This window comes from Mya arenaria, chromosome 8 (genome assembly GCF_026914265.1).
Source record: "Mya arenaria isolate MELC-2E11 chromosome 8, ASM2691426v1".
Taxonomy (NCBI): Eukaryota; Metazoa; Mollusca; class Bivalvia; order Myida; family Myidae; genus Mya; species Mya arenaria.
Window position 1 is genome coordinate 33,494,656 of NC_069129.1, and position 260,883 is coordinate 33,755,538.

General features: G+C 37.4%; 8 protein-coding genes across 18 annotated transcripts; 1 reads left to right on the plus strand and 7 right to left on the minus strand.

Annotated features, from left to right (window-relative positions):
• Nucleotides 1-16,676: 16,676 nt before the first annotated feature.
• On the minus strand, nt 16,677-38,906 carry LOC128242082 (uncharacterized). 3 transcript variants are annotated; one of them, XM_052959120.1, is made up of 7 exons: nt 38,607-38,906; nt 32,907-33,116; nt 31,781-32,006; nt 31,498-31,594; nt 29,856-30,117; nt 18,271-19,443; nt 16,677-17,112 (listed from the first exon to the last, which is right to left on the minus strand). In XM_052959120.1, exons 1-7 carry the CDS (start codon nt 38,697-38,699, stop codon nt 17,035-17,037), a joined length of 2,139 nt encoding a protein of 712 aa, XP_052815080.1. In that variant the 5' UTR covers nt 38,700-38,906; the 3' UTR covers nt 16,677-17,034. The 3 variants fall into 3 exon arrangements, with proteins under 3 accessions (XP_052815080.1, XP_052815079.1, XP_052815081.1); XM_052959119.1 differs by having other exon boundaries at nt 31,498-31,598; nt 31,785-32,006; nt 38,607-38,901; XM_052959121.1 differs by lacking the exon at nt 38,607-38,906 and adding an exon at nt 35,393-35,548 and having other exon boundaries at nt 31,498-31,598; nt 31,785-32,006.
• A 754-nt stretch (nt 38,907-39,660) lies between these two features.
• LOC128242956 (kinesin-like protein KIF28) lies at nt 39,661-107,814 on the minus strand. 9 transcript variants are annotated; one of them, XM_052960406.1, is made up of 27 exons: nt 107,652-107,814; nt 94,260-94,298; nt 93,840-93,916; nt 92,465-92,504; nt 82,169-82,293; nt 69,686-69,764; nt 69,040-69,293; nt 68,085-68,234; nt 67,664-67,761; nt 66,560-66,657; nt 66,007-66,157; nt 63,910-63,988; nt 63,003-63,109; nt 62,196-62,398; nt 61,035-61,180; nt 60,339-60,485; nt 57,210-57,366; nt 54,757-54,844; nt 52,704-52,847; nt 51,202-51,351; nt 50,653-50,922; nt 48,698-48,865; nt 47,945-48,073; nt 47,477-47,554; nt 44,170-44,229; nt 43,356-43,535; nt 39,661-40,892 (listed from the first exon to the last, which is right to left on the minus strand). In XM_052960406.1, exons 1-27 carry the CDS (start codon nt 107,663-107,665, stop codon nt 40,803-40,805), a joined length of 3,321 nt encoding a protein of 1,106 aa, XP_052816366.1. In that variant the 5' UTR covers nt 107,666-107,814; the 3' UTR covers nt 39,661-40,802. The 9 variants fall into 9 exon arrangements, with proteins under 9 accessions (XP_052816366.1, XP_052816369.1, XP_052816368.1 ...); XM_052960409.1 differs by lacking the exons at nt 47,477-47,554; nt 107,652-107,814 and adding an exon at nt 95,184-95,315; XM_052960408.1 differs by lacking the exons at nt 44,170-44,229; nt 107,652-107,814 and adding an exon at nt 95,184-95,315 and having other exon boundaries at nt 43,356-43,532.
• A 1,458-nt stretch (nt 107,815-109,272) lies between these two features.
• Nucleotides 109,273-124,508, minus strand: LOC128244150 (transforming growth factor-beta-induced protein ig-h3-like). Its single transcript, XM_052962165.1, has 6 exons — nt 124,367-124,508; nt 118,534-118,748; nt 115,162-115,348; nt 114,843-114,941; nt 114,149-114,265; nt 109,273-109,400 (listed from the first exon to the last, which is right to left on the minus strand). The coding sequence occupies exons 1-6, from the start codon at nt 124,506-124,508 to the stop codon at nt 109,273-109,275; spliced, it is 888 nt and encodes a 295-aa protein (XP_052818125.1).
• Nucleotides 124,509-139,736: 15,228 nt separating this feature from the next.
• Nucleotides 139,737-177,592, minus strand: LOC128242638 (carboxypeptidase B-like). The gene is made up of 13 exons (XM_052959875.1): nt 177,569-177,592; nt 172,405-172,504; nt 171,349-171,424; nt 170,559-170,695; nt 159,065-159,161; nt 158,599-158,712; nt 155,223-155,327; nt 153,104-153,205; nt 149,804-149,900; nt 149,015-149,211; nt 145,005-145,089; nt 141,968-142,055; nt 139,737-139,935 (listed from the first exon to the last, which is right to left on the minus strand). The coding sequence occupies exons 2-13, from the start codon at nt 172,482-172,484 to the stop codon at nt 139,827-139,829; spliced, it is 1,287 nt and encodes a 428-aa protein (XP_052815835.1). The 5' UTR covers nt 172,485-172,504; nt 177,569-177,592; the 3' UTR covers nt 139,737-139,826.
• Nucleotides 177,593-184,062: 6,470 nt separating this feature from the next.
• Nucleotides 184,063-200,984, minus strand: LOC128243917 (anti-sigma-I factor RsgI6-like). The gene is made up of 14 exons (XM_052961928.1): nt 200,740-200,984; nt 199,840-199,988; nt 198,894-198,983; nt 198,299-198,452; nt 197,608-197,650; nt 196,313-196,471; nt 195,164-195,219; nt 194,700-194,837; nt 192,475-192,646; nt 191,552-191,653; nt 187,973-188,021; nt 184,925-185,091; nt 184,506-184,722; nt 184,063-184,194 (listed from the first exon to the last, which is right to left on the minus strand). The coding sequence occupies exons 1-14, from the start codon at nt 200,934-200,936 to the stop codon at nt 184,157-184,159; spliced, it is 1,731 nt and encodes a 576-aa protein (XP_052817888.1). The 5' UTR covers nt 200,937-200,984; the 3' UTR covers nt 184,063-184,156.
• A 22,191-nt stretch (nt 200,985-223,175) lies between these two features.
• LOC128244151 (protein-glutamine gamma-glutamyltransferase K-like) lies at nt 223,176-227,398 on the minus strand. Its single transcript, XM_052962166.1, has 8 exons — nt 227,236-227,398; nt 226,732-226,894; nt 226,276-226,388; nt 225,854-225,939; nt 224,992-225,190; nt 224,564-224,724; nt 224,183-224,325; nt 223,176-224,049 (listed from the first exon to the last, which is right to left on the minus strand). Exons 1-8 carry the CDS (start codon nt 227,396-227,398, stop codon nt 223,911-223,913), a joined length of 1,167 nt encoding a protein of 388 aa, XP_052818126.1. The 3' UTR covers nt 223,176-223,910.
• Nucleotides 227,399-236,054: 8,656 nt separating this feature from the next.
• On the plus strand, nt 236,055-237,002 carry LOC128244152 (asparagine-rich protein-like). Its single transcript, XM_052962168.1, has one exon. The coding sequence runs from the start codon at nt 236,055-236,057 to the stop codon at nt 237,000-237,002; it is 948 nt and encodes a 315-aa protein (XP_052818128.1).
• A 5,824-nt stretch (nt 237,003-242,826) lies between these two features.
• LOC128242609 (protein unc-93 homolog A-like) lies at nt 242,827-260,276 on the minus strand. Its single transcript, XM_052959830.1, has 9 exons — nt 260,102-260,276; nt 254,935-255,169; nt 253,372-253,726; nt 250,809-250,960; nt 249,720-249,956; nt 249,078-249,213; nt 248,592-248,723; nt 244,656-244,739; nt 242,827-243,818 (listed from the first exon to the last, which is right to left on the minus strand). The coding sequence occupies exons 2-9, from the start codon at nt 255,148-255,150 to the stop codon at nt 243,673-243,675; spliced, it is 1,458 nt and encodes a 485-aa protein (XP_052815790.1). The 5' UTR covers nt 255,151-255,169; nt 260,102-260,276; the 3' UTR covers nt 242,827-243,672.
• Between the last annotated feature and the right edge of the window lie 607 nt (nt 260,277-260,883).

The window sequence follows — 260,883 nt, forward strand, 5'->3', positions numbered from 1 at the left end:
GACAGGTAGTACTTACACCGAAAGCTATGACTAACACCGACAGGTATGACTTACACCGACGTTTATTTAATTAACAATACCGTAAAAATCGTCTTAGAAGTGTGGTGTTGAGTACTTAAAATATATCTGATTTACTTTATATACAGCTTTTTTACTTCTCAGTATTGCCGTAGATGAACATTCCCCATACTTCATAATTACTATATATTGTGTTTCTGATATTGACTATCTTGTTACGATGTTCATCTGTATGAAGTTTACGTCGTATGTATTTTGTGAGACGAGATTGCGACATAGTACAAAACTGACCAGAGTTCAAAGACGATTTTATCATGACTCTAACATAGTTATTTTGCGTCAAATTTCAAAATGTTTTATAGGAATTATTATAATCGTCGGTTGTTTTTATACAAACAGAGATATGAGATGAAAAGTCACAAAATAGCTATTATCAGTCAAACAAATTCCATCGCAAATACATTAATTATGTTATTGACGGCATAATACAATGAAGGCCATATTAATGACATGTACAAAACAAGTGTATAATATTTAAAGAGAAATGATACCGAGCATTGTATTGATGACGTCAACGTCCGGTGATACCCCCATTAAGCACCAGTCAATTGTAACCACGGCCCCCAGGTCCAGGGAATAGCGGGGACTTTGACTTTCGGTCCAGCCAACCCCGGCTAAAATCCCCGTCCTGCGGGGACGAATAGTTGGTAAAATACCCACCCCGCAATCCAGGGACCCTAGGTTAGGCCCATTCCCCGCTATATTTAAAGCAAAGACAAAACCACCGCATTCACCCGGCACTCGGGGCCACCTGAAAGGTAAAAACACGACCCATTTCCCCGGCTATCCCCGGTTTACCCCCGGACGTGGGGGGGGGGGGGGGGGGTACAATTGACTGGTGCATTACTGAGATAAGATCAACATTCGGTAAGTTGAGAGACGTAAACTAGACACACTGACGACTACTAGTGTTTGCCCTACATTTTCAGCCAATCAGAGGCGCTAGATTTTTAAAATGTTTCGTTTCCTATTTGCGAAAAATCGTTATCTATTGCTGAATACGACTCTTCGTGATTAAGTCAATTGCTTTTATTGCGCATGCGCATATAGCCAAGCCTACTAATAGCATCATTATGCAAAGGCGTAATTTCAGTGTCAACGCTGATTTAAATGACGTCACAATGTCTATACTAAGGTATAAGGTCCTATTTTACTTTGGCTGTTGCCGAATGCAATAATTGTCTGAAATGCCTATGTAGACATATGTATTCACCTGATCTAATTTCAATAGCTTGGAAAACAGAACCCGTGCATGTGTCCCGCGACCGCTGAACAAGATGTAAATGTGAACACTGCATGTCCCCACAGAGACTTGAATGTATGATGCAGATCCCAACAGCTGCACCTGGCTTACTTTAAATAGTTGCCTGTGGCCTCAGCTGGCTAAATCAGTCTTGATCTTGAAAAATGTAAAAATACAACATTGTATGGGCTGCCGCTGCTTATCACGTCATGGGACACAATACAACTGTTAATCATGATTTGCGACGATATTTCAACATTCTATAAAATCTGACAATCCACTATGGTTATATAATTGATATCCACTATTGGTCAATTATATAACCCTAATGGATTTTTAGATTTTATAGACTGTTGAAATAGTGTCGACAAATCGCCCTGTACCTGCTTTATCATACGTCATGTACACTACTGACGTCAAATTTAATATTTGGTAGTTCACATCATTTTATAAATGACCCGATTTAGGACACAAATTCGCTGTCGCACTACTTGTTTGCCGAGTATACTTACGTCGTTTGCACGTACAATCGACAAGCCATTTCAGACCAAACTGTTAGTGTTACCTGAAGACAGCTTATCTGTGCAGCGTTTTCTGAGATGGGCTGGCCGATGAAACTGTCGAAGCATTGTTTTGTTTCTGCGGGAACTACCAAACACACCTGGTGCTGACAGAATACCACACCGGCAGTTATTAGCACGAGCAACGTTAAGATATTAGCACGATTTGACATTATTCCTTATTATTATTGTATTTATATTTATCCGATTTGTGGTCTATATTAAAAGACTACTATTCAATCTTCATTCCAGGTTTTTTACCTTCTGCAAGTTATAACATCGATGAACTTGCCCAGCTGATTTATGATATTTATGTTAATTTATTTAAATGTAGAGTGACTCTCCTTCCGGTTCGTGTTGCTTTTGAAAGGGTTTTAGTGACAGACAAGGTTACATTATTTTTACTAATTGCTTACGAAAGGTGCTGTGCATTCTAATTTATTCATATCCGAATGTTATGCATGAGACAGTATACGCCAAGCTTTTATAATTAATAATTGTTGCATGAATGAAAATTAGCTGTTTGTACTTAAAATCGTACGAAATGTCGACGGTCAGTTACTTATAGCAATGCAGAAATGGCATATGACAGTTATGCTGTATTTTTTATATACGATATTTTTTATAATAAACTTCACTATATACATTTTTGACAATGCCTGACGGCCACCTACAAAACCCGAAGCCACGGGTAAAACGTTACAAACAATGGCAGGTCACCTGGCATCATGCTATCTATCTAAAGAGAAACGATATTATATAGTGATTTCTTAATAGGCGATACATAAAGTATACAAAGATATACCTGGATCCAGTTTCACAAACATTCTCAAATATTTACTCAACTGAGAACGTTAAAATAAAAAGAAATGACTCATGAATTATTTCATATTCTGATTAATATTTGAATGAAAATTACTTTGTTTGCTCTCTTAATAAGGTCATTAAATATAGCTAAGTGCACATTTTTCATATTATGTTAAGTACATTTACAAGTACATATCTTGCTGTTTAACAATATTTATCTAAATTAAAAATATATATCAACATAATTTGGATGGGAATATGATTCTTACTGAGTTCTTACTATGAACCATGGCTGTCAAGTGGTAAAACGGATTGAGAAAGTTATTGAGGAATTAATGATGACATTTTGAGAAAATGGGGCAAGGTATTGACCTTATGTGTCATTAGAAATGCGTTAATGACATCATATGTCAAAAACGATATATTTCTTTAAGATTTCAGTGGTTTCACATCTCTCTGCGCTGTGAAGAGTGTCCGTCCGTCTGACGGCGGACCTTGGACTTGGCGGCCCCGATTTCTGGGTCGCTGCATATGAGACACCCTTCCAGGCGAGGGTTAATGCAATAGCATATTTTCCCGCGACATTGAGGCGCCGACACAGATGTTTCTCGCGTTGTCGCACCTGATTGGTGCAGGTTCTGGGCAACCGGGGCAGCAGTTCGGACATTCCGGTGAATCCTTGTACGAATACCAGTTGTCAGTCCACTGGGCCTTCAGGCCGTCCTTGTTAGTCCACCAGTGGAAGCCAAGCATCTTGACATCCGCGGCGTGATTACCGTCGGGAGAGACTTTTGGGTAGTCCTCAGCTGGGTCCACGCCACAAACAGATCGCTGACGCTAACGAAATTGTTCCCAGATGTAGTCTATGTAAGTAAGGTGCATGTAGAACACGGGCTCCAATCAGCTGCAGGATGCTGTATATCCTAAAACAGTAAAAAAGTTAAATAACAAAAATAGTTTGTACGTGTTTCTGCTCCGTTTTATTTTAGTTTGCATGGCAACGTATTGAAACACAGTTGTTTTGAATACTAGTATGTATGCATAAATTATGTGATTCATATTTAATTGAATATGTAACATTAATGGTACACATCAGAAGATATTGTCGTAAAGTCATTGATGTTTTTTTTTATTTTAAAATTTTAAGAATACTTTCATTACAAATGAACATTAGTTACAAACACTTTGAATGCCTGCCTTTTAATATTTCCATGAGAACACCTTTCCCTCTTTTTATTGTTATTTGCTTCAAGAAATGCTTAAAAACACGAACTATCTTATTTAAATTGATGGAGGACTCTTACTTTTATGCGACATTTCGATAAAATCTTATGAATATCCGATATCTTCAGAAGGCGGCTCATGCGGCCGTATTCTCTCTGCAGGTACCCCTGACGCGTTACCCAGTTGGCTGCCGGCCCCGTGTACACGTCCCCATGTCCGTTACCAAGGTACTCCGCCGTCCACAATAATGACGTCACCGGGTTGTTCATTGCGTCATCAAGCGTACTGGCCCAGTATGGAAGGAATACGTCAGGCTCGTGCTTGAGCATAGCTTCCTCAAATCTGCCAGAATAACACCGAAAAAAATAGTGACACTACCTTGGCTTTTAGTCGTTAGATATATTAAATGCAATCAACAATTTCAGTCGTACATTAGTTTGGAAATTGGTGGTCATTGTGTGTATAACAGATAGCCCTGGATCCGTCATTACATTGCACTTGACCATGCTATATTCTACAACTGTTCATCCATTTCGAAAGCATCATGATTGTTTACTTACAACATGAGAAACATCCGGTTCCACGGAAGGAATGAGGCACCGCCATGGTGCGTCTCAGCAGCTTTGGCATATAACCGGGCGGACGCCTCGATCTCGCCTTTCTGGAAATTAAGTTAGTGTGTACTATTTATGTTTAAGTATGATTGGCGATACAGTTGCCTTTCTTGCCAGGACTACCACATTGACTACCACATTGCATTTTGCAAAATGATGAGCATGCCAATACAAGGTACTTCTCGAGTACTCATTCATGATGACTTCAACGTTTGACTGACACTCTTGAAACAAAACAGTTTGAGGAGGAATACATGACATGCTTAAATCACATTTTCTTCAAAAGTTAAACCCATGTTGAAACCGCAGTAAATGACTCCTCTTAGGAACCGTTTTTAACAACTAGAAATGTTTTCATTTCATAACTGATGTATCCCCCTCACGGGAGCATGTTTAAAGATACACTATTACTCCCATATAAGATTGAACACATTTAATACAATTGTTTTAATATACCAAAAAGGATGAACAAATGTCGAAAACAATGATGCTTATGAAGGATACCGAGTTTAAATTTAAAAGAGATGGGCAGAAAACACGACATTGCTACCTTATGAGAACATAGTAGATCGCAGTAAATCTTTGAGCATTCACCAATCATTTAATATGTTTGCGTTTTCAGCTATAAAACACACATTTTTAATATTGTTTATAGTAATTAATATTTTCCATAAATTCATTATTCACTAAGTAGTTGAGGGTGTATCACTCAATATTCATGTTTGTTTCACATGTGTATGTATTGATTTTGAATAAGAGTGTCACTTTAAACAAATAGTATCTTGAAGTGAAAACATAATAACTAGAAATATGTCCATATACACAGGTTCCCAAACTTTCTTTTGTTACAAAAGCAAGGGCCATTATTCCGTCAATTGTCAATGAATGTGCATTAAAATTGCTAATAGTATAACAGAAGGATGGGGGCATAAAAAAGCAGTACCCAACTTTCCACCTCGAAGTATGCCTACATAGCTTAAGCATTCTCGTTCACCAGAGTTACGTACCTTTCACCTGAATGACGTACCACATTTTATCACAATCGAACCTCTGATGAATGAGAATGACCTTAAGCCGAATACAATAATTTGCTGGAAGTCCTCCCCGCCCGTCCCCTCTCTTTTCCGGCGCCCCTTAAATTTCATAGACTTAAATAAAAATGTTGAACCAGGGTCTATTCAGTAATGTCCGGAAACGGCGTTTATACATACCTACGGTGTCGATGTATAACATTCACATGTAAAAGGGAGAATTGTTGCGAACGTGTTCATGGTTTGTCTAGAAACACATGTATATATATATATGGTCCCTTATGCAATAAGAATGGGCGCAACATATTCAACGGTAAAACAGTGATCTAAGAAAAATAAAAAAATGTCACCCAGACACTTTATATTGGCCTAAATTATGATTTAAGTTAAGATATTATTCATATGTAAAAAAACCTTCCTTTTTTCTATTTTAGTAACATTGATATTGTCCTCGACTAAAGGTGCACAACTTCACAACCAGACTTGCATTATATGCATACTAACATCTTTGTGAGAGCTTATGACAATTTCACATGCTGGAGACCATTCCGGTAAGGTTTCATGATTCTGGTGCTATTGGTGCTATGTGCTGGAGACCATTCCGGTAAGGTTTCATGATTCTGGTGCTATTGGTGCTATGTGCTGGAGACCATTCCGGTAAGGTTTCATGATTCTGGTGCTATTGGTGCTATGTGCTGGAGACCATTCCGGTAAGGTTTCATGATTCTGGTGCTATTGGTGCTATGTGCTGGAGACCATTCCGGTAAGGTTTCATGATTCTGGTGCTATTGGTGCTATGTGCTGGAGACCATTCCGGTAAGGTTTCATGATTCTGGTGCTATTGGTGCTATGTGCTGGAGACCATTCCGGTAAGGTTTCATGATTCTGGTGCTGTTGGTGCTATGTGCTGGAGACCATTCCGGTAAGGTTTCATGATTCTGGTGCTATTGGTGCTATGTGCTGGAGACCATTCCGGTAAGGTTTCATGATTCTGGTGCTATTGGTGCTATGTGCTGGAGACCATTCCGGTAAGGTTTCATGATTCTGGTGCTATTGGTGCTATGTGCTGGAGACCATTCCGGTAAGGTTTCATGATTCTGGTGCTATTGGTGCTATGTGCTGGAGACCATTCCGGTAAGGTTTCATGATTCTGGTGCTATTGGTGCTATGTGCGACTCAAGACTCTATATACTACAATATTTTTACAAAGTGAAGGGTTAATGAGAGAAGAAACACACACAATCCCGCTGGTTAACATCCATGTAAAGTTTTGTGACTGTGGTTCAACAAACTTGATACACGCGACATAAGATAACAGGCAATTTTTTTTAACTTAGTCAAGGACAATAATTCAACACTTACTGTGTGTTGCCAGGTGCCCAAGTTTCCATGCTGCTGAACCATTCATATAATGTTTTATCACGACACAAGATCGCATGCATTATACGCTATTTTAACTTAAAGATAAGGGTCATACCTCTAAATGGGAACAACAAAACAATAAATCATCCCAGGGGCACAACTTAACATGATGTTTGTTTAGTCACTCTGGCTAATATACTGTCGGAGAACAGCTCGATACAAGAGTTTGCGACAAACAGACAGACGGGCAGACAGACATGCCAAAAGTAATATGTCTGCATTCGGTCGAAGTGTGTGTGTGTGTGTGTGGTGGGGGGGGGGGTCATTATGAACACCATTAAAATATACAAGTGACGATAATATATAGCAGTGGGAACGTATGTCCATATGGAGTATGTAGTGTTCTTACAATGTTCATGATTCTAAGTGCCCTGTGGAGAGCGTCCCTCTCTGATATCGTCATAGTACGGTACTCCCGGCGGACCCGGTAACCGGAAGGCGGGTACAGGTTCACCTCCACCAACCGCGGCATCTCCCGCCACTTTGAAGAAAAGAATAAAGTCGTAGATGGTTATTACCTACATATAAGTCGTTTTGCTTTTTTTCACAAACTCAAACAATTTTAAGGATTTTATATCAAAATCTATTAACGAGTAATGCAGTACATGGTCAAAATGATGTTCATTTTTGGCTTTAACTGGGCTTTAAGGCACCTCAGTTTTCATTAGTATCCGATAGCTTAAAGATGCACTCCTACTCCCAACTAAGATTTACCACAATTAAAACAATTGTTTCAATTTACCGAAAAGGATATATAAATGTCAAAACAGTGGTTCTTCTGAAGGATACTCTGTTAAATTTGAAAGAAAGGTGCAGAAAACACGGTATTTCTACCTTGTTAGGCGATAATAGATCACAGTAAATCTTTAAGCATTCACCAATCATTTATTATTTTTGCGTTTTCAGGTAAATACACGGTTACAATCTTGTTATCTGTATTTGATATTTTTCACAAAGGTATACTTTAGTAAGTAGTTAAAGGTTTACCGCTCAAAATTTATTTGTGTTCTATCTATTGATTTTAAATAAGAGTTTCACTTTAAGCAGTTCACGTCCCTGAATACACCACACTCTGAAATAAAATTGCCACCGAGTAAAATACATAGCATATAACCCTTGTTTCACATTACCCTTGAAGGCGAGGACAAGTTGGTCGCCCGGGCGGACAAGGCGGCATGTACAACCCCGTTAGCGCGCCATTTAGGCGAAATCTGGTCCCACTGTGTCCGGTTCTCACCCGTCAACTTTCGGAAGTATGACATGTCGCCACCCGTGAGCGGGTTGTCTGTATCATAGTCCCAGAACAGGTCCTGTTGAAGATATACATTCAACCATATATCTATCATTATTCCCGACAGTACATTTATGCAATCTTCCACTTGTTTCTGACAAGGGCATGCTATTTGACAAACACCTCTTGTTATATACATATGTATAAACACATCTATCATTGACCGATACTGCCACCTATGGTGTGTACAGCATCCGTAATATTCTGTTGAGAAAAACTCCAATGCCTTGAACACTGTTTGAAATTAAAAGAATATACAGTAATGTCTAATCACAATAGCATTAGAAATAATCATCTACAAAACTCAAGTGCAGCTCGTGCCCTAAACACTCTGGTACAGAGTCCGATACGCCATTTTTGAGATGATATTTACAACGATCGGAGATGCTAGTATTGAACCTATTTATTACCAAACATGTTTTTCTAAAAATATGAGCATTATAGTTTGAGAATATCAACAATATCGAATCGGAAATAAGAAATGCAATTTTTTGGATAAAACGTTTTCGTCAAACTTTCGGAATTGTATATTTAACACGTGCAGATGAAACCTACTATCCTGAAACCAGGTTGATTAAGACGTATATGGTAAAGCAGTTAATGCCGTGGTAAATTACTGTCATTCATTTTTGACATGTTGAGGTTTCAGATATCACATTACATTTCGACTTATCATGACTAACAGGAATTATATTCCATTTTATTTTGTGTCATATAACGACCCGTTACAGATCCTTAATATATAGTGTATGATCAAAGACGAGTGTGGATTAACATACCTGTAGACAGCTGACTTTAGCCGCCATGTCCGAGATTGGTGTCCTGCGAAATCTCTGGAAGCACCTGGTAGTGGTTTCCGGTACGACCATGCAAACCTTGTGTTGTTCCTGGGTCACAAAGCAGGAAACCAACAACATAGACAAATAGGCCCGGAGCCAATGCATTAAGGAGAAATACTGCGAGCGCTGGAAATCACTTAACAGAATGCAACCGATATTCTTTAGAGAGCGGTATTTCAGATACGCGACTAGTGCCTGCCGCCGCAAAATATACATTCAAATATTTATACACCACCAATTCCACCTGCGTATCAACGGAACTACTTTTGTGAATGTGGGGGTCAAGTGCATGCTTATTTTTAGTACTATTTCAAGTATTTTCATGTCAAAGCATCGCGTGCTATTAAAATAATAGTTGTATTTGTAATATGATGAGTTTAATTCAACTAAACGTAAATATCGCAGTTACATACGAAGTCATTTTACTTCCCATGCAAGAGGTAGCTACGCAATAGTTTTGCAGGAATAGATACATGTAGTTCCCGTGTGACGTCACACATGTATCCCGGCATTCAATGCTGTCCGCCATCTTGGTTGGCAAACAATAGCCAGACTCGGGAGAGTAAACATTGAAACATAGCGGCTGTGCGTTTACATAAAAAACTTTTATTAGTATTTTTTCCTACGAAATGTTTTCAGTAGCAACCTTTATTAGTTTCGTAGCACTTATTCTGTCGAAATTGGAAGAATTTCTTTGAGAAAATCATTCAGATTTAAAGCATCAATGTGATGTTGTTTTTTTTCTCTCATGGAAACCGTTTTAATCAATTGGTTGACACGCCGATGACAAAATAATAAATGGTTGTAATAACATTTATTTTATGTAACATTTCTTCGATTTGCAGTGAAACATAGCTCATTTTCTCATAATCATATTCATTTAAAAACTAAAATGTAGAAGAGAACATCAGACTGTAAAGTTTATTGTCAGATCAAAACCCATGTACATGACAAAATGAGCATGTGAACATACCAATATAATATGGCATATTAAAACAGGTATTGACATGTTGTAACATAGACAGTATGTAGTGTTAAGTTAACATAATCAGCAATAAAACTAAGCATTTATTCATTTTTAAATATCATGTTTTCTCGAACATATATTTAAAGTTAGTTTACATTTTGACGTTGGAGTTTTGGGAATTGTCATCAACACTATGATAAATAAGTTTTGCTAAATGTAGAATAAATTACCTGGATTTAATCTAAATTATTACTAGCTATCCGACGATTTTGAAAAAAAAATGTCACCAATTAATAAAAAAATGGCCACATGCTTGATTTTTGGCGGTCGACAAATGGCTCATAAAATCCTTTTATTTTTAGCAATACTACTCTACAGTTCAAAAGTGCAGAAAATGCACTCAATGCTTGGATTATAGTTTATTTTTGCAGTCAGAAAATATCTCATGTACCTATTGTTTCTTGTAAGTGCATACCCAAATAGAAACTTGTTCAAGTATTTTCCTTGTGATTCTTTACTTTCCAAATGGACATTTTTGATATTGTTTTAATTTTGTGGTATAAAAGACAAACCGTTATGCCGTGCACATTTAACTGCATTTTTATCCTCAAATATAGTGCAAGAAAATCTATTTATCCTTTAAAAGTGACTAGTTCATGGTTAGTAAAATGCACTTTTGAGGATTTATTTTCTATATTTTTCATTATGAAATAAATTGTGGCACTGATCATTAGGCCACTACTTTTATATAAATTGGTTTACAAAACCGGCGGGTCTTATTTTCCGAAAAGTACAAAAAAAAATAAAAAATGAATTTCACTTTTATTTTCAAAATTATTTTCCCGACCGTATTGGTTTTGGTGCGAAACGAAAGAAAAACGAACAGATAAGAGTACGAATGCAGTATATCTCGACTGGTTTGTTGTTCCGTAGCCGTATTCGCCAATTTATAATGATAGCATAAGAGCAAGTCAACTGTTTTGGCAGCGCCGTTGGCAATGGCGGAATTGACGATAGCAGTCATTCTTTGTATGAAATAATTAATTAAAATATGAAGGAGTTGTTAAAATAACAATAGCAATAAACATTGGCAAATTTAACAGCCGACACAAACAATAACTGTCACATGATTGTTGTTTTTTCCCGCTAATTTAGGTCATGAAAATATTGTTGTTTATAGATAAAAAATAAAAGTGTCAGCGGCTGCCATCGAATAAGTAGACAGAAATATCTGTAAATTATGTGTGAGAAAAACATTTTATAATATTTTATGGTTATATATCAAATAACAGTGCATAAAGTGTGAGTGGTGAAATCGAAAGTAAAATTTCTAAGTTGACACCGGTGACCTAGTTTCACAAGTTCGGTCGGTGGTGTTTATGGATTTTAAATCACATAATGGTTTTGAAATACTTGTCATTGGGTCAATGTAAAGCTTGTGTTTGTTCTAGATTACAAGTTTATTCATGTTTGGGTTAAAAAACAAACAAAGAGTTGAACACATGTGTCAATGACATTAACTCATGCCGGGAGTTGTGTGCAAAACATTTAGATAAAACAACACGGAAAACTATTTTGAATAAGTCCATTTCAATTTGTAATGAACTTGATATTTCACTATAAATGAGATTTGTTGTTGTCACCAAGGAATTCTCTTTAAAATGAAAAAAAATAAACAAGTATAGATGCCCTGTGAACGCATACATGTATATACACAAAATGGCGGAGTTGGGAGAAGATGAAAATATCTGATATATAATTATGGATTTCTCTGTCAGTTAGCTATCATTGGTACATAAAGTTAAGCCACATGCTAGATTTATTATTTTGCTATGTGAATTATATGTACTGATGTGGTAATTTGCTGCAAGATTTGAATTTGAAATGGATTTGGTGAACAGCCTATGTTAAGTATCCCGGTCCGAAAATATCCAGCCTTAGCATTGATCGGGTTACACACAACTAGGACCCCGCGTGGTAAAAGTTATTAAAACTCAAATCTAGGTCTAGTTTGGTTTTTAGTTTTTCAGGAATTGTTTTCACAATATTAAAGCTCAATAAAATGTTACTTCCTTATTTACAAAATTGGTAATTATTTCACTTTATTGACATTTTCCAATATTTAAATAACTGAAACAATATTTAAAAAATGTAATGTATTGTTTTAATACAGTGCAATTTTGTGTATTTTAATGCGTAAAATTCGCCTTTTCTTTTTTTTCTATTTAATATTGGTCAGTTTTTAAGTGTTCTGCATTCACTTTTGCTTAAGCATACCCATAAAGCTAAACAAATGTCTTGCTGAGTAATATTCAATGTATCTTTGATAAAAAGTGTAGTTTATACATGTAAACATGTTTTATAGGCAATTTCATTGGTGTTTTATATGCACAGTATGTAACTGTCTGTTTAATTAGAACTTTGAAACATTGAGTGTATTAAAACATTAATTAATACCAGTTTAAAAATTTAAAATTTCAAGTAAATGATATAAATGTTCAATGTTTTTATGTTGTTTTCTGATTTTCACCCTTTAAGAGTATGTTTTGGGATTTTTTTCCATTTTTTTTTTTCGACCACCCGGTGGACATTTTTTCCAAAATTTCTTGTAAACCAAAAAAAATAAAAAAAGGAGTGGCCTAATAGCAGTATTAAGACTAAGATACTGTCAGCTTGCGTTATTAAAACATGTCAATATATGCTCAAATATTGTCTTTGGAGTCAACGATTTTGAAAAAAAGTACTCAATATAGGTTAAATATCCGTCAGAATGTGTATGAGTCCTTGTTGGCGAATGGATGTGGTACCAGTTATTTTTAAATTTATTATTGACTGTAACGGCTTGGGTTTGCTCCCCTCTACAGTAAGTTTAAAAAAATAAAAATATTTTAAATAATTATGATCAGTGTTTTATATGCATTTCCTGGTAAAACAAATTTCTGGTGCCAAAACATAGTCCTTTTAAGTAAAATATTTTCTGAACCTAACATTAATCAATCTTCAAATTACCATTGCAACTGATAAGTCTGCTTGCTACAAATATGTACAATCTGTTGACAGAAGTGGTTCTGGAAGGCAGATTCTGCAATTGAAAGAGCATATTTAACGTTATATTTTCATTTTGTCACTTGAATCGTACGTATAGTTTGCAACATTTTTTTCGCATTTCAAAGACATTGCCATGAACAGACCGAAACAAAATGACGGCAAGTAAACGCTTACTTAAATTGTGATAAAAGACATCAAATAACATAAATGAAGCATTTCAATCATAACTATATATATATTAATGTATATTAAACTGATTGAATGAAACTGAGGAACCTTGAATTAAGAATTTTATACGCCATTGGATACTTGATTAAGTAGGGATGATATCATTGTGAGTAGTATACTCACGTTTATCCAATTTCAACTACTTTTAAGCGACTTCTTCAAATTAATAAAATCGATTCATCGCTTTTTATTTGAAAGAACTCCTACTAAGTGTTGCTTCAGTTATCTCTTACACAGTCTTTCAACGCGTTCAGCGCTTTGATTTTTAACGCGATAATAATTATTGAGTCAGGTTTCTGTCCAAAGATAAACTCTACTGTGGTAAAGTTCCAATGTTTTAAACGGAATCGTTTGAAAATATGTGTGATCCAATTTACTTGTTTTGCATAAGTTTTAATATTACACTTTTCTCATAAAGTCTTTAATTGTTTGTACGATTTACAAGCACGTTTCAGATTGTTTCGTTTAATTTTTGCGCTGCAACATCATATATGTATTTGAATCATAAAAAAGTATAACCCTTTTTATTCACTGAACAGCTGAAATGATATTTTTTGAGAAAATAAAGCACTGCTAATGCACCTACCTTTTAAATAATCACACGTCCAACTGGTTCGAGGATATCTCGGGGAGCCTTTATTTTAAAATATTACTTTGATACCTTATTATCTTATTTGCATATCAAGCTATTAGTAATTAACATTAAATTTAGATGAAGACTATAGGTATCACTTACTTTAAAGACTATAAAGCTGTCATATGTATAGTATATGACTTAGTACAAACTACTATTTACTGTTTATTGTAAGAATAAACAATGGATACAGAACGTATAAAGCATTGTTAAAGAGTGATTAATATACATCTGTTACTGACATCGAACGTACTGTATAAGGCCATTTAATAAGTTGTGCAACACACGCTTCTCTGTCGCTTCCTTTACAACGACGTAGCGGCCTATCTTCGCCCGTTTTAAGGGAAGTCATTGTGTAAATAACTAAACGAGGCCACATTTTAACCAACTTTTCATGAAACTTGTCATCCGAATCTTGCCTTTGTCTTCTAAATTTAGTTCAATTTCGAATATCAGTAGTTTGTTGAACAAAAAGGTCACAAGACCACAGACATCTGGCTCATTGTTTGTGTCTATAATGTTGATAAATATAATTGTGGGTACATATTATGAGATAAACAACACATCTGAAGATATCTAATGCCTTTGATATACAAGAACAATACAAAGCATTAGTTGTTTAGCTAATTATATGTACCCAAAATGATATCAATCAACATTTTAGACACAAACAATGAGCCAGATGCCTGTGCTGCAGACTACATTTTTTTGAAAAAATGTCCGACTTAGAATGTTTGTCTCTCTGTAATCTATGTCAAGTTTGATTATTGGTCATTCCTGATCGAAAAGTAGGTCATAAGGTAAATCGTTTCAATTTTTTTTTACACCTTAGAAGCCAAATCTAACCACATACGTCTGTTGTATGATACACAATCCGAGCTTGCCAGAGATGATCAAGTCGATACCGATAGGAGACGAAAGAACACATCAACTGACTGACGTGTGAATGGAATTGTCCTATTGGGAAAGAATGGGATTTCCTTTCAGTTGTTCGCGATCGGGACATGTGTGTCAATTTATTTGCCACATCCGGAAACAAAACACCCACACTCCGTACACCTTAGTAAAATTGCCCTTTGTATAAGGGTACTTAGACTACGGACAATATACAAACCATGGTTGTCACGGTGCTTGAAATATTGAATATTAAGGGTCAAACATATCTTTGTGTAATTTCAGAACAAACACTTTTTCCCAATAGGGAAGTAAACAACAGCAGGCAGTGAAAATGTAAAAGTAAAGTAACCCCACTTTCATAATAAATCCCACAAAAAGTTGAAATTTAATCATCACAGAATAATCAAAGTAAACCCATGATTTAAGAAATTGTCTACCACTGATGAGACTTTTTCAAACCTTTTTAACATTAAAAAAAACCTGTTCGAAAGACAAAAGATCAGAGAAGTTTGCCCTTATATGCAAACAGAAAATGTTTCAGTACATTCTACAAAAAAATCTTGACTTGAATTATCTCTCCAATTTTCTCAGAATCTTGTTTGTTCTAAAACGTCTATACATTGAATAAATAGAACATTTTTAAAAAATCTGCACAAATACATGCTAAAAATATCAAAGGGCAAAACGTAGGTTATTTTAAAGAATCGCCATGGAGATAAAACTATATTATAAAACAAAAAGTACTGATAATATAAAATACATATGCATGTAACAAATTAAAGTTGTTTTAAAGCTTTTTTTCACATTTTATGTTATGAAAATAAGCGAAGTGCAGTGTGAACATACCACGACGTCACATTTGGTTATAACATGAAGCAAGATTATCGCTGTAGCTTTGATATTTTCATATCATTATTTATAAAACATAGCGTAGCGAAGGCTAAGCGGGAAAATGTAGACTATACTCGGTTACTGAGCGATATGTTAAGCAATTTATATGTTTTATCCAAAATCGTGGGCAAATGCTGAGAATGTACAAAATATTGTTTGTTATAACGAAAGCAAATTACGTTTCTGGTCCAAAAAGTTGTTTACATATATATATATTCACCATATTTGCCTTCAAACAGAAGTCTCGGAATGTATATTCTATCCTGAAGGTATATTGATACATACAAAGAGGCATATACTATATAGAAATATTGAATGTTAGTATTTTGTTATGACGAAAAGCAAAAACTATTTGGTTATAACGAAAAGCAGTTTTTGGAGGCACAATTGCCAACCTCTCTCCTTCTTGCCATGCACCGAATTAAAACCTGTGACGTCACAAATCACGTGGTATGTCCACACTGGAAGCAGTACCTACGTGGATCTCTTGTAATTCATTTATCATCAAAATACAGGTATACCTTTTGAATGGTTGTTGAAAGCTGTTTAAGAAACAATGGTTTGTGCTATTTTGATAAGTTTACCCTCATCAAGAAAGTTATAAAGTTTGCAAAACATACTTAACGGATTTCGAATAGTTTATAACATTTACGCACATAGACGTATTTGCAATATTGCGGCAATTTGAATATAGGAATGCGGAAGATGTTTGAAGACAATTTTGAAAAAGTATTCTTATACCCCAGCACACAATTTGACTACCGGATTTTGAAGATATGATTGCCACAGGATTAGAGTTTTCTACTTGCAAGATGAAGTATGTATGTCCCTTCCCTGTCTCTTGCTTATTATGGGAGGAGGACTTTAATCTAAACTTACAAATTAAAATAAAAGATACGAGAATGAATGCAAATGTTTATTTTCGAAAATCACAATGAACGATATTTTATGCTACCACATATATGTAAGCACAACAAATGCAGGACAGCCCTATGTATATCTTGTAAGAACTTGACGTCACATCATGGTACAAACTCCACGCAGCGGTTACTTCTCAAACGTCACGTGTATCATGTGATATTCACCGAATCATAAACCTTGATTTTTAGTTTTATTTCCAGAGGTTAACGATCAAACAAACTTATTAAATAAAATATTATACAGGACTTATCTTTTTTTATAAATATTTTTTTTAAACCTATTTCAACCTAAATTGCATCTACATGTAGTTTCCTCCCTGTTCACTGCGTAGGAATTTGATCATGTTGGAGCATCAAATGTTCTTCCGCGGTTTCTTGGACTACTTTTTGTTGGGGACACTTGGGTTAAATCTACCACCTGAAGAGTACATTTGAAAACAATATAACAGTTAAACACAGAAAATGAATCAATTTCTTTTCACGGGCCACATTTCAATACCTTATATGCAGAATTCTATATCACAAAATGTACGTAGTGTGAATTTAATAATTAAATGAAAAAATAAACTTGACCGCAAAGCAATTATTGGTGAAAGTGGATGACAATTAATATATTTGACAGAAAAATACACAATATTGTGATGAAACTAAAATGCTTAAAACAAATGTGAACCACAAATATGAAATACAGTCAAACCCTGTTGGCACGAACTCTCTGGGACTAGCGAAAATACTTTGAGCCTCGGAAATTTCGGACCAAGCATGAATGCTTACGTTCAGTGTAAAAAAATCGGTCCTTAACATTCAGTTCGAGCCAACGATGAATTCGACCCTAGCGAATTTGAGCCAACGGGGTTCGACTGTAGATTTTCTAACAGTTAATCTGCATTCATATTTTTCATCATCGCCAGTACTTAATTTTGTTTTACTTTGTAAATACCTTGACTGAAAAAATCTCGTTTTCGAGAATATGCATGAGGTAGGGGAGATGACTCTTCTTCCAATTAATTCGCAAGTTACAGTTACAATTAAATATTCTTCAATAACCGTATTGTGTCAGTAACTTCCATAGCTTGGCTGCTGACAGAATGTATTGTACTGAAAAGGCGGATCCAACTTTAACATGGCTTTCGCCACACTATTTTTCAACTTGAAAATATCTGGTACCTTGCGGAACCGATGGAACTGCCCCGGTCAGTATTCATGATAACGAGATTTTTGTAGCCAAATCGCCCACGGTACACAATGGAGCATTACGTAGTAGTGAATCGGGGAATCCGACGATGACTTTTATCGATATATTATTATCATTTTGAATATGTAAAAAATGAAATTTGAGCCAGAAGAAAAACAACATTAACAAAATAAATCACTACAGAATGCCTATAGTGTATTCTAATTTAATATAATAGTTCATTAGATAGAACATTGAAAGAAGTGGGATTTAAGCGATAATGGGTTTTCATTTACCAACTGAACATTACTTAAGAATGAAAGTGTATTAACATTTATAATGATAGAAGTGTATAAGTTGTCTCGGAAGCAAAATTTAGCTACGTTTAACCTAATGCCGTACCGATTCAGAGAATGTACGTCTGTCAGATGCTCGGCGGTCAGATAAATCCCGTGGAGGGATGGAATCCCGACGGAATCCTGGTGGTTCCGGGGCGCCAACCCTCTCGAGTGGAGGCTCACGACGGCTAAAAGGCGCCATAGAATCTACCCTCGGGCCAGGTCTGTCCATACCAGGGTCAAACTGTCCAGGTCGCGAGTCACGCCCACCATCCGTCGGCGGCCGTCTATCACCACCAGGCGGAATCGAATCACGCCGACTTGATACAGTGTCGAATCTTGAGCCTCTGGAATCTAACCTAGAGTCCATGCGACGATCAAACCCTGTATAAGGTAATCTTCTTGTGTCCAGGCGTGGTCTTCTTGTATCTAATCTTGAATCTGCCCGATTTCGATCAAAACGACCTCTTCGGTCGATAGAAGTATCCGCTCTCATTCTGGGAGATCCAGCGTTCCTTGCATCAGGAAGTACAGTATCCGGTCGTCGGGGATCAAACCTGGGTGACCGTTGGTCGTTTTGACTGATCAAGTTTCGTGCAGATTCGCCTGTCTCATTGCGGACGGATTCAAATGCGTCAGCTATCGCGGTAAAAAGAGTCCGACCATCGCCTTGCGGACCCTGGAACTCGGCTCCGCGGTTTCTCGGCGGAAGTTGTACTTCTAGTGATTCAACTTCCCGCGGATCAAGTTTTGCTTGCGCAAAGATATCCTTTGTTCTAGTGTTTTCACTTCGAGGCCCGAAAGCGAAATTACGTCGCGAGCGGGCCATACACACGCGTCGACGTCTGTTGCAGTTAATCGGGGGCGGGAAGGAGCAGCCATCACAGCAGTTCGGGCAAGATGGCGTCGATTCGTAAGAATACCAATGGTCAATCCACTCATGCTGCAGCCCGTCACGATTTATTAGCCACTCGAAGCCGGTCATAGGGGACTGGGCTGCGTGGCTGTCGCCGAGAGGTATATCTGGGTAGTCATTGGACGGGTCCACGCGACATTGCCGGAGCTGGCGGCGCCGGAAGAGCTCCCATACATAGTCGACGAAGGCGTGGTACATGTAGAACACGGGGTCATATGCCGCGGTGGCCGGAAACGCCATGTCTCCCCCAATCCAGAGATGCGGTCCACCATGGAAGTACTCGAAGTCATAACGGCGACTGGCAAAAGGTTGGCTGATATTCTTAAAATAAGATGAGACCGGTTTTTAAAATAAAATCAAAATAGATGTCAACCGAATGTAACTTCCAAATAATTTTGAATAATTATTATGAAACGTGTAAAAATATTTTACTTGCAATCATTTTTGACTTCGTATCAAAGAGGCATGAACTGGTACAGTATTGGATGTGAGTGAAGTTAGCAGCACAGCAGCATAGCAGCAAGCTGCTAGCAGCAACAGCAGCTAGCTGCTGTGCTGCTGGCAGCTAGCTGCTGCGTTTTTACTATGAATATAATAATATATATTTACTATAATACAATAGTATATAATTGTTTTTTTTTTTATTTCAGCTGTTTATAGGAATACAAATAGGAGTAAGAAAAAAAAAGATTTTACTGATTTAGCTGATTTGGTAAAATTTTGATTACGGCAGGTTTTTTTTTTCATGAGCGGCCCACCAATGCAAACATTTTGTTGAGAAAGGCCATAAATAATAACAATGTTAATGAGGATATCAATGATTCGGCGTTACTTTTGGCTTTGTGAACTAGTGCATGTTAAGAAAGTATGCTCATATATTGACATTTATAGTTAACTAGTGTGTGCTTCAAAAGGCAATGCCTGTTTTGCATTTAAAATAGCCAAAACCAAACCAACTAGACATCTCTTATTTCTAATCAGGGATATGCATAGGTCTCCGAGTCACAACAATGATTCCATATTTCATTTTAATTTTAGCAGGGACCGACTACTCCCAAATTTGACATATACAGGAAAAGACCCTTTGTAATGGAAACACTTAGAGAATTAACTAGGATCTTTGTACTTCTTCTTCTATTAAATAATATTGGTATATTATATCAATAGCCGAACGTGACAATTAAACGTAAAAGGGGAATTAATAAAGAACCAACTTTTAACATCTTAATTTGACTTGAGTCATTTGAACGATAAAACTTTGTCTGCACTTCAACAGCGACTCGCAGTTATGTCAGCTAATACCACAAGCTGGTCAAATGCACGTGCCGCTAAGACAGTGTGGCTCGGGCTCGGTGAAGCTGCACTACTAAACCGGGGTGCGCGGTCGCATACGAGGAGAAATCTTGCACCGTGTGACTTTGTATCTGCAAATGTCCTTCTTGAAAAAAATCCTTTCTTGTTTTATTAAATAAGTACCCTACTGATTTAATTTATTCTTGTATGACCCTTTTATAATTTTTAAACTTGTTCATGAAAACATATTAACTATATAATTGATAGGCAAAAATCATTAAATGCTTGAGACACAGTAACATTTCTTATCATCACAGTACAAAGTAAAATAATACCAACCATATTTACGAATAGCAATTCAAAAAGTCACACTATACAGAACCGATGAATAAACGCAAACACACTTACATGCACGCACGCACGCGCGCGCACACGCACACACCCATAAGCATATACACGAAAATATTAATACAAAGTCATAACGAAATTTATCTTAATGGCCTTGTGCTGCTTAGCAGTTCTCCGATCTGGGAATCCAGCCGTGCAGTTATAAAGGTTTTATTATAGAATTGGACTTTTCATCTTTTGTTGTTGTTGCTTTCAAACGATAATAACAGTATTTATGCAATGCCTTTGAATAAGAACAAGAGTGATGTTATATATAATAGCCCACCAATATATTTTAACAAAGGATGCTTCACAATTTGGATATAACAATGGTGATCATGCATTTAAAATGGGTTTAAATATAAATGCTATATCACTGTTTAAAAGCTTATCAGTCATATTTATTTTGGTTTATTCAATTAATTCATTTATAGCTATGTATATTGTTTATATGTATTAGTAGGATAATCTACTCGAAAAGTGTCGACCTAAAAGGCCCTGAGCCAATTAACAAATACACAGGAAATGGCCCCTACTGTGACACCAGTGTAATATTGAGAAGATGCACGGCAGTGGATTAGCATGGCAAATATTCCTTAAACTAGGCAGAAGTCAATACAATGAACACTCAAGGTCAATATTATTGTATTTTTTTCGGAACTATACGGGACAATATTGTGCGGGTGTTCTTTAAATTGACTTTGACACAATTAACTGTTTACATTCACTCTGACGGAGTTATTAAAAATAAATATTTAAAATATCAAAATCAAGTTCCATTTCTAGAAATACATATTTGATATTAAAAAGGAATTACGAGATAATCGCCAAATTATAACCAATCAAGCTTAGTTACTTATGAAAATCCCTTAAACAATAAAGGTGTTAATCATAAGTATTTCCCTCTCATTGTCCTCTCGAATGTCTTAAACGATTGAGCAGAATAACGTAAATCTTTTTCGATAAAAATGGCCGAGATGCTCCGAATGTCTCTTGGCTATATTGGACTAACTTTAACGGATTGAAGATGTTACACTGCGGAAAATGGTTTAATATACGGGAATGTACTGAAACCCGTACATTCAATTTGTACGGTAAGTGTACGGGATGTTGAGTATACGGGTGTGTTCGGATTCGTATATTCATAAAACTCGCACATCTTGAGTATACGGGATTCGATGTACGGGCGTGTACTAACCCGTACATTCGTGTTGTAACAAAAAACAATGAATTCTGTAGCCAATTTAGGTCTTTGGGGGTTTAATTTGAAAGCACATATAATATGAAAGTCATTTATACCATTGACTTAAACATATCACTGTTTCGTAAAAAAACAGGATGATGTCAGTAAAAATTACCTTTGTAGAAAATTTAATGCTTTAATGGGATAGTACTTATACTATTTTGATGGATGAATCGGTACATCTCCGTATATTTTGAGTGTACGGGCATGAACGGTCTCCATACATGTTGAAAATACGGGAATTTATGCTATTCAGTACACTTTGAGAGTATGAGATTACACTCTTCCCATACACGATGAATATACGATGTTCGGAAATAAACCAGTTGGCTGTTACTGTGGTGTTACATTGGACAACATATATGAGTGAGTGAGTGAGTGAGTGAGTGAGTGAGTGAGTGAGTGAGTGAGTGAGTGAGTGAGTGAGTGAGTGAGTGAGTGAGTGAGTGAGTGAGTGAGTGAGTGAGTGAGTGAGTGAGTGAGTGAGTGAGCGAGTGAGTGTGAATTGATGTCTGCATAAATTGATGTATGCATGAATTGATGTATGCATGAATTGATGTATGCATGAATTAATGTATGCATGAATTAATGTATGAATGAACAAATAATATATTCAAACAATATTATATAAATTGTAACACCTGCTTTGATGAATGCTGATAAAATACAATCATATCTAAGATTAGAGACCGATTGCTAATTAAAAACAGATTATTGAAATCGAAATTAATTTCAAGTTTTCTAATTGGATGTTATTATTTTTAAGAAGCCAGATTTGTTTTTATCTGATATTTATCTTTATATTATATTTTTACCAACGCTCTATCGATTGAGCTCACTCAATACTGAAGGTGGTGATGGTGTTAGTAGTTTATACTCCGGGTCCCGGCGTGAGCACATTTAAGGGTCCCAGAGTGACAGTTCAACCACCGCACAACACTCCTGGGCAGAACCAGTACTAGGTGCCTTCACCTCTGCAAGGAACTGACAACTTCTGTACATGCCAGGGGCAGTTGTACAGTGCGAATTGTCGTCGAAAGGATTTCATAACAAATCACAACAGTAGTGACCTGGTCCGCCCGGGAATCGAACCCGGGTTGTCCGATTCAGAGTTTTACACTCTACCGATTGAGCTAACAGGGCGGACATACTCATTACTGAGTGGGTGTGTAAGCTTATTTATATTCGCACTCGAGCCTTGCCCGTTCGGCGAGTGCTCCATTAAGATTGTTAGTCATTTTAGGTTTTTGGAGCATTGTGCAAAGACAGAATGTAACCCTGAATGTTAGAGCTACACTGGTTCTTTAACGTGCACTAGTGTATAGCACTGTCACACGGAACCCCCATTTAACGTCCCTTCCGGAAGACGATTAGTTTTTGTCAGTGATGCGACGGGGGATCGAACCTGTGACCCCTGGATTGATAGTCAAGTGTGTTATCTCAAGACCACGGATCCGCCACACTCACTAGTGCAGATAGTCGGAGGTCGTTTGTTTATTTGAGTTTATCAAAGTCTGCCCGCGCCCATTGGCTGCATTATGGCTTGACCCCGCCGTGACGCCATCACGAGTTAAATTGTGTTTTAATGCCATAAGTGATATGAGATAGAATGACAGCAATTCGCAGTCAAATCCAGACTTTGGAAGACTTGAAGAAACAGAGTGAGATACAAGAGATCCAGGTGTGTTACCCTAGCTCTTTGCGAAGAGACCTATTGGTTCTTTAACGTGCTCGGTGTGAAGCACCCTTACACGGGATACAACTTTCCTGGGTTGAACCTGTACTGAGTACACCACTTTTCCAAGCACTACCCTTTAAATGCCAAGCGCCTTAACCATGGCGGATAACAAAAGGCAACTGATAAGCCACGCCTTATTTGGACGCTGATTGGTCAGTCTGGTATTGGCCGGCTAATTTGACTGACAGCACGCGTTATGTCAATTAGTGACATGATCATTTGCTTATAAAAACACATGGCCAGTGGGTCATAAAACTATACGAAATACAACTAAACACACACATTCTAAATTTTATTAATTAATTCGACAGACTGTGGAAATTTTAATGACCGAATTATAAATCAATTGAAGTAATGACATATAAATAAATCTATAAAAAGGCAGCTTCCTTATCTCACTAATTCTAGTATTTAAACTACCTAATTTAAACAATTGTGACAACTGTTTTGAAGAATGATGATAAAATCCTTTCCGAGATCATATCTAAAATAAGAGGCTACTGTTTTAAAAGAAAAGAGACTGATTATTTATTTAAATCAAGAACAAAAATATTAATTTCAAGTTTGCATGTTATTGAAAGTTCTGAATTAAAACTTATTGATCATCTCATAAACTGCATATTGAAACCGGCCGATATGGCCGAAATAGAATAGATAGAGCCCAACGTTATTGTACTATTTGTAACTCTAATGATTTAGAAGATGAATATCATTTAATCATAACATGTCCTGTAAATAATGACTTCAGAAAAAAATGATAAAAATATATTACATTAGAAACCCAGGTATGTATAAGTTTATCGAAACTATTGTTATCAAAAAACGTAAGCATACTAAGTAGCTTAAGTAAATTAATAAATCAAGCATTTATGTTAAGAAATTCCTTACTAAATAACAACGTTTAGATCTTTCAAGTATTATGTCATTTATAAATAGCCTCACTTAATACTTCATTAGTTAATATAATATATATCTCAGTTTGCATTTGAAACGAATCTTTTTTCCATTTATTGAAACTTTTTTTGTTCTTTAATTTAACTTACTTATACTATTGTCTTTTATTTGTATATAGGCCATGAATCGTTGTGACCATATTGAATATTTATATGTGTGTTTATATTTTTTTTATTTTTTGGCAAGAAACCGTTAAATAACATGTTTACGACAAAAACATGTCTGGTCGTCCGTCCATCCTTAAGACCGCCCGCCCGTCCGATTTCAGAAAGTTGTTTTTTTGGACACTTAAAAGTTGCAAATATAATTTCGAAATTTGGATTCAAGGCTCTGTCCCCTGCACCCTATAAATAACAAACTAAGCACAACATTTACTTTTTATTATTATTGAAAGCAACTGTTTGCTTTTTTCATATTTTAAATATTGAAGAGAAAGAATGACACATAAAAAAAACTCAATCAAATCTTACAAACCCTACCTACATATAGGCGCGACCCTACCGATTGGTTTAAAAAATATTAAAACAATTGTATTAATACTTGTGGTACATCTTCTTTGGGAATAAGAGTGCATCTTTTTTAATATGTAGTTTAAACATTTTTACGTTTTATACAGGAATTCTTAAACGCTATTCGCCAATGGAAAATAACGTTCTTATATCAATATTCTTAAATCAAGCCTTATAAAAAATGCCTGTTTTAACCCTAACCAAATCTTTGTTTTGCCTTATAGTTCTTAACACAAATAAATTATTATAACAGTACAACAATTTAAATAAAATATTAAATGAGTCGCTTTGCTTTATAAATCTTTAATTTTAAATTACAGTACCTGTTTCTCAAGTTATAAATGATTTTTTTCCACCCAGATATGTATTTCGGGAAATGTTATTATACACATGCTATTGACACAAGTTTATGTTTTATTTTACGATATTTCGTAAAAACAATTTTATGGCATTAATAAATGCCCTATTTTCATTCAAAGCTTGTGTTACGTTTTCCCTTCATCCATACGAGTTCGACCCGGCCTGTCACTTAGTACCTTGACGTTGAGCAATACATAAATGGTATGATGTCATTGCCAGTAAGTGTTACTGACCATCAAATTTTTGATCAAACAAACGCACTGAACGACCCCTGCTGAGAAAAGTTATAAATAGGTCAGAAATAAGTTGATTACATAAGAAACACCCGCTGCTGACAGTTTATAGTATATTAATTAAGCATCATCAAAGGAACTCCAGATAATGGGAGCAGAAATAAAAGCACAGCGGGTGGCTGCTAATAGCAACTAAAATGACTCAACAAAGGGCTACACTATAACCACAGATCAAGAGAGGAAATGTTTCACTTTTCATTAATCTTTACCTATATATATATATATATATATATTTAATAATTGAAATGAAAGAAGTCGATCATTTTCATGTACTAAATCGTTAAAAGGTTTTAGTATGTACGGAAATAAATATAGAGAAATAAATTACTTGACATGACACAGCCGTACACAGCCATTTATTATTTTGTACAAGTACATACTGAGCCAATAGTTCAGAACTTCAGAATCTTTACTGCTCTAGAAGTTTAATGGAAACACTTGTGATCTGCAGTATTTCTTAACAATCAAAGTCACTGTTATCTTAACATTCCAATGACAGGATGATGAGGATTTAAAACCAGTGTTTCAATGTCTAATATGTTGTTTAAATAATTCAGCGTATACTTTGTTGCAACCCTTTTAAAGGGACTGTCTCACAGATAATAAAATAGTGGAAAAAAATAAAATTGTCGAATAATGACATACACTTGGCATCGATGTGTACAATGCATTGAAACTTACTAATTGAAGTACCACATAGTTTACAACTTATTTAAGTTTAGCAGTTATATTGTATTTTACCATTAAAAAAAGATTACTGGGTATGTCTACCAGGTAGAATTCATTCCTTATGTGTGATTGGCTAGTTGGTGTTTTCACGTGATACTACCGAGATAGCTTTATAATTTAATTATGTATCCCATAGTCATGGTAGCTCAGTAAGGAAGACGCCGAATTTCAATTTTGGCGACGCGGGTTCGAACCCAGTCTCGGACACAATCTTTTTTTTACATTTTGGTACTTTTTTACAATTATGACATCAAAGCGTAACAAATTCTATTAGATTAATGTCCTGAGATTCGCTACAGAAAAAAACTTTTTGGTGCAAATCTGTGACACAGAATTTGCTTAATGAAACCCCCTCTGTCCCCCTCTACTTAAACACTGTTTACACTCCGTACCTCTTATACCATCCAAAATGTTACCTCTGTGTACCCTCCGTTGCTACGTATGTACGGTACTAGTCAATAGTTTGCCCGCCATTATAATGTTTGTCGTTAGATGCGAACTGGGGATTGCAAATTTCTTTATATAAAGCATTAAATGTAAATTTTTGGCAATATCTGTCTCTAAATATATAAAGCTATTGTTTTTGTTGAGCAGGTGTTATTCGCCTATTGTTTGTTTTATTTTCGGCAATTTTAATTCGAACCTGCACTAGACGGACCCACTTCAATTGCAAATCAGCGCCAAGGATTCAAACCTATTGTCTACTAGCCGGCGTTAATAAATCTCAATTGACATGCAGAATAGATCCCTGCATGGAATTCAGTTACATATACTTTTTAATGAGTTTTAAATAACCATGATTGTTTCGAATGAACCTGACAATGCCTAGATGAACATGAGCCAAAGGAGCGTTAAGCGAAGAATGTTCAACATTACACTTTTCGCTAAAGTTCCCTCAGTCGGATTTTCGAGCTCTATTTTCGGCTACTCAGGACAAAAGCTCCAGCGATCTAAATAGCTCATATTGTAGGGCTCGTGGCCTAGTTCATCCCCCCACTTTTCGTTATGGTCCCCTTAGTCGAAATTTCTGGTCAGTTCGTACCCAAAATGGCTTTTACAGCAGCAAATTTCGATTTTCGAGCTCTATTTTCGGCTACTCAGGACAAAAGCTCCAGCGATCTAAATAGCTCATATTGTAGGGCTCGTGGCCTAGTTCATCCCCCCACTTTTCGTTATGGTCCCCTTAGTCGAAATTTCTGGTCAGTTCGTACCCAAAATGGCTTTTACAGCAGCAAATTTCGATTTTCGGTCAAATGGGATTTTTAACATTGATCATACACATTAATAATGGTAATCCGTCAGACAATGCAAAACTGAGGCATTGTCGTTTTCATACGATGAATAAAGATTACCTTAAGTTGGAATGGTCCCGTTGCCCCTTCCTGTATTTTAAGATGAGAAATTGGTATTTCAGAAAAAAAATATTATTTTGGTGGTCTACTTATTTAATAAACCCTGTCGCAATCAAAATTTTACCAAATGACCTAAAACAGTAAAATCTCATTTTTTCTTACCCCTTTTTATATTCCTATAAACAGCTGGAAAGCATACAATGGTTTACTAAAGTAGTATATAGTAAACCTAAATCATTATATTTACAGTGAAAACATGTAGCAGCTAGCTGCCAGCAGCGTAGCAGCTAGCTGCCAGCATCATATCAACTTGCTGCTAGCAGCTTGCTGCTATGCAGCTGTGCTGCTAACTTCACGCACATCAGTATTGGCTGCTGTTCGGTCATGAACTTATACAGTATTGGCTGTTGTTCGGGCATGAACTGGTATAGTATTGGCTGTTGTTCGGGAGCATGAACTGGTACAGTATTGGCTGTTGTTCGGTCATTAACTAATACTGTATTGGCTGGTGTTCGGGCATGAACTGGTTCAGTATTTGGCTGTTGTTCGGGCATGAACTGGTACAGTATTTGGCTGGTGTTTGGGAGGGAGCATTAACTGGTTCAGTATTTGGCTGGTGTTTGGGAGCATTAGCTGGTACAGTATTTGGCTGTTGTTCGGGCATGAACTGGTACAATATTTGGCTGTTGTTCGGGCATGAACTGGTACAGTATTTGGCTGTTGTTCAGGAGCATTGACTGGTACAGTATTTGGCTGGTGTTCGGGAACATGATCTGGTTCAGTATTGGCTGTTGTTCGGTCATAAACTGGTACAGTATTTGGCTGGTGTTCGGGCATGAACTGGTACAGTATTTGGCTGGTGTTCGGGAGCATTAACTGGTACAGTATTTAAACTCATATCACATACTTGATTCTGAATCGAATCTGTTATTTATGGAAGTGTATGTATACACTGATAAAGTAACAATATATGCGACTCCAAAGTGATTAATCTAAATACTTGAGATTCGCAACCATAAGCATTACATTCTGCTCATTAAGAACACGGTCGAGTACTTTGGTGACACTGATAGATTGTTTTGTAATTTATTTCTTGATATATTTAACATAAACAAAGCGATGTATCGGTCGTGTCGCATACACCTTATTCATTGCGAAAACATTCATGATGAATTGATGTTTTAAAACCTCTGAATTAACGTGAAAATGAAGACTCTTTACAGTTGATTTCTATCAAATTGTTAAAAAAACATGTTTTATTTTCCTTTTTTGTCAAGTGATTTCACAAACTATCTTGTGTTAAAATGTGTTTTCGTTTGCTTATTATACAAATCAAGCGTCTAAGAATAATTCATTGATGTAAGGATAATGTCCGATTTAATTAACTTTGGATCAAAATTTGTTTCAGGGGCATTTAACTTATGATCATTGGTATTTTGGGTGAACAGGTACACAATACATATAAGAAGTTTGATTGAAATTAATACCACAACACTGACAGCCTTCTCACATACTTTAGCAAATCACTTGCACGTACATGTCGAGAGGCTGTAATGGTCATGCCTGAGGTGTAAATAAAGCCATTCCATGAAACCAATCAAGGTTGTGACCCTGTGATTGGAACATTTTTATTTGTACTCCGTCGTATTAAATAAAAGTATCCCATTAAATACATACACATATATTGTTGAACATACAAATTTAAATTAATTTATGGTTTAAAACAAAGAAATCGAATTAAAGCGGTAACAAGGTATTATTCATTTATATTATTATTATATATTTTATTTTATATGTATATATATATATATAAAGCTTTAATGGCCATCTATTTTAACGTAAAGCAACGAATCGAGAACATGGAGCTAAACCTACCCTGAGGTTGCACCTCCTGAGGAGGCTGCGGATCTGCCTCTTGGATATGAGGCGGCTGCGGCGTCCGTAGTTCCTTTCAAGATTGCCTTGATTGGTGACCCAGCCTGCCGCTGGTCCGTCTATTACCTCCCCCGTACCGGAGCCAAAATACTCCGGAGTCCAGAGGACGGAGTTGACCGGGTTGTCCATCTCGTCGTCAATAGTGCAGTCCCAGAAGGGCAGGGCGACGGATGGGTCTACCCGTCGTAACGCCTCCTCGAACCTTCACATGCAATCACACTAGGTAAATGTAAATTGGAACAAGCAAATTCGTTGAATTGATATCCCCGCCTGATTAGGCAAAGTTCATGGATTGGAAATGAAAAGTAGGTTGAATATTCCTATATTAAAATGTAATATGGCTGCAGAGAAATGGACCGTTATGAACGTTGGATATAAGTTTGAGTTTGTTTGGAATTATTTGAAATAAAAAATTTGTATATAGAGTAACATTTGTAATAGATTCTATGAATTTGAATGATTTCAAAGTGAAAGTTCAGATATGTCTGAAGTGATAACAGTAAATAGTGGAAAATGACATTTTAAGGTACCTGTTGATCATGTTCACTGTGTGTTATTTTCAAGCTCATAGGCGCTTCATGTTGCTGATTATTGATTATAACCTATCATAATCGATTATAATGGAAGTTGATGGAAGTAAATCATCATAAAATACATATATTTATTATCATGTGTTCAGTCATACATGTATGAACATAATCCGACCAATCACTACCATGAAATGATTTTGTAAGATTTGACCTAGTGACCTTTTTTATCACATGTGACCCAGTTTTAAAGTGTCAAAGATTACATCAAGGAAAACATTCTGATCACGTTTCATGAATATTAGACCATACATAATGCCTCAAATGTGTTCCAAAGATTTTTCTAAGATTTGAGCTAGTGACCTAGTTTTTGACCCCATGTGACCCGCTTTTACAAGCGGTCCATATTTCATAAAGGGGCACGTCCTGACCCAGTTTAAACAAAATCTGACCAATCATTACCATGAAATGGGGTCTGACAAGAATTTTCTAAGATTTGACCTAGTGCCCTAATTTTCAATCATATGTGAACCAGTTTAATATACGTTCAAGAGTTCATCAAGGAAAACATTTTGATTAAGTTTCATGAATATTTGATCATGCAAAATGCCTCTAGTTTTTTCCAAAGATTTTTCTAATAGTGAGAGTCTAATGGGTCTAAGAGAGACCTAGTTTTTGATCAACGGGAACATTCTGACCAAGTTTGAATATTTTCGGACGGACTGACGGAAGGATGGACGGACGGACGGACAACGCCAAAACAATACCCCTCTACCGAAACCTTCGGTTCGGCGGGGGATAATAACTAGAGTTGACTTAGTGGTATAGCTTTCTTGCAGTATCTTATCTACAGTTTTAGCCTTCCCAAAAGCATATCTATTCGACACTCAAAATAAAACAAAATGGACACCAACAAGTTTGCTACATTGGCAAAAGATCTTGAAAATGTATCACGAGTAAACCGTCAACTTGTAATAGTAAGTTTTACTTTTATACAAACAGGTGTAAAAAAGATATTGTGATGCCAAAACAAGAAAAGCGACATGCGCACTCACATGATGATGAAGACTCTGTGCCAGGGGAGGAACGAGGCGCCATTGTGGTGGGAACGTGCTGCACGTGCATGGAGGCGCGCGAATGCCGCGATCACACCTTCCTAAAGGTTGATCGTGCAATGTGAGTACTAACATTTCATTTTCTGTTATAAATGTGGCTTGATAATGTTGAAACTGTTATCAAGAATTATGTAGGAACGTAGCTTAACGTTTTAGTTTAGACTGTCAGTATTTTATTAAAGGCTTGCAAAGTGCAAACAAATGCATACCATTACAATATAACTTGCCTCATATAGCTTGTTGAGCGCAGCGTGAAATCTCTGTCGTTCCGTGACACTCAACAGTCTATACTCTTTCCGGGTGCGCCGTCCGCTAGGAGGCTGACCAATTAAGGAGCCCCCTGGACCGCCAGCAGCCATCGCGCTCGCTTGGTCGCCAAGCAATGCCCGGAAGTAGCTGATATCAGACTGCGTCAAATTGTTGTCTGGGGTAAAGTTCCATAGGAGTTTCTGTAATGTAAATCAAACTCACATTTAATGGGACGGCTGACAGTCACAGTGGTATGCCCCGTCACATATTCTCTTTTTTAAAACATTCGAATTCACTGCAGGGGTTGCATGTACACATAAGCATTCGTGATGACTACGGTACGCTTTGTGAGCTGCGTCACACATTACATGGTTGGCTATACAACAATTATGTCATGTACAACATCACGTGTACAAGGTCACGAAGAAAGCGTTTCGTGAAAACGTGTGTGTGTGTGCAACATGTATAACAAGTACGCGTGTGTTCCAGTGTGTGTATACCGCGTGATAAACTGCGTCATAAATGCTACGTTGGAAGGCAATAATTTGCTGCGAGTGAAGACGTTAAACAAAGATAACTTCACTATTTCTTCACCATTTTAAAAGAAACATAGCGCAGTCTATGCCGCTTACGGAGCCCTGCCTTCGGGCTTTTACCAGAGTTTGATTGAGAGTTTAGTTTCTTTAAACATTTCGACAAACCTTTTCATAATATGGCCGTCTGACGGAGCACTGTCACAACATAATTTTGGAAACAGGTTTCTCGAAGTGTTTGATGAAACTAATGACTTTATCAAATTACGGTAATAAAACAAATGAGGGGCTCTTTAAGCGGCATAGAATGCCATTTGTTTCATTTAAAATGGTGTTGTAAAAGAAAAGTTATCTTTGATTTAAGTCTTCATTTTAAGCAAAATTTTGCCTTCCGACGTAGCATTAATGACGTAATTTATCACGTGGTATACACACACTGTGTTCTGAAACATTGAAATTGTGCTCACCAATATTACCATTGGGAGACAGTCTCTTAATGGAATCTAAATACAACCAGTCTTGAAGGATGATTATTTGTATATAAGGCTAAACTAGTGTTGTCGTTACCTGTAGGCAATTGACCTGGGCGGCCTTGTCATTTATGGGTTTTCCTTGGAAATTTAAGTAGCAGTCCTCGACATCCTGCGGGACTATCAGACACACTTGGTTGTTGGCTGGGGGGTTCGACACTGGTATGGGAGGAGGGGGTGACGGGCTAGACTTTTGAGCTCGACATTGATATATCAGCGCGCAGAGAAGAAAGGTAACCCGTGTGACCTATTTACAAAAGATTCAAAACTTTTAAAAAATATCGTAAAGTCAATGGTCCATGTAGACAAATGAATATACAATATAGTGTTTTCAGGTGACTCAATGCATACACAATGCAATTTTAAATAATCAGCCCAAGACAACCTAACCTAAATTATTAATATCGAATAAGCATATATAGCAAATACGTATGCATGAGTTTTCAACTTCGGCGATCTACAGAAAATAGTGCAGGCGTACATCGGCAGTAAATTCTCGACTGTCATGGCCCACACGAAGATGCAAACACCACAAACATATTTTTGCAGTAATTTTTATAACTGCGCTAACTTATAATATTTATACTACCGTAGATATACATAAAACAATAATTGCTGTTGCTCTTTTTATACAATTTGTTTCCAAAAAATAACAATAGTCATAAGAGTAATTATGACTTCATAGGCAAGGGCGTAGCTAAGCCTAAAAAACTTGCAGGCCTGATGGTTCTTGGTGAGTTTGTTGATACACCCCTTCCACCCAGATTTCTTTCTAAAAGAAGCAAAATAGTGCAATTTGGGAGCATTCCTGGAGCAAAACGAAAGACACAATTACATCCATTTTATATGCACACTACACAAACTTAATTGTATATGCATTGATTACAATAAAATCAAGCAATACACCCTGCACGTAGTATAAATAAACACCAGACTTTCTTTGTTTAAAATAGCGCTATATACTACTATTTGAGTTATTCAATGTGTTTGAATAGACAAGGGCGTAGCTAGCCCTCTATTCATTTGGATTCATAATTGTGCTAAGGGGTCTGGGGCATGCCCCCTCGATTTTTTTAAAAACCATGGTACAATCTGGTGCATTCTGTGAGTTCTGAGGTGCTTTATTTATTACTGAAAGATGGACAGTTTTAGGATTATGTAGTCAAGTACGCATACTGCAACTTTGGCTGATTTTTTGTCAAATGTATGTGGATTCAGCCGCGTATAGGCAGCTACGCGCTTGGTAGCTATTAGTTTATATCGCGTTTTTGTCATTTTTCAAAAGAAAGTTGTACGCCCAAGCCTACAAGGCCTATTTGTAGCTACGCCACTGCATAAGGACTCCATCACCACGTTGTAAAGACATTGACTGCAGTATTTCCCTGGCCGGAATGCAAGTATATCGTTATTTCATAGTAGTTAAACTAAATTACTGAAAGCTAGCACCATATACACTTAACTTGGTTCAAAGTCGTCGACAATAAGACACATTCTGTAGTTGTAAAAGCTAACTTTGGAAGAGGTTTCCCAATCAGTTTATTTACTTAATACGGTTGCTAGAATATTGGTATATATTACATCACCAAAACCAACACAAGTGTGACGAAAACAGTTAAATACATTATTTGTAAATGTTTAATGTTGATTTAATACAATGTGATGTTAACATATCAGAGGGTCCCTTTAATATGAAGTCCATGACTGTACATTATAGCTTAATAGCTGTAATTTAACAGCATTTTAATCGCTTAACCTTGCGAAAATGTTGTCATCAATTATAGGTTGAACCTATAAAGCATTAATAGGATCGTGGTAGTGATGTATACTGATCGTGGTGGAACACGGGCGTTGATGGTTCATTCGGTTTTTGTTTCTTTTGTCAGTAAAACAAGTTAATCAAAATGTTTATTTTGAATACATGTCGACAACCACAAGCATTCAATTTATGACGATTGTTTTGTAATGCGTACAAAATATACAGTAAACATTATGCATACAATGTTATAAATAACATCAGACTTATTTTGAATAAGTATTATATACATCTGAAAGTTTATAAGGCAAACCAATGATAGAAGACATGATGAATAACTTGTTATGTTTGCATAACAGTATTGTTTTTGTTTATGTGAGTTTATCAAGGTCTGGCCTGTTGTTTTTTTTAAAGTCAAATACTGGACGTCTGGACGAGACGAAATTAAACTGAACAATGACAAGATCGGATTAACACATACGCGACTTTGAGTGACTGCGCATAAAAAGTACTTCCCTAAAATTGTAACATTTTAGGCTAAAATGTGGTACTTTGTTGTATTATTGTTGCAGGAATTACACGAGTGGCTAGTATAGGCTGGAAACATCTTTCCACGTTCATCTCCGACCCGTTAAACACATTGCTTATATTAAACTTTTCCAAATCGATATCACTTCAAAAATGCGTTCTATGAAAAGGTGTTTTTCTGAAAGATTGAACTACCAGTATTTTTCAGTGAAATATGATGTATATTGTTTTAAAGCACTCACCATCTTCTTGCGTTATTCCGTATAACTTTATAAAATTATCTCTTTAAAGTCTAAATAAAATTACGTTTCCCCTGTTGAATTTGGTTTGATTGATATTATTCGTAACACCACAAACCAGCGCATCAATAATACTCGTTTAAATTCTCTCTGTTTCTTTCGCTTGTTGGATTGTAATTATGCAATAATTGATCATTAGGTTACCTGGACAAAAAGTTAAACATTACGACCATTTACTATGACACTTAATCTTCTTCTTAATTCTTTCAACACCTTCCAGTATATAATCTTAATGAACGTACTATGTTTTTGGTAAAAAAATAGCATTAAAAAAACAGCAATTATCCTACATGCATTGAAACAACATTCTTTGAAGGCGCGCAATGTAGGTTGATGCATTGTTTTTATTGCATGACCATGTTTAACTCATTTCACTGTAATGATCAAAACAAAACTAGAAATGTGTCCATAGGACACGGATGCCCCCACTTCGATTTTTTGTCACAGAAAATAAGCCATAATGATTATTCAGGATAATCTGCACATATAGGATAAGTTGAGTTGAGTTGGGTTTTACGGTATCGCAAGACTGTATAGGTATATTTTTTAAGTATTGTTGGGAAATAAAGGGCCCTAACTCCTAAATGATTAAAGCGATTTCCATGGCTATCGAACTTGATCAAGATATTATGGTCACAATCATGTATGTAAAGTTTGGTGAGGATTGGACACATACTTTTCAAGAATTAGATTGGAAACATATATTTTTGAAGTATTTTTGGCAAAAAAGGGCCGTAACTCCTAAATGACTAAAGCGATTTCCATGACTATCGAACTTGATCAAGATATTATGGTCACAAACATGTGTTTAAAGTTTGGTGAGGATTGGACAAACAGTTTTCAAGAATTAGATCGGAAACGATCTTCGGGACGTATTTTTCAAGTCTTTTTTTGCAAATAAAGGGCCGTAACTCCTAAATAACAAAAGCGATTTCCATGGCTAAGGAACTTGATCAAGATATTATGGTCACAAACATGTGTTTAAAGTTTGGTGAGGATTGGACAAACGGTTTTCAAGAATTAGATCGGAAACAATCTTCGGGACGTACGTACGTACAGACAGACAGACGTACGTACGGACAAGGGCAACCCTATATGCCGCCACTTTGTGGGGGCATAACAAACATATAATTTATGAAAAGATAAAAAAATATTAGCTTTTATAAAAAAAATCAGATTAATAGCTACGTGGTCACAAATTCCCCATTTAAAAAAAACCCTCCCAAATAGCGATAATATTTTAACCTGTTCCCAAATCATATGCTTTTTGTATTGATCTTTAAAAGCAATTGAACAAAATAATGCATTAAACATTTTATTGCATCAACCTATATTGTGCTTCTTTAAATTTATGTAAAATAACATACACTATCAATCTTGTTTCCGTTTTGGGCTGGTTGAAAATTTGTACTTGTGACCAATTCCGACTTGGGCGAACAGTCCGTGAGAGAAAGAACACGTGACCCGGTAATTCTCGTGGTAGGAGACCATAGGACACAGGACGAATGCTGATGTTAGGCATCAAAGACGCGGCTGAAAGGGGACTGACCCAAATAGACGTCATTATCACCGTTTACGTTACCATAGTAAACATCAAGCATATATTGCGGACAAAATAAATCATTTCTAAACCTAACGGATGTTGGCAAATCATTATGCGATAAATATCGAGCCTCGTTTATACTTTCGACTATGGTAGAATACAAAGCATTTCCCTCATTCAGTATACAGTCTACATCGACAGCCGTTAATGAGGACATGTGGTTTTGTTCGTAACTAAAAAAATCCAATAATGCAACAAGAGCCATAGCGGTACATTGCATGCCATTGTATGGAGAAAACAAAGTTTGCCCTTGGTAAAAATGTCCTAAAACACCTCTTACCATAGTGAGTTTTCGCGTTTTCTTTCCCCGCAAAAAGATGGAGGAGGATGCTGAATCGTTGTGTCACGTGAAAAATATCGATACCCAATTGGCTCAATAAAGTCATGTGACAATATATATACAATTGTTAACATTCCGAATAAACACGGACATAGCCGGCATGCGTAAATTATTTAGCTTGGTACCTTGCATTATCACCGATAAAATTATTGGTGTCGGGTCAATTTGGCCGAGATATCATTTCGGCCTGATCCTTTTCGGCCTACTTTTATTCATTAATGTTTGTTTTAAATCGTGTGAATTACGCTTTGAACTTTCATTTTATATCAGTTAAATTTTAACTGTGTTAATTTCGTTATTGCGACTTATATTTGTTAGTAAAATCGTGTGAATTAAGCTTTGTACTTCCATTTTATATCACTTAAATTTAAAATAGTCAATTAATGTCGTTTTAAGGCACTTATATTTGTTATCAAATGCATAATTTAAACTATTATTTACAATATGCCCGTAAATTCTCACATGCTTATTTACTACCACAGCGTGTATATAAATCGTTTCCACAGAAAGTAAATTTCTAAAATAACGAACTCGTATGTCCGGCGACCAGTCAATACAAAAACACAGAGAATAACTTTTTTTTAATTTCCTGTTTTAAACATTAGGCTTATTCGTTTTATATGACGTTTTGGAAGTTTTACACGCATCAAAACAGTTATTGACGACACATTTTGATAACATTTCATAAAGTTGAATAAGAGTTGATATCATTAACAAATCTTTTTTACGCTCGTGGACAATATGAATAGAAACACAGTTAATTGTATCACACATATAAATGTATATCATCATATAACACACTGTATTATTGAACAGATTGCGAAAGTTTCATGACTTTTTTCCAAAACTTGTGGTTTTTACAACGGAATTTACCAAGATACAATGACACTTTCGGGGCTGGTACAAAGTCAATAAGCAATATGCAAAAAGTGAACATACGCAATTATTATAAGAAGCGTTAATTTGGTTTATACGCAAATCAAAAGAAATAATTTCAAAACATAAACACAAGTCGAATTTTAACCCTTTTTGGTGTATTTCCACTTTTTTGTTATAAATATAAAGTGCTCACTAAACGGCCCATCCCCTTATCCATTATTTTTGAGATATTATCTTGATCTGATGATCATGGTCATTTTGAGTTGACTCTCGTGAGGATAGTTGTTCTATTTCAAAATTATCTTCAGCTTTGATATGTCAGTTACAGTACTTACTAATAAAACATGCGCGAGATTCTTCGACATTAAAACTCCAGTGTATAACAATTTGTTGTTCCGTGATGTCAAACATGCGTCCCAAGTTCCCATTTCCTTTGCAAGAGTTAGTCAGTTTAGAAATCAAAGAAGCTTTGTTTTCAAAGCGTTTGCTTTGAAATGTTCAGATGAACTATTCATCATATGTTTTACTTGTTTTAAACAGAACTCAAATATATTAAACCTAAACACTCTTCATACGCTCCGTTATATGAAACTATCATACTTTTGTCGATTATGACGTTAACATTATAAATATTTCAATTGCCTACAAACTGTAAATGCGGCTTACATTTTCGCCCGTCTCGTCATACATGCATTTTAATTGAAACAGATTCTGTGTGTCCCCAAACCTCCGATGCGAATCTGTGTTACTGCAGGAGTTGTCGAACGCTCATTGCAATCACAAAACTAGGACGTATTTATAGTCGAGTATCATTTAAAAATTAGTTAGCCGAATTTAAAATCGATATTTTCCGGTTGACGATGGTTTCCAATAACCTAGGGTTTGGTTACATTCCTCATTTCAAGTATTGACCATATGCCATTTGTCTCTTGACGGATCATATCTACATTCAAGACGGACACCAACAATGGCTACATATAGATACGTCGATCGTCTTCCTAGCGGATATATGGAATAATCCTACCTTTTTAGCACGAAACGAAACCGAAGGGCTAAAAATAACGAAATTAGGCCATTTTAACTCTTGGAAACTTGCTACACGACAAATGTATTGTTCCACGCTGAATTAACTGTGCTAATACTGAATCAAACCTTATTTGAGAGAAAAGAGAAAATAGAACAGTAAAAGGAGTACCCTCAGCATTTTTGTACCCAATTTTTTTTTTTAAACACAGTTAGGAATACTAAGGTACACTGAAAGATCAAAAATGTCTGGTGTCTGAAAATCTAGGGTTATGTTGTATTGTACGAATACAAATATTCACATCAAAGATTAATATTAAAATGAAATCGATCACATACACACGTAGACGACAACACCATTTCTTATAAATCTAATACAAAACTTTATTTCTCAAAATGAATCACAGTTACAAGCAACCAATATATGTAAATGCAAACAAGAGAAGTTTCTGATATAACAAAATAAATTTGCTTTAAATAAAACACGAAAAATGCATGTACATATTGGACGGTAGTATAATTTATCACAGATAAACGACGCAGTTATAGAGTCTCATAATATACTGACCAATACAGAAAATAAATGCATTTATAATTAACTCATGGTCCAGCCACTTCACCTGATTCCTGCTATCATTCACATACCAATAATAATCCATTCGAATTTAGTCAAGAAAAACGTAAATATAACAGACAGCCAGCCAGACAGACAAACAAACACACAGTTTATTGACTTGCACATAATACATTGTTACATAACGCACCATACATGTATATGTGCACATTATAAAGGTCTTTGATATATGCAAAAATCACCAGCTATATGTGAAACTCAAGGTGAGAGCTTTGGAACAAAAGGTTAAATAATTCATTGGTATATTTCAAAAATATTCATAAACGCCCACACACCACATCATTCACAATATATGGTGATAAAACAGAACCAATTTTCTACCAATTGGACCAAAACTATTTCTAAGTGAGAATCAAATTTACTAAACAATAACTGAGCCACTTTTTATAATGTTTGGCGCTTTAAACCCAACAACATGACCATACTTTTTGTAAATAATGAGCCCGAAAATCTTTCATAAATATCAATAATGAAGGTTCAAGTACATAACTATTCCTATACCAATGGATGTTTAAAGTGTTTTTTTTTCATATTTAGTTGCTTAAAACAATTGAAGAAAAATATTCCCTGTTTATAATATGACTGAAGTGGCTCTTTAATATTTGTTTTCATGATGAGTGGTCAAGTCATTTAAGCGCTGGCCTCTTTAAAAAATGTGACTAGAAGCCCTTATTGCGAAGTTCTATAATATCAGGACCGAGGTAAATCTTATATATCATTATAACTCACGTGTTTCTGAATATCAAAATCAATAATGATTAAGGGAAATGCATAACTTATCTGTCTTTCAAAACAGTACATATAAATCACAGATATTATTTTTCCACAGTGCTTTACTAGGAAACAACAGTGGTAACCATGGTGATAGGTGAGATCACTGGAGCACACATGCCGAACTTCCATCCTTGCGTTGCCCCTCTGCTGATCGTACAACACGACCATTCTTGGACTGCACTTGACCTTGCTGGTAAACATAGATTAATTAAAACAATATTAATGAATATAGATAAAATGCACAAGCGTGTCATTTCCCACATAACCCTTTGTAATCAAATATACAGATGAAATCTGACAAAATTGTACTCTTCAATGCCTGCTGTAGGGCACAACGAAAATAATACAAATGTCAACTGAGGCCAAACTTTGACATAAGTATACTTTAGGTGTAAAATTCTTGAGTTACGTCACATTATGACTTAACAAATACATATATACGAACAATTTGGCACAAAACTAATAATGTAGTTCTATCTGAGTGTGTGCCTGTTCTTTTCAATCATTTTTTTATGAACGATTGGTTTTTACAGCTTTGTTTTTCCGGAAGGCCAAATTGGAAATAAGACATTTGTTTATAATGTAAAACTTTTGACCTGATGTGTGACCTTCTTTAAATGAAGTTATTATTATTATTATTATTATTATTATTTGCAGGAAGCAAAGCATTTAAAATAAACATCACTGACATAAACACAAGAAGACTGCTTTCTGATTTTGCATACAATACAGGAGAACTACAAATACCATATTAAACTGATATATATATACACAAACCTGCCCTTATACATACATGTACATACAATCAACTGACATCAGTTCATTTCACTATTTTTCTTGTCATATAAAAAAAAAAAATAGAAAAAAAATCAATCAAAACTTCTATGCATTTTTTGTTTCTAAAGCGAATATTATATTTTAAAGATGCTGTTAACCCGACCTTTTATCTAAGTTAACATGTTTATATGGGAAATGACACAGCAAGTAATTAACACAGCGTTTGTGATCAAAATAATATCTAATAATTTTGTAGAAATCATTTTTTGAAAACAAGTAGAAATACAGGAGAAGTATATGTAATACTTACATCCATGTAAACATATATATATCTATAATTTTATGCTTTTACATTTTAATGCAATACATAAATTAAACTTTATTGAACAATGACTGAATCATTCTTTATAATATAAAAATACATTTTATGGATACTATCAAAATATTATTTTCAACTTTTAATGTAAATGCATCTCCAAGGCAGAAACTGAAAAGGAAATACTGAAACAAGAATCATACCAGTGCATACTAAGAAGGCAACATGCATGGAAATAAAGACCTAACTTGCATCAAATAGGTTTACAGAGTTTATATATAAATACACATGGACATGGCATGTTCATAATGACATATAATTCCTTATAAACATCAGCCGACACTTAATACGATTACAACCCTCACAAATTGGCCAAACTGAATATTATGCAAATGAAATAAACATTAAGTTTCTAAAACAAACATGTACAACACAATGTCTAAATAATTAAATAAAATAGAGAATAGGTGGACAGAGAATAAGCATGTTGCCATTATATTAAAGCGATGTGCTCTGAGAAGCTGGAAACATAGAGGAATGTCTAGACACTCACATGTGGACGGATACCAATATCAGATTTACTGAGGAGCTTTGTTGTGGAGGAGTTTGACTGTGTCAACTTGGGGCTCAGACTTGAACCTTTCATGAATGGGGCGAGGTCCACTGATCCTAAGGAATCAGCGTCACCCTCCGTTTTCTGATTTTATCCACGGAAGCAATGTGTTAAAGATACAAATAAACATAAGCTTTTGATACCAAAAAACATAAGTACATAGTGTCGATCTGCTACATCTTTCTTCATTTAAGCTTATTTTCAAATACTTATTATTGTAATGATAGAGATCTGAAATCAAGATTTTAGCTTACATTTTCCTTTACACTGATGTTTTTTTTTTATAATTGTGATTGACTTTTGTTTCTGCTTCAAAGGTCCTTCTATTATAATGCATAACACAGACAATCTAAATACATTTAATATTGTTGAATTGTGTTCCCTCTACAATGTTTTACAGTAAAGGCAATTGATTTAGAATCTACACTAATAATTACACATTCAACCAGGCATTGCTGGTTGTCTTCACTTTAATGGTCTCTTGGATGGCACAGATGTATGGAAGTTATCTACTCGAGTTGCGCACAAAATACAATACTAAAGCTGGAAGCTTACCTTTAATGCTTACAAAATCTGAAAGACAGCATTTATCTATTCCATTTAGGTGTATGTACGTATAAACAGAGGTCGATGGTAACAAAATATAACAAGCAATATGAACACAAAAGTGCTAAGTCAAATCTAATTCAAGTTAAATGACACGTAAGAAGCATTGTGCAATTCCTTTGTATGCAGTCATTGAACAATATTGTGCTTTTCATGTTATTAATTTGTGTAAACAACAACAACAACAATCATGCAATAAGTGCTAAAAGACACTTGAAGGTGCTCGAATAAAACTGAATGCGAAACTCATTCAAGGAAATGCATTCAAAAACAAAAAACAAAAGCTAAAAACAAGCAACAACCAGGTGTGAGGGCGGATACCATATTCTGTGTTGGCTTACGTTTACAAAAGATTGGGAGCGGGCTAGTGGAAGGTCCTTATGGTGGTGGTGTTTGACCCGTTCATAGTGGACAACACCACCATTTCTCTCAGCCTCATTGTGAAGGTCATCCTCCTCCTCCCCGAACACAAACAGGCTTATAAGGTCGTCATCAGTCTGAGATTTCTTACTGTGTTTCTGCTGTAACAAGGCAGGACACGTGTAGAGTCAGTTTGGTTTGTTAAATTCAATGTAACACATTTCTTGTATGACACTATCTTTTTGCTATTGAACATTTGACGTCACATCTAGGTTTATTTGAAATCCCTCCGTAATTTCTTGGAAAGAGACAATGGTTGACTTGGTTTTGACCATGCATGTTTCAGTCCATTAGTTTTTGGAGTAAAACATAACGTTTTCAGGTGTTTGACATTTCCACTATATGATGCATGCTATGTGGCAACATGATATTTGGCATGACAAACACTGAATAAAGTTTTAGCCTCGTTCAGTGACTGTAACAACTATTCAAATGCTATGAAATTAATTTAAAACTAAAATACATTTAAGTAAAAACCCAGTTTGTCAAGCCAAAAAACATGCATATTTGATGGAATACATGTCTCCAACTTTTGAGTCTTATCTTTTTGTCGCCTTATTGATCGACATTAAATGGCTAGTTTATCAATCATGCGTAAGAAAAAATGTTTGGAGACATGCATGATTATTTATGGATACAATTTACTGTACATAATTATGTAAAATAACATAATATAGTGAAATGAAACATATGATTCAGTACACAGTACATGTTTATGCTAGTGGTTGTTCTTACACTTTCTTCTGCATTCGACTGGCGCCTTTTCTCTTGAAGATATTTTTCTGCTTTCATGATCTATATACAAATACATTTATTCGGAACATCAACACCAAACAGTAAACTGCTCTAAAGTAACTGGGTATATAACATATAATGGGTATAATAGGATAAGTTAAGGAGAATAAGCCTAGGGATATCAACAAAGAAGCCGAGAATTGTCTAGTAAGAATATCCTAAACTATACTGAGGGCCCCATTTCATGAAATATGTATTGGCACATCTAAAGATTACTGTCTGTCGAATAGGCAGTGAATGTCCTAGGTTAGGAATATATTAAAATCTGAAATAGGGAAGTGACCACATGCACCATCCATCTAGACACAAACTGGTATAAGACAACATTTTAAGGCAAAAGTAGTACATAAACTCATATAATGATAAAAGAAATCTGCAAGATAATTCAAGATGAAGACTTGTTAATATCTTCCATGAAAGGGGCCCTTAATTTTGATGAAATCTCTTCATTAGTCTGCCTAAACTAAAATTACCTAAATGCCAGGCGTTAATGCATCTCCTAGCTCTAGTGAAGCAAATCCAGGAAATACCTCATCTTGCAGCTTAATGTATCATAGAACTACTGACTATATCAATTATTACCTCTATTTATACATGAAGAACATAGCTAAAAATAGTTATTCCATAATAATGGAAACAAATGTTGAAAGATGGGTCCATAACAACAGTTAGATATAACTTTTTTCAACAGTTATTACATACCAACTTTCTTCCCTGTAATGAAATACCAGTTTGACTGTGTAAGTAGTTCTTTGTAATCTCTCAAAAGTGTGGTGGCAATATCACTGCCATAAGATTACCTGTTAACATTCGTGAATTGTTTTGTGTTAACCACTTAATTTTCGCGATAATTATCAAGCTTTCTAGTTAACCAGTTATTATGCTACTTATATGGAATTCGCAAACCATTACTAGCTAGTGTTGTAGCTAACTTTCAAGCTTTTTTTAGTCTTATGATATATATCTTACCAAAAAAGTATCACAAATATTAACTTGATAGCTAGATATTATCATGAAAAATAAGTGGTTAACACAAAACAATTCGCGAATGCAATCACATTATCTTACGGCAGTCACCATACAACACCAGTCACTGGGCGCATGTATAAAACAGGTATATTTTAGCTTTGGTACTTTGAGACCTCCAACATAGTAAACTTTATACCAGCATCATATAACATAGGCTTCCAAAACCCTTAAGTTAAATAACACTACACAGAAAAAGTTATTGATACACATTATAAAATAACAATTATTTTTAAAGCTGACCTTTAACAAGAACATTGCAGAGCCTTAAACCGGAAAAAGTCATTGGCCTTTAAGATTCGAAATATTGCTGTGTTAATACAAAGTCCATTCCCATAAAAAAGAGAAGTTATCATTTCTGCAGAAATTAAATTTCTGAAGTATACACTACATGACAGCAATGGTCAATGTTGACTTAAAACTACCATGATCTAAAGTTCAAGTTTAATTCTTACAGTGGGAGGATCCTGAACAACTGTCTGTAATTTTAAAACCTGAAAAATGCTTGTTGCTTTTAGTTCCTTTTAACACGTGGTTGGAAATAGCTTAAACGACGGTTGATTAATGTCAGCCATAACTGTGATGGCAGTTGATAAGATCTCAGACATGGCCGTAATGACTGTTGTGGCTGTAATGAGGGTTGTGGCTGTAATGACGGTTGTGGCTGTAATGATGGTTGTGGCTGTAATGACGGTTGTGGCTGTAATGATGGTTGTGGCTGTAATGACGGTTGTGGCTGTAATGACGGTTGTGGCTGTAATGACGGTTGTGGCTGTAATGAGGGTTGTGGCTGTAATGATGGTTGTGGCTGTAATGACGGTTGTGGCTGTAATGATGGTTGTGGCTGTAATGACGGTTGTGGCTGTAATGACAGTTGGTTAGATGTCAGGCATGGCTGTAATGACGGTTGTGGCTGTAATGATGGTTGTGGCTGTTATAATGAGGGTTGTTTGGATGTCAGGCATGGCTGTTAAGATGGTTGTGGCTGTAATGACGGTTGTGGCTGTAATGATGGTTGTGGCTGTTATAATGAGGGTTGTTTGGATGTCAGGCATGGCTGTTAAGATGGTTGTGGCTGTAATGACGGTTGTGGCTGTAATGATGGTTGTGGCTGTAATGACGGTTGTGGCTGTAATGACAGTTGGTTAGATGTCAGGCATGGCTGTAATGACGGTTGTGGCTGTAATGATGGTTGTGGCTGTTATAATGAGGGTTGTTTGGATGTCAGGCATGGCTGTTAAGATGGTTGTGGCTGTAATGAAGGTTGTGGCTGTAATGATGGTTGTGGCTGTTATAATGAGGGTTGTTTGGATGTCAGGCATGGCTGTTAAGATGGTTGTGGCTGTAATGACGGTTGTGGCTGTAATGATGGTTGTGGCTGTAATGACGGTTGTGGCTGTAATGACAGTTGGTTAGATGTCAGGCATGGCTGTAATGACGGTTGTGGCTGTAATGAAGGTTGAAGCTGTTATAATGAGGGTTGTTTAGATGTCAGGCATGGCTGTTAAGATGGTTGTGGCTGTAAAGAAGGTTGTGTAAGGCATGACTGTTATGATGTTGATTAAATGTCAGATATGGCTGTTATGATGTTGATAAAATGTCAGACATGGCTGTTATGATGTTGATTAAATGTCAGATATGGCTGTAATGAGGTTGAATAAATGTCAGACATGGCTGTTATGATGTTGATTAAATGTCGGATATGGCTGTAATGAGGTTGATTAAATGTCAGACATGGCTGTTATGATGTTGATTAAATGTCAGATATGGCTGTTATGGGGTTGTTATTAAAGCAAACCATAATTCAACATATAAAAAGATCACAGCAGAAAAGACCTTAGTGTGTTCACTCAGAGTTCTAATGGTGACATGGTAGAGAACATGTAGTCAGGGGCTCTTCAGTCTGAGTTTGAGATTCAAAATACCTTTAAGATGTGTTCCTCATTGTTGAACAGGTAATTTGTAACAATTTTTAGCATTATTGCTCTTGAAAAAGAAATTTTACAGCAAAACTAAAATATGCAGTGTTGCTTGTTGAGTGTCAAACTCAGACAGTTTGTGAACATGGGCCCTGAACTTACAGAGCACAAGTATTTGAGGCACTGCCCATTGTGAGGAGTTAGTTTTGCTTTGACTATCAACCCACGTGACTGACACACTGGTGAGTCTAACAAGTTGGGTTAGGTAGGCAAGTTGCCAATGCATCACTGAGGGTTCTTACATGTTCTTCTGGAATCATTGTTGTTTTACTCCGATCAAAATTCATGTTCTCATTAGATTTGCGTTGTAATTTAAGCATCTACAATTGAATTGTTTGAAGGTAAATGTTATGACATCAATGCTTATAAGTGATCAATACTTAGGTTGTCGGAACCTGCATATCAACTCAGTTTAAGTACATGAGAATAAACCAGAAATATATAAGAGTTATGAAAAGCATAATTAATAAAACTGGTTTAATACATTAATTGTGAAATCCTTCAATTTTACATAAACTGAATTGTTTTCAAAATAATGATGAAATTAAGCTAAAGGAAAACATACATTAAAAACAACAAAATTAAGTAAATATCATTTGTATTCATTTGACCTCGAATTTTCCAGATTTAAAATAAAATTCATGAGCATTACAAACCCTGTTATAGTTGAAAATGAAGAATAACAAGAACAAGAAGCTCTGATTGGTTACCTGATTGAGTAGGTGGACCCTGGTCTTAAGCCTGGTACCACTGCTGTGGGCTACAGCAGAAACTGCCCGGTAAAACGGCTCATACTGCTTCTCCCCCTCAGGCTTAGCGTCCCACTCCTTACAGATGTCCTGCAGAAATAAACCAGTCAAGTTGTATCAGAAGTGGTGTGAGTTGTTCTTTTAAATAATTTCTACTTTTTACTTTTCTTAAAGTCAAGGTCCACGTTCATAAATATCTCTGAATGACATCTATTCTCATTGGCCTATCATAAAAAGAAGACTTTGCCCTGTCTACATACTTGTAGCAAAAATGAACAAGAGCACCGCAATTGGATCATGCCAAAAATGATATGACTTTGTTAAGGCAAGGAATGAATTTATGTATTTTAAATCATTGTTTTTGTGAGGTTAAGTAAGGTTTATTAATGGCTTCCATGAACACGGTATACTCTACATATACAATTAAACAATTTTTTGAAGGCTTGAAAAGATAAAATTACAGAATTGGTGAAATTAAGTAATTATTTAATACAAAGGTCATCTACTTGATGTATAACTCAACAACTCTTTTATTCCAGTGATGGGACTTGCTTTAAAAGTGAATAGTTACCGTTGTGAACATAATAATGGTAACGGTTTCTGAGTTGTGGCCAACAGAACAGTTTTCACCCAATGAAATTAAGGCAATAACAATACCTCAAATTTAAAGAAAAAAAATACAAGCTGTAGTTAAAATTTCGAATAAATCTTCACCTGCATCCGCCTCTCCTTGGCAGCAAGCCGCTCATACTTCCTCTGTAGCAGTAGGACCTCTGTCTTCAGGTGCGACTGGTCCGATGCAGTCTCCAAGGCAAAGTGGGTGTTCCGCCTCGTAACAGCCGCACTTGTGGGAACACTCCCCTGATCCATCTGGCGTAACTCCTGGAGACGATATAAATTTTAGCTATTTGCACAAATCTTTTCAAATAATCATTTCCTGAGAAATCATTTATATTTGTGGGCTTGAAAATTCATGGTTTTCGAAAAAGTACAACTTTGTGGGTTCTTAAATATGTGGATTTTCATTTTCTTAAGAAAAAAAAAACGAAGCTGCAATCCTAAATTGTCTGCAAATTCACAATGGCCCGATATCCTATTATGTATCATCTATGTCATGCAATCGATGACACTACAATAGGACAAGATGTCAATAAGCGAGGATACGCATGTCATTTAATTTAAGAGTCATAAATAAAGCTGCACCCACTTCAAGGATATAAATAGTGAAGCCATTGAATGTGTTTTTGAAAACTGTGAAAACATAGTGAGGGTGTTTAATTAAATAATCGATTAAATATTTGATCAAGGTAACAAAATCAAGTGAGTGACGAGGTTAATAATCAGCATAAAATGTGCCACACAGGAGGTTGATAGTTAGCTTGTTTTAATTTTCTGGTAATGTCAAATGAAAAACTGAGTGCCAGTACTAATAACTGACTTGAATTTATTATCATTGAGGTTAAATAATATATAATATAAACAATATACTGCGACTATGTATAATTATGTGATTACATGATCATCATGTCTTATTATTATTATTGTCTACCCATTCACAAAGACATTGCGATTTCAGAATTGAAGGTCAAATTTTCGTTGGGATCTTGATTTCTATACAAGGCAAATTTACCCATGAAATCCCCAAACATTTATGTCCCACAAATATTAATGATTTTACAGTACTTTGCAGCCAATTCATCATTTTACATTTAATGTTTGTGGGCTGATTTAAGGTTATGACCAACACCCTACTAGTTTGACATCGTAGGTGATGTTATATCTTTTGACCAATTCTAAATGTTGTTATAGGAGTTGATCAGTTATAGTTTTCAGTGAAACACCTATGTGTCCTCTTGACAGCAATGATTTTTTTAATTGGATAATATAAAGGTGATAATTTACAGATACACAGACAACAGCTTCAAGGTCAATTAAAGTGGTAACTAATAAACTTATTACAACATGATGATTGTCATTTTTAAAACTTTCCAGCCTAATGCTTTAGTTATTAATAATTGCACTTCTTTCTTTAGATTCCTGTTTTGACAGATTACCATGACCGTTATCAACCTTATGCTTTGACCTTGACCTTTGATATCTAATTTAAAAACCATAGAAGTCCACAATAGGGATCTACAGGTAATGACCAACCTCTTTACCAAGTTTGTTGACCATAGGTCAAAGGTTCTCTCTATATCAATCTGATCCGATAAGACAAGGTTTTTTGTATTCAAGGTCAATGTGACCATGTTATTTGACAGGCTGACATCAAAATTAATAGTCGCCATCTGTAGGTCATGAACAACCTCCCTATCATGTTTGAGGGTTTTAGGCCATTGTGTTCTCTATTAATCTGACAAGGTTTGGTCTACTGACCAACCATCCAATGACTTACCAACAGACCACTCAAAACAATAACCCCTCGTGTTTTTCGAAGGGGGGCATACATTTTAAAATTGCCAACAAAATTGAATTGTTAAACCTTTCATCTCTTATTGAGAAAGAAGGTGTTTTTTTATATAATTAAAAAGCTAAAAAAACAACTCTGTTAAACAATCAAAATTATGTTATTTTTTTATATATATTTTCCCTGATTGTTTTTTATATGAAATGTCTACAGTTAGTCATCATTTACAATCTACAAGATAGTTTAATAAAGTATATCTCACCCTCGTTGTGAATTTGAGCAATTTTGGATCAGGCACCGTGTCTTCTTGAGTCCCATATACCATGAACGTGATACAACCTCCTTCAAAAAACTCCAAGTGCTCCTTTGTTATCTTGCTGAATGTGAACACCTTGTTATGTTTGAATTCTGGTTTCAAAGTGTTTTTAACCAATTTAGTTTCTGTAAATGAATCGTCTTTATAGACGCGGTATTTCACTTGTATTCCTTTTGAGAATCTCTGTTTGTATACTTCTCCATTCTTTACAGTAACCTACAAAATCAAGGCAAACATTTTAATCAGAATTGATGATGCAGTTATTTATGCAAGCTTTAATGAACATAGAAATCACTGTAACCATGTTGGGAGTACGTTTGGGATGCTTCTTAAAAATCTTGACTTGCTTTATCAAAGTAAATGTGAAAAATAAAATAGTATTGCTTACTTTAGCAAAAAATAATAATATCACAACCTTTAAGTAAGACTTGCTAAGACAAGATAACAATTCATTCAGTATTTACAAAATCTTTGCTTTTCTTCAATATTTCCAACCTTGAAGTGGTATGGTTTGCCCAGCAGCTCGTGCGGTTCATCAACGAAGGCGTCCTCCTCTAGCGCCTTGCCGTCCTTCTGGCACGGGGTCACGTGGATCACAATGTAACCCTCCTCCTGCCCTTTATAGTCTGTGAACATTATCTTGTCCTGGAAAATAACAGTTGTGTGCAAGCCATTTTTCCAAGATTCTTGGCAACTTGTTTGCTATAAATTTGGCAATCTTCAGTTACAGAGATGCTATAATCTTCACAATCTTCAGTAACAGAGATGCTATAATCTTCATAATCTTCAGTTACAGAGATGCTATAATCTTCGCAATCTTCAGTGACAGAGATGCTATAATCTAGGCAATCAATCTTCAATTACAGAGATGCTATAATCTTCATAATCTTCAGTAACAGAGATGCTATAATCTTCGCAATCTTCAATTACAGAGATGCTATTATCTTCGCAATCTTCAGTGACCTCTAGAGATGCTATAATCTTCATAATCTTCAGTTACAGAGATGCTATAATCTTCGCAATCTTCAGTTACAGAGATGCTATTATCTTCGCAATCTTCAGTAACAGAGATGCTATAATCTTCATAATCTTCAGTAACAGAGATGCTATTATCTTCGCAATCTTCAGTAACAGAGACGCTATAATCTTCATAATCTTCAGTAACAGAGATGCTATAATCTTCATAATCTTCAGTTACAGAGATGCTATTATCTTCGCAATCTTCAGTAACAGAGATGCTATTATCTTCATAATCTTCAGTAACAGAGATGCTATAATCTTCATAATCTTCAGTTACAGAGATGCTATAATCTTCGCAATGAATTACAATTGAGATGAATAATATGCTATTATCTTCACTATCTTCAGTTACAGAGATGCTATTATCTTCGCAATCGTCAGTAACAGAAATGCAATAATCTAGGCAATCAATCTTCAGTTACAGAGATCATATGCTGAAACTTTGCTTGAATTAAATGAACACACTTAAAAATCATCTACTCTCAAAGAATAGTAAAATTCAGGGTCAGTAAACAATGTTTATATGGAGAAATCGATTTTACAACCCTCATGTAAGATAAGTCATGTGCCACAACACTTCAATCAAATATACTTTATTAATTTAAAATTATGACGTTTTAAAAAAGCCTAATCAAATTATTTGAAAAAGAAATAGAATACCATATTAAAATATTTAAACTTTAAAATTATTGAAAATGTGATGTTTTTAGGATCTGATTTTAAATGAATGCACTTCATCGCATCAGTAAAAAATGACACGGTTTGGTGAAATGTGCAAAAATATTGTTTCATAAAATTTGATAAAACATGAAGTTAAATGGTACGCACAACATAGTATATTTCATGTGTGGATGGAAAATTCATACCCTCTGGCAAGCCTCAATACCATATCTTGCAAGAGCCCCGAGGTCTTATTTTTCCATCAGTACAGGAAACACATGAATGATATTTCTACTGTTCCATGATGATCCACTCACCTCAAAGTCGAGTGCATATGAGAGTGACTGCAGGAAGACATTGGCTGATCCAATGAGGGTGTCCTCAGTGGGCTCCCAGAATGGGTCCTGTTCCTTTGTCACCTTGGAAAGGTCATCACCATCAAGGAACCTCTGGTACATGTCCTGGCATGAGAAGGAGATAAGTATATGGATTCATATAATGATAATTAATAAAGTCATGAATTTCATTATTCTTTAAGGAAAAAGTCAGCAAGCATCCAAGTCATAATAAGTCATCATAAGTCATCGATTAGAAAGTCACTGGTTTGAGGCTCAATTTCATGACCTTTTTCATTTAATAACACTTTGCTGTCTTTCTTGATCACTTGCTAAAATGGTTAAAACTCAAGCAGCAAAGTGTATAAATCTTGGATAAGTTTGAAAATTTGAATGATCTGATTGGTTAATATCAGTTGTTGGATAAATATTGACCAATCATTAAATGTTTTGGCCAACTTACCAAACCAGAGGCTATAAGCCAGTTTTATACAATTGGCTGCAGTAAATTACCTGAATGGGGTAGTATCTGTTCATGAACTTTCCCCCTTTCCCACAACAAAGTATTGCCAATGAGGAGATGTAAATTACCTGAACAAGGTATTGTCTGTTCATGAACTTTCCCCTCTTCCACAACCATGTATTGCCATTTAGGATGTGTAAATTACCTAAAAGAGGTATCTCTGTTCATGAACTTTCCTCTCTCCAATAACCATTTATTGCCATTGAGGACATGTTAATTACCTGAATAAGGTATTGTCTGTTTATGAACTTCCCCACTTTCTCACAACCATGTGTAACCATTGAGGAGATGTAAATTACCTGAATGAGGTATCTTCTGTTCATGGACTTTCCCCTCTTCCACAACCATGTGTTACCATTGAGGGCATGTAAATTACCTGATTGAAGTATCATCTGTTGATAAACTTTCCCCTCTTCCACAACCATGTGTTGCCATTGAGGAGATGTAAATTACCTGAATGAGGTATTGTCTGTTCATGAACTTTTCACTCCTCCATAACCATTTATTGCCATTGAGATGTAAATTACCTGAATGAGGTTTTGTCTGTTCATGAACTGTCCCCTCCTCCATAACCATTTATTGCCATTGAGATGTAAATTACCTGAATGAGGTTTTGTCTGTTCATGAACTGTCCCCTCCTCCATAACCATTTATTGCCATTGAGATGTAAATTACCTGAATGAGGTTTTGTCTGTTCATGAACTGTCCCCTCCTCCATAACCATTTATTGCCATTGAGATGTAAATTACCTGAATGAGGTATTGTCTGTTCATGAACTGTCCCCTCTCCCACAACCATGTGTTGCCATGAGGAGATGTTAATTACCTGAATAAAGTATCGTCTGTTCATGAACTGTCCCCTCTCCCACAACCATGCATTGCAATAAGGAGATGTTAATTACCTGAATAAAGTATCGTCTGTTCATGAACTGTCCCCTCTCCCACAACCATGTGTTGCCATGAGGAGATGTTAATTACCTGAATGTGGTATTGTCTGTTCATGAACTTTCCCCTCTCCCACAACCATGTATTGGCATTCAGGAGATGTAATTTACCTGAATGAGGTTTTGTCTGTTCATGAACTTTCCCCCACTCCCACAACCATGCATTGCAATAAGGAGATGTTAATTACCTGAATAAAGTATCGTCTGTTCATGAACTGTCCCCTCTCCCACAACCATGTGTTGCCATGAGGAGATGTTAATTACCTGAATGTGGTATTGTCTGTTCATGAACTTTCCCCTCTCCCACAACCATGTATTGGCATTCAGGAGATGTAATTTACCTGAATGAGGTTTTGTCTGTTCATGAACTTTCCCCCACTCCCACAACCATGCATTGCAATAAGGAGATGTTAATTACCTGAATAAAGTATCATCTGTTCATGAACTTTTGCCTCTCCCACAACCATGTGTTGCCATTGAGATGTAAATTACCTGAATGAGGTATTGTCTGTTCATGAACTTTCCACTCTCCCACAACCATGTGTTGCCATTAAGGAGATGTATATTACCTGAATGAGGTATCGTCTGTTCATGAACTTTCCTCTTTCCCACAACCATGTGTTACCATTGAGGAGATTCTTCATTTTCACTGTCACTCTGAAAATTGCAAAGTTCACATTAATCCATTCATTACATTTCCATCCACAAGAGTCTGTTTACTTGCTGGTATCACATTACATTATCAAGAGTTAGTTCCAGTATTATACAATGATGAAAACAGACTTTGGTTATTTCATCACAATTTATTCTTAGTATTTAAGTACAAAATATAGTCAGGTCATTTTATTAACAATTTTTATATATGTTACAATTATAAACAGAATGATAGTTTGAGTGTAACAATGTATTGCTCGATTGAATGATGCACTATATATGTAAACAATAAAACCTCTAGCGAAAGCAGCTACATATCAAGGCTACTACCATTCACACTCTAATAAAGCACTTCTACAATCACAATTACAATTACAAGGAAATTCAAATAACGCCATGCATTGCCTGTCTAAAATGATGTACCAGGTTTTGGTTTTAAACAATGTTATTAGAATCTGTTTAAGGTGAATGTTGCATATAACATTGATCTCATATGGATGAATAAGAAACAAGCCAGCTAGCTCTAGAGACCTTTTTACAGCCAATACATAGTATCTCTGCTGCTTTATGAATACATGCTATTTAGCCTTCAGGACCATTTCCCATTCGGGTGGGATAACCAGTACACATACACAAATACAAGACAAAGCTCTGAGCATGGATCAAACCTGGGACCCTTTGAACAAGGGTCTGATAGCACAATCACTCGGCCATCACACCAATTACTCTGTCATCACCACCATAACTTCCAATAAACATTCATAAAGGATTATAATGCAATTGTGTTCCATGCTTCGTTGCTCCCTATTCATTTCTGTGAGGCGTTTTAGAATATGGAAAAGGAATGACAAGTATGTATATGGGCCAGGTGAAACAATGTGATGATGAGCTGCAGCTATAAACAGCAATACTGAATGGGTGACGCAATATAATGCTGACCATTTTTGAGGTAAAATAATGAAACATGTATGTCATATGGAAAACATGTATATATCAGTAGAGTTCTACTAATGCACCAGTCAATTGTAACCACGCCCCAACCCAAGTCCGGGGAATAGCGGGGACTTTGACTTTCAGTCCAGCATAGTCCGGGCAAAATCCAAGCAGGATGAACTGCTGGTGTAACCCCCGCCAAATGCCCCCGCACCCCAGGGACTCTAGGTAAGGCCCATTCTCCACTAAATTTGGCGCAAAGATAAAACCACCGCATTCAACCAGCACTGCGGGGCCACCGGGAAGGTAAAATTGTGGTTACAATTGACTGGTGCATAATAAAACAACTAAATAGAAAACATTTCCATTGAAAAGCATATAGATTTGTCATTTTCTCATCAGGGAACGAGGCTTTAAGCAAATATACAGGCTAGTAATCAAGGATTTCAAGCATGCATAATGATTTTAAGGAACATACTTAACAATTTTTTTTATTTTACAGCAGCAATTCTATTGACTAGAATAAAACTGTAATATTTCAAAAATTTATAAAATGTTTATGTCATCATGCGGAGTGTAATTTAAAAGTGTTTTATCATAGAAGTGTAACCCCATCTTAAAAGAATGTTCTCATAATAAATAGTGTTTTTTCATCTATACAGAGTGAAAGCCACATCCTACATGAACTATCAGTTGATGTTTGTGGTTGAAATAACTGAATGTGATATAATTGAACAAACCATTTACACATGCATACAAAGCAAGACAAAGTCAGGTTTAGATTTTTTATTTCCCCTGTTTTGAGCTGCTACTAATAGTTGCAGTTATTGCATGCAGAACACCTTCTATATAAAACAATACATAAATTCAGATTGGTTGAAGTGTTAAAACTGTAAATTTCTTTAAATGCACACCATTTGATACATCAAATAAAATCTAACACCTGACTATCCATTTTGTCTCGTCATCATTAAGATCTTACACATAAACCGTACCAGTACGAAAAATCTCAAATGTTTATCACTTACTGTAAGCTGCAATTAAAACATGTCATCAAAATCAATCATCAATATAAAACTGAATATTTAACAATAGCACCAGGTTATTTAGCTGTACAATACACGTAACGTGTACTTTAGCAGCAACAAAAGTAAACATTTTCACAACATTGAGAGCATGAACTTTATTTTATCTATATTTAAAATTTATTTGGTGTATTCAATTCCAAAACAATTCATTCTTATAGCAAAAAGTACATATCTATACATTGTTGTTTTTAATAGACATTAACAAACTTAAACAAGTTATGCTACAATGTGTGCTTTATGCATACCAACTCATGTCACATGTGCTAACTCTAGTATAGTTCATTGACAAACCAAACAAACCAACTACTTTGCACATCACTAAACCCTCTGGAATGTCAGTAACTTACGTTGTGTTATTAGCTGCACCGTACGTGTTTTCCTGTGCTGCGGCGGATATGAGGACAACGTCGAAGCTCTTCTGCTTGTTCAGCTCCTCTGATATGGCGTTCACCTCAGACACCATCGGCAATATCTCCAACACCTGCTCCTGGGCTATCAACTGATCTAAATTCATAGGGATCAGTTAGAACATATTGCTTAGTATGACATACTGCAATGATCAATTTAATTATAACGGTCGATGTGAGCAAAGTGAACGAGCCCTAGGAATTAGTCATTAAGATATTTCAATATAACACTATGTTCAAACTGACTTAGAATATAAAAAGGTTTCAATAGGCAGAGCCAAATATGATGTAACATTGACACCTATTTATCAAACACCTACATTTATAAGCATGGTTTTAAATGAAGGCTTATTTCATTGGCTTTGTAAATTATTTATGTTTAAAATATTGAAGGGGCAGTGGGGGTTAATAAATGTTAAGCCATGGTACCATATAGCTAACAGTATGTTTATGTTAGAACAAAACAATCAATACACCTAATTATACAGTGACTGTGAATCACAAGCTGAAAGCACAATCTTGAATGTTAATGATCACAAATTTACAGCTTTATAGTATGACACACGAGGTTTACAATCATCTTAGGGTGAACTTATACAGTTTACAATCAATCATCTTAGGGTGAACTTATACAGTTTACAATGGTAAGTTGTGAAGAAACAATACAAACTAGACAGTTGTTTTGGAAACAAATACAGATGTCTCCCCCATGCTTGTCCTATTCTGTTCTACAATATTTGATGTTGAGGGATATGGAGTGGATTGTGGGTGTTGTGTTGTGTCACTGCCCAAGGTGAACATTTTACTCAAGTTTCATGAAAATCCTTCCAGGGGTTTCGGAGATATGGAGCCAACATGTATTCTAAGGCTGAAATATTTGTGAACTTGACCTTAAGCTGGCATGCCTGAAATTGGTTTCTGCATATCATGAAAATGTGGATAACTTTTTCATGTTCGTGAAAACCCTTAAAGGGATTTAGGAGCCTTGACCTTGACCTGTCCAACCTGTTTTGTAGGTTCTGCATTTCCATGTGGTGAACATTTGACCTGAGTTTCATGAAAATGATTCAGAGGTTATGGAAATATGGAGAAACACGAAAGCTTTGGCTTAAACCTTTGACATTGAACTGTGACCTTGACATTGAGCTGGCAGGTCTGGAATGTCAGTTCTGCCTCTCTTCTCGAGGTAGTGAACATTTGACTTCATAAAAATCCTTTTAGGCGTTTAGGAGATAGTGAGTGCACACAAATTTGTAACAGAATACAGAGGTATGGACTGACATGTCTCCCCCTGCATAGAGTGGCGGAAGACATAAATACTAAAACACTGTGACCACACATATTACAATCATCTGACATTTTTAGAGAAAAAACTTTACTAACCAGTTGTCAAGGCTACTCGACAAAAGAAAAAGTATGTTTATCTATGTTGTCCAGCAATACAGACTACAACAAAAATATACCGTCTATTACTTTTGAACTGTTAGTAAAAAATTATATAGCCTTCAAGCTGTGACATTTATGACATGTTATTCTTATTAAGTAAGCCTACACAAGTACTTGGTCCTCAGCAATGTTTTTAAGTGAGAGCTTCCATTTCCAGTCGTATAAGGCATGATGGAGAGTGGTTGGTGGTAATACCAGGAATGACAAGTGGGCTTCCACCAATAATGTAATTCTAGCATTATATTATGTCAAAGAGAGTAGTTTGTCTATAGCCGTAAGAAGTTCTTTTACATGTAACTCATAAACTGTGACTGTATATATAGTTTAATACTTGAAAATTACAGAGCTCTAAATGTAAACTTATTAGGTAACTAGAACCCCGCGAGTCGGATGTGTCGCCTGACAAATTATTTACTGTTGACACTATAGCTGTTAGATTGGCATTTTATTCATTTATAGACAATGATGTTGCCAATTAACTTTTAAGTGTAGGTGGCATTTGAACTGAAGTATCTATCTATAAAGTTTCAAGTTGATAACTCTTATAGTTTTCGAGATATGCCCCGGACAAAATTTAAGCTTGAAAATTAACAAAGTGCAATAACTCTAAACATATAGATGCAAGAGTTACGGTTTTTGTAAACTGCACTTTTCCTCAATCAGATATACCTACGGAATAAGTTTCAGGTTGATACCTCCTATAGTTTACGAGATATGCCACGGACAAAACCTAAGCATGAAAATTAACAAAGGGCAATAACTCTAAAAATATGGCAGCAAGAGTAACGGTTCTTGTGCAATGCACTTGCCCTCAATGAGATCTATCTAGCTATGAAGTTTCAAGTTGATACCTCTTATATTCTTCAAGATATGCCCCGGACAAAACTTTAAGCATGAAAATTAACAAAGGGCAATAACTCTAAACATATAGATGCAAGAGTTACGGTTTTTGTGCACTGCACTTTCCCTCAATCTGATATACCTACGGAATAAGTTTCAGGTTGATACCTCCTATAGTTTACGAGATATGCCACGGACAAAACCTAAGCATGAAAATTAACAAAGGGCAATAACTCTAAAAATATGGCAGCAAGCATAACGGTTCTTGTGCACTGCACTTGCCCTCAATGAGATCTATCAAGCTATGAAGTTTCAAGTTGATACCTCTTATATTCTTCAAGATATGCCCCGGACAAAACTTTAAGCATGAAAATTAACAGAGGGCAATAACTTTAAAACTAAGAAAGCAAGAGTTACTGTTATTGTGCACTGCACTTGCCCTCCATGAGATCTATCTACATATGAAGTTTCAAGTTGATAACTCTAATATTCTACAAGATATGCCCCACACAAAACTTTAAGCATGAAAAATAACAAATGGCAATAACTCTTAAAATATGGAAGGAAGAGTAACAGTTCTTGTGCACTGCACTTGCCCTCAATTAGATCTATCTACATATGAAATTTCAAGTTGATACCACTAATAGTTTAGGAGATATACCCCCAGACAAGCGAAAATGGGACGCGGACGCCGCCGCAGCCGCCACCGCCGCGGACAAAAGTAACCCCTATATGTCGTCTTTTCAGGCGACACAAAAATGTGATAATGGTGTCTTTCTGTACCTTTAGACATGCCAGCACCAGTTGCTGTGGCAAATCCCTTGACCTGAGCAATCTCCTTCTGGGCAAACTCCCAGGTGATTTCATCTGGCAAGTCCTCACTCTTTTCAGGGTTCTTGGGGTTCAAAAACACATACAAGTGGTTTGATCCTGAAATAGTTTTCTAGAATTACTCATAGTTTTACCCGTTCATATTTGGCATACAAACATAATTTTTGCATTCACTGCATTAGCATGTAATACAGTTCGTGTAAAATGAAATGCCTAGCACAAATGTGGCTACAGATGCAGTGGGTGTGTACATGGAATGCAGGCCAGACATTCATATGCATGATCACTTGTGTTGTTACTTAATTACCTAGCGTTTTCATTTATGTATGGTATTTTTCAATTGCTGCAAATTAACAGTATCAACACGGTGCATTCATATAATTATGGTCAAAACAGCGTAAGAAATTGCATTTACATGTATCCTAGGATATTCAAGCTGTAAAGATTCTACAATGTAATCTTACATTTAAATTGACACCAGCCTTATGAAACAAACTGAAACACTGTAATTTTTACATACTAAATTAATTTCCTGCAATAAAATTAAATGACATTATCCAGTTTTCACCATTTAAAAAACTGGGGCTGAAACCAGAGAAGCCCTTGGTATAAACCAAAGGCAGACATTCCTACTCCAAAATGACTTACCAAACAGGAGTCTGTCCTTGTGTGTGAGCTTTTTCTTGCTGGTCAAGGGTACGCCATTGACTTTGGTTTTAGGTCCGCTCCCAGACATTGGTTCCAGCTCCACAACATTTTTCTTACATGTTAACACTGCATGGACCTTCTGTATACTGGAAAATACAAACAGCAGCATTAGATACTGACTTGAATAAATTTATAACATTAAGATTACTTTCACAGTTCATGAATTTAATTCTTTCATAGTAACTGCTTGTAACTTTTGCTTACATCCTGCTTGCATACTTCCTTAGTTTAACATATATGTACATGCTATACATCGGAGACTTTCCCAGGGGATTTCTTTCAGAAACCCAGGGGATATTGACATTATCGCATCATTAATCACTCTGGTATTTTTGTTTGTGTTTTACTATTAACAGCATTTTATTTAAACTAGCACTTGCATGCAACACATCTGGAGATAAGGATCTGTGTTTAGTACCCATCATGTGCTGAATATCAGTGTAATGTTTTTTTTCAAAATGCCCCTTCGCATGACAAAGTTACTGTCTGGACATGACCTCTTATTCTCTATGCACATAAATGCAAAATTCCATAATGATTAATGATTAACATATAAATACAACTTTGACCTTTGAGGTAGGGATGTTGGTCTTGCACATTTTAGGTCACCTTTTTGTTCTGAACACTAAGGTCTTGTGACAGATTTTTTTCAAAATCCTCCATTCATTAGAAAGTTATAGATAAGGCCAGTACCGTATTTAATATTTATCCTATCCTTAGACATTCCTTAGATAGTCCTATTGGTCAGCTAAATATACAGGCAAATCAAAGCACTCAGTTTCTAATCTTAAATCTAAGTTACTTATTGAATACAGCCTCTAGACATGACCACCTATACTGTATGTGTATTCCATTATGATTTCCCTCTAAGTGTGACCTTGACCTTTGGGGTAATGGCTTGGTTCTTTGGCGCAAGAGGACAAATCAAAATCGCACTGTACATTACACAGTCCAGACATGAAAAGAAACAGACTGACAGAGATTGTGATTTTAAAATGCCTACCTTTTGGGGCTTAAAAACTTATCTATGGAAAGTAAATAATAAATGGTACCAATATATGATTATTTCTGACAGGAATGTTTCAGGTAGCAGTCACAAACCTCAGACCATTGAGGCAAATATCAGGCATTGGTTGAGCATCCTTCCGACCAATGCTGGTTTCCCCATCCTTGATAAAGTGCACTATTACACCAGACAACATCGGGTCCTCGTTCAGATTGATCAGGTAAATCTCATTCTTCTTCCTTGTCGCATCACTCACGTCCTTGTCCAGAGAATGGGTCTCTTTCTGAGCTGCGGCTAGCTGTGAACAGAATGATTTATTTGCAAGGCTGAATGAAATATGACAAGTTTTGAACATGTGAACAGAATGATTTATTTGCAAGGCTGAATGAAATATGACAAGTTTTGAACATGTGAAGTAGATTAATCTTATACAGTATGGTAAAGGTCTTCATTTCAAACCCCTTTTTTGTTTTTTACACTATATCAGTCTAGTAAAAGTACTATGATGACCCCAACATTGTACCATCTGTTCTCAGTTCTGTTTGGTCTCTGACAACTCCAATATGGCCTGGTTTGCCATCAGCTGGGTCCAGGAATGAAACCTTACACATAAACAATACATGTATATCCACAAAGCATGTGAGATTGAAGCATGTGCCTTCTGGTCCCAGTTCTGTTTGGTCTCTGAATCCTCCAACATGGCTTGGTTTGCCATCAGCTGGGCCCAGGAATGAGACCTTACACATAAACAATATACCCACAAAGCATGTGAGATTGAAGCATGTATCTTCTGGGGTTAATTCTATGTGGTCTCTGACTCCTCCAACATGGCCTGGTTTGCCATCAGCTGGGCCCAGGTATCAACTCTCTAAACTAAACAAATATATACTCAAAGTGTGTACCTTCTGGTCCCAGTTCTGTGTGGTCTCTGACTCCTCCAACATGGCCTGGTTTGCCATCAGCTGGGCCCGGATCTCCTCCTCCATCTGTTTACGCATACGCTCCAGATCTACAATGTAAACATTAGTTTGAGTCCTTCATGCAAAAGATAAATTATGAATCAACCAAGGCGTTTAGTCATTCAATAGTAGCCTTGTGAATTCTTTGAAAAACTGGTCAAAGACTATATCAAAATCTTGAAAAACTATAAAAACATTTTACATTTATATTGCAAAAGAATCTAAACAGTGAAAGTGCAGAGCACTATGAAAATGTTGCACAGATGTAACAATATTTCCTCAAGTTAATAATTTTATTACCATACCCAGTGTGTGTATACCACGTGATAAATTGCGTCATAAATGCTATGTTGGAAGGCAATATTTTGCTTCAACTGAAGACTTTAAACAAATATAACTTCACTATTTCTTCACCATTTTAAATGAAACATAGCGCTTACGGAGCCCCGACTTCGGTCTTTTACCATAGATTGATTGAGGGTTTAGTTTCTTAAAACACTTCGACAAACCTTTTCACAATATGGCCGTCTGACGGAGAACTTCAAAACACTATTTTGGAAACAGGTTTGTCGAAGTGTTTGATGAAACTAATCATCATATCAAACTTCGGTAATACAAGGAAGGCGGGGCTATTTAAGCGGCATAGACTGCCTTTTTTTTTTAAAATGGTGTAGTACAGGAAAAGTTATCTTTGATTTAAGTCTTCATTTTAAGCAAAATTTGGCCTTCCGATATAGCATATATGACGTAATTTATCACGTGGTATACACACACTGATACCAGCCATCATATATTTACATTTGGTTTGTTAAATTTAAATTGTGTCACTTAAAAGAATCATGAGCCTTACCCTCAGATGACATGCCAGCCTCCTGCTTGATCACCATACCACCACTTTCCATTGCCCTCTTCAACTTCTCATTCTCCTCCTAAAAGCAACAGCATTAAACGTGGAAGGATACATTTCCTGTCTGTATCGAAACTGCATTATGTTACTCCAGTGTTTTTTTCTACCTTTTTTCTGAATAGGGCCAGGGTCCTCAGAATTGTGAAAATAGTGACAATTTACGATAGTATATTTCAAACGAGGAAAGAAATTTAAAGATAAGGCATCCGTTTTAACATAACTGTACTAGCTGACTTGATAGAAAATTGAGAAAAAAAACTTTTTATTTCTAATGGATTATGATTTTGGAGTGAAATATTCATGATTTTTTTTTTGGGGGGGGGGGGGGGGATCGTGAATGGGGCCGAAAAAAGAGAAACACTGTAATCATTAACCGGTCACAGCTTACAATATACATTTAATGGTCTTTAACATGTAAACAAATAAGACTTAAGTTATTGTCAAGAAAACTTTGCTCACCTTAGATTTTAATATGAGCATTAGTCATAAAACAATTGGCCCAAAAGGGCCTATGCTCTACTGGCATGGCTCTTGTGGTCATTTTCAATCCAGAGCATATACGTTTGAGTAATAGGCAACAAATATATTGTTCACTTTTTGTGTTTGGGTTAGCTGAAAACGCTGCACGATCAACATCTGAGGACAGGAAGTGTTGTAAGCAGATTAGTTGCATGAACTATTTTAATATGTGCCAAGTAAAGGTAATCTAAGGGTAAACAATTTTTGCTTTCAAAACTGTACTCATGGTCAAAATTTCATTTCGGTAGCTTTAAAAATAAAAAGTTGGTCAAAGGTCAATGTCAAGGACATCCGAGGACAACATTAATGCTTGTTTGCAAAACTGTTCACATGGTCAAAATTTCATTACTGTAGCTTTAAAAATTAAAAAGTAAGTCAAAAGGGGTGGGGCCAGTTTTTGCCCAAGGGGCATTATTTCAAATGTTTTCATATGCATCGAAAATATTTCTTAAATAAGTCTCTAGGAAAATTGTGACACCCAGGGCAATGACAGTTTTGACCCAAGGGGCATAATTTGAACAACCATGGTAGTGGACCACTAAATAAAGCCTTGTTCAAAATAGCAAGGATTTGCATAGTGGTATCAGACAAAAAGGTTTTTAACATTTCCCTATTTAAGGGGGGAGGGGGGGGGGGGGGGGGAGAGTCTGTCCCTTACAAAGAAAAGAGAACTCTTCCCAGGTCCTCCGCCAACATCGCCGAGGTCGTTTGTGTTCCCTTGCGGGACAATCTCCGTGGGGGGGGGGGGGGGGGGGGGCAGTAATTACCCCAGGGGCATAATTTTAACAAACCTTCACAAGCAATTGTGACTTTACATGTAAACTTGGCTAAAAATAGATTTCCCTCATGTAGACTTGGCTAAAAATAGACTTGGCTATAAATAGCATTTTTTTTTATACTTTCAAGACCCATAATCCAGGCATGCATTGGCAGATCTGACTATTCCTTGGTTTTCAAAAGGAACCGAACTCTAAAGGATATCTAAATACTGTACAAGTTTCATCGAGATACAATCAAAACTGAAGACTGTATCATGTTCACAAGCAATTGTTTACAGACAAACTGATTTTTTTATACCTTCAAGACCCATAATCTAGGCATGCATGGGCGCATCTGGCTGGTTTTCAAAAGGAACCGAGGTCTTATGGATATCTAAATACTGTAGAAGTTTCATCGAGATACAATCAAAACTGAAGACTGTATCGTGTTCACAAGCTAGTGTTTACACAATAGCATTTTTTTATACTTTCAAGGGCCATAATCTAGGCATGCATGGGCTTAGCTGGCTGGTTTTCGAAAGGAACCGAGTTATAATGGATATCTAGATACTGTACAAGTTTCATAGAGATACAATCAAGAATGAAGACTGTATCGTGTTCACAACCAGCCTCTGGCCAGTGAGTAGAGCTAAAAACATATAATATGACAAAGTTCATTTCCAGAACATAGGTAAGAAGTTGTGGCTTGATAATAAGTGCAACAAGCTTACTTCCCTTCATAAACAAAGGAATTGGAACCCACCTTAAGTTCTCGAATAAGTTTGTCTAGTGGACTCTCGTTTATGACGGCCTTATTCTGAATCTTCTTGGCCCTGTCTGCGTATCGCAGGGTACCAAGTGTTTCATCGTAGTTGATGTCAGCTGGGGACAGGGCTGCTATCATGATTGTCTTACTAAATGGGGAAAACATGAAGACAATATTGAAATTAATTCATTTCAAAGAGTGGTAAGAGTTTTATTACAGAATTGTATAAAAGTTTTGTGTATTTCAGGATTAATCTATAAATGCAATCACGGTTCTGAGTTCAGTTAAGGACATAAGTTCATTAGCAAGCATAAGCAAACTGTTTTGTTTTGTATCCCTGTTGCATCATAGCACATAAACAGCACAAGCAGGGACCCAAACCACAAACATCAGGCACAAACACCTTTACAGGTTCTAAATTTTTGTTTGTATTGCTTGTACAAACATATACATATCCTTTTATTCTTCAACCTTCAAAAAGGAATGGAAATTTTCCAAAAACTTACCCACTGACAGGTTGGCAAGATTCTATTGAACATTGAAGACTCACCTGTTGCCACCAAGGGCGTTCTGGAGGAGTTTTGTGAGCACAGAGTCCCTGTATGGCACCATCACCTTCTTCTTACCCATTGACAGGTCAGCAAGTGCCTGGAATCAGAATGTTCAGTGTATTCAACAAGAAGCTGCTCTATTCTGCATTTTGAGTCAGCATTAGGTGGGTTTTTATTAGGGATGCAAACAAAAATTCGATCAAATGTTTGGTATTCGAATGTTAAAATCGGTATTCGAATTTTCGCTTATTTTTCAAAAATTGATGAAATAAACAACAATTGGCACCTAATGCTAGAGGCACTAATGAGATGACAATGGAGTGCATGCGCGTCATATGTTAATTAGGGACCGATCATACGGTACTATAAACAGTCCCGGTCCTCATTGTTAACAAACTTAAGAACAGACTGCCATGCGATCTTGTTGATAAGATCCTATTTCTGAATAAGAACCAGGCCATCACATGTAATGATGATGATGATATTGATGAGTGATAACACTGAATGATATGTGCTGGTTATGTGCTTGTTATTTGCTAGATGTTTTTCATATTTCGATGTAACGTTTGTGTTTTTAAATGTAGCTGAATATCATAGCATTTTACAATGTATTTCCTGTATTGTTGTACAAATGATGAGTCGCAATCCACATACTTATCTTTTACTTTTAAATCTCAAACATCACCATCATTATATATTATAATATTTAGTAGTATTCGTATTTAGTAGTATTGGTAAACACCAATTGTGCAGTTCTAGTGTTCGATAACGTTGAAAATATTCAATAAGCTGCAATGATTTCTTATATTCCGATAACACTGGAAATATTCAACATATAATGATAAGGGACTCATGGTTTATAGCAAAAATTTACAGTTTACTATAACTTTTTAAAGACTAATTTTTGTTATTGAAAATTTGATCGAAAGAATAACAAAATATTCAATATGGATTTTGCCATTCATTTGCATCCCTAGTTTTTATCCAAAATCCATGTACAAAAATGAAATTAAAACTATTTTTTTTCTTCAAAATATGAACACTTCAACCTTTTTATTTTAATCTTCCTTCAATAATACAGTGAAATGAAGATGTGCACTTACAGAAATCACGTTTCCGAGAGCAGAGAGGGACTTGTTAATGTTGGCCCCTTCCTTCAGTCTGTCCCCTGTGGCCCCTGTACTGTCAGCACGCTCAGAACCTGCAAGCAAAAACATGCACAGCATTTTATGCTCAACAGTCATTTCCATATTATTGTTAGAAGTCAATCTTTTGCAACTCCAGGGCTTGCCACAAAAGTTACTGGTATGTTTCAGTTATTGCTAAATCAATCACAATACAGTAAATGTATGAATTCAGTTTGACCTAAACTAACACTTATCAACCCCCTACCTACCAGCCTATTAGAAGACATTGAATGAATTCCATCTTTATAAAAGATTTTCACACTATATTCATTTAAAACTCTTGTCCAATCATAAACTTACTGAAAGTCTCTAAACACCACCAGTATGAATCTCTTACCTGCCAAATCTACCAGGTTCATGGTGGAACTTTTCTTTGTCTCCCCGTTGTCAGTCTTGATGATCTGGTCAAAAATGATGGTGACCACTGTGTGGGCTCGACTGCTTGTTGCATTCATGTTTGTGGAAGCTACAGTTCTGGATTGTGTACCTGAAAATTAAGCTTGTACTGTTGTTTGCCTTTCCCTTAACATGCCACCAACTTCCACCAAATGCCACAGAACTGGTTGACATTTGGTGAACCATGTCTGGCACTTGGTCGAAGATTGATAATATCATCAAATGTCATGATATTTTCACCTCTGATTGGCTTTACAATTAGTGAACAAATTTGCCACAAAATACCAAATGGCATTTGATTGAAATGTTCCAATACTCCACCAACTGCCACATTGACATTTGCTGATTTTTTGCCTTCAGCTGCCATGTGGAATTTGATGGAAAATGTTCCAATACTCCACAAACTGCCACGTGATATTTATTGGAAAGTTGGTGATAAAACATTTCAATACTCCATCAACAGCCACACTGGTGAATAAAAATAAAAATTAGAACAAAGTCACATTTTCTGAAGTGTTTTATCCTTTTTCAGCTAATACTACATGTTCCAATACGCAATACTCCACCAACTGCACCCGATTGTCCAGGTCCTATTTGTGGCAAGTTTAGAGAAGGGCGATTTTATTGCATGTTAGAAGCAACTGAAGTTTTTAATGGACATTTAGCATGCTCTGTTAGCAATATTTCATAGAAGTTGCACCAGACTGAGATTTCAAACTTTTAGAAGCCCTGATCTGATTCTTTGATATCTGTGAATGTGACTCTGCAGACAAATCCCATCCCTAACTTTCTTATTAAAGCATGGGATTTGTAGGAAAAGGTTATGTTATTTTGGATCATCCCTCGTATTTTCAGATTTTTTATTATGACTGATTAGAAGAAGACAAACTCCATACCTTGTTCCATTCTCTTCTCAATTTCGGAATAGCTGCCCACAGGCACTTTCTTCAGACCCTCCACATAGAACATGCCCAGTTTTGGATTCTGTCGGACATTGAGGCCACCCTTTGGGTTGTCCTTGGAGAGAAGGTCGCGTACCTGCTCATTGTAGATTTCCAGCATAGAGAACATTACCTCGTACCGTTTGTTGGGATCATCGTTGGTTGCCATGGTTTTAAACAACTCATCACAGGTGGTGGGGACAATACCTCTGTTAAATACATGAAACAGTGCTTTGAAGGCATCTTTAATTGAAACCATAGAGGAAGCTCTTTAAAGCTTTACTTCTGGGCATAAACAAGAGCAAGCTTCAGTTTAAATCTAAGTTATCTAATCATTACTTTAGTTAACCAGAGAGATGAGGCTTGTGCACATTAAGTTACATACAAGTTTCATTTAAGTATCTTACATGGTTCCCAAGTAGGGCCAGTATGAAAGTTCTTTCATGAAGACAACAGTCACATTGTTAATGACGAAAACAGAGCATCATGACAATGAACGACTTTTTTCTCCAAAAGGAAACAAATTAAATAGCATTGCTTATACAAGGATTAGGTTACAAACAAGAGAGATCATTTTAAAGTTTAATGTGGTAAGTCTTACTTGTTTGCTCCATATCCAATCATGGAGTAGGATTTCCCCGATCCCGTTTGTCCGTAAGCAAATAGTGAACAGTTGTAACCTGAAATCGTAAGCAAATGAGTGAATTATAGCTTAAGAGTAAACAGTTGTTGCTTGAAATCGTAAAACCATGCTCAGTTGTGTAGCCTAAAATTGTTAGTTAACAGCAATTAGTGGCAGCCTGATATTGTGAGCAAACAGTGAACAGTTGTATCCTTAAACTGTATGCATCCCATGAACAGCTGAAGTCTGATATTGTAAGCAAACAGTGAACAATTATCCTGATATTATGCAAACAGTGATCAGTTGTAGCCTGTTATTGAATGCACACAATAAACAGTTGTAGCCTGGTATTGGTAGTAAAAAGAGAATAGTTGTAGCATGATATTGTAAGCATATAGGGAACAGTTGTAGCCTGATATTGTTAGCAAACAAGGAACAGTTGTAGCATGATATTGTAAGCAAACAGGGAACCGTTGTAGCCTGATATTGTAAGCAAACAGGGAACAGTTGAAGCCTGCTATTGTAAGCAAACAGGGAACAGTTAAAGCCTGCTATTGTAAGCAAACAGGGAACAGTTGTAGCCTGATATTGTAAGCAAACAGGGAACAGTTGTAGCCTGATATTGTAAGCAAACAGAGAACAGTTGTAGCCTGATATCGTTAGCAAACAAGGAACAGTTGAAGCCTGATATTGTAAGCAAACAGGACACAGTTGAAGCCTGCTATTGTAAGCAAACAGGGAACAGTTGTAGCCTGATATTGTAAGCAAACAGGGAACAGTTGTAGCCTGATATTGTAAGCAAACAGAGAACAGTTGTAGCATGATATTGTAAGCAAACAGGACACAGTTGAAGCCTGCTATTGTAAGCAAACAGGGAACAGTAGTAGCCTGATATTGTTAGCAAACAAGGAACAGTTGTAGCCTGATATTGTAAGCAAACAGGACACAGTTGAAGCCTGATATTGCAAGCAAACAGGACACAGTTGAAGTTTGATATTGTAAGCAAACAAGGAACAGTTGTAGCCTGATATTGTTAGCAAACAGAGAACAGCTGAAGTCTGATATTGTAAGCAAACAGGGAACAGTTGTAGCCTGATATTGTAAGCAAACAGAGAACAGTTGTAGCATGATATTGTAAGCAAACAGGACACAGTTGAAGCCTGCTATTGTAAGCAAACAGGGAACAGTTGAAGCCTGCTATTGTAAGCAAACAGGGAACAGTTGTAGCCTGATATTGTAAGCAAACAGGGAACAGTTGTAGCCTGAAATTGTTAGCAAACAAGGAACAGTTGTAGCCTTATATTGTAAGCAAACAGGACACAGTTGAAGCCTGATATTGTAAGCAAACAGGGAACAGTTGTAGCCTGATATTGTAAGCAAACAGGGAACAGTTGCAGCCTGATATTGTTAGCAAACAAGGAACAGTTTTAGCCTGATATTGTAAGCAAACAGGACACAGTTGAAGCCTGATATTGTAAGCAAACAGGGAACAGTTGAAGCCTGATATTGTTAGTAAACAAGGAACAGTTGTAGCATGATATTGTAAGCAAACAGGGAACAGTTGTAGCCTGATATTGTTAGTAAAGAAGGAACAGTTGAAGCCTGATATTGTAAGCAAACAGGGAACAGTTGTAGCCTGACATTGTTAGTAAACAAGGAACAGTTGTAGCATGATATTGTAAGCAAACAGGACACAGTTGAAGCCTGCTATTGTAAGCAAACAGGTAACAGTTGTAGCCTGATATTGTAAGCAAACAGGGAACAGTTATAGCCTAATATTGTAAGCAAACAGGGAGCAGTTGTAGCCTGATATTGTAAGCAAACAGGGAACAGTTGAAGCCTAATATTGTAAGCAAACAGGGAACAGTTGTAGCCTGATATTGTAAGCAAACAGGGAACAGTTGTAGCCTGATATTGTAAGCAAACAGGGAGCAGTTGTAGCCTGATATTGTAAGCAAACAGGGAACAGTTGAAGCCTGCTATTGTAAGCAAACAGGGAACAATTGTAGCCTGATATTGTAAGCAAACAGGACACAGTTGAAGTTTGATATTGTAAGCAAACAAGGAACAGTTGAAGCCTGATATTGTAAGCAAACAGGGAACAGTTGTAGCCTGATATTGTAAGCAAACAGGGAACAGTTGTAGCCCGATATTGTAAGCAAACAGGGAGCAGTTGTAGCCTGATATTGTAAGCAAAAAGGGAACAGTTGAAGCCTGCTATTGTAAGCAAACAGGGAACAATTGTAGCCTGATATTGTAAGCAAACAGGACACAGTTGAAGTTTGATATTGTAAGCAAACAAGGAACAGTTGTAGCCTGATATTGTAAGCAAACAGGACACAGTTGAAGTTTGATATTGTAAGCATACAAGGAACAGTTGTAGCCTGATATTGTTAGCTAACAGGGAACAGTTAGCCTAATATTTTAAACAAAAAGGGAACAGTTGAAGCCTGCTATTGTAAGCAAACAGGGAACAATTGTAGCCTGATATTGTAAGCAAACAGGACACAGTTGAAGTTTGATATTGTAAGCAAACAAGGAACAGTTGTAGCCTGATATTGTAAGCAAACAGGACACAGTTGAAGTTTGATATTGTAAGCAAACAAGGAACAGTTGTAGCCTGATATTGTTAGCTAACAGGGAACAGTTAGCCTGATATTTTAAACAAACAGGACACAGTTGAAGCCTCATATTGTAAGCATACAGGGAACAGTTGTAGCCTGATATTGCAAGCAAACAGGGAACAGCTACAGTCTGATATTGTTAACAAACAGGGAACAGTGTTGAAGCCTCATATTGTTAGCAAACAGAGAACAGTTTTAGCCTCATATTGTAAGCAAACAGGGAACAGTTTTAGCCTCATATTGTAAGCAAACAGAGAACAGCTGTAGCCTGATATTGGAAGCAAATAGTCCTGAAATTGGTAAGTACAGATGTGTTATCAACTTTGGCTGGAAACAATGTTCAACCTATGTGAATATCCTTTATAGTTTTTACATTTTAAGAATTCCCACATCTAAAAATTATCTTGATATGGATAATAATTGTTGCAATCAGTTCCTACTTTAACAGCTTACAAATCTAGTGAAACACCAAAGTAATGTAGATTTAAAGCTTCTGCAACACTGCCACTTATTCAAAAGAAGCCATTTATTGACAAACAATTCCTGTAGCTGGAACAAGGTGGCAGCAATTTTACTTTCACTCAATAGGTAAAATACAATGTCATATATTCATAGTTGATATAAATTATGATAAATACCATCAATCTTGGCTTGAATAGTGATATCATAATTATTTTTCGTGACCTGAAAAATATAATCTAAAACATAAAACAGTGCTTTAAAACCAGCCAAATGATTCAGTCTATATGACTGTACAAAGATCCGAAGCCCATTCAAAAAGGACAATAGTTGAACTTTTATGACCACTAGTTGATTGATTTTAAATCCCCAAACCTCGTACTAAGCTGTAAATAGCCTCTGAAATTGCTTCATTAATGACAGAAAAGAGAAGAAGCAAGTTGTTATTCACACACAAGCTTCCTTTAAGTTTATGACATCCCTAAAACCATTGACACTATTAAATGAGAAAAGAAACACTGCCTAGTTTAAAACTCATACCAAAATGACCTATATTCAAGCATGGTCGAGAATTCACCAATACCATTATTATCATAAAAGTTCACTTAGATTGGATGTTAAAAGCATCCACTATTTGTTTTAACAAGGTATTTCAAAGATTTGACCTTGAAATTTATTTTTTTAACCAACATCAACAATACTCAAACTTGTCAGAGATTACAGCCAGAGAGTTATTCTGACTTAATTTTAGAAGCATTGGTCAAAACTTGCGGTCACTATTGTATAAACCTAAATTTGTAGCAGATATGACAATATTCGAAAACATCCGAGATTTATCAAGAAAGAATACTGACTAATTTTAAAAGAAACTAATTGTGGACGAACAAAAGTTGATCACAAACGCACAATTTTGACCACTTAGCCTTAGTTTGGAAGTTGACAAAACAAATTGATGGGCTTGATCAATTTTTTTTTTGTTTCAAACCAACATGCCTTATAGGGCCATTTCACCAAGGATTGTTTTGGTCCCGAGACTACCAGATCTCTTTTTTAGTCGATTGGCCCTATTTTTGCAAAATAAGTCGGGAATCTGCGTGCACCAACCTATACCTTCGGGGTAAGATCTGGCGCGATCGCATTAGTCCCCCGAGGGTCGGGTACCTAAAAAGTGATCGGCTACTGTTTTTAAACAAGTTGAAAACCAGTAGCCGATCAAAAACAGTCGGCCCTTGGTCGTCTTGGTCGCACGAGGGTCCTCTTGTCTCGCCCGCCCTCTGGAGCCCTCTGGAACCTTCTGGGACTTTCGTTTAGCCCTGCCGCTCTCTTCCGAGGGTCGTGCGTAGTGTCGTCGGAGTGTAAGCACCCGACCATCACCAGAACATATAGAAATCCTTTTGAATGTCACAAATAATTAATTGTTACTTAATAGAACAGCAAGCATATATTTACTCAAAGTAATTATAAATAATAATATATGTACAAATTAATACCAATGCCAGAGAACTATAAAATCTTTATAATAAAAAAAATAAACTGCAAACTTTTCTCAGAACAGGTACTGAAACAAAACACAGGTGAAAAACCTTTAACAATTCACAACAACTTACTACTTTTTAGCATATCTTCTCTTGACTCTGTTCCTCCCCCTCAGCAATCTTTCTAGTCTTGTAACATTTTGCTGTGCTATAGCAGTACGAAGTTGTAAAGTTACAACAAGCCCCAGCACTGCATGTTGGTGCATGACCTTCACTGGCTTGTCAGAAAATGGTGAAAGGCTTCGATCTGGCTAGATTTATATAATCGGGCCACAAAAACACCGATCTCTCGCCGATCTGGGCAAATTTAGTCGGCCAAAGATCGTTTAAATCGTTTGAAGAAGGTTTGCTTTCGGGTTTCTGCGGCTACCTGCGTCAACGTAAGCCTATATTCGGCCACTCTCGCGCGAAGAACAGCATAGGAATGGCGGACATCGGCCGCAGAGCGGCCGAAAGCGTCCTCTCTCGAGCCGGGATCGCCCATTATCGGTCCCTCTTGGCCGAATAACGCGCGAACATCGCTCACTTGCGCACGAGATGTGGGTCTCTACCTGGTCTTTGTCTTGTCCCTGCGGGTACTTGCGCGTACTTTCGCATACTTGCGCCCCTGAAACGTGTCGATCGCTCAAGGAACGTCCGAGAATCGTCCCTCGCCGTGGTTCATTGGTCGGGATTAAATCGGCTTAAAAAATGGGGACGACTGGAGGCGATTCAGGACGACAATCTGGCCGATCAAAAAAATAAATCATCGGGGATAATCTGGTACAGATCGGGCCGTTTGGAAAAAAACAATCCTTGGTGAAATGGGGGCATTATTCACATTCACATTGACAGGCGGTATTCACATTACCAGGCCATATTTACATTTGCACTGACATGCTGTATTCACATTTAAACTGACAGGTGGTATTTACATTTACACTGACAGGCTGTATTCACATTAACACTGACAGGCTGTATTCACAATCACACTGACAGGCTGTATTCACAATCACACTGACAGACTGTATTCACGTTCACACTGAAAGGCTGTATTCACATTCACACTCTGACAGGCTGTATATTCACAATCACGAAGACAGGTCATATTTACATTCACACTGGCATGTATATATTTACCTTAAACGGGCAGTACTTTATATGATGAAATAGTGAAATTTTGGCAACACCGGTTCAAACCCGGTCTCCGACTTGATCTTTTTTACATTTTGGTAATTTTTTTTACAATTATGATATCAAAGAGTAAAGGCCCCGTCACACTGCAAGAACTTTGCTGGAGCGTTCCTGGAGCAGTGAAAAAAAATCATCACCGCTCGTTACTGTTCACCACAAGTTGGCCCCCGTTAAGGCAACGCCGTATACGCTCGGCCACCGCTTATGATCCTTCCTACCGCTCCGAACGTTTTGAGCTGCACAAAATATTGCGAGCGGTAATGAGCGGGCAATTTTCCGCTCTGGCAAAGTTCAACAATGAGTGTCAAAGTTTGGCACCGCTAGACGCAAGTTCGTGGACGCTTGGGTCCGCTAGGCCAACGCAGATATCTTGAACGTTGGACCACCGCTGCTTCGCCAGCTTTGCCCGGGCAGTGATTAAACGTTGCACAAACTTTGGTGGAGCGGTTGTAAGCGTTTTACGAGCGGACACGGGATTGCTGGAACGTTGTCGGGCGGTGAAGCAGCGATCCATTGCGGTGATGAACTTTGGTTTGGCGTTGGTATGGAGGTGTCGGAGCGGGACCAGAATAAACCAACGCTCGCTACCATTAAGCCAACGCTATAGCAACGCCGGCTTCAGCGGTGCACCGCTAAGGCAACGCCCTTGGTTTCGAATATTTTCCCATTTTGTGCGCGGTGACAAGCGTTGTCGAAATTCGGTCCCCTCTCCCTACCGTTCAAGGAACGCTCCAACAAAGTTCGGGCGGTGTGACCGGGCCTTAAAACATTTTATTGAATAATTTTCCTCAGTTTCGTTACAGAAAAAAACTTTCTTTGGTGCCAATCTGGTGTACAGTCCCTTGAACACTGACACTTTATATTTTAATCAATACACATGCTTTACGGTTTCATTGTTCAGATAAAATGAAGGAATGATTTGAAAAGCAATCACAAAATATATCTGAATGAAAAATAAAATAACTTTCCTAAATAGAATGGAATAATTTAACTGCTGTGGAGGGGGGTCAAATTTCAGTAACAATGAAAGTGAAGAGATAAAGTTTGGGATACATTCTGCAATGAAGTGCATTAATGAATCTGTTTAGGTACATAGCAGGACCACCAATCTAACGTCTGTGCATTTTTAATACTGATTTAAGGATAAAGTTTGAGGAAGATTTGTCAAAGATAAAGTTGAGGCATCAATAAGCACAACAATAAGCAAACGTTAAGCTTTCTGCCAAAATCCTGAATGTACCAAGTAATAGTTTATTTGGGATGCATAAGGGTGTCCAATGAAATGATGATTTGCAGTTTTGCCACTTCTGTCTAAAATCAGAAATGAGATTGTTTGTTATCATGACCATGATAACAAGCAGTCTCAAGTATGACTTTAAGACTTAAGTGGCAAAACTACAAATCATCATTTCATTGTAATCTTAAATATATCAAGTTGAGTTTTGATAACGAAATTTCCTGAATTTAATTACTGTTAAAAATTGTACCATTATTCATATTCATTTTTGTAAAACATTAATGTATGTATGAATATAAAAAAGCATGTATTTCATTAGACCTTGCGGTCACAGATAACCCGTTAAAGTGCAAGCACTTATTTCCACCGGGGTCCTTTGTTTTTGCTGAAGGGAAAGCACACTGAAGAGACAGTGGTGGGATACAAGAAGTCCGGGTGTGATACCCCAGCTCTTCAATTAGCGCCAAAAATCGGCCCATAAAATGAGAGCTTCGAATTTTGTAACCCTTCTCACGTTATAGTTACATGGGTTACAGGCAAATAAATAAAACATATTATATACAATGAAAACAAAGTCAAAGTTCAACCTCATTTTATGGGCCAATTTTGTGCCCGAACCCACGACCTCCCGCACCGTAGGCATAAATGGAATAAAGATGATGTTTGCGATTTCTTTAAAGTGCTTTTCTGAGTCTGAGTCTAGACTTGGACTTATTCCTAATTCTGGCCCCAGGATGATGACTGAGTTTGGTTTAGGAATTTAATTTGGGCTATATTATGCTCGAGTTTAGAGATTAAGTTTTGGTTAAATTCTAATAGTTTGAATGAAACTTACCATTCGTGTAGTTGATTAAATGAATTTTATGTTAAATAAACAACAGAAACTACATGTACAAGTTTATGCAATGAAACTTAAACTGTATATAGATTCATTTTATGTGAAAGAATTGATCAGGTAAATATCAAGAAATGAAAAGCCAGCTTCCTATTAGGAATAACATGAGCATTTATATTTGAAATCAATACAGTTTGTACAAGGAAAAACTGTCATGTAATAGCTTTAAGAAAAACTGTAAAAAAGAATGTCTGAACAAACACATGCAGCAAGAAATCACAACCAAAATGGCTGCCTGTAATGGTTTGTTTTGCTGATCTATTAATTATTTGTTGAGTTCTGAGTAATTACAATCCTAAATAATTTTTATAAAACCGACTCACTGCCCTCTGAATATTTAATTATTATGTTTTTCACATGCATGTAGTCCATATAAACAGCTGCTTCAGAGTCTTTGACATTTTTTTGTTTTGGCAACCCTACGTTTAGGGGGACAAAATGAATTTGTCTGAACCGGCATTATCCTGGCTAACATGCATAATGAAAAAAGTCTTTGTTTATTTTTTAGAGATGACAATTCTGGATGTATAAATTCTCTGACTCAGCAGGGTTCCCGCTGGCGATCGCCATTGTCGCCATTTGCGACAAAATCGCAAAAGTGGCAACAACTTTTCAAATTTGGCGAATTTATGGCGACAACGATTTTTTTCTAAAATATTTTCTTAAAATGACGTAAGTGGTGACCATGCGGCCTGCATGATAATCGATTCTGTCACTGTCATAAATCAAGCGCATCTGCTGGTGCGACAACAAAAATTAATCCGATAATTAGGGCAAGCAGTCACGGCCCAGTCAACACCTCGCTAATTATTGCAGAATTTTATTGCTTTCACGGATAAACAATGACATCCTGTAACTGTTATGTCTCTTATTAGCAAACAATTTTAATATTTAGCTCAACAGCCTTGTTGTTGCGTAATTATCGTGTTAGTTTTAAACATGCAAATCATAGAATTTTATGTTGTCGGAAAGTCACGTGATATGCAAATTTCGTAATGACGTTTACGCGCTAAAAAAAGACTTGCTTTCGGTTTTGTCGCAATTTGTAATTGCTATAAATGCAGCATTCTAAGAGTTCAAAAAGTGTCAAAAAGATTAACAGAAATCAAATAAATAGGATTAAACCCCATTTGATAAGGCTTCTAATATGTTGGCTGGAGTAAAGAGTAGGTAGACAAATTTCTATTAGGAAAGTTATGGCCCTAGTTTGACAATGTATATTTCTTTGAGTTTCCATTTATTTTAAATTTATCTCATAATTTCGACAAATGTATTCTTTTATTGTATGCAGGCATTAGACTGAAATCAACATATTGATGTTTATGTCACATTTTTTGCAATATTTTTTTATTTATATACTAGTCCATATACAATGAATTTTGTCAACAGAATAACAACTTGCCATTAATATCTTGTGCTTCATGTACAACAAAATGTTATGATTTGCACGACAATGTGCTAATTAAATGCAATTTAAGGCTCTTAAAATGCTTAAACCCCATGAGCTTCAGAGGGCTTCGCCCCCTTGGCCCCCACAAGGGCGCTGCCCTGGACCCGTAAGGGGGCCTATCGCGGCCCCCTTAACCCCCCGCGAAAAAGTGGCGACAACTTTTTAGAACCCAGGGGGAACCCTGAGTCTGAGTGATGCATGCTCAACAGGTGAAGGCAGTTGATAATAATGATCTGCTTATATCAGTGGTTGTACAAGATATTTTAAAAATTTGGTGGAGCTGTGTCTTCCTATTGTTTTGCAAAACACAATGAGAGACACTTAATTCGGTTCAAGAACAGACATAAAATAAATGAAGTGTGATCAATGTGAATGAAGACTATCCTGGAATGCAAGGACTGAAGAAATACACACAATGGCTTGTTGTGAAACAACATTTTAAATGCTGAAAATGACAGATTTTTCATAGAATCACTTGCCTTTTAAACCCTTGCAGATTTTTTTTATGGACCTTCAGAGGATGTATGCATACCGAAGACATTGTATTGTTACTGAATAATATAACAGTTTATGTTATCATTAAATTGTAAAAAAGAGTTATTAATATTTGTGCCCATGATCTTTTTATTCCAATTAGCCTGTTTAATTCCTAAATGTTTTATGAAGACATAAATAAATCCAGGTAATGTTTGTGGGCAAGAACTAGCCGCGCGGTTTAAACTCAGTTGATTGGAACGCTTTGCTAGTGTACCGGCAGTCCTGGGTTCGAACCTCACACCAAGATCACTTTTTTTCACCTGTGTTACTTTAGTATTGTACAAAACATTCACCTAGGCCATAATTCAGAAACAGGCGTGATATTCAAATGAAACTTGGTACACATGTTGTAAGAAACACAATGAAAGTACTTCAAAATAATCCCAAACAAATAATCACCTGGAGTGACACTGTTTTGAACTGATATTTATGTCTGCAGTTCAAAGAGTGATGGTATAAATATCTTATCATGTACAAAATACTGGAATTCACTTAAAATGTGAATGGTCATTAGGTGTCCGGGAATATATGTACCCAAAAAAATTATTTCAGAAAATACATGTAATTATGTGGGTTTAAATTAATAGTACCGTAAATGACTGGGTATAAGATGCACTTTTTTCCCTCAGATTTCAATGTAAAAAAATGCCTGCGTCTTAAAACCAGTTAAAAGCTTTTAAACTTTTTTTTCTGAGGTCGATTTCAGGCTGAGCGTTTGTTTAGATTTATGTAGAAAGGGATGTTACTCGCGTCATATTGTTCAAGTTTATATGGGTAAAAACATCAGTTGAAGATCGGGATATGGTATATCGTAAGACGTTTATAAGTTTGAAAATATTGTGTATGATAAAAATTATTTTTAATATAACAATAATTAAACATGCATATAAAGAAGCAAAGCTGTGCACTGTCAAAATATTTTTTTGTCAGTTGTACGATAAGGTGTGAAAAACTCAAACTGCCTTTAAAGCAGTTTAACATACCAATACTACAAACTGTTGCAATAATGGTCTTGTTTTTTTCCGCACTTGGCCACATTCTTAATTCTTTTCTGTAGGTGTTGAAATTTTGAGAACAAATCTGTCACTGTAAACAAACATGGTGGCCAATTGCGGCAGATGATTTTGACATTTGTTCTATGTGTCCTATAACCCAAAACATAGATTAAAAGGTTTTTTCTCAGATTTTTTCACGGATTTTTTTGCCTGCGTCTTATAACCCCTATCGTCTTATACCAAGTCATTTACGGTATCCACATTTATAGGTGAATGAATACACTGGTACATGATGCATCTTTTAAAAAATATTTATGAAACATAATATTACTGGATATAATATATGAAGATTTAAACTGAATACTTTTTACGTGAAGAACCTTTTTTTTTTGACCACCCAGTGGACATTTCTACCAAAAAAAATTGCAAACCAAAAAAAAGAGTGGTCTTCAATGTGAAAAAAGGGTTGCTAAGGTTGGCAACAGCGACATGGACGATGACAATGATGGTCCCAACCTCAAAAAAAAAATCTGGAAAATTTGGCCTATATATAATATTATTGCACTGCTTCAAAGTCGATAAAAATCAAATGATTACCTATCTTTGATTGTATTGAATGATACTCATGCATTATGAATTACTTCTTCAGTTGTGTTGATAGTCTGGTTGTATCAGTGTTTGATGTTTATGTCACATTAAAACAACACTTATCTCAATAGAACAAGCCCTAATGCAGCAGCATTCAGGTAAATTTCAATACAATCCGCAATCAATTATTTATTGATAAAACCTGCTAGTTGTTTTGATCCATTGGTTTAATTGTCAAGCATGACGCCAGTCCATTTCTAAATATTATTAGTTAAGAGCATGGCATGTAATGATTGATTGAAAGTAATGAACTGATATATTAACTATTATTCAGGTTTTATATTAAGTTGTGAAATGTGTATTGTAAATCTGATTGAATAAAATACCCATCTAATGCCCCTTTGACACAGCCAAAATAATTTTTGATTAGATAATCCTTCAAGTTTATACACTGTATTAAACAGTACAGAAAATTGGCACACTCAAAAGGCACTCTTAGTGAAAAGATAGCAAACATCATTTTCACAAACTATTACAAATAGGAACTTATATAAGATTACTGAGTTTTGAATTTTAAATAACTTTAAATTATGTCAACTATTGTATAATTGAGAAGCAATGATTTAAAAAATGCTCACAGATCAAGGCTTGCTATTGTAATAATTGTAAACATCTTGGGTCGCCATTTTACACTCAATGTTTTAAAGGAATACCTTTTATGAGGACCTAAGCAAATTTTGACATCTATTTATGTAACCAACAAAATAACAATATTTCCCTCAACGACATGTCAGCCCAATATTTTACAGCTTTTAAAATACAAAACAAGTTCTGAAATGAAGACACGACTAGATTTCTCTTTCTTCACAGGTCATTGAAAGCAATGTTGAAGATGAATGAAGACGAAATACAAAGTCCCATCGATAACGATATTAACATCTTGTGATATGAAAACTGAGCACAGCATACCTTCAAAGGCATTGTTGAGGACACCTTGTCCGAGGTTTTCAAATACCATCCTCTGACTGGCGTAGTTGCTTCCCGGCTTGGGGTCTGTGGTACCATCCCCTCGTGCATCAAAGCCATCATGGGACCTGAACAAGCAGGGTGACACATATAATAATCAAGGCTTCTTAATCACAAAAAATTGCTGGTCTGGCCAAATTTTGACCTTGTTGGACTGAATTCAGTAACAGAAAAGGGCTTAAAAATCTGTCCAAAATTTGTTCATTATGTTTCTTAAATTCAGTCCAAAATGGCTAAGTCAGTATAAAATGTAGAAATTGTAATACACAAACAGTGTTTGTCATTTACAAGTCACCAAATACCAGAGGACATCCTTGAGGGCGATATTCACTATAACTTTTGTGTTAATTGACCTTACTATTTTTATAACATCAAAGATATGTCAAATTCACTGTCTTTTTCTAATGTAAACAATTGTCCCTCTTTTTGCTATTATCGTTAAAGGATGTCATTGTAAATCCTTGAAAGCCATAAAATTCACGCTCCTTTAAATGCATAGACTGACCGTCGAGTTTAACGCTTACATCATTTTAAGAAAATATTGTGAAAAAATCATTGGCGCCCTTTGCGCAAGTATACCAACTTTTCGTGACCAAAACAATGAATTTATTATCTGACCACTTTTCGCCAGGTATCAGTCAGCTAAGAATTATGAAGTAATATTCCTTGTAAAAAAAACCCGCAGAAACTCGATAAGAATTTCATTTAAAATCAATTTTGTATAAATTACAATCTATTAATCTGATATGATGGCTCTCAAGCACGGCCAGCAAATTGTCACATCATGAAAAGTTTTTGATACACATTGCGAAAATGTGTGACACAATTCTTCGGACACTTCTAAAAGCTGACTTTGGAATTGGCCTTTTTTATGGAGGGGAGGGGGGGAACGGGGTGGTTGTGGTACATATTTTTTTATTCCAGTGACTCAGTTATGGCCAAAGTTGAAAAGTTTTCTCACTCTGAAGACGACAAAATCATGTGAAAGTTATTACAGTAACTTGACCTTTTTTTCTTCGATAAACAAAAGCAAGTTAACAATTATTGCCATTTGAGAGTCTAAGCTTTATAGATGCAATTAATTGACAAATATGGATTTAATGCTATCTCTTTGATGGAAGCCTTAGTTTTAAGTTTACATGAAGGTCATATAAGGCATTAAGTTATGACAAATGACAAATGTTAATTTCGATCACTACAACCAGTATAAGAATGGCAAGAGGTTGTCAACAGCCACTGAATGTTTGTCATACATTATTTATCACAAAAGTAAACAGGGAACTGACCATAAATACCACTTGTAAACAAAGCCACACATATCAAATATTCAGGTACATGTATTTCTGTTGATACCAAGGTTGGTCTGAATGTTTACTAGTCACATGCTATTGTTGACAAATACTGGTGATTAAAAAAACAAAGAGCATAAATATAAATGCATTATGGAAGCATTGCTGTTATTGTCTCGCTTCAGACAAAAACTAAAACATTGGCCGTTACAAGTACGGAATCCCTTTAAGACCACTGTGACATTGTCCCTCGCCCCTTCAAATTGCTCAAGAAAACCCCCCTGCAAGGTTTGTTGTGGGGATGTTAAAATCAAACCTCATATGTTTTGTTTTATTTGTTATGGAAAGAAACACCCCAGTGTTATAAAAAGATACTCTGTTATAAAAAGATACTCTGAAATTAAAGTGAAATCCTGTGTCTTTTGCATTCCTTTTTATGTGTGAACTCATATGATTTTCTGCATGAAATGATCGAAAGAAGAATTGCTAGGAATGTGAAACGTAACCTTACGTTTTTTTCTTGGGCAATTGCTGGATTCTGTCACTAAGTACAGGCATAATTTCTATATAAACAAACATAATTGAAAACTGAATTTCTGTTTCAGATAAAATTCCAATAAAAATAACCATCTATGTATATACATATTAATGAGATAAATTATTATCTGAAATACTTCAAAAGTAATATAACTCTTCAAAAATGTCTACTTAAGTCTTTGGAAAGATATTCATATGAATAAAACTAACAGTTTTTATCTGTATCTTTTTATTCGATCAAAGTGAATGAAACAATCATAAATCACACAGCGAGCTAAACATACCCATAACTAATGTCAAAGGATATTAACAAATATTGACACTGTTTTTCAAATCATTTTATGGACGGGTAGAGTGACATAATAAGTAATCAAAAATTCTTTTTAACAATTTAGTAAAATATTTCACCAAATACAAAATGTTTAACAGAGTCAAAACATAATAATCGTCATGATTTTGGAATTGAATTGTATTCACATATGATTATCTAATTCCTAATCCAATAACTAAACAAAATCAAATATGTCATTTCCATCTAACAAATAATAAGCAACAGCCAGCAGACAACAACTGTCAGCATTAACTGCAAAACAGCTAAACTGTTCATCTATAAATGATAAAGGGACATAGCTCATTGAATATTTGATCAAGAGTAAAGGGACTTGACAATTAATTGTTCAGTTTGTATTTTCTCATTGAATAACAATTTAGGACATTGAATTTGTTTATGATTAAGAAGAAACAGTTACCCTGGCTATTGGAATCCTAGTTGCCAGAATTAGTAAGAGATGTTGAAGAAACAGTTGCCCTGGCTATTGGAATCCTAGTTGCCAGAATTAGTAAGAGATGTTGAAGAAACAGTTACCCTGGCTATTGGAATCCTAGTTGCCAGAATTAGTAAGAGATGTTGAAGAAACAGTTGCCCTGGCTATTGGAATCCTAGTTGCCAGAATTAGTAAGAGATGTTGAAGAAACAGTTACCCTGGCTATTGGAATCCTAGTTGCCAGAATTAGTAAGAGATGTTGAAGAAACAGTTGCCCTGGCTATTGGAATCCTAGTTGCCAGAATTAGTAAGAGATGTTGAAGAAACAGTTGCCCTGGCTATTGGAATCCTAGTTGCCAGAATTAGTAAGACATGTTGAAGATACAGTTGCCCTGGCTAATGGAATCCTAGTTGCCAGAATTAGTAAGACATGTTGAAGATACAGTTGCCCTGGCTATTGGAATCCTAGTTGCCAGAATTAGTAAGACATGTTGAAGAAACAGTTACTCTGGCTAATGGAATCCTAGTTGCCAGAATTAGTAAGACATGTTGAAGATACAGTTGCCCTGGCTATTGGAATCCTAGTTGCCAGAATTAGTAAGAGATGTTGAAGATACAGTTACTCTGGCTAATGGAATCCTAGTTGCCAGAATTAGTAAGAGATGTTGAAGAAACAGTTGCCCTGGCTATTGGAATCCTAGTTGCCAGAATTAGTAAGAGATGTTGAAGATACAGTTACTCTGGCTAATGGAATCCTAGTTGCCAGAATTAGTAAGAGTTGTTGAAGATACAGTTACCCTGGCTATTGGAATCCTAGTTGCCAGAATTAGTAAGAGATGTTGAAGATACAGTTACCCTGGCTAATGGAATCCTAGTTGCTAGAATTAGTAAGACATGTTGAAGATACAGTTACCCTGGCTATTGGAATCCTAGTTGCCAGAATTAGTAAGACATGTTGAAGATACAGTTACCCTGGCTATTGGAATCCTAGTTGGCAGTATTAGTCAGGGATGTTGAAGAAACAGTTACCCTGGTTATTGGAATCCTAGTTGGCAGTATTAGTCAGAGATTTTGAAGAAACAGTTACCCTGGCTATTGGAATCCTAGTTGGCAGTATTAGTCAGGGATGTTGAAGATACAGTTACCCTGGTTATTGGAATCCTAGTTGGCAGTATTAGTCAGGGATGGTGAAGATACAGTTGCCCTGGTTATTGGAATCCTAGTTGGCAGTATTAGTCAGGGATGTTGAAGATACAGTTACCCTGGCTATTGGAATCCTAGTTGGCAGTATTAGTCAGGATGTTGAAGATACAGTTGCCCTGGTTATTGGAATCCTAGTTGGCAGTATTAGTCAGGGATTTTGAGGATACAGTTACCCTGGTTATTGGAATCCTAGTTGGCAGTATTAGTCAGGGATGGTGAAGATACAGTTACCCTGGCTATTGGATTTTTAGGGATTGTGATTTATTTGCATAATTGTAAACATTTGATTCAAAATAACAATCATAAGTTTTTTTTAAATGATTTCAACAAAATCAAATGCCCATGCCAGTTTATTTCAAACAAGGAAATTGAAATTTACCAATTTGCTTTTATTGACACCAACAGTCATTTTAATACAATTTCAAAATACCCGGAATTATCAACGACACAGTTGACAGTTTAGGTGCCAGTAAACAAAAAGACCAGTCAGCTATTAGAACGAAGAATTCCCTTGATTGATCAATATTTCATATCACCTGAAAATTTGTCACAGACCTGAATCAATAGTATTTCAATACTCCAACTACAATTGGATTTGTTGATCAGAAGAACTGCACCAAGCAGGCCTTTTTTGTTTAACTTCATAGAGTTCAATGGTTGTTTGTATTGCGCTTGGCTACCTGACAATGTTTTCATCATTTACAACACCATGTTCACAAAACTCCAATAGCACTGCCTTGTTGAATATAAAATTATCACCTGAACAGTTCCATGCATGATTTCTTGTAAAATCAGTTGCTTAGAGGCTGCAGTTGAAGGTAAGTAACTTGAAAAAATGATAGATACTTTTTTTATTATAGGTCTATCAATTTCCTTTTCCATTTCCAACAGTAAAAATACAGCAAGCTGTAACTGTATCACACCAATGTCGTTTAAACCATGCCTCTAGCTGCAAAGTAGCATGTATTGAGTGCTACCTTTTACAAACTGATATTACATTGTAGTTCCAGTCTTTTTTACAATACATGATTACTATTCAATAACAGAACTTTTCAGGAATAAACTACATTTCAAAAAGAAATCATGTGTTGAATAACTGATTTGTGTTCATATTCCAGAAAATGCACTAAATCATTAATGTGAATGAATTATAATGTCATTAATCTGGAATGGAAATTCTGAAAAAATTAAAATCTCAGTGAGGTTTTGTTGGTTTAAACTAAAAGGAGACATATAATAAAAGTAATATTATCATGGGACACCCTAATCTGATGACCTGTTTCATATCTCATCTGGTACATATAAACATGCATCCGTCTCAACCATTGGTCTCAATCGTTGGTCTCAACCCTTAGTCTCAACCCTTAGTCTCGACAGTTACCTATATATCTCTACAAATGTTTAACAGGAGCTGTCACAGAGACAGCGCGCTCGACTTTTCCGCCGCTTTTCAATGTAAGGATTGAAACGTTTTGGCGAAACATGCATGGATCACTGTTAGATTAGATTTCAATGCAATACATGGTGTGCTGAGATATTAACATAAATGTGGTTCCATGCAAAATTTTAACGAGAATTTCTAAGTCTAATAATAAAGGGCCATTATTTGCAAAATACAGTTATCTAACTTGGTTATTCAATTAAGTTGGGTGGTTGAATACCATTGTATAAAGTCTCAATGCAATACATCAAATAGTTGCTGAGACATTATCCTATGTGTGCTAACATGCAAGACCTTAACCAGAATTTCTAAGTCGCATAATAAAGGGCCAAAAATTAAATATTATAAAAGATAGAGTTATCTTACTTGATTAAATAAGAAGGCTAAATAGATGGGAGCGTGTGTGTAAAGTTTCAATGCAATACATGATGTATTCGCTGAGGTATTGACTTAAAAGTGGTTACATGCAAAACCTTAACCAGAATTTTTATGTCGAATAAAAAGGGACCATTATTATGATTTAATGCAAACTGGAGTTATCTTACTTGGTTATTTAAGTAGATTGGATGGTTGAGTCAGAGTACCATTGTATAAAGTCTCAATGCAATCCATCTAGTAATTGCTGAGATATTAACCTATGTGTGCTTACATGCAAAACCTTAACCAGAATGTCTAATTCAAATAATAAAGGCCCATAATTTGCATTTTATTCAAAAAAGTGTTATCATGGAATACGTATCTAATGTTTCAATGCAATACATGATATATTTGCTGAGATATTGACTTAAATGTGGTTACACGCAAAACCTTAACCAGAATTTCTAAGTTGAATAATAAAGGGCAATTATTTTGCATTAAATGCAAACTAGAGTTATCTAACTTGGTTAATTAAGTAGGTTGGATGGTTGACTACCATTGTATAAAGTCTCAATACAATACCTCAAGTAGTTGCTGAGATATTAACCTACGTGTGCTTACACGCAAAACCTTAACCAGAATTTCTAAGTTGAATAATAAAGGCCTATTATTTGCATTACATTCAAATAATTGTTATCTAACTTCATTAATTTAGTATGTAAGATAGTTGGGAATACATATCCAAAGTTTCAATGCAATAACTGATGTATTTACTGAGATAATGACGTAAAGGTGCTTAAACCAAGGTGTGACGCCAACGCCGACGCCAGGGTGAGTAGTACAGCTCTCCTTAATCTTCCAATAGTCGAGCTAAAAAACTAAAAAAGTAATAAAAAACTAGAGATTGCTTTTTTGAAAAAGCGCTTGTCTCCCCTATTGTGTGGTCGTAGCTGAGAAAAAATAAATGATGGACATGAAATGAAGGCCTATTATTTGCATTACATTCAAATAATTGTTATCTAACTTCATTAATTTAGTATGTAAGATAGTTGGGAATACATATCCAAAGTTTCAATGCAATAACTGATGTATTTACTGAGATAATGACGTAAAGGTGCTTAAACCAAGGTGTGACGCCAACGCCGACGCCAGGGTGAGTAGTACAGCTCTCCTTAATCTTCCAATAGTCGAGCTAAAAAACTAAAAAAGTAATAAAAAACTAGAGATTGCTTTTTTGAAAAAGCGCTTGTCTCCCCTATTGTGTGGTCGTAGCTGAGAAAAAATAAATGATGGACATGAAATTTGTAACTTTGGACTGGAGACAAACCAACAGTGAAGTTTGGTTTATTCGATTATATTAAATAGTGAAGAGAAGAAAGTGTTGTTGATTAATCATGGAAAATGTAAACGAAGTTTGCATTGTATGAAGTTCCTGGGCGCAAGCGTTATTCAATTATTGATCGGAAACCATTTTTCAGCTCACAGTCATCGTGACCATGACCTTTTACCTACTGTTCACAACATCAATAGGGATCATCTACATAACCAACTTGCATACCAAGTATTAAGTTCTTGGGTGCAAGTGTTCTTTAGTTACTGAGCGGTAACCATTTCTTCAACTCAAGGTCATGGCAACCTTGACCTTTGACCTACTGATCTCAAAATCAATAGGGGTCATCTACTAGTCATGACCGACTAGCGTACCAAGAATGAAGTTCCTGGGTACAAGCGTTCTTAAGTTATTGAGCAGAAACCATTTTTAAGCTTAAGGTCACCGCCAACGTATCATTTTTTACCTGAAGGTAACCTTGACCTTTGACCTTTTGATCTGAAAATCAATAGGGGTCATCTTCTAGTCATGAACAACTAGCTTACCAAGTATGAAGTTCCTGAAACCAAAGGATCTTTAGTTATTGAGCGGAAACTTTTTCTTCACTTCAAGGTCATGGCAACCTTGACCTTTGACCTAGTGATCTCAAAATCAATATGGGTCATCTTCTAGTCATGACCAACTAGCATACCATTATGAAATTCCTGGTTGCAAGCGTTCTCTAGTTATTGAGCGGAAACAGTTTCTTCACCTCAAGGTCACGGTGACCTTGACCATTGACCTACTGATCTCAAAATCAATAGGAGTCATCTACTAGTCATGAACAACTATGAAGTTCCTGGGTACAAGCTTTCTTTAGTTATTGAGCAGAAACCATTTTTAAGCTTAAGGTCACTGCCAACATAACATTTTTTACCTGAAGGTAACCTTGACCTTTGACCTTTTGATCTCAAAATCAATAGGAGTCATCTAATAGTCATGAACAACTAGCATACCAAGTATGAAGTTCCTGGACCCAAAGGATCTTTAGTTATTGAGTGGAAACCGTTTCTTCACCTCAAGGTCACGTTGACCCTGATCTTTGACCTAGTGACCCCAAATTCAATAGGGGTCATCTACTAGTCATGACCAAGTAGCATACCAAGTATGAAGTTCCTGGGTCTAAGAGTTCTATAGTTATTGGGCGGAAACGAAGTGTGACGTACTGACTGACTGACTGACAGACTGATGGACTGACTGACGGACAGGGCAAAAACAATATGTCTCCCCATGAATGGGGGAGACATAAAGATATTACACGCAAATGATTTTTACATGGAAGGTCACCACGACCTTGACTATTGACCTTGTTACCCCCAAAACAATTGGGATCATCTAGACATCATGACCAACCTCACTTCAAAGTTTGGTGAACCTAGATCAAAGCATTCTCCTGATATTGCACGGAAATATTTTTTTACATTAGAGGTCACAGCGACGTTGACCTTTGACCTTGTGACCCCCCAAAATATAGGAGTTTTCTAAACCTCATGATCAACCTCCCTACCAAGTTTGGTGAACCTAGGTCAAACCATTCTCAAGATATTGAGCGGAAATGTTTTTTACATTGGGGGTCGCCGCGACCTTGACCTTTGACCTAGTGACCCCAAAAACAATAGGGATCTTCTACACCTCATGACCAACCTCCCTACCAAGTTTGGTGAACCTAGGTCAAACCGTTCTCAAGCTTTTGAGCAGAAATGTTTTTTATATTGGGGGTCGCCGCGACCTTGACCTTTGACCTAGTGACCCCAAAAACAATAGGGATCCTCTACACCTCACGACCAACCTCCCTACCAAGTTTGGTGATCCTAGGTCATGCGGTTTTCCAGTTATCGATCGGAAACGAAGTGTGACGTACGGACGGACTGACGGACTACCGGACTGACGGACAGGGCAAAAACAATATGTCTCCCCCAGAGAGGGGGAGACATAATAATCTTGATACTTAAAAAAACAAGCGAATTCGTTAAATTGATATCCCCCGCCTGATTTGGGCTAAGTCAAGGAATGAAAATCAATTGTTGATGAAATATATATATATATGAGTTTGAGTTTGATTGCAACTGTTTGAAACAAAATAAATATTGTATATAATGTAACATTTAAGAATTGACCAAGAAACCTAGTTTATGACTCCATGTTACCCAGTTCCATACTAATCTAAGATTTCATCAAGGCAAACATTCTGATCAAGTTTCATGAAGATTGGTCCAGATATATGCAAAAAATATAGCCTTTAGAGTGTCCACACGTTTTTTTTAAGATTTGACTCAGTGACCTCATTTTTGACCCCACATGACCTACTAGTTTCAAACTATTTCAAGATTTCATCGAGGCATTCTGATTAAGTTTCATGGAAATTAGAGCAGATGTATTGCCTCTAGAGTGTTCCCAAGATTTCTGTAAGATATGACCTAGTGACCTACTTTTTGACCCATATGACTCACTTTTAAAACGCAGTCAAAATTAAACCTCTGACCATATTTGAACTTAATCAGCCCAATCACAACCATAAAATGGTTTCCGACAAGATTTTTGAAAGATTTGACCTAGTGACCTAATTTCTTATCACATGTGACCCAGTTTAAAACATGTCCAAGAGTTCATCAAGGAAAACATTCTGATCAAGTTTCATGAGTATAAGAGCATACATATTGCCTCTAATGAATTCCAAAGAATTTTCTAACATTTGACCTAGTGACCTAATTTTTGACCCCATATGCCCCACTTTTTTAAGAGGTCCATATATCTTCAAGGGGCACATCATGACCAATTTTGAAAATAACTTGACCAATCATTACCATGATATGGTTCTGGACAAGATTTTCTAAAATTTGACCTAGCGACATAATTTTATTTAAGACCAAGAATTCATCAAGGAAAACGTTCTGATAAAGTTTCATGAATATTTGACCATGTATAATGCCTCTAGTATGTTCCAAAGATTTGACCTAGTGACCTAGTTTTTGACCCCATGTGTGGTCGAGATATGATCAAGGGGAACATTCTGACCAAGTTTGAACATTTTCTGATCAATGCCTACCAAGATATGGTACTGGACGAACGGAAGGGAGGACGGACGGGATGGACAACGCCAAAACAATATCCCCCTCCCGAAATCTTCGATTCGGCGGGGGAAAACAACATTATGCGCTATTTTTCGCACGAGTATTACACATAATCTCTAAGAATTGATATTTTTAAACAAAAAAGAAGTTTTTTTCATTATCACTTAGTACAGGCATAAGTGTCTGGGACTTCATATCATTTACTTACCAGTAGGAATAGTCAAATGAAAACTTCTTAGGATCTTCATCTGAAAGAAAAACAAGTTTCACTTAAAAGAAATTTACATTTAGATGGTAAATACAAAAATCTGCTTTAGAACCAAATCATTATGGTAAACAGTGATTTGATCATTATCTTACTGTCTCAATTTCAAAATAAGACATTCTTAGAGCTAAAAATAGACTGGCTAAAACACAGACACACCAGTCAATATAGATTTAGAGGAAATTAGACCCATTTTTACACCAGCAGTAAATCCTTTGCATGCAATCAACTCAATTAATTCAAATGCATGTTAAGAGGTTTTTAATAGCTGCGTTTATATTATGCAACTTGATCCCCTTTCAAAAAATTTACCATTCTATTTGGTTTAAAGTATTCAAAACTTATAATACATTTAAAGAAAGGTTGGCCAAATGCTTTCACCAATGTTTAAACATAAAATATACATTGTTCTTTTGTTTCCATTGCATTGTAAAATGTTTAATATGCAATGATCAGATTTAAATATATAACCAACAAGGGATGATTGTGTCCTTATTCGCTGAAAAATACTCTTTCTCTACCAACCCATATATCATAAATACCTAAATAATAAATTGATTTTTGACCAAATTTATCTGAAAAGATTTGCAATAAAGTCAACTGATCAGCAATAAACATACTAGTAAGCTTACAATGGACTAATCTTTGAAATATAGTACAAACAACTATAATAAGACAAGGAAAAAAGAATAGAAGATTTAGTTCTAAAAACACAGACTGCATTCTGATTATTATATCAATACACAAACTATTTTGGACAACATAAACATGATACAATCATTGATTTCATTATCCTGATTACCGGTACATACACCTGACATTGGCTTTAATCTGTGTAATATTATTTTAAGATTAAAGTAAAATAAATGAGTTTGTACTTATATCTTCATAACTCAAGTTGTGTAAACTTGAAATCATTAGATTTATTGATAATATGGAAATATTATAAGCATATATGCTACTGGTGACTGTGTTCATAAGTGGTCACAGTCAACATCAATTTTTTTTATTCAGCTTTAGTTCTAAATTGCATAATATTTATGGAAAATTACCTGACAGAATATCTCTTCTCTATATTTAAAAGCTGATTTCAGTAAAAAGTGTTCATGCTCTCTTTTTTAATTTATTACTATGTTGTACTCATTCATATAATAAAGTCCTGGTTTGAAATAATAGTTTATCGTCATTATCATCCTCTTGAATAATTTCATTAAAAATATCATTGATGCAAACATATTTAAACAAAAAGAGGGTGCAGACCTTGACCCTGGTTAAGGGACTAAAGATTGTTAGATAAAACGAAGGTTTAAGCACATACTTGGAGTTTCCGGGTTGTAGATCATGGTCATCTTGCCATCCATCTTAATCACCAGTTTCGACTGACGATCAATTTCCCTGTAAGTGAGGAAAACATTAGTACTGCTTATTATATAATGTACCACATAACTAAACTTCTAATTTTCTCTTAATTGGATCAGATTTTTCGTACCCTGTGACAGTACATAGACCTTGAAACTTGAATGTATTTTTGTATTATCTTTTCAAAAGAACGAAACTTTTTCAGAAAGATCTCTGACTGTGATATCATTTAGACATTTTATCATAGGTAGCTACTGAATCTACTCTGAGACATAGTAATATGCAAAATTGCCCTAACCTCATAACTTTTTTAAATTTAAATATGATTTTGTATAACAAACATGTTGATAAAACGATTTTCAGAAGGGTTTAACTTTACCTCTGATTGAAAGGGCGGACCCTCACTGCCACTTTAACCCTGAAACAGTAAACACACATGTATACATGTTACTGGTATTTAAAATTCAGTATTGAACTGGAAACTATGCATTTTGTAACATTATTTTATCATATTCCCACTCAATAAATATAAAATACCATGGAAATGTAGAAATATTTTCACGTAAAATGTTTAATTTTCTTTGATGAGTTTTGATTATTTGGTGTCATTTTAATTACAAGACCTTAGTTACTGGGTCCCTAGACTTACCGAAATATGATTATTTACCGAAAGACGGATAAAATTACCGAAATACGCATGAAAGTTACCGAAAGACGCCTTCTAATGCATTTATTTTTAAATAATCTTGTATATATAATGATTCAGAGAAGACTCAGACTAGTCCAAATCCATTGCAGACACTGGAAATGCAGGCTATTATTTCTAATGCACCGTTAGTTACTTAGTTACATAATGGAAATGCATTACAATTGTATGTGTATGGAAAGAGACATTAGTTTTATATTCTCTCCATAAAAAAGCCAAACATAACTATGTTATCATCAGTGAGGCTTACAGAACTTGATTCAGAGACGTATGTCTGAGTAAATCAATTCATATTTAAAGAGTATGTTTTCAATTATTTTATTAGATTTTATATACTGTACTACAAAACAGTATTTTATAAATGTATTTAAAATACAGAAATACAAATAGTTAATATTTCTCTTGGATTGCAGTGTTAAGGGCTGAATAATGAATACACATGACCAGGTGAAGTGTAATACAATATAATGGCTTAGTTCTAAACCTAATTGATTTATCGGTGCTGTACGTATTGTGCTACTAAACACTTGGCCTATACAATTGCTACAATGCATATATAACATCTTGGTTACTTTAAACATGTTAAAAGGAACTTACGCTTCCCCAGACATTGCTGATATCAAACTTGTCTTAATATCCAAGAAACTAATAAAATATAACTATTAAAACATGTTTTCCCAATTAGTAATGTCCATTCGTGCCGACTAGCAGACAACTGACAGATTCTCGCGCGGTCTGTCACGCTCTGTCGAGCATGCGCATTGTTTATCTTTCCATGGGTATAGTCCGTTTCGAATAACATGGGAAATATTGCCCCATCTATAATCTTTGTCTTTATCACTCATGGAAGATAACCATATGTAATGATAATGATAATGATTATTATTACAATGATAATAATAATAATAATTAATTAATTAATTTCTATTATTATTATTATATATTATTATTATATATTATTATTATTATTATTAGTAGTAGTAGTAGTAGTAGTAGTAGTAGTAGTAGTAGTAGTAGTAGTAGTAGTAGTAGTAGTAGTAGTAGTAGTAGTATTATCAGAACGGTAGGTGAAAAACGAGTTCATTGGAAATAGAGTCTACCGGAAGCTAACACTAGCTAGTGTATATGGCCATAACCTCACACGTGCCATATCACGTCCGAGTCTAGCCAAAAAATAAAATAAATACAAAAAATAATGATTGTATCAAGTGGCGGGCCTAGCGGTAAGCACCAAAGGCCTATGCCCCTCCCCGCCCCCACCCAGTTGGCCGACAATGGACCCTAAAACACATAAACACTGTGAATTGATATTGAACCTCAAAACTACAAAAAAAGAAAGAAATTTTTAACATCTTTTGGTTTTGGTCCTCAAAACGGATTTTGCACTGTGGAAAACCCTTAAAGATTTTTCTGTAATCAAAACACCAAGAATGCTGAATGCGACAAGGCCTCGATGATGCTGACATTGCGGAGTATACTTCGTTTAATGTCATTAAAACCTCAAAATCCTTGATCCTAACGGCAAATTCCGAATTTCAATTATAACCATTGCCTAAATAAGAAACATAGAGACGCAAAAAACTAACCAACAGAGTAGTAGTTCGTGTTTTGAAATAAAACATGTGTTATTCATTCTCGTTCACCAGAGTGATGACGTTATGCGTTAGGTTTATCATTATCAAGCCTCTGATTAATGAGAATGGTGTAATTGTGCTCTTATGAATACTGCAATTAAAAGTTACGGCAGACCACAAGGGATTTTCGCATCTCTGATAAAAAGGAGTTTCTAAAACTCAATGGGGAATATGTTACGAGTAATTGAGGACGGTCCGCGCCTTCTTACCGCATTATGGCTTTACCCGACCGGAAATGTGCAGTTTAAATGGGGAATTTAGAAGGAAGCCGAATCATTATTAAATGGGGGGGGGGGGGGGGGGGGTCACATAACCGTCAAACATACGCAGTGTCAATTAAGTGTTAAAAGTATGTGTTTTAGGGTTTATTTGACGGCCAACCAGGCTCGAGCTCTTGTGCCCATCGCTAGGTCAGTCATTGGATACAATTATTTCCGTTTTGTATTTTTTATTTTTTGGATAGTATTGGACATGTGTTTGTACGTGTTTATGTGGTGTTTATAAGCGTGTATGTGGTGCTTGTATGTGTGTTTATGTTGTGTTTGTACGTGTGTTTATGTTGTGTTTGTACGTGTGTGTGTGTGTGTGTGTGTGTGTGTGTGTAGTGTTTGTACGCATGTGTATGTGGTGTTTGTAATTATGTATGTGGGGTTTGTACGTGTGTGTATGTGGTGTTTGTACGTGTGTATGTGGTGTTTGAACGTGTGTATGTTGTGTTTGTACGTGTGTATGTGGTGTTTGTACGTGTGTGTATGTGGTGTTTGTACGTGTGTGTATGTGGTGTTTGTACGTGTGTATGTGGTGTTTGTACGTGTGTGTATGTGATGTTTGTACGTGTGTGTATGTGGTGTTTGTACGCGTGTGTATGTGGTGTTTGTAATTATATATGTGGTGTATGTGGTGTGTGTGTATAAGGTGTTTGTACGTGTGTGTATGTGGTGATTGTTCGTGTGTATGTGGTGTTTGTACGTGTGTATGTGGTGTGTGTACGAGTGTGTATGTGGTGTTTGTACGCGTGTGCGTATGTGGTGTTTGTACGTGTGTATGTGGTGTGTGCACGTGTGTGTATGTGGTGTTTGTACATGTGTGTGTGGTGTGTGTACGTGTGTGTATGTGGTGTTTGTACGTGTGTGTATGTGGTGTTTGTACGTGTGCGTATGTGGTGCTTGTACATGTGTGTATGTGGTGTCTGTACGTATGTGTATGTGGTGTTTGTACGAGTGTGTGTATGAGGTGTTTGTACATGTGTGTATGTGGTGTTTGTCCATGTGTGTATGTGGTGTCTGTACATGTGTGTATGTGGTGTTTGTACGTATGTATATGTGGTGTTTGTACGCGTGTGTGTATGTGGTGTTTGTACATGTGCGTATGTGGTGTTTGTCCATGTTTGTATGTGGTGCTTGTACATGTGTGTATGTGGTGTTTGTGCATGTGTGTATGTGGTGTTTGTACATGTGTGTATGTGGTGTTTGTACGCGTGTGTGTATGTGGTGTTTGTACATATGTGTATGTGGTGTTTGTCCATGTGTGTATGTGGTGCTTGTACATGTGTGTATGTGGTGTCTGTACGTATGTGTATGTGGTGTTTGTACGATTGTGTGTATGTGGTGTTTGTACGAGTGTGTATGTGGTGTCGGTACATGTGTGTATGTGGTGTTTGTACGCGTGTGTGTATGTGGTGTTTGTACGAGTGTATGTATGTGGTGTTTGTACGAGTGTGTGTATGTGGTGTTTGTACGAGTGTGTGTATGTGGTGTTTGTACGCGTGTGTGTATGTGGTGTTTGTACGAGTGTGTATGTGGTGTTTGTACGCATGTGTGTATGTGATGTTTGTACGAGTGTGTATGTGGTGTTTGTACGCGTGTGTGTATGTGGTGTTTGTACGCGTGTGTGTTTGTCATTTTGGCCCAGCTTTAATTGCCTTTAAACGGGGTTATTTTTTTAATATCCGACACCTGGTCTTGTCCCGGAGTTTTCATTGTTTATAAGTATGTACTTTTTAATTCATATTCGTCTTAGTCTTTGATTTTATAAAAAAAATCATATCACGAAGTGGTTATAAATGTTTTTATTAAAAAATGGGACACTTTCACACATTTCATGCTGGTGACAATGTTTTTAAATGTTTTAAATCGAGTTATTTCAGTTATTATAATGCAAAAATACCAAGCAGAAACTGACAGATACCTATCTAAGAAATGATCAGATCCGAGCCATTAATCACATTCAGCAGCGTTTCTTACGCTTAAGTGGACAATGGAGTATCTGTGGTCATATTTTCAAACAATCTAAATAATAACACAGATGTAACTCTTCTTTGAATTCTTATTTACGTCAGACCCTTGTAACACGCATCTCACTTACATTACACACACAATTGAAATGTTCTGTGTCTGATCCTCTAGAACGGTAGAGAGAATCTTCAACCACAGTGATTTGGTGGGAATGAGCTCCCGCTTTGGTGTCATTTGACCTGTACAAAATTTAGTGACATTTAACCTAAAATATTTTTTTTTTCTTCAGATTCATCAAAGGGGTCACTCCTACCAACTATCTAGCATAAAATAACTATGAATTACTGCAAAATGAAACCAAAGCAGCTCATTCCCACCAAATCACTGTGTCTTCAACGAGATTTTACTCTTTGCTATAATTGTATATGCATTTGTTACCAACTCATGTTTGTACAATCGAACCCCGTTGGCTCGAACTCGCTTGGCTCGAATTCCTCGTTGGCTCGAACTAGATGTAAAGGACCGATTTCTTTATTCTGAAGGTTAACAGTCCCGCTTGGCTCGAATTTTCTGAGGCTCGAGGTATTTTTGCCGGTCCCTGGGAGTTCGAGCCAACGAGGTTCGACTGTTTATGAATTAGACGCATATCCCACCGAAAATGCGATTATTTTAATATGAATACAAGTCTTATGTTTGATGCACGGCATCAAAGACACGGCAAGTTCGGTTGTTGTATAATCATGTTGGCAGATTCAGATCCTTCTAAACAAACACGTGTCCACCACAGTTTGTATTCCATCAACCGACAATCATCCGTCTGCCATAAGTTGGACATTTCCGTATGAACGGAATCTGAAAGGTATTTCTTTCAGTGTGATACTGTAATAAATTAATAAGCATCATATTCTATTTTTTGTATTAAATCGCCTTGCAGTGAATGTAGAAGTAAAACAAAAATGGACTTTTGGCAACTCAATATTTTAGGGACAGTTAATTACCAGCCTATAATGTAAATTATTGCTTCGCCTTTTAGCGTTTTTCGTAACACTGCAATACATTCCTACTATTTTGATGCTTGTACCGGACGAAAATTGCCGCGTCTTTGTTCTCCAGAAAGAACGACATAGACATGGACTGCAAACACTCACAAAATGATCGAGCATTATGCACCTTATTAATACCTGCATGGTCATTTCATAATTCCAGCAACCGTCCGCTGAAGTACTTTCAGTACTTTGATATCAAGTAAAACTTGTTCGCTGCCTCTAAATATATTTAGCCATCACTATCCCCCCCGGGACCATGTTTACGCGTACCGTACACTTGTTCGTGTTAAGAATACAACCTACAATGTACATGTTTAACCAATGAAATTGTAGATACGTACTCATTAAAGCTGCACACTCACAGACTGAACGTTTTGAAAAAAAAAATTAATTCGTTTTTTTTTTTTTTTTTTTTTTTTTGGAACGAGCCATTTTTTGCGAAAATGCATGGTAACCAGTGGTATAAGACTGCTGACAAAAATCATGTATCACTGGTTTTCAAATATTTACAAAAATAGCTTCTTCCAAGTCGAAAAAATAAAAAGTGATCAAAAGGGTCAATCTCTGAGAGTGCAGCTCTAAGAACTAGGCCTAATCATTAAGAATTTCAACTTTCGCGGGTGTTTAAAGATCCGCATACTTAAGAAGGGATCGTTCACTACGCTCACTCCGCCGATTCTTAATCATTTATATGTTACTTCATGTTACCTTACTATTACATATACATTTTAAAGGAACTCATTCACAGATTTTATGTCTGTAGCGATTTTCATTAAACTTAATTTAGCTTTAGGTATTTAATGTACTTTCATTATCGAGCACCAACAAACAACCACCCGGTACTCCTTCGGGTGAACAGAATCCTTATATCCAAGCCTAAAATCGTTCAAATTGCAATAGCGTTATTAAGGTTTTTGGCAAATAGAGCAGTACGGTCTTTTGCGTTGCACAAATAAGTATACGGTACGGGTTTAAATAATAGCATTAGTGTCCATACATGACGCGGGTTGTGATCCGCATTTCCCTTGAATTGTACATTTGAGCAAATTATTTGTGGAATTAATAAAATGCATTTAATAGGTCTGGTATAAATGTATAACCCACATCTAAATCATGTGGATGCACTACTGAAACAGACTATAACCAATACTCCGTTACCATTGTAAACAAAACAACGGTGGCAGTCAATGATAAAGGTCGTCTTGACTTTAGTTGTTCATATTGAATTGAAGACCATCGACGGTGATTCAAATATTATAACATGCAGCAGATGCAATATTCAATTTACGTTAAACACCCAAAGGAACTTCTTTTTAAAGAGCGGATGAACAAACAGGATCATACAGAACTGACTTAAAGAATAGAATATAATATTTCTCCTTAGCGTCCCTCTTGATAATTATGTATTAATAATTTCTGAGATGGGGTCACCACTAATACGTCGCTTTAGAATTTTGCGCGCGTGTGTTGGGGGGGGGGTGAAGGGGGGGGGGTGGAGGGGGATGGAGGGGGTTATATCAAATGTCATTTCAAATGTATAGTCGAGAACCCTGCATCGCGGTGGTGTACAGAAACTGTTTTTGCATATTTGGGCAGCCGCTAATCATTCCATTGAAAACCTCGAGCAACGTTTGGTGATTTTTTTAAGAAGTGCCTTTATGGTATATATAAATTCCGTAGCTTTGAGATTTTGTTTTAAGAATTAAACACTTTTTGTTTTATTATAAAGGAACTGTGAAACTGCATCGTCAAAATTTATTGCAAATAAATGATATTTTAACCATCATTTAAGATGGCTTCGAAATGAAAGAATAATTCATTTTTTTTATGAACTTATCCATTTGCTTTGATGGTTTGTCAAAGATTATCAGTAATCAAGTATTTGATACCGGCAAAACGTCGTCGACCGTTGATGTTCAGTCCGCGGCAACGATTAATCGACTTCCGCCCATTATCGGCTCGCCAATACTATTTACGCAATCGTAACAACTCGGCCATCTCCGGCAAGCTTCGAGATAGACCTCGTAAATAGTAGTAAGGATATACGAAAGTGCGATGCGGCTGCCGGCGATTAACACCGTTTTCAATCCGCGTAAAGAAGGCCCATTGTAACAACAAGGAAATGGATTGTGCTAAATAAAATGTGCTTGTTTAAGAGAAAATATTTATTGTAACCTCAAAGAATGTTCGTTTTATGAATATTTAGATGTTTCCTTATAGTTGAAGCACTCTGTTTCCTCTAGAAAAATCGTGGTCACCCAGAAAATGTACTCGACAGGCATTGAAATTATCATACGGTTCATGGCATGCATGAATCATTACATCGGATTAAATGAACGCATGGACTAAATGTCAACATTTTCTCAACAGTTATAGGAATACCCTATGAAATGTAAGTTTTAAGTCATACTTTGCCGTGTTTTTTCTTACACCATGCCTTGCCATTAAAACAACATTACTATTCTGTAAAATCATTGATTGCATTGTCCAGAGTTTTGAGGGTTGTGGTAGGATGGTTGTGAGCTTGGCACCCAGTCAGCTTTACCAGCTGAAATCTATGCATGCCTTTACTTCAGCATTATTGGGTTTGGGCTGCAGATTTTTTTGTGTAAACAGTTCTGTGGGGTTGGGGTGGGGCGTTGACTATCCACGCAGTAAGCTCAATTGTTAGAGTACCAGTACAACGTTCATGTGGATATGCACCAGACAATTGTAACCACGGCCCCCCCCCAGGTCTTGGGAATAGTGGGGACTTTGACTTTCAGTACAGCCAACCCCGGCTAAAATCCCCACCCTGCGCGGACGATCCAATGGCAAAATCCCTGCCAAATGCCCCCCACACCCCAGGGACTCTAGGTAAGGTCCATTCCCCTCTATACTTTAAGTGAAGATAAAACCACCGCATTCACCCAGCACTGCAGGGCCATCTAATAGGTAAAAACACGGCCCATTTCCCCGGGTTAACCCCAGTATTCCCCCGGACCTGGGGTGGGGGGGGGGGGGGGTTACAATTGACTGGTGCACTAAGTTGACAGAACTTGTCTTAAAATTGTATTTGTTCAAGGCAGATCATGCTTCACTTTACCTCCTAGGCTGTGGATAAAACCCACTCATTAGAAGTTCCCTTACACATTATATTTGTCTTAATCTATAATTATTAGTCTCAGTATCTTTGAGTAAATTGTCATTTTTTATTAAAAACAACAACACCAAAATAGTAACTGATAAGATACTCAACTGATTTATTTTTTTGTTAATAAAAGCCTTAAACAAATATTTAGCCATGTTACTAAGATTTCAGCAATGTATACCAGACTTTTTTTCAATAATACTTAATCTATTTTGAATAATTTAAGCCTTTAGATCACTTCACCAAATGACTCTTTTATGTCCAACTCCATAAAATGCATACAAGAATAATTACAGTTTGGATCAACATGTCTCTTAATTTTATTTTTAATATTAGTAAAGTAATAACAGAGCCATCTGTATGCAATCCAATGTAAAATTAATGATAAATTAGGTTTTGCTCCCATTTTTACTTTCATTTCTGTGCCAAGCCCTTTTAAGTGCATCGAGTCTTTTGGGAGACTTCACAATATTTCTGGCATTTAATCCCCATATATGGCTTTAAGTTGCCATACAAATTTAAGTCTTCATTACAAAAAATACTGTATGTCTCCACTTTAACCATAAACACACAATGAGAGGACTATTTAAAGCATTACCATGTGTCAGAATTATAGATCTTTCTTTGCATTTTATTTGTCTAAATATATTACCGGTCTCTTGAGCAATATCCTTGTGCCTCTTTGAGTACTTGGCTTGACAGTTTGGGTTTTAATACATTGTTTTGAATGTTTTATTTGTACACAACAATGATGATGATGTTGATGACACTATGCTATGCCAAAACCTCAACACATTTTCTTCAAACAAAAAAGGACAGTCATTCAGAATAACTTTTATTACATCATTTGAGAAAATAAACACATACAATCAACGAAATAAACATGCATCTGTAAAATCACAAGTCATGTTATGTGTTCGTTAAATTTAACTTAATAAAGAAAATAAATATTGGTTGCAGTAAGCAATTCGCATCACTTCTAATAAACATTCCAACAGGCTGAAAAATAAATCAACACAAATGGAAAAACTGTTTGCAAGTCAGCTAGTATCTTATTTTATGCCTTATCAGATTGCTATGCAAGCTGGAAGCTTACAAAATCACTCTTAAGTATGTTGCCTAAGTAGAAACAAGTATGGGCATCCTTTTCCTGAGGTCAAGAGAAAGTATCTTGGAGGTCTTGAACTCACAACCTTGAATTTGAGACTTATCCTCTAGACCACTTTCACCTTTTCACATTTTAAAGAGCCCAGTTTACAATATATGGCATTTGCAAGGATGTGCCCTATTAACGGATTTTCTGAAGTCTTAAAAATTGAACTGAACAAAATAGTTCTCCTTCATTTGGTCTGCTGATGTCATCTGTTTCTGTTTTTGTAGTTATCTTCCCTCCATAATATAGGAAAACCACTTTAAGCGTAGATAAATCCTTTACCATATTACCCTTTTAAAATATATGTTCGGATTTATTTAATAATCACGGACCAACAGATGACTTTTATCTTCAACTTCACATCAGTATGTAAGTCATCAAATATTTGAGATGACAAGATGTTCCACTGAATGCTTTGTTTCCATCTTGCACTCATTTTTCCAAGGTAGGCGTTGCAGTTGTGTTAGATGATTTCCATGCATTGCAGGTCAATCCTCATACAATGGCATTTTTGATTACATTCGGATTCCAGTGCCTGAAATAGAAAACAGAAAATACAACAATAATAGGAATTATATCTTCAGATCAATTATTTTAAAAGCCTGTACAACAACAGAAAAGTATTCACAAAACATTAACTGCAACACCAATTTAAAGCTGCATCCTCACAGTTTTACTGTTCTAACACCTTTTTTATTTTTGTCTTTAAACGAGCCAATTGGCAATTATTGTGCAAATGTAGATATTAGACTGCTGACATAATATCAGATCACAGTCTTTCACAAGTTTGAAAATTTGGTAAAAATTCCTCCAACTAGTCATATAAGGTCACACATAATATAACAGATTTCAATTGTTTGGAAAATATTTTTTTGCTATTGCTTTAAGCCATATAATTAATTATATGTGTAAATTTAATTTAATTACTCCTTTGGGCTTTTGAAGAATGACCAAGAAGAACTGTCAATCTGTGAGAGAGCAGCTTTTAGCTCTGGACTACTGGTAAATGTTTAAATTCATCTACAATGTTGATATTTTAATACTGTCAATCCTTGTTGGTTAATTGTACAAACATGCAGGTACTTTTGGGCTTAAACCAATAGGATACTTGACTGTTAAATTATTGTCCGAATTTCGAAATCGCACAACCATTACCTCATCTGCCTTTTTTCATTAGAACAAGCTGGGAATCAAGAGTCAGCTGCACCCCTGGTACCATACTCTTCTCTGAAAATGACAATAAGATTAAAATTTAAATGACTGCATTTCATTGGCACAGTAAAAATGTCAGCATTTTTCAATGTTTCTGCATCACCACCACTGGTGGATATCATAGAATTTAGTCTTGAAAGAAATGTGTGCTTGTTCATGCGTTCAAACTCATTTTGTTAAACCAATAAAATGAAGATCTAATTTATTTAGAGAACTATATTAGTGAACAGGGCCGAGGCATTCAATTGTGCCATTACATTAAGTTGTTCGATACCAACACTCACGGACATATAAACCATACATCCTTGGTTAAAAGAATGTAAATTTTAATTATAAAAAAATAAAGTTAATGATATGAAATGTATGAGATAAATACACTGAGAAAGAAAGTCTAACCTATTATCGATCTAAGTAAAGTCAGATTCAAACTTATTTGTTATTAAAAAAAATCAAATAAAATATTTGTTTTCTTAATTTTTGCCACTGATCACTGGAGCTTCAAAATTGTTATTTACTATATTAGTAATATAGTAAATAACAATTTTGAAGCTCCAGTGATCAGTGGCAAAAATTAAGAAAACAAATATTCTATTTGATTTTAGAATCTGTCAAATGAAAAAAAACTTTACCCCACCCACTTAGAATTAATGACATTTCCAATTAGTTTCTCATTAGGGCTCTTTTAAAACTATTTTTATATTTTATTAAAATACAATAAGTATAAAAATAACACTTACACACAAATAAGTGGTAAGAGTTCGCTCCTCATTCTGTCTTTGGACTAACATATCTCTTGATTGTTTGAACATCTTCTTGGTCGGCCATGATGGACTATTTTCTTACGACCCGTATTATATCCGAGGCCATATATCTTGATACTAGCCGAGGAGTTCCGATTGACTATTTACGCAAAAAGATACAAGCTACAAGCCAATATTGTGCCAAAGATGGCATTTATTCACTAGCTTATTATTATTGAAATGACAACTCCCCCGTAAATGGCTGTACTAAGACTTTATTTTATTTGACATAATGACATTTTCACAGATTTTAATAGGAAATGAAATCGCGCGAATTATCTAAAGAGTACTTCCGGCCCTTTTGGCAATGTTGCCATTGTTAATTAAGCATTGCTCTCACTGTCCCAGTTTTGCCTCTATTGGTCTCGATTTACAAAATCTTGATGAAGTTCTTAGTTCAAATTTAAAACCAAGAATAATATCTTTAAAAAGATAAACGGCGATCAATTTGTAAACAATGTCATAACAGTGTGTAAGAAAGTAGTATGAACTTAACATATGTGCATTTTATTACTTAAAATTTTAAGTACAGTATCACAAGTGTTTTTCTGTGGTGTAGTTTTTACACAGGTTTCTCATTCAATAACATTAATGGCAGAATTATACATTTTGCTAACCATGTGCGTAATTACTTTGAGAAAGGTACGTGCCAAGTTTTATTTCAATACATATTATGGTATCTTTTATGGTAAAGGCAAAGTGTTTGCACAACTTGGTAGTCTCTAGAGTGTCAGAAATGATATTTTAGTTCATACTAAGTGAACAGTCAAAACTGAAGATAAACAACTATCACCGAAAAAGCACAAGTGAGCTCGTTGTCGTCGGCTCAACGCAAAGGTTACAGTATGACCTTTATCTGTAATGGACCCCATATTACGTTGTCGCGACGGATAGTGTTACGACTGATAACGCTACGTATGACTGAATCAACGTTAGTATGTGCTGCTGCTACCAGAATGGTAAAATGTATCACAGTATACTGAAGGCGAATCGAATCATGCCAAATTAACATAACGTCTGTACGCAATGTTACTACAATGTCGTTGTAAATAGCGTGTATTGTTGGACTGGTCAAGGTAATCGTCATAGTAGGTTATTCCGTAGAAAATGCGTTGAGCAGCTTGTGAAAAATTGCCAACTGCGTAGCAACATGTGAATAGTTCATTTTTAAAACAATGTTCCCATATAAGGGACTATCCAAAAGGCTACCGAACTTTGCAAAAACATTAAATTCTTCATGCCGTTTACGTTCTTGGTTAAACCAACATACTCGGACCATTGTTCTTTCGAGCTGGTGAAAGCAAACTAAAAGCTCTTGAAAAAAACTTTTGGCAGTTTGGGTATTTGTTTTAAGTTATGATATAAGGAAAAAATGTATTGTACAATTATGATATTGACTATTGACTAATTTGACAATATACTGTATTGCGTACCCTTGTGATATTCGTCATAGGGAAAACTTGCCAATATATTGTAATGTGTGTCCTTATGATATTAGTTTTTGGGAAATTTAGCAATAGATTGTATTGTACCAGTACGATATTAGTCAATCTGTAAGAAGGTCGTTTCTTCATTCGTTCTTTTGTCGACTGGATGACGATTTTTGTTTCCAGCTTTGGTCTGTCGGGCCGTAAATCAATCAAATCATTGATGGGTCGGTTGATTTCTTGTTGGTCGGTTCACGTAGTAGGATAGGTGATCGGTTGGTCAATTTACCAGTCGGTCGGTCGGTCAGACGGACGGACGGACAGATAGTGTCTCAGCTCAAACGAATAAAAAATACTATACGATTAAAATATGTTTGAAGATATTTATGTTTTTTTCTCTTTGCAAAAAGGAATTAAAGTTTTACTTACGCTTCAAGAGGCATGTTTATGATCCGCAAAAATCCTTAGTTTTTGAACGGCGTTATTGTACAAGGAGGCAAATATTGCAATATATTATTGTGTTTTCACAAAGATTATTAAAGTAATAAAGCGTCAAACATCAGAATATCATAGCCCATCTGTATAAGTTTGAATTCAATAGTTAAACCTTCTCTTCAAAATGGATCTTATTCTTTGTTGAAAAATACGATAATGATAATGACAGGGTCTCTGTCGAAGGTAAATTGTTGTAACTTGATAACCGAGGTTATAAGCTCCTAAAATAGTATCTTTATTGTATACTTTCGCTGCTATTTTATGGCTTAATAAATACAACATTTGCATAAAATGCCACTTCAGTGATACGCCTAAACATAAATTTTAATTAAGCGTAGATTACCCAAACGTTTCTGTCCGATAAACCACCATGCGTGAAATGGTCAGCTTGTTTTGACATATTCCTACATAACTGCATGCGTTATATGGTCAACTTGTTTTGCCATAGTCAAACATAACTGCATGCGTGAAATGGTCAACTTGTTTTGACATATTCCTACATAACTGCATGCGTTAAATGGTCAACTTGTTTTGACATACTCCTACATAACTGCATGCGTGAAATGGTCAACTTGTTTTGACATACTCATACATAACTGCATGCGTTTAATGGTCAACTTGTTTTGACATAAGCATACATAACTGTGTGCTTTAAATGGTCACCATGTATTAAATGGAAACCCCGTTTTGACATACGCCTACATAATATCATGTGTGAAACAAACCATATGTTGACACACGCCTTCATAATACCTAGTGTTAAAAGGCAGCAATGTTTTGACATACACTTACCTAACACCACGTGTTAAAGGGTAACCCTGTTATGAAAAACGGTCACATAACACAATGTGTTGAAAAAACCCTGTTTTGACATACGCCTACATAACACCATTTGTTAAAATGTTACCCAGTTTTGACATAACCCTACCGTGTGTTAAAACAGCGTTGTTTTGTGCCTACATAACACCACGTGTTAAAAGGTCAGCATGTTTTGACATACGACATCATAACACCAAGAATAAACCAAGTGTTAAAATTTCACCATGTGTTGACATACGCCTACAAAACACCATGTGTGAAACGTCACCATGTTTTGACATACGCCTACAAAACACCACGTGTTAAAAGGTCAGCATGTTTTGACATACGACATCATAACACCATGTGTTAAGAGGCCACCCATTTTGACAACTTTCTGTAGCTGCGACCTTTTGTTTATGTACTTTAAAATGTCTTTAAAAAAAAAGAAAAGTTACGAAAGTTCAAAATTTGTCGTTTTATTGCAAAACAGAACAGAATCAACAAATGAAAAAATAACATATGTTTAAAATCAATAACACATACAGTAGATATATTCAAAACATCATTGCTTATATAAATGCTTAATGTATTGACACTATTAAATCATAACTATTTGCGATTAAAAATGCGATATAAACCATGCAAAAATATATTAATATTGAAATGTACTCATAAGGCTAATAGTTTTACTTCTGTATGTGGTTGGTTTACTTGATTACTCTTATGTATTTTCATTAGATCAGTAAGAGAAGAGTTATCTGCCAACGAGTTCCAAGCGGTGCCGGGAGGGAATAAGCACGTGATCAATCAGATGGATGACGCCATTGGTCGTCCCGATGTCGGCCTGAACTACCCGACCGTCAGTGTTCACTCGGACTCCTCCTGCAAATAGTGAACACCATACATTGTTATAAAAACAGATAAGAAGTCGGCTATTAATAAATAATTCCGTTAATACTTAACAAAACAGAACAGAACAGAACATTTATTTAGACACAAGCATATACAGCCTATGATCTTTTCCCGGTAATACTGAACCGCTGCAAATTTTGTGTATACTCAACATTGTATTTTTGGCTATTTGGTACCACATTCTCGGAGTGAAAAACACCTAAAACTGTTGTGTGTTTTTTCACAAATTGCATAATCAATGGTTTTCAGAATGATTCATTTTTTATAAGTTTTCAGTGCAATTTGGAGGGAACAGGCACCAATTTGGATTACACTATAGGGCACGATAAGACTAAATTGCTGTTGAAATACATATTTTTCAGCTAAAAGTAAAATTTTAAAGCACAAAATGCGAAATGAAAAAGAAGAAGAAATGATCCCTTAATGTCAAATGTCTGTCTTGCAATATTAAGAAATTACATTTGTATTTGATCGTTTAGAAGTATTTTAGATTTTTCATTATTTTCGTTAAAGATTGAGGCTAAAATGTCGATGGGATAAGCCCCATCAAATAGAACTTCAAGGAAAAAGTCCCTTTATTTAACATTACGGCTATTGGTAAGATGAAACTAAAATCTTGTTTGACACGTGTCTTTGGATACTTAATACACCGTTTTTCCTTTAACAAACCACCAACAATACAATGTTTTTCCTTTAAAAAAAACCCACAGTAGAATCCTTTTCCTCTAACCAACCACCAACAGTACATTTTTTTCTCCTTTAATGAACCACCAACAATACAGTCTTTTCCCTTTAACAAACCACCAGCGAGACAGTATTTTTCCTCTAACTAACCAACAACAGTACAGTGTTTTTCCTTTAACTAACCACCAACAATACAATGTTTTTCTCTTAACTTACCACCAACAATACAGTACCTTTCCCTTAACTAACCACCAACAATACGTCTCCGTGGCCTAGTGGTTAAGCTCCGCCTACGGAGCGGGAGGTCGTGGGTTCGATCCCTGGCCGCGTCATACCAAAAGACGTTAAAAATTGGTACAAGTAGCTCCCTTGCCTGGCGCTCGGCATTTAAAGGGTAGTGCTTGGAAAAGTGGTGTACTCAGTACTGGTTTAATTCAGGAAAGTTGTACCCCGTGTATCGGTGCTTTACACCGAGCACGTAAAAGAAACAAGGGGTCTCTTCGAAAAAGAGCTAGGGTATCGCACCCGGACTTCCTTGTATCCCACCACTGTCTCTTCAGCGTGCTGTCCCTTCAGCAAAAACAAAGGACCCCGTTGGAAATAAGTGCTTGCACTTTCACGGGTTATCCTTGACCGCAAGGTCTAAAGAAATACATACATACATAATACAATATTTTTTCCTTTAACAAACCACCAACAGTACAGTGTTTTTCCTTTAACAACGACCAACAGTAAAGTATTTTTCCTTTAACTCACCACCAACAATACAATGTTTTTCCTTTAACAAAACACCAATAGTACAGTGTTTCTCCTTTAACTAACGACCAACAGTACAGTATTTTTCCTTTAACTAACCACCAACAATACAATGTTTTTCCTTTTACAAACCACCAACAGTACAGTGTTTTTCCTTTAACTAACGACCAACAGTACAGTATTTTTTCTTAAACTAACCACCAACAATACAATGTTTTTCCTTTAACAAACCACCAACAGTACAGTGTTTCTCCTTTCACTAACCACCAGCAATACAGGATTTTCCCTTTAACTAACCACCAGCAAGACAGTCCTTTTCCTCTAGGTAACCACCAACAGTACATTATTTTTCCTTTAACTAACCACCAACAATACAGTATTTTTCCTTTAACTAACCACCAGCAAGACAGTCCTTTTCCTCTAGGTAACCACCAACAGTACAGTGTTTTGCCTTTAACTAACCACCAGCAGTACATTATTTTTCCTTTAACTAACCACCAACAATACAGTATTTTTCCTTTAACTAACCACCAGCAAGACAGTCCTTTTCCTCTAACTAACCACCAACAGTACAGTGTTATTCCTTTAACTAACCACCAACAGTACAGTGTCTTTCCTTTAACTAACCACCAACAATACAGTATTTTTCCTTTAACTAACCACCAACAATACAGTGTTTTTCCTTAAACTAACCACCAAAAATACTGATTTTCATCTAACTAACCACCAGCAATACAGTACCTTTCCTCTTACAAACCACCAACAATACAGTACCTTTCCTCTACCAAACCACCAACAATACAGTACCTTTCCTCTAACAAACCACCAACAATACAGTCCCTTTCCTCTAACTAACCACCAACAGTACAGTGTTTTTCCTTTAACTAACCACCAACAATACAGTGTTTTTCCTTTAACTTACCACCAACAATACAATATTTTTCCTTTCACTAACCACCAACAGTACAGTGTTTTTCCTTTAACTAACCACCAATAATACAGCATTTTTCCTTTAACTAACCACCAACGGTACAGTATTTTTCCTTTAATTAACCACCAACAATACAGTATTTTTCCTTAAATGCACCACCAGCAAGACAGTCCTTTTTCCTTTAACTAACCACCAACAGTACAGTGTTTTCCTTTAAGTAACCACCAACAGTACAGTGTCTTTCCTTAAACTAACCACCCAAAATAGAGATTTTCATCTAACTAACCACCAACAATACAGTACCTTTCCTCTAACAAACCACCAACAATACAGTCCTTTTCCTCTAACTAACCACCAACAGTACAGTGTTTTTCCTTTAACTAACCACCAACAATACAGTGTTTTTCCTTTAACTTACCACCAACAATACAATACTTTTTCCTTTAACTAACCACCAACAGTACAGTGTTTTTCCTTTAACTAACCACCAACAATACAGTATTTTTTCCTTTAACTAACCACCAACGGTACAGTATTTTTCCTTTAATTAAACACCAACAATACAGTATTTTTTCCTTAAATTAACCACCAGCAAGACAGTCCTTTTTCCTCTAACTAACCACCAACAGTAAAGTGTTTTCCTTTAACTAACCACCAACAGTACAGTGTCTTTCCTTTAACTAACCACCAACAATACAGTACCTTTCCTTAAACTAACCACCTACAATACAGTATTTTTCCTCTTACAAACCACCAACAATACAGTACCTTTCCTCTAACTAACCACCAACAGTACAGTGTTTTTCCTTTAACTAACCACCAACAATACAATGTTTTTCCTTTAACTAACCACCAACAATACAATGTTTTTCCTTTAACTAACCCCCAACAGTACAGTATTTTTCCTTTAACTAACCACAAAAAGAACAGTATTTTTCATTTAATTAACCACCAGCAAGACAGTCCTTTTCCCCTAACTAACCACCAACAGTACAGTGTTTTTCTTATACTAACCACCAACAGTATAGTATTTTTCCTCTAACTAACCACCAACAATACAATGTTTTTCCTCTAACAAACAACCAACAATACAGTGTTTTTCCTTAAAATAACCACCAACAATACAGTATTTTTCTCTACCAAACCACCAACAATACAGTACCTTTCCTCTACCTAACCCCCAACAGTACAGTGTTTTTCCTTTAACTAACCACCAACAATACAGTGTTTTTCCTTTAACTAACCACCAACAATACAATATTTTTCTTTAACTAACCACCAACAGTACTGTGTTTTTCCTTTAACTAACCGCCAACAATACAGTATTTTTCCTTTCACTAACCACCAACAATACAGTATTTTTCCTTTAACTAACCTCCAACAATACAGTATTTTTCCATGACCTAACCACCAATAATACAGTATTTTTTTCTAACAAACCACCACCAATACAGTGTTTTTCCTTTAACTAACCACCAACAATACAATATTTTTCCTCTAACTAACCACCAACAGTACATTCTTTTTACTTAAACTTACCACCAACAATACAGTGTTTTTCCTTTAACTAACCACCAACAATACAGTCCTTTTCCTCTAACTAACCACCAACAATACAGTATTTTTCTTCTTACAAACCACCAACAATACAGTGTTTTCCTTTAACTAACCACCAACAATACAATATTTTTCTTCTTACAAACCACCAACAATACAGTGTTTTTTTCTTTAACTAACAACCAACAGTACAGTGTTTACCTTTCCCCTAACTAACCACCAACAGTACAGTGTTTTTCCTTTAACTAACCACCAACAATACAATGTTTTTTTCTTTAACTAACAACCAACAGTACAGTGTTTTTCCTTTAACTAACCACCAACAATACAATGTTTTTTTCTTAAACTAACAACCAACAGTACAGTGTTTTTTCTTTAACTAACCACCAACAGTACAGTGTTTTTCCTTTAACTAACCACCAACAATACAATGTTTTTTTCTTTAACTAACAACCAACAGTACAGTGTTTACCTTTCCTCTAACTAACCACCAACAGTACAGTGTTTTTCCTTTAACTAACCACCAACAATACAGTATTTTTCCTTTAAACAATACAATGTTTTTCCTTTAACTAACCACCAACAATACAATGTTTTTCCTTTAACTAACCACCAACAATACAGTGTTTTTCCTTTAACTGTATACAATTGGTTAATTCTTTGGTTTGGTCAAATTTAACCAGTATTGATTGGAAAATATATACAATCTATTTTAACTTTTTGAATAAGTAGCCTAAATTTATCGACATTTTTAACAGCTCTTATTAGTTCAGATGCCTGAACTACTGACCTCCCTCCACGTGCAGTTGGATGGTGTCACGGTTGGCGTCAATGGTTCTTATGGACTCTCGATCGTATAGTCCGGCCGCATACTCAGTGTGGGCGACCACGTGGTACTGCAGGATGTCTATAATGGTGGAGTTACTATATATTATTATATATGTCATTATTATATATGTCATTCGATACAGTGGTTATTGTCATATCATTAACTAAATCTAGTTAGCTGTTAGTGTTTGTTGTCTTTAGTCTGTATTTCAAGGTGCAAACATTATTGATTTTCATTACGTTTCACCTTGTTTCAGATGTTGAAACTAATTATATAAGTGGTAACACGAATCTAATTACGTTAACCAATTAGTATGTTACTTATCAAGTGGAATTCGCAAACCATAACTAGTTAACCTGTTATTGTTGTACAGATAAAAGGGTACTAGGTGGCAGTTCTGGGCACTTTCAAGCCTGTTTTTAGTCCTATGATATTTATTTTACCTAAAAGGTAACGCGAATATTAACTAGATAGCTAGATTATTATCGTGAAAATTAAGTCGTTGACAAGAAACAATTCGCGAACGTTAACAGGTTATCTTACGGCAGTAATATGCCACCATATAAGTCTTTCCAAAAACATGTGTTTTTTAATAAGCATAATAATGGTTAACGACATGAAAAAAGAAAGATATAATGTTGGAATGTTCACCTACCAACGAGGAGATCGTGGTTTGAAGTGATCTTTTTCACCTGATCATTTGAAAGGCGGGCAAATGCCTCGTTCGTGGGAGCAAACACGGTCAGTCCATCCGCTGTATGACGAAGAAATTATACTTTTAGTTTTTAACGACTTTGAATCGAAATGACATGCGCAATATTTGAGCAATAAATCATAGTAAAAGAGTGAAACAGGTTTAAAAATAGTACTCAAGAATTTGTATTAAAAGTACAGTGTTAATTACAACAATAGTCCGACTTGTGCAGGATGGAACAATTTTAGATTCGAAAAGAGTTGAATGTAACGAGGCGTACCTTGAAGAGCCTGAGCGATGCCAGCAATTTGGACAAGTGAGAGAAGCGTGCTGACGTTGCTGGTCTTGGAAACAACGTCGACAATGTCCCCTGTCGGCGGCATCATCACGTTAAAGACCTCGTGTATCACGCCGTTGGACGCCACCTTGTCGAATGCGACTATCTGGCAGCCCTGGATCGTCACGGCCTGAAGGGGAAAGCATGACGCATCAACACCAAGTACCGGTTTATAAAATGAAAGGTCCTTGTACTGTGGTAACACTGGTTACATAAAGCTATAACAATGATATGTTTAAACAAGAGTGCTGCGGAGTAAACGCCGACTCAAGTCGGTTGTGTTTTTTCCCTGTTAAAAAGGGACAAAATCCGATGGTTGTTCGACTTTGCTATTTATGTGCGTGCCCCAGACGACATTTGTACCAAGTTTCATTTGAAAATATTTGAAGGCCTAGGAAAAAGGTTTGCACTTTGACGACGACAAAGACACCTAAGCCATGACAACCTTGACTTCATTCGTCGAAGAACAGACTAGTTAAAACACTGAACAAAGTAATAGTGTAGATCACTGTGCGAGTGGTCAAACCATGATTTTGTATTATATAATAACAGTTTCATTGCAACTATGTGATGCATAACAATTCTACCATGCAGGTATTTTTAGACAAGTTAAAGGATATATCTTTTTAATCAGACTGCCGCCAGAAATGATAAATATTTTAAATCCGAAGAGCGTCAAAAAGTGGAAATATAGTAAATCTGAAGGCAGCCAGAAAGGGGAAATATAGTAAATCTGACGGCATTCAGAAAGAGGATTATAGTAAATTTGACGGCATTAAAAAAGTAATATAGTAAATCTGACGGGCATTCAGAAAGAGGATAATAGTAAATTTGACGGCATTAAAAAAGTAATATAGTAAATTTGACGGTATTCAGAAGGGGGAAATATAGTAAATCTGACGGCATACAGAAGTGGAAAATATAGTAAATCTGACGGCTTACAGAAAGGAGAAATATAGTAAATCTGACGGCATTCAGAAAAGGGAAATATAGTAAATCTGACGGGCATTCAGAAAGAGGGTTATAATAAATCTGACGGCATTCAAAAATGGGAACTATAGTAAATCTGACGGCATTCAAAAAGGAGAAATATAGTAAATCTGACGGCATTCAAAAGGGGGAAATATAGTAAATCTGACGGCATTCAAAAAGGAGAAATATAGTAAATCTGACGGCATTCAGAAATTGGAACTATAGTAAATCTGACGGCATTCAAAAGGGGGAAATTCTGACGGCATTCAGAAGGGGGAAATATAGTAAATCTGACGGCATTCAGAAAGAGGGTTATAGTACATCTGGCGGCATTCAAAAAGGGGAAATATAGTAAATTTGACGGCATTCAGAAATGGGAACTATAGTAAATCTGACGGAATTCAAAAGGGGGAAATATAGTAAATATGACGGCATTCAGAAGGGGGAAATATAGTAAATCTGACGGCATTCAGAAGGGGGAAATATAGTAAATCTGACGGCATTCAAAAGGGGGAAATATAGTAAATCTGACGGCATTCAAAAAGGAGAAATATAGTAAATCTGACGGCATTCAGAAATTGGAACTATAGTAAATCTGACGGCATTCAAAAGGGGGAAATTCTGACGGCATTCAGAAGGGGGAAATATAGTAAATCTGACGGCATTCAGAAAGAGGGTTATAGTACATCTGGCGGCATTCAAAAAGGGGAAATATAGTAAATTTGACGGCATTCAGAAATGGGAACTATAGTAAATCTGACGGAATTCAAAAGGGGGAAATATAGTAAATATGACGGCATTCAGAAGGGGGAAATATAGTAAATCTGACGGCATTCAGAAGGGGGAAATATAGTAAATCTGACGGCATACAGAAGTGGAAAATATAGTGAATCTGACGGCATTCAGAAGGGGGAAATATAGTAAATCTGACGGCATTCAAAAGTGGGAAATATAGTAAATCTGACGGCATTCAGAAGGGGAAAATATAGTAAATCTGACGGCATTCAGAAGGGGGAAATATAGTAAATCTGACGGCATTCAAAAGGGGGAAATATAGTAAATCTGACGGCATTCAGAAGTGGGAAATATAGTAAATCTGACGGCATTCAAAAGTGGGAAATATAGTAAATCTGACGGCATTCAAAAGGGGGAAATATAGTAAATCTGACGGCATTCAGAAGTGGGAAATATAGTAAATCTGACGGCATTCAAAAGGGGGAAATATAGTAAATCTGACGGCATTCAAAAGGGGGAAATATAGTAAATCTGACGGCATTCAGAAGTGGGAAATATAGTAAATCTGACGGCATTCAAAAGGGGGAAATAAAATAAATCTGACGACATTCAAAAGGGGGAAATATAGTAAATCTGACGGCATTCAGAAAAGGGAAATATAGTAAATCTGACGGGCATTCAGAAAGAGGGTTATAGTAAATCTGACGGCATTCAAAAATGGGAACTATAGTAAATCTGACGGCATTCAAAAAGGAGAAATATAGTAAATCTGACGGCATTCAAAAGGGGGAAATATAGTAAATCTGACGGCATTCAAAAAGGAGAAATATAGTAAATCTGACGGCATTCAGAAATTGGAACTATAGTAAATCTGACGGCATTCAAAAGGGGGAAATATAGTAAATCTGACGGCATTCAGAAGGGGGAAATATAGTAAATTTGACGGCATTCAGAAGGGGGAAATATAGTAAATCTGACGGCATTCAGAAAGAGGGTTATAGTACATCTGGCGGCATTCAAAAAGGGGAAATATAGTAAATCTGACGGCATTCAGAAATGGGAACTATAGTTAATCTGACGGAATTCAAAAGGGGGAAATATAGTAAATCTGACGGCATTCAGAAGGGGGAAATATAGTAAATCTGACGGCATACAGAAGTGGAAAATATAGTATATCTGACGGCATTCAAAAGGGGGAAATATAGTAAATCTGACGGCATTCAGAAGGGGAAAATATAGTAAATCTGACGGCATTCAAAAGGGGGAAATATAGTAAATCTGACGGCATTCAAAAGTGGGAAATATAGTAAATCTGACGGCATTCAGAAGGGGGAAATATAGTAAATCTGACGGCATACAGAAGTGGAAAATATAGTGAATCTGACGGCATTCAAAAGGGGGAAATATAGTAAATCTGACGGCATTCAGAAGTAGAACTCTCCACTTGTATCATAAAGTATATACATGTCATATGTGGTGACCTGAGAGAATGAAATGCACCATGTAATTGTTTTTGACATACAATGATGTTAAAAGAAACGTGTAGCTTGAAAGCATGCATATAAGTATCTATATATGAAACTTAGACGGATACTTAAAGATACTTACGTTATTATGATCATAGACGTTAAACCTGGCTTTCTGTCCATTCAGAGTTGTAACCTGCAGCTCATTCTTCGCAGCGGACGACATTATTGAGGAAGCAACCACGTGATAGGTTAGAACTTTCGTTAACTCGGTGATGTTACCTCCGAGTGCCGCGAGTGTTGCGGATGGAACTTTGTTAAATGCATCGTTGCTTGGGGCGAATATGGTAAAGGTACCTGACAATAAAACGTCAGCAAACAATTCATAATTGGGAAGTGTTAATATAAAGACGAACATACAATGATACACAATAAATACTTACTTAGTACATACACTGTATATTGATATACACGAAAGACAAACACAGTGATATACACTAAACACAAACATACAGTGATACACACTAAGGACATACTTAGTACATACACTGTATATTGATATACACGGAAGACAAACATACAGTGATATACACTAAACACAAACATACAGTGATACACACTAAGGACATACTTAGTACATACACTGTATATTGATATACACGGAAGACAAACATACAGTGATATACACTAAACACAAACATACAGTGATACACACTAAGGACATACTTAGTACATACACTGTATATTGATATACACGAAAGACAAACACAGTGATATACACTAAACACAAACATACAGTGATACACACTAAGGATATACTTAGTACATACACTGTATATTGATATACACGAAAGACAAACATACAGTGATATACACTAAACACAAACATACAGTGATACACACTAAGGACATACTTAGTACATACACTGTATATTGATATACACTAAACACAAACATACAGTGATATACACTAAACACAAACATACAGCGATATACACTAAACACAAACATACAGTGATACACACTAAGGACATACTGAGTACATACAATGATATACACGAAAGACCGACATACAATGATATACACTTAAGACAAACATACAGTGATATACACTAAACACAAACATACAATGACATACACTTAACACAAACATACAGTGATATACACTAAACACAAACATTCAATGATATACACGAAATACAAACATACAGTGATATACACTAAAGTCAAATATACAGTGATATACACTAAAGACAAACATACAATGACATACACGAAATACAAACATACTGTGATATACACTAAAGACAAACATACAATGACATACACGAAATACAAACATACTGTGATATACACTAAAGACAAACATACAATGATATACACGAAATACAAACATACAGTGATATACACTAAAGACAAACATATAATGACATACACTAAAGACAAACATACAATGATATACACTAAAGACACACATACAATGGCATACACTAAAGACAAACATACAATGATATACACTAAAGACACACATACAATGGCATACACTAAAGACAAACACACAATTACATACACTAAAGACACATATACAATGGCATACACTTAAGACAAACATACACTAAAGACACACATACATTGGCATACACTAAAGACAAACATACAATGATATACACTAAAGACACACATACAATGGCATACACTAAAGACACACATACAATGGCATACACTAAAGACAAACACACAATGACATACACTAAAGACACACATACAATGGCATACACTTAAGACAAACATACACTAAAGGCACACATACATTGGCATACACTAAAGACAAACATACAATGATATACACTAAAGACACACATACAATGGCATACACTAAAGACACACATACAATGGCATACACTAAAGACAAACATACAATGGCATACACTAAAGACACACATACAATGACATACACTAAAGACATACATACAATGGCATACACTAAAGACATACATACAATGACAAACACTAAAGACACACATACAATGACATCCACTAAAGACATACATACAATGGCATACACTAAAGACATACATGTACATACAATGACATACAATAAAGAGATACAAACAATGACATACACTATAGACATACATGTACATACAATGACATACAATAAAGAGATACATACAATGACATACACTAAAGACACACATACAATGACATACACTTAAGACAAACATACAATGGCAAACACTTAAGACACACATACAATGACATACACTAAAGACATACATACAGTGATATACACTAAACACAAACATTCAGTGATACACACTAAGGACATACTGAGTACATACAATGATATACACGAAAGACCGACATACAATGATATACACTTAAGACAAACATACAATGACATACACTTAACACAAACATACAGTGATATACACTAAACACAAACATACAATGATATACACGAAATACAAACATACAGTGATATACACTTAAGACAAACATACAATGACATACACGAAATACAAACATACTGTGATATACACTAAAGACAAACATACAATAATATACACGAAATACAAACATACAGTGATATACACTAAAGACAAACATACAATGATATACACGAAATACAAACATACAGTGATATACACTAAAGACAAACATATAATGACATACACTAAAGACAAACATACAATGATATACACTCAAGACACACATACAATGGCATACAATAAAGACAAACATACAATGACATACACTAAAGACACACATACAATGGCATACACTAAAGACAAACACACAATGACATACACTAAAGACACACATACAATGGCATACACTTAAGACAAACATACACTAAAGACACACATACATTGGCATACACTAAAGACAAACATACAATGATATACACTAAAGACACACATACAATGGCATACACTAAAGACACACATACAATGGCATACACTAAAGACATACATACAATGGCATACACTAAAGACACACATACAATGACATACACTAAAGACATACATACAATGGCATACACTAAAGACATACATACAATGACATACACTAAAGACACACATACAATGACATACACTAAAGACATACATACAATGGCATACACTAAAGACATACATGTTCATACAATGACATACAATAAAGAGATACATACAATGACATACACTATAGACATACATGTACATACAATGACATACAATAAAGAGATACATACAATGACATACACTAAAGACACACATACAATGACATACACTTAAGACAAACATACAATGGCATACACTAAAGAGACACATACAATGACATACACTAAAGACAAACATACAATGACATACACTAAAGACTCCCATACAATGGCACACACTAAAGACACATATACAATGACATACACTAAAGACACACATACAATGAAATACACTAAAGACAAACATACAATGGCATATACTAAAGACAAACATACAATGGCATACACTAAAGACACATATACAATGACATACACTAAAGACAAACATACAATGGCATACACTAAAGACACACATACAATGGCATACACTAAAGACACATATACAATGACATACACTAAAGACACACATACAATGACATACACTAAAGACAAACATACAATGACATACACTAAAGACTCCCATACAATGGCACACACTAAAGACACATATACAATGACATACACTAAAGACACACATACAATGAAATACACTAAAGACAAACATACAATGGCATATACTAAAGACAAACATACAATGGCATACACTAAAGACACATATACAATGACATACACTAAAGACAAACATACAATGGCATACACTAAAGACACACATACAATGGCATACACTAAAGACACATATACAATGACATACACTAAAGACACACATACAATGAAATACACTAAAGACAAACATACAATGGCATATACTAAAGACAAACATACAATGGCATACACTAAAGACACACATACAATGACATACACTAAAGACAAACATACAATGGCATACACTAAAGACACACATACAATGACATACACTAAAGACATATATACAATGGCATACACTTAAGACATACATACTATGACATACACTAAAGACACACATACAATGACATACACTAAATACAAACATACAATGACATACACTAAAGACATACATACAATGGCATACACTAAAGACATACATACAATGGCATTCACTAAAGACACACATGTACATACAATGACATACAATAAAGAGATACATACAATGACATACACTAAAGACATACATGCAATGACATACACTAAATGCATACATGTACATTCAATGATATACAATAAAGAGATACATACAATGACATACACTTAAGACATACATACAAAGACATACACTAAATACAATCATGTACATACAATGATACACAATAAAGAGATACATATAATGATATACACTAAAGACACACATACAATGACATACACTAAAGACATACATACAATGACATACACTTAAGACATACATACAATGACATACACTAAATACATACATGTACATACAATGACATACAATAAAGAGATACATACAATGACATACACTTAAGACATACATACAATGGCATACACTAAAGACACACATACAATGGCATACACTAAAGACACACATACAATGGCATACACTAAAGACATACATACAATGGCATACACTAAAGACATACATACAATGGCATACACTAAAGACACATATACAATGGCATACACTTAAGACTCACATACAATGGCATACACTGAAGACATACATACAATGGCATACACTAAAGACACACATACAATGGCATACACTAAAGACATACATACAATGACATACACTAAATGCATACATGTACATACAATGATATACAATAAAGAGATACATCCAACGATATACATGTACAATAAAGACATGCATTCAGTGATACACACTAAAGACATACATGCATTGATATACACTGAATAATAAAATACAATGACATACACTAAAGGCATACATGACAAAGCGACTAATTACATACACATTGAACGGAGAGTAAAGGTTTTTGAGACTAATTGCTTCGTAATATATTACATTGTTGAGGTATCCCTTTAATACGTATATATTCGTGACAATTAAGCTACATGTACATATTAGTACGGCGTCCGATGTCTGCCACTGTGAAAATGGTCCATGTGGCGGAGCGAAAATGCGAAAAAAATGCGCCGAGTCGGGGTGAAGATACGATATAATTACACAGCGCATTTTCGCCCCGCCACTTGGTGCACATTAGCGTTTTGGCATGACACGTGCATCGATTTGATATCGGTTAACACATTCCAAAAATACTGACATTTAGTTAAATAATTGTATGGACACCTTTTTCTCGTTCAAATGCATTTGCACATGTTCTGAAAAGTTTGCAAATATTTGATGTTGATTAATCAATAAGATGTATACATATATGTTCTGTTCTTTTTAAAAAGGTTCGCACGGGTTCGAAAAGGTAACGGTATAAATTGTATTGCGAAAACAAAAGAAGCACTTCGATTTTCGCTGCGAAAATGCGACCTTTCTGAAATGCGCTCAGTAGAGAGGCAAGTTTGCAATAATTGGCGGGCGAAAAGGGCACCTGGCGCATTTTTTGCCCAGTCACTTGGCGCATTTTTTGCCCAGCCACTAGGCGCATTATTTGCCCAGGCACTTGGCGCAATTTTGGCCAGCCACTTGACGCAATTTTGGCCAGCCACTTGACGCAATTTTGGCCAGCCACTTGGCGCAATTTTGGCCAGCCACTTGACGCAATTTTGGCCAGCCACTTGACGCAATTTTGGCCAGCCACTTGACGCATTTTTTGACCCTACACATGGCGCTTTTTCGCATTATTACCTTTTCGACCTTTTACTGAGAAAAAGCGAAAAGCGTTAAAAATGGCAGACATGAGCAATGCTATAATAGAGAGCCACTCACCCTGATTTAATGCGTCGACAAGTCCTGCCTGTTGAACAAAACCAACCAGCATAGAAAACCTCGGGTCTCCTGCAAGTATTTCGACCGTTGTTGCTGCAAAACACTGGCCCAGCAAGGCAAATGCAAGAATGAAACTCCTCATGTTGTGTACTGGTTAAGGCCAGATGATTACTTTGACCAAGATAAGTGTTTTGTGCACAGTCCAAGGGAATGGTCAGCTTTATATATACTCGGTGGTCTTATATACGCTTCACCAATATGTACAGAACACGTGAGTAGTTGCGTTAGCTCTTCAAATGGAATTCACGTTTTGCTTTAGGTGATGGCTTTGTCCTGAATGTGGTCAAGCCGTTGTATAACCAAAGGTCAAGATAACAATTACTATCTCCTACACGACTGAAGAATTAAATACTTTCAACGAACAGGTAACTATATGAGAACTATAAGAATGGTAGTTTTGTCACATAGCCTAGTTTCTTTTTTTTTGTGTGGTTAGCATCACGGTAAAATACGGGGAACGTGCGGTTTATGTTTGCTCGGTCAGCTACACGGTAGAGTGTGAGGGCCGTATGGTATATCCGAGCAAAGCTACACGGTAGAATGTGAGGGCCGTATGGTATACTTTTGCTCGGTCAGCTACACGGTAGAATGTGAGGGCCGTATGGTATACCTTTGCTCGGTCAGATACACGGTAGAATGTGAGGGCCGTATGGTATACCTTTGCTCGGTCAGCTACACGGTAGAATGTGAGGGCCGTATGGTATACATTTGCTCGGTCAGCTACACGGTAGAATGTGAGGGCCGTATGGTATACATTTGCTCGGTCAGCTACACGGTAGAATGTGAGGGCCGTATGGTATACCTTTGCTCGGTCAGCTACACGGTAGAATGTGAGGGCCGTATGGTATACATTTGCTCGGTCAGCTACACGGTAGAATGTGAGGGCCGTATGGTATACCTTTGCTCGGTCAGCTACACGGTAGACTGTGAGGGCCGTATGGTATACCTTTGCTCGGTCAGCTACACGGTAGAATGTGAGGTCCGTATGGTATATCTTTGCTCGGTCAGCTACACGGTAGAATTCTGGGAACGTATCGTACCTTTGCGCGGTCAGTATTACTGTAGAAACGAAGAAAGTATTGTATATCTATGCGCGGTCAGCATCACGGTTTACTTTATCAGCATCGTGGTAGAATACGGGGAACGTATCTTATATATTTAGTTATTTACTATATAAGCATCTTGGAAGAATACGGGTGAGGTATAGTATATCTATGCGCGGCCAGCATCGTGGTAGAATACGGATGAGGTATAGTATATCTATGCGCGGTCATCATCGTGGTAGAATACGGGTGAGGTATAGTATATCTATGCGCGGCCAGCATCGTGGTAGATTACGGGTGAGGTATAGTATATCTATGCGCGGTCATGATCGTGGTAGAATACGGGTGACGTGTAGGATATCTATGCGCGGCCAGCATCGTGGTAGAATACGGGTGAGGTATAGTATATCTATGCGCGGTCATGATCGTGGTAGAATACGGGTGACGTATAGCATATTTATGCGTGGCCAGCATCGTGATAGAATACGGGTGAGGTATAGTATATCTATGCGCGGTCATGATCGTGGTAGAATACGGGTGACGTATAGTATATTTATGCGCGGCCAGCATCGTGGTAGAATACGGGTGAGGTATAGTATATCTACGCGGCATCATCATCGTGGTAGAATACGGGTGAGGTATAGTATACCTATGCGCGGTCATCATCGTGATAGAATACGGGTGAGGTATAGTATATCTACGCGCCATCGTCATCGTCGCAGAATACGGATGAGGTATAGTATACCTATGCGCGGTCAGCATCGTGGTAGAATACGGGTGAGGTATAGTATATCTTTACGCGGTCATCATCCTGGTAGAATACGGGTGAGGTATAGTGTATCTATGCGCGGTCAGTATCGTGGTAGAATACGGGTGAGGTATAGTATATCTATTCGCGGTCATTATCGTGTTAGAATACGGGTGAGGTATAGTATATCTATTCGCAGTCATCATCCTGGTAGAATACGGGTGACGTGTAGGATATCTATGCGCGGTCAGCATCGTGGTAGAATACGGTAGAGGTATAGTATATCTATACGCGGTCATCATCGTGATAGAATACGGGTGAGGTATAGTTTATCTATGCGCGGTCATCATCGTGTTAGAATACGGGTGACGTGTAGGATATCTATGCGCGGTCAGCATCGTGGTATAATACGGTAGAGGTATAATATATCTATGCGCGGTCATCATCGTGATAGAATACGGGTGAGGTATAGTATATCTATGCGCGGTCATGATTGTGGTAGAATACGGGAGACGTATAGCATATCTATGCGCGGCCAGCATCGTGGTAGAATACGGGTGACGTGTAGTATATCTATGCGCGGGCAGTATCGTGGTAGAATACGGGTGACGCATTGTATATGTTGCGCGGCCACTTCCACGGATAAAGCATTAAGGAGTTTTTTAGTTAAATCTATTCTACACTTCAAACTTGACGATAGCTCTCGGGGCCCAAAAACAATCACAGGAAAGGTCTCTTTAAACTTTTCCTATATACCAAGTTTGGCCACAATATGTAGACCTTTACTTAAGTTATTCCATACCAACCCTTTTTCTATTAATAGTAACCTTGACCTTGATCGTAGGGGCTTCAAACGCATTCCCATAAACGGTCTCCATAAACTCTTCGTATATACCAAGTTTGGTCTCTTAATGTCAAACCTAGCTAAAATTATTTGATACATAACTTTGATGCTGTCCTCCCACCAGCCCGCCCGAACAATGACACAAGTCATTCAAATAACTTACTCTCTCTTTATGAAAATGGGGTTAAGAATATAAAAATGTGCCTTTCAAAAGAAATTAAAATAAAATTTAAAAAAAAAATCAATAAATAAAAAAAAATCAAGAGCCATAATTTGTATTTAGGGTTAAAATGGAGTTATGTTTCTTGTTGTAAGATGGTCGTCAATAATTTTGCATTTTATCAAGTGCATTGAATGAAAGGTATAGAAGTTTTTTTTATAAAAATCCCAACTTGCCCTTAACTTTAACTTGCCCTAAAACTTTAACCTAAATCAGGGGCCATCACTTGTATCAAGGATAATATGGAGTTATTTAACCTCATTGGGTGATGGTCCTGAACAATGATGTGAAGTATTAAGTCAATTGAATGAAGAGTATAGAAGTAATTAATAAATATCCCAACCTGCCCTAAAACTTTAACCTCAGTTCCATAGTCAATCAGGGGCCATAATTTATGTAAAGGATAATATAGAGTTATCCGACCTCATCATGTGATGGCCCTGAACAACTGTGTGAAGTATTAAGACAATTGAATGAATGATATTAGACTTTTAAGTGAAAATCCCAACTTGCCCTAAAACTTTAACCGGACGCCGACGCCGACGCCTAAGTTTGGGCGAGTAGTATAGCCCTCGTTATTCTTCGAATAGTCGAGCAAAAAATGTAAGTCCAACATTTGAAGAAACATCCACATTATTTGAATTCTTTTACTTTTGTCTCAGTGGTTAATGCCTTGTTACTTGACAGTAATGTTGATGTGATATATGTTTTTGAGTACAATGAACAACTCACCAACATTAAAAAACCTTGTTATACCATATTAGTGCAACGTTTAAAAAAACACAACATCATTTAATCAGTTTTAATTATAACCCAGGGTGATACACTTTGTAACCCTTCCTTTAACATTGATGTTTTATGTATGCCATGTGTTGATACCTTGTTTAACATTAGTTAAACGGAAGTTAAATAAAGGTTTCAAGACCTATTCTTACCTCATCCAGTACTGATATGAGCCATCGCCTCATTGGTGGGTTGTAATCAATAGCCAACTCCACTGCAAGGGGCATCTCTTCGGGTGGATTGTTGGACATCTCAGGTACATCGGACGCTGAAACATTTGAACAGAAGCAGCACCAAATCTTCTCATATAAAGTCTTGGTATAATTAAATAAAGAAATAATAATAATAATAATAATAATAATAATAATAATAATAATAATAATAATAATAACAAATATTAAACTAATGAATAAAAGTAAAATGTTTTCTTAAGCCTTTCCATGTGATGAATATATCATTAATAACACTCAATCTAAAAAGCCCCAAGAGTCCATTGCAAGGGTCATCTCTTCTGGTGGATGGTTGGACCCTTCAGGTACAGTGGACGATGAAACATTTGAACAGAAGCAGCACCAAATCTTCCCATATAAAGTCTTTGTATAATTGAATCAAGTACAATAATAATAATAATAATAATAATAATAATAATAATAATAATAATAATAATATAAATAATATAAACAAATATTAAACTAATGAATAAAGTTTTAAAAAAATCAGGTTTTCTTAAGCCTTTCCATGTGATGAATATATCATTAATAACACTCAATCTAAAAAGCCCCAAGACGCATCCAAGATACTATACTATATTTATTGAAATACACGAAAACTACATAAACATTTTCTACTACACGGGTTCGGTTAATGCGATCTTGGGAACAATGCTGGTGCCTTTTAACATGTTCACTGTAAGATTTCAAAAACACCAGAAAATGCCTATTCATTTATGTGTATTTGTTTAAAAAAGAAAAATTGACTTATTGATTGAAACAGATTTTCGGACTTTCAATAAATTCTAAAAAAGCGAGCAAAACATAACTTTAATGATGGTGTTGTCCACAGCAGCAGAGGAAGGGAACTCCAGTGCTAGTAAAGCCGCATCCCGCCATTACCTGAGTAAATTAGATTAATTAACTTTGAATGGGCAAAACTTGAAAAGTATTAACGAATCGATTCATCAGCCTTTTTTGCAATGTGAATATCTTGGATGCCAAAGTCAGCAATAATCTTTTCTTCATCTTCTTCTTCTCATCCCCTCTTTATCCTCATCACCACTATCATCATCGTCTTCATCTGTCATAATTTTCATCTGTCATAATTTTCATCTGTCATAATCGTCATCATCTGTCATAATCTTCATCTGTCATAATCATCCTCTTCCTCATCATTATCATCATCATCATTAGCAGCAGCAGCGGCAGCAGCAACACCACCAGCAGCAGAAGCAGCAACATCATAATTTTTATCATCAGAAATAGCAGCATCAGTTGCAGCAACAGGAGCAAAAGCATTCTTTTTCTTTCTCATCTCCATCCTTATCCTCACCCACCTCCTCATCATCATTATCCGAATGCAATACCATAATCACCATCCATTACATATTTAACCCTTGAACTCTAACTAACTGTACGCATTTTACTAATCACTATTATCATTATCTTTTTTATCAATATATATATATATGAATAAGATCTCAAGACCTATTCTTACCACATCCTGTCCCCCTATGAGCCACCGCCTCATTGATGGGTTGTCATCAGTAGCCAACTCCACTGCAAGGGGCATCTCTTCTGGTGGATGGTTGGACCCTTCAGGTACAGTGGACGCTGAAACATTTGAACAGAAGCAGCACCAAATCGATCCATATTAAGTCTTTGTATAATTAAATCAAGTGAAATAATAATAATAATAATAATAATAATAATAATAATAATAATAATAATTATATAAAATAATAATACAAACAAATATTAAACTAATGAATAAAGTTAAAAAAAAATCAGGTTTTCTTAAGCCTTTCCATGTGATGAATATCATTAATAACATACAATCTAAAAAGCCCAAAGACCCATTCAATATACAATACTATATTTTTTGAAATACACGAAAACTAAATAAACATTTTCTACTACACGGGTTCGGTTAAAGAGATCTTGGGAACAATGCTGGTGCCTTTTAACATGTTCACTGTAAGATTTCAAAAACCAACAGAAAATGCATATTCATTTATGTGTATTTGTTTAAAAATGAAAATTTGACTTATTGATTGAAACAGATTTTCGGACTTTCAACAAATTCTAATAAAAAGCGAGCAAAACATAACTTTATTGATGGTGTTGTCCACAGCAGCAGAGGAAGCGAACTCCACTGCTAGTAAAGCCGCATCCCGCCAACCTGAGTAAATTAGATTAATTAACTTTGAATGGGCAAAACCTGAAAAGTATTAACGAATCGATTCATCAGCCTTTTTTGCAATGTGAATATCCTGAATGCTAAAGTGGGCAATAATCTCTTCTTCTTCTTCTTCTTCTTTTGCCATATTATTACCTGTCACCATCACCTTCTTCTTCTTCTTTCTTCTTCTTCTTCGCCTCATTGGTGTGTTGTCATCAGTACCCAACTCCACTGCAAGCGGCCTCTCTTCGGGTGGATTGCTGGGCCCTTCCTGTACAGCAGACGCTGAAACATTTTAACAGAAGCAGCAAACAGTGAATTATTTGAATCTAGAAAAAAATATTAAATCTAGAATGCTTAGACCAAGTTGAGATTGATATCTTATATCAACACAGTGCATAGACTCTATACACTATATGGATATGCTCGATACACCGTGACAGTACATACACTGGTGTTATATTCTATACCAGTATATACTGTGCACGGTATATATTCTATTCATTCTCAGAGGTGTTGAAGCAGTGCTTCAACACCCCTGTTCTCTATACAATGTATACAGCCAGAGATTTTGAAGATTTACTTCAACTCCTCTGTTATAGTCTATATACATTGTGGAAGCGTGCACTATACTCTATTCATTGTCAAGAGGTGTTGAAGCAGTGCTTCAACACCCCTGTTCTCTATACAATGTATACAGCCAGAGATTATGAAGATTTACTTCAACTCCTCTGTTATAGTCTATATACATTGTGGTAGCGTGCGCTATACTCTATTCATTCTCAGAGGTGTTGAAGCAGTGCTTCAACACCTCTGTTCTCTATGCAATGTATATTTTGAAACTTTACTTCAACTCCTCTGTTATAGTCTATATACATTGTGGTAGCGTGGACTATTCTCTATCTGTAGATATGAACCCCTGTTATAGTCTATATACATGGTGGTGACGTGCACTATTCTCTATTTGAATAGAGAGGTGTTGAAGCAGAGTTTCAACACCTCATCACCTCTATTTATTCTTTGTCCAGTGAAAATGAAAAATGGGAGAAAAATGCTTAGATTTTTTTTTTGTTGGTTTTGTGTTATATCAGACACCACATTTAATATACTATAAGTATAATACAATCACATTGTACAAAATATAATTTTTGGGCAAAATGTTTTAAAAGTTAAATGAAAATGAGAATTTCTGGACTTAGCATCAACTCTGCCAAATTTTGCAATAAAATTACCAAAATAACTTTTTAAAACAGATATTATATAACATTATAAGATACTTGAAATATACAAACTATGTATTTTGTAAAATATGATTTTTAGGTAAATTTGTTAGAAAAAAAAATGAAAATTTCTGCATTTTGCCAATTACTTTGTCAAATTTTGCAATAAAATTACCAGAATTACTGTTTTTAAATATATTTTATATTACAGTATAATAGACCTTAAGTAAAGAAACTACATACTTATGTGAAATGTGCTTTTGGGGCACAATGTTTGAGAAATGAAATGAAATTTTTTGAAATTTGGTCATGCACCTAGGCATCAATGAATTTTAAGTTTTTATATTGCAGATATTTACCAGCCGCGCAAAATCCACAATTGCAAACAACATGCAAAAGCACTTTGAAACCAATATAATGAGACAGGCGCTTTGGTTTGCCAAGCCTTGCCTTGCAAACATCTACATAAGCCTAAAAATGTCTGTCTGAGATACCAGGCGTGAAGCTGCATATAACACTAGTATGCGGATGAATCCACATGATTCTGATAAAAACATTAAAAAAATCAGTCAAAGTTGCAGTATGCGTACTTGACTACATGATCCTTTAAATGTCATTTTTATTTTCCAGTACAAAATAAAGCACCTCAGAACGCCCAGAATGCACCATGTTTTTCAAAATATTCTGAGGGGGCATGCCCCGAGACCCACCTAGCAATTATGAATCCACATATAAAGGGCTAGCTAAGCCCCTTACTTCTGTATGCAAAACAAGACTACATGCTCATCTTTTCTTTATCTATTCTGCCTGTTAATTTGCTTGTAAGCTTATGTTAGTCAACAATATAATAACATTAGCTGGGCCAAAATACAAAAGTCTCTTCTTATGTTGAGAAAAATTCGAAAAATTTCGTTACTGTTTAATTTCCGTGAATGTTTATTATTCTTTTGCAAAGAGGTATGCAATTATGATTGCCGGGTTTATATGAAAATACGATATCAGGAATGGTCTGAAACAGCCCTAAAACACACAAAAGCCTTAAATTAAACAAACATATTATATATTAAAGAGAATTGGAGTACTGTCTATAAAACATACACCTTAAAACACAATCTATGAACAGTTTTTGCCAATGTCTCTTATAAAAAAAGCTACAACAAAAATATCGCTGGAAGTGATGGTACTTCCCATATGCCCGTTTTCTTTGAAAAAGCAGAACTTGTAATTCAATGTGCTAGTAGAAGGTAAATTGTTGTTGCATTATTATACACAGTTGGAAATACCATTTTTAATAATTGTTTTCATTGTTAATGCTGCACTCTCACAGATATATGAATTTTTATTATTTTTAACTTGGAATGAAAAACTTTTGTGCACATGTCTGATAACAGTTATATGAGACTGCATACAAAATCACAGTTTTTCCTATTACCATTTAAAACTCTATGTTTAATGGTTAGTAATGCTTGAGAAGAAATGAAAATTTTGGCAGTTTTTCAGACAATTGAATTCTGTTTCATTGAGAGTTATCTTATATGACTGGATTGAAGGCATTCATGCAAAAGTCAGACTATTTTAATTATTTTTTTCAAAGCAAATGTGAAAACTCTTAATCAGTGACAGTGCAGCTTTAACATCCTTTTAGATTTAATCACTATCTTAATTTCATTGTAAATTGCTATTTGTTATGTTTAAAAAGGCACAATTACTTCCCAAGTAAGTTTTTACCACAGTAAATTCAATTGTTTTAATAAGCCAAAAAGATGAATAAATGTCGAAATCAATGGTTTTTATGAAGTATACCGAGTATAATTTGAAAGAAAGGTGCATAAAACACGGTATTTCTATACCTTCTGATAATAATCCAGATGGAACACGAGGCAATGAAAACTGTGAAACTACACTTAGAAATCACAAACAAACTACAAAATGATACAGAGGTAAATGTAAATAAGTTTGATTTATCAAGTATAGCTTTCGAAAAGGTACATCGAATTGGAGGCCCGATCTTTCCTAAACGCCCGATACTGGCAACGTTTCAAAGTTTTAACGATAAAGAACCATAGAGAGCTTATATGAAAACATGCAATCAGTATGTAAATGAACATTTTCAATATGATGTTGATCAGAAGAGGAGGAAACTCTTTCCCGTGATGCGAATACTTAAACGAAAAGGTTACAAAAGTTATATTGTGGCAGACCGCCTTAATGCTAATGGTCAATTGTATGATGTTAATAAAAACAATTTGCATCTGTACGAAGATCCCCCACAACAAAGCGACGTATTTGCCAGACCTGCCGCACCATAATATGACCACGGGCGATCTCGACAAAGAACCTCTTACGATAGATCTACGGGTCCTTTTAACTTTGAAACTCCGAACAGATACGGGCCTCTTCGTGAAAGTAGTCATAGTTAACAAAACAAACATAAAGCATCTCCCCTTGGGGAGACCGGATTTAAATGCGTCTGTGACAATTCGAACGATGTAACTACCGTGGCCTCCGCCGAACCTCAATCTAGAATTATGAATACCAGCGAACGCACAAGGAGATTAACAGTTACATCCATAAGGACAAGCCGGGAGAATACCCAGTTAGTGATCTCGGTCTGAGACATGTTTTCATAAGCTTAAATTTCTTTCATTAAATGTATGCGGATTGAAATCAAAACTTATAACCGCAGAATTAATAGAATGTATTAGTGATTTTGACAAAATTGGTTTATTTATTTGATTATTCAAATTCGCTAACGGCAATCCAATCAAAATACAGCGTATGAATACATTACGTCAGTGAACCCCCAGATGCGGCTTGAAAATGCAGATATCGCGATTATGGCTATGAACTAGGCCACAAGTGCCCTAATCCAAAAACCCTCTTTCCCCCTGTAATTAACCAATGTTTACTCTCCTGTACCTCTAATACCATCCCAAATGTTACCCCTGTGTACCCTCCGTTAATACGGATGTTCGATAGCAGTCAATAATTTGGTCATCATTCGATTGTTCATCGTAAGATGCGAATCGGGGATCTCAAATTTCTATCTATAAGGCATTGAAGGTAAATTTCGGCAATATCAGTCTCCAAAAATTATAAAGCTATTGTTTTTGTTGAACAGGTAATATGTTCCGACTGTTTATTATTTAGGGCCAATTTTAATTCGAAACTGTGCTAGACACACCCTCAATTTAAAATCTGAAGCTAGGCTTTAAACCTGATGCATGCAAGCCGGTGTTAATCAATCTCCAACGCAGTGTTCTCCATTAACAAGCAGAATAGATGACTGCATATGCCTTGAATGCAGTTATATACACTTTCTCAGTGCGTTTTCTTCCCTCTCGTTTTGGTAGTTTTGACCAAACTTTTCAAAACGTTCGTTTAAATACAGTAAAATATATTATTTACAAATAATTTACATTTCATTTACCAAAATAACAGGGGTTTTTTTCTACGGCTACGGAATTAGCAAGTTGCATAAAGGAATGTTCATGTGCTCGTTCATTGGCCCAGACCAGAGTTTTCCCAGATCAATGGCCTATGTGAGGTTAAAGTGATTCCAAATGCCTATCACTCTGGCATAGTGGCAATTACCCATGGTAATTGATCAAGCCTCGAACATCAGCCATCACAGCGTATTGAGGCGTAAGGCAATGTTCACGTGCTAAATGTGCTTAAACCAGACTTTTCCGAATACAATGGCCTATGTGAGGTTGAAGTGATTCCAAATGCCGACCACTCTAGCATAGTGACGATAGCCATGATAATTTTAAGCGAACGTGTCAATGCCAAGGACATGAGCCATGAGGGCGTATTAAGCGAGTCATGCTCAACATTACACTTTTCGTTATTGTCCCCTTAGTCGAATTTTCATGTTTTATTTTCGACTACTCAGGAAAAAACTCAAGAGATCTCTATAGTTCATATTATAGGCATTGTACCTAGTTTATCCCTACACTTTTCGTTATGGTCCCCGTAGTCGAATTATCGGGTCAGTCCGTCCCCAAAATGGCTTTTGCATCAGCAAAGTTCGATTTTCGAGATTTTCGGCTACTCAGCATAACAGCTCCAGCGCTATAAATAGATCATACAGTAAGCCTCGTGACCTAGTTCATCCCTACACTTATCGTTATGTCCACTTAGTCGAAATTTTGGGTGTCAGTTCGTCCCTATCCCGCATAGCCTGCATAAAATCCTATGGTATTCACATGTGCCATCACCTAGGGCCAGGTCTCGGCTACACAGTGACATAGGTCCCTATGGTCCCCTTGCTCGTTTCTGCGAGAACGAGTCATACATGTTTCCTCGAGATTAATTCTCTTATTGTATTGATTTTGATGGTGATACGGTGCTATCACCGCATCACCGCGGTGATATGGTGATATGGTGATACGGTGCTAACTTCACGCACATGAGACGCATTGTACATCTAAATGAACATTTATGAAATTGAAAGATCAAAAAGGTTAAAGGTGAATAAACTCGTGCGGCATTAACGATATTCGTTATGTCGGTACGATTATCGCATTGATGCAAATTGCATATTAAACAGTACCGAAACGATATCGTTTTGATTTATTTGTATTCAACTCCTGTTTTTGAATGGCATTAACACCCGCTTAATGAAAACATTGTAATGACGGCCCAACTTTATGAGTGTTCTTGCTGGAGAAAATAATAACCAAAGTTCAGGAAGTACTGCTGGAAGGTGATTTGGAACAATTTTCATATTGTTCGAAATGTTTATTAATGACTGTTAAATAACATGGACGACATTGAAATATGAAAAAAATGATATAATATCAATGCCGTCCATGTTTTTTTAAGTCTCTCTCTCTCTCTCTCTCTCTCTCTCTCTCTCTCTCTCTCTCGCGCGCGCGCGCGCACGCGCGCATTATTACCAAGAGATATTATGAACGTTTCGTACTATGAAACATTATTACCCTAAGATTATTGACGTTTCGTACCATGAAACATTATAACCAAGAGATATTATGAACGCTTCGTACTATGAAACATTATTACCCAGATATATTATTGACGTTTCGTACTATAAAACATTATTACCCAGATACATTATGGACGTTTCCTACCATGAAACATTATTACCCAGAGATATTATGGACGTTTCCTACCATGAAACATTATTACCCAGAGATATTATGGACGTTTCCTACCATGAAACATTATTACCCAGAGATATTATGGACGTTTCCTACCATGAAACATTATTACCCAGAGATATTATGGACGTTTCGTACCATGAAACATTATAACTCAGAGATATTATAGACGTTTCGTGCCATAAAACATTATTACCCTGAGATATTATGGACGTTTCGTGCCATAAAACATTATTACCCTGATATATTATGAACGTTTCGTACCATGAAACATTATTACCCTGAGATATTATGGACGTTTCGTACCATAAAACATTATTACCCTGAGATATTATGAACGTTTCGTACCATGAAACATTATTACCCTGAGATATTATGAACGTTTCGTGCCATAAAACATTATTACCCTGAGATATTATGGACGTTTCGTACCATAAAACATTATTACCCTGAGATATTATGAACGTTTCGTACCATGAAACATTATTACCCTGAGATATTATGGACGTTTCGTGCCATAAAACATTATTACCCTGAGATATTATGGACGTTTCGTGCCATAAAACATTATTACCCTGGGATATTATGAACGTTTCGTACCATGAAACATTATTACCCAGAGATATTATTGACGTTTCGTACCATGAGACATTATAACCCAGAGATATTATGGACGTTTCTTACCATGAAATACTATTACCCAGATATATTATTAACGTTTCGTACTATGAAACATTAAACATTATTACTCAGAGATATATTGGACGTTTCGACCATGAAACATTATTACCCAGAGATATTATGGACGTTTGGTGCCATGAAACATTATTACCCATAAATATTATGGACGTTTCATACCATAAAACATTATTACATAGAGATATTATGGACGTTTCGTACTATGAACCATTAAGCATTATTACTCAGAGATATTATGGACGTTTTGTACCATGAAACATTGTTTTATCAGATATACTATACAATGAGACATTATAACCCAGAGATATTATGGACGTTTCGTACCATGAAACATTATTACTCAGATATAATGGACTTTTCGTACAATGAAACATTATTACCCAGAGATATTATGGACTTTTCTTACCGTGAAATATTATTACGCAGAGATATTATGCACGTTTCGTACCATGCAACATCATTACTCAGAGATATTATGGACTTTTCGTACCATGAAACATTATAACTCAGAGATATTATAGACGTTTCGTACCATGAAACATTTATACCCAGATATATTATAGACGATTCGTACCATGAAACATTATTACCCAGAGATATTATAGACGTTTCGTACCATGAAACATTATTACCCAGAGATATTATGGAAGTTTCGTACCATGAAACATTATTACCCAGAGATATTATGGACGTTTCTTACGTTGAGACATTATTACCCAGATATATTATGAACGTTTCATACCTTGAAATATTATTACGCAGAGATATTATGCACGTTTCGTACCTTGAAACATTATTACTCAGATATATTATGGACGTTTCGTACCTTGAAACATTGTTACCCAGATATATTATGGACGTTTCGTACCTTGAAATATTATTACGCAGAGATATTATGCACGTTTCGTACCATGCAACATCATTACTCAGAGATATTATGGACTTTTCGTACCATGAAACATCATAACTCAGAGATATCATAGACGTTTCGTACCATGACACATTAATAACCAGATATATTATAGACGATTCGTACCATGGAACATTATTACCCAGAGATATTATAGACGTTTCGTACCATGAAACATTATTACCCAGAGATATTATGGAAGTTTCGTACCATGAAACATTATTACCCAGAGATATTATGGACGTTTCTTACGTTGAGACATTATTACCCAGATATATTATGAACGTTTCATACCTTGAAATATTATTACGCAGATATATTATGGACGTTTCGTACCTTGAAACATTATTACTCAGATATATTATGGACGTTTCGTACCTTGAAACATTATTACCCAGATATATTATGGACGTTTCGTACCTTGAAATATTATTACGCAGAGATATTATGCACGTTTCGTACCATGCAACATCATTACTCAGAGATATTATGGACTTTTCGTACCATGAAACATCATAACTCAGAGATATCATAGACGTTTCGTACCATGACACATTAATAACCAGATATATTATAGACGATTCGTACCATGGAACATTATTACCCAGAGATATTATAGACGTTTCGTACCATGAAACATTATTACCCAGAGATATTATGGAAGTTTCGTACCATGAAGCATTATTACTCAGAGATATTAATTATGGACGTTTCGTACCATGAAACATTATTACCCAGAGATATTATGGAAGTTTCGTACCATGAAGCATTATTACTCAGAGATATTAATTATGGACGTTTCGTACCATGAAACATTATTACTCATCAGCTCTAAATAGTATTGCCATACCATAGACGACATATTACAATATGCCTGTCTAGGCAACATCTTGCCAACAGTCCTAAGCAGGACCTACAGTACTTTGCTAACGTTTGCAATTATTTACAAATGTGTCAAAACATATGTTTCGTTGACCGCCCCAAAACGGTAGACACAATATATTATTATCCATTTTTGTTTTGTCTGTTCTGTTATGAGATTGTTTATTTTGGCCTGTCGCAATCAACTACTAGAAATATTGGTTTGGTTTTGTCTTGAATTGTTCAAAAGAGTGTGGTTTTGTGTTTTTTGTTTTCACAACGAAACTATATTGTTTTTTAGTTAAGATATTTTGTGAACCTTGATATTTTTTCACGATTTTATGTTCTCATTAATGTATTCAGATATGTGGAATTCTACCAAGCACTGTCTGGAACTCTCTCTCTCTCTCTCTCTCTCTCTCTCTCTCTCTCTCTCTCTCTCTCTCCGAATGCATTAAACATCTCTTGTTTTTTTTCATTTATTGCAATTCATTTTAAAATTCAATTAATGGCCGTGTTGTTTCTTTTCGTTCTTTGTGGATTCATGAAGTGCCACTAGCCAACCACATCGTTCAAGTGTAAGTGGTTTGCAAACGCAATGAGTCCTATAAGCAATTCATTGCCGACATCTACGATCTCGGTGGCTGGTAATAGGAACCCGTACCTGGAACAAAAAAGGAAATAGTGACCAGCAGTCAGCTGTATAAAACCGGTTAATCATTTTGTTTGATTAAAGTTAGTTGAAATTTTTATTGATTGCTCAGTATTAATCCTAAAATGGTGGTTGACCAATTAAATTGCTTGCATGTGCAAAGTAACCAAAATTTAACCTGCGGAGCACTTTTTCAGTTGTATACACTGAATTGGCCCCAGGGATACAAAATATACAACATACTAACACAAAGCGCTTCAGCTGTTTGACTGATTTAAAAGGTGCGAAATTATACTATTATATTAAAAAGGTTTGACCATTCCTGACCGATACTGCAGATGATGATTGAGTTGTTATTTGATATAACTGTGAACCCGTCCAACCGAAAAGTCAGAAACACAGACTGGGAGTTCAATTTTAATATTAAATTAATTAAATTTAATATAAAATTACATTTAATCACCCATCATATTATATACGTTATGTATTTGCATTAGCAATAATAGTTCGTATTGGTGTCGGAAATACCTACAAAATAACGATATCCGTGGATGAGCATAGGTCTCTGAATTAATGAGTTCGAAAATACACATGGTAATGTTATAATTATGGCATACTGCTTTGATCTATATTCTTTTTGAATTCAAAGCTAATAAGGTTTGATTTGGTAGACTTATCCTATATTGATTAGTTTATATGTCCTGATAATTTTTAGGGACTACTGTATAAGAGTTTAAAGGTATACGTTCAGATTCAGATAAAATATGCTACATTAAATAACAACAAACTTCTACAGTGGTGATATTTCATTGTGGCACAAGGCAAAGAACTGCTACAGTGGTGAAACATCATTGTGACTCAAGGCAAAGTACTGCTAGAGTGGTGGTACTGCATTGTGGCACAAGGCAAAGTACTGCTAGAGTGGTGATACTGCATTGTGGATGAAGGCAAAGTACGGCTACAGCTGTGATACTTCATTGTGGCATAAGGCAAAGTTCTGCTACAGTGCTGATGCTGCATTGTTGCTGAAGGCAAAGTACTGCTACAGTGGTGATGCTGCATTATGGCAGAAGGCAAAGTACTGCTACAGTGGTGATACTTCATTGTGACTGAAGGCAAAGTACTGCTACAGCGGTGATACTGCATTGTGGCTGAAGGCAAAGTACTGCTCGTTGGTGATACTGCATTGTGGCTCAAGGCAAAGTACTGCTACAGCGGTGATACTGCATTGTAGCACAAGGCAAAGTACTGCTACAGCGGTGATAATTCACTGTGGCACAAGCAAAGAACTGCTACAGTAGTGATACTGCATTGTGGCTCAAGGTAAAGTACTGCTTCAGCGGTGATACTGCATTGTGGCTAAAGGTCCTACATTGGCAGGACGTCATTGGACTCAAGGCAAGGTACTGCTACATTGGCGGAACGTCATTGTGGCTCAAGGCAAAGTACTGCTACATTGGTGATACTTCAGTGTGGCTCAATGCAAAGTACTGCTACAGTGGTGATACTGCATTGTGACTCAAGGCAAAGTACTGTTACAGTGCTGATACTGTATTGTGGCTCAAGGCAAAGTACTGCGACAGTGGTGATACTGCATTGTGGTTCAAGGCAAAGTACTGCTACAGTGGTGATACTGCATTGTGGCTCAAGGCAAAGTACTGCTACATTGGTGACACTTCATTTTGGCTCAAGGCAAAGTACTGCTACATTGGTGACACTTCATTTTGGCTCAAGGCAAAGTACTGCTACAGTGGTGATACTTCAGTGTGGCTCAAGGCAAAGTACTGCTACAGTGGTGATACTGCATTGTGGCTCAAGGCAAAGTACTGCTACATTGGTGACACTTCATTTTGGCTCAAGGCAAAGTACTGCTACAGTAGTGATAATATATTGTAGCTCAAGGGAAAGTTCTGCTGTCAATTCCTGCCAAAGTGAATGCCAGTGAAATTGTTTTCTGACAGTAAAATGAAAGGCAATGTTGATGAATTAACGACATTTCGATGTAAAGCTCTAGGCGCTGTAGAAAGGTCTCTCAATTACTGACCTTCCAGCGTCCGGCAACTCTAAGGTGTACGAGTATTTGATATTGGCGTCACCCTTGGCAAAATCGTCCGAGCCACCAGCCGCAGCGTCTGCAATATCGAAAGGGTGCCTTGTTAAATACTAGTTCAAAATGTAGAATCTAAGATAAAGATATTTGTATTTGTTATCATTCTGGCTTATACCAATCATATGTCTTAAATGATGTGTGTCCGTTAAATATTACCTTTTTCTTACTAATAAAGTATAAACTAATGTGTGAAGTTAATGCGCTTTGTGTCTAACTTTGCCATGAATATGGGCCTAAGAGAGAAATAAAAACATGAAACAAAATCGTATCATGACAACAACACACAATACATACACCACATCACACTATAAACAATGTACCACACCACCCTATATAAAGTACAACACCACCACCTACAAAGTGTATTTGCAGCCGAGCCCACAGTATAGCGGGAACCTCTATATTTGTTGATGGCATGTGCTGCATATTGCCCAACGTTTTCCTGGCAGAAAGAACTTAATAATAAAATTCTTAATACAACTACAACAACAGCGCTTTAACGGAATGACGGTACTGACAGCAAAGTACTTGGTCAGCCGTCTGTACCACAATCTCACAAGTGTTTGTTTCTACTATTTTAAAACACTACGGGAGTAGTTTAATCATTGCCATGCGCAGTCGGATCTTCCTCTATAAATTTTGAAGGAATTATCTTTCATAATATTGTTTACGTTTAACTTTCGTCTGAACACCAACGCACCAAAGACCCATGTTGACATTTTAACTCAAATATTCCACTCTTGATATGAATAATGATAAAGGTGAACTCGTGAATTCATGAATTCGTGAATGTATTAACCTTAATCATATGAACCTGATTTGTGGAATTAAAACTTCGGAAAGACAACTAATGAAATCGTAAATTTGTGAAATTAAAATGTCTCCACTGTCGTTCTGAAAGATGAATTTCAGTTAGGCATATGTCGATGTTTACCTTTATTTTGTTCGGCCTAGAATTATGAAATTCATTGATCCTGTTGCAAAACACGACTTTTCAGCTCAACTCAATTTGTGTTTATATCAGAAACATGTTATGCCTTTTTCCTTAATTAAATACGTTATTCACAGCATTTAATAGCATATAAACCTAATAACCTGTTTGTTATTCCGACATCGTTATAGAAATATACATACCAATACTAAATACAAATTAAACGATAAGAAACAATGCTTGTTGTTATCACATTTCCTTGTAGCTTCACTTTCAAAATTATCATGTTAAGGTTTTATGAATGTTTATGTTTTATTTTATATACGGACAAGAGGAACGCAAATGTGTTTAAGTTTACTAAATAATTGTCATTAAATCTGATTCGTTCTAGGGGAAAAACGCTGTGTATGGGATTGGGGGTGAAATAGGCATAGGGAGCTAATGTGCAGAAGGGTAGAAGCCTTAACCATGAAGCGGTGAACACACTTGAAACGTGTTTAGATTCGTTTAGGCTAACTAAAATATTGTGACCACTGAATGTTTAAATACTGTGCAAACTGCGTGTATAAATGTTGTGTCCACGGAATGTATAAAATATGTGCCTACTGAGTGTAAAGTGTGCCCACTGAAGTCATGAATAGTGTATCCACTGAGTGTATAAATATTAGATAGTGTGCCCACCGAAGTCATGAATATTGTGCCTACTTAATGTAAAGTATTGTGCCCACTGAATGTATACATAGTGTAGTCACTGAATGTATAAATGTCGTGTCCACTGAATGTATAAATGCCGTGTCCACTGGATGTATAAATGTCGTGTCCACTGAATGTATAAATGTCGTGTTAACTTGATGTATAAATGTCGTGTCCACTGAATGAATAAATGCCGTGTCCACTGGATGTATAAATGTCGTGTCCACTGAATGAATAAATGCCGTGTCCACTGGATGTATAAATGTCGTGTCCACTGAATGTATAAATGCCGTGTTAACTTGATGTATAAATGTCGTGTTAACTTGATGTATAAATGCCGTGTCCACTGAATGTATAAATGCCGTGTCCACTGAATGTATAAATGCCGTGTCCACTGAATGTATAAATGCCGTGTCCACTGAATGTATAATTTTCGTTTGCACTGAATGTATAAATGCCGTGTCCACTGAATGTATAAATGCCGTGTCCACTGAATGTATAAATGCCGTGTCCACTGAATGTATAATTTTCGTGTCCACTGAATGTATAAATGCCGTGTCCACTGAATGTATAAATGCCGTGTCCACTGAATGTATAAATGCCGTGTCCACTGAATGTATAATTGTCGTGTCCACTGAATGTATAGATGCCGTGTCCACTGAATGTATAAATGCCGTGTCCACTGAATGTATAAATGCCGTGTCCACTGAATGTATAAATGCCGTGTCCACTGAATGTATAAATGCCGTGTCCACTGAATGTATAAATGCCGTGTCCACTGAATGTATAATTGTCGTGTCCACTGAATGTATAAATGCCGTGTCCACTGAATTTATAATTGTCGTGTCCACTGAATGTATAAATGCCGTGTCCACTGAATTTATAATTTTCGTGTCCACTGAATGTATAAATGCCGTGTCCACTGAATATATAAATGTCGTGTCCACTGAATGTACAAATGCCGTGTCCACTGAATGTATAAATGTTGTGTCCACTAAATGTATAAATGCCGTGTCCACCTGAATGTATAAATGTTGTGTTCACTGGATGTATAAATAGTGTGCCCACTGACTGTATAACTGGTATGTTCACTGAGTGTATAAACGGTGTGCCCACTTAATGAATATATTATGTGTCCATTGAGTGTAAAAACAGCTTGTCCACTGAATGTATAAATATTGTGTATAAATTTTGTGTCCACTGAATGTATAAATAATGTGCCGACTGTACTGTATATGCATTATGCTATATAAATCAATACATTAACTTCATTTTGTGCTTAAATGACCGTTACAAATAAAAAATCTAAACAAAGTCCAAATGCAAAAGGGTTAAAACATTATATACAGAGTGCATTTGTCGAAGATCCAACGATCCATTTTCTGCGAGTCTCCCTATTCATAGCATTCGTGCCAGCGTTTGCCGCTGTTTCCTGAAAAGTTTGCACCCGTGCTGGCTGATATCTTTCTATGACTTCATACACTTTCAGTCTTTATGTTTATTTTACCAAAAAAGTATCGCGAATATGAACTAGAGTAAGACAGCTCGATAAAAATCGCGGAAATTAATTGGTTAACACGAAAAAATTCGCGAATGCTTTCAGGTTATCTTGCGACAGTAATATGCCACCATACATTCTAGATTTACTATCAATTGCAAAATATTTCACTACTAGTTATTAAAGTGACACTCTTATTCGAAGTCAATACATACACATGTATAACAAACATAAACTTTGAGTGTTAAACCTTTAACTTATTACTAAATTATGCATTTATTGAACATACTAATTACTGATAACTATATTGTTACCGTGTATTTTATAGCTGAAAACGAAAACGTATTAAATGATTGGTGAGTGCATTTTCTGCACCTTTCTTTCAAATTAAACTCGATATCCTTCATAAGAACCATGGTTTTCGACATTTTTTTTTGGTAAATTAAAACAATTGTTTAAATAGTGGTTAATCTTATTTGGAAGTAGGAGTGCATCTTTAACAATCATTTATCTTTTGTTTACATTTCATGATTCTGCTGCTCGCTAAATATTACCTGTTTGCTCGTAGGCTGTTTGTATGTTATAGGCATAAGGCCTGAATGCATTAAATGGTGTTGATGTTGTTGCTGTTGTTGTCGAAATGATACGGGGTTAGTTTCTGATCCGGTATGGGATATACAGGGCAAAGGAAACCATGTCGGTTTCGCGCTCACCCTAGATACTAGTCCCGTAACTTAGGACCGGGCAGTCAGCGCCCAAAGGTTTATATGGACCGAAAAATTTCCTTATAATGCCATATAGCCCGTGTGTTATTTGACATACTTTAAACCAAACATTTTTATATTACCATTCGATATTTTTAATGCGCATTTGATGTGTTTTATTGAACAATAGGACTAGTTTTGATGCAAAGCATCAAAGGCGCCGCGAATATGTTGAAACATGACTCAGAGGAAGCAGCCGAAGTTCACAAGCATACCAAGTTTGAGGAACCAAGACACACGCATTCTTCCGTTATTGAACGAAATCAAATTTTCAGCTCTTAGTCACCAAGACTTGACCTATGATCAACTGAGGGACCTCTTCCAAGTTGGAGGTCTCTATGCCAAAGCGTGTTTTTTCAACTATTGATAGGAACCTGTGTATTTCCAGCTTACGATCACAAAGACCTTGACCTATGGCTCACTGACCTTAAAAACAAAAGGCTTCATCTGCTGGTCATGACCAACCTGCCTACAGTCAGTTTATAAAGTCCTTGAATTATAGCGTTTTCAGATAGTGATCGGAAACCGATGTTCAGCTTAAGGTCACCACCAACTTGTCTTTTAATCCACTTACCTCAAAACTACAATGGTTTCATATGCTGGTCATGACCAGTTATACTACTTAGTCTCTATGTCTTTGAGCTATATTGAATATTAACCGATTTTCAACTGAAGGTCACCATGACCTGGTCAGGATCTCTTGACCCACTGACTTCAAAATCAATAGTATTAATAGCATTGTCATGACCAACCTTCCTACAAAGTTTAAGGACACTGGGCCTAAGAACTTTTCAGATATTGATCGGAAACCGTTGGACGGACGGATGGACGGACAGCCGATTTGATAACTATTTGTCAATCTTTTGGGCATAAAAATTCCACGTGCTGTTATACTAACAATTACAATGACAGATCCCAGCGCTAAGTATAATGAGCGGAAAGATAACGGGTACCTGCTAGATAGTTAAAAAAAATGGCGATGCTTTGTTGAAAGATCGATCTGAATTTGAGTTTCATGGAACACTTAAGTGAATTTATGAAAAAGGTATTGGCTAAAAATAATTTATGTTCAACTTTTGTGGCTCCATTAAACAATGCAGTGTTAAATATTGTGGATTTACAGTTGAAAAATATATTTCACATTGGGATGAATCAGTCGACTTGTGACGTTTAGGGAACAAAATGAATATCCAAATGTTAAAGAAGTGCACTATACGCGCATTATTGTGGCTACGGCGCCACCTGAAAGGTAAAAACACGGCCCATTGCCCTCGCTGTCCCCGGTATACCCCCGGACCGGGGCGATGTGTGGGTGGGGCCAATGGTTACGATTGACTGTAGTCCAAATAATTGCACGTTGACAGATGTTTTACGACTTTTGATATGGCAAATCCCGTATAGCACATTTTTTTTATTTTAGACTACAATTGACTGGTGCATAATAATCCCGGATTATGCTGCAAATGAAAACAAAATTTAAGGTGATAAACTTAGGCTTACCAATGTTTTGGTCTATCCAGACAAGTGTTAATATTGCTATTTGTGAAAAGATATGTTTTCAACACTGTTGCTTTGTCAGAATTTGGTAAAAAATGAGCTTGATACATCAATTTGGACCAACCTCATGTTCCAGTTAAGTTGACCTGTCATCTTCAGCATCGTCGTAACGAGGTAAAATTTTGGTCACTTCTATTATGACTTGAATAAAATAGTACTACGTTGATCATTCCGATTTCCATCCAAAACGAGTCAATAACAACGCAATATAAAAGGTACCAGTCTCAGATACACATGCTTTATTGCATTGATTAATGATCCGTTAGAGCATGATACGATGAGCAATGACTTCAAGCATGCTCAAAACATATTTATTGTCAAAAATAAGATTTAATTTCCAAAATTCGAGCCACATTGTTTATACCGGAAGCCGCCATTTTGATTGAATTTATTGAAACCCATGCTAAATCGATGTATATACATGTACAGTATAAAAACACCACGCATCGGACACTTCCCGTTACATAATTGATTATTTTTCAGCCTTTTAAAAAAAAATATTACCTGAAAAAATCTGATTGGAAATCAAAATGTAGGTGCGGGCGCACAAAAAATTATATATTTATTTTACATTTAAAAAAAAAACAATGAGCGGTAAATCCGCGGAACGAAACATCAATTTGGTGTGGCCTTAAGAGTGCTTAAGGACACCCGTAAAGGTGTGGGCAGAATCTATACGAGAAATGTTCCCCCAAAACAGGGTTACGTTTGGAAAATTACGATATTACAACGACAGTTAGCCAACATTAGATGAGTTATCCTGGTTTCTCAAAATGGACACAGTACTGGTTTTTTTCCAAATGAGGAAGGACTCAAGAGTGATTCATATAAGCTCTCAGCTGTCTCGACATTCCATAAAAATAGAATTAGTTTTGGTATGATTTGGCATTTTTAATTGGCCAGAATTGTAAACATAAACATAAAACATATCCAAAAATGGTAAATTATTGCATTGATTTTGATTCTTTTTTATTTTAATGCTCTTATTTTAGCGTCAATGTTATTGTATTTTTATAGGAGCGTGCTATGAAGCGACGGACATATTTATAGTTATACGGATGGCGAGTATATGCCAAGTTGTGGGGTGAAAATGCGAAAAATAATGCGGCCGATTTTCACCCCCCCCCCCACACACACACATACATGACGCATTTTTTTGCATTAGCGCATTTTGACTCACGGCTAGGGGTCCCATCATTTTTATTTCACGAACTTTTCATGGTGCGTGCGAAGAAATAAATTTTAATTGAAAAAGATCGGCAAGATATCAATTTTGTTTGGCTTAGTTTAAAATTACCTATGAAGCGTCTTACAGAAAACTTCAAAAGCTTTCAAGATTACAACGAGCGTCTTTGTGTTATGTTTTCACCTTCGTTGTCATATTGTGCAGTCTTTACGACAGCTACCAGCATATACATCACGTTCACGTCGGGTTCCTAGTACCGGTGTCCATTTAGAGGGACCATGAGATAGTGTCCGTGCTGAAGTCAACGTCTACATGTTTCAGTAAACTAAGTATACGGTATTGTCGTACGTACCAACTCATATCGGTCGGTCGGATATTCGCTGGTATATCCCCACGGGAAGAGCCAGAATTGTCCGTACGAGTGGACGGTCAGGTAGGCAAAGAAGTCATTGGCCTTGAGGTAGGTGACCAGTGCTTGGGTCTCAGGCTCGGACGCTGCATTATTTCCGCTGTACGTGTCCGTGCATGGGTTGGTACTACCACCAATCGCTGAAATGGCCACGTGAGATGGTGAAAAAGTGGTATATTTGGTCTAGTATGTGTCACACAAGAAACAGTGGGAGGGGTACGTCTAGTATGTGTCACACAAGAAACAGTGGGAGGACTACGTCTTATCAAGTGAATGTCCACATAAGCTTGATATGGTGAAAAGTTGCGTGTTGTCTTGTGAAAAGCTATACAAGTCTATTACATGGCCAAACGAGATGGTGAGAACAGTACATTTCGGTGAAAAATGTATGTTTGGTACACACGGAATGGAGGGAAAAGCATGTTCGGTCAAGATTTTGGCGATAGCCACAGCGATGCGTTAGTTGAGAAAAGCTTGCCGTCTCGTGTCCATTGCTTTGTGTGATTAAATTGCAAGAGTGACCCAATTTATTACACTCCGTGTCGATTTACTTGTACACGTTACTTTTTAACCAAAACCTTTTATGGTTTCGAATCTCCATTTCGTTTATCATAGTATCAGACAGTTTAGTGATTTGAGTGATTTTTAAGTATTGTTTCATTTGGCATTCAGTAATTGTACGATGTCCCGCGAGCATTACTGCTCCTATAAAATCAGCAATAACCAGCTCACCGGGATTCCATTGGTGGGGAAAATTCCTGTTCAAGTCCACACCAGGGCACGAGGCAGACATGCGCGGGTTTCTGTTCTTTCGCCACATTCTAGTGTTCTAAAATAAAATAAAAAACTATTTGATTAAAACACTAGCTTAATGTTTCGTTTTATACAAACATTCGTACTAATGATAAATGAATCATTTTGTAAATGAAAGAGGCTTTCTCATTTCTAAAAGACAGCAAGTTGTGTCGGAATATGTTCCAAGAGTGGCTGCATGTAATGCAAATAGTTACTAGAAGTAAAACTATGGCCCAGAATAATTTCGGTATCAAATATACATACAAATCTTCTCTACCGACCTGATTTCGTAATTCAACAGAAACAAAACAAACAGAATGTGCATGTGCACCATGGGTTTATCAATACTATATTTTGTCGATACTGTACGTTAGTCAATGTTATCTCTTGACAATACATGGGGTATGTTACACGTGTGGCATATTCGTACGAAATCCTTACACGTGTGTGACAATTTTTTACGAAAATGGCACGATTAGGTGTTGTGACATATTCACGGTACCTCTTTTTTTCACCGCCTGTTAGTACCACCGAAATTTTCATATTTCGTTTAACGCTCGTTTGTTAATTTTACCTGCCAGCAGCCATATGTTTGAAAGAATATCAGTTCGGAAGTGTATCATTAATTAGAAAGGTAGACCTCTATCTGATTTAGAGTTTCACATTCTCAAAACAAAGTTGCCCCTCAATTTTTAAAATACAAATAGGTGTATCTCTATATTTAGAGGCGCGTCTATATCTTTTAGGTGTATATTGAACATGTTTTGATTTGGTGCACCCCCTCCCCCTGGATCCGCTAGTGGACAGGGTTAGAGGTGTATATTGAACATGTTTTGATTTGGTGCACCCCCTCCCCCTGGATCCGCTAGTGGACAGGGTTAGAGGTGTATATTGAACATGTTTTGATTTGGTGCACCCCCTCCCCCTGGATCCGCTAGTGGACAGGGTTAGAGGTGTATATTGAACATGTTTTGATTTGGTGCACCCCCTCCCCCTGGATCCGCTAGAGGACAGGGTTAGAGGTGAACTTCACTTTAAAAATGCTCTCTAACAATATCATGTAATAGATGAAATGCATGTTTTGTAAATCAATTAACAAGAGTAATTATTAGGTACACCTTTGTGGTCCCTTTTGAAAAGCGAGTAATTCCTGATCCAGTAAGTGTGCGCTATTTATTAAGAAAGCTGGGCAGAAACAGTGGTATTATCCAAGATTTCAAGCGGACTATCAAAGAACCAAATTGGGCAAACGCCTGGTTAACCGGTAATATTTTTTTTAAATGACGTCACAATGACGTGGGAAAAGATCGAGGGGTGAAAGCGAAAAGGTTCTATCTGCTTCTTTATTTAATGTCACTTAGAACCTTTTCGCATTCACCCCTCGAGATGAACCACTTGAAATCACTTTTAAACGTAAAATTGAAACACCTTTGGCAACAATACATTAAAAATATAATAAATTAACACTTTCTAAAATGTTGATTAATATTTTACGCTGACACAATACAAACAACAACAATATCAATAGTTTTCATGTATATTGTTATGTTATAAATTGCGATCCGAATATATCCGCATATGTTGCTTTCATCGATTGATAAACGCAATTGCCGAAAGGCAGTTGATTTAAGGAATGGAAGTTGAGGTGTAAATATTATTTGTTAAAGGCAGTTATAATATATTAACAAAACAGAAATAGTAAGATATGAAGAGTGTTCGGTATTTACGCTGTATATCGCTATATACTGCAACCTCTTTAAAGAACATACTGGAGTATGTACATAACATGGCAACTGAATAAGTGAATAAAGGGTCTCTATATTTCGTGGGATCTTGAATTCGTGGATGTCTTGGCAATTCTCCACGTTAATTACTGTGAACTCTTGACAATGATACACGTCATTCAATACAATATCTTGACAAAACTACACGTGGAATACGACTTTCTCTTGGCAAATCTACACGTTAATTACTGTGATCTCTTGACGCGTGGAATAATACTAAACGTTTATTCATGTCGTCGCTTGACAATAATACGTTAATCAACACTTTTTCCTGACAAAAGTACACGATAGTCATTATTATCCCTTGACAATTCAGAAGTTGACTTTAACATACGTTAGTAAATATATTGACAACACAATACTCTAATCAATACTATTTCTTGACAATACTGAACTAGACAATAATACACGTTAATCAATACAATATTTTGATAGTACCGGAGGTTAATCAATATTATATTTTGATAATACCGGATGTTAATCAATATTATATTTCGATAGTACCGGAGGTTAATCAATATTATATTTCGATAGTACCGGAGGTTAATCAATATTATATTTCGAAAGTACCGGAGGTTAATCAATATTATATTTCGATAGTACCGGAGGTTAATCAATACTATATTTTGATAGTACCGGAGGTTAATCAATACTTAATTTTGATAGTACCGGAAGTTAATCAATATTATATTCTGATAGTACCGGAGGTTAATCAATACTTAATTTTGATAGTACCGGAGGTTAATCAATACTATACTTTGATAGTACCGGAGGTTAACCAATACTATCACTTGACAATATCTAAGGTATTATTACTATCTCTTAATGACCGTAAATTCAATACTTTTTAACCAAAATAACACCTTTCTAAAAGAAATAGTTTTTCATATCTAATGGTAATAGTTCAATGATTTCATTATATATTATTTTGGTGGACTCTTGAAGACTCCAATCAAATTAGACCGCTTCATATTAGATTTCAGGACTTGAAACGTGTTAAACTCGAACCATTTATAAATGGATAGTTCCGCAATCAACCAACAGTTGGTTCATTACACATCATACCTTGGTGTTTTTACGATCATTCTGTGTTTTTTATCGCATAGTGTTTATTTTCTTCAGCATCCGTAGGTTCCACCGTGTTATGCCTATTAGCGAGGTTACTCGGCCATTGTTTACAAAGGTAGCAGTGTCTTTTCATTTACTGATCCAAAATTTGTTCAGTCAAAACTCACTTTGTTGAAGTTGTTCGGACCTCCTTTGAGATAACGAACCTTCGATATAGCAAAAATACAAAATATGTCTAACTGAATCCCACGATGCAATCGACATTACCGTAGCATCCAGAAAAGCAAGTTTCGACTGTATATACGCATTTTACACAAGTAGAATGGCAATATCAGGACTTACCATGTGAGAGTATCCTGGCAAGCAGAATGCTGACAGGACTTACCGTGTGAGAGAATTCGTAGCCATCTGGGTTGAGTACAGGTATCAGGTAGATCTCATATCTGGCAAGCAGTACGATGATGTCGGCAGGGGCGGTGTATACAAGCTAAAATCAGCAAACAGTGCTGATTAAACAAACACCTTAAAATCAACACATTAAACACAGTTCCTACGAAACCGTTTTTTTTATTTGAAATTTAAAAAAATGCGAAAGAAACAAAGTTGTAGCGTGTTGTTAAGCACTCTTCAGTGTTTTTTTCGTACAATTTAGAACGAGGAACATTCAATTTGTTCACAATTATCGTGTAAGGGACTTTGATCAAACCGTTTTTCTTAATGTTGTTTCACACTAAGGCTTTCGGTGTTTTATTGTTCGATTAATGGAATAGAATTGGTTAAAATGTGTTAAACCAAATCTTGCTGCATGTGGCAAAACCATTCTGGAGTTTAATGTTGGTTTTAAAGGGACTCGCTCATGATATTGGACCAAAATATTTATCCAAAAAATAATTTTCCCGGAAATGTATCTGAAAACACCTATTCTTATTTAACTCTTTTAAACCAAAATGGCAGAAAAATATATATAGTCTAAAACTTTGTTCTGTTTCATCCTCATCTTTGTTAATATCATCACTCAAGGTGGTCATTCTCCTCATGTGTTGAAATAATGAATGCACACAGAAGTCAAAATAGCTTCTCTTTTTAACAGTTTCATTTTATTGGCAACATCGGCAAATACAGTTAAAACATTCAGTTTCTAAATTCAGTTAAAATACATTATTTAAACAGACACAGGGGCATTAAGATGCTCCCAGTCTAACAAACACTGCCTGGAACCCGTTGACAGTTGGGTGCTTGATTAAATTTGATGGTAGACGGTCCAAAAAAACAAAGAAACTTGCATTTACAAAAAAATGAGCGTTTCTTTCAAATTGTTACCTGAAAGTGTGTTTTGAAAGGTATGTTCCAATTGATTATTTTTAAATTATAACATTTTTATTGAAAAACAAAACACAGTCATTTTTCAAATGTAGTCATATGATACTTTAAATTGATCTAAATAAGCTTTTAGATTAGATATATTAATTTCTAAATATATATTTACGATAATTTCGGTAACGAGATCTTAAATTATATATATCCTCCTAATTCATTTAAAGTTGTGATCATAAAAGTGAAATTTAGAATAAATGTTTATATAGTTTCATAGTTTCATTGTTTATTTTTAAATACAGAAGGCCATAGGCCAATGAGCATACAAGACCTATGCATATATATATATATACCATGACGATTGATAGATCAGCGGTCAAATACCATTTAATAGATACAAAATTTTACAATAAATAATAATAATCAGTGAGGAAACAGTGGTTGCTTTATAGATATAAACCTATAAGTTATGTTAAAAATAAACAAACTTTTTTTTTTTATTCAAAAGCTTTATGTACATACGTCGATAGTTTTCTAAATGTAGCTTTACTATCACTGGCAATAAGTTCAACATATTTCAGTACATTTGGTCTTTCCAATAATATTTACTGATGTATTGTTTTCTTAAAACATTATATAATGTAGATTCTTACAAGAAATGAAACTCAACTTCGAGAATATTACAAAATGACAATTTCTTTCATTAACGGTATAGATTCAAGTTTATACCATCTACCGGCCTCGATTTCTAGTCTATGGAAGGAAAGTCTTAACGGTCGTAAGAGCTCTCCAAAGTTTTACAATATTTACTTCACACGCATAAGATTGTAACTTAAAATCTGCAAAAAAACATATTTGATTTTGCTCTGGATGTGTTAATTATATGTTTGATATAATCACAATGCAAAATTTTAAACAAGTACTTTATAACACTTACAACTCTTTTAGTAACTTATGGTGTTTTTCCCAGTTCTCCATAACCAAGCAAGTACTGTGCTTGGGTTCTCACACCTAGACTCCCTTTACAAAATTTAAATCAACTATTTCTATCTTTACACTATCATTTCACCCCCTGACTACACAGCCATGATTTAACAAAGGTATATAAGTTAAACGAATAACAACTAAAAGTGGTTAATTGAAATACCAGGAAATTTAAACTTCTATTGGTCTTAGTGTTGCTGTATTACCTTATCGATGAGGTAGTTAATAGCTGCGGGAGAAATCCACTCTCGAGCATGGATGGCACCATCAATGAAGATCTTTTTGCGAACGCCAGGGACGGTCGAGAAGATCTAATCCAAATACGGAAGTAAAATATATGTGTTGTTTTAATTAGATTTATTGCAAATATTGGTTCAGTCATATGATGCTGTATCGTTAGTATTTCCATTGCAGTATGCTATTTTTATGAAACGCATCAGAAAAATGTACAACATGGCAGTTAAGTATTATGAACTGCAAATTACAACACAATTGAGTTCAACAATAAGCATGTCGACCCAAGCATCATTTAGTTTTCAAAAACAAAATGGGCCGGAAAACTAATTATCTTTTTTGTTTCCTAATACTAGTATTTCAGGCTTAAAACTATACAAAAAGACATTACATTCCTGGAAACCAAGGAAGGCTACCGTGTTAAACCTAAATACCACATTAGGAAACACGGATATATTCTTGAGCTACCCGCTGACCATGATCAGGACATTATCAAACACATTGACTCTAATGAGACCCTTTCCAGTAAGACGAATTTAAAATTATATAAAAACATAACTCATATACGGCACGTCGCCCATATTTAGAAACACCAACATCTACAACGGTATACGTCATAGGTACATGACCGATATTGGGAAATACCACAACCACCACGGTAGACCACAGAAGCACATGACCTATATTGGGAAACACCACTCACACAACGGTAGACCACAGAGGCATGTCCCCAATATTAAGAAACACCACTCACCCAACGGTAGACCACAGATGCACTTGCCTATATTGGGAAACACCACTCACCCAACGGTAGACCACAGAGGTACTTGACCTATATTGGGAAACACCACTCACACAACGGTAGACCACAGAGGCACATGCCCAATATTGAGAAACACCACACACCAAATGGTAGACCACAGAGGTATATCACCCATATTGGGAAACACCATTCACCAAACGGTAGACTACAGAGGTATATAACCCATATTGGGAAACACCACTCACACAACGATAGACCACAGAGGTACATGACCTATATTGGGAAACACCACACACCAAACGGTAAACCACAGAGGTACATGACCCATATTGGGAAACACCACACACCAAACGGTAGACCACAGAGGTACATGACCCATATTGGGAAACACCACTCACACAACGGTAGACCACAGAGGTACATGACCAATATTGAGATACATCACTCCCACAACGGTAGACCACAGAGGTACATGACCTATATTGAGAAACACAACTCACCCAAATGTAGACCACAGAGGTGCATGACCTATTTTGGGAAACACCACTACCACAAAGGTAGAGAACAGAGGCACTTAACCCATATTAATAAACAAAACCCCACTACAGTAGACAACAGAGGCGATTAGCCACTACGGTAGACAACAGAGGCGATTATCCACAACAGTAGACAACAGAGGCGATTAGCAAATATTGAGAAACGCAATCCCCTCAACGGTAGACCACGGAAGCACTAGACCCATATTGAGAAACACAAACCCTACAACGGTAGACCACAGAGGCACTTAACCCATATTGAGAAGCACCACCTCCACCACTATAGACCACAGAGGCACATGGTACATATTGGGAAACGACACCTCCACAATGATAGACCAGAGAGGCACTTGACCCATATTCGGAAAGCATCACCCACAACGGGAAACACCGCTTACACGACAGTAGACCACGGAAGAACACGACCAGTAATGGGAAACATCGCTCACACGACGGAAGACGACAAAATCACGTGACCAATGTTGGGAAACACAACTCACACAACCGTAGACCACAGCATCACAAGGCTCATAATGGGAAATACCGCTCATACGACGGTAGACAGCAGAAACACATGACCAATAATCGGAAACACCGCTCTCACAACGTTACCGCAGAGAAGCACATGGGAACATGATCATAATTGGGCAACAACCTCACACGGCGATAGACCACAGAGGCACATAGACAATATTGCGTAACACCGCTCACACAACGGTAGAGCACAGAGGCACTTGACTTATAGTAGAAAACACCACTCACATGGCAGGAGACCACGGAGGCACTTAACCCATATTGGGAAACACCACACACACGGCATGAGCCCCCGGAGGCACTTGACCCATATTGGGAAACAACCTCACACGACGGTAGAGCACAGAGGCACATGACCCATATTGGGAAACACCACTCACACGGCGGTAGACCACAGAGGCACATGAACCATACTGGGAAACACCACTCACACGACGGTAGACCACAGAGGCACTTGGCGCATATTGGGAAACACCACTCACACGATGGTAGGCCACGGAGGCTATTGACCAATATTGGGAAACACCACTCATAAAACGGTACACCACAGAGGCACATGACCAACATTGAGAAACACCATTCACACAACGGTAGACCACAAAGGCACATGACCCATATCGAGAAACACCACACACCAAACGGTAGAACACAGAGGTACATGACCCATATTGAGAAACACCACACACCCAACGGTAGACCACAGAGGTGTATGACCCATATTAAGAAACACCACTCACACAACGGTTAGACCACAGGGGCACGTCACCCATATTAAGAAACACCAATCACCCAACGGTAGACCACAGAGGCACATGACCCATATCGGGAAACACCACTCACCATACGGTAGACCACAGGGGTATATGACCCATATTGGGAAACACCACTCACACAACAGTAGACCACAACGGCACATGACCCAAATTGGGAAACACCACTCACACGGCGGTAGACCACGGTGTCACTTAACCCATATTAAGACCCCCCCCCCACAACGGTAGATGACAAAAGCTCATGACCCCTCATACCACTCACACAATGGTAAAACACAGATGCAAAAGGCCATATTGAGAAACACTACTACCAAAACAGTGAACCAGTAAGGCAGTTTTTGCATACCGGGTGACCGCTCTTACACAAACGTAGACCAATGAGGCAAATAACCTAATTAAACCTTATACGGTTTTCATATATTATCTGTATATTAACATGACCAATTAACAATATTGGTATAAAAACAGATCATAATCACATATAACACTGAAATCACACAAGTAAAGGAACAGCATATACGCATATTGCCACGCATTTTCAATATCAGAAAAACACATATATATATATATATTGCACTGAGGCTCATTTAACAATTTGGAACACCATCACTTACACGTATACCGGTATGTGAACACCATCACTTACACGTATACCAGTATTGGAACACCATCACTTACACGTATACCAGTATTGGAACACCATCACTTACACGTATACCAGTATTGGAACACCATCACTTACACGTATACCAGTAAGATTACGGTTCTCATAGCTCTGGCCAATTGTAAACAGCTCGGCAGAAACGTCCGCTGATTTCTTTGCGTCGTTTTGCACAAATTCCAGGAACTTCATTATCTGTTTGAAAGAATGGAAAAATCAGTTTTAGTGGTTAACATGATATTTTGTCAAATGAGAAAAAAATGTATTTGTTAAGTTATCTGATACGTTTATATAAAGTTCCAGTAAGTTGGTAGTATACACACTATAATGTAGACACTATCTCCCATCAAACATTTATTTTTGTAAATTACACTCTGTAAGCATAAATAATTCTTTGAAAAGGTGGTTTATCCATGATGTTAAACAGCATTTTTCGAAAGACTTGTTTAACAACCTTTTTTAAGAATGATAAAACAGCTTTATAATGTTTGATTTAATTGAAAGAATGCTGAAACATCATGAAGAAATAACTATCCGAGGGGCATACATATTCATAACCATGATACGCGGTATGGTCGTATCCACTATCGCCGGAGAATATGGCCCGCCTGTGGTCCATGGAATGGGCACTTCCTTGAAGCAACCTGAAATAGTTCCCTGCCACATACATGTACAGTTCGTGAACAAAGTTCAACACTTATCATTACGTGTCTTCTTTTATGATGAAATATAAACGTTGTACAAATGTGGAACTCTTTCAACTTCCGATAGAACATATAACAACTCGTTCGATCTGCGCCATCAGGCTTTTCTAGTTTTTAAACTTACAATAACTTAATGTACTTAAAATAAATAGAACCGTAACCTAACATCTGAAAGCTGCACTTTCACAGATTGAACGTTTTGACAACTTTTTTTTATTTTTTGTCTTAGAAAGAGCCATTTTTTGCAAAAATATATGAAAACCAGTTATATAAGACTACTGAGAAAAAAATAGATCGCAGATTTTTATATTTAAGTTCAAAAATCAATGTTTTATGCAATTGTCTTCAACCGTTAGTAACGTTTTAAGCCATAAAACATTAATTTTCGAACGGATATATGAAAATCTGCGAGCTGATCTTTTGTCAGCAATCTTTTATAATTGGTTTGCAGATATTAACGCAAACAATTGTTTTTTTAAGACAAAAAAATATAAAAAAAGCTGTAAAAAACGGTATATCTGTGAAAGTGAATCTTTAAGATGTTATGATCGTTACCATTCCAAACCCAAATCCTAAATTTCAAACACTTATCATCCTTTCCAAACCCTAATCCTCGATTCCAAACCATGATCCACCGTTCATAACCATCATCCACCATTCCATACCCTCATCCATCATTCCAAAACCTCATCCACCATTTTAACCCATCATCCACCATTCCAAACCCTGACCCATCATTTCAAACCCTCATCCACCATTCCAAACCCTCATCCACCATTCCAAACCCTCATCTACCATTCCAAACCCGCATCCACCATTTCAAACCCTTATCTACAATTCCAAACTCTGACCCACCAACTAAGCCCTCGTCTACCACTCAAAACACTCATCTACCATTCCAAACACTCATCCACCTACTCATCCACTTTTCCAAACACTCATCCAGTATTCTAAACACTAATCCAGCATTCCAAACGCTCATCTTCCATTCCAAACACTCATCTACCATTCCAAAAACTCATCCGCCATTCCAAACACTCTACCATTCTCAACCCTTATCCACCATTCTCAACCCTCATCCACCATTCTCAACCATATTTCACCATTCCAAACACTCATCAACCATTCCAAACACTCATCTACCATTCCAAGCCCTTGTCTACCATTCAAAACACTCATCTACCATTCCAAACCCTCATCCACCTTTCTCAATCCTCATCTACCATTCCAAACCCTCATCCACCATTCTCAACCCTCATCTACCATTCCAAACCCTCATCCACCATTTCAAACACTCATCCACCATTCCAAACCCTCATCCACCATTCTCAACCCTCATCTACTATTCCAAACCCTCATCCACCATTCTCAACCCTCATCTACCATTCCAAACCCTCATCCACCATTCCAATCCCTCATCCACCATTCCAAACCCTCATCCACCATTCTCAACCCTCATCCACTATTCTCAACCATATTTCACCATTCCAAACACACATCAACCATTCCAAACACTCATCTACCATTCCAAACCCTCATCCACCATTCTCAACCATATTTCACCATTCCAAACACTCATCAACCATTCTCAACCCTAATCTACCATTCAAAACCCTCATTCACCATTCTCATACAATCATCCACCATTTCAAACTCTCATCAACCATTCCAAATACTCATCTACCATTCCAAGCCCTTGCCCACTATTCCAAACAATCATCTACCATTCCAAACTCTCATCCACCATTATCAACCCTCATGCACCTTTCCAAACCATCATCAACCACTCCAAACACCCATCTGCCTTTCCAACCCCTCATCCACCATTCTAAACCCGGACCAATCATTCCAAATCCTCGTCCACATTTTTAAATCCGCATCTACTATTCCAAACACTCATCCACCATTTCAAACACTCTTTCGCCATTTCGGTCCAACATCCACCAAAACTAGCATCCCTCATTCCAAACAAAAATCCACCATCTAAAACCAACATTCATCATTGCAAACCATCATCTACCATTTAAATATCAGTCTCCTTCTAAACCTTCAACTAACTCTCTACATTTGAATTCACCATATCAAACCCTTATCTTCCATTTCAAAAGCTCGTAAGGAAGGTTATCGGAAACACTTATTCTTAATAAACACAGTTGCTCTTCATAAGGAAGACTAGCGAAAGCACTAACACTTCATAATGAAGACTTGCGTAAACACCCACTCTTCAATTGGAAGACAAGCGGAAACACTTATTCTTAATAAGGCAGACTAGCGGAAACACTTACTTTTCATTAAGAAGATTAGCAGAAACACTATTTCTAAATTAGGAAGACTAGCGGAAACACCTACTCTCCAAATGGGAGACAAGCGGAAAAACTTACTCCTCATTAGGAAGACTAGCGGAAACACTTACTTTTCATTAGGAAAGCAAGCGGAAACACTTACTTTTCATTATGAAGACTAGCGGAAACACTTACTTTTCATTAGGAAGACTAGCGGAAACACTTAGTTTTCATAAGGAAGACTAGCGGAAACACATACTTTTCATAAGGAAGACTAGCGGAAACACTTACTTTTCATTAGGAAGACTAGCGGAAACACTTACTTTTCATTAGGAAGGCTAGCGTAAACAATTAATCTTCATTAGGAAGACTAGCTAAAACATTTACTCTTCATTCAGAATAGTAGCGAAAACACTAACTGTACATTAGGAAGAATAGCGGAAACACTTACTTTTCATTTAGAAGACAAGCGAAAACACTAACTTTTATTATGAAGACTGATGGAAAAAATACTCTTTATTAAGAAGACAAACGAAAATACTCACTCTTAATTAGGAAGACAAACGAAAACACTCACTCTTAATTGGGAAGTCTAGCAGAAACACTAACTCTTTATTAGGAACAGTAGCGAAAACACTAACTTACATAAAGAAGACTAGCGACAACACTTACTCCTCATTAAGAAGACTAGCGAAAACACTTATTCTACATTAGAAACACTAGAGGAAACAGTAACTTTTCATTCAGAAGACTACTGAAAACACAAACATTTTTATGAAGACTGGTGGAAAAAAGGTACTCTTCAGTAAGAAGACAAGCGAAAACACTCACTCTTAATTAGGAAGACTAGTGAAAACACTAACTCTTAATTAGGAAGACTAGTGAATACACCACTCTTAATAGATAAGACAAGCGAACATACTCACCCTTAATAAAGAAGACTAGCGAAAACACTCACTTTTAATTGGAAAGCCTAGCGGAAACATTCACTCTTAATTAGGGTGACTAGCGTAAACACTAACTTTACATTAGGATGACTAGCGGAAACACTAACTTTATATTAGGAAAACTAGCTTCAACACTAACTCTACATAAGGAAGACTAGCGAAAACACTGACTTTAATTCAGGAAGACTAACAGAAACACAAACTTTACATCAGGAAGACTAGCGAAACACCAACTCTTCATTGGGAAGACTAGCGGAAACACTAACTCTTAATTAGGAAGACTAGCGGGAACACTAACTTTACATTAGGACAACTAGCGGAAACACTAATTTTACAAAAGGAAGACAAGCGAAATAACTAACTTTACATTTGATAGACTAGCAGAAACACCAACTCTTAATTAGGACGACTAGCGGAAACACTAACTTCACATTAGAAATACTAGCGGAAACACTAACTCTTCATTGGGAAGACTAGCAGAAACACTAACTCTACATTGGGAAGACTAGCGGAAAAACTTACTCTTCATTAAGATGACTAGCGGAAACACTTACCCTACATTAGGAATACTAACAAAAACACTTACTCTTCATAAGGAAGACTAGCGGAAACACTAACTCTACATTAGGACGACTATCGGAAACCCTAATTCTTCATTAGGATGACTAGCGGAAACACTTACTTTTCATTAGGAAGACGAGCGGAAACACTTACTCTTCATTGGGAATACTAGCGGAAACCCTAACTCTTCATTAGGATATCTAACAGAAATACTTACTCTTAATAAGGAAGACTAACGGTAACACTAACTTTACATTAGGACAACAAGCGGAAACCCTACCTTTACATTAGGAAGACTAACGGAAATTCTAACTATACATCAGGAAGACTTGCGAAAACACCAACTCTTCATTGGGAAGACTAGCGGAAACACTAACTGAACATTAAGAAAACTAGCGGGAACACTAACTTTCCATTAGGACAATTAGCGGAATGACTAACTTTACATTTGATAGACTAGCAGAAACACCAACTCTTAATTAGGACGACTAGCGGAAAAACTAACTTCATATTAGGAATACTAGCGGAAACACTAACTCTTCATTGGGATGACTAGCGGAAACACTTACTTTTCATTAGGAAGACTAGCGGAAACACTTACTTTTCATTAGGAAGACTAGCGGAAACACTTACTTTTCATTAGGAGACTAGCGGAAACACTTACTTTTCATTAGGAAGACTAGCGGAAACACTAACTCTTCATTAGGATGACTAGCGGAAACACTTACTTTTCATTAGGAAGACTAGCGGAAACACTTACTCTTCATTAGGAAGACTAGCGGAAACACTAACTCTTCATCAGGATGCCTAGCAGAAACTCTTACTCTTAATAAGGAAGACTAACGGTAACACTAACTCTTCATATGGAGAGCTGGCATGAAACAAAACTCTTCATTAGGAAGACTAGGGAAAACACTAACTCTTCATTAGGAAGACTAGCGGAAACACTTACTCTTCATTAGGAAGACTAGAGGAAACACTAACTCTTCACTAACAAGCGGAAACAGTAACCCTTCATATGGCTAGCGGAAACACATACTCTTCATATGGAAAGCTGACATGAATCACTTACTCTCTTAAATGAAGACTCGCGGAAACACATACTCCACATATGGAAAGCTGACATGAATCACTTACTCTCTTAAATGAAGTCTAGCGGAAACATATACTCTTCATATGGAAAGCTGACATGAATCACTTACTCTCTTAAATGAAGACTCGCTGAAACACATACTCTTCATATGGAAAGCTGACATGAATCACTTACTCTCTTAAATGAAGACTAGCGGAAACATATACTCTTCATATGGAAAGCTGACATGAATCACTTACTCTCTTAAATGAAGACTAGCGGAAACATATACTCTTCATATGGAAAGCTGACATGAATCACTTACTCTCTTAAATGATGACGCGCGGAAACACATACTCCACATATGGAAAGCTGACATGAATCACTTACTCTCTTAAATGAAGTCTAGCGGAAACATATACTCTTCATATGGAAAGCTGACATGAATCACTTACTCTCTTAAATGAAGACTCGCTGAAACACATACTCTTCATATGGACAGCTGACATGAATCACTTACTCTCTTAAATGAAGACTAGCAAAAACATATACTCTTCATATGGAAAGCTGACATGAATCACTTACTCTCTTAAATGAAGACTCGCTGAAACACATACTCTTCATATGGAAAGCTTGACTGAAACACTTAATCTTTACAATGAATGCTAACATGAAACTATTAAAACGCTATATAAGGAAGGCTAGCATGAAACACTCACTCTCTTTATTGAAGGCTAGCGATTTACTTACTTTAAAGAAGGCTAGGAAACACTTACTCTCTATATGGACGGCTGGTGGAAACACGTTCTCTATAAGGTTGGCTTGCTGAAACACTTACTCTCTATACGGAAGGCTGGTGGAAACACGTTCTTTCTATAAGATAGGCTTGCTGAAACACTTACTCTCTATACGGAAGGCTAGTGGGAACACGTTCTTTCTATAAGGAAGGCTTGCTGAAACACTTACTCTCTATACGGAAGGCTAGTGGAAACACGTTCTTTCTATCAGATAGGCTTGCTGACACTTACTCTCTATACGGAAGGCTAGTGGAAACACGTTCTTTCTATAAGGAAGGCTTGCTGAAACACTTACTCTCTATACGGAAGGCTAGTGGAAACACGTTCTTTTTATCAGATAGGCTTGCTGAAACACTTACTCTCTATACGGAAGGCTAGTGGAAACACGTTCTTTCCATCAGATAGGCTTGCTGACACTTACTCTCTATACGGAAGGCTAGTGGAAACACGTTCTTTCTATCAGATAGGCTTGCTGACACTTACTCTCTATACGGAAGGCTAGTGGAAACACGTTCTTTCTATCAGATAGGCTTGCTGACACTTACTCTCTATACGGAAGGCTAGTGGAAACATGTTCTTTCTATCAGATAGACTTGCTGACACTTACTCTCTATACGGAAGGCTAGTGGAAACACGTTCTTTCTATCAGATAGGCTTGCTGACACTTACTCTCTATACGGAAGGCTAGTGGAAACACGTTCTTTCTATCAGATAGGCTTGCTGAAACACTTACTCTCTATACGGAAGGCTGGTGGAAACACGTTCTTTCTATCAGATAGGCTTGCTGACACTTACTCCCTATACGGAAGGCTAGTGGAAACACGTTCTTTCTATCAGATAGGCTTGCTGACACTTACTCTCTATACGGAAGGCTGGTGGAAACACGTTCTTTCTATAAGGAAGGCTTGCTGAAACACTTACTCTCTATACGGAAGGCTGGTGGAAACACGTTCTTTCTATAAGGAAGGCTTGCTGACACTTACTCTCTATACGGAAGGCTAGTGGAAACACGTTCTTTCTATAAGGAAGGATTGCTGAAACACTTACTCTCTATACGGAAGGCTGGTGGAAACACGTTCTTTTTATCAGGAAGGCTTGCTGACACTTACTCTCTATACGGAAGGCTAGTGGAAACACGTTCTTTCTATAAGGAAGGCTTGCTGACACTTACTCTCTATACGGAAGGCTGGTGGAAACACGTTCTTTCTATAAGGAAGGCTTGCTGACACTTACTCTCTATACGGAAGGCTGGTGGAAACACATTCTTTCTATCAGATAGGCTTGCTGAAACACTTACACTCTATACGGAAGGCTAGTGGAAACACGTTCTTTCTATAAGGAAGGCTTGCTGACACTTACTCTCTATACGGAAGGCTAGTGGAAACACGTTCTTTCTATAAGGAAGGCTTGCTGAAACACTTACTCTCTATACGGAAGAGTAGTGGAAACACGTTCTTTCTATAAGGAAGGATTGCTGAAACACTTACTCTCTATACGGAAGGCTAGTGGAAACACGTTCTTTCTATAAGGAAGGATTGCTGAAACACTTACTCTCTATACGGAAGGCTAGTGGAAACACGTTCTTTCTATAAGGAAGGCTTGCTGACACTTACTCTCTATACGGAAGGCTAGTGGAAACACGTTCTTTCTATAAGGAAGGCTTGCTGAAACACTTACTCTCTATACGGAAGGCTATTGGAAACACGTTCTTTCTATAAGGAAGGCTTGCTGAAACACTTACTCTCTATACGGAAGGCTAGTGGAAACACGTTCTTTCTATAAGGAAGCCTTGCTGAAACACTTACTCTCTATACGGAAGGCTAGTGGAAACACGTTCTTTCTATAAGGAAGGATTGCTGAAACACTTACTCTCTATACGGAAGGCTAGTGGAAACACGTTCTTTCTATAAGGAAGGCTTGCTGAAACACTTACTCTCTATACGGAAGGCTAGTGGAAACACGTTCTTTCTATAAGGAAGGCTTGCTGAAACACTTACTCTCTATACGGAAAGCTAGTGGAAACACGTTCTTTCTATAAGATAGGCTTGCTGAAACACTTACTCTCTATATGGAAGGCTAGTGGAAACACGTTCTTTCTATAAGGAAGGCTTGCTGAAACACTTACTCTCTATACGGAAAGCTAGTGGAAACACGTTCTTTCTATAAGATAGGCTTGCTGAAACACTTACTCTCTATATGGAAGGCTAGTGGAAACACGTTCTCTATAAGGAAGGTTTGCTGAAACACTTACTCTCTATACGGAAGGCTGGTGGAAACACGTTCTTTCTATAAGGAAGGCTTGCTGACACTTACTCTCTATATGGACGGCTGGTGGAAACACGTTCTTTCTATAAGGAACGCTTGCTGAAACACTTACTCTCTATACGGAAGGCTGGTGGAAACACGTTCTTTCTATAAGATAGGCTTGCTGAAACACTTACTCTCTATACGGAAGGCTAGTGGAAACACGTTCTTTCTATAAGGAAGGCTTGCTGAAACACTTACTCTCTATACGGAAGGCTAGTGGAAACACGTTCTTTCTATAAGGAAGGCTTGCTGACACTTACTCTCTATACGGAAGGCTAGTGGAAACACGTTCTTTCTATAAGGAAGGCTTGCTGAAACACTTACTCTCTATACGGAAGGCTAGTGGAAACACGTTCTTTCTATAAGGAAGGCTTGCTGAAACACTTACTCTCTATACGGAAGGCTAGTGGAAACACGTTCTTTCTATAAGGAAGGCTTGCTGACACTTACTCTCTATACGGAAGGCTAGTGGAAACACGTTCTTTCTATAAGGGAGGATTGCTGAAACACTTACTCTCTATACGGAAGGCTAGTGGAAACACGTTCTTTCTATAAGGAAGGCTTGCTGAAACACTTACTCTCTATACGGAAGGCTAGTGGAAACACGTTCTTTCTATAAGGAAGGCTTGCTGAAACACTTACTCTCTATACGGAAAGCTAGTGGAAACACGTTCTTTCTATAAGATAGGCTTGCTGAAACACTTACTCTCTATATGGAAGGCTAGTGGAAACACGTTCTTTCTATAAGGAAGGCTTGCTGAAACACTTACTCTCTATACGGAAAGCTAGTGGAAACACGTTCTTTCTATAAGGAAGGCTTGCTGACACTTACTCTCTATATGGACGGCTGGTGGAAACACGTTCTTTCTATAAGGAACGCTTGCTGAAACACTTACTCTCTATACGGAAGGCTGGTGGAAACACGTTCTTTCTATAAGATAGGCTTGCTGAAACACTTACTCTCTATACGGAAGGCTAGTGGAAACACGTTCTTTCTATAAGGAAGGCTTGCTGAAACACTTACTCTCTATACGGAAGGCTAGTGGAAACACGTTCTTTCTATAAGGAAGGCTTGCTGACACTTACTCTCTATACGGAAGGCTAGTGGAAACACGTTCTTTCTATAAGGAAGGATTGCTGAAACACTTACTCTCTATACGGAAGGCTAGTGGAAACACGTTCTTTCTATAAGGAAGGCTTGCTGAAACACTTACTCTCTATACGGAAGGCTAGTGGAAACACGTTCTTTCTATAAGGAAGGCTTGCTGAAACACTTACTCTCTATACGGAAAGCTAGTGGAAACACGTTCTTTCTATAAGATAGGCTTGCTGAAACACTTACTCTCTATATGGAAGGCTAGTGGAAACACGTTCTTTCTATAAGGAAGGCTTGCTGAAACACTTACTCTCTATACGGAAAGCTAGTGGAAACACGTTCTTTCTATAAGATAGGCTTGCTGAAACACTTACTCTCTATACGGAAAGCTAGTGGAAACACGTTCTTTCTATAAGATAGGCTTGCTGAAACACTTACTCTTTATATGGAAGGCTAGTGGAAACACGTTCTCTATAAGGAAGGTTTGCTGAAACACTTACTCTCTATACGGAAGGCTGGTGGAAACACGTTCTTTCTATAAGGAAGGCTTGCTGACACTTACTCTCTATATGGACGGCTGGTGGAAACACGTTCTTTCTATAAGGAACGCTTGCTGAAACACTTACTCTCTATACGGAAGGCTGGTGGAAACACGTTCTTTCTATAAGATAGGCTTGCTGAAACACTTACTCTCTATACGGAAGGCTAGTGGAAACACGTTCTTTCTATAAGGAAGGCTTGCTGAAACACTTACTCTCTATACGGAAGGCTGGTGGAAACACGTTCTTTCTATAAGGAAGGCTTGCTGACACTTACTCTCTATATGGACGGCTGGTGGAAACACGTTCTCTATAAGGTTGGCTTGCTGAAACACTTACTCTCTATACGGAAGGCTAATGGAAACACGTTCTTTCTATAAGGAAGGCTTGCTGACACTTACTCTCTATACGGAAGGCTAGTGGAAACACGTTCTTTCTATAAGGAAGGATTGCTGAAACACTTACTCTCTATACGGAAGGCTGGTGGAAACACGTTCTTTCTTTAAGGAAGGCTTGCTGAAACACTTACTCTCTATACGGAAAGCTGGTGGAAACACGTTCTTTCTTTAAGAAAGGCTTGCTGAAACACTTACTCTCTATACGGAAGGCTAGTGGAAACACGTTCTTTCTATAAGGAAGGCCTGCTGAAACACTTACTCTCTATACGGAAGGCTAGTGGAAACACGTTCTTTCTATAAGGAAGGCTTGCTGAAACACTTACTCTCTATACGGAAAGCTAGTGGAAACACGTTCTTTCTATAAGGAAGGCTTGCTGAAACACTTACTCTCTATACGGAAGGCTAGTGGAAACACGTTCTTTCTATAAGGAAGGCTTGCTGAAACACTTACTCTCTATACGGAAAGCTAGTGGAAACACGTTCTTTCTATAAGATAGGCTTGCTGAAACACTTACTCTCTATACGGAAGGCTAGTGGAAACACGTTCTTTCTATAAGGAAGGCTTGCTGAAACACTTACTCTCTATACGGAAAGCTAGTGGAAACACGTTCTTTCTATAAGATAGGCTTGCTGAAACACTTACTCTCTATACGGAAAGCTAGTGGAAACACGTTCTTTCTATAAGGAAGGCTTGCTGAAACACTTACTCTCTATACGGAAGGCTAGTGGAAACACGTTCTTTCTATAAGGAAGGCTTGCTGAAACACTTACTCTCGATACTGAAGGCTAGTGGAAACACGTTCTTTCTATAAGGAAGGCTTGCTGAAACACTTACTCTCTATACGGAAGGCTAGTGGAAACACGTTCTTTCTATAAGGAAGGCTTGCTGAAACACTTACTCTCTATACGGAAAGCTAGTGGAAACACGTTCTTTCTATAAGATAGGCTTGCTGAAACACTTACTCTCTATACGGAAGGCTAGTGGAAACACGTTCTTTCTATAAGGAAGGCTTGCTGAAACACTTACTCTCTATACGGAAAGCTAGTGGAAACACGTTCTTTCTATAAGATAGGCTTGCTGAAACACTTACTCTCTATACGGAAGGCTAGTGGAAACACTTTCTCTCTATAAGGTTGGCTTGCTGAAACACTTACTCTCTCTAGGATAGGCTAGATATATATACTTAATCTGCATCAGGATGACTTGCTCTCTATAAGGAAGGCAAGCTAAAACAGAAACTCTCTATAAGGAAGACTAGTGTATACACTTCCTCTCCAAAAGAAAAGCTAGTAGGAAACACCTACCTCTCTATAATAAAGTCTAGCGCGAACACTTACTCTTCAACATCCTCGATCAAGGTTGATACTTGTACATTCATGTCCCTCAGATTGCCTAGGAAAGCGTCAAGGTGTTGCGGGGGTACGCGCACGTGCATAGTGTCATTCACGTGCTTGGCGCTTTTCCAGATATCCAGCTGAAGGCAGAAGCAGTGAACCGAAAGGCGGTTTATACAACATTTCCTAATAAAGTTTTTGTAAACATGAAGTTATATGACTTCTCCGCATGATTTAGGCCCCACATTCATCTCGTGTCTAATTGTTAAATGGACATATCGTAGTTATATCAGAATAACAATAATATTATTAAATGTTGTATGTTTAAAATGTATATGATACAGGTTGATAACAAAGGTGATTCCACAGGGAAAGTTCGTTCTAAAATTATTTCGTGTGTTTAATGACATAAATGAAAAAAATATATGTGTAGTGTGGAAAACGTTTCGCTTTAAGAAAACGTTTGAAAACATGATAACATTTCTTCTGATAAACGGCAACAAATACCTTTATTTTAGAATATGTAACCTTTTTAATATATGTATATATATATATATATATAAAGGTCTGTCACAAGTGCTTTTCGATATAGTATGAAGTTTCGTCAGTGAAATGATAAATGTGAAAATATCGAATTATTTCTTTCACTGCGAACAATGAAGTGAATATATCAACGTTAAGAACTACTCTTAAACCAGCTGTAGTTACTTCCCATTGAACAAATCTAAACACATCACTTTTAAATCAGAAAATCTTGCGTTAAATCAGTGAACATGCCTTAATATATACTTACATCGAATTTTAACTCCATTTCTTGCAGCTTTCTGAAGTTCGCCTTGGTATCGTGTAGAATCTCCAGGACTTTGTGTCTAAAACAGTCAAACAGAATAAAAGATAATGTCACTGGCGAATTCGGCGCGGGGGGAGGGGCACCCGGAAACCCCCAATAAATCCCCCTTGTTTTTTTCATTTCATTTTTAGGAGAAATAATGCAATAAAATTACCCCAAAATCTTTCGGACTACAAATTGTTAAATTTACTTGAACCAAACGAATTTCAGTTCGGAGGGAGGCCCCTGAATTTGATGTATACATGCAAACCCTTTAATGAACTCGGTTTAACTTCATAATAATACTATTCTGTCTAACACATATTTAAAATAATATCACAATATAACCTTTTTTTTCATAACAATAGTTATTCTCAGTTAGATTGAAATTGTTCATCCGCAAGACTCTCCCTTGGCAAGTTTAGATGGCTGTCACCAAGCCGGACAAGAGGGTTCTCTCCGAGTTCTCCCACACGTAGCACACCACATTCTCGCGCAACATTGTGCAAACGAGAGTGACTTAGTTAAAGATAAAATAATTGTATACACAATCGTCGAAGAATAATAAAGTTAAAGCAAAACACGCATAGTGATTACTAGGGTGATCGTTGTTTTTCAAGTTGTTCGTCTGTGTTGACATGTTAAAACAACAATGCATATTTCACCTTTAACTTCAGAAATAAGTAATCTTATATATTTTGTCAGAGTTAGACTGTATAAAGTAAAATCAACGAAAGCAAAAAAAGGATATTACATTAGTTCATCTAACTGACTTGGAATACAATCTCATTGGCTGGAAAATTATCAACACGCACTATGACATAGTGGCATTCCCTGCGTCAGATTGACAATTTATCAGCCAATAAATCGGATGAGTAGCGGTAGGCGGACCTTTCAACACCCGCGAAAGTTGATTTTTTAATGATTAAGACTAGTTCTTAATGATTTCCCATCTGCCATTTAATTTGCCGAAATTATTGGTTTTAAATACTAAAAATAAAATGAATAAAGAATACATACCCGTCATATTTGACCTTGGTGTGGCTAGGAAATGCCAGTGCTAAAGGCAGCAGGGTGACACAGATCGCCGGAAACAGCATGCTCTAGATTGTTGTAGTTCCTGAAATACGACACAACGTTCTAGTCAATCGCGATCACATGACGCTTACTTTGTTGGGTTGTGTCCACCGCCATGAACATGGAACCCACATACTATGTAACAGGTAGAACAGATGACGTAAATTCGTATTTATTAAGGCGAAGCCAGTTTAGCAAGCGAGCCCACTTTAGGCATTACTATTTTACAGAATATTTTCTTACTGACGCAGAATCAAACGTGATTCTAGCATACGGGAACCAAATTATGACGACATATTTGTAAAGATGTATCTCTGTTATTATGATAATTTGATTTCATCGGGTTAATAAAATGTACGTTATTATCAAATGGATATTATAATTAATTGCCTCAAACAGGCAAATGAGAGAGGCGTATTTTGCACTCTTTTTGGTTATTGGTAAACGTGACTGAGACCTTTCATATAATGGGCCATGACTTCATACTGGATGACCAACTTACTTGAGTTTTAACGATGAACAACAAGTTTGTTATCGTTCTTGAACGAATTTATTCGTAATGTCGACGTATTCGCCTTGGTATAAGTTAGTTTAAATTGTTATATGGTCTATAACCTTACTACGTGAAATCACAAAACATAAATAGATGAGTTGTTGTATTTGGATTAATATATATAGATAACTGGAAACACGAATCTTACCTACCAGTTATTATTGTACTTACTAAGTTGCATTCGCAATTCAAAACTAGATAAGTAGTTAGATCAACTGCTAGAAGCAAGAAATGCATTCATAGATGAGTGGTAACTCGAATCTTATCCAGTTAACCAGTTAGTATGTTACTTATTAAGTGGAATTCGCAAACCATAACTAGTAGAACTGAGTTGTAGAGCTAAAAAAAGGTAACAGGGGGCAATTCTGGGCACTTGCAAACATGGTTTTAGTCTTATGATATTTGTCTTACCAAAAAAGGTTTCGCAAATATTAACTTGATCCCTAGATACTTATCCCGAAAACTAAGTGGTTAACACGAAATAATTCACGAACGTTATCTTGCGGCAGTAATATGCCAGCATAAGACACAAATGAAAATGCAGTTAACAAATGTGTTTCACAGACAGTAAATTCAGGGTTGTTCAATAATACAGTGATGAATTTAAATAGAATTTGAAATTCAGAATTTAATGCAAACGCCGGCTATGTTAAGTTTGGTAACTAAGATATTCAGAAAGTTAAAAGACATTTGGTATGTCCGTTTAGAAGAAACTTTTTTTTATATTTCCTTTTCAAAATAAAGGTTGGATTTACAAGCTAACTTCACTGTGCAAATCGTTTATTAAGTGTATTTGTAAAAGCATTGGTTTATTCTAATAATGGTTTTGATTGGTTAAAAAGCTATATATGTCAAACGGAATATTGCTCAGTCAAATGTGATTACATTTGAGCAAGAAGATATGGAACACCCTTAACCAACAGTTCATTAACACTAATATAATGTCTTGAATAAAATTATTACAAATCATTTAGTACTGCAGGGTTCCTAAACAAGTCCAAATACCGTAAATAACGTACTGTTTCTGAAAAAAGGATTAAACTCAGTGAAAATAATCTGTCCCAATGAATACCAAACTTAACGTCACAAATAAAACTAACTTCGATGTTTAATTAATATCCATGATAACACTGCTAAGTTATTGAAACAAAACCAATCCTCAGATAGCAACGAAATTGTCCGCAATGATGTGTCAGTTAAACTTGCAGCAGGACCAGGTGCTAGTTAATTCCTGGATGTCTTTTACCGCCCAATCCGGGAAGGTTTTAAGGCATATTCTGGATGTGACTGTAGCACTGGGAGTATCAGGTTCGGGTATTAACCAGGGAAGCCGTCACTGATCTTAACAATGTTACTTCGCGATGGCAACTATTTCCGTCACTCCAAAACGTAACATTTTATGAGAAGCATTATTAATAAATTAGATTTGTACTTCCTTTATTGTAATCTATGTCTTACTAAAATATTATGTAACTTTTAACTGTTTTAGAACAGGTTTGTGGAGACTGTATAATAAATGCAAAATACGGTTAGAATATTAACATTGGCTATATATTGGCTATATATTGGCTATATATTGGCTAATATTATCTATTTCCTGTTCCTTTAAAAATATTTTTAAAATTAGCGCACAAAAGTTGCAAAGATTAGGATGAAATGGTAAATTGTTGCCGCTTAAGGAGTATGCTATAAAAACAAATAGAATGGTTTGATATTTGTACAAAAAATAGAAAGACCACCGAAAAAAAAGAACGTTCTCGGTACTTTTCGTTAAAAAATCAACAAAGTGTTGATATTTAGATCATGCAGACCGATAAAGTACTCTCTACATCATGCAGACCGATAAAGTACTCTCTACATCATGCAGACCGATAAAGTACTCTCTAGATCATGCAGACCGATAAAGTACTCTCTAGATCATGCAGACCGATAAAGTACTCTCTACATCATGCAGACCGATAAAGTACTCTCTACATCATGCAGACCGATAAAGTACTCTCTACATCATGCAGACCGATAAAGTACTCTCTACATCATGCAGACCGATAAAGTACTCTCTACATCATGCAGACCGATAAAGTACTCTCTACATCATGCAGACCGATAAAGTACTCTCTACGAAAATAAATGTTTGTATTCACCGTCAAATCTGCTCTATGTTATATGGAGCTACAGTAATCGGGTAAATCCTCGATGGCCATTGGCCCACAATTTTAAGCTCCAATATAGGTAAATAGTGAAACTCTTATTCAAAATCAATACATATACATGCATAACAAACATACATATCGAGTAATAGACCTTTAACTACTTACTACATGATGCATTTATGCAAACTATTAACTACTGATTACAAGATTGTAACCGAGTATTTAATAGCTAAACACGCAGAAATATTAAATGACTGGCGAATGCTAAAATATTTACAGTGATCATCTTACGTCTCATGAGGTGTAAATATTGTGTTTTCCGCATCTTTCTTTCAAGTTCAACACGATATCCTTTATAAGAACCATTGTTTTCGATATTTATTCATCCTATTCGGTAAAATAAAACAAATGAATGAATTGTGTTATAACTTATTTGGGTGTAAGAGTGCATCTTTAAATTGCTCTCACGAATACCATATGATCATTTTTGATTCCTAAATGAGTATAGAAAACTCTTGCTCTTTAAGCCTTGACAATGTTTTTGTTGTGATTTTTACATTTTGGGTCCCTTTTAGGTTGTTGCTGGTCACCAAAAGTTACAATAAAATAATAAAAAAAAACTTTCTATTTTTTTTATTCCATTAATATAATCTGTTCCCTTATTAGTGATATGCTTAAAGATTGACTGACTTTCCAACTGTTTTGATTTTATGAAAACGTGCTCTACTTTCTCTTCCAATACAGATAAGATCAATACAGGTCAAACCACAGGTGGCAGTGTCGACAACAAATCGAGATTTTGATAATATTTATGTAATAGTTTGATGACATGAAGTAACATTTTAATGATAAAGAATGGGCGGAGTGAACGTAGCGAACGAGCCCTTCTTAATCCTTAAAATATTACTTTAGGTTATCTAACTGTCTACGAATACTACCTTTTATTGTTTGACACATTGTCAACGCAAAATCAGACGCAGGGAGTGTGTATCAGGGAGTGGCAGTAGGCAAACACCCGCAAAAGTTGAAATTATTCATGAATAAGCATAGTACATAATGATTGCCTATCTGCAATTTCATTGGCTGAAAATGTAGGTTGCATTCTAAATTCATGAAATTCGCCATTAATTGTTGATGCGGTCAACGGCCAAAATATGATATAAACTTTAATCGGTGTCTGCCGCATGACCTCCGATTGCCAAGCAATGCGTCAGTAAGTGACGTAGGCTCATCGCAGTCTGGTCTCCATGATAAGACTTGTCCTGACCGCATTACGAGCACATCGTTGTTACATGCAATCGTGACCTAACTACATGTTTAGCCATATACAGTGTGTATGTCAGCATAACGCCAAATAAACGTGGATGGCATTTATCACTGTTACTGTTACTGACAGTATGACCTGTGGGATGGGACCACGTTTTCGCCTATACCAATTTATTTTCTATCCTAAAAATCGCTTGTTAAACCATTCCATCATGACTGTTTTTCTTACAAATGTCAGTTTGTGTTCAAAATGTAGCTTTAAAATAAATAAAGTTTAAAACTAATATTTTTCTTTTAAAATAAGCAATTAATCAGCAATGCCAACTTCGTGTAATATTTCCTCCAGTAAAGGATTATCGAATTTTACCGCTCAACAAATTGACAGAACATGGATCTTCTTCTTTTTTTAAAAAAAATAAATAAATAAAATTAAGAAAAATGTCAATCAAGAAGTTTTCAGATATTTTTTTTTAAATAATTACAATTTTCTAAAGTAGTACTGACACTGTACAGTCATTTGAGTAGGTTTGGCATGTGAGTTCATTCTGTAAATAAGCATACGTAGTAAATTATTAAACCGAGTTTTAGATCAGGGTCCTTACTTTATACCTTTGAAATTTCATTCGAACATATTGTGCACTTCTCGAGTTGTTTAAGAAAACCTCCTTTTCCGGGGCGAGAAGGGGTCCATAACCAAAACATCACAGTTAAATTGATCGTAGGTCTACAACTTAAAATCGATATAAAATGGCAACTGATTTTAACAGAATTTGTCTTTCAGAGGATTCTAGTGCGAGTATTTGTAAGAATGTTTTCGTAAATCTATTTCATTTCTTATTCACTCAGTAAAAAAACATCAACAAAAAAACAACAACCTCGCTCATTACATGTTTAGCGATATAATTTTTACTATTGAGTTGAGTCGTTTGATAGCTTTTGTTTTCGCTAGTATTTGTTTTCCTTTTTTGTACAAACAGTGTATTATGTAAATTTAGAAACCGATATTAAATATTGAATGGTGATGATGATGTTTCGCTATGTTTCTATACATGTAATATTTATTTCATTGAAGCATTGCATTTTGCAATATATGATAAACTTAAAATTGGAAAAACACAACAACAAATATCTGTCTTACCTCAACAGCTGTTTCTAAAAATCTGACAATTAGAAGTAGTAAATTATAAGGACCCAGTCAAGACCTGCCTTATCTTGTCCCTCCTATAAGGCTTCGGATTTTTTTGATTGTTTTTATCTTAGTGACATTGCCGATCCTCCTGTAAGTACAACGCGGCTCTTTGCACATTATAGCTCACAAGCATTTGCATCGACAGATCTTATTGAATCTTAATCTTAAATAAAAATAAGTTGATCCTGACTGTGGACTCCATAACATGTTTTTAATATAACCATAAAAAAACATTATGCACGCCTGCTTTTACGAAGCACACCCATAGTTTATCCTTTAAGTACATCCAAACTATTATTTTATATAATAAAAATATATAACAGGTTGAAAACAAAACACTTTTTTTGCTGAATGCCCTATAGTATACACAAGCAACTAAGTGTTTTTTTCGTTTGTCGCCATCAAACACAATGTAATTTGCCTGGTATATATTAGTTCAAATATGTATTCTATCTGTATTTTCATTATAGCAACCCAGATTTCCTTAACGCTTAAACAAAACAATTATGAATTTCAAAATTACACTTCTTTTTCTATTTACGTTTAATTTTAAATATATACGACATCGGCACCATGACGCCTGGGATTTGTGTGATTGGAGTGATTTGTTTATATGTGTACCTATAATTTGTATGTCTTGATGTTTACAAAACAAAACAATACAATATGATTAAACAAAACCTATCAGTGATGCTTTAAAGGTTTATTGCATTTAAGTTTTGCTTATATTTTACTATTAATTCCTACCGTTTTCTCCTTGCCTGTTCTGTAAAATCCATAACAAAACTATTTCATTTTCATAAGGCGAGAAATCGTTTTTAATTAATAAAATAAACTTTTAAAAATCATTATCACAAATTATTTTCGTTAAACAAATTCGATGTTTCTTTAAAAAAAATATGATGTTATGGACGCAAGAAGGTCTTAGATCTAAATAACTTTGCCGGCTGCCGATTTTATGAATGCAAATATAACCATTTATTGATACCAATTATATCATTATCATCTTATTTTCGAACGTTTCCATAGAATAACACTTGTAATAAAATCAATTTATAGACAATACTGGACATAGTTCTAGAAATGCCATTTCTACTTAATCTATTGTCATGCTAATTTGTTTTTATCTCCTATTCAACAGATAACACTGATGTTCAGGTAGCTATTAATGCTCTGTTGGGCAATAAAATGAAGCAAGCGAAAATTGGCGATAGTAAGAGAGTGTTTATCAACGTTTGGTACAGGCTTGGCTCGCTTCCCCACGCACGCGAACCTCCATGGTGCTCATGTGTCAGACACTGACAACTTAGATAGCAGGTGCGATCTTCAAAATAGAAAACCTGTAGGCTGTTTTATTGACGGTGGTTTAAAGCTAACGTTTAGAAACAAGGCGTAGGATTCTCCTTTTGGCGGTTATCTCCACCAAGATATAATCTCTCGGTTTTAACTCATTTCATGTATATAGATTTTTTATAACACTTAAATAATGGTGGCATTATTTTTTATTCAATCTTAGTGCTTGTATTTTCCCTTCATCCATACAATTTTTACTAGGAGTGTTGTTTGCTCTCGTTCGATAGTATGTGAGCGAAACAAAATGTTAATTTCTCTAAGTCAAAAAATAGTCTGGCATAATGATCCTAATTGACCTTATTATGTCTGGTAAAATGGTTAAAGTCAACATACTTAGTCCGATGAAGTGTTACAATCCAACTTATTAAGTCTGGTAAAAATATTTAAATGAACTTATTTATAGTCTGGCGAAGTGAGCGTCTTTTGTCTGGTGACATGGTCTAAAGCGAGCGTCCTTAGTCTGGTGACATGGTCTAAAGCGAGCGTCCTTAGTCTGGTGACATGGTCTAAAGTGAGCGTCTTTTGTCTGGTGACATGGTCTTAAGTGAGCGTCCTTAGTCTGGTGACATGATCTAAAGTGAGCGTCCTTTGTCTCGTGATCTGATCTAAAGTGAGCGTCCTTTGTCTGGTAACATGGTATAAAGTGAGCGTCCTTTGTCTCGTGATTTGATCTAAAGTGAGCGTCCTTTGTCTGGTAACATGATCTAAAGTAAGCGTCCTTTGTCTCGTGATATGATCTAAAGTGAGCGTCCTTTGCCTGGTGACATGGTCTAAAATGAGCGTCCTTAGTCTGGTGACATAGTCTAAAATGAGCGTCCTTAGTCTGGTGACATGGTCTTAAGTGAGCGTCCTTAGTCTCGTGACCTGTTCTAAAGTGAGCGTCCTTAGTCTGGTGACATGGTCTTAAGTGAGCGTCCTTAGTCTGGTGACATGATCTAAAGTGAGCGTCCTTAGTCTGGTGACATGGTCTAAAATGAGCGTCCTTAGTCTTGTGACATGATCGAAGTGAGCGTCCTTAGTCTCGTGACATGATCTAAAGTAAGCGTCCATAGTCTGGTGACATTGTATTAAATGTGAGCGTCCTTAGTCTGGTGAAATGGTCTATAATGAGCGTCCTTAGTCTGGTGACATGGTCTAAAGTGAGCGTCCTTAGTCTGGTGACATGGTCTAAAGTGAGCGTCCTTAGTCTGGTGACATGGTCTAAAGTGAGCGTCCTTAGTCTGATGACATGGTCTAAAATGAGCGTCCTTAGTCTGGTGACATAGTCTAAAATGAGCGTCCTTAGTCTGGTGACATGGTCTAAATAGAGCGTCCTTAGTCTGGTGACATAGTCTAAAATGAGCGTCCTTAGTCTGGTGACATGATCTAAAGTGAGCGTCCTTAGTCTGGTGACATGGTCTAAAATGAGCGTCCTTAGTCTGGTGACATGATCTAAAGTGAACGTCCTTAGTCTGGTGACATGGTCTAAAGTGAGCGTCCTTAGTCTGGTGACATGGTCTAAAATGAGCGTCCTCAGTCTGGTGACATGATCTGAAATGAGCGTCCTTAGTCTGGTGACATGGTCTAAAATGAGCGTCCTTAGTCTGGTGACATGATGTAAAGTGAGCGTCCTTAGTCTGGTGACATGATCTAAAGTGAGCGTCCTTAGTCTGGTGACATGGTCTAAAATGAGCGTCCTTAGTCTGGTGACATGATCTTAAGTGAGCGTCCTTAGTCTCGTTATATGATCGAAGTGAGCTTCCAAGTCTGGTGACATGATCTAAAGTAAGCGTCCTTAGTCTGGTGACATGATCTTAAGTGAGCTTCCTTAGTCTGGTGACATAGTCTAAAGTGAGCATTCTTAGTCTGGTCATATGATCTAAAGTGAGCGTCCTTAGTCTGGTGACATGGTCTAAAATGAGCGTCCTTAGTCTGGTGACATGATCTTAAGTGAGCGTCCTGAGTCTGGTGACATAGTCAAAAATGAGCGTCCTTAGTCTGGTGACATGGTGTAAAGTGTGAGCGTCCTTATTCTGGTGACATGATCTAAATTGAGCGTCCTGAGTCTGGTGAAATGGTCTAAAGTGAGCGTCCTTAATCTGGTGAAATGGTTCAAAGTGAGCGTCCTTAGTCTGGTGACATGGTCTAAAGTGAGCGTCCTTAGTCTGGTGACATGGTCTAAAGTGAGCGTCCTTAGTCTGGTGACATGATCTAAAGTGAGCGTCCTTTGTCTGGTAACATGATCTAAAGTAAGCTTCCTGAGTTTGGTGACATGGTCTAAAGTGAGCGTCCTTAGTCTGGTGTCATGGTCTAAAATGAGCGTCCTTAGTCTGGTGACATGATCTAAAGTGAGCGTCCTGAGTCTGGTGACATGGTCTAAAGTGAGCGTCCTTAGTCTGGTGTCATGGTCTAAAGTGAGCGTCCTTAGTCTGGTGACATGGTCTAAAGTGAGCGTCCTTAGTTTGGTGACATGGTCTAAAGTGAGCGTCCTTAGTCTTTGCCATGGTCTAAAGTGAGCGTCCTTAGTCTGGTGACATGATCTAAAGTGAGCGTCCTTAGTCTGGTAACATGATCTAAAGTGAGCGTCCTGAGTCTGGTGACATGATCTAAAGTGAGCGTCCTTAGTCTGGTGTCATGGTCTAAAGTGAGCGTCCTTAGTCTGGTCACATGGTCTAAAGTGATCGTCCTTTATCTGGTGTCATGGTCTAAAATGAGCGTCCTTAGTCTGGTGACATGGTCTAAAGTGAACGTCCTTAGTCTGGTGTCATGGTCTAAAGTGAGCATCCTTAGGCTAATGTGATGGTCTAAAGTGAGCGTCCTTAGTCTGGTGACATGATCTAAATTGAGCGTCCTTAGTCTGGTGTCATGGTCTAAAGTGAGCGTCCTTAGTCTGGTGACATGGTCTAAAGTGAGCGTCCTTAGTCTGGTGACATGGTCTAAAATGAGCGTCCTTAGTCTGGTGACATGATCTTAAATGAGCGTCCTTAGTCTGGTGACATGATCTGAAGTGAGCGTCCTTAGTCTGGTGTCATGGTCTAAAGTGAGCGTCCTTAGTCTGGTGACATGGTCTAAAATGAGCGTCCTTAGTCTGGTGACATGATCTACATTGAGCGTCCTTAGTCTGGTGTCATGGTCTAAAGTGAGCGTCCTTAGTCTGGTGACATGGTCTAAAGTGAGCGTCCTTAGTCTGGTGACATGGTCTAAAATGAGCGTCCTTAGTCTGGTGACATGGTCTAAAGTGAGCGTCCTGAGTCTGGTGACATGGTCTAAAATGAGCGTCCTTAGTCTGGTAACATGGTCTTAAGTAAGCGTCCTTAGTCTGGTGTCATGGTCTAAAGTGAGCGTCCTTAGTCTGGTGTCATGGTCTAAAGTGAGCGTCCTTAATCTGGTGACATGATCTAATGTGAGCGTCCTTAGTCTGGTGACATGATCTAAAGTGAGCATCCTTAGTCTGGTGTCATGGTCTAAAGTGAGAGTCCTGAGTCTGGTGACATGATCTAAAGTGAGCGTCCTGAGTCTGGTGACATGGTCTAAAGTGAGCGTCCTTAGTCTGTTGACACGGTCTAAAGTGAGCGTCCTTTGTCTGGTGACATGGTCTTAAGTGAGCGTCCTTAGTCTGGCGACATGGTCTAAAGTGAGCGTCCTTAGTCTGGTGTCATGGTCTTAAGTGAGAGTCCTTAGTCTGGTGACCTGATCTAAAGTGAGCGTCCTGAGACTGGTGACATGGTCTAAAATGAGCGTCCTTAGTCTGGTGACATGATCTAAAGTGAGCGTCCTTAGTCTCGTGACCAGGTCTGAAGTGAGCGTCCTTAGTCTGGTGCCATAGCCTAAAGTGAGCGTTCTTAGTCAAGTGATATGGTCTTAAGTGAGCGTCCTTAGTCTATTGACATGGTCTAAAGTGAGCGTCCTTTGTCTGGTAAAATGGTATAAAGTGAGCATTCTTAATCTGGTGAAATGGTCGAAATTGGCAGGTACTATACATATATAGATATTCAAATAGAGATTAACACATTCCTTCTCAGTGTTCTTACGTATATGTTAAGCAAACAATACAACTCTGTCATTTAAGCTGCACTCTCATAGATTTACCGTTTTTTTTCAAACTTTTTTATTTTTTGTCTTGGAATAAGCAAACTTTTGCGTAAATGTCTTCAAACCAGTGATAAAAGACTGCTGACAAAAGATCAGATCGCATATTTTCATATTTCCATTCCAAATTTAGTGTGTATGGCTTAAACAGTTACTAACGGTTTAAGAAAAATGCATAAAACATCAATTTTTGAGAGGAAATATGAAGATCTGAGATCTGATCTTTTATTTTCAGTGTTTTATCACTGGTTTTCAGATATTAACGCAAAAAACTGCTTGTTCCAAGACAAAAAAAAGTTCTCAAAATATTCAATCTGTGAGAGTGCAGCTTTAGTATTATTGAGTAAGAAAATTGTGTAAAACTTTTTCGACCTGATATTTAAATAAAACAATATGCACATGTTTGATTAAACTTATTTATTTTACAACGATTGTGAAACAAGTTATTACATCATTATATTAATGACTTGTTGGCACGATGTTACGCGAGAGTGTGATCTTGTGTTTTGGGGGAAACCGGAGTACTCGGGGAAAACCCATTTGTCATACCTTGATTACAAATTGGTCGCTGTGTATTCTTTTTAAAGATATTTCTTGTCTTAAGCAAAAACTGTTTTGCTTCAGTTGCAGTACATACAGAAGCCCGCTCGTATTTACACACTTATGTACGGGGAATACGGTGAGCCCACTGATGGGTAGGCAAAGCATCACAGTGCCAACAAGAGCACATGGCCAGGAGGAAGACAACACTCTGTGACACAGTCTTTACAAGCAGTATTCACTACATCCAACAACAGCATAGTAACATCAGAGAGTAGAATACATTCTCAGAAGCACCAAATAGTATCCAAAGTTTAAATATAAAGGTTTACGTCAATCGGAACACCTCGGTCATCTCTGACATACGTCAAGCCTCCGATGTATGTATTATTAATAATAATAATAATAATAATAATAATAATAATAATAATAATAATAACAATAATAATAATAATAATAATAATAATAATAATAACAAGTAGCATTTTTTATGTTCATTTTGTATTCATTTCTGAAGAACTGGTATTATTGAGAATAAAAACAAGGAAAACACACTGTCAGTCGATAAGTTCAATTTCAACCAATAATTACATGGGAAATGTCCGGTGTCCCTCCTGAAAATAAAACTGGAATGACATTAAACGAAACACATTAAAATAACAGATTGAGCAAATGTATTTAGTTCCAGTATTACAAGATAACGGCCGAGATAGCAAGATAAGCCCCGCCCCCTTAGATAGTGTTACTACGCACCCCAAGCTATTGTATACAGTCATCGCTGCTTTGTTTGTGGGAAGCCATGGCGGACGGAAAGTGGTGAATAAATTGCTGCTTTCTCATTTATCAATAATGATTTATTTGATTGACAGGTCGGATCGATGTATTTAATCGAACTTTGACATCTCAGAATTGGGTATGGCTTTACCGTTCACACCGTTGAGGTGTATTTGAAGAGTTTTGCCAGCTTCTGCGAGAGTGAAAGTCTCAGTCTGGAGAACATGGCCGTTATGTTTGACCTTCAGCTCATACTCGCCCTTGAACCCTCGCACGTGGAACGGGGTGCTTCCATGGATAGTGCTGGTCACGTGGGTACGCCATGTTGTGTGGAATAGTTCCTCGTACGCTCGACCCGCAGCATTTGGCTACTTGTTCAAGGTTAATGATTGCAAAAGTTTAATCATTGTTCATAGGTTTTCGTATATAGTAAATGTTTGTTCATAGCTGAGGTTGTTGAATAAATTAAAGTTTCGCAAATAATGTAGATTTCGAAATATGTTTATCTGAATATTTTACGGTCTGGATTACGTTTATAAATTAAGTTCAGTGCAACCGCGTTTGACTTACCGTTACATTGGAGCCCGTGTACAATACGGCGTCTTTCTCCCAGATCTGGCCATCCCAAAAGCCCCAGAATATCACGCCTTCCACAGACGGGTGGCTGAACATCATAGTCAATGTGTCCACTAGCCGGGTGGCTCGATGTGCGTCGTCTTGCTCATTAATACCCAGTTCTGAGATGCGTAGACAAATATCAAGATATAACAAACATCTACATATGACAAACATCTACATATTACAATCAACAACATATCATAAACATCAACAAACTTCTACGCATTAAACACACCTACACATTGGACACATCTACTAACATCTACATAATACACATACATTAACATATTACACACATAAACAAACATCTACATAATACACATACATCAACACATTACACACATCAACACACATCTACAAATTACACACATCAATATACATCAACATAGTACAAACATCGACAAACATCTACACATTATATACATCAACAAACATCTACATATAACACACATCAACACACATCTACACTTAACACATATCAACATACATCAACACATTACACACATCAACACACATCTACACATTACAAACATCAATATACATCAACATAGTACAATCATCAACAAACATCTACACATTATATACATCAACAAACATCTACATATAACACACATCAACACGCATCTACACATAACACACATCAACATGCATCAACACATTACACATATCAACACACATCTACACATTACACACAGCAATATACATCAACAAAGTACAAACATCAACAAACATCTACATATAGCACACATCAACAAACATTTACATTTTACACATACGACAAACATTAACATATTATACACATCAACAAACATCTGCATATGACACACATCAACAAACATCTACACATTACACACATCAACATACATCAACATAGTACAGACATCAACAAGCATCTACATATTACACACATCAACACACTTTTACACATTACACACATCAGCATACATCAACATAGTACAGACATCAACAAGCATCTACATATTACACACATCAACACACATCTACACCACACACATCAATATACATCAACAAAGGACAAACATCTACATATTACACATTAACAAACATTTACATTTTACACACATCGACAAACATTTACATATTACACACAACAACAAACATCTGCATATGACACACATCAACAAACATCTACACATTACACACATCAACATACATCAACATAGTACAGACATCAACAAGCATTTAATATTACACACATCAACACATACCTTCACGTTGCACACATCAAAATACATCTACATTTTACAAACATCAACAAACAGCTGCGCACTACACACATCAACAAACATTAACCTATTACAAACATCAACACACATCTTCACATTATACACATCAACATACATCTACATATTACACACATTAACAAACATCTACATATAACACACATCTACATACATTTACATATAACAAACATCAACGTACATCCGAACATTACACACCTCAACAAACATAAACATGGTACAAATATCAACAAACATCAACACATTGCACACATCAAAATACTTCTGCACAGCACACACACGCACGCACGCACGCACGCACACACACACATCAACATACATCTTCATATTACATACATCAACAAACATCAACACATTACACACATCATCATACATCAACATCTTACACACATCAACAAACATCTACACATTGCACACATCAACAAATATCTACACATTGCACACATCTACAAACATCTACATCTTACACACATCAACAAACATCTATACATTGCACACATCTACAAACATCTACTCATTACACACATCTACAAACATCTACACATTACACACATCTACAAACATCACATCTTACACACATCAACACACATCTACACATTGCACACATCTACAAACATCTACATATTACACAAATCAACACATATCTACACATTACACACATAAACATACATCTACAAACTTCAGCATTTTACAAACAAGAAACTATTTACCTTAAAACGTGTTTTTGTAAAACTATTATAATAATTCTACTATTTTGTCAACATTTCCTTAACTATGTTCGACCTATGCATTGTGGATTTATAGATGTCCGCATACTGTAATTGCATATTATATCTATAATTATCTTTTAACACAGTTTGTTTAAATGAAATATCTTCAAGCTTATTAAACTATTCCATTAATATTTCAATTAATTTAGACTGATGGTAATTGAAGGTAAAATGAAATAAACCATAATTCCCAAAATCAAAGTTAAAACCATTACGACTAATAACTATACACTTAAGATAAAAAAAAGTAATATATAATGTTATAATTATAGTAAAAAGTTATTTTATAAGTAGAATTCGGAGATTTTAAATAATTTAAAACTTTGAATTCCACACAGAGAAATATATCGTTTAAAATATTCATAATAGAAAATGTCCCAGGACCTTCCTGTCACGTTACGAGAACATGGCGGTAACCTTTTAATAACAGTCTGTGGTAAGTAGCTGGTAACATGTAGAAGTACAGGTGGTCTTTGAATGTTGTCCCGCACGTTTCCGTGTTCGTCTGCATGGTGGCTGGTTGATCTTATTACAATAACACGCTATCATACTAAATGTTTCTAAGCTGGTTCCTGTATGTTCTATTGAGTTATGCACCTATCGATGGTTTGCTCGATGGAGTGGACATATAGATACAGTGATTCCTAATAGGCGGTTTGAGACCACTACCCGGGACATACACTCGGCCGGTTTTAATTCAAAGGATTTTCTTTTATAATGCCTGGATCTTCGACCTCCAGGGATTCGGAAAAATATTCCTGTTCCAGGGATGGGTCTTAGACAACATCTTTTGCAGTTCCTGGGTGTGTCCCATCTCCCCCTCCCCCCACAAGTGGGGTAAACATTGATAGATGCATTTCTGGACTACTCCTGTATTCAATTTTCTAATTTGAATAGTTTGAAGTTCACAAATGTTTCAACTTATTTGTTGTATTTATTAGTATTCTTATAAAGCATAATTTGCAAACCTGTAATCATGACTGGTAACTTTGCCTTGCCAAGCAGATCAAGTCGTGTCTGAAAAAACCCATAAATTTATAAGCTGTGTGAAGTTAGCTAAACATACGACATTGGACATTGGACATTCAAGATCGAATGTTGTGCTGGCTCGACATTGGACATTCAAAATTGAAAGTCGTGCTGGCACGACATTGGACATTGGACATTCAAAAATGAAGGTCGAGCCAGCACGACATTGGACATTGGACATTGGGATTTCAAAAATGAATGTCGTGCTGGCACGACATTGGACATTGGACATTCAAAAGTGAAAGTCGTGCTAGCACGACATTGGACATTGGACATTCAAAAATGAATGTTGTGCTGGCACGACATTTGACATTGGACATTCAAAATCGAATGTCGTGCTAACACGACATTGGACATTCAAAATCGAATGTCATGCCAGCACGACATTGGACATTCAAAAGTGAAAGTCGTGCTAGCACGACATTGGACATTCAAAAATGAATGTCGCGCCAGCACGACATTGTACACTGGACATTGGGATTTCAAAAATGAATGTCGTGCTAGCACGACATTGGACATTGGACATTCAAAATCGTATGTTGTGCTGGCACGACATTGGACATTGGACATTCAAAAGTGAAAGTCGTGCCAGCACGAGATTGCACATTGGACATTCAAAATCGAATGTTGTGCTGGCACGACATTGGACATTGGACATTCAAAAATGAATGTCGTGCTAGCACGACATTGGACAATGGACATAAGGATTTCAAAAATGAATGTCGTGCTAGCACGACATTGGACATTGGACATTCAAAATCGAATGTTGTGCTGGCACGACACTGGACATTGGACATTCAAAACTAAAAGTCGTGCTGGCACGACATTGGACATTGGACATTCAAAAATGAATGTCGTGCCAGCACGACATTAGACATCGGACATTGGGATTTCAAAAATGATTCAAATCGAATGTTGTGCTGGCACGGCATTGGACATTTAAAATCGAATGTTGTGCTGGAACGACTTTGGACATTGGACATTCAAAATTGAAAGTCGTGCTGGACATTCGACAGTCATAAATGAAGGTCGTGCCAGCACGACATTGGACTTTCAAAAATGAAAGTCGTGTTGCACATTCAAATTAATGTATGACATGTTTTATGAATGAATGTTTTCTACCGACTTTAAATTAATTCGGATGGCATGCAATTTTCGGAATTAATTTTTTTGAGATATTGTCTTAAAATTATTTAAAAGCAATGACCCATTATAAATTTATAACCACCAAGAGAGCATTGTCATTACGATTCCATAGCAATATTTGAAACTTAAGCATGATTCAGATATAAATGATGTCACATATGCAGAGAAAGATTCAAATGAATATACTTATGAATGGTCGGCGATTATATGTAGACAAACAGTGATAATGCTTTCGAAATGGCATACTTTTAATAAGCTTAAGTGTTTCCGAACCACTGCTACACATCCAGTACCATTTATAAACGAAGTGAAGATAATTATATTCACAGTATATGATGACATATGGAAAATATACACATGCATTGATGATTCCAAAAAATATAAATGTAATCGTTCCTACATCTACTTTATCTGGTTTTACGTATTATAACACGAAATATTGTCAATGAGCCGATAAAGTAACCTATTACTGCCTGTCGACTTATTTTTTATCGACTCAATTAGTCACAACATTCGATTTTGAATGGCCAATGTCGTGCCAGCACAACATTCACTTTTGAATGTTCAATGTCCAATGTCGTGCCAGCACAACATTCGATTTTGAATGTCCAATGTCCAATGTCGTGCTGGCACGACATTCATTTTTGAATGCCCAATGTCCAATGTCGTGCTAGCACGACTTTCACTTTTGAATGTCAAATGTCATGCCAGCACAACATTCGATTTTGAATGTCCAATGTCCAATGTCGTGCCAGCACAACATTCACTTTTGAATGTCCAATGTCCTATGTCGTGCCAGCACAACATTCGATTTTGAATGTCCAATGTCGTGCTAGCACGACATTCATTTTTGAAATTCCAATGTCCAATGTCGTGCTGGCACGACATTCATTTTTGAATGCCCAATGTCCAATGTCGTGCTAGCACGACTTTCACTTTTGAATGTCCAATGTCAAATGTCATGCCAGCACAACATTCGATTTTGAATGTCCAATGTCTAATGTCGTGCCAGCAAAAAATTCGATTTTGAATGGCCAATGTCCAATGTCGTGCCAGCACAACATTCACTTTTGAATGTCCAATGTCCTATATCGTGCCAGCACAACATTCGATTTTGAATGTTGAATGTCCAATGTCGTGCTAGCACGACATTCATTTTTGAAATTCCAATGTCCAATGTCGTGCTGGCACGACATTCATTTTTGAATGTCCAATGTCCATTGTCGTGCTAGCACGACTTTCACTTTTGAATGTCCAATGTCCAATGTCGTGCCAGCACAACATTCGATTTTGAATGTCCAATGCCCAATGTCGTGCTAGCACGACTTTCACTTTTGAATATCCAATGTCCAATGTCGTGCCAGCACAACATTCGATTTTGAATGTCCAATGTCGTGCTAGCACGACATTCATTTTTGAAATCCCAATGTCCAATGTCCAATGTCGTGCTGGCACGACATTCATTTTTGAATGTCCAATGTTCAATGTCGTGCTAGCACGACTTTCACGTTTGCATGTCCAATGTCTAATGTCGTGCCAGCAAAAAATTCGATTTTGAATGTCCAATGTCCAATGTCGTGGCAGCACAACATTCGATTTTAAATGTCCAATTTCCAATGTCGTGCTAGCACGACATTCATTTTTGAAATTCCGATGGCCAATGTCCAATGTCGTGCTGGCACGACATTCATTTTTGAAAGTCCAATGTCCAATGTCGTGCTAACACGACTTTCACTTTTGAAATCCCAATGTCCAATGTCGTGCTGGCACGACATTCGATTTTGAATGTCCAATGTCCAATGTCGTGCTAGCACGACATTCATTTTTGAAATCCCAATGTCCAATTTCCAATGTCGTGCTGGCACGACATTTATTTTTGAATGTCCAATGTCGTGCTAGCACGACTTTTACTTTTGAATGTCCAATGTCGTGCTATCACGACATTCGATTTTGAATGTCCAATGTCGTACTAGCACAACATTTGATTTTGAATGTCCAATGTTCAATGTCGTGCCAGCACAACATTCGATGTTGAATGTCCAATGTCCAATGTCGTGCTAGCACGACATTCGATCTTGAATGTCCAATGTCAAATGTCGTATGTTTAGCTAACTTCACACAGCTAAATTTATATATGTATAATATTGGAAAATCAGTCTTTCAAAGACAGGCAAATACCTTTAACATAGTATTGGCAACAGAATGAAACTAAGAATATAGTTTGCCTACCTATATAATATGAGTGACCGGGCCAGAATAATATTATTATAATGTTATAGTCTTTATCATACAAAACTGTATTTTATCTTTAGAAACATTTTTTTCTATCGTCCATCCTTATTTTAATATTACTTTAATAAGTATTTTATCACCTTGATAACGTGGACATCTACGCCGTGTAAGTGACTTTGGGCTCCTATGCCGCCAATAGGTACTCCGGCAGCTTTGTACTTCAGTGCCAGGTCCGCCAACTCCTGTGGTATAGTCGGCATAGTAGATGCTCGTACATTTCAATAAACCATTCGGAATACCTCGGCTATTTTCCATCGAAAATAACCTCGGATGTATATGGACGGTTTACAATATCAAAATATTTTACATTTTACTAGTACTTATGTACCGACATACATCCGAGACAATTTCGAAGGAAAATGACAGAAGTGTTCCGATTGTGCAATAAACTAAAATGTAGCTTGCTGTATTATTATTATTTGACTCATTTGAAAGTAGTAGGTTAAAGTAAATATATTAAAGACAGTTTTCAACTCAAAAATAAAAAAAAGCTGAACAAAATGGTTTAACTCTCTGAGACATGAATGTATTCATGGCTGAAAAAATTAGTCCCAATGAGAAAGCGAGTAATATGACCGTTTACAAAGGAAACAAAGGAAATCACTTTTCCCATTTTACGTACTGATGTATCAAAATTAGAACAAAACAGAACAGAACATATACATGTATTTTATTAAGGCTTGTACAAAGTACATCATCTTCTTAGCCACAAATACATCATCTTCTTATCCACAAATGAATTATAAATAAACAAACACATGGTATGACATAGGTTATACATTATATGAAATAGAATCGTAAATACATTCCAAAAAATACATATATTCAAATCAGGTGAGGATGAACAAAACTATTATAATTATAAATCAATATTTAAAGTTGATCTTTTAATACTCAGAGCTAGTTTGACAACAGCTTGTTAGCATGTGACGTAAATGAACATTTTTACTATACTTAAATTGGTAATTATTTTCATTTTTTGAAGCTGTAAATGCTTACTTACAACCGTGGATTCGGCATAGCTCAAGACACCGTAATCATTGAGGAACAATCTCGGGTGTCCGTCGATGGCATGGATCTGTCGGAACATGCTGTGGGTGATGTCGGGGTCCCCTGTCTGAAGCTCGTACACATGTCCGTGGAGAAGTTCGTTATTCACGTCCCATTGCTCACACCTGTCCGAGCGATATCACGAGACAACGATGCATAACTTAAATAATGTAACACGCGTTCACACAGACCCAGTGTTTTACTGTTGCTTAACTGCATCAATGTTAATAAAACGAAACTGCACAAACATACACAGAAACGACAACTTAACTCTGCGATGTTATTGCTATCATAAATTGCATTTCATAAAATTATAATGCATTTTGAAAATAAAAATCCTTCAATAGCTCAATGTATATCATTAACTGACATCATGCGATAAGAACGAAGTTATGAAAGTTTGTAAATATATCAAAGAAGCATATGTTATACTTACTGTAACTCAATTATTAATAATACAACTTAGTATAGTATCTATGATATTAAAGTTCTATTCTGTTCTGTTTTGTTCATCAAAGATATGAACACAGTAGTTTCTATGTAGACTGTTCATTGGCAACACTGGTAAGTGTAACACTACCAGTTAGTTAAGGTAACCGCATATCCAGATATGTGCTGATAAGTAGTAGTTAAATATCTATTTAAAACAATTATTATTGAAATAAGATTCTTGCGGTTATTTCGTGCTTTGGAGAAATAGAGACACACAAAAGGTAAAACACCGTTTCACTCCAGAACATGTTTGGAGCAAAATCATCTTATCAAACATAAACTTATACACGTGAGATATCTTATATACATGCTAGATATTCTATTTACATATGAGATATCCTAAAAACATGTTAGATATCCTACATACCTGTGAAATATTCTAAGTACATGTGAGATATTCTATATTCATGTTAGATATCCTCCATACATAATTATGAAATATTCTTATTACATGTGAGATATCCTCTATATATGTGAGATATCATTTATACATGTGACATATACATGTGAGATATCCTATATACATGTTAGATATTCTATTTGCATATGAGATATCCTAAATACATGTGAGATATTCTATATAGATGTGAGATATCCTATTTACATATGAGATATTATTTTTACATAAGAGATATCCTAAATACATGTGAGAGATTCTATTTACATGTGAGAGATTCTATTTACATGTGAGATATCCTAAATTCATGTTAGATATCCTTTATACATGCGAGATATTATATTTACATATGAGATATCCTTTATATCCTAAATACATGTGAGATATCCTTCATACATGTGAGATATCTTACATACATGTGAAATATTCTAAATACATGTGAGATATCCTACAAACATGTGAGATATAATACATACTTGTAAAATATCCTACATTCATATGAAATATCTTACATTCATGACAGATATCCTACATACATGCGAGATGTCCTATATACATGCGATATATTCTATTTACATGTGAGAAATCATAAATAAATGTGAGATACCCTTCATACATGTGAGATATTCTAAATACATGTGAGATATCCTACATACATGTGAGATATTCTAAATACATGTCAGATATCATACATACGTATATTCTATTTACATATGAGATATTCTATATACACGTGAGATATCCTGTATAAATGTGAGATATCCAGTATACATGTGCGATATCCGTTATAAATGATAGATATCCATGTGAGATATCCTATTTACATGTGAGGTGAGATATCCTATAAACATATGTTACATTCTATATACATGCGAGATATCCTTTATACATGTGAGATATCCATGCGATATATCTGAAATAAGTGTGAGATATCCTCAATACATGAACATAAAAGGTTTGAGTGAAAACAGTCAATATTAATTGCTTTCTTCTACATTTTCCAGCTGAACATTCTAGAGGGGTCTTGCTTATGGCCCAAACTGGTAAGGAACAGCTGGTGCCTCGTTCTTTTTCATCATTATCACTCGATTATGACTCATTCAATGAACTATTGTCAATGAATATTGTATTCTGTATTAGACACCTTTGCGAGAAACTTCTTTTAAACGTCAGGTATACAGTCGGTAATTTTCGTAAGTGAAGCGACAAGTCGCTACAACTAGTCTCTCTGGTGTCTTGTTTGTTTACTTCATATGCCCAATAAATGGGATCTTTAAAGTTAAACTCACTTTCCTTTTGTATGCGAGATGACACCCTGGATACGTTCGGTGATGGCGGTTCTGAGGCTGTCCCCGTGCAGCTGTTTAACCCAGTCCTGAGTAAACTCCTCCTTATCCCAGAACGCGCAGTGACACCGTACCTTGATTCTGCACAAAGCAATAACACGAATATGTCACGGGACACTATGCTTCATTTTGGAATTCCTTTTATTATGAACATTTCGACATATCGTATTAGTTATTTCAAATCTTGTTTTTGGTACACAGTGATAAGAATGGATAAGCGTGCTGTAGGCATTTTTTCATTCATAATATTTTGGTTGTTGCAAATCGCAGTAAAATGGTTAAATAAAGTGTTTATTGTTGAACTTCTTCCTGAAAACACTTTAACTTAAAAATGAAAGATCAAATTCGCAAAGTAAGTATTAATTAAGCTATGCTTAAACAATCTTAAAATAACACGAAAATAATACCCATGTGAACGAAGCGCGTCAATTGCATGTAGGGGACGGTCATAGTCGATTTGACCCTGAAAAGTTTGAAGGCAAAACATATTTAGATCATAAATATACTCAGTGTTCAAAAAAATATGTTGATGACGTCATGCACTAATTACAGGTCCTTGCGTACTTTCAGCAGCAGGAGTCGATCTCGGGACCTCTGGGGTGTTAGACGAGGGAGATACCCAGGGAAAGGAATCACGTGACTTGAAAGGGGTTTTCACATAGGTCAACACGGGTCACAACCGATGTAAACAACAAGTAAGTGACGTTAATTTCTATATCACTTTTTTGACAGAAATGATATGAAAATATGTCTTAAGCTATAAAAAACTATATTATTTTCTGCTCCAACGCGTGAGAACTATTTTAGATTTGTTTTATTTTAATGATGCAATCCTTGGACAAAATTTCAGCATTGCATCGTTCTACAAAAATCCGTCATGTTAATGTCTAGGGTTTACGGGAAGGGAGTTACACCAATGCGACGATATGAAACATGTGTCTTGTATCAAAAGATAAATACAATTCATGGTTATTTCGGAATGTGTCAACAAATCAAAGGTTTACAGGATGTTTTGCAGGTTTAAAGCACACAATATCTATAGGCTGATGCAAACATATTCTGTTTTTGTTTTTTAAATTTAAATGCTTTTTTAATTTAATAGCTACGTGGCCACACATTCCTCAGTTAAGAAAGCGCCAACTTACCGCTATTGTTGTTTTGCATGAACTTTTATTGTGCGCCTTAAAGAGGAACACATATAAAAACAAACTTATATTTTTGTAGAAGATAAATAAGAAGGGCCCAAAAGGTTAAAATGCAAATAGATGTTTTGGTCCTATTTTTATAACATACTTAATACTATGATATTTAAGTGTTGTTTTTTTTCTAACTATATGTTAAGGCCAATCTCGTATTTGCCATTTACCAAGATCAGTGCATGCGCCACTAGGAGTTTCATTTTTAAAAGTTACACAATATTGTTTGGCATTTTCACGACAGTTTCATTGGATAAAGTGACCAATAAACAGTTTACCTTTTGAAGAAATAATTTAGGTAATAGTAATTAATGAAACTTGTCATATCGCTTAGCCTTCTTATAAAGGAACTGAGCATACTCTAGTCGACTCCATCTGTCGCCACTTCTCGGCATTTTCGAGCACGGCCCATTCAAAGTTATTGTAGAAGGCATTCTGATAAGCATGCTGGCTGCTGTCCACTATTTTTGTTGCTGAGACGGCGGAACCAAACTTAAACTCCATCTTCTTCTGTGTAAGCTGAATAAAGTACATAAGTTAAATACGTGTGCATACTTCAGTAAAACTGCGATAACTCGACGAGACCGTGCCTGACCTTAAACCTCGAGTTATCCGATGTTTTGGACTACCCATTTTGTTCTTTATGAAATGCCTTATTTTCAAGGTTGAAGACAAAACACGTGTTTTAGTGTTATACCATATTTATATTCGATGTCATTTTCTTTACTTTCATTTCAGTATTAAAGCTGCACTCTCACAGATTTACCGTTTTTACAACTTTTATATTTCGTGTCTTGGAAAGAGCAATTTTTTGCGTAAATATCTGCAAACCAATGAAAAAAGATTGCAGACAAAAGATCAGATCGCAGATTTTCATATTTCCGTTCAAAAAATAATGTTTTATGGCTAAAGACGTTACTAACTGTTTAAGAGCAATGCATAAAACATCAATTTTAGAACTTAAATATAAAAATCTGTGATCTAATTTTTTATCAGCTGTCTTATATAACTGGTTTCCATGCATTTTCGCAAAACTTGGCTCGTTCCAAGACAAAAATTAAAAAAATTGTCAAAACGTTCAATCTGTGAGGGTGCAGCTTTGATTAAAGAGCAAGTTACATGAGTTACGTACATTAAAATAGTTCGTATTTTTACATAATTGTTATAATATAATACTGGGCTGGTATTCAATCTATGTCTTAAATGGGTTTAAGATCGACTTAGCTATTCGGATTACTTGTAATTAATAACTGACCGATAGAGTGAATGATGTATGACCATAAGATTTACCTAAGTTGGCTTTTGAATACCACCCCTGGCTTTAATTTCTCAAAACTTATCAAGTCCCTTATAACAGGATTAAGCTAATGTCACTATTATAATTTTCCCTATAATTTGTGTAATATTTTCTATTATTAGAAGTTTTAGACTTTAAATAGAAATTATGTTTATGATACTCATAATGAACAGGTTTTTTTTAATGAATACAAATTTAAGTATAAATAGTGGCTAAGTGAAAGAAGCTACTTAAGCCTGTTTAGCTCAAAACGTTTCGGGAAATTGGGCCACATTTTCCTTTTTACACTTTTTTCAAAACAAACTGTTCTGTTCTTTAATTTGTATCAAAAGGTGGGGGGTGTTAAGTGCCGTCATACCTCAATTTGGACAGACGCTGCATTCACGTTGTTCCCTGTGAGTCTGAAGAAGCAAAACCATCAGCCAGCTTTAGTATGTTTAGAGCTAGAACATTGCCAGCTTTGGTATGTTTGGAGCTAGAACATTGCCAGCTTTAGTATGTTTGGAGCTAGAACATTGCCAGCTTTGGTATGTTTGGAGCTAGAACATTGCCAGCTTTGGTATGTTTGGAGCTAGAACATTGCCAGCTTTGGTATGTTTGGAGCTAGAACATTGCCAGCTTTGGTATGTTTGGAGCTAGAACATTGCCAGCTTCGGTATGTTTGGAGCTAGAACATTGCCAGCTTCGGTATGTTTGGAGCTAGAACATTGCCAGCTTCAGTATGTTTGGAGCTAGAACATTGCCAGCTTCGGTATGTTTGGAGCTAGAACATTGCCAGCTTCGGTATGTTTGGAGCTAGAACATTTCCAGCTTTAGTATGTTTGGAGCTAGAACATTGCCGTCATCTTATCGGTGAAACGACCCTATCTCTGCCTTTATCCTGACAGGCAATTGGCCTTCCACGAGGGAAATAATAATGATAGTATTTTATCTGAAAAAACGTTGGCGGACAAAATATTTTAATTCAATAATATTAAACTAACTTTAATGTCCTGTGCCAATGTGTATACAGACTGAACACATTATTCCATATTGCTTCTTTAATATACCTGACGGTGAGGTCAGCCTTCCTGTACGTGTCTATCCTGGCGTTGGCATCGCTCCTCCAGTTTGAAAGGACAGGGTTCAGATGGACCTCGGCCTCGTCCACCAAATAGTCGGCCGGTGCCGCAGTTTGTACATACATATGACAGCCGTGGTAACCTGCACGGTAACATTAAAAAATGTTACGATAAATAACATATATTTTATAAACGATACAATTCGATACATTGTGGTAACTGATTAGTGTCATCACGTGTATCACATGCTGTTGGCGCAACTCCAACGTGCAAACTCGGCAGTGCAAGAAACATAGGATTCCGATATGACAACTACTTAAGTCGTTCTAGCGTGTTGGCGGAACACCAACACGCAAATAGGCGAGAATGGGATGGCCGAAATCAGTCATCACAGTAGGTGGGAAAATGAACTTCTGTAAAAAAAGTCTGTGTAAACAATGTGTACCATTGCAATGTGCATTGCAAAATAAATACACCTATATCCCGACACATTGTGTTAAGTAGACGCAATATATTTTAAGGAAAGTTAACAAAGCTCGTCTGATTTTTAAATATGACGTAAACGCCTAAAATAATGGATTACCGCTTGGAATCTTGTCAGCCCCGCCGACTTGATACCACTTCCCCTTCTCCATGTAGTGTATCTCCCCGAACTTCATATACTTTTGGGCTCCTGTAAGAGGTTCAGACAGACATTTTGGATATATGTGCACACTTTACATGTGTTCACAATTTGCATTTGTTCACAAATAAGTTTACTTCAAGCTTTACATTTGTTCATAAGGAGTAAACACTTTACATGTGTTCATAAGGAGTACACACTTTACATGTGTTCATAAGGAGTACACACTTTACATGTGTTCATAAGGAGTACACACTTTACATGTGTTCACAATTTGCATGCGTTCACAAAATACGTGAGTTCACACTTTACAGGATAACACACTTTACATGTGTTCACACTTTACATACTTAACATGTGTTCACATTTTACATGTGCTCACACTTTACATACTTTACATGTGTTCACACTTTACATGAGTTCACACTGAATATGTGTTTATACTTTACATGTGTTGCTGCTCTTGGAAGACAGAAGTGAATACTTCCAACAATATTAGAGTCGATGGGTTCATTTAAAGAAATGTTTCTCTGTCTGTGCGGAACTTTGAGTCACACTAGTGTAAAGTGCGAGACCAACAAGGCTAACAGATCCCTTCAGAGAAAAGCATGCTCGATCCCGAAGGGGTCCGCTGGTCTTTATATACAGTAAATTCTCAATCCACACGGAGCCCGGGCTTTGCTAATTTGTATATTACCAACTAAGTAAACATACGTACTATGAACGTACTTCCGTCTATAACGGAATGTTATACTATGAACGCACATCCGCCACCTACAGCGGACCGTTACTCTAGTTTGGATGGAAATATCGTAATTTAATTTAAAACGTAAAGTAAATTAATAGAAAATAATCATATCTAGTCTTAATGACTATTTCGAGGTAAAATACATTGCTTTATCTTCACCAGAACTGTCTATGCAGTTAAGCATCATGATCATTTCTTGGTATTGGGCGTTGTTGGTTGAGGTCAACAGTTTGATGTAGGCAGTTATGGTGTAGATGGACGTTGCGTGCAGATTCAAGTTTTGGGCGAGTCCATTCCAGTTCTGGTGCCTGTAAAAATGTATATATAGCCTTTAAGGTGATAACGCTTCTTGCCCACTGTTCCAAAATGCTGATGGAATGAAACACATGATAACAACTGATCTTATATTTTAACCTGTAATGTAATGTCCGGTGACGTCACAGTCATCATAAGTATACAACAGTGTATTTATATGCATTATTGCAACAGTTATAGACTAGTCAAATAGAATATGAATATATGAACTAAGCGGTGTGGATACGATGCCATATGTCCAGACACACTTGAAAACGGGACGTGCTATGAAATAATCAGCAATTTCCAATCATCGATAAACTGATCCGATTGTCATATACTGTGTTAAAACCATCGATAAACTGATCCGATTGTCCAATACTGTGTTAAAACCATCGATAAACTGATCCGATTGTCCAATACTGTGTTAAAACCATCGATAAACTGATCCGATTGTCCAATACTGTGTTAAAACCATCGATAAACTGATCCGATTGTCCAATACTATGTTAAAACGAACGTCGTGATTAACGATATTGTTGTTTACGTTTAAACTTCGAATAGATTATCATAGTTGCTTACATTTTAATTAAACAAGTACAGTTGAAACAGCTGTCTCAAAGCCTGTTGCAATTATTGCAGATCACAAATGCATCCATTGCACTTTCAGAGCAATACAGATTTTAAAGTTAACAACGATGTTTGCTATAGCAAAATTTAAAACAATTGTCCCACTATTGTATTTGTTGTGATATGAAGTGTTACCTATTTGAAATCTTCACGCTGTGCGAGCCGTGGTAGGCGTCATTGCTGGGAGCCATTGTGCAAGACTGGCAGTACCAGTTGCCTGCATAATTCGTATTCTCAAAGTCTCCATTTTGCAGCAAGTTTGTCTGTGCATCAATACGCGAAACATATCCGTAAACACATAGTATGAATACAACCACATTGCATCCGGCCATTTTGAAGTTGGCCCTATCATAAACTGGCCAGTACCGCTATGGTGCAAGATTCGTCTGTCTTATCTTACTAAAATAGACTCTCATTCGGACTAGAGTATCAGTGTACTTTATATGCAAAATACGGTTATTAACCACAGCTATATACAAACTGAATTTCGTTATTAGATATAACACTACATGTTCTTACTATCACATAGTATGTTTGACTATGTTCGCCAGTGTATTAGCTGTTGGTTATTCAGGAAACCCCTCCAGCGTAGATGTGGTTTCATTTGTGTTTTACTATGTTCGCCAGTGTATTAACTGTTGGTAATTCAGGAAACCCCTCCAGCGTAGATGTGGTTTCATTTGTGTTTTACTATGTTCGCCAGTGTATTAACTGTTGGTAATTCAGGAAACCCCTCCAGCGTAGATGTGGTTTCATTTGTGTTTTACTATGTTCGCCAGTGTATTAACTGTTGGTAATTCAGGAAACCCCTCCAGCGTAGATGTGGTTTCATTTGTGTTTTTATGATATTTAAAACCCCTTGACAACTTATGAAAAGTTTGATTTTAAAGAAAATTAGGAATGTGTGAACAGAATTCAATGAAAAAGAATACATTTTATTTTTAAATATATTTATTTTGCAACAAAATGTTAAGAATTTTTAGCATAATTAAAAAAATGAAACCTCAAATTACCATGTGCCATGAATAAATGTGTGAGGTTTTTTTTACTTATAACGCGTTTATTTAACCCTTCCCATGGTTCGGTACTTGTTCGTATGTTAAGCAACTGAGTTTCTACGAACGCCCATTCTTCTAAAGACCTGAATATATGATATCGACTATTCAGCACTAACTTGTTAAACAGGACTAATTTTCCAGTGTGGGAATTGTAAACCCCGTACTAGTTGAATACAAATGAATCTCGAGACGAACGTTCACGGCGAACGTATGACGTCCTTTAACCAATGTTATAGGTATACAACTATTTTTTTTTTGCCTTTTTCACAATAATTTACAATATGAAAACACAGCATTTGATAGGCCTATAGCCGATTAATGTTAGTCGTACATATACTGCACACAATACCTATAAAACTTCAATAAAATACTTAAATTGACGTTTGTCCACATAAGGCCCTATGCTGAATTTGTCCAAAGGTTCAGTCTTTGAAATATCCCATGTTGCTTATCAGTAGTTGGCAGGAACTACGACGGTATAAAAAGCAAACCTTTTGCTTTTTTATTATTCAATACATCAGAAAAGCCTGCTTATTTACCTAGTTAGGATTTTAAAAATATATATTTACACTTGACATCGCCTTTTAAATATTTTTTTTTAAATTGTCTCAGTCGATTTCAAGTATGACATTGTTTTATTTTGTTTTGCAATTGTGAACAATTTTTAAAATATTGATTGTTATGCTACCTCTGTGCCCCAATATGCTTTTAAGAGATACACATTCATGTCTGTGCAAAAAACTACAACCTGTTTCGTTTGTGACTCAAGAATGTCAACACATCGGTTCAACTATCTTTTATTCCTCCTGCAATTATCATTGGCTGCAAGGGAACCATAAAAACCTCAATCCCAAACATGGTAAATCATGTTTTTAATATCATATATTGTAAAGTGACACTTTCCGGATCCATGGAAGTCGAGATAGATCGAAGAACAAACTTTCCTTATCAGTGAGCTGAGGATTAAAGAACAAATCTTCATCTTGATCTCTAACGAACTCCCCAGCTTCTCCTAACTGGGTTGATGAGTAAGAATAAACTTTCAGGATCAACAACGACCTTTCGGACTGTTCCTAACTGATATGGGGGTTAAACAACATCTTGTCCGTATCACTGGCGACCTAACTAGCCGCTCCTTACTGAGTTGAGGATTAAACAACAAGTTGTCAGTATCACTGGCGACCTAACTAGCCGCTCCTTACTGAGTTGACGATTAAACAACAAGCTGTCAGTATCACTGGCGACCTAACTAGCCGCTCCTTACTGAGTTGAGGATTAAACAACAAGTTGTCAGTATCACTGGCGACCTACCTAGCCGCTCCTTACTGAGTTGAGGATTAAACAACAAGTTGTCAGTATCACTGGCGACCTAACTAGCCGCTCCTTACTGAGTTGACGATTAAACAACAAGCTGTCAGTATCACTGGCGACCTAACTAGCCGCTCCTTACTGAGTTGAGGATTAAACAACAAGTTGTCAGTATCACTGGCGACCTAACTAGCCGCTCCTTACTGAGTTGACGATTAAACAACAAGCTGTCCGTATCACTGGCGACCTAACTAGCCGCTCCTTACTGAGTTGAGGATTAAACAACAAGTTGTCAGTATCACTGGCGACCTAACTAGCCGCTCCTTACTGAGTTGACGATTAAACAACAACTTGTCCGTATCACTGGCGACCTAACTAGCCGCTCCTTACTGAGTTGACGATTAAACAACAAGCTGTCAGTATCACTGGCGACCTAACTAGCCGCTCCTTACTGAGTTGACGATTAAACAACAACTTGTCCGTATCACTGGCGACCTAACTAGCCGCTCCTTACTGAGTTGAGGATTAAACAACAACTTGTCCGTATCACTGGCGACCTAACTAGCCGCTCCTTACTGAGTTGACGATTAAACAACATCTTGTCCGTATCACTGGCGACCTAACTAGCCGCTCCTTACTGAGTTGACGATTAAACAACAAGCTGTCAGTATCACTGGCGACCTAACTAGCCGCTCCTTACTGAGTTGACGATTAAACAACAAGCTGTCCGTATCACTGGCGACCTAACTAGCCGCTCCTTACTGAGTTGAGGATTAAACAACAAGCTGTCAGTATCACTGGCGACCTAACTAGCCGCTCCTTACTGAGTTGAGGATTAAACAACAAGTTGTCAGTATCACTGGCGACCTAACTAGCCGCTCCTTACTGAGTTGACGATTAAACAACAACTTGTCCGTATCACTGGCGACCTAACTAGCCGCTCCTTACTGAGTTGACGATTAAACAACAAGCTGTCAGTATCACTGGCGACCTAACTAGCCGCTCCTTACTGATTTGACGATTAAACAACAAGCTGTCAGTATCACTGGCGACCTTACTAGCCGCTCCTTACTGAGTTGAGGATTAAACAACAACTTGTCCATATCACTGGAGACCTAACTAGCCGCTCCTTACTGAGTTGAGGATTAAACAACAAGTTGTCAGTATCACTGGCGACCTAACTAGCCGCTCCTTACTGAGTTGAGGATTAAACAACATCTTGTCCGTATCACTGGCGACCTAACTAGCCGCTCCTTACTGAGTTGAGGATTAAACAACAACTTGTCCGTATCACTGGCGACCTAACTAGCCGCTCCTTACTGAGTTGACGATTAAACAACAACTTGTCCGTATCACTGGCGACCTAACTAGCCGCTCCTTACTGAGTTGACGATTAAACAACAAGCTGTCAGTATCACTGGCGACCTAACTAGCCGCTCCTTACTGAGTTGAGGATTAAACAACAACTTGTCAGTATCACTGGCGACCTAACTAGCCGCTCCTTACTGAGTTGAGGATTAAACAACAAGTTGTCCGTATCACTGGCGACCTAACTAGCCGCTCCTTACTGAGTTGACGATTAAACAACAAGCTGTCAGTATCACTGGCGACCTAACTAGCCGCTCCTTACTGAGTTGAGGATTAAACAACAAGTTGTCAGTATCACTGGCGACCTAACTAGCCGCTCCTTACTGAGTTGACGATTAAACAACAAGCTGTCAGTATCACTGGCGACCTAACTAGCCGCTCCTTACTGAGTTGACGATTAAACAACAAGCTGTCAGTATCACTGGCGACCTAACTAGCCGCTCCTTACTGAGTTAAGGATTAAACAACATGCTGTCCGTATCACTGGCGACCTAACTAGCCGCTCCTTACTGAGTTGACGATTAAACAACAACTTGTCAGTATCACTGGCGACCTAACTAGCCGCTCCTTACTGAGTTGAGGATTAAACAACAAGCTGTCAGTATCACTGGCGACCTAACTAGCCGCTCCTTACTGAGTTGAGGATTAAACAACAAGCTGTCAGTATCACTGGCGACCTAACTAGCCGCTCCTTACTGAGTTGAGGATTAAACAACAAGCTGTCCGTATCACTGGCGACCTAACTAGCCGCTCCTTACTGATTTGACGATTAAACAACAAGCTGTCAGTATCACTGGCGACCTAACTAGCCGCTCCATACTGAGTTGACGATTAAACAACAAGCTGTCCGTATCACTGGCGACCTAACTAGCCGCTCCTTACTGAGTTGACGATTAAACAACAAGCTGTCAGTATCACTGGCGACCTAACTAGCCGCTCCTTACTGAGTTGAGGATTAAACAACAAGCTGTCAGTATCACTGGCGACCTAACTAGCCGCTCCTTACTGAGTTGAGGATTAAACAACAACTTGTCCGTATCACTGGCGACCTAACTAGCCGCTCCTTACTGAGTTGACGATTAAACAACAACTTGTCCGTATCACTGGCGACCTAACTAGCCGCTCCTTACTGAGTTGAGGATTAAACAACAAGCTGTCAGTATCACTGGCGACCTAACTAGCCGCTCCTTACTGAGTTGAGGATTAAACAACAAGCTGTCCGTATCATTGGCGACCTAACTAGCCGCTCCTTACTGAGTTGACGATTAAACAACAACTTGTCCGTATCACTGCCGACCTAACTAGCCGCTCCTTACTGTTTTGACGATTAAACAACAAGCTGTCAGTATCACTGGCGACCTAACTAGCCGCTCCTTACTGAGTTGAGGATTAAACAACAAGCTGTCAGTATCACTGGCGACCTAACTAGCCGCTCCTTACTGAGTTGAGGATAAAACAACAAGCTGTCAGTATCACTGGCGACCTAACTAGCCGCTCCTTACTGATTTGACGATTAAACAACAACTTGTCCGTATCACTGGCGACCTAACTAGCCGCTCCTTACTGAGTTGACGATTAAACAACAACTTGTCCGTATCACTGGCGACCTAACTAGCCGCTCCTTACTGATTTGACGATTAAACAACAAGCTGTCAGTATCACTGGCGACCTGACTAGCCGCTCCTTACTGAGTTGAGGATTAAACAACAAGCTGTCCGTATCACTGGCGACCTAACTAGCCGCTCCTTACTGAGTTGAGGATTAAACAACAAGCTGTCAGTATCACTGGCGACCTAACTAGCCGCTCCTTACTGAGTTGACGATTAAACAACAAGCTGTCAGTATCACTGGTGACCTAACTAGCCGCTCCTTACTGAGTTGAGGATTAAACAACAAGCTGTCCGTATCACTGGCGACCTAACTAGCCGCTCCTTACTGAGTTGAGGATTAAACAACAAGCTGTCAGTATCACTGGCGACCTAACTAGCCGCTCCTTACTGAGTTGAGGATTAAACAACAAGCTGTCAGTATCACTGGCGACCTAACTAGCCGCTCCTTACTGAGTTGACGATTAAACAACAAGTTGTCAGTATCACTGGCGACCTAACTAGCCGCTCCTTACTGAGTTGACGATTAAACAACAAGTTGTCAGTATCACTGGCGACCTAACTAGCCGCTCCTTACTGAGTTGACGATTAAACAACAAGTTGTCAGTATCACTGGCGACCTAACTAGCCGCTCCTTACTGAGTTGAGGATTAAACAACAACTTGTCCGTATCACTGGCGACCTAACTAGCCGCTCCTTACTGAGTTGAGGATTAAACAACAAGCTGTCCATATCACTGGCGACCTAACTAGCCGCTCCTTACTGAGTTGACGATTAAACAACAAGCTGTCAGTATCACTGGCGACCTAACTAGCCGCTCCTTACTGAGTTGACGATTAAACAACAAGTTGTCAGTATCACTGGCGACCTAACTAGCCGCTCCTTACTGAGTTGACGATTAAACAACAAGTTGTCAGTATCACTGGCGACCTAACTAGCCGCTCCTTACTGAGTTGACGATTAAACAACAAGTTGTCAGTATCACTGGCGACCTAACTAGCCGCTCCTTACTGAGTTGACGATTAAACAACAAGCTGTCCGTATCACTGGCGACCTAACTAGCCGCTCCTTACTGAGTTGAGGATTAAACAACAAGCTGTCCGTATCACTGGCGACCTAACTAGCCGCTCCTTACTGAGTTGAGGATTAAACAACAAGTTGTCAGTATCACTGGCGACCTAACTAGCCGCTCCTTACTGATTTGACGATTAAACAACAAGCTGTCAGTATCACTGGCGACCTAACTAGCCGCTCTTTACTGATTTGACGATTAAACAACAAGCTGTCAGTATCACTGGCGACCTAACTAGCCGCTCCTTACTGATTTGACGATTAAACAACAAGCAGTTGTCAGTATCACTGGCGACCTTACTAGCCGCTCCTTACTGAGTTGACGATTAAACAACAAGTTGTCCGTATCACTGGCGACCTAACTAGCCGCTCCTTACTGAGTTGACGATTAAACAACAAGCTGTCAGTATCACTGGCGACCTAACTAGCCGCTCCTTACTGAGTTGAGGATTAAACAACATCTTGTCCGTATCACTGGCGACCTTACTAGCCGCTCCTTACTGAGTTGAGGATTAAACAACAAGCTGTCAGTATCACTGGCGACCTAACTAGCCGCTCCTTACTGAGTTGAGGATTAAACAACAAGTTGTCCGTATCACTGGCGACCTTACTAGCCGCTCCTTACTGAGTTGACGATTAAACAACAAGTTGTCAGTATCACTGGCGACCTAACTAGCCGCTCCTTACTGAGTTGACGATTAAACAACAAGTTGTCAGTATCACTGGCGACCTAACTAGCCGCTCCTTACTGAGTTGAGGATTAAACAACAACTTGTCCGTATCACTGGCGACCTAACTAGCCGCTCCTTACTGAGTTGAGGATTAAACAACAACTTGTCCGTATCACTGGCGACCTAACTAGCCGCTCCATACTGAGTTGAGAATTAAACAACAAGTTGTCAGTATCACTGGCGACCTAACTAGCCGCTCCTTACTGAGTTGAGGATTAAACAACAAGCTGTCAGTATCACTGGCGACCTAACTAGCCGCTCCTTACTGAGTTGAGGGTTAAACAACATCTTGTCCGTATCACTGGCGACCTAACTAGCCGCTCCTTACTGAGTTGACGATTTAAACAACAAGTTGTCAGTATCACTGGCGACCTAACTAGCCGCTCCATACTGAGTTGAGGATTAAACAACAAGTTGTCAGTATCACTGGCGACCTAACTAGCCGCTCCTTACTGAGTTGAGGATAAAACAACAAGCTGTCCGTATCACTGGCGACCTAACTAGCCGCTCCTTACTGAGTTGAGGATTAAACAACAAGTTGTCAGTATCACTGGCGACCTAACTAGCCGCTCCTTACTGAGTTGAGGATTAAACAACAAGCTGTCAGTATCACTGGCGACCTAACTAGCCGCTCCTTACTGAGTTGAGGATTAAACAACAAGTTGTCCGTATCACTGGCGACCTTACTAGCCGCTCCTTACTGAGTTGACGATTAAACAACAAGTTGTCAGTATCACTGGCGACCTTACTAGCCGCTCCTTACTGAGTTGAGGATTAAACAACATCTTGTCCGTATCACTGGCGACCTAACTAGCCGCTCCTTACTGAGTTGAGGATTAAACAACATCTTGTCCGTATCACTGGCGACCTAACTAGCCGCTCCTTACTGAGTTGAGGATTAAACAACATCTTGTCCGTATCACTGGCGACCTAACTAGCCGCTCCTTACTGAGTTGAGGATAAAACAACAAGTTGTCCGTATCACTGGCGACCTAACTAGCCGCTCCTTAGTGAGTTGAGGATTAAACAACAAGTTGTCCGTATCACTGGCGACCTAACTAGCCGCTCCTTACTGAGTTGAGGATTAAACAACATCTTGTCCGTATCACTGGCGACCTAACTAGCCGCTCCTTACTGAGTTGACGATTAAACAACAACTTGTCCGTATCACTGGCGACCTAACTAGCCGCTTCTTACTGAGTTGACGATTAAACAACAACTTGTCCGTATCACTGGCGACCTAACTAGCCGCTCCTTACTGAGTTGAGGATTAAACAACAAGCTGTCCGTATCACTGGCGACCTAACTAGCCGCTCCTTAGTGAGTTGAGGATAAAACAACAAGCTGTCCGTATCACTGGAGACCTAACTAGCCGCTCCTTACTGAGTTGAGGATAAAACAACAAGTTGTCCGTATCACTGGCGACCTAACTAGCCGCTCCTTACTGAGTTGAGGATTAAACAACAACTTGTCCGTATCACTGGCGACCTAACTAGCCGCTCCTTACTGAGTTGAGGATTAAACAACAACTTGTCCGTATCACTGGCGACCTAACTAGCCGCTCCATACTGAGTTGAGAATTAAACAACAAGTTGTCAGTATCACTGGCGACCTAACTAGCCGCTCCTTACTGAGTTGAGGATTAAACAACAAGCTGTCAGTATCACTGGCGACCTAACTAGCCGCTCCTTACTGAGTTGAGGGTTAAACAACATCTTGTCCGTATCACTGGCGACCTAACTAGCCGCTCCTTACTGAGTTGACGATTAAACAACAAGTTGTCAGTATCACTGGCGACCTAACTAGCCGCTCCATACTGAGTTGAGGATTAAACAACAAGTTGTCAGTATCACTGGCGACCTAACTAGCCGCTCCTTACTGAGTTGAGGATAAAACAACAAGCTGTCCGTATCACTGGCGACCTAACTAGCCGCTCCTTACTGAGTTGAGGATTAAACAACAAGTTGTCAGTATCACTGGCGACCTAACTAGCCGCTCCTTACTGAGTTGAGGATTAAACAACAAGCTGTCAGTATCACTGGCGACCTAACTAGCCGCTCCTTACTGAGTTGAGGATTAAACAACAAGTTGTCCGTATCACTGGCGACCTTACTAGCCGCTCCTTACTGAGTTGACGATTAAACAACAAGTTGTCCGTATCACTGGCGACCTAACTAGCCGCTCCTTACTGAGTTGAGGATTAAACAACATCTTGTCCGTATCACTGGCGACCTAACTAGCCGCTCCTTACTGAGTTGAGGATTAAACAACATCTTGTCCGTATCACTGGCGACCTAACTAGCCGCTCCTTACTGAGTTGAGGATAAAACAACAAGTTGTCCGTATCACTGGCGACCTAACTAGCCGCTCCTTAGTGAGTTGAGGATTAAACAACAAGTTGTCCGTATCACTGGCGACCTAACTAGCCGCTCCTTACTGAGTTGAGGATTAAACAACATCTTGTCCGTATCACTGGCGACCTAACTAGCCGCTCCTTACTGAGTTGACGATTAAACAACAACTTGTCCGTATCACTGGCGACCTAACTAGCCGCTTCTTACTGAGTTGACGATTAAACAACAACTTGTCCGTATCACTGGCGACCTAACTAGCCGCTCCTTACTGAGTTGAGGATTAAACAACAAGTTGTCCGTATCACTGGCGACCTAACTAGCCGCTCCTTAGTGAGTTGAGGATAAAACAACAAGCTGTCCGTATCACTGGAGACCTAACTAGCCGCTCCTTACTGAGTTGAGGATAAAACAACAAGTTGTCCGTATCACTGGCGACCTAACTAGCCGCTCCTTACTGAGTTGAGGATTAAACAACAAGTTGTCCGTATCACTGGCGACCTAACTAGCCGCTCCTTACTGAGTTGAGGATTAAACAACAAGTTGTCCGTATCACTGGCGACCTAACTAGCCGCTCCTTACTGAGTTGAGGATAAAACAACAAGTTGTCCGTATCACTGGCGACCTAACTAGCCGCTCCTTAGTGAGTTGAGGATTAAACAACAAGCTGTCCGTATCACTGGCGACCTAACTAGCCGCTCCTTACTGAGTTGAGGATTAAACAACAAGCTGTCCGTATCACTGGCGACCTAACTAGCCGCTCCTTAGTGAGTTGAGGATTAAACAACAAGTTGTCCGTATCACTGGCGACCTAACTAGCCGCTCCTTACTGAGTTGAGGATTAAACAACAAGCTGTCCGTATCACTGGCGACCTAACTAGCCGCTCCTTACTGAGTTGACGATTAAACAACATCTTGTCCGTATCACTGGCGACCTAACTAGCCGCTCCTTACTGAGTTGAGGATTAAACAACAACTTGTCCGTATCACTGGCGACCTAACTAGCCGCTCCTTACTGAGTTGAGGATTAAACAACAACTTGTCCGTATCACTGGCGACCTAACTAGCCGCTCCTTACTGAGTTGAGGATAAAACAACAAGCTGTCCGTATCACTGGCGACCTAACTAGCCGCTCCTTACTGAGTTGACGATTAAACAACAACTTGTCCGTATCACTGGCGACCTAACTAGCCGCTCCTTACTGAGTTGAGGATGAAACAACAAGTTGTCAGTATCACTGGCGACCTAACTAGCCGCTCCTTACTGAGTTGAGGATAAAACAACAAGCTGTCCGTATCACTGGCGACCTAACTAGCCGCTCCTTACTGAGTTGAGGATAAAACAACAAGCTGTCCGTATCACTGGCGACCTAACTAGCCGCTCCTTACTGAGTTGAGGATTAAACAACAAGTTGTCCGTATCACTGGCGACCTAACTAGCCGCTCCTTACTGAGTTGAGGATAAAACAACAAGCTGTCCGTATCACTGGCGACCTAACTAGCCGCTCCTTACTGAGTTGAGGATTAAACAACAAGCTGTCAGTATCACTGGCGACCTAACTAGTCGCTCCTTAGTGAGTTGAGGATTAAACAACAAGTTGTCCGTATCACTGGCGACCTAACTAGCCGCTCCTTACTGAGTTGAGGATTAAACAACACGTTGTCCGTATCACTGGCGACCTAACTAGCCGCTCCTTACTGAGTTGAGGATTAAACAACAACTTGTCCGTATCACTGGCGACCTAACTAGCCGCTCCTTACTGAGTTGAGGATTAAACAACAACTTGTCCGTATCACTGGCGACCTAACTAGCCGCTCCTTACTGAGTTAAGGATTAAACAACAAGTTGTCCGTATCACTGGCGACCTAACTAGCCGCTCCTTACTGAGTTAAGGATTAAACAACAAGTTGTCCGTATCACTGGCGACCTAACTAGCCGCTCCTTACTGAGTTAAGGATTAAACAACAAGCTGTCCGTATCACTGGCGACCTAACTAGCCGCTCCTTACTGAGTTGAGGATTAAACAACAACTTGTCCGTATCACTGGCGACCTAACTAGCCGCTCCTTACTGAGTTGACGATTAAACAACAACTTGTCCGTATCACTGGCGACCTAACTAGCCGCTCCATACTGAGTTGAGGATTAAACAACAACTTGTCCGTATCACTGGCGACCTAACTAGCCGCTCCTTACTGAGTTGAGGATTAAACAACAAGCTGTCCGTATCACTGGCGACCTAATTAGCCGCTCCTTACTGAGTTGAGGATTAAACAACAAGCTGTCCGTATCACTGGCGACCTAATTAGCCGCTCCTTACTGAGTTGAGGATTAAACAACAACTTGTCCGTATCACTGGCGACCTAACTAGCCGCTCCTTACTGAGTTGAGGATTAAACAACAACTTGTCCGTATCACTGGCGACCTAACTAGCCGCTCCATACTGAGTTGAGGATTAAACAACAACTTGTCCGTATCACTGGCGACCTAACTAGCCGCTCCTTACTGAGTTGAGGATTAAACAACAAGTTGTCCGTATCACTGGTGACCTAACTAGCCGCTCCTTACTGAGTTGAGGATAAAACAACAAGCTGTCCGTATCACTGGCGACCTAACTAGCCGCTCCTTACTGAGTTGAGGATTAAACAACAAGCTGTCAGTATCACTGGCGACCTAACTAGCCGCTCCTTACTGAGTTGACGATTAAACAACAAGTTGTCAGTATCACTGGCGACATAACTAGCCGCTCCTTACTGAGTTGACGATTAAACAACAAGTTGTCCGTATCACTGGCGACCTAACTAGCCGCTCCTTACTGAGTTGAGGATTAAACAACAAGCTGTCCGTATCACTGGCGACCTAACTAGCCGCTCCTTACTGAGTTGAGGATTAAACAACAAGCTGTCAGTATCACTGGCGACCTAACTAGCCGCTCCTTACTGAGTTGAGGATTAAACAACAAGCTGTCAGTATCACTGGCGACCTAACTAGCCGCTCCTTACTGAGTTGAGGATTAAACAACAAGCTGTCAGTATCACTGGCGACCTAACTAGCCGCTCCTTAGTGAGTTGACGATTAAACAACAAGCTGTCCGTATCACTGGCGACCTAACTAGCCGCTCCTTACTGAGTTGAGGATTAAACAACAAGCTGTCCGTATCACTGGCGACCTAACTAGCCGCTCCTTACTGAGTTGAGGATTAAACAACAACTTGTCCGTATCACTGGCGACCTAACTAGCCGCTCCTTACTGTGTTGAGGATTAAACAACAAGCTGTCCGTATCACTGGCGACCTAACTAGCCGCTCCTTACTGATTTGACGATTAAACAACAAGCTGTCCGTATCACTGGCGACCTAACTAGCCGCTCCTTACTGAGTTGAGGATTAAACAACAAGCTGTCCGTATCACTGGCGACCTAACTAGCCGCTCCTTACTGAGTTGAGGATTAAACAACAAGCTGTCCGTATCACTGGCGACCTAACTAGCCGCTCCATACTGAGTTAAGGATTAAACAACAAGCTGTCCGTATCACTGGCGACCTAACTAGCCGCTCCTTACTGAGTTGAGGATTAAACAACAACTTGTCCGTATCACTGGCGACCTAACTAGCCGCTCCATACTGAGTTGAGGATAAAACAACAAGCTGTCCATATCACTGGCGACCTAACTAGCCGCTCCTTACTGAGTTGAGGATTAAACAACAAGCTGTCCGTATCACTGGCGACCTAACTAGCCGCTCCTTACTGAGTTGAGGATTAAACAACAAGCTGTCCGTATCACTGGCGACCTAACTAGCCGCTCCATACTGAGTTGACGATTAAACAACAACTTGTCCGTATCACTGGCGACCTAACTAGCCGCTCCTTACTGAGTTGAGGATTAAACAACAAGTTGTCCGTATCACTGGTGACCTAACTAGCCGCTCCTTACTGAGTTGAGTATTAAACAACAAGTTGTCCGCATCACTGGCGACCTAACTAGCCGCTCCATACTGAGTTGAGGATTAAACAACAAGCTGTCCGTATCACTGGCGACCTAACTAGCCGCTCCATACTGAGTTGACGATTAAACAACAAGCTGTCCGTATCACTGGCGACCTAACTAGCCGCTCCTTACTGAGTTGACGATTAAACAACAACTTGTCCGTATCACTGCCGACCTAACTAGCCGCTCCTTACTGTTTTGACGATTAAACAACAAGCTGTCAGTATCACTGGCGACCTAACTAGCCGCTCCTTACTGAGTTGAGGATTAAACAACAAGCTGTCAGTATCACTGGCGACCTAACTAGCCGCTCCTTACTGAGTTGAGGATAAAACAACAAGCTGTCAGTATCACTGGCGACCTAACTAGCCGCTCCTTACTGATTTGACGATTAAACAACAACTTGTCCGTATCACTGGCGACCTAACTAGCCGCTCCTTACTGAGTTGACGATTAAACAACAACTTGTCCGTATCACTGGCGACCTAACTAGCCGCTCCTTACTGATTTGACGATTAAACAACAAGCTGTCAGTATCACTGGCGACCTGACTAGCCGCTCCTTACTGAGTTGAGGATTAAACAACAAGCTGTCCGTATCACTGGCGACCTAACTAGCCGCTCCTTACTGAGTTGAGGATTAAACAACAAGCTGTCAGTATCACTGGCGACCTAACTAGCCGCTCCTTACTGAGTTGACGATTAAACAACAAGCTGTCAGTATCACTGGTGACCTAACTAGCCGCTCCTTACTGAGTTGAGGATTAAACAACAAGCTGTCCGTATCACTGGCGACCTAACTAGCCGCTCCTTACTGAGTTGAGGATTAAACAACAAGCTGTCAGTATCACTGGCGACCTAACTAGCCGCTCCTTACTGAGTTGAGGATTAAACAACAAGCTGTCAGTATCACTGGCGACCTAACTAGCCGCTCCTTACTGAGTTGACGATTAAACAACAAGTTGTCAGTATCACTGGCGACCTAACTAGCCGCTCCTTACTGAGTTGACGATTAAACAACAAGTTGTCAGTATCACTGGCGACCTAACTAGCCGCTCCTTACTGAGTTGACGATTAAACAACAAGTTGTCAGTATCACTGGCGACCTAACTAGCCGCTCCTTACTGAGTTGACGATTAAACAACAAGCTGTCCGTATCACTGGCGACCTAACTAGCCGCTCCTTACTGAGTTGAGGATTAAACAACAAGCTGTCCATATCACTGGCGACCTAACTAGCCGCTCCTTACTGAGTTGACGATTAAACAACAAGCTGTCAGTATCACTGGCGACCTAACTAGCCGCTCCTTACTGAGTTGACGATTAAACAACAAGTTGTCAGTATCACTGGCGACCTAACTAGCCGCTCCTTACTGAGTTGACGATTAAACAACAAGTTGTCAGTATCACTGGCGACCTAACTAGCCGCTCCTTACTGAGTTGACGATTAAACAACAAGTTGTCAGTATCACTGGCGACCTAACTAGCCGCTCCTTACTGAGTTGACGATTAAACAACAAGCTGTCCGTATCACTGGCGACCTAACTAGCCGCTCCTTACTGAGTTGAGGATTAAACAACAAGCTGTCCATATCACTGGCGACCTAACTAGCCGCTCCTTACTGAGTTGAGGATTAAACAACAAGTTGTCAGTATCACTGGCGACCTAACTAGCCGCTCCTTACTGATTTGACGATTAAACAACAAGCTGTCAGTATCACTGGCGACCTAACTAGCCGCTCTTTACTGATTTGACGATTAAACAACAAGCTGTCAGTATCACTGGCGACCTAACTAGCCGCTCCTTACTGAGTTGAGGATTAAACAACAAGCTGTCCATATCACTGGCGACCTAACTAGCCGCTCCTTACTGAGTTGAGGATTAAACAACAAGTTGTCAGTATCACTGGCGACCTAACTAGCCGCTCCTTACTGATTTGACGATTAAACAACAAGCTGTCAGTATCACTGGCGACCTAACTAGCCGCTCTTTACTGATTTGACGATTAAACAACAAGCTGTCAGTATCACTGGCGACCTAACTAGCCGCTCCTTACTGATTTGACGATTAAACAACAAGCAGTTGTCAGTATCACTGGCGACCTTACTAGCCGCTCCTTACTGAGTTGACGATTAAACAACAAGTTGTCCGTATCACTGGCGACCTAACTAGCCGCTCCTTACTGAGTTGACGATTAAACAACAAGCTGTCAGTATCACTGGCGACCTAACTAGCCGCTCCTTACTGAGTTGAGGATTAAACAACATCTTGTCCGTATCACTGGCGACCTTACTAGCCGCTCCTTACTGAGTTGAGGATTAAACAACAAGCTGTCAGTATCACTGGCGACCTAACTAGCCGCTCCTTACTGAGTTGAGGATTAAACAACAAGTTGTCCGTATCACTGGCGACCTTACTAGCCGCTCCTTACTGAGTTGACGATTAAACAACAAGTTGTCAGTATCACTGGCGACCTATCTAGCCGCTCCTTACTGAGTTGACGATTAAACAACAAGTTGTCAGTATCACTGGCGACCTAACTAGCCGCTCCTTACTGAGTTGAGGATTAAACAACAACTTGTCCGTATCACTGGCGACCTAACTAGCCGCTCCTTACTGAGTTGAGGATTAAACAACAACTTGTCCGTATCACTGGCGACCTAACTAGCCGCTCCATACTGAGTTGAGAATTAAACAACAAGTTGTCAGTATCACTGGCGACCTAACTAGCCGCTCCTTACTGAGTTGAGGATTAAACAACAAGCTGTCAGTATCACTGGCGACCTAACTAGCCGCTCCTTACTGAGTTGAGGGTTAAACAACATCTTGTCCGTATCACTGGCGACCTAACTAGCCGCTCCTTACTGAGTTGACGATTAAACAACAAGTTGTCAGTATCACTGGCGACCTAACTAGCCGCTCCATACTGAGTTGAGGATTAAACAACAAGTTGTCAGTATCACTGGCGACCTAACTAGCCGCTCCTTACTGAGTTGAGGATAAAACAACAAGCTGTCCGTATCACTGGCGACCTAACTAGCCGCTCCTTACTGAGTTGAGGATTAAACAACAAGTTGTCAGTATCACTGGCGACCTAACTAGCCGCTCCTTACTGAGTTGAGGATTAAACAACAAGCTGTCAGTATCACTGGCGACCTAACTAGCCGCTCCTTACTGAGTTGAGGATTAAACAACAAGTTGTCCGTATCACTGGCGACCTTACTAGCCGCTCCTTACTGAGTTGACGATTAAACAACAAGTTGTCAGTATCACTGGCGACCTTACTAGCCGCTCCTTACTGAGTTGAGGATTAAACAACATCTTGTCCGTATCACTGGCGACCTAACTAGCCGCTCCTTACTGAGTTGAGGATTAAACAACATCTTGTCCGTATCACTGGCGACCTAACTAGCCGCTCCTTACTGAGTTGAGGATTAAACAACATCTTGTCCGTATCACTGGCGACCTAACTAGCCGCTCCTTACTGAGTTGAGGATAAAACAACAAGTTGTCCGTATCACTGGCGACCTAACTAGCCGCTCCTTAGTGAGTTGAGGATTAAACAACAAGTTGTCCGTATCACTGGCGACCTAACTAGCCGCTCCTTACTGAGTTGAGGATTAAACAACATCTTGTCCGTATCACTGGCGACCTAACTAGCCGCTCCTTACTGAGTTGACGATTAAACAACAACTTGTCCGTATCACTGGCGACCTAACTAGCCGCTTCTTACTGAGTTGACGATTAAACAACAACTTGTCCGTATCACTGGCGACCTAACTAGCCGCTCCTTACTGAGTTGAGGATTAAACAACAAGCTGTCCGTATCACTGGCGACCTAACTAGCCGCTCCTTACTGAGTTGAGGATAAAACAACAAGCTGTCCGTATCACTGGAGACCTAACTAGCCGCTCCTTACTGAGTTGAGGAAAAACAAGTTGTCCGTATCACTGGCGACCTAACTAGCCGCTCCTTACTGAGTTGAGGATTAAACAACAACTTGTCCGTATCACTGGCGACCTAACTAGCCGCTCCTTACTGAGTTGAGATTAACAACAACTTGTCCGTATCACTGGCGACCTAACTAGCCGCTCCATACTGAGTTGAGAATTAAACAACAAGTTGTCAGTATCACTGGCGACCTAACTAGCCGCTCCTTACTGAGTTGAGGATTAAACAACAACTGTCAGTATCACTGGCGACCTAACTAGCCGCTCCTTACTGAGTTGAGGGTTAAACAACATCTTGTCCGTATCACTGGCGACCTAACTAGCCGCTCCTTACTGAGTTGACGATTAAACAACAAGTTGTCAGTATCACTGGCGACCTAACTAGCCGCTCCATACTGAGTTGAGGATAAACAACAAGTTGTCAGTATCACTGGCGACCTAACTAGCCGCTCCTTACTGAGTTGAGGATAAAACAACAAGCTGTCCGTATCACTGGCGACCTAACTAGCCGCTCCTTACTGAGTTGAGGATTAAACAACAAGTTGTCAGTATCACTGGCGACCTAACTAGCCGCTCCTTACTGAGTTGAGGATTAAACAACAAGCTGTCCGTATCACTGGCGACCTAACTAGCCGCTCCTTACTGAGTTGAGGATTAAACAACAATTGTCCGTATCACTGGCGACCTACTAGCCGCTCCTTACTGAGTTGACGATTAAACAACAAGTTGTCCGTATCACTGGCGACCTAACTAGCCGCTCCTTACTGAGTTGAGGATTAAACAACATCTTGTCCGTATCACTGGCGACCTAACTAGCCGCTCCTTACTGAGTTGAGGATTAAACAACATCTTGTCCGTATCACTGGCGACCTAACTAGCCGCTCCTTACTGAGTTGAGGATAAAACAACAAGTTGTCCGTATCACTGGCGACCTAACTAGCCGCTCCTTAGTGAGTTGAGGATTAAACAACAAGTTGTCCGTATCACTGGCGACCTAACTAGCCGCTCCTTACTGAGTTGAGGATTAAACAACATCTTGTCCGTATCACTGGCGACCTAACTAGCCGCTCCTTACTGAGTTGACGATTAAACAACAACTTGTCCGTATCACTGGCGACCTAACTAGCCGCTCCTTACTGAGTTGACGATTAAACAACAACTTGTCCGTATCACTGGCGACCTAACTAGCCGCTCCTTACTGAGTTGAGGATTAAACAACAAGTTGTCCGTATCACTGGCGACCTAACTAGCCGCTCCTTACTGAGTTGAGGATAAACAACAAGCTGTCCGTATCACTGGAGACCTAACTAGCCGCTCCTTACTGAGTTGAGGATAAACAACAAGTTGTCCGTATCACTGGCGACCTAACTAGCCGCTCCTTACTGAGTTGAGGATTAAACAACAAGTTGTCCGTATCACTGGCGACCTAACTAGCCGCTCCTTACTGAGTTGAGGATTAAACAACAAGTTGTCCGTATCACTGGCGACCTAACTAGCCGCTCCTTACTGAGTTGAGGATAAACAACAAGGGTTCGTATCACTGGCGACCTAACTAGCCGCTCCTTACTGAGTTGAGGATTAAACAACAAGCTGTCCGTATCACTGGCGACCTAACTAGCCGCTCCTTACTGAGTTGAGGATTAAACAACAAGCTGTCCGTATCACTGGCGACCTAACTAGCCGCTCCTTAGTGAGTTGAGGATTAAACAACAAGTTCCGTATCACTGGCGACCTAACTAGCCGCTCCTTACTGAGTTGAGGATTAAACAACAAGCTGTCCGTATCACTGGCGACCTAACTAGCCGCTCCTTACTGAGTTGACGATTAAACAACATCTTGTCCGTATCACTGGCGACCTAACTAGCCGCTCCTTACTGAGTTGAGGATTAAACAACAACTTGTCCGTATCACTGGCGACCTAACTAGCCGCTCCTTACTGAGTTGAGGATTAAACAACAACTTGTCCGTATCACTGGCGACCTAACTAGCCGCTCCTTACTGAGTTGAGGATAAAACAACAAGCTGTCCGTATCACTGGCGACCTAACTAGCCGCTCCTTACTGAGTTGACGATTAAAACAACACTTGTCCGTATCACTGGCGACCTAACTAGCCGCTCCTTACTGAGTTGAGGATGAAACAACAAGTTGTCAGTATCACTGGCGACCTAACTAGCCGCTCCTTACTGAGTTGAGGATAAAACAACAAGCTGTCCGTATCACTGGCGACCTAACTAGCCGCTCCTTACTGAGTTGAGGATAAAACAACAAGCTTGTCCGTATCACTGGCGACCTAACTAGCCGCTCCTTACTGAGTTGAGGATTAAACAACAAGTTGTCCGTATCACTGGCGACCTAACTAGCCGCTCCTTACTGAGTTGAGGATAAACAACAAGCTGTCCGTATCACTGGCGACCTAACTAGCGCTCCTTACTGAGTTGAGGATTAAACAACAAGCTTGTCAGTATCACTGGCGACCTAACTAGTCGCTCCTTACTGAGTTGAGGATTAAACAACAGTTGTCCGTATCACTGGCGACCTAACTAGCCGCTCCTTACTGAGTTGAGGATTAAACAACACGTTGTCCGTATCACTGGCGACCTAACTAGCCGCTCCTTACTGAGTTGAGGATTAAACAACAACTTGTCCGTATCACTGGCGACCTAACTATCCGCTCCTTACTGAGTTGAGGATTAAACAACAACTTGTCCGTATCACTGGCGACCTAACTAGCCGCTCCTTACTGAGTTAAGGATTAAACAACAAGTTGTCCGTATCACTGGCGACCTAACTAGCCGCTCCTTACTGAGTTAAGGATTAAACAACAAGTTGTCCGTATCACTGGCGACCTAACTAGCCGCTCCTTACTGAGTTAGGATTAAACAACAAGCTGTCCGTATCACTGGCGACCTAACTAGCCGCTCCTTACTGAGTTGAGGATTAAACAACAACTTGTCCGTATCACTGGCGACCTAACTAGCCGCTCCTTACTGAGTTGACGATTAAACAACAACTTGTCCGTATCACTGGCGACCTAACTAGCCGCTCCTACTGAGTTGAGGATTAAACAACAACTTGTCCGTATCACTGGCGACCTAACTAGCCGCTCCTTACTGAGTTGAGGATTAAACAACAAGCTGTCCGTATCACTGGCGACCTAATAGCCGCTCCTTACTGAGTTGAGGATTAAACAACAAGCTGTCCGTATCACTGGCGACCTAACTAGCCGCTCCTTACTGAGTTGAGGATTAAACAACAACTTGTCCGTATCACTGGCGACCTAACTAGCCGCTCCATACTGAGTTGAGGATTAAACAACAACTTGTCCGTATCACTGGCGACCTAACTAGCCGCTCCTTACTGAGTTGAGGATTAAACAACAAGTTGTCCGTATCACTGGACCTAACTAGCCGCTCCTTACTGAGTTGAGGATAAAACAACAAGCTGTCCGTATCACTGGCGACCTAACTAGCCGCTCCTTACTGAGTTGAGGATTAAACAACAAGCTGTCAGTATCACTGGCGACCTAACTAGCCGCTCCTTACTGAGTTGACGATTAAACAACAAGTTGTCAGTATCACTGGCGACCTAACTAGCCGCTCCTTACTGAGTTGACGATTAAACAACAACTTGTCCGTATCACTGGCGACCTAACTAGCCGCTCCTTACTGAGTTGAGGATTAAACAACAAGCTGTCCGTATCACTGGCGACCTAACTAGCCGCTCCTTACTGAGTTGAGGATTAAACAACAAGCTGTCAGTATCACTGGCGACCTAACTAGCCGCTCCTTACTGAGTTGAGGATTAAACAACAAGCTGTCCAGTATCACTGGCGACCTAACTATAGCCGCTCCTTACTGAGTTGAGGATTAAACAACAAGCTGTCATATCACTGGCGACCTAACTAGCCGCTCCTTACTGTTGACGATTAAACAACAAGCTGTCCGTATCACTGGCGACCTAACTAGCCGCTCCTTACTGAGTTGAGGATTAAACAACAAGCTGTCCGTATCACTGGCGACCTAACTAGCCGCTCCTTACTGAGTTGAGGATTAACAACAAGCTGTCCGTATCACTGGCGACCTAACTAGCCGCTCCTTACTGTGTTGAGGATTAAACAACAAGCTGTCCGTATCACTGGCGACCTAACTAGCCGCTCCTTACTGATTTGACGATTAAACAACAAGCTGTCCGTATCACTGGCGACCTAACTAGCCGCTCCTTACTGAGTTGAGGATTAAACAACAAGCTGTCCGTATCACTGGCGACCTAACTAGCCGCTCCTTACTGAGTTGAGGATTAAACAACAAGCTGTCCGTATCACTGGCGACCTAACTAGCCGCTCCATACTGAGTTAGGATTAAACAACAACTGTCCGTATCACTGGCGACCTAACTAGCCGCTCCTTACTGAGTTGAGGATTAAACAACAACTTGTCCGTATCACTGGCGACCTAACTAGCCGCTCCTACTGAGTTGAGGATAAAACAACAAGCTGTCCATATCACTGGCGACCTAACTAGCCGCTCCTTACTGAGTTGAGGATTAAACAACAAGCTGTCCGTATCACTGGCGACCTAACTAGCCGCTCCTTACTGAGTTGAGATTAAACAACAACTGTCCGTATCACTGGCGACCTAACTAGCCGCTCCTACTGAGTTGACGATTAAACAACAACTTGTCCGTATCACTGGCGACCTAACTAGCCGCTCCTTACTGAGTTGAGGATTAAACAACAAGTTGTCCGTATCACTGGTGACCTAACTAGCCGCTCCTTACTGAGTTGAGTATTAAACAACAAGTTGTCCGCATCACTGGCGACCTAACTAGCCGCTCCATACTGAGTTGAGGATTAAACAACAAGCTGTCCGTATCACTGGCGACCTAACTAGCCGCTCCATACTGAGTTGACGATTAAACAACAAGCTGTCCGTATCACTGGCGACCTAACTAGCCGCTTCTTACTGAGTTGAGTATTAAACAACAAGTTGTCCGCATCACTGGCGACCTAACTAGCCGCTCCTTACTGAGTTGGGGATTAAACAACAAGTTGTCCGTATCACTGGCGACCTAACTAGCTGTTCCTTACTGAGTTGACGGTTTATAAAGAAGGCTGAAGGCTATAAAAGCGTTTATTTCGGCCACAGTTCAAACAAGCTTAACATTTAACATATGCGTACGTGTTGAAAGCAATCGCGAAGATCTACAAACATATGCACAGTAACAATTAGTAATACATGTAAAGCATTTGTGAAATAGTTCAAAGTATACAATAATGGTCATGGTTAAATGTTATACGATATTTACTTCTGGAAGCAGTATTGACCTAGGTTTTAGCCGAATATCATTTCACATTCACTTACAGATAAGCCAAAAAAGTGTTTTACTGTTTTACGTATGGTTTTATTAATATTATAATTTTTCAAAGAAATAGCATAGTGCACAAAGAATTGGCAGCAGTTGATTTTTTCTTTGGAATCACAAAGCAGATGTAGTACGTTGATGTTCCGTGAATCAAGAGTATTTGAAATATATCAATATAAAAAATGTGCTGAAAATAAATACGGGCGATTAAAAATGACTATATTGCTTGCTGTTATTTGGTAGCCCGTCTGCTAAAAACACGTTCTAATCTTAGCCAGTGAGAATATTGAGTGTACAATCTTATTGACTAACTTCGCTCGCACCGCTCTTCTTAATCATTAAACATTTACACAATATAGATTCTAATTTGACATAAAAACCAAAACCTTAAGCGATTGGGCCAGTACTAATGCGAACTATTCTGAAAACTGCGACACAGTTTGAGCGTCGCTCTAACGTGCATCGTGCACGTGTAACTGTCTGTTATGCACTTGGCCCGAGTGACGCATTTAACGTCATTTATTGGACGTATATATCTAGGACACCCTTGATTCCCTGTAACTCTCGGCTGTAGAACGTAGCGTAGATCGAGTGGCGCCCCCGCTGATTAAACGTCAGCTCGACGTCACACGACATTTCGCGATTCGCGGGAACACTTCTGAAACGGAAATACAAGATTAATTAAACAACATATTGTGATATAGGTTTATTCCCGGATAACTATTTCAGTTCAGATCAATTATAACTGTTTGAAGTGAATCTTCATAAGAATTTCAGCACACGCGTCTCACCTTAGTGACATCAGTTTGGGTTCTCCAGCACCTGTATTCTCCACGAACAGATAACACTGCGTGAGAGGCCAGTCTTTGAATGGATTTGTGAAACTAGCTCGCAGAGATAGCGGCCGCCCGGCGTAACATGTGCTGTTGTAACACTGAAACAACACAATATGTGTACCAATAAAATGATGACGAGAAGGAGTACGGGGAGGAAGAGGAGGAGGAGGAGGAAAACAACGACGATTATGAGTAGAAGAAGAACAAAAGGAGGAGGAATGACGGGAAGGATACACTCTTGATTTGACCATGTCATGCAGAAATGATTATAAGTATACGTTAATATCAGAACAAAGCCATCTTCTTTATTTTATATACCAGTAGAAAACCTCTAACCTTGATGGTGAGGTCTGGGGTGCGGAACCTGTACAACTCTTGGATTACGTGTACCTGGCCGCTCTCGTTAGCTCGTGCTAGCATGGACACGCGCAACATTGCCGCCTCACCCACGTGCGCGGCGTATTTTTCAGCACTTACGTGCACTGTGTACGTCTGACCTATACATACACAATCAGTGTTAAATCATACATTAAATAGCATTTCTATAGTTGGTGAATAAAACGAGTAGGAGCATGTTCATATAATTTATTGAGGGCAAATATGTTTACAAGAATGTGCACAGATCGAAAACTCTTTGTACGGCATTTAAAAATATTCTCTGTTGGTAATACTATTTAATTTAATTTCGTAACAAAGGTAAAAAAGTGAAATAACTGAGGTTTGTAACATAACGAACTATTTTAACACTTAATCTGAAATCTTACGGTCATGTGGTTCCAATTTCAGATTGATTTCCTCTGTAACACACGTGGTGCGGGGTTTCCCTGTATACGTGATGACGTCAACAAACACGGTGCCCGTCAAGGAGCGGACCTCACCGACTTTGTTCCGGCACGTGACCGATATTGTGACGTCAGAACCAACCAGTACGTTGTCAGGGGTCTTCACAGTGAACTCAATATCCTGTCGTGTTTAATTCAATTTGTTAAGTATTAAAATGAAATACATTTGTGACATTTGCATCGTCATTTATTCTACCTACATATCTACAATTGTGAAAGTATAACGTAAATAAGTGTGTTAGTAGTGCTATTTACACGGTCAGTAGCTGTAATAACCCTCCGTGATTTCATACCCTTTGTATTCACATGCCAGCCCAAAATTTGGCCAAATGTTCACCATTAAGCATAATTAATAATGTAATGTTTTAAATATAACCTAAAAATGTCACTCCGTTTCAAGAACGCCGGATTTTACAGACGATCCATTTTCCGGGGTATTGAAAAATTAAAGGCGTATGGATATGTGATAATTCGTATACTCGTAGTGATTCAGATTATGTTTATAGTCAAATCGGTCTTTAAATAGTTCTGAGGAGGATGAAGCATTATTTCTTAAAAGGTGCGTGAATATTTTTTTATGGTGACATTTGAAGCGAGAAATGATTAAATAGCATTCTAAATATTGCCACAAGACAATGTTTCTATGATGCTTTAAACGTTTAAAACGACCCGATTTATTTCCGAGGTCATATATGGTGGATAATGACCGAGTTGTTCCGATTGCAGCACGGCGCAGCACGTTAGATCTTTAATGCAGAAAACTACCTTAGTTAGAGTTATTAACCTTATTGTGGGCGTAGACGTCACCCTTTCGACTTCCCGGTGCGAGACTGGACGCCAGGAGGACGGACATCCGCTCGCGCTTAGACTCTGAATCAAACAAGACAGGCAAACTAATAACTCGCGTATTGTTAATGATTCAAAGGCTATGCATTTTTTTAAAAAGCATTCGCTTCTTTATTTTAAGAAATAATTTCAGATAAAAAGTAAACTTTCCTCTGGTATATAGTACGCACTACTGGTAATTTAAGATTGCATTTGTTAAGAAACTTGTTTAAAATGTCACTTGTCCAGTCAACTGAACTGACATATGTTTTATATTATCAGTCCTACAGAACTCCATGACTGAACAAAGTCAACCTTCACCCCTATCAAAAGCACAAAACACAACAATATAAAACCATTACTGTCGTCCACGCTACCCACCCTCCGGATGTTTGAACTGATTGGTGACGTCCTCCATGTACGAGTCGCAGTAGGTGAAGGAAGCAGGCACCGGTCGTCCGTCCGCGGCCTTCGTCACCACTTTCCGGCCCGTCCTGTAATGTCAAACCAGCGGCCGGATATATTGCATGGCCTTCCAAACATGACGTGCGTGTTCACATTTGGCGGATTTTTAATACATGTATAGTTATTTTATAACCATGTATAAAGTAGAAAAAAAAACGCTAACGTTGCTTAATATCGTCCATTGTAATTTAAGTTAATAAGTTGTACATAGAAAAATGTGCATTTAAAAAGAAACTCACCCGAAGCCCCGCTTTTTACGAAATATTAAGAATTTAGACTCTATACTAGACTATGAGTACAAGCAACGTTCGTTAAATTTGGATAATGACGTCATACACACAATAGAAACAAGACACAACGACAATATCATACACGTTCGTTTCCACCGAGATGACAATCCACGTGCCGTCCCTCTGACGTCCCCAATGCACCCGATCGGCGTTCACTGTAGCGAACACGAACGGCGCGTCGTAGTTGACGTCACAGCGTCCGCTCTGAATGGCTGACAACGGTGCAGGGCCGCACGAGTACAGATCTGCCGATATAAGGTGTCAAATTGCATTCGTTTAAATAAATTCACCAATTATACAGTCGACATTAGAACAAGAATATTCACATCTCTTCTGCTTTCCCATGTAGTACGATGTATGGACAAATATGTATCTCGTACAAAGACCATTAGTATAACTAATGTCTAGTAGGATTAAAATGCTACATCAATATTACATGTATTTAATTTGGTAAACATACACAACGTCCTTACACCCCCATGACATTACAACAAAGATAAGGAGCAAATTATGTGCCACATCATTTTTTGCAGCCTACGCTTTGCTAACATGAGATAACTGGACACTTAAAATCCTCTCTCATAACCTTGGCTTCTCTCCTGGGGTGTGGCGTCCACCACCTGCCAGCCGTCGTTCCCGAACGGAAGGTCCCTCCGCCGCATCCACGCTGTGTTCAGCACATGAAAGTTCCTATGAGGGGAGAGAAACAACATTCTGTAACTCACAGAGTCGGCAATGGCTTTCGACATGCTGGAATTTAAAGATTTTTTTAAAAGAACAAACGGTACACAAAATAAGAGGAAATCGCGTCACAATCGTAGCTGCCGTATGTAAACGGCATAACAAACATGATTGCATATAAATAGTTCGGTTCATCAGAACCCTTTCGGTCATACAAAAACCGAGCTCGAAACTTTATATGTCCTATTTCATTTTCATGTTCACCAAAATATTTACCAAATACATTTTTAACAAATTTGTGATTTCATGTATGTGTTAACGAAAATGAAGTTAAAGGTTTACTTGAACAATTTTGATGTGGGGGATGTCTTCGATCATTAACATGGCCTACCGACCGAACCAACATTGAAAAGCTCGATCGACTGTCGATAGTGATAATGAGTCAAGCACAAAATTCACAATATCAATGAAGCGTATGATTACATTTTCAATTGTGAATTTGGGGATCTAAATAACGTCAACGCAGCCTGTGCGACATATCCACCTACCAGACAACAACGCACTCTGTGCAACGTATCAACCTACCAAATGTCAACGCAGTTTGTGCGACCTATCCACTTACTAGATGTCAACGCAGTCTGTGCGACATATTTACCTACCAGATGGCAACGCAGCCAGTGCGACCTATCCACTTACTAGATGTCAACGCAGTCTGTGCGACATATTTACCTACCAGATGGCAACGCAGCCAGTGCGACCTATCCACTTACTAGATGTCAACGCAGTCTGTGCGACATATTTACCTACCAGATGGCAACGCAGCCTGTGCGACATATCAACCAACAGATGTCAACGCAGCCTGTGCGACATATCCACCTACAAGACGTCAACGCACCCTGTGCGACCTATCCACTTACCAGATGGCAACGCAGCCTGTGCGACCTATCCACTTACCAGATGTCAATGCACCCTGTGCGACCTATCCACTTACCAGATGGCAACGCAGCCAGTGCGACCTATCCGACTACCAGATGGCAAAGCAGTCTGTGCGACCTTTCCACTTACCAGATGGCAACGCAGCCTGTGCGACCTATCCACATACCAGATGTCAACGCACCCTGTGCGACCTATCCACATACCAGATGGTAACGCAGCCTGTGCGACCTATCCACGTACCAGATGTCAACGCAGTCTGTGCGACATATTTACCTACCAGATGGCAACGCAGCCTGTGCGACCTATCCACCTACCAGATGTCAACGCCGTCTGTGCGACATATCCACTTACCAGATGGCAACGCAGCCTGTGCGACCTATCCACTTACCAGATGGCAAAGCAGCCTGTGCGACCTATCCATTTACCAGATGGCAACGCAGCCCGTGTGACCTATCCACTTACCAGATGTCAACGCAGCCTGTGCGACCTATCCACCTACCAGATGTAAACGCCGTCTGTGCGACCTATCCACTTACCAGATGTCAACGCAGCCTGTGCGACCTATCCACCTACCAGATGTCAACGCCGTCTGTGCGACATATCCACTTACCAGATGTCAACGCAGTCTGTGCGACCTATCCACTTACCAGATGTCAACGCCGTCTGTGCGACATATCCACCTACCAGATGGCAACGCAGCCTGTGCGACCTATCCACCTACCAGACAACAACGCACCCTGTGCGACCTATCCACCTACCAGATGTTAACGCAGTCTGTGCGACCTATCCACCTACCAGATGTCAACGCCGTCTGTGCGACATATCCACCTACCAGACGTCAACGCACCTTGTGCGACCTATCCACCTACCAGATGTCAACGCCGTCTGTGCGACATATCCACTTACCAGATGTCAACGCAGTCTGTGCGACCTATCCATCTACCAAACGTCAACGCAGCTTGTGCGGCCTATCCACCTACCAGACGTCAACGCAGTATGTGAGGCCTATCCACCTACCAGACGTCAAAACCGCTTTTACGGCCTATCCACCTACCAAACGTCAACGCAGCTTGTGTGGCCAATCCACCTACCAGACGTCAACGCAGCATGTGAGGCCTATCCACCTACCAGACGTTAAAACCGCTTTTACGGCCTATCCACCTACCAGACGTCAAAAACGCTTGTACGGCCTATCCACCTACCAGACGGCAACGCAATTTGTACGGCCTAGCCACATACCAGACGTCAAAGCAGCATGTTAGGCCTATCCACTTACCAGATGGAGTCCGTATTCAGGTCCGTTAGCTCCACGTTATGAACGAGATCCCAGTGCACGTCCAATGTCACGTTGGCGTCCGAGTCGTGCGCCGCGTCAAACACCGACACTGTGCGACACGGGATCCCAAGTGCACGACACACTGGAAATTAGAAATCATCATCATCATCATCATCATCATCATCATCATCATCATCATCATCGTCGTCGTCGACGTCGTCGTTGTCTTCGTCGTCGTCGTCGTCGTCGTCTCTATCATCACCATCACCATCATCATCATCATCATCATCATCATCATCATCATCATCATCATCATCATCACATCATCATCATCAGCAGCAGCAGCAGCAGCAGCATCATCATCATCGCCATCGTCAACGTCATCATCATCATCATCATCATCAGTATTTCAATGAAATTAAATCAACCTGTCAAGAAGTTGGAGTATGAACGCCAATATAAATTTGCACAATCTGAGGTATATATTGATCGATAATGATTTACGGTATATGCTGCAATGCTTCTGGGTATATGCCATCCATTAATCTAACCGCACTGGTCAAATGTTTATCAGAGCAGTGCAGAAGGAAGAAAACGCATCGAATTAATTATGTATAGTATGTCTGAGTTCTCTCTCTTGTAGTAGGTTGTACTTTCTTAATTATAGTAATTTTATGCAATATAATTCCAATGAGGTCACAACCAGGACTGCTACTTTATCAGTTCCCTTTAGAATCCGTGTTTTATAAGTGTGTTAACTGTAAATACACGCAAACTATTACGTATTTTATTTCTGAATAAATATTTTGTAAATCAAACATTATTCCAGGTATCTATGTTTCACAAACTGATTTTTATTGAAATCTGGTAAGATTTTCAACTCCACATGGACTCAGTTGAATTTTGTGGTCTATTACAAAAGTCTTTAGCAAATGCTCAAGCCGATGAGGTAAACCCGTTGTATTTGAATGCGGTTCATGATATATAATTATTCTTATATAAACAGTTCCTTTACTTAATGATGTTACTGTCTCAACATGATAAAACTTCATTTTAGGTCACATATTAATATAATATTGCCGAAGTTGGAAAATATTACTAACAAGTTGTGACCAGTCCAGCGAAGACGAAGCACTGTCCGTACTTGACCGGTGTCCGTGACTGGATGTACTGACGCAGGATGGAAACACTACCAGCCCAGGACAGCGGCGGCCGCCCGCTACTGAAATCACCGGACCAGTTGCCTGACACGACGCCCTTGTCGTCGTTACTGTTTATCTGTATGCAAATGTGCTTGATATAAGTCATGTGTTGGCTTCTGTGTCCTTTCTTGGCTCAAGTCAGTCCTGATACGCTTACCAACAACAACAACAACTACAACAACAACAACGACAACGACAACAACAACAATAATAATAATGATAATAATAATAATAATAATAATAATAATAATAATAATAATAATAATAATAATAATAATAATGATGATGATGATGCATGTTGATTCAGTGTCTTAAACGCAACGATTTCAATGACAATTTGTTTTCGTTCTGTCAGTAAAAACTTTTGATGAGTTTTTTATTATCAAGAGGTTTTTTATATTGTTGAACAGTCGATGAAAAGGCTCGTACATTTACATTAGATAATAGCCAACATCTATTCGGAAAGACTTACAATTTTCGATATAGCCCTGGAGACGGCCACGGGATCTCCGAGGTGTGGGCCCGTCCAGTAACTGAAGGCCTTCATCACACAGTGTAAGGCCGCCTCTAGCACACCGGCCTCGAACTAGAGGTGGAGAAGTTATTTTTGGAAAGGTAATGGGTATAAAGGGGTAAACACATGCGGCGAAAGTAGCGTGTGTTTAAGTAAACAATTGTATGAAGGGTAGTAAGTATTGAAGTTGGTACATTAGGGAAGAAGAATGGTGGGAATTGCAGTAAACAAGTTTGTGAAGGTAATTGGGTATTACAGTAAACAAGTATGGGAAGGTTATTGGGTATTAAAGTAAACAAGTATGGGAAGGTTATTGTGTATTGATGGGAAGGTTATTGTGTATTGATGGGAAGGATATTGTGTATTGATGGGAAGGATATTGTGTATTGATGGGAAGGATATTGTGTATTGATGTGAAGGATATTGTGTATTGATGGGAAGGTTATTGTGTATTGATGGGAAGGATATTGTGTATTGATGTGAAGGATATTGTGTATTGATGGGAAGGTTATTGTGTATCGATGGGAAGGATATTGGGTATTGATGGGAAGGTTATTGTGTATCGATGGGAAGGATATTGTGTATCGATGGGAAGGTTATTGTGTATTGATGGGAAGGTTATTGTGTATTGATGGGAAGGATATTGTGTATCGATGGGAAGGATATTGTGTATTGATGTGAAGGATATTGTGTATCGATGGGAAGGTTATTGTGTATCGATGGGAAGGATATTGGGTATTGATGGGAAGGATATTGTGTATTGATGGGAAGGATATTGGGTATCGATGGGAAGGTTAGTGTGTATTGATTGGAAGGTTATTATGTATTGAAGGGAAGGTTACTGTATATTGATGGGAAGGTTTTTGTGTGTTAAAGTAAACAAGTATGTGAAAGTTATTGGGTAATGTGGTAAACAATATTGGAAGGTTATTAGGTAATGAGGTAAACAAGTATGTGAAGGTTATTGTGTATTAAAGTAAACAAGTATGGGAAGGTTATTGTGTATTAAAGTAAACAAGTATGGGAAGGTTATTGGGTAATGAGGTAAATAAGTATGGGAAGGTTATTGTGTATTAAAGAAAACAAGTATGGGAAGGTTATTGTGTATTAAAGTAAACAAGTATGTGAAGGTTATTGTGTATTAAAGTAAACAAGTATGGGAAGGTTATTGTGTATTAAAGTAAACAAGTATGGGAAGGTTATTGTGTATTAAAGTAAACAAGTATGTGAAGGTTATTGGGTAATGAGGTAAACAAGTATGTGAAGGTTATTGGGTAATGAGGTAAACAAGTATGTGAAGGTTATTGGGTAATGAGGTAAACAAGTATGTGAAGGTTATGAAGGTTATTGTGTATTAAAGTAAACAAGTGTGGGAAGGTTATTGTGTATTAAAGTAAACAAGTATGGGAAGGTTATTGGGTAATGAGGTAAACAAGTATGTGAAGGTTATTGGGTAATGAGGTAAACAAGTATGTGAAGGTTATGAAGGTTATTGTGTATTAAAGTAAACAAGTGTGGGAAGGTTATTGGGTAATGAGGTAAACAAGTATGGGAAGGTTATTGGGTAATGAGGTAAACAAGTATGGGAAGGTTATTGTGTATTAAAGTAAACAAGTATGTGAAGGTTATGAAGGTTATTGTGTATTAAAGTAAACAAGTGTGGGAAGGTTATTGGGTAATGAGGTAAACAAGTATGGGAAGGTTATTGTGTATTAAAGTAAACAAGTATGTGAAGGTTATTGGGTAATGAGGTAAACAAGTATGGGAAGGTTATTGTGTATTAAAGTAAACAAGTGTGGGAAGGTTATTGTGTATTAAAGTAAACAAGTATGTGAAGGTTATTGGGTAATGAGGTAAACAAGTATGGGAAGGTTATTGTGTATTAAAGTAAACAAGTGTGGGAAGGTTATTGTGTATTAAAGTAAACAAGTGTGGGAAGGTTATTGTGTATTAAAGTAAACAAGTATGGGAAGGTTATTGGGTAATGAGGTAAACAAGTATGTGAAGGTTATGAAGGTTATTGTGTATTAAAGTAAACAAGTGTGGGAAGGTTATTGTGTATTAAAGTAAACAAGTATGGGAAGGTTACTGGGTAATGAGGTAAACACGTATGTGAAGGTTACTGGGTAATGAGGTAAACAAGTATGGGAAGGTTATTGGGTAATGAGGTAAACAAGTATGTGAAGGTTATTGGGTAATGAGGTAAACAAGTATGTGAAGGTTACTGGGTAATGAGGTAAACAAGTATGGGAAGGTTACTGGGTAATGAGGTAAACAAGTATGGGAAGGTTATTGGGTAATGAGGTAAACAAGTATGTGAAGGTTATTGGGTAATGAGGTAAACACGTATGTGAAGGTTACTGGGTAATGAGGTAAACAAGTATGGGAAGGTTACTGGGTAATGAGGTAAACAAGTATGGGAAGGTTATTGGGTAATGAGGTAAACAAGTATGTGAAGGTTATTGGGTAATGAGGTAAACAAGTATGTGAAGGTTACTGGGTAATGAGGTAAACAAGTATGGGAAGGTTACTGGGTAATGAGGTAAACAAGTATGTGAAGGTTATTGGGTAATGAGGTAAACACGTATGTGAAGGTTACTGGGTAATGAGGTAAACAAGTATGGGAAGGTTATTGGGTAATGAGGTAAACAAGTATGTGAAGGTTATGAAGGTTATTGTGTATTAAAGTAAACAAGTGTGGGAAGGTTATTGTGTATTAAAGTAAACAAGTATGGGAAGGTTACTGGGTAATGAGGTAAACACGTATGTGAAGGTTATTGGGTAATGAGGTAAACAAGTATGTGAAGGTTATTGGGTAATGAGGTAAACAAGTATGGGAAGGTTATTGGGTAATGAGGTAAACAAGTACGTGAAGGTTATTGTGTATTAAAGTAAACAAGTGTGGGAAGGTTATTGTGTATTAAAGTAAACAAGTATGGGAAGGTTACTGGGTAATGAGGTAAACAAGTATGGGAAGGTTATTGGGTAATGAGGGAAACAAGTATGTGAAGGTTATTGTATATTAAAGTAAACAAGTATGGGAAGGTTATTGTGTATTAAAGTAAACAAGTATGGGAAAGTTATTGTGTATTAAAGTAAACAAGTATGGGAAGGTTATCGTGTATTAAAGTAAACAAGTATGGGAAGGTTATCGTGTATTAAAGTAAACAAGTATGGGAAAGTTATTGTGTATTAAAGTAAACAAGTATGGGAAAGTTATTGTGTATTAAAGTAAACAAGTATGTGGAGGTTACTGGGTAATGAGGTTAACAAGTATGTGAAGCTTATTGGGTAATGAGGTTAACAAGTGTGGGAAGGTCATTGGATATTGAAAGAAACATAACTGGGAATTGAAGTAAACAAAGTGTGAAAATGGTATTGTTATTAAAGTCTATAATTGTGGAGGAATAGTAGTGAGTTTTTAAATCAGGAAATCTTGAATTATGATGGGCATTAAAGTAAGCAATGGCGGGAAGTGTAGTGGGTACTGAAGTTGATCATTGTAGGAAAGGTAGTTGTTATTGAAGTTAACAAATGTGGGAAAGGTAGTGGGTTTTGAAGTAAATCAACGTGCGAAGGTAGGTGGTTATTGGAGTTAACAATTATGGCAAAGGTAGTGGTTATTGGAGTTAACAATTACGGGAAGGGTAGTGGGTACTGAAATTTAAAATTGTGGAAATGTAAGTGGATTTCACATTATAAAAGTGTGTGACGGGTAGTTGGTATTTGACTTCACAATTGAGGGGAAAAGAGTGGAAGAAGAGTTGGTACTGAAGTACAAATGTGGGAAGGGAATTGTGTTAAAATAGAAACTATAACTCCTCATAAATACTAATTAAAAAAGCGAACTAGTCTGAACTACTATTTTTGAACATTCTGAATGACTATTGTGGAACAAACCTTGACTATTAGTATGGTACAAGCCTTGAATTATTATTATGACACAAACCTGAACTTCTATTATGACAAAAACCTGGGCTACTATTATGACACAAGCCTGAGTTACTGTTATGACACAAACTTGAACTACTATTTTGATACAAAACTGAGCTACTATAATGACACAAACTCGAGCTACTATTATGACACAAACCTCAGCTACTATTATGACACAAACCAGAACTGCTTTTATTACACAAACCTGAGCTACTATTATGACACAAACCTGAACTACTATTATGGCATAAACATGAGCTACTAGTATGACACAAACCTGAGCTACAAGGGTGGCACAAACCTGAACTACTACGGTTGCACACTACTTGAATTACTGTTGAAACACAAACCTGATTTACTTTTCTAACACAAACCTGAGCTGCTATTATGACACAAACCTGAGCTTATATTGTAGCACAAACCTGAGCTACTATTGTGACACAGACTTGAGCTACTATTTTGACACAAACTAGAGCTTCTATTATGACACAAACCTGAACTTCTTTTATGACACAAACTTGTGCCACTATTATGACACAAACCTAAACTATTAGGGTGGCACAAACCTGATTTAATTTTGTAACAAAAAATTAACTTCTATTGTAACACAAAACTGAACTTTCTTTGTGGCACAAACCTGAACTACTAATGTGACACACTACTTGAACTATTGTTGTAACGCAAACCTGAGCTACTATTATGATAAAACCTGAGCTACTATTATGACACAAACCTGAGCAACTATAGTGGCACACTAATTGAACTACTGTTGTTACAAAAACCTGAGCTTCCATTGTAACACAAAACTGAGCTACTATTATGAGACAAACCTGAGCTATTATTGTAACACAGACACAAACATGAGCTACTGTTATGACACAAACATGATCTACTATTGTAACACAAACCTGAGTTACAAGTGTGGCACAAACCCGAGCTACTTTTGTAACACTAACCCCTGCTACTACTATGACAAAAATGTGAGCTACCATTGTAACACAAACCTGAGCTACTATTATGACACAAACCTGAACTACTATTGTAACACAAACCTGAGCTACTATAAAGACAAAAACCTGAGCTACTCGTGTGGCACAAACTTGAGCTACTATTGTAACACAAACCTGAGCTACTATAAAGACAAAAACCTGAGCTACTCGTGTGGCACAAACTTGAGCTACTATTGTAACACAAACCTGAGCTACTCGTGTGGCACAAACTTGAGCTACTATTGTAACACAAACCTGAGCTACTATAAAGACAAAAACCTGAGCTACTCGTGTGGCACAAACTTGAGCTACTATTGTAACACAAACCTGAGCTACTATAAAGACAAAAACCTGAGCTACTCGTGTGGCACAAACTTGAGCTACTATTGTAACACAAACCTGAGCTACTCGTGTGGCACAAACTTGAGCTACTATTGTAACACAAACCTGAGCTACTATAAAGACAAAAACCTGAGCTACTCGTGTGGCACAAACTTGAGCTACTATTGTAACACAAACCTGAGCTACTCGTGTGGCACAAACCTGAGCTTATATTGTAACACAAACCTCAGCCACAATTATGACACAAACCTGTGCTACTATTGTAACACAAACCTCAGCCACAATTATGGCACAAACCGGTGCTACTATTGTAACACAAACCTCAGCCACAATTATGGCACAAACCTGTGCTACTATTGTAACACAAACCTCAGCCACAATTATGGCACAAACCTCAGCCACAATTATGGCACAAACCTGTGCTACTATTGTAACACAAACCTCAGCTACAATTATGGTACAAAGATGTGCTACTAGTGTAACACAAAGCTCATCTACAATTATGGCACAAACATGATCTACTATTGTAACACAAACCTGAGCTACTATTGTAACACAAACCTGAGCTATTATTATTACACACACCTGAGCTACTATTGTAACACAAACATGATCTATTATTATTACACACACCTGAGCTACTATTGTAACACAAACCTGAGCTACTATTATAACACAAACCTGAGCTATTATTATTACACACACCTGAGCTACTATTGTAACACAAACCTCAGCTACAATTATGGTACAAAGATGTGCTACTAGTGTAACACAAAGCTCATCTACAATTATGGCACAAACATGATCTACTATTGTAACACAAACCTGAGCTACTATTGTAACACAAACCTGAGCTATTATTATTACACACACCTGAGCTACTATTGTAACACAAACCTGAGCTATTATTATTACACACACCTGAGCTACTATTGTAACACAAATCTGAGTTACTATTATGACACAAATCTAAACACATGTTGTAGTACAAGCTTGATCTTCTATTGTGATACAAGCCTAAAATACTTGCGTGGCACTAACCTGTCCGTAGAACCACGGTTTCGCACCGATTTGCTGACTTGTGCCAGAAAATATACATCCCCTGTCGTTTAGAATATACTCGGATAACTTGGCGGTCTCCGAGAAATATACACTGTCATCTGCAATTAAATAGATAAAATAAGTTGCATTTATAGACACACAACAATGAAATAGTGAGTGAATAATTATGTAGTCAGATACAAATCGATATGGAGGGGGGAGGGGGTGCAAACAGATCAGTGATAAAACAATAGAAAAGTGTTGAGTCCAAATAACGCCAAATAGCAATTCAAACCACAAAACCTTTCAAGTATTCTGTCACTTGTATAAATAACATACTAAAAGCTCTTAGTGAAGACATCACAATTTGTTTCTTTAGAATGAAACTGTACTGTTTTTTGTGTATTAATGATGAATGGATTACCTTAAAGAGCTATTTTACCTTTGTTCCAAGGGTTAAACAATATGAACAGTTTGGTTTTTAACTCTGCATCTTTATCGTGCCACGAGCTATCCCCGTCAGCCATGACAGGATACACCACCATTATCCACTCTCCCACAATGCAGTTCACATCTGGTACAATGGCGATGGTAAGTTTCGTCCCGGAGATTTTCGAAATTTCGGTTTTCCATTTACAGGTGAACGTTTTGTCGGGAACGACACACGTCACATGGCTCCCCTTTCCTGGCTGTGGCTTGTCACCTGTGAACAAATTGTCTGAATTGTAATTCATTAACGAATAAAAACATTTTTGTAGTTAACGGATTATATAACATGTGTATTATATACGCTGTACTTTTTTAAGTTTACTATATTTCACAACATTTCAACTCAGAAATAACATAAAAATGACATAGTTACAAACACTGATGTTATTTGGCTCGTCTTAGCAAAATCAGTTTTGAACTTTTGCTGTGTTTTTTTTCGGTGTGTGTGTGGGGGGGGGGGGGGGGAGTTAGGTTTTCCGGGGATAATTTTGTCCTATATAGCTATTGTATAAAGTCTACCTGTGCTGAAAACGAGACACAGTTTGTCCTTGTAGTTGTCGAACTGCTTGTTTAGAGTGAATGTGACATCGTACCGCTGTCCCCTCCTGATAACCAGTTGACCATTCGTCACGTGATCGAACTGGTCAGTGTGGTGGTCACTCGCGTTGTCTAACACATGAAAGTCGACTTCCTGTATCTCGAAGCTTGGTTTGTCTGCATAATAAAGTAGACAACAATAATGAAGGCACTGCTGGCGTTGAAATGCCGTAGTCGTGCCGTAGATTTTTTTAATTTCTTTTTTTACAGAAAATAACAACCAAATCCAAAAAATATTGTAAAAGGCACAAATTGAAACCGATAAGTGCCTGTCATTACCGAAGAATATGTAATGTAAATGGGTGATTTTTTTATACACCTTGCTAGTTTCATATAAGTAACTGATTAACCAATATGTAGTAGGATATATGAATATTGCTTCTACCAAGTTTATTGCTAGTGTAGCGTAACGGCATATTTGCACGATTGCCGCCCTTTGTTATAAATTGGCCATCTGCGTAACGCTAATAAATGAAACCCGATATTTGCTGAAGACGTGTTGACTATTTGTAGTTGTTTTGTAAGGCAGATTCTTAAAGTTAACTCTTCATTTTTGTCGAAATAACCTAAAATTATTCCATTCCCCTCGGTTCATCTGCTTTTAAATTCATATTAACGTTGCAATCTTATGGTCGCACTATTTTAAACCGCATACCACAAAAGTCAATACGTCCCACTTTGTAACGACGGCGTATTATTTGTTTGTTAATGTCATGTCAACCCAAAAAGGGTCGAACATGTATATTAAAGAGCACACTTTAGAAAAAAATAATGTGGCTTAAACTCGTGGTCACCACCAAAATAAACACAATGACAGACATAAGTTGTTGGTGATGTGGTGAATGTGCATGAGCTTCATCCGTAGCGACGTTAGCTTTAATAGATGGTATTAAAAGTATTACAGAATAAGAAATGAACATTTTACCATCGTCATCCTGTGAGTTTTGTTCATCAGGCGACAATTCCACCCTTGACGAGTTGTGGCTTCCGACCATGGTCGGCTTCTCTGGCAACACATCGACGCTCAGTGGGAAGATACGGGATTCCACGAGAACCGGTTTGTCATTCCAGAGTGGAGTTCTGGACGATAAGTTGCGTATTTCTGTCAAAGTCGGCGTTTCAGGAATTTCTCTCTCAACCCGCAAGGGAACCGCTTCGATGTTCACCATCCTACTGTTAAGCGGATCGACGTCTATACGTATAGGAAGGTCACGATAAAATGTTTCCCCGCTCGATGTGCGGGAACGGCTGTCAATGCTGGACGTGCGTGAACGCGGAACCACGCGGGGGATCCGCCGGGAGCTCGTCGGCTCTAGATCAAAGTCCATATATACCGGAATATTCCTGTCTATGTCTCCTATGTCTATGTTGGAAGAAGTCTCGGAGAGGCTTGTAAAGCTCGGAGTGAGGATGGAGCCCATTGACCGCCGTGGGAGACTGTTGCGTGACCGGAACATTGGCCGTCGGCCGTCCATCCCGTAATGCAAGGGATCGGGGAATACCAGTTTGTCCATTGCAAGGCGAATAGATTAATAATCACACGAAAAAGGTATTACAATCGTTAAAACAACCCCACAAATCAATACCTTTATTATGTAACTCAAACTTTCAGAAAACAGTTTTAGTTCATCGTAAATGTTTTGTACATATGAAGATAAAATATACGAGAGGAGAAAAAATTGTTACTCATATTTGGCAAGTAGTCCAGTAATTGGCTAAGAGCAAGGGAGTAGAACGTCAGCCCATTTGTAGGCTGACACCTGCATGTCAACTTAATTAATGGTACTGCTGCAATTAGTACAGGTAAGAATGCTCAGCGTCCCGCCTTTGTACGATGTATATGCCATTATTTGTATGTTTGATACACACTGGTGTATGCTGTTATTGAGTTTACGGTGTTTTAATATTGTTATTAACTTTTATAACAAGCGTTAGACAGAATGATTTCAGAATATTTTTGTCAATAGAGAAGCAATAGTGAATTATAATGTGATTTGAACATTTTTAACAGCATCAATTTACTAGATTTTAGGTAATTTAAATAGATAGCATGGAGCGAACAAAATCGGTTGAAATATAAAAGTTAGTAATAGTGAGTGGCGTAGCCACGACTGATATACATGTATATTTACTTTTGGTGTTCATGAGGTGAATTATTTTGCGATCGTTCATTGAAAAAAACATTTTTAGTATATGCTGGAAATTATCTTGAATGACATTTTATTGTAGTTTTTCTGAAGTGTGCCAAATTCTTTGTAAATGAACGTCATTTCGGAAATGACGTCTTTTAAATTATGTCCCAGCCCTGTGCGCGCTGATGTTTGATCTAAACGTGAGAACGGGTAAAAATTCTAAGCAGCGAAACATATCAAACTAAAATTTTCACTTTTTGAATGAGTTTTATGAAGTGAAAATTTGATATTTTTATGTAAACTAAGGAATGCTTTGAAAACTGTTAACTCGTGTGTTGTTGCACTTTGATTTTTTTTATATTTCACTTGCAATTGATATAGATGTCAGTACTTTAGCCAGGTTTTTCTAAGTAGACATTAAAACCCCATTACCCTTTGTAAGAGATATTGTCTGAACCATTTCCTAAGAAAACACGAAAGTTCAAAAGTACTTAGTATACAAAATCGACGCACTTTTACCATGATGCGTTGACTATATATTCTGGTCCGTTACTATGTGAAAGTGCGTTGGTGAACTGACGCACACCTTGTGTTGCAAACAGTAGTATCAGTTATACCCATGCAATTAAATTTACCGGTTCTGATGACAGTATATGTGCATTTTTTCTGTTCGAAAGAACCATTTGAAATAATTCCATTACTCATTATGTAGCGCCTAGCATTCTTTGGGCAGCATAAATAAGAAAAAAACAGTATAACATTCAACCATGTTTTCGTTTTTAATCCGATAACAGAGTGGCTTGATGTCTTATAACTCAATCCATTAACTATTCTACTACCAAAAACATAATCCGCTTCTCTTATATCGTTCGTAAAACCGAACAAGTCCAAAATGATCCAATAATCCTGTAAGTCCCACAATCGTAACAACTCGGCCATCTCCGCCAATCTTCGAGACAATTCCTGTTGGATACTGGCCGAGCTGTTCCGATTGTAAGTCCCAGTGAACCAACTACTTCCGAATTCGAAATATCAATTTCCGTTACAATTATGTTCAAGGGGAGGTAATAAGTAAATTCATGTTGCCCTTTATTCGCCGGTGACAAGTGAGAGATGGCGTGCTTGTTTTGCATTTCTTGTACATTAACCGTATAATCATAACCCCAAATTGTAGTTGCACCACAGCGAGTCTTAACATGCATGTATTATTATTAATAGGTTATGTATTGCACATTAAACGAATAGAATGTATTCCGAGGATGCGCCAACGACCGAAGAAATAAGCTCGATTAATTTGTAAACGTTTTGGGATCATTTTCTAATTTCACTAATAGTGTATACTAAATACTAAAATACTTGTGTTAGTTTATCCTTTTGCCATGGTGCTGACATTTTAGTGTCAGGCCAATGATAATCGAGGATTTTTCATATTTTCTCTTCATAAATATACGTGAAAAAGAAAGAAAACTCATCATGTTCGTTTGTGAACTGGCAAAACACTCACGCACGCACGCACGCCCGCCCGCACACACACACACACACACGACCCCCCCCCCCCCCCCACACACACACACGACCCCCCCCCCCCCCACACACATACACACACGCGCACGCCCACGCACACACACACACACACACACACACACACACACGACCCCCCCCACACACACACATTAGGTAATGAACAAATAGTCGATACACATACTCGATGTCATAGACGTCAAAACTGTTTTCCGTGTTACATTTTAACTACCAACAGCCTTTAACCAATACTATTTAAACATGGTGGATTTATGTAGAAATATTTCTCAAATAATTTATTAAAAAAAAACTGGATAGAAATACTACAGCTGAATACGAATAATTCGATAATGGGATAGTTCCATCGCGATAACCTGTTTTTGAAATTAAAAAAAGCAAAAGTGAAAAGATTGGTCCATGTGAAAAACTGGTCATAAGAAATTTATTGTGTTTTAATAATATGGGTTTGTTCTTAACGTAGTTTATGAAACTGTGAATGTAAGGAAATAACAACCACTGCATATTTCTCCACGCCATTGTATGTACATCGTAACTTTTCCAAAGCAAACAGGAACAGTAGAAGCAGGTATAAAATAAGTGCAAAGCCGTACAAAAGTATATGTCATACATAAAATACCAAACAAGAAACATACATAGGCAAAATAAACTATATACATTTGAAATACTTGCTAACGGTCGACATCCATATTAGATAAGAACATTGGAAATGTATCTAGAATTCTGCTGTTTTATGTATTCGGACTGGGTGTACACATGTCAAATATAATATAAACTGTGTATTATATGGACCTTTGTGCTTTGTTTGGTTTCTTGACATATTTCATTAAAAAAAATCATAAAGAGGGATAATGTCGAAGGATGTTACATGAGAGTTCGCTTTACTATTGTTGTTCTAATAACGACAGATTTTACATGCTATAAATACCTCTAAAATCATCAATGCAGACAGCATTTGGCAATGTGTGAGATGAATACATATACATAGGAGCATCTAGTGTGTTTATATTATCTATGTAAATACCAAGCCAACACTGATTATGTCAATGCAGAAACTTTGTACACAGTTGTCGCCAAATTTATTTATTTTTTGCATAAAATCACCTGTGTTGGTGAGTTCCGGTCCGTGGTTGACTTTTAATTTACATTTCTCTGTAATGTCGTGTATGTTCTAATTTTTGTTATCTTGATATTCTTTGTTTGTTTTAATCCTTGCAATATGCTTGAAAGGCTAACTACACCTGTCTTGATACAAAACGCGGCCGGTCATTCCAAAACACATATTGCGCCACATTTTTAAAGCACATGTCCCTTAGCGGCTGTTAATCCCCAACATTGCCCCCCACCCCCTACATGCGGGTGACGGCTGCCTGGTTATTCGCGTCCCGCCTGTAGGAAACCTCCACGACCCCGTAGAGCAGCATGCCCAGACACAGAAAGCCCAGACAGATGTAGATTTTCACGTACGTACACAGGAAGTCCTGTAGCGCGAACGCTGTAATGGATGACAAACACACGTTAGGGTGGCGGAACATGCACATTTCCTATGTGTATATGTGTTCATATATCAAAGAAACGTAAATACTTTGTCATATTACGAAGAAAAGTTCATTCTTAATAACACATCAAAGGAACATTAAGACATGACTGTATGCCAAAGAAACGTTAAGACATTAGCATGTTTGATCTTATATAAATGGAACGTTAAGACACGGTCATATATGAATGGAATGTCAAGACGTGTTCATTATTTAAACGAGCGTTAAGACATGAGTATATATCTAGGAAACGTGAATACGTAATCATATATCAAAAGAACGGTACTTTATGATTATAAATCGAAGGAACGTAAAGGTATGATAATATATTGAAGGAACCTTAAGATATGATAATAATTATATAGATGGAACCTTAAGATATGCTCATATATAGAAGAAACCTTAAGATAATTATGATCATATATATATAGAAGGAACCTTAAGATATGCTCATATATAGAAGGAACCTTAAGATAATTATGATCATATATATAGATGGAACCTTAAGATATGCTCATATATAGAAGGAACCTTAAGATAATTATGATCATATATATAGAAGGAACCTTAAGATATGCTCATATATAGAAGGAACCTTAAGATATGATCATATATCGAAGAAACGTTAATTTATGATCATATATCGAAAGAACGTTAATTTATGATCATATATCGAAGGAACCTTAAGATATGATCTTATATAGAAGGAACGTTAAGTTATGATTATATATCGAAGGAACGTTAAGGTATGATCATATATCGAAGGAACGTTTCGACTGAGTCTGGTCGCTCACCGATGATGAATCCCATGGACTCCCACAGGCGGTAGTTCGCAAAGGCGGCCTCCGAGTTCTTCGTCCACAGGAAGCCGTACAACGCTGAAACATATTTAAGTAAGAGAAATGAGCTTATCTCGGGTTATTTATTATCTCAGGTAACTTATTAATTAGTCTTGTTTTTTTCAGAATGATAGACATTCATACATACATCAAACGCTTTTACCATGTTTATCCATCTGTATTTAAGTTTAATAAATTACTGACTTCTGATAAGAACGACATTAGGAATGTAATATTCCATTGATCTGCCTAACGATGACAGCATAAATAAGCTACATGTGTTCGAATATTCATAGTACGACCCAAAATAAGAAAATTTATATTGCATCTTGTATGCTAGATTTGCAGTCTATACTTTCAGAACCTGCCTTTTATCTTTAGAAAATAACTTGAATTGTTCTTTGACTTTGGACAATAATATATTTCATCATATATATGTGCACACAATTTACTGTGTGTTCTGATGAACCACCATATAATGATATTGGTATAAACTTGTCAATCCTTCTGCTCAACTATTGTTAGTACACTGAATATTCACGATTCTTAGTGTTCAAATGTTAAAGAAATGTTGTACGATCTTGGATTCAATTATCTTTCGGATAATATGTCGATAACTAAGTTACAACTGTTGAAAGTTATTGAACGCTTATATGACCAGCATATGCAAACATGGTATGCAACTATAAATGATGTGAACATATAGACAAATAAAAACAAATATTTGGTATGGAAAAATATCTTGATAGTGTCACTAATGATAATCATAGACACGCTATTAGTAGATTGCGTTGTTCAAGCCCATAAACTGGCTATAGAATATCGGAGAATGACGATTTAGGAGTATACATAGAAATGATTGAAACTGTGTCTTATGTATTATGAATATGATTGAAAACGAATACTTTTTTATTCTTGTATGCCCATTTTACAATGATATCAGAAATGACAAGCAGTCTGTTAAGTGCTGAGAATACACCTTTAATTTGCTAAATAACTTATATTCCAACTGAAAAACGTAAAAATGCAATAACTTGATAGATACATGTTAATTTAATGCCTGTATGTACATCTGCTATTATGCTCTCCTCATTACATAACTGCTACATTGCCGTCGGGCATGTGAATTTATGTATGTTTTTAGCTATGAACATGTTTATTGTCTATTCAAAATATTTATAAAAAAAATCAAAATATAATTTCTGTTCTGTTTTGTTATGTTCTGTTCTTTTATTTAGATTTCTATTTTATTAGACTACATAGCAAGCATTCCAAACACACATGCGTATAGCCATTTTTCTTTTTTTAAGTGCCCAACCCCCACCACACCAACCCACCCTCTTTTAACAACCGAATGTATTTGCTCTTTGCCCGGAATAATGTAAATATTGTGCAAGATTCCGGTTATAATGTCGGTAGTTGCATGATGTCTATCCGGGCTCGTTTAAAGTGGAAGAATCGGGTGTGCCTGTATAACTGCTTTCCGGCTCGAGGTCGATCAGATACCAATGAATCAACCGTTGATCTGCTTGTATGCAGTGTCTTAGCCATCATTGATACATGCAAGACACGATCAAGGATACATGCAAGACACGATCAAGGATACATGCAAGACACGATCAAGGATACATGCAAGACACGATCAAGGATACATGCATGACACGATCAAGGATACATGCAAGACACGATCACGGATACATGCAAGACACGATCAAGGATACATGCAAGACACGATCAAGGATACATGCATGACACGATCAAGGATACATGCAAGACACGATCAAGGATACATGCAAGACACGATCAAGGATACATTCATGACACGACCAAGGATACATGCAAGACACGATCAAGGATACATGCATGACACGATCAAGGATACATGCAAGACACGATCAAGGAAACATGCAAGACACGATCAATGATACATGCATGACACGATCAAGGATACACGCATGACACGAGCACGGATACATGCAAGACACGATCAAGGATACACGCAAGACACGATCACGGATACATGCAAGACACGATCAAGGATACACGCAAGACACGATCAAGGATACATGCAAGACACGATCAAGGATACATGCAAGACACGATCAAGGATACATGCAAGACACGATCAAGGATACATGCAAGACAACGATCAAGGATACATGCAAGACACGATCAAGGATACATGCATGGCACGATCAAGGATACATGCAAGACACGATCAAGGATACATTCATGGCACGATCAAGGATACATGCATGACACGATCAAGGATACATGCATGGCACGATCAAGGAAACATGCATGGCACGAACAAGGATACATGCAAGACACGATCAAGGAAACATACAAGACACAATCTAGGATACATGCAAGACACTATCAAGGAAACATGCATGGCACGATCAAGGATACATGCAAGACACGATCAAGGATACATGCAAGACACGATCAAGGATACATGCAAGACACGATCACGGATACATGCAAGACACGATCAAGGATACATGCAAGACACGATCAAGGATACATGCAAGACACGATCAAGGATACATGCAAGACACGATCAAGGATACATTCATGGCACGATCAAGGATACATGCATGACACGATCAAGGAAACATGCATGGCACGATCAAGGAAACATGCATTGCACGAACAAGGATACATGCAAGACAAGATCAAGGATACATACAAGACACGATCAAGGATACATGCAAGACACTATCAAGGAAACATGCATGGCACGATCAAGGATACATGCAAGACACGATCAAGGATACATGCAAGACACGATCAAGGATACATGCAAGACACGATCACGGATACATGCAAGACACGATCAAGGATACATGCAAGACACGATCAAGGATACATGCAAGACACGATCAAGGATACATGCAAGACACGATCAAGGATACATGCAAGACACGATCAAGGATACATGCAAGACACGATCAAGGATACATGCAAGACACGATCAAGGAAACATGCAAGACACGATCAATGATACATGCAAGACACGATCGAGGATACATTCATGGCACGATCAAGGATACATTCATGGCACGATCGAGGATACATGCAAGACACGATCAAGGATACATGCAAGACACGATCAAGGATACATGCAAGACACGATCACGGATACATGCAAGACACGATCAAGGATACATGCAAGACACGATCAAGGATACATGCAAGACACGATCAAGGATACATGCAAGACACGATCAAGGATACATGCAAGACACGATCAAGGATACATGCAAGACACGATCAAGGATACATGCAAGACACGATCAAGGAAACATGCAAGACACGATCAATGATACATGCAAGACACGATCGAGGATACATTCATGGCACGATCAAGGATACATTCATGGCACGATCGAGGATACATGCAAGACACGATCAAGGATACATGCAAGACACGATCAAGGATACACGCATGACACGAGCACGGATACATGCAAGACAAGATCAAGGATACATGCATTGCACGATCAAGGATACATGCAAGACACGATCAAGGATACATGCAAGACAAGATCAAGGATACATGCATGACACGATCAAGGATACTCGCATGACACGATCACGGATACATGCAAGACACGATCAAGGATACATGCAAGACACGATCAAGGATACATGCATGGCACGATCAAGGATACATGCAAGACACGATCAAGGATACATGCAAGACACGATCAAGGAAACATGCATGGTACGATCAAGGATACATGCAAGACACGATCAAGGATACATGCAAGACACGATCACGGATACATGCAAGACACGATCAAGGATACATGCAAGACACGATCAAGGATACATGCAAGACACGATCAAGGATACATGCGAAACTACGACAGTCACTAGAATTACCGTTGATCTGTGTCTGTATAATGGCGTCCCCGGCACCCCAGAGCGCAGCAAACACGTAGAAGAGATATCTCATATCCGGGTTGGGCGTCCACAGTAAGAAGGTGATCTGCAAGCCACCGTGCAGCAGGAACGCTATAATAGTCGCAGCGATATACTCGTTAGAAAAAAGATGGAAATATATGAAACTTGCTTTATAAATTAGTATTTTTAATACAGTTATTAAATAAGTGTATGATACACGCAGCGTGTGTTTTCAAAGGTTATACAAATAAAGGAAGCTAATTCATTCGTAGCCATTTTTATAAATTGGCCATAGGTCATATTTTGGCTAGTTTGCAAGTTTAAATAATTTGATTGATCGATAGAATTTTTTGTATAAATATTGACCAGTCAATTATACATTTCGGCTAACTTCTTGAAGATCAGTCAAAGAGTAACATCAAGACATCAAGTTGTTTTTTCTCCCAAGCATAAATCCAGCCTTACCTAATACAAAGAATGGTATGTGTCCGACATACTGGACCAGCCTCCCAAAGGCGAAGGAGCAGATGGCGTCGACCACGCCGTAGCATATCATCACGAACCCGATGTTCTCAATACCGAGGGCGCAGCCCACGAATGACTTGAAAAGAACGTTTATCAAGAATATTTGAAATCACATAATAATCGTACAAGCACCAACGTCCATTTTGCAACTTATATCGGACAAGCAGTTTATACAAGTTTTCTGCTAGTTGAAAGGAAAATGATGCGAGTGAACGACAAGTTATTCTCAACTCTGTAAGTTAACATTAATTCCAGGATAAGTTATCCAAATTAGACTACATTTGCCAAAATATAAGCGAAAAAGGTTTGATTAAAAACATAATGTATCAGGATTAACTTTAAAACAAATAATTTTATAGCCTCAAAACTCGAAAAAGAAAAAAAAAAAAAGACGAAGAGGAAATAATAATATTCAAAAACAAAAATAGATAGATAAGCCTCATCTTAATATAACTGCTAAAGGTGCTGAATACAACTGGGTAAAGAGTACGAGGTTTTCCTTGGAAGCGAATTATTTTGCACTATGACTTTTTACGCAATGTCCCCCCTTTAAACCATAAAATTATGTTAAGTTAAGCAAACCTTAGTGTAATCCCCGGTCATGAACGCCTGCTCGATGCCGCTATACATGGTTAGGACAACAAGCAGCTTCTGGTAGTTATTCTTCCACAGGTGCCTGAACGTCTCCCAGATGAGATGGGTGGAAAACTTCCGGTCCCCGGGCTCCTCCTTGTCCAGCCTGATGGGATCCAGCAACAGACTCACCACAACTACCGCCGCCACCGCGCAGCCGATGTAAATACCGCACACCGTATACACCTGTACAAAAGTGCAAAGTTTACATTACCTCATGTATCATGGAACACGATTGGTATTAAGCTTTATGGATCACCTCTGTAATAATGTCGGTCCGTTTTCTTGGAGACAAACGTTTGACAATCGTACAGTTTTTTTAACGTGACAAACTCGTTTCCACCAACATTTTTAGTACGCTGCACAAAGTAGAGCAATTTGTAGCACAATATACAATGGCAAAATACGAGCTTGCGAGCGAACAGCCGTTCTTATATCTCAGGTTATATCTTATACCCACACTATGTACAACGTCCTCATACTTTTCGTGAAGGCCCCGCTGCTTTTTACTGTCATGGAACAATTAGCGCGCAAAATATTAGGCCATTTTTTTCTACAACGCATGGCATACAACTCTTTCTTTTGGTAACGGTTTGATAGCCCAATTGTTAAACATTTTCCTGTGAAACAATAATGTCACGGGTTCAATCCCCGCTGGCATCATAACTTTATTCTATCGTTTGATAATTCAATACATTGAAAAAGTATCTTAATTTATAATTTACAAAAGCTGTCACCGTTAGGCAGATCAATGGAATAATTATGCTTACGTTCAGAAAGAGCTAACAATATCGTTTAGCATATATGCAGGATCACATGATTGTTGACAACTCAACTGAGTAGTGTTCATTTATGAGAAACAATGAAGCACAGATAGACGCCGAACATGAAGTGTGTAAAAACAGCGGTACATCCCATCCTAGTGGGTTGATGATTCTATTTACGGTGTTATCCTTAGTTTGCTTGCCTATCTCAAGCAAGCAATGGTTTCTACAAACATCTGTGTTAGTTTTGCATTAATCGTTGGAGGGAGAATACCTTTTCCATTGCAGGTTTTTCGAGGTTGCTGTTATTGGCAGCCGAGCTCGGGCAGAAGTTTGCCCCGCAAGTTTTCAGGTCCTCGTCAGTGATTGTGCTGTTACTTTCAGTTTGGAATATAAGCGAAGAAATCAGGTTGCCCCATATCTGACCTGCATAAACGTACATGGAAATAAATTAAAAAAAGGCCGAAATATGACTTCTTAATATGCATACACCATTATCAAATCAAAGTAATAATGGAACAATTGTATTAGTTATTACTAATAATTAATAGAATTGTATTGTAACTTATTAGTAACACTCTATTAGAAAACAAGCATAACAAAAATTCTTACAAAACTTCTTGGTTTAGGGTTATCGCAATCGTCGCATTATTTATTACATACGTTTCAGTAACTAGCATTAACGTTCCGATTTTTTTCTTTTTGTACAGGTGTATACGATGTGATAATGGTTCCTATTTGCATTAGACCGATCGCCAACTTACGTCAACAACTAAAATGAAAATGACAACCTTTTTCAGAAATCAAAGGATGGTGGGCAAATTTGTTTTGAATTATACATCGGACAACGTGTTGCTCTGAACATAATTTTGTCGTGAACCCTTTGACGTTCATATCAACAGTTATGCTTGTTTTCGTGTGAAATGAGGAGACACCGGGCTCAGTCGTTTGTTTACAGTTTTTGACTGGAAGCCGTTTTATGAGTGAACGGCACCGTGACTTTTGGATCCCCTAAATCCAGCTCTTTGTTACAACAGTCACTCTAGTATATGATTGTATTTCATTCTTTGAAAACTGTCGTAGTTTTACTTTTGTCAAGCTCGAAAGAAGTTAAACCCTTGTCAAGAGCGTCAGAAGTTTTATTATTTTCAATCCCAAAAAAAGGCCACAAAATTACTCGAGAGAGCATATTTTCGAAATCACATGTCTTTATTTCAATCGCCCTGCAACTGCGAGAATAGAGATCAATGGGGGGGCCAGAGCATACGAAAAAAAAATTGGAGTGAAGGAAAGGGGAGAGAGAGAGAGAAGTCGTGTAAAGGAAACTTGCAAATAGGAGTAAAAGAAGTAACGTGGATACAGGGGTAGGAAATGGGAGAAAAATAAAAGCGGGAAAATGCTGGGAGTTGAGGAAAAAGGAGAATGATAACCGGGATAGAAAGGAATATGAGGGAAGGGTGAATATGGTAAGAAATGGAAAGGAGATGAGTAGGAAATTGTAGAGGATAAGGTGAGGGAGATAGGATGGCGAATGAAAGAGTAGAGGGGGACATAGGCGTGAATGAAAGAGATGAGAGTGAAAGGGGGCAAATAAGATTGGAAAGAGGTGATTGTGGGAAAGGGGGATTTAAAGTGACAGGTTAAAAAGGTGTAGAAAATGAGGTTAATCGGAAAGCGAGTAAATACAGAGAGGGTGGAGTAACTGTAAGCTGGGAAGGGGGGTGAATGAATGGAGAGTCATGGAAGAAGGTAAAGATGACAGAGAAGAAAAAGAAGAAATTGGAATGAACCGGAAAACCGGATGCATAGGTGAGTAAGGTAGAGTAAAGTCAGAATGGGAAATGGGAGTGAACTATAAAATGAAAAGGGAGTAATGGACAGAGGAGAGGAGACGTGTGGAGATTTGAGATGAAGTTAAATAAAAGGAGAGGGGGGATGAGTGAAGGGCAGGGGAAGAAGGAACAGAGGGTGGAGGAAAGATGATGGAAAAAAAGGGATGTAAGGGAATGAAGGTTAGGAAATAAGATAAAATGAAAGCCGAGAAACGGAAGATGAGAGTGAATAGAATTGAAGAGAATGACATGGGGAAGGGCAGATATGAAAGTGGGCAAGATATAGTGACAATAATGAATTAAAATAATGAATAATTATAGAAAAGAAAAGGCCGAGAGTTGAAAGGATCTAACGAAGAGGGATGATTGTTTCCCTCAGAGCCAGTCCAGCACCAGCACTAGGCAGTACGTTACATCTTAACAATAGTGTAACAGTCGTGGATTAAAATGGCAGATTTCTATCATTTTCCGAGGGGGAAATATGCACTAGTGCGGAAGAGTTTTTACCCTGAAATAAAAGTTCATTAAAATCTTACTGATTTCTAGGGTTTGAAAATTGTTTTGCCTTCCTGCTTCGTCAACTTCAACCATCTGTTATAGATAATAGACTGATAATTATTAACTACCGTTGTTATGAAAGTTGAGTGGAAGTTTCGATAAACTAAAAAGATTGGACAATACTAGTTATGAGATAGATATGAGATACAGATGTTGACAGAACTCTTGAAACAAGTGCATTGGTGTTATGACTTTTGGTATGTACATAATTTAGTGATATTTAACATTTAGAATGCATTAAACTGTGTATGAATTGAAATGGAGTGAGGTCACTTCTCGGTGGCAGATCATTATGATTGACTTTAAATAATGTCCAACCTTCGACATCCATCTCTCAGACAGTGGTTGTCGGAAGTCTGCGAGCGGTCGTGCCACGAGTGTATGTAAGGCTTAAGTACATGTACTTTCGCTCAAACGTAATCGGTGACATGTGCGTTTTACAAGTACCTGTTTGGAAGAGCATGAAGAAGAATCCGAAGAATCTGTTGATGATGTCGTCCTCTGACTTGCCCACCAGTTTGGCGTACCAGACACCTGTCTGTGTAAGGTACGTGCACTTGGCGGACCAGAGGGGTGCGGCTCCTAGGCCTAGGATGATGGCGGAGGGGATGATGGTGCCCCAGACCGCGTAAAGGTTGGCGCACATGTAGAGGACGTAGCATCCCATGGAGAGCGGAATGGTCCACTTGCATCCTAAGCGGGCGATGATGAAGGGCGGCAGGAACATGCAGCTGATTACCAGGGCGCCATAGATTACCGATAGACCAATCACCCCAAGACCCTCGCTCTTGTTTAAGCTGCTCTGTAGAAGAAAAACAAAGGGCCGTTATCATAATGTACCAATTGTCCACTGGCACCGGATTTTCAAACTCAAATATTTATTTTAAATAAAAAAAAATCTTATAATTCCTCACTAAAAATTATAATACCGAATATGTGAAAAAATATTGATTTTTTTTAAAAATATGCAAAATATTATACTAACATGGTATTGAACGTTTCTCTACCCGGGTCACGTAATCATCTTATTACTCAGTTTAAAAGAAGTTCTGCAGATTGACAGTCATCGCAATCTAAGGACATGATATCCATCTTCAAAATACTCAACCTTAACCCGCGAAGAAATTCGCCGGTCATACGATTATTTTGACTTTATTCCCATTTTTCTGTTTTACTGGATTTTCTACCACCCTTGACTTCCGGTTTGTTGTTGTTTTTCGCTCAGTTTGTGATTTGATTGGTCGAATGAAAAGGCGGCGTATTTAAAATCTCAAATCGTTAACAAATTGAAACTCTAACACTTTGACCCTTCTTTTCCGTTATCAAGCAAATCATGAATGATAGTCCACGTGAAATATGAATTTGCAATGATTCAATGCAATGGTTATACAGATTAAGGCATATTTACAACAGAAAACAACGGTCACTCTGCACTCAACATAACAATACATTTCTTATTTACGAGTTCACTGTATTGCTAAATTCTTACTGTTCGAAACGAAGTAAAATCGATAAATATAATGAAGAAACTCTGTTGTTCTTGGTATTTGAGTTACTAACCACTAACAGCTATAGGGGAACGCACCTGGCGCCCCCCCCCCTCCCCCCAAAAAAAAAATAAAAGAAAAGAAAAATATATTTAATTTTTTTTAAAAAAACTATAGTATAATATACAGTACAAAGTGCATATTTAAAAAAAAAATTCAATATTTTTTCACATATTCGGTATTATAATTTTGAGTGAGGAATTATAAGATTTTTATTTTTCAAAAATATGTTTGAGTTTGAAAATCCGGTGCCAGTGCAATTGTCGTATGTCAATGTACAATGTATCATGTTCAACAGCATGTTGCTCAAGTATCACCGCATATCAGAATGGTGATCCTAATGCATGGTATCGTGTGAATATGGTATACAGTCTCATTAATGCATTGTGAATATCAGTAAGATGAATTGTTGGATATAAAAAAATAATATTGCACCAATTACACGTTTATTTTTTCAGATTACCTGGAGGTTGGAAAGAGACTGGAAAGCGGTGAAGAGCAGCAGGAAGCCAAAGCTGACGACCGTCAAATTCTTAAGGATGCGTAGCCGGGTCATTGGAGGTGGCGGGGCCGTGGGCATGGGCCCCTTCTCCGGCGAAATGGGGGTCAGGGACACACCGGACCCTCCGAACAGCGAAATATCATTTTTCAGCTCGTCCTTCTCACTTTTTTCTGACATGGTGGACAATCTTGATGCTCTGTATCAAATTTAATAAAAGGTTATATTACAAACTATTACCACTATCAATTATCGTTACCAATACGTAATGGTTTAAGTGTAAAATTATTAAAATATTTTTCAAAATAAATTGTTTAAATCTAGGCATGTCGCATTACATTTTTACTTCTGTAAATCATTACTAATACCCTTTAACCAGCTTAGTGGTCGATATTATATATTGTCTAGCGGCGGAGCCTCTGTTTTAAACTACAGACTCAACTGATTAAAATCAATAACGGCTGACTGTTGACTATTGACTTTTCATAATAATGGTCCGGCAAATTTGAAAACAAATCCTATTTCATTGAGCAAAATATAATTTCGAGCACTAATATATGTTAAGTGATCCAGAATCTGTTGGTATTGAAGCTGTATGCAATTATCGCCTCAAAACATTGCTAAGAAAGACATTCATTTGTGCATTAATGTATATTTGAACATAAAAAACATAAATCATAGTAAATTTATACTTTAAAATCAATATTAAGCATATTTTTTATTACTATTAAATATTGTTTATCTTTTTTTTTCGTTTTTTTTCATTTCTGAATGACAATCCCTCGTCACTACATTAATTTAGGGAATGGCGGAGATATGGGCAAACGTAAAAACCTTCATTCAAGTGCATACCTTTGATCACCTCTTATCTCACTCGGTACGTCAAATATTGATTTGAGTTATTTATCAACATTTTATAATGTAAGACCAAAATTTTACTTCCTAGTTTATCAATCTACACTGGAACAAATATACTTAACGCTTTTGGGTAGCTATTCAAGATAAAAAAAACACGTGTTGACACAGAGAGAGTTGCTGCTCAGGGCTGGCTAGACACACGACATTCAACATTAACGACTTTCTCGACATTCGACTTGTATGATAATATACGCGGCATTCATAACTTCCACGACATTTACGACATGAAAATGCACTTTTCACGACATTTGTGATATTCCCAACAATTATTTGTTAATGACCTGTAGGCGTATATCTTAAAGCATGGATGCTGTGTATGTCGCAATTTTCGTGAATATGTTGAATATTTCGAATGTCGCGAACATCTTGAAATTTACAAATGCTGTAAACATCTTGAATTTTACACATGCTGTGAATATCTTGAATGTCACAAATGCTGTGAACATCTTGAATTTTACAAATGCGGTGAACATATTAAATGTCACAAATGCTGTGAACATCTCGAATGTCACAAATGCTGTGAACATCTTCAATGTCTCAAATGTTGTGAACATCTTGAATTTTACAAATGATGTGAACATCTTGAATGTCACAAATGCTGTGAACATCTTGAATGTCACAAATGCTGAAAATGTCGCGAATTTCTTTGATGTATTGAATGTTGTGAATGTTGTGAATATCGCGTGTGTTATTGATGCTATATGTTGTTAGATGTTGTGAATGTTGTGAATGTCATAAATGTTGTTAATGTCATAAATGTTGTTAATGTCATAAATGTTTTGAATGTCTTCAATGTCACAAATGCTGTGAATGTGGCAAATTCGTGAATGTGTTAAATGTGTTAAATGTGTTGGATGTTTTTAATATTATGTCTAGAATGTCGTGCATGTTTTGTATGTGACGAGACTTTCGAATGTTACGAGTGTCGCAAATGTCGTGAATAGTTGGAAATTTGTTTTGAAGACAAAATATGCACCTTTTGACCTAAATATCAAAAGATTCAAGCTACATGCGCAATCATTTTCTATGATTAATTGTTGTCGCGCTTCTTCTTTAAAAATACAAGTGCATTAATTTATACTGCAATTAATTAAGTGCATTTATTAATAAACACAGCATTTTTGAAAAGGATAGACCTTATGGGGTACAAGTATCACGAATCAGTAACAGTTTATGTGAGGATTTTGAGTCAGAGCTGCAAGATAAAGATAAAAAAATAGGTATTTAGTAACCTGTTTTCGCCTGGTTAGTAGTATAAATTACATATTTCAAAAGAATCATGACGCACATTCGGCTCTACAATATCCATGTTTCTCTCGTTTTTTTATGTTGAAGTATTTAGCAACGGAATAAAAAAGTCATTGAGGGGAACCCTTCGACAAGTCTGTTGTTTACAAATAATCACATTTGAATAATGTTGAAGGAGAAACTATTGTAAAAAAGTATGTATTTTGAGCTAAAACGACATTTTAAGTGTCCAAATCTCTCTTCCTACATTAATTTCCTTCAGTAACATTTTTTTTCGTTACTTAATATCTTGACATAAAAGCAGAGAGAAACATGCAGATTACTGAACCTGATTCGCGTCATGATCCTTTGGAAATATGTAATTTATACTACTTACAACGTCAGGAAATTAAAATACCACAATTGAAAAATGTTGTAAGAGAAACCGTTGCATAATCATAATACGTGTACCCGCCCAGTTATTACATGTTTGTTTTCTTAAGATAGCTGGTCCTCAGTAATCTCTCATCGTTGTAAAAATCGCAAAATTTATGCATGCTCTTATGAACCCGAGTATGCATAGATAGTTCGGGGCTGGTATTCAATATTCATCTTAAGAAAATATTATGGTCATACATCATTGATTTCATTCACTCTATTGGTCTGTTATTTAAACAAGTAATCCGATTAGCTACATCGTTCTTAGATCCAATTAAGACCATAATTGAATACCTACCCTGGAGTGTAGTTTGCGAACGCCTCGTTTCAAGGCTCAAAAATGAAATGTATTCTAGTGTCAACACTTGAGTCATTTCGACCTTTCGGCAATTGTGAATATTTTCCGATGAACGCAACATGTATCAGTAATCATCGCGTTTTAATATAAATCGTAGATTGTTTGTCTGCTTATTGTTTGTATTAAGGCCACGAAAAACAATAGATGAACATGTTGAAAAGTGTTAATTTATGATTTGTTAAACGTATTGTTGTCAATAGCGTTTTTATGACGTCATATGATGAACTGTTTCCAATTACGGTCGGGTCGTTCTATAAACAGAATTGATGAGAAAAAAATACGATATCTAGGACATTAGATATGGCACGCCAAACGAATCCAGGAAATGAGAGATGGCACGCCAAATGATATCCTGAAACCGGAGATGGCGCGACAAACGATATCCTGTCACCGGAGATGGCACGACAAACGTTATCCTGTAACCGGAGATGGCACGACAAACAATATCCTGTTACCGGAGATGGCACGCAAAACGATATCCTGTAATCGAAGATGGCACGACAAACGATATCCTGTAACCGGAGATGGCGCGACAAAAGATATCCTGTAACCGAAGATGGCACGCAAACGATAACCTGCAACCGGAGATGGCGCGACAAAGGATATCCTGTTACCGGAGATGGCACGACAAAGGATATCCTGTTACCAGAGATGGCGCGACAAACGATATTCTGTCACCGGAGATGGCGCGACAAACGATATCCTGTCACCGGAGATGGCGCGACAAACGATATCCTGTCAGCGGAGATGGCGCGACAAACGATATCCTGTCACCGGAGATGGCACGACAAACGATATTCTGTAACCGGAGATGGCGCGACAAACGATATCCTGTCACCGGAGATGGCGCGACAAACGATATCCTGTCAGCGGAGATGGCGCGACAAACGATATCCTGTCACCGGAGATGGCACGACAAACGATATTCTGTAACCGGAGATGGCGCGACAAACGATATCCTGTCACCGGAGATGGCACGACAAACGATATCCTGTTACCAGAGATGGCACGACAAACGATATTCTGTAACCGGAGATGGCACGACAAACGATATCCTGTCACCGGAGATGGCGCGACAAACGATATCCAGAAAATGAGAGAAAGCACGTCAAACGATATTCAGAAAATGAGAAAATCACGTCAAACGATATTCAGAAATAAATGTCGAACATAATAACGTTACTCGATCGGAAAATCACAAATTGTTTGTGGATATAATGAGTGTTGCGGATAGCCTAGCACTTGAAAATGTGGTGCATGAACATAAATATTCCTCTCTTTAAAGAATCGCCAGAAACAGTCCAAAAGTTCGGCCATTATATGTAAAAACACTAATTTTTATCAGAAACGTTGTTTCACGTCCATATCCACAGCGATGTAACTTATGCAATTTATTGATTATTATGGAACTCTATCATAAACGTATGGTATTAAGCAGTTTATGTCAAAGCCCTATGCTGACCAGTGTACGTATTTGTTAAGTGTTTTCACCGCAAGTAGCTACGATTGCTTAGATCATTATTATGTAATGGTTGCATGTGCATGTGTGTTATATATGTTAAAACTATAGCGCTACATTTGAATGTACTTCTTGTCTGTATGTAAACTAGTGTGCGTTGTATATCACATTTAAATTATGCATAGCTGTATTTTGTATTATTTAATGTGTTTAATTGCATAAAAAAATATATACATATTTCACAGCTCAAACATGTACTATACACATGTATTATGTAATATCATTGTATATGCTTATCAATTGTAAATACGTTTTGTTCTTCATAATTGGAGGAAATAATTATATATATATATTTATTTATATATGCTTGTTTGAATGAATCCATGATACATTGAACCCCTCTTAAATACAATTATGGCCCTCATTTATGATGTTGCATCTTACATTGAAATCAACTGTTCAACGCATCTTATTTATTGTATATATTTAAGAATTAAAAAAACTTGGTGGCGTTGAAAACGTAGTTTAATAGATGACACCAACTAAAACAGCCCATATTCATGAATAGTTGGAGTGGAAATACATAATCTATAATTTTCATGCATTTTTTCTTGAGCTGTTTGAAACTTAAAGTCTATTTAACCATAGCGAAACACCTTGGCTGCCATGGCGCAGCAGAATGATTGAGCAGATGTCCGTTATATTTTGTTTCGTAATAAGAATTTACTTACATAGAATAATGTCCAGTAATGTATTTGGAATTGAAAACTTTTACACCAATAAACCATAGGCTGCTAACTTCACAAACGGACTTTCCAAATCGCTACTGAATAATATAATAACTGGTTAAGACGGGGGTTCAATGTAAACATTTCATGCAAATTAGCACATAGATAAGCCCACTTTTGGGTGTTGACATTTTACGTCTGTAGATAAAGATAGCCTGGGTAAAAGTGGTTTACTCATGTGGGACTTAGCCCTCAAAAAGAGATATGAATTTAACTTCTGCCCCTTTTGATGGTTATTGTGAAGTGTAGTGGAGTGTCGAGATAATTGTCAACTGTTATCACTTTTATTTAGTTTAAACTGATTCATTCTAGCTAATAAAATATCATTCGGAACACCTCAGCCATTTTCCATCGAAAACATCCTCGGATGTATATGGACAGTTTACAATGTTAGATATCTTTACATTTATCTACACTGCAAATAGATTGCGTAGTTATTTCATTATTGAGCAGTTACACTTAATGGCTTTACTCTTGGGAATCTTTATCATTTATGTAATGATTCACTTCATTGGCAATTAATTTAAACTGTATACAAAATACACGTCTTACACTACAATTGAATAATACTATTATTTAAAATTTTATTAACTACTTCTTTTGATGTACCGGCATACATTGGAGGATGCTTTCGATTGAAAATGGCCGAGGTGTCCCTAGTGATAAAATAAGTCGCCTGCTCGCGAAAGTAGTAACAATGGACCGTTTTATGAAACGGCTTCCAT

Excerpts from the sequence above, each read along its gene's own strand:
- LOC128242082 (XM_052959120.1), bottom strand. The coding sequence starts at position 38,699 with ATGGGAACTTGGGACGCATGTTTGACATCACGGAACAACAAATTGTTA. Across the intron at positions 33,117-38,606 it reads ATCTCGCGCATGTTTTATTA|GTCACACGGGTTACCTTTCT; the intron begins GTAAGTACTGTA and ends TTTTGTAAATAG. Across the intron at positions 17,113-18,270 it reads GACGTACATTCTCTGAATCG|GTGGTAGATTTAACCCAAGT; the intron begins GTACGGCATTAG and ends TGTACTCTTCAG.
- LOC128244152 (XM_052962168.1), top strand. The coding sequence starts at position 236,055 with ATGAGCTACTGTTATGACACAAACATGATCTACTATTGTAACACAAAC.
- LOC128244151 (XM_052962166.1), bottom strand. The coding sequence starts at position 227,398 with ATGTCGAAAGCCATTGCCGACTCTGTGAGTTACAGAATGTTGTTTCTC. Across the intron at positions 225,191-225,853 it reads ACGTCTACGCCCACAATAAG|GATATTGAGTTCACTGTGAA; the intron begins GTTAATAACTCT and ends TAAACACGACAG. Across the intron at positions 224,326-224,563 it reads CCCCAGACCTCACCATCAAG|TGTTACAACAGCACATGTTA; the intron begins GTTAGAGGTTTT and ends GTGTTGTTTCAG.
- LOC128242638 (XM_052959875.1), bottom strand. The coding sequence starts at position 172,484 with ATGCTGTTTCCGGCGATCTGTGTCACCCTGCTGCCTTTAGCACTGGCA. Across the intron at positions 149,901-153,103 it reads GCTACGAATTCTCTCACACG|AACACTAGAATGTGGCGAAA; the intron begins GTAAGTCCTGTC and ends ATTTTATTTTAG. Across the intron at positions 139,936-141,967 it reads GAGTTGCCGGACGCTGGAAG|GTACGGGTTCCTATTACCAG; the intron begins GTCAGTAATTGA and ends TTTTTGTTCCAG.
- LOC128244150 (XM_052962165.1), bottom strand. The coding sequence starts at position 124,508 with ATGAGGAGTTTCATTCTTGCATTTGCCTTGCTGGGCCAGTGTTTTGCA. Across the intron at positions 118,749-124,366 it reads TGTCGACGCATTAAATCAGG|GTACCTTTACCATATTCGCC; the intron begins GTGAGTGGCTCT and ends TTTTATTGTCAG. Across the intron at positions 115,349-118,533 it reads ACGTCTATGATCATAATAAC|GCCGTGACGATCCAGGGCTG; the intron begins GTAAGTATCTTT and ends TTTCCCCTTCAG.
- LOC128242956 (XM_052960406.1), bottom strand. Across the intron at positions 69,765-82,168 it reads CCTCAACAATGCCTTTGAAG|GTTACAACTGTTCACTATTT; the intron begins GTATGCTGTGCT and ends TTACGATTTCAG. Across the intron at positions 48,866-50,652 it reads TGCTCAAATTCACAACGAGG|GAGTTACGCCAGATGGATCA; the intron begins GTGAGATATACT and ends TATCGTCTCCAG.
- LOC128242609 (XM_052959830.1), bottom strand. The coding sequence starts at position 255,150 with ATGTCAGAAAAAAGTGAGAAGGACGAGCTGAAAAATGATATTTCGCTG. Across the intron at positions 253,727-254,934 it reads AGTCTCTTTCCAACCTCCAG|AGCAGCTTAAACAAGAGCGA; the intron begins GTAATCTGAAAA and ends TTTCTTCTACAG. Across the intron at positions 249,214-249,719 it reads TGACCGGGGATTACACTAAG|TCATTCGTGGGCTGCGCCCT; the intron begins GTTTGCTTAACT and ends GTTCTTTTCAAG.
- LOC128243917 (XM_052961928.1), bottom strand. The coding sequence starts at position 200,936 with ATGGCCGGATGCAATGTGGTTGTATTCATACTATGTGTTTACGGATAT. Across the intron at positions 199,989-200,739 it reads AGCGTGAAGATTTCAAATAG|GCACCAGAACTGGAATGGAC; the intron begins GTAACACTTCAT and ends ACATTTTTACAG. Across the intron at positions 197,651-198,298 it reads AAGGCTGACCTCACCGTCAG|ACTCACAGGGAACAACGTGA; the intron begins GTATATTAAAGA and ends TTGCTTCTTCAG.